Source organism: Pleuronectes platessa, chromosome 6, assembly GCF_947347685.1.
Source record: "Pleuronectes platessa chromosome 6, fPlePla1.1, whole genome shotgun sequence".
In the NCBI taxonomy this organism is placed as follows: Eukaryota; Metazoa; Chordata; class Actinopteri; order Pleuronectiformes; family Pleuronectidae; genus Pleuronectes; species Pleuronectes platessa.
In genome coordinates, this window is record NC_070631.1 from 17,051,105 (window position 1) to 17,290,494 (window position 239,390).

At 41.0% G+C, this 239,390-nt stretch overlaps 16 protein-coding genes and 1 long non-coding RNA gene across 33 annotated transcripts; 11 read left to right on the forward strand and 6 right to left on the reverse strand.

Annotated features, from left to right (window-relative positions):
* Window positions 1-7,095: 7,095 nt before the first annotated feature.
* On the reverse strand, window positions 7,096-8,025 carry LOC128442882 (transcription factor HES-2-like). Its single transcript, XM_053425495.1, has 3 exons — window positions 7,840-8,025; window positions 7,548-7,731; window positions 7,096-7,436 (listed from the first exon to the last, which is right to left on the reverse strand). Exons 1-3 carry the CDS (start codon window positions 7,927-7,929, stop codon window positions 7,096-7,098), a joined length of 615 nt encoding a protein of 204 aa, XP_053281470.1. The 5' UTR covers window positions 7,930-8,025.
* Window positions 8,026-23,530: 15,505 nt separating this feature from the next.
* Window positions 23,531-61,449, forward strand: espn (espin). Its single transcript, XM_053425145.1, has 15 exons — window positions 23,531-23,830; window positions 25,957-26,150; window positions 32,702-32,888; window positions 33,399-33,581; window positions 34,511-34,642; window positions 36,302-36,491; window positions 37,049-37,359; window positions 41,504-41,662; window positions 44,255-44,486; window positions 49,214-49,387; window positions 49,810-49,902; window positions 50,020-50,174; window positions 57,910-57,989; window positions 58,657-58,668; window positions 59,299-61,449. Exons 1-15 carry the CDS (start codon window positions 23,531-23,533, stop codon window positions 59,444-59,446), a joined length of 2,550 nt encoding a protein of 849 aa, XP_053281120.1. The 3' UTR covers window positions 59,447-61,449.
* A 1,198-nt stretch (window positions 61,450-62,647) lies between these two features.
* On the forward strand, window positions 62,648-76,972 carry arhgef16 (Rho guanine nucleotide exchange factor (GEF) 16). Its single transcript, XM_053424601.1, has 15 exons — window positions 62,648-62,954; window positions 63,758-64,402; window positions 64,928-64,979; window positions 65,649-65,812; window positions 66,199-66,255; window positions 68,315-68,475; window positions 69,981-70,133; window positions 70,222-70,351; window positions 71,037-71,111; window positions 71,200-71,292; window positions 71,441-71,592; window positions 73,414-73,596; window positions 73,965-74,035; window positions 75,394-75,495; window positions 75,618-76,972. The coding sequence occupies exons 2-15, from the start codon at window positions 63,830-63,832 to the stop codon at window positions 75,755-75,757; spliced, it is 2,106 nt and encodes a 701-aa protein (XP_053280576.1). The 5' UTR covers window positions 62,648-62,954; window positions 63,758-63,829; the 3' UTR covers window positions 75,758-76,972.
* Window positions 76,645-81,907, reverse strand: ybx1 (Y box binding protein 1). Of its 3 annotated transcripts, none has more exons than XM_053424604.1 (8): window positions 81,626-81,907; window positions 79,235-79,298; window positions 78,993-79,026; window positions 78,818-78,907; window positions 78,403-78,684; window positions 77,982-78,067; window positions 77,398-77,684; window positions 76,645-76,988 (listed from the first exon to the last, which is right to left on the reverse strand). In XM_053424604.1, the coding sequence occupies exons 1-7, from the start codon at window positions 81,735-81,737 to the stop codon at window positions 77,444-77,446; spliced, it is 909 nt and encodes a 302-aa protein (XP_053280579.1). In that variant the 5' UTR covers window positions 81,738-81,907; the 3' UTR covers window positions 76,645-76,988; window positions 77,398-77,443. The 3 variants fall into 3 exon arrangements, with proteins under 3 accessions (XP_053280579.1, XP_053280577.1, XP_053280580.1); XM_053424602.1 differs by having other exon boundaries at window positions 78,403-78,693; XM_053424605.1 differs by lacking the exon at window positions 81,626-81,907 and adding an exon at window positions 81,466-81,544 and having other exon boundaries at window positions 78,403-78,693.
* A 2,335-nt stretch (window positions 81,908-84,242) lies between these two features.
* On the reverse strand, window positions 84,243-95,916 carry ppih (peptidylprolyl isomerase H (cyclophilin H)). Its single transcript, XM_053425272.1, has 9 exons — window positions 95,713-95,916; window positions 88,638-88,702; window positions 88,510-88,533; window positions 87,618-87,662; window positions 86,607-86,649; window positions 85,660-85,752; window positions 85,268-85,355; window positions 85,128-85,168; window positions 84,243-84,698 (listed from the first exon to the last, which is right to left on the reverse strand). The coding sequence occupies exons 1-9, from the start codon at window positions 95,776-95,778 to the stop codon at window positions 84,630-84,632; spliced, it is 534 nt and encodes a 177-aa protein (XP_053281247.1). The 5' UTR covers window positions 95,779-95,916; the 3' UTR covers window positions 84,243-84,629.
* LOC128442705 (probable G-protein coupled receptor 160) lies at window positions 90,004-93,134 on the forward strand. The gene is made up of 2 exons (XM_053425271.1): window positions 90,004-90,179; window positions 91,522-93,134. Exon 2 carries the CDS (start codon window positions 91,573-91,575, stop codon window positions 92,671-92,673), a length of 1,101 nt encoding a protein of 366 aa, XP_053281246.1. The 5' UTR covers window positions 90,004-90,179; window positions 91,522-91,572; the 3' UTR covers window positions 92,674-93,134.
* Window positions 95,917-96,420: 504 nt separating the features above from the next.
* LOC128442173 (peptidyl-prolyl cis-trans isomerase H) lies at window positions 96,421-134,287 on the reverse strand. 6 transcript variants are annotated; one of them, XM_053424474.1, is made up of 7 exons: window positions 134,123-134,280; window positions 108,207-108,271; window positions 108,074-108,097; window positions 103,129-103,173; window positions 98,571-98,728; window positions 97,214-97,328; window positions 96,421-97,043 (listed from the first exon to the last, which is right to left on the reverse strand). In XM_053424474.1, the coding sequence occupies exons 1-6, from the start codon at window positions 134,240-134,242 to the stop codon at window positions 97,318-97,320; spliced, it is 423 nt and encodes a 140-aa protein (XP_053280449.1). In that variant the 5' UTR covers window positions 134,243-134,280; the 3' UTR covers window positions 96,421-97,043; window positions 97,214-97,317. The 6 variants fall into 6 exon arrangements, 3 of the variants coding, with proteins under 3 accessions (XP_053280449.1, XP_053280450.1, XP_053280451.1); XM_053424475.1 differs by lacking the exon at window positions 134,123-134,280 and adding an exon at window positions 121,843-121,999 and having other exon boundaries at window positions 96,422-97,043; XM_053424476.1 differs by lacking the exons at window positions 96,421-97,043; window positions 97,214-97,328; window positions 98,571-98,728 and adding an exon at window positions 99,494-102,240 and having other exon boundaries at window positions 134,123-134,287.
* Window positions 109,599-114,305, forward strand: LOC128442170 (probable G-protein coupled receptor 160). 2 transcript variants are annotated; one of them, XM_053424470.1, is made up of 3 exons: window positions 109,599-109,760; window positions 110,035-110,136; window positions 112,636-114,305. In XM_053424470.1, exon 3 carries the CDS (start codon window positions 112,687-112,689, stop codon window positions 113,785-113,787), a length of 1,101 nt encoding a protein of 366 aa, XP_053280445.1. In that variant the 5' UTR covers window positions 109,599-109,760; window positions 110,035-110,136; window positions 112,636-112,686; the 3' UTR covers window positions 113,788-114,305. The 2 variants fall into 2 exon arrangements, with proteins under 2 accessions (XP_053280445.1, XP_053280444.1); XM_053424469.1 differs by lacking the exon at window positions 110,035-110,136 and having other exon boundaries at window positions 109,601-109,760.
* On the forward strand, window positions 129,428-131,843 carry LOC128442171 (probable G-protein coupled receptor 160). Its single transcript, XM_053424472.1, has 2 exons — window positions 129,428-129,630; window positions 130,341-131,843. The coding sequence occupies exon 2, from the start codon at window positions 130,392-130,394 to the stop codon at window positions 131,490-131,492; it is 1,101 nt and encodes a 366-aa protein (XP_053280447.1). The 5' UTR covers window positions 129,428-129,630; window positions 130,341-130,391; the 3' UTR covers window positions 131,493-131,843.
* A 664-nt stretch (window positions 134,288-134,951) lies between the features above and the next one.
* taf10 (TAF10 RNA polymerase II, TATA box binding protein (TBP)-associated factor) lies at window positions 134,952-138,881 on the reverse strand. The gene is made up of 5 exons (XM_053424473.1): window positions 138,478-138,881; window positions 137,732-137,889; window positions 137,174-137,238; window positions 135,454-135,568; window positions 134,952-135,283 (listed from the first exon to the last, which is right to left on the reverse strand). The coding sequence occupies exons 1-5, from the start codon at window positions 138,608-138,610 to the stop codon at window positions 135,194-135,196; spliced, it is 561 nt and encodes a 186-aa protein (XP_053280448.1). The 5' UTR covers window positions 138,611-138,881; the 3' UTR covers window positions 134,952-135,193.
* A 1,242-nt stretch (window positions 138,882-140,123) lies between these two features.
* zgc:154075 (uncharacterized protein LOC556929 homolog) lies at window positions 140,124-146,003 on the forward strand. Of its 3 annotated transcripts, none has more exons than XM_053425843.1 (14): window positions 140,124-140,282; window positions 140,583-140,691; window positions 140,996-141,080; window positions 141,167-141,240; window positions 141,586-141,645; window positions 141,906-142,013; window positions 142,225-142,281; window positions 142,509-142,639; window positions 142,925-142,979; window positions 143,189-143,281; window positions 143,388-143,522; window positions 144,138-144,239; window positions 144,650-144,811; window positions 144,969-146,003. In XM_053425843.1, the coding sequence occupies exons 1-14, from the start codon at window positions 140,209-140,211 to the stop codon at window positions 145,095-145,097; spliced, it is 1,374 nt and encodes a 457-aa protein (XP_053281818.1). In that variant the 5' UTR covers window positions 140,124-140,208; the 3' UTR covers window positions 145,098-146,003. The 3 variants fall into 3 exon arrangements, with proteins under 3 accessions (XP_053281818.1, XP_053281821.1, XP_053281820.1); XM_053425846.1 differs by having other exon boundaries at window positions 140,152-140,282; window positions 140,590-140,691; XM_053425845.1 differs by having other exon boundaries at window positions 140,165-140,282; window positions 140,560-140,691.
* Window positions 146,004-147,686: 1,683 nt separating this feature from the next.
* LOC128442745 (uncharacterized) lies at window positions 147,687-149,187 on the forward strand. The gene is made up of 3 exons (XR_008338878.1): window positions 147,687-148,005; window positions 148,767-148,892; window positions 148,977-149,187. It is a non-coding gene; the product is annotated as an uncharacterized LOC128442745 (long non-coding RNA).
* Window positions 149,188-153,862: 4,675 nt separating this feature from the next.
* Window positions 153,863-164,175, forward strand: LOC128442206 (ERBB receptor feedback inhibitor 1). The gene is made up of 4 exons (XM_053424535.1): window positions 153,863-154,067; window positions 159,873-160,001; window positions 161,229-161,308; window positions 162,026-164,175. The coding sequence occupies exons 2-4, from the start codon at window positions 159,961-159,963 to the stop codon at window positions 163,033-163,035; spliced, it is 1,131 nt and encodes a 376-aa protein (XP_053280510.1). The 5' UTR covers window positions 153,863-154,067; window positions 159,873-159,960; the 3' UTR covers window positions 163,036-164,175.
* A 1,041-nt stretch (window positions 164,176-165,216) lies between these two features.
* emc1 (ER membrane protein complex subunit 1) lies at window positions 165,217-176,053 on the reverse strand. The gene is made up of 23 exons (XM_053424534.1): window positions 176,007-176,053; window positions 175,362-175,547; window positions 174,785-174,912; window positions 174,604-174,669; window positions 174,437-174,530; window positions 174,217-174,345; window positions 173,896-174,022; window positions 173,513-173,662; window positions 173,210-173,377; window positions 172,695-172,766; window positions 172,393-172,491; window positions 172,149-172,245; window positions 171,431-171,547; window positions 170,423-170,622; window positions 169,727-169,876; window positions 169,278-169,439; window positions 168,936-169,055; window positions 168,394-168,531; window positions 167,492-167,665; window positions 167,037-167,247; window positions 166,846-166,930; window positions 166,632-166,761; window positions 165,217-166,445 (listed from the first exon to the last, which is right to left on the reverse strand). The coding sequence occupies exons 1-23, from the start codon at window positions 176,036-176,038 to the stop codon at window positions 166,266-166,268; spliced, it is 3,015 nt and encodes a 1,004-aa protein (XP_053280509.1). The 5' UTR covers window positions 176,039-176,053; the 3' UTR covers window positions 165,217-166,265.
* Window positions 176,054-176,101: 48 nt separating this feature from the next.
* Window positions 176,102-223,909, forward strand: ubr4 (ubiquitin protein ligase E3 component n-recognin 4). Of its 7 annotated transcripts, none has more exons than XM_053424527.1 (106): window positions 176,102-176,266; window positions 179,005-179,102; window positions 179,227-179,330; window positions 179,617-179,746; window positions 180,036-180,181; window positions 180,335-180,434; window positions 180,519-180,660; window positions 180,838-180,962; window positions 181,091-181,215; window positions 181,470-181,529; window positions 181,722-181,912; window positions 182,184-182,283; window positions 183,935-184,072; window positions 184,337-184,454; window positions 185,734-185,772; window positions 187,522-187,709; window positions 187,896-188,052; window positions 188,195-188,280; window positions 188,418-188,587; window positions 188,910-189,189; window positions 189,586-189,715; window positions 190,052-190,131; window positions 190,349-190,477; window positions 190,762-190,944; window positions 191,224-191,346; window positions 191,442-191,671; window positions 192,163-192,281; window positions 192,393-192,490; window positions 192,926-193,083; window positions 193,194-193,400; window positions 193,930-194,031; window positions 194,111-194,211; window positions 194,401-194,788; window positions 195,022-195,085; window positions 195,258-195,449; window positions 195,755-195,825; window positions 196,334-196,526; window positions 197,223-197,456; window positions 197,604-197,774; window positions 197,878-198,060; window positions 198,298-198,456; window positions 198,700-198,852; window positions 199,053-199,280; window positions 199,410-199,567; window positions 199,676-199,850; window positions 199,969-200,170; window positions 200,630-200,793; window positions 201,093-201,309; window positions 201,807-202,023; window positions 202,516-202,548; window positions 202,830-202,893; window positions 202,993-203,127; window positions 203,370-203,544; window positions 203,696-203,827; window positions 203,941-204,062; window positions 204,327-204,438; window positions 204,704-204,834; window positions 205,257-205,434; window positions 205,821-205,925; window positions 206,275-206,412; window positions 206,729-206,897; window positions 207,120-207,324; window positions 207,407-207,520; window positions 207,898-208,107; window positions 208,207-208,356; window positions 208,451-208,678; window positions 208,803-208,881; window positions 209,001-209,234; window positions 209,385-209,553; window positions 209,732-209,876; window positions 210,243-210,328; window positions 210,419-210,506; window positions 211,492-211,685; window positions 211,804-212,043; window positions 212,135-212,273; window positions 212,454-212,579; window positions 212,840-212,968; window positions 213,073-213,422; window positions 213,526-213,616; window positions 213,810-213,894; window positions 214,138-214,265; window positions 214,519-214,648; window positions 214,780-214,940; window positions 215,130-215,239; window positions 215,519-215,660; window positions 215,891-215,972; window positions 216,135-216,308; window positions 216,943-217,064; window positions 217,187-217,384; window positions 217,547-217,627; window positions 217,756-217,843; window positions 218,056-218,183; window positions 218,637-218,744; window positions 218,838-218,954; window positions 219,050-219,240; window positions 219,378-219,551; window positions 219,643-219,742; window positions 219,841-220,059; window positions 220,160-220,273; window positions 220,471-220,613; window positions 220,708-220,833; window positions 220,922-221,116; window positions 221,236-221,460; window positions 222,044-222,134; window positions 222,431-222,593; window positions 222,811-223,909. In XM_053424527.1, exons 1-106 carry the CDS (start codon window positions 176,142-176,144, stop codon window positions 222,873-222,875), a joined length of 15,582 nt encoding a protein of 5,193 aa, XP_053280502.1. In that variant the 5' UTR covers window positions 176,102-176,141; the 3' UTR covers window positions 222,876-223,909. The 7 variants fall into 7 exon arrangements, with proteins under 7 accessions (XP_053280502.1, XP_053280503.1, XP_053280506.1 ...); XM_053424528.1 differs by having other exon boundaries at window positions 204,704-204,831; XM_053424531.1 differs by having other exon boundaries at window positions 196,334-196,481.
* A 7,282-nt stretch (window positions 223,910-231,191) lies between these two features.
* LOC128442626 (transcription factor HES-5-like) lies at window positions 231,192-232,643 on the forward strand. The gene is given in 3 exon segments (XM_053425182.1): window positions 231,192-231,358; window positions 231,360-231,447; window positions 231,562-232,643. Coding segments are annotated over 3 exon segments (690 nt in total). The 3' UTR covers window positions 231,997-232,643.
* Window positions 232,644-236,386: 3,743 nt separating this feature from the next.
* her12 (hairy-related 12) lies at window positions 236,387-237,092 on the forward strand. The gene is given in 3 exon segments (XM_053425460.1): window positions 236,387-236,438; window positions 236,441-236,559; window positions 236,667-237,092. Coding segments are annotated over 3 exon segments (597 nt in total).
* The last annotated feature ends 2,298 nt before the right edge of the window (window positions 237,093-239,390 follow it).

Sequence of the window (239,390 nt, forward strand, 5' to 3'; positions counted from 1 at the left end):
AGAGACCATGCAGGAACAGTTGTGCACCATCAGGGTTTAGCTCTGACAAACAAGTTTTTATAATGAAAACAATACGAGTGATAATTATGGATGTAAAGATGTTATTATTGTCAGGAGCAACAATTCATGTTATAATTGTAGTATTATTAACTATTTTCTGAATCCTGCAGAGACAGAGAGACAGAGAGACAAAGAGACAGAGAGACAGACAGACAGACAGACAGACAGACAGAGAGACAGAGAGACAGAGAGACAGAGAATCAGATAATCATAAAGAAAGGGAGATCGAGAGAGTATTGGAGGGAAAAAACCCAAAGGCAGGGACTGAAAGAAGGGGAGAAGTGCTCAGTGCTTGATGGAGTTCCCCCAGCAGTCTAGAGCTGTTGCAGCATAAGGGATGGTTCAGGACTCACTTGATCCTGCCCTAACTATAGGCTTTATCAAAAAGGACAACTTTAAGTCCAACCTTAAATGTAGATGTAGGGATGGTGTCTGCCTCCTGAACCCATGGGAGCTGCATGGTTCCACAGGACATGAGCCTGCAATGAAGTCTCGACTTCCCATTCTACTCTTTACAAACTCTAGGAACCACAGAGCTGGTATTTTAGAGAGAAGTGATCGATTGGGACAATACATTGTTATGAGCTCCTTGATATATGAAGGGGCTTGATTGTTAAAGGTATGGTTCACAGAAAAATAAAATTCACTCATTATCTACTCACCACTAAGCCGATGGAGGGGTGGGGGAAGTGTTTGAGTCCACAAAACCCTTCTAGAGTCCCGGGGGTAAACACTGTTGCAGCTGATTCCAATATTGAATTCAATTGTGAACTCTTCTTCAGACGTAATACAGAAACAGAAAAAACACACAACATGCCTCCGTCCTGCTTGTGTGGTGTTACCCATGTGTCCACAAGCCCCGACATTCATATTAGAAATGAAACAGTGTCATTTACACCATGTTTATTGCCTAAAAGTCCTCTGATAGCCTCCTCAGAGGCACGTTCACCTACCCTCGGGCAAACGGAACACCACACACAGTTTCGGCCAAGGGGTGCGCGAATGTGTCCACGTCTGCTAACATTGCCACTTCCAATAGTGGACTTTCAGGCTTTGAAATTTGTGTGAATAACGCTGTTTGGACTCAAATATGAATGTCTGGGCCTTTGGACACTTGGATGACACCACTCGAGCAGTATGGAGGCATGTTGGGATTTTTTTTCTGTTGTTTTATTACATCTGGAGAAGGGGTCACTTTGGCTGAAACACTGTTTACCCCTGAGACTACTTTAGTGTTATGTGAAGTCAAACACTTTACCCACCCCTCCATCGGTATAGTTGTGTGCAGATAATGGGTGCGCTTTCATTTTTCGGTGAACTATCCCTTTAAGGGCTTTGTATCTGAGGAGCAGGATCTTAAATACTATTCTGAATTATACAGGGAGGCAATGCGGAGAAGCTAAGACAGGACTAATAAGATCTCTCCATCTAGTTCCTGTCAGCAGTCGTGCTTCAACATTTTGGATAAATTGGAGCTTTTTCACAGACTTAGTGGAACATCCTGATAATAAAGAATCACATTACTCTAGTCTGGAGGTAACAAATCCATGGACTAGTTTCTCAGCATCCTTATGAGAAAGGATAAGTAGAAATGTCTGGGTCATCCAGCCCTTGATGTTCTGGAGACATTCCTGAAGTTGAAGTGAGTGATTAGATTCATCAGGGTTCGTAGATATGTACAGCTCGGTGTTGCCTGCGTAACAACGGAAGTGTACGTGGTGCTTTCTGATGATGTTGCGAATAGGGAGCCTATATAAGGTGAAGAGTATCAGTCCAAGGACAGAACCTTGTGGAACTCCATGACTAACTTGTGTTAGCGTGGAAGAGTCATTGTTAATGTTAACCAATTGAAATCTATCCGTTCTTTTAATCTCTACATGTTGTTCCAGTCTCTCTGACATAATCTTGTGATCTATGGTGTCAAATGCGGCACTAAGATCCATCAGGACAAGTACAGAGACAGGTCAGTTATCTGATGCCATTAAAAGGTCATTAGTAACTTTTAACAGCTGTTTCTGTGCTGAGATTGATTCTAGATCCTGACTGAAACTCTTCCAACAAGATCCAACAAATCTCACTCATGATCTTTCAGACCGTGAAGAGTTTGTACACTGCAGCAGATGTGCAAAGTGGACAGTAATGCAAACAAGGAGCCTTCTATATTTTGTATTCCTTACTCCACAACTGATTTCTCTTTGACATAAAAGAGTGAACACAATTTTTTATTTTATCATTGATTCAGTTTCGTAACAAAGTATGAAACAGGACACACAGAGGCATCACACGTGAGAACTTGTACAGATCACGGATACTTCCATGGTCCGATACAGATAAATGGACTTTGCGTGTTGTCCAATACAGAGTAGTGAACCGATGCCAGTGCATTAGAAAAGATAATAGCTTATAGTCTAACAACTGTATGCTACTAGCCCTGTAGGGAAGTGATGCTTGCTATCATTGTGGTGTGGTCTGGCGCAGATAAACCATTTGAAAAACGAATAATACTTACAGAGAATGATCGAACATTTTTATTATCTAGTTTGACAGTCAAAACTGAAAAAGACAAATAAATAAATAAATCTTGGAATACACAACAATGAACTCCTAATTTCTTGCTTTGGGGATGTCTATGTTGAATTGATTGTGTCTTTTGAATGAAGTTTCCCAAGTTTGCAGCTGCAAGTTTTTTTTTCTTCACCTTGGTGAACTTGGGTAACTCTTCAGTATGCTGGTTTTTCAAATGCTAATGCTACACTACCAGAAATCACTTCCTCTTAACCGCTGTAAAATGTAAGTGGTCTTTTGTCTGTTAGTGATGAGCAAGGTCACATCACATTATAATTATTTGTTCATTTCTAGACATTCAGTCTCCAAACAAGGAATATGCAAAGTCCAGTAACAGCCAGCTAAGAATTTTAACAATTTAAAAACAAGTTAACTTATCCAATCAACTGAAAGATATGGGATAGACATTAACATAAAAAACATAACCCTAACCCTAAAAAATGTCATGGTGATGTTTCGAGATCATGTCACAGAACATCTGTGGAAGAACCTTGTGCAACGTCACTGGTCTAACCAACTGCCCCAAACCCAGACGTATTCAGCTTTCTGACATACAGTGGGTACGGAAAGTATTCAGACCCCTTTACATTTTTCACTGTTTGTTTCATTGCAGCCATTTGCTAAAATCAAAAAAGTTCATTTTATTTCTCATTAATGTACACTCGGCACCCCATCTTGACAAAAAAAACTGAAATGTAGAGATTTTTGCAAAATTATTACAAAAGAAAAACTGAAATATCACATGGTCATAAGTATTCAGACCCTTTGCTGTGCCACTCATATTGAACTCACATGCTGTCCATTTCTTCTGATCCTCCTTGAGATGGTTCTACTCCTTCATTAGAGTCCAGCTGTGCTTAATTAAACTGATTGGACTTGATTAGGAAAGGCACACACCTGTCTATATAAGACCTTACAGCTCACAGTGCATGTCAGAGCAAATGAGAATCATGATGTTGAAGGAACTGCCCAAAGAGCTCAGAGACAGAATTGTGACAAGGCACAGATCTGGCCAAGGTTACAAAAGAATTTCTGCAGCACTCAAGGTTCCTCAGAGCACAGTGGCCTCCATAATCCTTAAATGGAAGAAGTTTGGGACGACCAGGACTCTTCATAGACCTGGCCGTCCAGCCAAACTGAGCAATCGTGGGAGAAAAGCCTTGGTGAGAGAGGTAAAGAAGAAACCAAAGATCACTGTGGCTGAGCTCCAGAGATGCAGTAGGGAGATGGGAGAAAGTTCCACAAAGTCAACTATCACTGCAGCCCTCCACCAGTCGGGGCTTTATGGCAGAGTGGCCCGAAGGAGGCCTCTCCTCAGTGGAAGACATATGAAAGCCTGCATAGAGTTTGCCAAAAAACACAAGAAGGACTCCCAGACTATGAGAAATAAGATTCTCTGGTCTGATGAGACCAAGATGGAACTTTTGGGGATTAATTCTAATCGGTATGTGTGGAGAAAACCAGGCACTGCTCATCACCTGCCTAATACAATCCCAACAGTGAAACATGGTGGTGGCAGCATCATGCCATGGGGGTGTTTTTCAGCTGCAGGGACAGGACGACTGGTTGCAATTGGAAATTGCAAAGGAAAGATGAATGCGGCCAAGTACAGAGATATCCGGGAAGAAAACCTCTTCCAGAGTGCTCTGGACCTCAGACTGGGCCGAAGGTTCACTTTTCAACAAGACAATGACCCTAAGCACACAGCTAAAATAACAAAGGAGTGGCTTCGGAACAACTCTGTGACCATTCTTGACTGGCCCAGCCAGAGCCCTGACCTAAACCCAATTGAGCATCTCTGGAGAGACCTGAAAATGGCTGTCCACCAACGTTCACCATCCAACTTGATGGAACTGGAGAGGATCTGCAAGGAAGAATGGCAGAGGATCCCCAAATCCAGTTGTGAAAAACTTGTTGCATCATTCCCAAGAAGACTCAGGGCTGTACTAGCTGAAAGGGTGCTTTTACTCAATACTGAGCAAAGGGTCTGAATACTTATGACCATGTGATAATTCAGTTTTTCTTTTTTAATAAATTTGCAAAAATGTCTACATTTCTGTTTTTTTTCTCTCAAGATGGGGTGCTGAGTGTACATTAATGATAAATAAAATTATTTTTTTTATTTTAGCAAATGGCTGCAATGAAACAAAGCGTGAACAATTTAAAGGGGTCTGAATACACACCGTACCCACTGTAAATAATAAATAAAGCAAGCTCTCCTAATTAATAAACTGGAATTAGTGAATACTTGCATTTGTGCCTGAATGAAATATAAATAATTAATCAAAAAAACTACCTGTGTGCAGGTTCCGTTTTATACTAAAAGTCTGTAAACTGTGCAGCTTAATAACTAAGACACTGAAGCCTCATATCAGCTTTGGCTAAACTTTGGAATTTAGTTTTCATAAAATGAAGATAAATCCTCCAACTTTCACAAGTAGCCCGTTACCATTTCAACCCAAATAGGAGGATTTGATAAGATACAAATGTGAAACTGCCTTTTAAGATACCATTAGTGCAATTTCCAGTCAGGTTTGCATTACCATTGTATGGTATTCTCATAAAATACCAAACATTTTCCCATCAATTTCTTATCCTATAGAACCGATGGTTTTAAGATCATCCCAATGCAGCTTTGCAGTTCACCTTAGGAGTTGTCAGCCAAAAACAATATTCACAAATGCTCATAACTTGATATATTATAGATACCTGCACAAAATAAGCCTCCATAATGCATTGTGGTTTCATATATCAAAGTCATAATATGTTTTAAGTTTAAAAGAAAATACATATAATAATGATGAGCAGCAATAATACAGTATTTTATTGAGTATTGGACTGTGGCATTTGTCTTTATTCAACTAAACATAAAAAACAATAATATATATACAGTCATAAGAACACCAACCAGAATGAAACAATAATATTACTATAATATTATATATTAATGTTATGTGTATAATTTCTGGAGATAACTTTGTGTGTTTGATGAGTGGACATCTCATTTTCCAAATCTGCTTAATTGTAAATTACTTTGTTGTTAAATTGACAATATATCCACAACTTCCTACTAAAATAAATGCACATTGGCTACAAAAACTGTGGAACAGCTGCAGTATGACTTAGACTATAGAAGTCAAAGACAAATATTGAGGGAGATAAGGTGCATACTTCTTTGAAATGTGACTTCTTTGAAAGAAGCTGTAACAAGAAACGGAAAAACAACGAACACAGGAAGGAAAAAAACGTTATAGACAACTAAAGGCATGACAGAAAACTCCAAAGCCCTGTAACATTATTGGGTTATTATACTGGGAAATCTTACATAGTGTGAAAAGCAGCTGGTCTTTTGCTTTATCATTTTTTGTGATGAGATGTGAACTCATAATTAATTAGATAATGCACCATAATGTAAAACCACTGAGGAACTCGTATTGATCCTCACAAGGACATTGTGTGTTTTATTAATGTTTCAACATGGACCCCTTGCATTTAACTTGCACAACTTCAGCAGAATCTGTAACACATATTTTATATTTGTTCATTTTTCTTTTCTTTATATGTATCTAGTTGTATTGTAGCCGATAGTTTTGTTCCTGCTTCTTTGCTCTCTGTTTGTTTTGGACCAAACACCAAAGCAAACTTAAACCTATACTTCATAATCAATCTGATTGTGGTTCTGAAAAACCACGTGTGTAAGATCTGTCATTGTAATTCACAGCAGTTGTCATCTCTCTCTGTGGTGGTCCCGTCACACAACCAGTCACCAACCTCTTCCCACCGATTTGGCGGCAACTAGAGAGGCGCCACACATCATCAACAATAGAGCAGCTGCTCGGCAGCATCAATGTGCTCCGGCTGACCTGTGGCTTTATGCGTTTACCCGCCATTTTATTCCTTTCATAACCATGAGAGTCTCTTCAGGGCAACTGAGATTCATAATAAACTTGAGACACGTTATAACACCACGAAGTATAAAGATCAAACCACACCAGCATATTCAATGAATGAACGTTTATTGAAAATCAAGTGTCAATGACAGAACATTTGTTTCAGAACACAGTTTTTCTCTCTTCTAAGCCATCAATGAATAACAAATAAACCTATTTAACACATAGTGTTTACAGACTATTATGTTGCACAGACCAAAATACTTTTAAGTCCATCGTGCAAACCTCAAATAAAATAACCCTTGGGGTTTTACAAAAGTGTTGTCTACAACCCGTATCTTTGAAACCCCAAAGAGGATTGCGTCTTAAAAAGTTCATAAACTTTACGTTTCTTTAAGATCTGTGCTCGCGTGCCCACTGGCATTAAACGCAAAACGAGCCAAATGCTGAATTCAATTATTATACAGCAACTCCAATAATTCTCCTTCTTATATCCCCAAGACTAGAGTGAGGCTATTGTAATACATCTAGTACATCACATAATAAATAACACACATGAGAAATGAAGTGTCCATCTAGTCTACCAAGGTCTCCACATGTCAGCGCTGACAGGCTGCTGGCCTGGCTGTGCGCGGCTCGGAGCCACTGCGCTGCTGCTGCTGCTGCTGCTGCGGGACTGGGTCTCCAGCCTGGAGCTGAAGCTGGATTTGAGGCTCAGGAGTCTCTGTTGGATCTGAGGGAGGCTCCTGGAGCTCTGAGCGCAACAGTTCAGGCAGGTTGGGGTGACGGTGGCGGACATGGACTGCTGAACGAAGTCGTTCACCCGCTGGCACGCGTCCTGATCCAGGCTCGTTTTGGGAAGCAGAGCGGAGACACGCTGGAGGCAGGCTTTGTAGCCTTCTCTGTAGCTGTCTGTGGAATCTGGAGGAAGCGAAGAAGAGGTTTGATTAGAAACTGAAATTCCACGAGAAGGATGTGTGAAGTAAAGCATTTTTAAAACATGATTATCACAGTTCAAGCGGCGACGCTCACCTTTGACAGGAGAGGCAGGAAGATCCGTGAGGAACCGAACTGTCATTTCCAGAATATCAGCTTTCTCCAGTTTGGAGTAGCGTGCGTTGTCTTTTCCAACAAGAGGCAGAATGAGGCTCTTCAGATGAGTGAGGCTGTCATTGATACGAGCACGTCTTTTCTTCTCTAGCAAGGGTTTCAGAGTCTGGAAGAAAAAAGGGAAAACAGTTATTATGTTGCTCTTTAAAGAATCAGGACCATGAAACATTTGCAGATGAAATAAACAGTTGTCTAGTTTCTCAGCCTTCCTTACCTTTCTGAGTTCGTTGGCTTGTTTTCTCTGGGCCACGGTGGACCTGGCGGGGAGAGCCTGGTTGGCCTCAATTGCGATGCTGGGACTCATTTTGTTCGCTTCTTGGTGTTGTGCTTTTGGATGAGAGGTACTTGCGCTGTGAGCGGCTGAGCTGAAGTGTGATGCAGAGCTGGCGAGCCTCCTATTTATGTGGCCCGGGCGCGTCAGGGCGGGGGGAACACAAGGGGAGTAAGGGGTGGGGGCGATGCCCCTGGGAGATGAGCGGCGCTTCTATCTGGACCATCTGGCCTCTGGCGGGCCCCTGCATCCGTCTACCGCTGGTATGCGGAGTTTCAATGATGGTGTTGCGATTTATTGCGTTAACATTTTAAGATTTAACTTACATTTTCATCCAAAATCCGATTACGCACACGAGCCAATGTTGTTTTCATCTAATACAGCACATGTACATAACAGCATATATGTCTATATTACTCTTCCGATTTTCCAACGTTTGTTTAATGTTTCGTCTGCCTTTGTTAAGTTTATTATCTTTTTGCACAATAAATAAATAGGTTTATGTTTCAATTCTCCACTAATGATTGGGCCAAATGGTCAAAGATACACTTGTTTGTGTGATGACAAATCTGAAAGTTATATTGCTATAAACGAGCACCGAAAACGTTTTATATATGATAATAATATGAAAACACAAAGCACATCAGTCCGTTTATTAATGCTCACGGGCTCAACTTGCCCAAAAACACAGAACCAGACGAGCGTTTCTGTGGTAACAGGAATAATCTATTCCTCAAATTAATAAATCAGCCACCCAAGCCACGCTATGTATGGATTAACATCTGCTTAAGGAACCCCCAGCAGCTTGTTTCCAATTCCAACAACACGGTGTTTACCTGGCGTGCATGTGGGGGAGGAGACTGAGTGACAACCTGCAGCACATGGCACAGGACCGCGTATATCTATAGTATGAACATATGTGTGCACAAAGAGCCACGCAACACACAATTCTGCACCCACACTGCATGGGTAACACGCTGAGGGACAGGCCAGGGACCGAGGAAAAGACTGGGCTTTATGGAATAAAGCTATCCGTTGTTTGAATTAACCAACTTATAACATCGCCTATATATCAAACTTAATTCAATTTTGTTGTTTTTTTTTAATTTCAAAACCGTTGAGGGGTTTCAGTGAATCTCTGCTGTTGACCATGACACCAAGCAGCGCTGGGAGCTGCCAGTGGGATTCACGCGTTCGGCACGCGCCACAGCAGCGCAACAGATGGGCGAACACCCCCTCCCCTCCCCTCTTCCTCTTCCATGTCGACACACCACAAACACTACCCTCCCCCACTCCCACCCCCTGCCTGTCAGCGCTGCACCACTCCTCTGCTGGTCCCATCAGCATCCCGGCTCCTGCTCCTCATCTTCTGACCCCTCACCATCACTGTTCTACAACGCTTCTTTCTTTTTTTTTGGAGGGAGTTTGGCTTGGGTCACGGTGCATTAACACAATGGCCCTGTTGTTAAAGAAAAAAACACAGCACTAGGCCTACAACAATATCAGGAAACTCTATGAGGTTCACAAGGAAAAAAGCCGACTATTAGAACAAAAACGATTTAAATATCGTTTATATGTATACTGATGTTGAAGCTAAATGTTATAGATCCTTTAATATATTTCAATCATATCCATTGATAGATCTTTAGGTGCTCATTATCATGAACAATACATCTATGCAAAATACTGTCTTTACGCAGCAATTTTACGCCGCGCGGAACTGTTCGTTGAAGTGCTTCTATTTTACTTCTTTGTGAATGTCACTTTTATTTACATTCATAAACAGATGTGCCGCTCAACAAGCTCTTATGATTTTGGTTTAAAAGAAAAGACGCTGCTCTTCGGCTGCAAGCTGCTCCGCGGTAATTTGAGGGGTTTTCCACCAGTTCTTTTTCATGGCATTATAGATGCACGGTTTCGCACGCGTCCTGCCCCATGGGGCCCCTCAACACAACTGCCATCAAGTCCAGTCTGGGAACGGACCCTGTGATATGGGACCAAAAAAAAAGTTGAAGAGAGGCTTCGGTTAGGAGCCTTTTTGTCCTGCATGGTTTCAGCGTGGGTATCCATCTGTGCAAGCTGAGAGCACAGGGATCCTTTGTTGAAGGACGTACAGAAAAGTGGAAATCACCGAGAATTTTACAGCGACTGTACGGGGAAAGAGATATGATGATTTAATTTGTTTCTTATGGTTAAACCACAGGTTGTTACACTCAGAATCTAACAATAAGATGCAAGTTTGATATAGAAAACTTGTAAAGATATTTATATATCATTAATGTGGCTGATTATTAGGAAAAATAAACCAACACATCTATTTTGTCCAAGGGTATCTTATAATCTTGATCAAAATGTGAAAAGGTGAAATAAATCTAGGGGTATATTCCCCCAAAAAACATTTGAATGAGTTCGAGGTAAAATTACAATGGGGGAGAAATAATTTGTGCGTATAACCGGCATGAGACTGACACGAGCCAACATGACCAGGCAGATGGGGGCTGCGCGGGTTTATTGAGTCGTGAAACCAAAAGCGTCACCGGAGTCTTCCTCGCTGAAGATGATCGTCGTCACCACGGCGACAGGGAGGATGTCAGACCTCTGTGTTTTTCCAGACTCCAAATCGCGACTGCTGCTCAAAGGATGTCTGGCATCCCAAGCCAAAATCTACGCCAACATTAAAAGAAGGACTCTGAAGCATCTGTACAATGCACTACAGGCTGGTGTTTGTCCTAATGCTGCACGTGGTTCAGACTGAACATGATTGTAACTCTTTTTCTTCCTACTTTGCGATCAAATTCATCTTACATGTAACTGGTTAAACCTTTTTATTATTATTATTATTATTATTATCATTATCATTCATTATTTAACTGCCAGGTTTTTAATCAAATATCTTGTGAAGGGAAGCATCCTTCTGTTCCCCTTGAACCAAGTTATACATCAAAAATCATTATTCATATTACTCAGTTGGGTCTATAAACATTGGAAATGTGTTATAAATCTGTAACAGTATATGCATATTAAATTCTGGATGTAGCTCAATGTATTATAGCTTTTTTAATTCAGATTTTTCAATTTCAAATCGAATTCTTATGAAGCTTCTATTGAAAAGAGCTGCAACACAATCAAATGATTAATAGTCAGAGTCCTCAGTGATTGGTTCTGATGACTGATTTCAGAAAAGAGTACAAAATTATATTTTCTAGAAATCCTCATATTGAAATTTCTGTTTGAAAGCCAGTTTCACTTGAAAATGCAAACAAAAAACAATATGCACATGTCCAAGGGATAGTTCCACAGATAATGGGTGAACCGTTTGACTCCACATAACACTTCTGGAGTTTCAGAGGTAAACACTGTTGCAGCCAAATCAAAATGTTGTATTTTCGCACACACACACTGCACACAAGCTCTCGCCCAAGGGTACCTGTGGGGTGCGTGGTAGCATCACTACTTCTGGCAGCGGACATTTAGACTTAAAACATGGTGTAGATGATCCCATGTTTTTATTTTTGAAGAAGTAGTCACCAGTTACTTCAATTTTATTGGGTTTGGCTGCAACCCTGTTTAACCCTGAAACTCCAAAAGGGTTTTGTGGACTCAAACACTTCGCTCACCCCTCCATCCGCATGGTGGTGAGTAGACAGTGAGTGAATTTTCATTTTTCTGTGAACTATCCCTTAAATACCCTGAGGTATTTTACAGAAATGCATTGTTACTGAATGAATCAAGGAGAAGAACCAATACAAGTCTCAAGTCCGCAGAAATGCATCTATAAATGTTCTGTATTTATATTGTGCTTTTCTAGTCTTGATGACCACTCACAGTGCTTTTCTTTACAATACAGGTTTTGCCACAAACACATTCATACAGTGCATCTCTCTGCAACACTTACTTTATCGCACATCAATCACACACCAGCAGCACAGCCATCAGGGGCGATTTTGGGGTGAGTATATTGTCCAAGGACCAAGCATGTGGAATAGGTGAAATTGGGATTGAACCCACTTGCAAAGTTGTTTTGGCCCATATTTGGCCTTCACTACCACAATGCCATAGACAAAGAACATAGACGTAAGCCATAGCAATACCGCACATCCACCAAAGGTGCTAAAGGTGGGGCAAAATGGTTCTGTGCTATTTGGGCCACATTCATCATTTACCACATGGGCCACTAAGGTTTTCATCCAGATTACACCTTGTCTAGAGCACCACATGTTTGCCAAATATTTGGGGATATGTGGGCCATGTTTGCCATTGTAAAGTGGGCCACTATAAGCTCATATCCATTGAAGTGAAGCATCATTGCCTGAAATGGACTGTACCCATATATCATGGATCCGCTGACCCCCTGGTCAGTGGACGACTCACTATACCTCCGGAGCCTCATATTGAACATGGGATTACATACACACACAAGAGTCATCGGTAGAACAAGCAGCCAAGGGAAATGAAGAGCTATAGCCAACACTGAGAAGACAGAAACACAGTTATGCCAACATGTTTGGGATCGTGGTCCTTAGTAGAGTTTATCTACCAAAGTGAGAGAGGCTTTATTAAGTATTTCCTGAATCCTACATCCACTGACATATTCTATTGATTCTAATAATCTTGCTGTGTTTGAGGTAACTGACTGAGGTAAATTTACAAAAGTAAAAAGACTGGAATAGACGATTTTGTAGCCTTTCAACCACACAAATCCTGATTGTGGTAGTAGCTGATCATGGACTATGATTACAACAAGACTGCTTGATATACAATATGCCTACTCAAATATTCTACCATTACTGACAATAAGCCTTCATCTCTATCAGAGAACTGTCTCTTTTAATCAAGGGTGTAAATACTGTTACTTCGTTGATGTTCTCAGTTAGACGCAGCATCTATCTGTCCGTCCTGGGAGAGGGATCCCTCACATGTAGCTCTCTCTGAGACTCTTTCCCCCCTGAAGTTCTTCCTTACTCTTGTTGAGAGTTAAGGACAGAGGAAGTCACACCTTGTTAAGCCCTATCAGACAAATTGTGATTTGTGACTGTGAGCTATACAATTCAAATGTGATTGATTTGATTGATTGACTAATGTTTATATGTTGACACCAGTTTAATCTTCAAAGCTCTATCCACTGTGAAGTACCTGATTCAGCAGTGTATTATCCTTGAACGGTTCAGCAGCACTCTTTTCACCTGATAACTCCCATTGTTAATGTGAATTCTGCACTGATGTCTGTCTGTTTGCAGGACTGATGGTTTTCTGAAAGGCTATCGCACAAGTTACCTCATAATTCAATTATTTAGATGGGATATATTTGTTTCCTAAATGCAGCAGTCCACACAAACATTGATCAACTAATTCCGACTGTTGATATTAAGGTTTATTACATTGTTTTTATAACTGTGAATCCTTCCACTCACAGTTTGTTTATCTGAATTCGACAACATAGAGTCACAGGCTGTTCAATTCTGACAATAGCCTTTTCTATGTCTCATTTCAAGAGTACAGAGTAATGCTACTTAAAAGCCAGTTGCACTGTGGTTGTGTAGCAGTTGTGTTGGTTTTTGACACAAGCAACAACAGAGAAAATGGAGAAAATCTATTTACTTTACTACTTATTTCCCTTTGATTTCTATATCCAACTCTGATGTTTTATTACTGAGTGGATGACGTCTCTGATGAATGAGTGAGTTTCTAGTTTGATCAGCATGATTAGGGCCATTAGATTTTTATGAAAGCTCCAAAAAAGTAAGTAGGTGGACATTTAGTTAAGATTATTTCTTCAAGATTGAGTTATTTTTCTCATGAACATGAATTTTTGGCTCTACTCAGACTGATGAATAAAACAACGTAATCTAATGTTACCAAGTGGTTTTTTAAGCATGTCATCTTTGAGGTGAAGAGCAGGTCCTAAAGCTGTAAAACTTCCTGGTTGGACAATGAGAAAAGAAACATTCAAGAGCAGGATTTCAGATGGAATTTCAGATATTATAGTGTAAGTGCATGCACTCCTTGCTCTTGCGTAATTTCCCGCTCACATTCAGAGGGATGATGTCTCAGCTTCATGTGCTTTGGGAGGAGACCTGTGTTCATTTAGTGCTGAAGAATGAGAGAGAAGTGTGAGAGATGAAAGGAGAAAGCTGTTGGGCTTTATTCTGACTGGAGACTACATGTCATGTTGGTCTTGGTTTCTCCAACACTGACCAAGGATCAATATAAAAAAAGATGTGGGGAATGGACGCCTGACTTTCTTTTTTGCTGTTCTGATGCCCAATGTAACATATTACTTAACCTAAACTCAGGAGTGAAATCAATTTCAATTGGATTTTACTTTAAGAGGAACAAACTTACACCCAGCTCGAATGACTGCATCCTCCACCACCATGACAGATGATGAGACTGGTCCATGTTTTAATAAAAAGTCATATTCTCACTTACAGAATCTGACTTTGATTGCTGATATCTTTTTAATTGGAGAGCTTTGGGGCAGAGACCTTCGTCAAGGCATTTTAAACCTGTTTATTAAAATTAAAATGATATTTGCCCGGATCTCAGTGTACGGATGCTTTTGGTCTCCCCTCAATCAATTACCAATTTTGTTGAAATTTTACATCATATACATATTTGGTACAGCTAATACAATCTGATACAGTCCTGAAACAGTTATGACATAATAAGTTTACTTATATTATTTCAAGTCTTTTCAACAGCTCTCCAAAAACCGTTTCCAGACAAACTAGACAGTAAAACATTCATGAGGGTGTATGATTCATTACAGCCCTGTTATATAATAGAATGCATTCGTTTTAGCCATGTGACTGAGTGTAATATCCTGTTTCCATTGTTAAATCTGTCCACTGTGTAATATTAAGGATGGCTCAGGTGTAACTGGGATCAAAATATCCTCACTTGAAAACCAACATGTCTGTATAAAGAAAGTAACGATGTGAAAAGGGGAAATAACTAATTAAAACTTCCCCTTATACGAATAAAAGGACAATATATATATATATAAAATAAAAAGAATATATAGATACAAGAATAATATAACTAGACTATTTTTTGTAAACGTGTCCACGTGGCTGTTCTTGCTCTCTTTGTTCGCGATGGTGATGCGCTCATGTGACTTTGCATCAGTTCCTCCTGTGACGATGCAACCTGAAGACCTATCAAAATTTACCGTGAAGCTTCCAACGCCTAAAACAACGCCATTTTCACGAAGCATCTGCCGCGTGCAGCACTGACCAAAACCCAGACTTATTTTTTTCCTCCTGCACGAGCTCCTGTTGACGTCACTGATTCTATAGCTCGGAGTCTGCATCAGCATCCTCGCAAGTCACGTGCTTCATAAGACGATAACAAAGGAAGCATGGTAAATTATAGTGATTGGTGAATAAAACTCCCCTCAGATATTAAACAAAACGATTGTAGAAAATATATATTAGTAGGATATATAAAGTATATATGATGTATAACATATAGGTTATAATCTGAGAGTCTGAAAACAATTAATGATGACGCTTGATCGTTTCAGCTGCCTCGTGTCAGATCTAAACAATGTCACGTTTTCTTTAGGTTATAAATGATATAAAAACAAAAATATAATCCTATCGGATGCTCCTGGATCAACTAAGGAAACTGTCAGCTGTGCGCTTCATTACGCATGGACACTGAGCACAACTCACTCTTTAAATAAATATCCCTTAAAACACACCCAAATACTAAATAATATACAAATTAATGAAAGTATAAGTGTTGTCTATAAGTTGGAGTACATATTTTTGATATGTGTGAGATCAGATATGTCAAACCAAACAAATGCGAACTGCAATGGCTTCAGAGAGGCTTTATTTATCTACTGCTTTTTAAGAGCTTTATATTTATAAACGTGTGTGTATATTAATATTGCAGATATGTGCTTAACACAGAAAAACACCCAGATAGTGACAGAACAGTTAAATAAACAACCGTGGAAATACTTATGTATTAATTAGGCTAGAACAAGATTAAACGGTACATAACGTCGAAAATGTACAATCAAAATGAATATGAAAAAGAGAAAAGACAAAAGGGGAAACAGTTCCTTTATTCATTGGACAGTTTTCACATTTGAGTTTGTATAAAATGTTTTCTTTAAATTCGCCTGTAAAATTGGGTTTATTTGATCCAGGATTGAGAATCATGAAGTCTGGTTTTTATCACATGCGTGGTCAATGTTCCATATTGAAAAAAGACGCTTGGACTATAGCTGTGCCCAGCAGCAAGCTTGCAGGCGTCCTTTTCTGAGGCGGAGAAGTGCTTCTGCGTAATTGTACATTATAAACCGGAGGGTGAATGGCTCAGACAGGATTTCCAAATAACCAAGCCAAAAGCCAAGCGCTGTACGAGCTGCACATCTGGTGCTGCACGTTTGTTTTTGTTCAAAGTGAAGTTGATAAAGGTAACACTCACAGCGACGCAAAAAAAAAGGCGTCTCCGCCAATAGCTGTGCAGAAGCCAGCTGTGACAGACCTTTCTCATCCATGGCTCCTGACCATGCGCTCCACAAACACTAACCCTAACACAAACACTATATATATATTTATAATATTTATATATATTATATATACTGCTTTAAACTTGAAAAAATTAAGTGTGGTCTATTCCACCATCGTCCACTAAACGCTGCAGCATGTGACAGGGGATTAAGGAGCTGCCCCCGGCTACAGGGGTGGGGATGGATAGGACACGCCGGCTTGTTGGCGGGTTTTTTGAATATTGGATTTCTGATGGAAGCTGGACCCATTGTGCTGCCATATCAGGGGCACGAGAACAGCACGAGCCAGGAGAACAAAGGCACCAGATGGCTTCGCTGCTCCGATGAATTATTTTGAACTTACACAGACACAGGGACCATTAAGAGTTGTCCGGGGGGAAATTAAGGAGCAGGGGGGAGGATAATCAGGGAAACACATTCATAGTAAGACATGCTGTATTGCAGCGATGTTCAGAAGAACTCATCCACAACAAGTGTGCTCCTTCAATGTAAGTGTCTTTTATACTTCAGAAACTCCCATTTTTAGTACTGTTAGTGCTCACATTCATATCTCCCCATTGTGGGACTAACAAAGGTTTTTCTTATTTGAACTATATCATATTTCCTTTCAAACGAATATGAATAAAGGGATCACGAGTCAATCAAGATGATGACTATTCCCTGTTGCTGAGAACACCTCTGCCTCTTTGGATTTCTTTGGAACATTTAAACGAGAAAGGGATCCTTTATAATAAACTTAAAATTTAAAAAGTATGAAATAAGCAGTTACATTGTTCATCTTCAGATGCAGCTACTCGTGCTGTGGGACTGTAGCATGGATATACTCTTTAATTAGTAAAATGTGGTTATTATGTACATATTCTCATTATTTGTATTCAATTTATACAAATTGTTATTCATTTGCCTTTTTTATTCTCTTATCTCCACCTTTCTTACAATCTGCTGGCGTAACAAGTGGGATCAATAAAGTTTCATCTTATCCAATCTCTTATCTTTGATCCACCGATTAAGAATAAACTGAAAAGCAAGAAAAAAAACGTCTCTAGCCATATAGAATTAAAATTATAAAGCCTACAAATACAAAAATATTGATATATGTTCCTCCTGCACTGTCCCTCAGATCCAGACCATGAGAGGGCGTGGTCACATGTACAAGGTATCCGCCCACAAAGTCCACGCGTCCCTGTCATTGAGTCTCAAACCTCGTGGAGCAAAAGGGCGCTGAATACAACTGCAGCAACCCTTCAGACCGCGGCAGCCACCTGCAAGCAGGCAGCGAGCCGGTGGCTTTAAATGGTGAGGAGAGGAGCGGCCATGACCGGGTAGGAGTTCTATATTATTATAATAATAGTTATTGGATTATTAGGATGATGATGATGATGCTTATTATTGTTGTTTTTGTTGTTGTTATTATTAATACATAATTAGGCCTAATTCTATCTCATTAATCTAAACTTGTTATTCTTTTATTCTGCTATGGCAAATGCTCATGGCTTATGAAATATATGTGCCAGTATTTCATGTAATGTTTTCTGAGGTTGACTAATGGGATTTCCCCAAAAATTACTTATAAAACCACAGTTGTTTTGATTGTAACACGTGAATGTTTGGATGAGATTATATGATAGTGAGATGTCTATATAATCTGTTTACTAAACATATAAATATCTGTTTCTTTATATTCCTTATACTTCATACCTTGTTGTACAGTCGTTACTACAGTAAAATACAATAATCTGAAGCGCAGAGAAGCAATGTAAAGTCCAGTTTGGCCCAGTGTCTGGCACCAGTGGTCTCCAGCTTTTTTGACTTCCTACTGTAAACGCTGCTTTGTTGAAAGGCCTGTCTCGTCAAATCTGTCGTCCTGTCTCTGTCTGCAGCTAATGAGCCTGAGTGTGAGAAAGTCTGACCAGGGAAATTCTCACTGCAGCTCACGGATGACTGGCTCGCTGTGGGAGAGACACTGCGGCTGCGCGCTGACACGAGACGTCTCCCCGATGTCTCCAAGGGAAGACAGAAGAATCAAGGTGAACTTTAGGATAACACGCTAGAAATGACTGTATTCGTGACTTGCAGTTTCAGCTTTTTCATGCTTTTGTTATTATAATGATTGAGGCTCCTGTCTGCGTAACTATGAAATCAACCATAAAAAGGATAAACTCTTTAGGTATAAATCAGGCTAAATCCTTTATATAGAAAAAAAAAGATTTATGTCCGTCTGAAAAATAAGATGTTGTTAGCCTATGCTCAGTTATTAAAATGGGTTTATTAAATATGTTCTAATAGCATGATAGAAACATAGGCAATTCAAAAACGACATACTGAATATGCTCATGAACAGAAATCCAATGGAATTTACAATCAATGTGTTATAAGAATTTGATCTTTCTAGTGCAGAAAATTACAATCTATTACAAAATTTGAAAAGTAAAATCAGTTGCACTTTAAGAAAAAAAATTCTACAAAAGGCTTGTAATCCTTGTGCCTTATTCATCGGCATAGTAGACGTCTGAGTAAAGTCCTTGCAACCAGGGCCAGATGTTTTGATGTAATACATCTGCAGTGATTGTTTATTGCATCTAACAACAATTCTTGAAATGATTTGCCTTAATGTAATCCAGTTTTATCGTCCTATGTCTTAAGCAATGTTGGCAAAATGTGTAAGAGTCTGTGTCTGTTTAATTTTAAATGTTTAATGCATCTGTTTAATGCTAATCCTCCACTAGCCACGTGCTTTCAGGTTTTTGATGGTTTCCTGATAATTTAAGGTAGACAGACGGAAAGAAAGACAGACAGAAAGACAGAAAGACAGAAAGAAAGAAAGAAAGAAAGAAAGAAAGAAAGAAAGAATGAACGAAGGAAGGAAAGAATGAAAAAAGAAAGACAGAAAGACAGAAAGACAGAAGGACAGAAAGAAAGTAAGAAAGAATGAACGAACGAACGAAAGACAGAAAGACAGAAAGACAGAACGACTGTATGAAAGAAAGAATAAACTGAACGAACGAAAGAATGAAAGAAAGAAAGAAAGACAGAAAGAAAGACAGACAGACAAAAAGACAGAAAGACAGAAAGACAGAAAGAAAGAGGATTGGAGGATAGCAGGGTGCAGTTAGATGAATAAAGAAATGTCATCTCTTTGTGTGTTTGTCTTCTTTCAGCATTTTAATAAAGTTAACAATGTCTGGTGTCTTTTTTACAATATTAAAAATGATTATGAATTGTTTCATGTGAAGCTGGTGTGTTGTTCGTATTGAATATTAAACATAAAGGTGCAGACGTGTTTCTCTCTGGTTCCACATAGGATGACAATCTCTTCCTTGCACGCGTCCAGGTTTAGTCAAGCGAAAGCAATTACTCCACGGCACGCGCCAACCAGCTGAGCCGTTGCAGATATATGGACGCGAGGAACTGCTCTATGACTAAAAACCTTACAATAAATACTGAAATATGTTTTTCTTATATTTTTATTTACTATTAGGAGTGTTATTATTAAAATTGTTATTAAAATTATTGTTGTTATTATTATTAAATGAAGCAGGGGCTGCAGTGTTTACAGACGCACATTGCTAAATGATTCATTCTAAAGCCTGCAGGGTTATTGGGGACTTCTCCTGTTTGTATTATTGAATGTGCTTGTGGGTCACACCGGGTCTCTAACACACCATGCAGTTTGCTGCAGGTTAAATAAGCAGCATGAACTTGAGCAGAGGATGTGTCCTCATTTGAATGTTCCCGCTCAGCAGCAGATGTGGCCATACAATAGATGGGGCCCACGCGCTGAATGGCTGAGCCCAATTTGAATAACTGTCGCACGTCTGACGCGTGCACGAAGAATCCCAGCTTTCCCAGGCTCCGTGGAAGAACCGTTGGCAGCCCCTTTTCCACTTGAATGGGGATTTAGCTTTTCTCATTGCTTCAAGTTGTGGGAGCTTCTGTGAAGGAGCCTGGGAAAGAGTCCGGTTCACCTCCACATGATTAAACCCTGTGTTAGAGCCTTTATTGTACAGAGCTGCTGCTGCAGCTGCACACAACATGTCTGCTGTAGGCGGCGTTTAATGCCGGGACCTCAATAAGCAGCAGGCCAATATGGACCCATAAGCATGCATTGAAAAATACAGTGCAATTATCTAGAATAAACGCTAGTCTATACAAATGTCTGACTTAGTGTAGCCTATTGTCAGTGTCGTTAGGATTTTAAACTGTGGGTGTAGCCTATTCTATTCTATTATATATTTGTCCTAAACGAAAAATCACAATGATTATACAAACAAATATACAAAGGGATATATACTAGATATAAGATGGGAGACATACACTGTATATATCCATATATATATATATACACACACCAATTTATACCAATTTATAAACACAAGTTGTGGGTAGCCTATTGAAAATTAAAATGCAGCATCTATAAGCTGAAGCTTTATTATTTTATCATAATAATACTAATAATACCAATACTACTACTACTAATAATAATAATGATAATAATAATAATAATATTAATAATATTAATAATGATAATAATAATAATAAATGAGCTTATAAAGGCGGTGTATAGGCCTTCTACAACTCCTGTGAAGGTATATAAAGGTATTGACAGAGTCCCCTAACTCGTGTCACAGAGTACTTATTGTCCATTTCCTTTGGGGAATTGTACCATTATTAGTCAAGAATGCTCGTGGGAATCCCCCACGGTGTCTATGACAGTTGGACCTGTGCAACAGATGGGCCGAGGTGGCACGCGTCGAGCACGAGACTCGCTCTTACCCCCCCCCCCCCCTCCAGCCCCAGCCCCCGCTCCGCAGCACACACACACACACACACACACACACACACACACACACACACACACACACACACAAACACATTCACACACACACGAGGCCTCTGAGCGGAAAAATCAATCAACCTAATCCGACAGTGAAAGAGGCACAACGTGCCGAAACTGCCAAAGGCCAATACAAGTGTACTGGTTTGAATAAAAAAAAAACTCCTGTTTCAAGGTCAGCCCATATAAGATTTATAGGAGCATTGGAAATAGGCAACAATAATACAAATACATCTTGATGGTCGTTGATCAAATGGTTAATGTGCTGAGGCATGTGCGACAGTTTACACTGTGATTTAAAGAGGCCAATACAAAGCAACGATAACCTGACACCTGCACACCTCTGCAGGTAGAGCTACCTTGCAGAATATGAACCTTTCCTGCCACCGTTTGGTGGTTCAAAGTATTACAGTTCTCCACAACGTCAGGTTCATCAAAGGGGAATATGATGATGCCTCCCTGTGTTTTAAACAGATATGAACAGTGTTACTGACTCGTTGTTAAGGTTTGTACTTTCTCCACAAACACGAACACAATGCTGGAAAGCACCAATATTATCCACAAACTATAAACCACAAATCCAGAGCAAAGTATTCATAATGCAAATCAGCCCCACTCAGAGTAGTGGTATTATGAGAATATGCTTTAACGTGCAAGCAGCGATTACTGTGGTTTATTTGAGGTACTTTATGGTTGTTTCACACCTTAAACTCTTTTAAAAGCTAATATTTATATTGGATATTAATGGTTACTCTGCAGTAGGCCTACTATAGTTGTCAAATAAAACGTAGTGGACAATTATACTTATTCCATTTCCAGCTATAAGGATAAATAAAGTCAAATGGAAGTACTTATTACTCGTATTAAAACTAATTGAGTATGCTATTCCCAACACTGCACTCATCATCATATAAACTTGCACTTGTAATCTGACATTTTCATTAGTAATGACACACAGAACTAGCTCTTGTTGTTATCCAGTATTGAAACTGTAATTACGTGAAATGGTTTATCATCAATGAATCAAGGTTATTTGTATTGCCCATATTCACAAATCACAATTTGTCTCATAGGGCTTTAACATGGTGTGACATCTTCTGTTCTTAACCCTTAACAAGAGTAAGGAAAAACGAAGCAAAAAACCTTCTAACAGGGTAAAAAGAAGGTAGAAACCTCAGAGAGAGCCACATGTGAGGGTAACGCTCCCAGGACGGACAGAAGTGCAATAGATGCCACATGTATTGGAGAACATTTTAATTCAAAATAACAAATAGAAAAACATCAGAATTTGAAATAACAAAAAAGAATAGGTCCTATAATAAACTTTCAATTTATTGTGACACACTGGCTCAGCATTAATATATAATAGTGATTGTTTGTATAGCTACAATGCAGGGCAGCTCAGATGCATCATAATAAACTGGGGGGAAAACTCATGCTAAATAGATTTAAGGTAACAGTTTTCCAATAGACCACCAGGTGGACCTATACAGGCTGCAAACATAATGCTGCTTGCATGGACATATAGAATTAATGCCAGGAAGCCTGCAGACAAACCAGACCGGACATGGGTTTAAAAGGTTAATTTCCATTGAGTATTCAGCCGTTGGTGTAATTGACTTGACGCCCACCACCACAGTTGTGTAACTTGTGTATATTCTCAGTTTTAAGTCGTCGCACTGCGCCTTTAACTTCTGAGCCGATTTCCCAGAGAGCAACAACCTGCACCCGGCTCAGCGATCCTCCCCCTGATGGATTATTTAGCAGGCGCTCAGTCCCATGTCGCCATCTGCTAGAAGAAGAAAAACACTGCGGAATATTCTCCTGATCGTTAACTGTTATCCGGAAGCAAACGGGGTAAACAAACCAGTTTTATTTAAAAAGGGCGCTTTAGTGAAACACAGAGCAACAGGTGTTCAGCATCCTGCGGGCGTAAAATAGACAAGAAGCGGATTACTGACCCACATCGTCCGTTACAAACGTAGACAACAGGTTAGTGTATCACAGAGATAAATAGGAGCGAGCTGAGCTTTACTTCAACATGTGAAAAACACGTGTCATTTGTTTAAACGCTGCAGCTCTTGAATGGAATCTGATCTTGCTTTGCGCATTTGGCTCTGGAAGGATGCGGGCCGATAATTGAGCTTCCCCTCAAAGTTACCAGACTGGAAATCAACTACAACCCAGTGAGTACGATGCTGATCACATCCACGCGGTGAAGCAGACCGGGACCGACCCTCGCTGAGCAGAAGGGAGGAGTGGTGCACACCGCCATGGTGCTGGAGGGGGACCGGGCGCTGCTCGCCGCCAGGCAGGGCGACGTGCAGGCTCTCAAAGCGCAGCTCGCGGCCAAAGCGCTGAGCGGCGACGTGAAGGATGTGCTGGGGGCTTCACCGGTCCACCACGCAGCCCGGGCCGGGAAACTCGCCTGCCTGCGGTACCTGGTGGAGGAGGCAGGGCTGCCGGGAAACTGCCTGGCCAGCAACGGGGCGAGCCCGGCGCATGACGCAGCAGCCACGGGCAACCTGGTCTGCTTGCAGTGGCTGCTGACCCAGGGTGGATGTCGGCCAGAGGTGAGTGAGCGTTGAAGTGTGGCAGACAGGAGCCTCCTGCTCTGTTTCCTCTAACCTGGCTGCCATTTCTCTAATGTGAAGCCTGCGTGTCGAACCTTCCCTCAGCCTGTTCCTCTCCAGGTGAACCAATTTGGGGCTGGACAGGTCCAACTGGGGTTCAGTGGATCTGGGGCATATTCTCATTAATGTCAGTGTATTATCATGTTTCAAATATAACCTACAGGTGTTTCCCTAGCAGAGATTCCAATTTGGACGTAAAAAGGTCCTAATGCAATATTTGGATCATCATCACACAATGAACCCTTCAAATCCAAATGGCAGATTCACTCATATCTTTTTCTCATAGTGATGAGTTACATCACAGTCAACCTTTAAATGTGAACTGGCTTAATCTTAGGTTTCACACACAGTATTTTTGTCTCTGTTTAATGAGGCATTTGGCAATAAATACACATTAAACCTGTTCATGGTGCTTCGCAATATTTCTGTGAAACCAGAATCCATTTATCTTTAACTGGTGATAAGTTATTGGTCTGATTCCAACAAAAGATAATTTTCATCCAATATGGCAAATCTACACTGCCTCATGTTACCATGGTAATGAAGCATATGCAAAACTGGATTTGCAAATCTGACAGACCTTAACAATTACCTCACTTCCATGTGGCTGCTGGTAGTGAGATGCAATGTTTTCAAACCAAGGCAGGAATGCAGCACGCACTTTGAAGGAGTCTCAGGAGAAGCTGAAGTACAGTTGTAGTTTATCGTCAGCCAAACAATGTTTTCATGTATGTAACACAGTGTGTGCATTAACCATCACTTATAATGTGATCTTCAAAATAGCTTATAAATAGTTTCTTATTGTTTGCTTTCAACTTTCAACTTTCAACTTTTCTCTTTTAAAGCACCTCCTGTTTTGAAAGGTGCTTAATGATTAAAGCTTATTATTATTAAACAGCCATTATACAGTCTGTTGTGACAAAAACTTTTCTTTTTGCACAAAATGTTGTTTTTCTTTAGAATAACAGATCCATCTCAGTCGGCCATTTTCAATGTTTGCTTATACTATACAAGTTATGCTTTATGCATATCCTGAAAAAAGTAGCCTCCGTGGCAACTTTGCATTTCACCTAAGTGAAGAAACCCATGAGGGCATTTAGACACCACGCACCCAGTTAAGTCATATTCATCCCTCAGACTGTGTTGGTTCTGAGGCAGCAGTGCTATGCCACGACACTGATGCTTATTATGCATCCTCTTCTTCAAAACACGATTTAGACCAACACACAAGGCACAGAAGCACCGCACCTGAGCTGGTCCGGCACTTGATCTGACCTGTAGTCATCTTTGATTCTAAATTTAAAACACAGAGTAATAAGAGCTCCGTCATCTACTTACTGTCTCCATTACTTTTGAGGACTGCTTGACAGAGCACTGAAGAGCAACAAAGACACCCCCCCCCCCCCTCACCCCACGTCAACAACTAACTGATAAGATACTTGGCTGACATTTAGTAAAACCTATCAATTACTGCTCGCAGTGCCATTTACATACTGTAGCTTCCACTTTTCACTATTATGTTTCGGCGCTCTGATGCCAATTCTGTCTGACTTGAATGTTCATGTGTTCCATTCTACTGCTTCAGACTGCAACTTTAGATCATTGGATAAGACTCCAGGGTTCATACACGTGCAAATGCTTTTAAAGATATTTTTGCTTAAAGGTCGAGGTTTGGTTAAGACTATGATCTCTGGCAGTTTAGTTGCCACAGGTGTAGTCATTGCCACTTTAGATCTGTCAGGGCTCCAGACCCAGTCAGCAGGGTAAAGTCCCAATCCAAACCAGAGGCCAGAGTGTGCCTTTGACACTGTTTATACCGTCCATCTTGAACACTTTTCTAATTAAGAACGGGTTTGTGTGTGTGTGTGTATGCGCGTGTGTGTTATTTGCACAAACAAGGTGTTATTGTACACAAGCTAAGTACAGACTTACATAATTGCTTAACTTTATACCTTTGTAAGTTGTGCAGGTTCCTAACACATTTACCAACTTATCAGCTTTTGCTTGTAAACATTTGTATGTTTGTGTATTAACTTGTTTCAGTAAATCTTTCTGTTGCTTTATAGGACAAGGACAGCTCCGGGGCCACTGTTCTCCATCTTGCATCTCGCTTCAGTCACAACGAGATCACTGATTGGCTGCTGAAGAGTTGTGAGGTGGACCCCGGGGCCTCCACCGACACGGGCGCCATACCTGTTCACTATGCTGCTGCCAAGGGAGACATGACGTCTCTGCGACTGTTACTGGGGCACAGCCCAAAGTAAGAGCAACATGGTTTTGTCTGTAAAGTGGCCTGTGCTTCCTGTCACTGAGTTCAGGATGTGCACTGTGCTCTTCTTAGTGTTGACTAACAGTGATTAGATTCTGTAACATATGACACTTGTTTGGAACACAATCTCGAAAAGGGTGTTGAGTCTTTTTTTAATCTAAATATCTTTTTCAAATGACGTGTGAGATCTAATACGCAAGACATAGTGGCGGTCACTTCCTGATGGCCACTTCCCATATAACATATCGGTATTAAATCTGTATCTTGAAGGTAGCTTCATGTATCACCTTGTCATTCCCATTCTACATGTCACAGAGCTTGTGGAAATCTGAAGGACTTGTCATGTTACCTGTTTAACAGACATGAAAACATTTGGATAAAAAATCCAAATCAATATGGCAGTATATCACAGTTATATAAATTATGCATAGCCTACAAAAAGATTTAAAGCTAAACGTTCATAATCCATGACTACTATTCAGGATGTTTTCTCTCTCTGTCTTTCTTCTCCACTTTTGATCCTTGAAAACTAATTTTCTTTTCTCGGGGGTTGATCCACACATCAGATGCTACACTGTGGACACTTTAGGAGTCTGATATTGATAAATCAGCTCCTGTCTGTTCTAAATATTCACCAAATGATTTAGGACTGATTCAGGCACAGCCAGGGTTTGGGTCAGTAGATCAGCTTTGGGTTTGTAACCTAGGTTTAACTAAACAACCTGCAATGTAGTTTTTTTTTTTTATCTGTGGAGCATCGAAATACATTGTGCTAAAATCTTATTTAAAAAACCTCTAAGTGGTTTAACTGGCCCAGAATACTGCACACTCAAATTATTGCCATACTGTTGCCACAAGTCTGTATAGCTCTGTGAGAGCCATGTCAATAAGCAGATAAGTGAGTTAGATCTATTATTTGCATTACCGACCTCCACTGACATTACAAAACCAAGTACTTCTGCAACTAATGATCATTTCCATTATCAATAATCTGTTATTTTCTCAGTCGAATGAGTGGACTGTAAAACATCAGAAATCTTTAAAAGGCAAACCCTCATATTTGAGAACCTGTAAACAATACAATTTGGCATGTTTTCTTGACAAGTTATTTCTTTCTATCAGTCTAAATAGTTGTATTTTAATGATTTCATGATTATATATGTGAAATGGACATATATATATGTATATATATCACAACAGGAGATTAGGTTTTTATCTATATGTGTTTATTTGATGGTTAGCAGGATTACACAAAAATTACTCAAAACAATTTCTATGAAATCTCGTGGAAGCGTGGAGCATGATCCAAGGAAGAACCCATTACATTCTGGTGCAGATCCAGGTTAGGGGGTGGGATTTTTGAGGAACAGGGATTCTTCCACATTTTCCTGATAAAAAACCAAAACAAAACACGGATATATGGGGTACTGATATTTACGAGCCTGAGCTTTTTAGTGCAGACCCCAAATAATAATCCGGATTTAGTGAGTTTAACTGTGGTTTCATCACAGGACTGTTGGACCTTGGTGGAGGTATGCACTCTACTGAGTCTAGTTGTATGGTGTGTTTCTGTACACCTGTGATGACCCCTCGACGCAGAGCATCCTCAATCATTGCAGTAGCAGACCCACCACTGCCTTACAGAGATACACCCCACCCAATATGGAACACATAATCTACATGGGTGAGGACTGAATCGTCTTTTTTGGGAAGCCGTCCTTATCCCAAAATAATCACTAACTAACAGCACAAACGCTCCATGCAGCAGTCAGTCATCTGCTACAAAGAAGCCAAGTGTAAATTCATCTCAGTCTCTTTCTAAACCAGAGACTGGTTTTGATCGTATTAAGATGTGTAATGATCATGAATGATTACGCAATATATGTGCCGAGTTGGCAGCTTAAACGTCTCAGTATTAAACGATGTTTACACAACTGGAACCGAATGCGTGTGAAGATAATTTAACTATATTGTTCAGAGTATTATGAGAAAAGTCTCAGTGGAAAAGCACCGTGGCCAGATTTGTTCCACGCCAGCATCACTGAGCCACCAGCTGAGATATATGTGCCGCGTTGACAATATGGGCTGCAGCTTTGATTGACTGCGTTTTATCAGATCACCATGAATACATACATTTGTAAAACTAATATTCAAAGGGATCTGTGCTGCCATTGCCAAGTAGGCGAGCATGTTAATGAATTGTTAAATATCTCATCTCAGCATCATATACACTCTATGTATATTCTGTAATAGCACAAGAACAAAATGCTTTTGACTGACACATACAGCAAGTTAAGAGTTAGGGTTCAGTGAGCTGCTCAGCGGCTTCTCGGCCGAGAGAGTAGTAGTAAAAAACTTGTATTCTTTTTTATTTTTTTATCATACTTTATTACTATTGTGTTGAATGGTTCTGACTTTATTGGACTTGTCCGGGGTCTAGCACTTCCAATATTGTCTGGTTGCACCCCAGACAGGTGCGTAGCTGCTGAAAATTTAATGAGTCTCAGGGACACGGTAGCACCCTGATAGCTGGGTCTCATTCACCCCCCCCCCCCAATGCTGTTTACCGCTGTCTCCGTGGTGATACACGGTAGCGGCAAGCGGCGATAAGATAATGAGGGAAACAAAACCGTTTGAATAGATGGATAGTGGCTTTTCTCTGGCGTTGTGTGGAATGGAACTTTGCAGCGGCGAGATAGCATTGTTGTCTCAGTCTTTATTACAAGACACAAATTTGTAGCAGCGAGTTTTAGGGGGTAATTGGAGAGCTCAGTTTGTTCTACTTCTCCAGGATAATATGACCCCTTTGTTACATCATCGCTTCAGTAACTGGCCGCCTAATGATGACAACATGGTGAGAGTGTTGCTGCACAGAGGTAATAGTACATACACCAACACTTCACAGTTAACATAAACAGCTTCCACTACATTTCCAACGCCAGTAGTATGACATTTTGTTGAGTATGACCCAAGGTAAAAATAAGTTTTCGAGCAGATCCAGGGTTTTTCTTCACTTTCTTTAACACTGTGATATAAGGCATTTGGCAATTTTGTAGAGTCTCAGAGAAATCCTACTTTGGAGGACTGATATTTATGAGTGTGTGCAATACTGTGCAGATCCCAAAAAACAAAAAGATTGAACAAATTGAAATGGGTGGACTGTTGGGCTATGGCGGAGTTGTAAGTTCTGACATTTTATGTATTGTAACACAACCTCAAAACACAAATCTTTGCTCAGGATCTCAAACATCCATCTAGGCTTTGGCTAGGAAAGACAAATAGAGGTCTGGAGGCTGGTTTGCAGGTTAAGGCTAAAAAAAACACGGTTTAAAGCAATTTGGATTATTAGTGAGTATTACAAATGTGACACACAACAAATGTGTTCCCTTTTGATCGTCATGCCGTCAAAAGTCCTGTGTGAACCGAAGACCAACACAGAGAGGAGACGTCTTATCATAAAACTGCTGCACTGTTTTAACTGCCTGCAATTTCCACGTTATGCAACCTGCTCCTTCGTTCTAAGATTAGAGGAACACAGATGTGGCTTTGTCTCCACATGTTTTAGTGTTCATCAGATTTATTACCCACGTCTGAATCGGTTCGTCGTTTGCACATTCATCCCGGTGAAGCAAAAACCAACAGGCTCATCAGCTGTGCCTCTGCTGATAGCGAGGTGGTACACAAAAGACTGTATGGATGAGATGGGGGGGGGGGGGGGGGGGGGGACTACAGACAGGTTACGCAATCAGCTGGTAAAGATCTTTGGCCAAGCCATAATTCCAACATGCAGTTGAGAAGAGAGAACGTAGTTACAGAGAAAGTACCAAAAATATCTGAATGTTGATATGACAATTAAATCAATTAATATGAAGTCTCTGAAGATTGTTCATATTATTCATGATTAGAATGAAAATTTGAGGTGGATGGACTGATTCGTAGGCTCAGTTACTGCCCTGTCTCACTTCAAACTGCTGAATTTTTTATTAACGTGATGTGTAAGAATCACCTATTGATACATGGAGAGTAAAGGGTAAATAGGAGAGCAGGGGTTTGCATTATTGGCTGAGTTGAACCTATTTTCTTCAGCATTAATCTTCTTAATAACTTCTTGGTACAAGTTGGATCAAACCCCTCTCTGTTCTGCTTTACAACCGGAGGTTTAAACTGAGGAAATGAAACACAAGGTTGTATTTTCACATGCTTTTGGGCAAAGAGCCCACAGTATTACAAGTGCACACTTTGTAGGAGCAGTGTTAAGTTAATTGTCAAGTTAAATCCGTAGATGTGCACTCTTAAAGTGAAGGATCACATGATCGCACAAATTTTCTATCTAGTTTTGATAATGTGTTTCGGTGGGAGATAAAACCAAGCCCTGAAGGGACCACATAAAACATCCCTATTGTGTAGCCTTCTTGTTTTAGGACGCTGTTGTCAATAACTGCCACCAAAAGAAAATATAGACCCAAGTTGTGTGCGTTATGTCAATAAATGTCCATGTTGGAATAAAAAAAAACCCTTTACGTCCTACAGAAGCCACTGAGGTCACACACTAAAATGCAGTGTATACATTTTCAGGTTTTCATTATTTAGACACGAAGGTAACGCACCTTCATCAGGCCAGAAGACCATTAGTGTGACATCAATTACTTCACCTGTAATGAAGATATACCGGTTCTTTGTTACCATGTACATAGGGGATGGGAGCAGACAGTGTACAGATAATTACTCATTGGAACTGAACTGGATATATATCAAATGTCTGCTTCTTCAGAGTGGGTTGTTTTTTCTTTGAGTGGCAATGTGATGGACGCTTGGTCCCCCCTTCATATGTGTCGTCACACAAGGCTAACCTCTTTCTTGGCTCTTTGAAATCGACACCTGTTCTCCAACAGCGCTTCTTTAGTGGCGTGTTCAAGCCTCTAGACTTTGGAGAGTAATGACAAAGGTAGTTTTGTCAACCGTCCATCCATCTATCTCGTAACGATCTATAGACTAAACTTTATCACTGTCACAACATTTGTGGTTTGGTGGATAGTCAAATACAAGCGTCTCTCCTCCACAGACCCCAGTGCACAGATGAACTTCAGCCCACTCTGGTTACAGTCATAAATAATTTACATGTCTGCCCACTTCCTGATGACGGAACCGCAGTTTACTGCCCTCTCTTATTTTGAAACCGAACTTTTACCTTTATTTATCCCAAAGACAAACCTGAGCCATAGATTTATCTGACAACGTATCTGTTACACCTAAAGCTTCTACAGTTTTTCTGGTCGAGGATAAAACCTGAGGGATAGATCATGAAAAGAAGCAGCCTCGCATGCAAGATTTAGACCAGAAACGAATAAGTAACTTCATGTTGTAGTTTTAATTCGGGGACTTTAGTCTTCAGGCTTGGCCTTGAGCCACATCCTTGTGAGAGAAAGCTTAGCAGGGTCATGTTTGTGTCGACAGGATCCTCCCGCCCTGCCTCTCATTTCTCTCACCTTCTCTTCTTCTCATCTTCACCTACTCAGTCTGTCTTGGTCACTGGCAAACCTGCGTTAAGCACATGGCAAGTCAGGCAAAGCCAGTGGAGTGATAATCCTCTTAGGAGACTCGTTGCTCATTTGTCAGTATCCAAATAAAGCATGACCTTAAGGGATTTAGTGGGGAAGCACACATTCACTGCCTGACCTCCCGCTGTGAGTGAAAAGATCTGGGACAAGGAGGAAAATACGCATTAGATGTGCTTTTTCACAAGAGGCGGGGTTAAGGGCCTTTGAAAATAAAAGGGGAGAAGGATTTGTCTCAGTATTACTGCGGTCTGGTCTCAAAATAGTTGTCTGTTGACATTGTAAAAGCTGTTTTCCTGTTACCTTTCACCTGTTGCCTACAGACTACATCTAAACCTTCAAATACATTAAACATGTAAAATTGTTTAAAAACAACTACTGTGAATTTTCTATTGTGAAGTGCAGCATCCACACAGACATTTGCAGACGGCAGAAAAATGGCTGAATTTATATTATAAAATGATTATAAATAAGTGACATAATGGGCACTTAGTGAAGGTGACTGTTTCCAGGCACGACACCATAAGTAGAATGTTTTGTTTGTTTTAGAGGACCTTGTCCTGGTTTTGTAATGGTTTTGCATCGAATTTAAATGTTGGATTGACATTTGAAACTCAGGTTGTCCTCTTATTTTACAAAGCATGAAAGAAATGTCGCTGGAGGAAATCCTGGCTGTGATTCTATTTGCCTTTTTTGCAAGAATGGGTCTGTAAATGAAACTAGTTACACCGGACATCACCAGTCTATCCAGTTTGTACACTGATCATCACGCAATTTACATCCCAGTGAGCTGCATGGGAGTGTAACTTCCTGTTTCTGTCAGTAGATCTTTAATGTTCAATCTGGTTTATGTGTGGAAGACTTGAATGCACAGTTAACTTTATATTTGTTTATGCCCAAAAGGAGGAAAGCCTGTGAGAAACAACCTCCATAATATAGAAATCAGTTTATTTATTTGTTTACCTTTCCATTTCATTTTCCCTGCAGTGTTGTCAACTCCAAAACTAAGAATGGTGCCACACCGCTCTACCTGGCCTGCCAGGAGGGTCATCTAGAGGTCGTCCAATACCTGGTGAAGGATTGCGGAGCCGATCCAAGCATCAGAGCCAATGATGGGATGACATCACTGCACGCTGCTGCCCAAATGGGCCACAACACGGTCATCGTCTGGCTGGTACGGCACTACAAATCTTGTAAACAAACGCAGAATGCTTTTGTTTTGTCTATTATTCTATTAAACTAAATCTGATGCAATGCAAAAAGCTCATCAATTAAAATGACTTTGTAATTTATTTTATGGTACACTATGTATTTATTATTAATTTGTGTACAAGTGACTCTTCATGAACATCAGAAGTACTTTGTTTCAACATGATTTAAATGAAGTGGTTCCTGGGCTCCTGAGTCATGGAAACAAAATATCTCTAATGATACAAGCAGCAAACGTTCCTCCAACAATCTCAAGTAACTGCTCCTCACGTGCAGAGTCAGCACAATAACATATCTTGATTGATTGATTGTCTAAAGCAATTCAGAAAAAGCCTCAGATTTGTACTACAGGTGAACCCTTCAGCCTTTTCCCTCTTCTACAGACATCCCTCACTTCATCATTCCTTTAACAATGTACAGAATTCCCATTGTTGAATATGACTGTGACCTAGGTGATAATTTCTACCTTCATTAGATGAGTTTCACAGAGATTAGCCTGACAGACAAGGATAGCGACGGGGCCACGGCCATGCACTTCGCAGCCAGTCGGGGTCATGCGAAGGTGCTCAGCTGGCTGCTGCTGCACGGAGGAGATATAGTCACCGACAGCTGGGGAGGGACCCCGCTTCATGATTCGGCAGAGAACGGTGAACTGGAGGTGTGTGTGTTTGCATTGTGTACAATAAGTCACCAAAGATACAAGATGTGCTACAAGATTCTAATAAAGTGTTATAGTATATTTATTTTAAACACTGTATGTCAGTCAAACTATTAATAATTCACAGGTAGAGCTGATCTCTTCAGTTGTATCATTATTTCATCAATTATTTCCAAAAACCCAATCAATACATAAGAAATGTAATAAATTGGCACAATAAAATTTGAATATAAAGGCTTTCCATAGATGTATGATTTCATTTGACAGGTAGATTTTAACTGGACGGTGTCAACTGCTTTCCTAAACAATATTCACAGAGGTTGTGTCAGAGCGTTAGGATTCGGACTGAGTTTCCCACTTGACCATCTGTTTTGAATGAGAGGCCTCTACCTTATGGTTTTGCTCCCACCGAATACTTTGACTAATGTTTTGTTGTGTCAAATTCTGGTCAGCTCGACTGTTTGTTTCAGCTCAAGCTTGATTGATTCGATGGAGAGGAAAGTGATTGAAATTGACCTTATATAGGAAATTGAACCAAATCTCGACTTACAAGGTGCTGGCCCAAGTTTCAGGAGGAGAACATGTTTAGGAAGCTGAGAGAAACAAAAGAGTTAGACTTAGTTTGGCTTCAGCTGCGTGATGGAGGGTTCCAAACGAACGCTTTAAACTATTTCCAAGTTTGAGTTTTGTCAAAAAGCGAGGATTTGTGTTACAACAGATGAAAGTGGAAGTCAAATGGTACAGTCATGTTCTGAGTCTGCTTTTAGAAAGGATAGTTAGTCACCCATGATCTGCTATAGTGTATGAGTAATCAGGTCCACGCGATCAGTGAGGTTGTGGTGACTAATTTAAATGTTGTGTGGAACAGTGTTCATATTCTTCCCATTTTTCTCTCACTATGTCTGTTCCTGTGTCACATCACCGTCCAGTGCTGTCAGATCCTCGTGGTGAACGGTGTGGACCTGGGCATCAGGGACCAGGACGGCTTCACAGCCGCAGACCTGGCCGAGTACAACGGCCACCCCCAGTGTGCCAAGTACCTGCGCACTGTGGAGAACATGGTAAGAGACACAGCGACGCCACGCTGCGGTGTGAGGATCCTTTTAAGTACAGAAAAAAATGTAATGTTATATATTCTTTCTTCGTAAACAGGTACGTTGTACATTTACACACTTGTATCCTGAAATCAGGGATTTCAGCAGATTCATGTGCTGCTTTTCATTTATAAATTCCCAGATCTTTCCCAGCCTCAGGGTCGGGACCCTTTATGGGGACCTTAGAGAAATCTGAGGGGTGACATGAGAGAATACTGTATAATTACTTTTCTTCCACAGCTTTTCTGAAATTTGTACAGTTTTTGTCCGATTGATATTTTCCCCTTCTTCAGGCCTTTAATATTTGTGCTGACAAAAGCAGGTTGAATAAATGACACTAAAACTATAAGATATGACAAGGGCATCATAAGCAGACTGCTTCATTACAAAAGTCAAGAAGGCTGCAAACCAGTGCTTTAGTTATGACATTGTTTGTTAAATAATCTGACGCTGGTTGAGTTCTCATTAAACTCAGAGACACATGTCTTACCAATGTGCTTTATGCACTTTCTGTTACTAATTGGTCCATTGGGAGCTCAACTCTATCAAAACAAGACATTATTTGTTCTAGAAAATCCAGGAGGTATAAATCCTGCCTTGTTTGCTCCATAAGTAGCACAAATACCTAGAGTCTCCACTTCATCCAACTCTGCATGAAATTATAAGAATCATAGCTGCTACAGTGACATTTGATGAACACACTGTATTCAATATTCTGCATATTAAGTCAATTTTTTTAATTTAAATACCCTAATAACTAACTTGGAACATATCATCTTGGAAAACACTGAGCAAACGTGTGTCTTGACTGACATCAGTTTTTCTCAGCTAATTACAACAGTTGCACTTGAGATACAGGAGCCTCCATAGATTCGACCCAGTGAAATCCCCGAGAGGCTCAGGGAAATAATAACTCCTGCACACTGCACTGTCTCTGGTGGGCAGGAAACCCTGCCCCCACTTCTGTTCTTCCCACAGGGGACATTCAGCCAACTGAGTCCTGCACTGTGGGAAAAGCAAAAGGGCCCCTGAGTCTTTCTGATCAGCTGTGACACATTTCATTAGTGTGCAGTAATTAAACCCATAAAGCTGTTCTCCTCGTGTAATGCATCAGGGACTGAGAGGAGGTGGGCTGGGAATTTGTGAATGAAAAAGATTGTTTATATTAATAATAATTCTTTTCTATTGAGCAGCACGCTGTTGCAGCAGAGTAAGAAGATTCCCGGTTTGAATCACGTGTACGAGTTTGGATGTTCTCCCCATGTCTGCGTGTGTTTTCATGAGTCTCTCAGGGCACTCCGTCTTCCTCCCAAAGACATGCTGATTAGTGTGAAGTTAGGTGTAGACTCTAATTGCCCTGCTGTGTGACTGTGAGTGTGAATGGTTGTTTGTCTCTTTATGTAGGCCCTGTTATACACTGGGCCCAATGTCAGCTGGGAATTGCTCCAGCCCATAGGATAAGTAGTATAGATAGGGGAAGGATAATTACTTTTATAATGGCAGTAAAAGCAACTCAATTAAAAAGAACCAGACATATTTTTATAATAAGGAATTAATTGAGAATGAACAGATGTTCTTGTAGTTTGTATTAATGTGTAAATCATGTCCACTCACATCCTCTGACAGAGTGTCGAGCACCGTGTTTTGTCCCGGGACCCCTCGACCGACCTCGAGTACAAGCAGCCGGACTCGGGCCTCTCGTCCCCGAACACGACCATGCCCCCTGCCAGCCAGGTGGCACACTTTGACATCAGTTCCCCATCCAGCTCCCTGTCCAACTACGACTCAGCCAGCTCCAGCCAGTCCAGCACCGGGGAGAAGAGGAGCAGCCTGACGACGTCTCGAGGGCCGCCGGCTCAGCTGAACACAGCTGCACACACAGGTCGGAAACCTTTTACACTTAAGACTAGAACAGGTGAACCAACACAGTGACTGGAGACACACTTTGCCCAATGTTTTTCAATTTTGATTAATCAGTTAAGATTAAATGCTGAAGATCTCAACAGTAAAACACATTTCTTTTGCGCTCATAAAAATGTTGAAATGTGAAAAAAAGCTTTGCAGTTTGCAATCATAAATCCTCACTGGCTGTTTGTTGCACGCCTCAGCTAGTTACTGAAGCGGAGCTAACACCATGCAGCAGATTTGTTTCCAATTGTTCCAGGTCACAGGTGCATGATATACTGGTGCTGCACCCTAGTGGTCTGTGAAGGTTTGTTAAGGAAGGAGAGGTGGACCAGCCGTGTAACTCACATTTCTCACTCGAGTGGGAAAATGGAATGGAGTAAACGTTAAGCCATTTACTTAATGCTCTCAGTTGTTGAACATGTTTGGGTTCCTGTTATAAAACTCAGTCAGGTCTACAGTAAACATGCCAACATGGACTGTGTCTTTTCACAGGTGCATCAGAGTCGGCCATTTCTGACATGCAGGCATACATGGACATGCTAAACCCAGACATTGGCTCTGACGTGCTCAAAAAGGCTGAAATACCGGCCAATCCCACCACGAAGGCCCCGCCACCGCCGACCTACCCACCCCCACCTCCCCCACTGTCTCCTCCGCCGCCCCCGCCGCCTCCGGGCTACCCAGCACCCCAGCCCCCTAAGGAGCCGTCGTCCGCAGAGTTCCTGAAGGTCAAGAGCAACCTGCGGCATGTGGAGGGTAATGCCAGCAAGAAGGAGGTAAGGTGGTGGTGAGCTCCTACATGGACAGATGCACTGTACAGAGGAAGATTTGATATATAATGAGAAAGTGTTTCCTGGTCTTTCTCATATGGGACAATGGATGTCACATGACAGCATAACTTTAGTAGGCTTTGGTAGCAGTAACTTAAAATATGCACACATTAGTTTATTACAATTCTAGATATCTAGAGAAATAACATGAATGGAATGGAACAATCCGAAACAAGCAGGGGAAGCATGGTGTTCGGGATAAATTGGCCCTTGATGCCATATTCCCTTGTGTCTAATAAGCTGGGCTGTTGCTCTGATGTTTAACAATGTGCTTTGTCTGGGTGCCCACAATGATGTTATTGTGTTAGCGTAGTTAACAAGGCTAACGAGGATGCTCATTACCGTGACAGGCCTCTGGGTTGACACACAAAGGTTGTTGTGATGGGTTCGATCGTAATTCCAGTAATTAATCTGAATCTGGCCACGGATCACTCAGATCGCTTCGTGTAAAGAGCCGACCAGGAGGAGCAATTAAAAGTCAACAATAGTTGGGTGATGTGTCTTGTCGTTCAGTGCTGCTGTAAACTACTTTCAAACTGGATGTGAAGTTGTAATTCTAATTGAATTGAAGGACAACTAATCTGAGGGATCACTTTCACCTCATGAAGCATTTATTCTCTGATTGTGACCATGTGACATCTGTCCAACCCCATTGCTTTTTAGCTTCCGCCAAACACAACACAAGAAACAGAGGAGAGATATGTTTGTGCTCAGTTTTAAATCTTAAGTGTTTTTTATTTAAATTGCTTTTAAAAGTATAACAGAAGAAAACAATCGTTTTAAATTATTTTGTTATCTTTCTATGTAGTAAATATCAAATGCCACCTCCTTTAAAGCAGCCGAGTTAAAGTTAGTCAGTAAAGTATCATTTTCATGGCACACAGCCGCGGGCTTGTGAAAGGTTTCACAGTCATCCATGATTTATGGATATTCACTGTTGATATGGTGAACATATTTTCAATTAATAATTTACTAAGATATTTATTTTGTGTAAGTCTTTCACATAACTAAGTAGAAGGGAAGAAATAGGCTATAACAAATTATACCAAGGGACATAAAGTATGTAGGGGTGGTTGGAGAGGGGGACCCAAAAAACATTTTTTCCATCTTGTGGTTGGTCATTGGCTGAGAAAAAATAGAGAACCTCTGCAATAAAACGTTGGGTAGCAGCAGATCCAGCTGATTTGCAGGAGAAAGTCATTTGTTCAGACAAAACAGAGGCTGTAGGTATAGATCTGCCATGCAAAGCGTGCCTGGAGCTGTTAAAGTCCATCAGCAGCGTCATTGTCCGAGTGCTGCACGCATGCTCCATCAGCTACGTGGGAGAGACTTTAATTAGTGCCGCCCCCTCTCCTCTCTGTACCCAGGTGACCGACACAGGGCGCGCCCTCATTAACATTTTAACTCAGAGGAACACGCGCGCCTAGACACACACCATCAAGATCAGTGTGTACTATATACATTGGGAAAAACAATCTGCCTTGGGCGCCATAGTAACAGGGAACAGTAACCTCATCCAGGGACAGCGTAGATCAGAGAGATCAATCTCACTTTGATTCATTAAAAAGGAAGGAGTAGTTAACCTGATGAATGATGGTTTACGTCTAATAAGTAATAAGTGTTTTGTTTGTTTCTTTCCTCATTTGCCATTTGTATTAAGTTTGACTAAAGTCAAATGTTTCTTGTGATCCCTTAAATCTATTGTAGTCCCTCCAGAAAACTTGGACTGTAATAAGCATACTTTCAACCATTTGATAATATAATATAATAATCCTGGTGTGAGCGTGAGATTTGTGTACAGCCGGCCATGGAAACCAGGAAAACCAGGAACAGGAAATTTGTGTTTTGCATAAGAGGCATCGGGCACGGTTGGGGAGTGGTTTGTCAGCGGGCTCGTGGTGACATCATTGCAACTGCTGTGGACAGCCCGATAGGTTATTGATGAGGCCTGTGCGTAAAGTGAGAGGGCAGGTAGAGTGACAGGTGTAGCGCTGAGTGGGGAGGTGGAGACCACTGCTCTCGCTGCTCTGCTCTCGCTGCTCTGCTCTGTCCGGAGAGAGCCACAGGGGAGGATTTCTAACGCTAAGGTAAGATGTCTAAAGAGGACTAAATGGTTTTGTTTTTTCACTAAAGGCTAAAGTGATGTAGAGGAAGAAGATGCAGTAAAAATTACAGGTTTATTAGCAAATCTATGGCTTATCTCCAGCTTCTGAAGCTGTTCTGTTTGAGATGCTTAACGGCTATTTGAGTTGCATCTGTAATTTTTTTAATTGTCTGCTTTATCTCTGTTTTGATTGTTGAATTGTAAATTACTCTAACAGTCTACCTGTTATAGCATAACTATTAAATTCTGAGGCTTTTGCAAGACTGCATGTAAACGTAACTGAACCATGTCAAGCGGTAACAAGGATAAGTGATGTCATGTTCCATACAAGAACTATGTGAGAACAAATATTTAACATTGACTTTATGATGACAGACAAATCCACATAATGGAGGGGGGGGGGGGAAGCTTGTCGGTGTGTGTACGTCTGGGTGGGGGATGGGAAGGTGCCGCTTATATGCTTTGTGCATTTGCTATTGTCAGCCCACCTCCCCGAAGGATGACAATAAACCATCTGTAGCGCTCCCCTGCTCACATTACCCTCCCTCCTGATGAGTGCTGAGGGACCATTTCTTTGACAGCAGACATGAGTCAACAAAACCAACACTGGTTGATAAGAACTCAGAACACGACACCACAAAAGGAGGAGAGGTCAGGGGTCAGCTGTCAATTATTTCCCCACTGACGTTCACGCCAGACACCTGCTTGATGTCTGCGACTCTCTTTTTCGTGAGAAGTAATGACAGCAATTGTCGACTGAAGATGTAAATTAACTGAGATTTGAAAGTCAAAGTGACTTTACATTTTCTTATGCTGACTACATAAAGATCCTTGTAGTTGACATGCTTGTAGTTGACAGTTTTGAAGGTTACTTTTTCAAAATATATTGAAAAACATTTACACATAATTTTGTGATATATATTGTTAGGGGAAGTACTTTCCTGGGAAAAGGTTTCATGCAAAGTTTATTTTGCAGAATAATAAATGCAAATGCAATGCTTTTTGCATTAGCAAAACTTCCATAGATTGACTTGAAGTCAATGTTAGGCAAAATACAAAAAATGGAAAGTGAGCTTATTCACTGCTCATGCCGGGGAACCCGGAAATATTTAAGGTCAGATCTAAAAGCAGCAAACAGTGAAGACTCTGCCTTGACAGAAATGTTATATTCATTCTAGATGTCAGAGCCAAGTAAGAGTGCTCAACTAAAACAGCCGAGTTAACGACCTCTGACCCCGCTCTGTGGACAGAGGGGTCTCTCTTACATCGGACCTAAAGCTGCATGTGTGTAGTCTTAACATGAAACATGCTACATTTTTACTTGAACTGAATCAAAGCCTTGTTCTCTTATTCAAATAAAGCTGCTTTGGTCACACGAGAGAGCTAATCCAACAAAACCCACTAAGAATATTTCACAGTGTGGTTTCACAATAAAAGGTTCACCGCAAAAGCAGCATTCAATCCATAGAAATCCATTTCCCACTTTTTTATGATTCTGTTCGCTTGCTATAAGATTTCTTATAAATATTATGTATTTTTTTTAAATAAATACAGAATGAACTATATATTACTGAATAAAATGTAACTAATTGCTGTTTTGCATCGTGAACTTCCTGAATTTCAAATTTAACATCCTATTTCCTGTAATGAAAAGAAATGTTCATTGTGTGTAGTCATTTTACCCTGGGTTGTAAATATGAAATATTAATGATTAATCTGCTGTTTGTTTGGATTGTGGATCCAAAACTATCATGAGACATATGATTCCTGTGAATCCTCCCATTTCAGAAGCTGAAACCAGGGAGCTAATCAAACAACAAAACATATAATAATTCATTGGATTGATGTCTTTACACAAATCTCTTTCAAATAATTTTTGGGATAACTGGGGGGAAAATTGATCAAATACAGACTAGGTGGAGCCAAAGCCTTTTAAAGTAATTTATAACTGCCTTTTTACATTTGTTATCTTTATCTCTGTAGCAGCTCACCACTGGAGAAAACCACGAGAAGCTGCGGCGCGTGGATTCAAACAGGAAATCACGGAGCTTCAGCAAGCAGCCCAGTACTGGGGACTACTATAAGACCCTGGGCAGCGACACGACAGAGTCCCACGAGAGCAAAAGCATGGCGCCGAATGAAGAGGTACGAAAGGTCTCTAGCACAGCATCAGGTTCATTAAGTAGAGTAAGTACAGTGGCATTGAAAACTATCGGTACCTGGGGTCAAAGATTATGTAACTGTGAGAAGCTAATTAAATTAAAGATTACCCAAATTCCAAGAGGTGTAAAGTGAAGGGTGATACTTTACTTTAATATCTACATTACAGTTTCAAAATAACAACTAAAGCCAAAGTGGTCAGTACTGAGATTCAGCCACTTTCACAGCCTGAGCACCTTCTTTTTTAGAAGCCAAGACTCCTTCAGTTCTCGGGAGGATTTTTATTCTGGTCTTTCTTCATAAAGCCTGAGATTCTTGCCTCTTGAAGTCATCCATTGTGGATTTATAGGTGTAGTTAAGACCATGATGCTCGTTTCATCTTCAGCTTTTTGCAGATCTGTTATGTTTACTTCCAGAAATTGCTGGTATGCTCCTTATGACTCAGGCTGTAACCAAACCCTGCCAGATCACGTCTCATGCTAAACAAGTGGAAAGGGGTTATTTTCATGAAGCTCTGCACTAGTTTAATTTCATCATTCCACAAATACATCAGGCTGGTTTTAGATCCCTGTGCAAACAGCACTTCACTTTTCGAAAAGATGATGTTGAAACACTGTGTACTATGTGTATCCACTGGGAAACAAAACTACATCATCTCACAAAGTCAATTGTACGATCACTGTGATGTGCTGCAGCTTAATTCAGGGCAGCGACTGATTCCAGACAAGGATTGATATTGTGTTTTTGCTTTTCTTTTTAACTGCTACATTTCACAGTTAATTTAAACTTTACTATCAAACAAACCATGAATTGTAAATTGCAAGACAATCATATATGGGCTCTAATTCAAAGGAGGATGTTGGTATAGGTTTTTAATCTGGTTACCAACAACAACTGCCCTTGTTTCCCGGTTAGGGGTTGTGTGGGCGGCTCAGCTCCTGACAAGGTGCCTTTTCAGGATTAGGTTTGGCCTGGTGATGGCATGTTGGCATTAGGTTACCCATCGGACTGCTTCACTATTTGCCTGTTCATTATGCTACTCGGCATGTTACGTAATCTTGTGTCTTCTTGAGCTTTTGTTTCCCACCTGATGCAAACTACCCCCTCATTTCCATGGCCTCTTGAGTCACCACTCTGCTGTGTAAACTTTGCAAGAACCTACGACAGAACCAAACCAACAATTACATACAGAGCAGCAGGGAGTCAATAACCAGAAAATATACGATCTCTTATTTTTTTCTTGGGCTAATGGTCTGTTTCCTGCGTAAGTGTGCGTTAGTCCCAGCTCGTGATATTCTTATGATTTGTTGAATTAGTTTCTCTTATCTTGAATTGAGATCTCTGAGCTGCCATTTGTTGCTGTTAATCTAGAATTTATTAACACGTTTGGACAAAATACAACATTACTAGTAAAAATAAACATTTGTTTTTGAGTGTAACCTCAATGATTCTTCAAAGAAAAATGTCTGTCCATGACTTCAGGTGTTCCAAGGTTATTGGTTTGAGCCTGCTTGCTGCTACATGCCAGCACAGGCATCTGAATGAAGAGAGTCTGTTAGATTGTCATCAGTGTCCCAGGGGATTATAATCTCCTGGGTATCAGGGGTGGGGGTGTTCAGGGTGATACGGAGTATAATCCACATTTAGCCAATTAAAGCCTCAGTGGGGCCTTCCTGGTCTCAGAGGCACCGCGGCAGATGGACGGGCTAATCGACAGGAGCAACGGCACGTGCTGCCAAGACCCATCTGGACATGCCCCCCCCTCCCCAGGTCCCTGGGGGGTATGAAAAGTAAAGGGGGCAACAATGATGAGCACGCGTCTGAAGAATACAGGAGGGGCGGGGTCGAGTTAAACGTCACGGCCTATTAACTTGCATCCAACGGGGGGGGGTTATGGCACGCTTCAGAGTGTGTCAGACGCGTGCAGGCTGGGGGAGTGGAGGGCGTGGGGGTTAAAGCACTATCACTTGCAGTGACAGATGGTGCCTTCTCACAGTTTTGCCTGTGAATATCCCCCAGGAGATTAGGTCATATTAGCGTCATTATTAGCAACAGGGTATTATGTCTTTATGGGTTGATTAAAGACGGCAGGAAGCAGAGGGAAGGGGCTTCTATTGTGCTGCGTACATCTGTCACAGTCAACAGGCGCTGTGCAAGAATTTAATGATTGCTCAGCCCAGCAGGAGCGTGAGCTGGCAGGCCAATACAAGCAGGGAAACCAACTCAATGTCACTGTTCATTTATTTGTTTTTAACGTGTGAATAAAATTTAAAAAAAACAATCGTTAATGTTTTAATAATATAAACACTGACCAATTAAATGCAAAATTCACATTAATTACAAGGAGCAAAACAATTCAGATTTGGGATTTTAATTAAGCATCAACATTCAAGTGTTTCTTTAAAGTGAAGCGCATGGTGCACCTGTCTCATCCCTGTTAGCAGTGACCAGACAGGGGACAACAGAGAAATATAATTAATGTGGTTGCTAGCAGAGACCCAGCAGGGGTTACTACAACAAGTGAATGGGTATAAAACATGACGGACTAATTCTGCCCCCGTCGCTCCCTCTCTCCAGGGCTCTGTGTTACTGGAGGAGCCAAACGACAGCCCCGCCCACAGCTCTGAGAATGGCACCACGGAGGAGTCGGCCCCGCCCCCACCTCCACCACCTCCACCGCCTCTTCCCCCAAACAACCCTACGCCAACCCCCCCTCCACCTCCTCCACTGCCCCCAGAGATGCCAACCAGCCAGAGTAACGCCGGTTCCAGCTCCACCAACCAGCGACGCCCATCTTCATCATCAGGAAGTGAGTGTTCCCAGAAGATTTCCCCCTCCATCCTTTCATTTTTGGGTTTCCCTTTATTTCCTACTTGTTTTCCAAGGCTAAACATATATTCACAACACATTCATGGATATTTTTTCTAATGAACATTGTTCGACAATTCATAAAATGATCATGGGCACATGTTAATCTCGTTGGGTACAGATGAGTTGAGTCTGACCCTCGCATCCTAAATAACAGATTATAAATTAATGATGTTGGGTTTAGATTACCCTGACAACTGGTTTAGTGTTCAGCCATTTCCTTAAGTGCCCTGTTGTCCTGGATGCTGCTGTCCGACAGTGAACAAGGTTGTTTTAGATACAGGGAATTATTAACTGTGAGATATTGTGTTTTTGTTAAGTGGTTAAAATGAAATGTAAAAGAGACCGTGAATCTTGAGAAAGTGCATGGCTGAAGAATAATGGGGTGAAATGTGGCAGTTTGACCAAAAACACAAAAATGTATTCAAGAATTTCCCCCAATGGGATTTGAGGATTAACATATTTAGTAGAATGCATGTCTTAAAATCAGTGATCCCTGCTCAAATTAATTTGATTCACCTGGCCGACATACCACAAAAAATATTCTGCCCTGTTCTAGCTAATAGATAATTAATCAATAGTTAAAAGCAATACATTCTATAAAAAAAGAAAAAGCCAATTCAGCACATTGGTGTGAAGGACACATAAGAAATCTACATAACTTTGTTTACCCAACCACAAATAAAAACATCATTCAAAAACATTGGGTCTGTGTAACTGGTGCTCAGACGTCAAACAACAGTATCATGCTGACTGTTGACTGTGACACAAGCTAAAAAAAAAAAGGCTGAACAATAACTCAATAATTATTGCAACAAAATCTTAATCAATAGAAATATTTAAAAAAAAGTCCAGCATTTATCAATAGACTGCTGATGCATTTTGCAGAGAGGAAATATGATCCATAATTGATCTACCTCATAATTATACAATTTTTAACTGTTTGTCAAGTGTTTGTCTTTCTAAATCTAATCCCCCCCCCCCCCCCCCCTATTAACCATTTAATATACATCCCTTCTATCTGCATGTTCCCTCTTTCACCTTCTCCATTTCCACTTCTTTCTCTCCCATGTTTTTGGTTTGTTTGATTTCTTTTTGCATGCCATGGTTTTTCCTCACTGCTGCTTCGTCAAGGTGGGGCTATATCCGCCTCTCAAGCAGAGGGAGCGGCACTCAGACAGATGAAGAGTAAGTACAGACTGTCAAGCAGTCTTTCATCTAAATCGGTTCATTCAGTTTCAGCTTGTACATCACATTTAACAACAGGCCTCCACACTTTCCTTACATGATATAAGACCGTAGAAGTCTTTTGACAGTGTGTCGTTGACTGATATCAAACAGCAGTGAATCAACTTGTGTACCCAGCTTGTTAAAGCAACAAGTTGTTCTTCTAAGAAAAATAATATTTCACTGGAAGTGTTGGGTTTTCATTTCCAATAGGAGAAAAAGCCCTTTGTTCAAAATAAATAGAGCCGTGTAGATAGCCTGACACACAACATGGCTCAGCAGACAAAAGAACAACCCCTACAGGAAGAAGCTAAATCACCATTAAGTCAACAAGTGAACACCACAATAACTTTCAACAAACCACCACAACCCAACATAGCTCATCTAAACTGTGGCTATAGTTTAAATCATGTTCCCAATACAACTTATAATGTTCTGTGTCTAAATATACTTAAATATAAAAATGGCCATCACAGTAAGATAACTTCTAGTGGACAACACATTACAAGATACATTATTCAACTAATTTATAGTAAGAAATTTTTTTCCCCTTAAAATAAGGTTTTCAAAGTTTCCAGTTAAATCGTGGCATTAATTAAGCTGTAAATCCTTAATATGGGCATCTTTTTACAATCTATGTTTTACACTTTGTTTGCTAAATATCCCATTGTGTCATTAATTTATGTTCCCACTGCTGCCTAATGGCAGGAGAGCAATTAAACACTTAAAGAGCAGTGTATGTTCAGTAATGGCATGATTTGTGCTGCACCGTTAATCAGGTCATAAACAGGCAGTTAGGTGGTCATAAAATTAAAAACAATCAACACATCCAAGTGCTGAAGAAGAAGCTCAGATAATGAGACAACAGCAACAAAACAGGTGGCAGAGAGAAAATGCTGTTTCCACATCGTGAATGGTTCGAAGCCTTATTGTTTTCTATTGATCCGAGGAAAGAGGATTGCAGTTTTTATATTGTACAGGACGCATCTTTATGTTAAGCACTAAAGAGGAGCTAGTGCTCTCTAATTACATGATTAGTTCTATAGCATTAACAAGGTTATAAACAGGCAGTTAGGTGGTTGTAAAATTAAAAACCACCGACACATCTGAAAGCTCAAGATGAGTTTACAGCTCAGATGCTTATTGAGACGGAGGCAACACACCAGGTGGCAAATATAAAATGCTGCAGGACTGTAATGGTTAGAGGTCTAAAGCTATTGTTCTGCACCGATTAACAGAATAACGTGGATCCTACTTTTATTACGAGACATTTACAGAACACAACAATATTTTACTGCTTTACGACGATACCGCTGTAAAGAGAAGCAGCAGCTTGGCTGCTCTTTAAGTTTTAACCCAGCACAAAAAAAGATTGTGCTGTGATGTCCATCGTGAGAGGCCATTTGTCAAATAATCTTGTGACATGTCACAGCTCCACCCACCTCTACATTCAATGTGACAGACCTGCTAAGTACACACCACTAGCCCAAACAGAATCTAACTCACACACATACATAGCCTTTGACTTCAGAAACACATGCATATGAAGGTGTATTGAAACTGGTGTGAGCTCACCAGCTTGAGTGCAGTTTAACTTTCCAGTTTTACACATCAAACGGTGGATACTCACGGGCCTGGCAGAAGGTAGGCTCTTTATAATGCCTATAGTTTCAGTTGCACTTTCTATGCAATTATATTTCATGCAATAACAGTTTTACAACACTTTGCTCTCACGCAATTCATCTGGCAATGAAGATTAACCGAACAATTTAACTTGCTGACTGAGCATTGAAGGAGCTGTCACATGCTCTAAAACGATGTCAGGGTTCAACGGTTGTTTCTTTTATCTGCAACCCTTTTACCAGCCAAGGTGTGAGTGTGTACAAGTGCTTATAGATATAATGGATGTATAATGTGTAATGGAAGTTGTTCACTAGTCTCTCTCCCTTTCTGTAATCCAGTAAATATGAGGCGAGACTGTATGCTTGTCATCAATGCATGTGTGAGTCAGTTGTGTGTGAGGTTTATTGTGGAGTGGACTGATCCAGTAGGGTGGACTAACGAGCTGGGGATTGAAGGGCAACTTTGTGTGTGTGTGTGTGTGTGTGTGTGCGTGTGTGCGTGCTAGCATGCAGCTGACTGAATTTGTCAAAGTGTGCGCGTGCGCATGTGTGTTAATTCCTGGCCGGCTTGCCATTGGCTCGCTGTCACTTTCAGTTACTGGTGATTCCTTTAGATTTCCCCCAACTGTGATGATGGTTCTTTAATAGAAAGCTGGTCTCTCCTCCCCGAGAGAGAGAGAGAGAGTGAGAGAGAGCGAGAGAGACAGAGAAAGGGAGAGCGAGGGAGAGTTAGGAGGGGTGGCAGGCTAGCAAAGCTCTATGTCCTGCAAGACCCCATTGTGGTCGCCTCAACAGGGAACATTTTTACGAGTGGACTTTATTCCCCAAGATGAGAGATCAATGAGGCATTGAAGAATTTCAATTCTTTGGAGGTTCACATTCAAACAGGTGAGGTACTGTAACTGTTGGATCTTGGTGTATGTATGTGTGAAATATAAATGTTGTATAAATAAACATGTAGCTGCTATAATGTTTGATTTACATGGTTGATTTGAATATTTTACAGTACATATAAAAGTTAGAACTTATATAGATTAAATAGATTTTTTTAGAAGATGAAAGCTCAGCTGTAGCTGATCTGTGTATATTAAAATTGAGCCAAACTAGATCGAGATTAAGCGCCGCCTCTCTTTGGACTCACTGTAGTGAAATGATTTTGCATTGCTCCTTCCCATCTTATCCTGGCTCAATGCAACCGCGGACTGATTCACCGGTTCATTTGCAAAGTCAGTATCATCAATTGAGCTGTAAATCCTTCATATGGACGCCTTTTTTTACAATCTATGTATTATACTTTGTTGGCCAAATATCCAATTGTGTCATTCATGTTCCAACTGCAAATTATTACAGTTTGTTCAATTTAAATGTATCAAGTCACACAATTGAGAACTTTAATTTGAGAACTGAATCCAATTGTGGTATTTTTGCTAAGTTGGTAAACAATTTTATTTTTTCAGTGTATTCTGTTGTTTGCTAGCTGGTAGACCCTTTTGATTAACCCTAAGATGGTCAATTTCAGAGGAAAAGAAAAGGTAGAAAAGTAAATAACATAATGAAGCTAAACAAATCTGAAAAGAAACATTGAACGTATCCATGAGACAGTGGCTCAGTACACCACAGTGACCTCCCATGACTGTCCAATCTGCTCCAGGTCAGCATTGTTACCTGCCTGATCGGATGAAATATTTAACACTGAAATGCCACCCAACCCCTCTCACACTCCCTCTTCTTCAGCGAGTCTCCCTCTCCCTCTCTCTCACTCCATTCCTTCTCTCTGTCTACCTGGTTTCACTTTTCTGCTCTGTCCTTTTGTCTGCAGGTACCAAATCTTTCAACATGATGTCCCCCACTGGCGACAACTCGGAGCTGCTGGCAGAGATCAAGGCAGGAAGGAGCCTGAAGCCCACACCTCACACTAAAGGCTACACCACTGTCTTCTCCAACAGTGGACCCACGGGCAACAATGTAGGTCCACAGCCGTCTCCCACAACTGATGATACATTTATGTAACATCCACTTTTAGAAACGTAGGCATCAGATGATCTGCAAAGAAAAACTCTACTTGCAATACTTTTGCAAAACATACTGCATACGTCCTTCTAAATGGCGCATAACCATTATGGTTGTCATTGGTCTCTTAAGGCCAAGGAGTAACTGGTACTTCCTGAAGAGGCGACATGGTCAGCATGGTCCACGCAAAATGTAGCATTAACCTTCGGCTTAGTAAAGGATGTTTAAAAGATAGATCACCCCTCTCAGGAAACTAATTCATGTATCGCAATCAAATGAATCCTCTACATCATGTGACATTAAATGTACCCAGCAATGCTTGGTAACGCCTGCGGTTGCTTAAGACCCATTTTTCTCTGTGTATCTTTGTTCTTATTTTCCTCCAGGGTAACGCTTCATCTCCACCAGAGACACGCACATCTAGCCCACCAGCCAAACCATCCTCTCCCCCAGCATCCAATACGCCTGTCACCTCCCCACCCACCACCCCAAGTCCCAGTCCTAGTCCTACAGGCTCTGGATCTGGCAGAAAATTATCGTCCACTGCGAGCTACGAGCAGCTGCCCTCTAATTCTGTAATTAATGGGAACAGTGGTGGTGGTGGTGGCCCCGCAGGAGCAGAGTCGGGACGGAAGACGAGCCTCGCTGACGTGGAGGCCCTAGTGCCTACTCATGATGAACAGGGAAAAGCAATACCTGAATGGAAGAGGCAGGTGATGGTGCGGAAGCTTCAGGTCAAGATCCAAGAGGAGGACGAGCACAAGCGCAAGGTAGGCATGGAGCCGCAAGGCTTCACTAAAGTTCTAGATATTTTGTTGTGTCTTAGCTATCCCCATTTGTGGTTCTTAAATTTGAAATGCTCTGTGAACTTAGTGGCTTCATTGAGTTTGAATAATTACCACCACAAAGGGGATAACGGGAGTTTGGATTTGAGTGTGGTCTTTTGTGATTTTAAACAACAAAGTTGTATTAGTATGTTTTTATTATTCATGCATGACATAGGTTTAGTTTGTTTTGTTGTTGTTAGTCAGCCAGTTATTTGAGGGTGAAGTCAAGAAACGTACATTTTCATTTGGTGCCAATGCATGACAGCTGAGGGAGATAGTTGTTGTCAAATGAGCAACAATTAGGAACTTACTGCTTTTTGAACATTTTTGCACGTTAATTGCCACAACCTCTGTTATTCTCTTCATCAAAACAAATACAAGGGCCTAAGTTACCCATTGTTTCAGTCAAATATGAAAATGTCATAGCTTTGTATGTTTGATGCAGTGGCATCATTAGAAGTATGAAACTAATCTGAACACAAAGTATTTAGTCATCCACATCTTTACCAATCGCTTGAGGTTATATTGGACGTAGTTCTCTGACTGTAGACATGTGCTCACTAAGTTAGTTCTTTGTTTTTTTTGCATGCTTATTTTTTTATATTTATTGAACAGACTTTTTGGATTGCAGTGAAATGAATACTTGGCTACAGTGCCCATCATATCATTAACACACTTGGCGTACGGACACAGTGTGGGCTGGTGTTTGATGGGAGTTTTGCGGCTTCAAGTTGTTACATGCCGATTCAGTGGTGTGATGCCGGACCCATTCACACTACAGGTCAACCACTAATAATAACAATAATGAAAGAATATTGATAATTTTACCAACTACATTTGTTCACTACTGTTAAATTTGCAAAATATTTCATAGAAAATGTACATTATTTGTATACGTTTTTTCGAAAGCAGATCAGGACCTTAGTAATTCTACATCATCCAGAAAAACATTGTTACATTGTCCTCTCTCGGTTGACAGTTTCCACTCATGCACCTTTAGTGACAGTGTTTTCCTGTCACTGTTGGGTGTGGACTGAAGTGTGTCTGTCAGCTGCACTTGTGCCAGTACCAGACCGTGATGTCACACTGCAGTGTGACATCATGTTTGGGTTGCAGACCGAACATGCAGCAAGATAAAATTATCCCCTGCTTGATATCAGTAGATACAAAATTCTCAGCATGTTCAAAGTCACTCTTTTAAAAATGAAAAACTGAAAATAAAGAACGAAAACTAGGGGAAACTAGGTGATTGAGCAAATATAGATGTAAACATTTCTCATAGTCCATTGCCTAAACAAACATAATATAATCTTGTAACTTAAATCTAAATTCTACATATCTACAATATAAATAGTAGCTTTTAATGTTCTTTCACTCAAAATAACTGTATGCAGATTCATGAATTTTAATGAGGCAGTGCCATTGCACCACTAAATCCATGTAAAACCTGTGTGTGAGGATGGACTTGCACTGAAGCATGTATTCACACCAGGAAGTGAGAGCTGAAGAAACCTTCCCTCCTTCCCCTGTTTCTTGTCTTCTGGTCTCCTTTGACCTCTGATTTAGTTTGCGGCAAGTGGACACTACCAGCCTCAGGAATGGCACTACTCCCACATCCACAATGCCATTTTGGGCCCATTTGGGGAACTGATGACAGAGGCTGACCTAAATCGTATTGAGAAGCAAATTGAGAACCTCCAGGTCATGCACAAGGTGTCAGAAGTCGAAAGGGAGCTGGAAGAATTAGAGCATGAGCTGCACCAGCTCCTACCAGTTTCTGCTGCCCTCCACCAAGGGCACTTCTCAGTTAATCCAAAGCAGGTGCATGGCCAAGCTGAAGATCTTCCAGCCTGGTGCAGTAAGATTTCCACACTGCTCAAGAGTATGGCCATTCTTCTTGCCACGCTGGGGGGGAAAGAGATAGATATCTTGGATCTTATATGTCCAGTTTATTCTCAGGAAGAGGCAAGGAGTTTGAGCATAGGTCAGTCTGAAACAGCAGGATCAGCTGCTGCTGGATTTATTGGACGGTCTCAGTCCTTCTCAACAAGAGAGGACGTGGAGAACGAGATAAAGCAGTGTGGAGTTTCAGTGAAGAACCTCAAGGCCAATTATGAAATTCAGGATCAGTCACCGTCTGCAGACAACAAAGCAAATAGGGTATACAAACGTAAGAGATCCCTCCCTATGGTCAGCGAGTCTGCTCCAGAGACAATTCAGGAAGCTGTCCCTTGTTCCTCTGCTACACTCCTTGAATCTAATAACAATGGACATTTCCCCTCAGTGGAAGAATCGGTCTTACAAATGGTGGAAGAACCTGTTATCGTTGCATCTCATGCTCCTCGGACGTATGCCCCTCATGAGATAATGGCTCCAACTAACATTGAACAGTTCAATCAGGTTCTTTCTGCAGACCCTATTTTAAATAATGGCCAACTAACAAGAACCTTGGAGGTGCAGACAGATCTCAGCTATGTCCAGGAATGCATTGAAATGAGGAAAGAGAGGATCGTATTCTTGTTCCTCGAGCACTGGCGCAAGTACACCATCTCTGAGTCTTACCGGACTAAATATGCAAGCAGGAGAGGAAATCATTTAGATGTGGGCTTGGAGGACTACAACCAATTCAGTGCCCAGATGGGTCCGGAGATACACAGTGAAGATGACAAACTCCTCCTTTTCATGAAGTCAAAGCAAGTAGTAGGGAATCTGATCGGCCACTGGAGAACAATCATGAGTCAAGTGCCCACACGCCAGATCCGCAGGCTGAGTCGTGCCCAGATGATCTACTGGCCAGAGCACTTCTTGCCACACATTAATGGGTCACCTGTGGGTTACGAAAGCCTAACACTCGACCTTTTCATGCTTGGATACTTCCAGTTGCTGGAGATGAACATGTCTCGCAGTGAGCGCAAATTCCGCCACCTTTTGTGCTATGAGATGTTTGACCGTCTAGGGAGCCATAAATGGGAGATTATACGGCAGTTTCACAAGGAGGTCATGGAAGAAATTGAGAGAGGGAAGCGAGACTGGCCCGACGGTTTTGAAGACATTAAGTTGAAGTATTTTGGAGACTGTGATGAGGGGGGAGGTGTAATGACCGCTTCTCTGTATTGTATGTCTCCTGAAATGCCCATCATGGCAGCCCAGGAATCACTTCCTCCCCCACCTTCGCATCCTCCACCTCCTCCGCCACCAACCCATCCTGCACATCCGCTTCCAAACCAACAGTCTACTCCACCTGCGCTACCTGCCCCACCAAACCCATCAGATGGGCTACCATCATCACCTGCTGCAACTCAGGACGGTGTATCTACTAATGGCCAGTGTGTAGAGCAGAGAACCCTGAAAACCTCAACAGAGGACAGCGCTCAGGGGAATGTGAAATCCAGTCAGCAGATGTCATCAAGTGAGACGGTGGTTTCTAATGGAAATAGTTCAGTCCAGGATCATATACAGAGCTCGACAACTGGAACTGTACAAAAAGCTGACACAACAGCAAAAGCTGAGACAACACAGGATAAAACAGAAAGCTTTCCACCTGTTACTGTTAAAATCATAGAGGAACCTCATGTTGATAAACCTCCACCAAGAGATGAACTTAATGGAGACTCAATTAAAGTTATCTATGAGCTAAAAGAGTTCAGCAACGAAGAGATCATCAGATACATTGACCGAAGCTTTGCTTTTTGGAAAGAAAAGGAGGCTGAGCTTTTTGATATTTAACATCTCTGGATTTGGGCTTGACTAACAGCTCAGTTCACCTGTACGACCAAAGAGAGAAGAACAGGACCAGGGAAAACGGATGTGCACGGTGGAGTATGCTGAGGGAGGAAACTAAGCTGGTGTATTCGCGTTTAGTCAACATAAGGGACTTAACTACAGTGAAGCAAAGAGCATCCACTTAGCTGTGCTGACTTTTCATTTGCATTTGCCCTAAGTGGATGAAAAGATAGTAGAGTATGATGTCAAAAGACACAGATTTGCTGCAACCATTTCATTCTGAATCGTGTCGAACCGACAGCTTTTTGAATCTAGCAGGCTCAATTGCCATTGCACACTGCTTATGGGAAAGCAAGTTTTTAAAGCTGAAGATTTGCCATTGCAAATGCCAAGTGCATTGTTTATCCTTATTATTTTTGATTGTCTGTTTAATGAAGCACATAACTTGGCTTGAATCATTCACATTGCATTTCCTGTTGAGATCACCACCTCTGAAAGGCAAGCAATCACTTCACAATTCAACTCAGAGCTTCTACAGCTGCTCGAGATGAAATGGTGACGGTTTGATTAAGTGGTATTATTACTTTAAAGTGCACTTTGTTGCTTGACTCACATTCAATGAATCTAGGTCTTCAGTTGCTTTGTGGGAGTTTAAGTTACTTAGTGGGACACAAATCGCCCTAGTTTAACAATACAATGTGTGCCTTTCAGTATACATTCCAAAGATTAGCACTGTGGTAAATGCAAGGCCCTTTGTTACTTTTAACATTAGTACTTCAGAACTTAACAATTACAAATTTATATCAAATGGAATAATTTCTGTGACTTAAACATCAAATTAAGAGTTTGTATATATCTCATCCCATCATTTTGTTACTCCAATTGTTGTGATCTTAATTTAATTTGTGGTCTTTTATTATTTGATTTCTACATTGCTGGATCTACTATTGTTAGAAATAAAGTTTGTTGACATTTTTTGTGATTATAAACTTTCACTAGTTCTTTCCTACATAATTCTACACTAACTGTTGGGGGTTACTCTCGTGATGAACGTTTAATTTACCTGACTGGATGTAAATCCAAATTAATATATGTCATAACATGTTGTTTTCTATCTTGGAGAAAATCCAAACAATCAGCCCTTGTACCAGTAAAAGGGTCACTTTCAAGCATCAAGCTCTTTTATGTGTAATCCTCCACTGCGACATTCGTAGCAGTCAAGAACCACAGTCTTCTCATAGGGCCTGTGCAGAATCAAGATTACCTTCAAATAACCCTCTTAGCACCCCCCGCTGTCATGCTATCCGTGGCTTACAGGAGCCATAAGGAGGTTACAGAGAACCTTGATCAACTCACAGCCGGGAAAGGAAGGGAGTCAGCTGGTAAACTTAAAGGTATATTTATAGATTTGTATTTATGTAAAGCATTTGTGTCAGATTTGCTGAATGTAACCAGCACACCAAAGAGTGTGAGGTGACAATGGAGTTATACAGTGTAAGTTATGTCTAGTCAAGGTACTAAGTCCAAGTCTTGAGGAAGATTAGCAAAAGAACAAATAAAAACAAATTAAAATTGTCTATTAATTAAAGAGATACTGCTAATCCTGATATAACTGTACTGCTAATTGAATTCTCTGTCCACTTCAACAGGTGTCCAGACCATACAGGCCTATATTCATTGTATCTTTTATACAGTTATCTTACCAGTACAAAATAGGTATTACCCTGCTGTTTATCATTGATTCAAATTAGATTTGTCCTAAGGTATGAACAAATTATATTCAATTTTGTCCCAGACCCATGTCTTTCAGATTTGAAAAGTGACGCAAAATACGTGGTTTATATTTACCACTGAGGTATTCTACTGAAAAATAGTCGCATTATTATTTCATAAAAACGCAGCACATAACGACTCATATTTGAAGAATAAAGCATCTTTCTTACTTATTAATGTAAAATTGCCTTTAAACCATATGAATATGGCTGATGAAAATGAATCCAGACATTTATAATCATGTGAGCCTGATAAAGAAACATGAACAGGCACAATGAGGTTGTAATGGATGCTTGCTGGGCTAATTTGATGCACTGACTCTCTGGCTCAGATGGATATATTTCTGGCAATACATTTTATTACAAATTCACCATTATGATTATGTTTAAACGTGCATGGCCCTGCATCTGTTTATCAACTACTGCAGAAAATCAACTGAAGTTCTACCTTTACCTGTTAGTTGTTGTAGTATTTATTGGGAACAAGTTCCAATCTTAAAGCAACAGGCAGTTCATATTTCTGAAAGGGGTGATTACGTTCAGAAATGAAAGTTACATGGTGCTCCAATCTTTTAACTTAGGTACAGAAGGTCACAGGTTTGATTCTTATCAGGTGCTTTCACTAATGCTGTTCCATGCTGTGGATGGAAAGTGTAGAGGGTTTGATACTGACATCTTAATGTGTGTTAAGTGTGTGTGATGCCATGTGTGTTAAATGAACAGCGAACAATATTGACATTAACCAGACCAGAGGTTAAAAATGTCACTGGTCAAACATTTGCATTGCTGCATGTAGCTTGTGACTCTAAGTACCCATTGGTTTAACTGGTTTGACTGCATGTCATACTGATAAACTGCATTGAGGGGATATGACAGAGTAAGCTTTTTCCAAGAATTGACTAAGGTACCATATTGTTGGCCTACGTAACCCATTTAAAAGGTTTAACCAACTGTTGACTATTTTCAATTCAATTAAGAAAAAATAGCGAATAATAATTCTGGTAAAAAATATCTTTTCTTCCGATTTTTTTTTTCTTGTTCTGTAATTCCCAAGGGAATCATTAAAAATGCACTGTGTAGATAATCTTACCTGGATTTGGGTCTGCCAGGGCAAGTGAAATGCTCCAGTTAAAGGAACGCAGAAAGGATAATGTATCTTCTCAGGTGAAGATGAGAAATCCAAGATGGCTGCCCTCTAGTCACTGCACCTCAGATTACAGTTTGAAAGAGAGTAAAGGATCCAGTTACTGTGTGAGTGCACAGTCTAAATAAAATGTCCTGTAAAACAAAGTCCTGTCCATTGAAAAGGCTTTATTTTAACTCAAAGACACAGGAGAAGAGTACCTCTACCTATTGTGAGTTGTTTGCTGCTGTAAGTCATGTGAGTTTACTCAGTATACAACATGAATATTCAGCATTTAGTCCTATAGGTCTTCCACAAAGGCTGTTTGATTAAAATGTGACATTTGAGAATGAATGTGTAGGTTGACCTAAAGGGTGGACTAACATTTGATTCGTTTTCTCTGTAAGCAGGGTTAGGGTTTAACTTCTAGACTGCCAGAAAACTTATTGAACTGTGGTATGGGTCAGACTAGAACTTTAGTATGAGGATCAGGGGATGGATCCCGGATGTACTTTTCCACATTGAGTGAATTGTACTTTCCCCAATGTGCATGTTCATGATTTGTTGAATTTCCACTATGTTCAATGCTGTGTTACCCTGCTGTAGGTCCTCCCTCCTCACTCCCCCTCTGATCTGCGCTAACTTTACCCGTAAACAATAAACACCAACACTAATCAGGAGTTAATAGGACACATACAGTTCATTTATCGTAATCAAGGTAAAGGTTTGAAATAATCCTGATATTGATTTGAAGTATATTTTTAAAAGTAATATAGAAAATTCCAATTAACTTCAGTGTCATTGCGAAGGTTTATTAAGTCATATTTTTGTAAGGATGCGTGTGTACATTATTCAAAAAGAGTAGTTTCAAACATGTGCAGTGTGCATTAAATGTTTTTGTCCTTTCTTACCCTCACCATGTAGAAACAATTCTTATTTGACAGACAGCTTAAATTTCACTCAACACATCTCTTCAGTTTTGTTGGGCTGCTGTTACTATCACAATCCTTTACCAACTGGTGTGGGCCCCTATCTGTCTCTCCCCTCTGTCCGTCTACAGGCAGAAGAGGAGACAGCACGCCTGGCCTCGATGCCAGCCTGGAGGCGAGACATGATGAAGAAGAAAATGGACGAAGAGAAGTGAGTTACAAAGTTGTGTTGTAGTTTATGTGACCTACATTTGAACACATTGAAAAAAGCCCAACATTTTGTGCACACTCAGTTCACTTGCTAAAACACACACACACACACACACACACACACACACACACACACACAATCCCAGAGCAAATACTAGAATATTAACTTAATAAAATACAAACCTAAAAAACTCATCTAAATCAACTGTCCGAATGAATATTCTTAAGATTGAAAGTTCATTGCTTTTTGAAAGGGTTTAGTTGCATGATTATGCTATATTATTATCTGTATTATATCAGTGGTAGAAAAGGGTTTTAAAATGATGACAGTAATATCATTTATCACATTTGTGATAATATATGGTCAAACAAAAGTTGTCATTGTGTTAGAGTTAGAGGTTTTCTATTACAGTTTACAGTTCTCTGAGAATTCCTATCATATCAATGCAACTTTTGTGTTTTATAATGAAACATCCTTAACTGAACCAATGTATATGCAGTATATGTATATGTAACCCTAACCCCAAGCCAGAACTTACAACAATAATAGCATTTTATTGCTATATAATTGTCTATCAACATTGTTTTAAACTTGTGGAATCACTTGTTTTTGCCGTGCACGATATTTACTCTTTTCTTCTTGTGTTTCCGTTCTCCTGATGTGACAGGGAACAAAAAAGGTAAGAAAACACATCGTACTACACATAGAAATGTTTACAGAGCATCTTGTAAATGTGTTTAATGAAAAGATGGCAACTCCTCAGAAAATCATCAATTGATGAAACTGTGATTTTGAGATAAAGTAGTTAAAACTAGATACTGACTAAGCTCAGGATAAAAAATCTGGAAAATGCTCCGTACAACCTGTACACTATTCTGCTTCCTTAAGAATGAGGTGTGTGTTTTATTTTACACTAAAATACTCACATCAACAAAGAAAACAGCTGGACTTCAACAATCTCACTGTTAGCCTTTATTTGCTCTTAGCGTTGAGGTAACTAGCATTAGTTACACTATTGTGTTTTCTGTACTTTACAGAAAGACAAAATTGAGGTGAATAGAACAGTAGAAAGAAAATAGATTAACAAACCAAGAGTGTATAAAATGATTTCAGACATAATCCAAAGGATCTGTCAAACATTCATGAAAAGCTTTGTAATAAAAAATGTTTAAGAAGAATTTCAGGGCATCATCACATTTGTAGAAATGCTTTGGACAGAAGCGAATAGCTAATTAATATATGTGAATTCATTGTGGATGTTTCCCGTATGATTCTAACGGTTTTGTTTTTTAACTTTCCTTGCGTCTAGAAAAGTAGAGGAGAAGGCCAAACAGGCCAAGGCGATGGAGGAGAAGACGGAGCAGGAGCGGCTGCGGACCCTCGGCTATGACGACACCAAGCTGGCCCCCTGGCAGCGGCAGATTATCTTAAAGAAAGGGGATACAGCCAAACAGTGAACTGGGTCATCGCCCCCTCCTCTGCCCTGCAGCACCTCCCCACCCTCACACGCTCACCCCAAGGCCTTCACTGAATGCCTCCCCTTCTCTAGGCCTCCCCCCTGCACCCTGTACTGGACAGACAACCTCCAGACACACAGGAGCCGTGTTGTGAGTGCTGCTGTCCACGGGGGCTCCGAGGCTCAGCTCTGATGAAACATAGCAGCGTACCCCTCCACCTCCCACTGAATGTCACCTAAACACAAACTCTCGGCTGTGATTCTCCTGCCTCAAGTAATCATTAACTGTAGTATCTTTCCATTGGATTATTTTCTGCAAATCAATAGAAGCTATTTTACATACAGTAGGAGATTTAAGAGGCGTGTGATAGATTGAAAAGGTCATTTTGCCATGAGGGGAAAAGCCTGTTATTGCATTAATATTTTCCCTCTATTAGCCCCACTCACTGTTAAGTAAAGCTTGGACAGGCACTGTAGCTTCATAACAGAATGGATGGATATCCTCAGCAAAGGCTTATATCACCTCAGAGCAGCTAATGCATTATGTATGTAGACAGCATCACATCTGTATCACGTTATACACTTAGTCATTAGATATATTTTTTTTTATCAAACTCGTAGAAGCTTTTTCTAATCGGCTTCTTTTACTGCCACAGTCGTAATCCTAACACAGCTCCAACTAGTCAGTTTCTTTAGAACAGCTTCTCTGTGGATTTGGAATATTGATAAACGGTATATCCTATTTTAAATAATGAAAGAAGAAGAGATTATGTAGCTGTGAAAATCAAATTTTATTAATTCTCACTCAGAAAAAAAAGCTGGAATTTTTCGATTAAATTGTTCTATATGTGACCTAAATGTTAAGCTATTGTGATCATGAATGTGAAATGTTGTGTGCATGTGTTGCTGAATGTGTATCGAGCATGTTGTGATGTTTTATTAGGCTCATTGGACCCCAGGGCCCTGGATTTTCAACAAAGACACACATCAATGTGTGAATACAATCCTGCTGGTTTCTATTGGAATATGGTCTTTTCTAAATAAATTTAAAAAAAAACGTATACATGCATAAGTGACAAGACAGCAGACGTCTCTCTGCAAAACCTGAATATTGCAAAAGCAGAGAAAGGGCATCAGTTTGTCCTGTGTGCTGTTCTGCCCTTTGTCCCACTAACCTGGAAGATGAAACTTTGATGAGCAGATCCGCTTACGCAGCGCTCTCTGTCTGCCAGAAACAGCAGCAACACCAGAATGGAACTTGTCCTTATAGCCTGTCAGTTTCATGTCAGTGTGTAAGTAATAATCCACCACCACTGGTGCGAAGAGTCCAGTTTCAATACTCAACACGACAAATTAGGTCAAACATCTGATCATAAATATAGTAATCGAAGATCATACAAACTCAACGCCAAGTTGATTGTCCTACATCTTATTTCCATGGTCTGTTCAGTTCCAGGTGTTTGAGGACAACAGGATTAACAGGATTCTAACATTTATGGACATTGGTGCAACATTGTATGAAAATTTGGAAAATCTGAGATGAATATTTGTGACAGAGCTGAAGATTTGAAACGTTAGCAAAGCATTACGCTGTGTACTGACATTTAAAGTAAACTCACGACCACGAGTCCGTCTTTCTGAATACGACACATTGATATTCCCACATGATGGAAATTATTCTCTATGTTTACAAATGTAGGTTATGGAACATATATATGCCTGATCCTAGTTAGGGAATCATTTGGAAATATTCAAATTCACTTTCATCGGATGCCATATATGATGTTAAAAATGAAAATGATGTGAATGTCATCGCCATTTTATTATATACATATATATATATATATATATATAAAATCTCTGTATATAGTGACCCTCTCAGAACTTTGTCATTTCGTTGTTTCCATCATATTACATGTGTCAGCCTTGCTTGAATAGGATGTTGGCTAATTCATGTGTAATTATATTTTCAGACCATTAAAAATGAAGAAAATAAATCTGTAATCAACAGTTCGGCTGTGCTTGGGTTGTCACCAACAGAAACACGTGTACGATCAAATCCATGAGTCGTACAACAATGAAGTTCATGAATAAATCACACCTGGATTAGTGTTAAGCTTTTCCTGAGGTTGAGTGACCTTTGAGACATTAAGATCAAACAAACTAAATTCAACTCAGAATCAGGGATGTATAGAGCTAGAGGTCAGGGGAATCAAATGTCAGAATAAGGTTTAAAATAAACTAAATACGACGAGTTGTGCCACAGACAAAATGTTGCATCTGGCAGAACAGTTTCCATGGTAAATGCTTTAAATGAATAATTTAAATAAGAAACAACAAATATTAAAAGTTTGTAAATACTGTTGATATTGTTGTTTGTATGTTGTGGCTACCACTGGGCGATGCTAGAGTATCGCTGTCATTTAAATATTTAAATATCTAAACGTTTCTAAAGACCGCTGACATGTAGGAAGTTGACTGTAGGTTAATGTCATCTGTTGGTCACTAGAGGGAGCCAAACTACTGGTGGTATTTAGATAAATACAAATATTTATTGATATATTATATTACTCACATTACAATTATAGAAACACTGTAGAAATCCAATTAGAGATTAGAGAGAAAAGGTGTCTTAAAGCTTGATAAAACTGTGTTTTTATGTCTGCATGTGACCTTAACATGTATTATCTGGAGGGAAGGTTAGTGTCTCTTGATGGTCACTAGAGGGCGCTGGAGTGCTGCTGCCATTGAGGTAAATAAACATCAGAAATAACGAAAGAGTAGAAATTCAGTGGGAGATAAGAGAGAGGGGGAAGTTTAATCTGTTTAAGTCTGTTGAGACTGTTGATATTTTTAATGTCTGCATGTGGAGGCTGCTACAACATGTATTATATGGAGGGAAGGTTAATGTATCTGGTGTCCACTAGAGGGCGCTGAGGTACTGCTGCCATTGAAATAAACAAAGATTAGAAATAAAGAAAGGTAGAAAATTCAGTGCGATATATATGAATATATATATATAGAGAGAGAGAGAGATAGAAAGCGCGATTGTGATATAGGTACATATATAATCGTCTTTTGCAGAAGGTTCATGTTCACAGGTAAATCAGTGCATTAGATTAATAACTAGGGTTGAGTTCTATGTGCATAAACCAGACTTGGGGGGGTGTCCAGTCACAGTCACATGTGGCTGATACATCCAAGTATGAAGCTGCTTCCCTGCAGCCGCAGGCCTTCCTCCCTGCCTGTGTCTCTCCATATGTAGAAATTGCCCCCCCTCTCTTCCATGATTGATTGACGCTCACCTGTAGTGACGTAGGCAGCTTAATGGGCGCGTGCGGGCCGAGGAGGAGGAAGTGGGAGAGTGAAGAAGGAGAGTGTGACAGAAGGAGAGGGAGAGGAGAGGAGAGGAGGACTGGATCTGCTCGTACCTCTGCTCCGCTTCCAATCAGCGCCCCGCGGAGTCTGAACCGAACCACGGGCCTGAACCAGCCGCTCACCTCGCCCAGGTAGGACAGATGTTCCCCAGCGGCGGCGCCTCGGTGGCGCCCTGTCCCCTCGCTGTTATGAACCGTGGGAATGTGAGAGCGAGGCAGACATTTTTTTCTTCCTCTCCCTCCCTAATCCGTCTTTGGAAGTTTCAGAATGCGACAGAACAGAAGGAGAAGAAGAAGAAGAAAAAAAACATGTTTCTGTCGCTGCGTAACTTCATTTCAAACTCATTTCTCACTGTGAGGTGTACATGTTACTTCAAAGGCCCAACTGGGACTGTTCATTATGGTTTGGGTTCTATAACAACACAGTGTACTGGAGTGTTTCTGCACTTGACCTTATAAATGGTCTGTGTTTTATATAGTATAGAAACTTTTCTAGTCCAGGTGACCACTCCAAGCTCTTTACAGTCACACACACGTTCTCACTGCGCATCTATGTGCATTCTTTGCATAGTAACAGAAAAATGTGGTGTCTTGTTTTTGTGGTGCATAGATTTGTTGGATCAGGTCTTTGTGTTTGTGTGTGTGGGGGGGGGCAAGTGCACTGTAGAGAGACTGGTGAGTCACAGGTTGAGTTCCTTGGTTTGAGTTTGAGGACAGTCACAGCTGACTGCTCTGTCCTGACTGGATGTGTGAGCAGGGATCATGGGATAGGCTCCTCTCTTTCGATCTGGGAGCCCCTCTGCAGGTCACTGGTGATATTTGAAGGTTGTCCCTGCTGTTTCCCCTTATCTCTATTTGAGCTGCTAGTTCATATATGTTGTCTAAGTGTACGTCTCTTCATTACTCTTGTCGTTTTCCCCCCCTGTCGTCCTCAGACTCCTCCGATGCTGTTGTAGGTGCTGAAGTGATCACTAGACACTGTGCCGAGGTCACGGCACGAGGACGCCATGTCCCACAGCCAGTCAGACGGTGGCATGGGCGACCATGCCCCTCTGATTCTGGAGAGCACCTTCTCCACAGAACTGCATATATCTGAGCCGGGCGATGAGTGCTACCAGCCACAAAACCCCCCCACACCCACGTTTGAAATATCCCCGCCCGAGGAAGATGAAGTCGACAGGCTTGTGGAGCCTCAGCCGGTGGTTCTGAGCACCCAAAGTCCTGCCGCGCAGAAGGTCGGCACCAAACAGCTCATCCCCAAGAAATTAGCCATGGCTGGCCGATCTAAAATCCGCCACCACACCACTGTGGTTACATTCCCCGTGGGACTGGAGCACTCCACCAAAGAGACCCGCAGCCGACACTCCACCCAGGGGACAGATGTGTCCTGGGAGGATTATGACAGCGATGGAGATGGTTTATCTTTGAGGAGGAACCGCAGGAACAAGTCGTACAGAGCTGCTGTGACCAGCCTGGACATCGAGGCCATCGCCTCAGGACGAGGGGATGTGGCCGCACTGAAACCTGTCAGCGAGAACAGAGCACCCAGTCCTGGTCCCGCTCGCAGCCCTGGACGCAAGGTGAGCATGCTGGAGCTCAAAGCGCAGCATTGTACTCTGTCCATTTACCACAGAGTCATTGTAATTTAAATCATATTTGATATGCAGTTGGCTGAATAAACATACGATACACAGACCTTTTGGTTCATTAATCTTTATGGATATGGATATATTGTAAATACTCTGTATTCTGGCTCAGAAGCATAGTCTATATTTGAGATAACTTCAGAAATTCAGAATTCCTGTGCTGGAAAGGTTGATGTTGGTTTTACTGCCAGTGTTGTTTTTTATTCTAATAGTTCCTCAGGTCCCGGCTAGCAGAGCAAACAGTGTTGGCAGTCACCTCATTCCAATTCTCCCCTAGTCATAGGGAGTAGGGCAACTGTTTCCAGTCTTCCAGACCAGTATAAATGTTTTTTTACATGTGATTATGAGTACAAATTTGATTGAGAGAAAGAAGCAGTGTGGAAGAAAGATTCAGATGTCAAGAGAAAAACTGATTCACAGTTCCAGTGAGTGATAAACTCCCTGCTGTCTCCCCTCTAGAGAACCCTGGGGAGAAAGAGGAACCAGAAACAACGTGGATCCTTCAAAGATGGTATGTTCACTAATGTGTCAATCTGTCCACTGCACTAAGTTTAACTCCATCCCTACAAATAGCTGGGAAATTTTTTGATATGTGGATGCCCTGATCTCCGTGTCAAAGCCAGAAAAGATCCCTTAAGGCAACAGTAGAAGACGGAACAGGAAATGATTCTCTCTGAATACTCCCAGCATGCTGAGAGTCTGTGCAGCGCTAAAGGGAGATATTTGTCGTGTGCTCTCAGACACTGACACTTCTTTGTAAAGCAGATTTTAAGTTGTATCTAAGTTGACCTGAGTTTTAATTTCAGCTTGATCAGTTGATCAGTTGCCTGTATTGACAACTGTCCTACAACTGTGTAAATTGTCAACACTGATATTTCTGCTCTGAGGAATGTTTCCATCTTAGAAAAAAATGTTGTTCCTTTTCTTTCAAACTTTCAACCACCAAAAACAATGAATTTAAGTCTAACTCACTTTATTCCAAAGAGATGCATCCTCACCTATAATTCTTAAAGTGGCTCATTTTATTATGAGAGACGTGCGTCAGTTTAAAAACCAGATACTTTTATCCTTCCCACTGTAAACTTGCATTTCAATAATGATTAAGAAAATTGGCTGCATGATGGTAAAAGTCATATGAATCCTTCTCACACTAACTGCTGTTTGTTGATGCGAACCTCAGCTACGCCACAGCTCTACCAGGAGATCCGTGAGCGGGGGCTGCACTCCACCAGCCAGGATGAGATGTTGGATGACTTTGTGCTGGTGGAGCCCCCTGTGGAGGACCAGGGCATCGTGGTGAAGAGCTACAGGCCGGCACATCTCACCTGGAGCCAGCTACCACAGGTAGAACGCTTACTGTGCCATCATAAGCTAAATCTGGTTCGAATATTTTCTTGAAGCTTGCCTTTCACAAAGGAAGCACGCAGCAGGGGATTGTCCAGTTCAGACGTATTGAGTCCACTGTAAAAATCACGTGTATTTGTTTTGAGCACATCGCGATGGTGTCGGCCCATGTCACCAAAAGCTAAATCTCCTGATATCAGGCCGGACAAACTTATAGTACGACTGCATTTACTCCCATGCTACATGACCCTGTGTGAGAATGTTGCCTAAGTCTGCTTCAGAACATCCACCGAGCCTATCTGACAAATCAATCTGACAGGCTGGAGACATTTTTCAAATCCTTTTCACTCTTCAATGTTGTTTTCTTTTTTCAATCTTTTACAAAGGTGAAGGACACAGGTATCCTGACACTGATCTCGGCCCAGGAGAGAAAGAGACAGGAGGTAAGTGAGTGTGTGTGTTTTGTGTGCGTGTGTGTGCGCATGTCTATCTATAGTTATGAAGGCCCAATTTTGGCTGTTTGAGGGTTAGGACTAGTTTGAGAGTTAGAATTAGGTTTGGGTTAGGGTTAGGCATTTAGTTGTGATAGTTAGGGGTTAGGGTAAGGGGCTAGGGAAAGGGGCTAGGGAAATACATTACGCCAATGAGTGTCCTTTAATTTGCATTGAGGAAATATCTTCAAAATTGGTACAAACTTTAATTTGGAATCAAAGATGAACTGATCAGATTTCAGTGTCCAAAGGTCAAAGGTAATTGTGACCTTATATGTATCTGGGAAACTGCACTGGTTGCTTGAGGTAACTCTGGTTCAGTGATTAAATAAGTGAGTGAAACCACAATGGCTCCTTTCTGCACCTACATCCAGCAGACACACAGAGAGGCACTGATACCAACCTCCATGGACAATAAACACGGTTTTGTGTTGCGGTTCAACAATAAGATGTGTTGCATTTTGAGTTAGGAGCATTAACATGGTCACGACGTTTTGACTAAAGAAATGTGCCCTTAAAGAAAAAAAAGCTTTTCACTAAACAAAATGTTAAGATGCACCAGTGAATATTGGAGCTAGAGAGACAATCTGAACCTCATATTGATCAGATATTTATTCTCCATCATGTGATGGGACTGTCAGAAGTAATGTCAGAAAAGGATGTCATGCCTACTTCAAAAGCTTGTATAGATTGCGAAATAATTCGGATTTCATGGTAAGAGTTATGTCATCATGAAATTACTATTAAGTTAGAGCATGAAATCCATTGGTGGGATGTAACAAAATACATTTAGTTAAATACTGTCCCTACTTTCTCACGTGTCTGTACTTACTTATTTCCTTAAGGTTTAGTCTTTGGTACTTTTCACATTTACTCCAGCGAGTCTTCTTAGGAAATAAAGCGACTCACTGAGCAGGAACAGAAGTAGATTGGGGGAAGGTCGGTGTGACAGCAAAGCCAGTTTCATTACAAAACTGATCTCCTGAACATCACAGCCTGATACCATCTACACAGTGTAATGGTATCTCAGGGTGGATTTTCCCTTTTGTCATTTCTCCGCATGTCCTGTGTCAACAGCCAAGGTTCACCCTGTGTGCACCACAGTCCCTGAATAAAGCCACACCCTGCCAGTGTAATCACAACTCGGCTCCACTCCTGAGCAGCTGCTTGTGTCGCTCTCATGTACCTGGGTCCAGAGTCGTAGAGCTCCACTAATGTCACGCTCACAGGGATATGAAAGCTTGTGTGTGAAGGTTGGGGAAGTAAGGTTGGGAACACTGCTCTGCTACTGAACATGCTATAATATCAGGGAACAGTGGAAAAGTTCCTCAAACAAATCAAACCATTTACTCAAATTCTGAGCTGTTTTAGCTTGAAACGTTCAGGTTGGTCCGAGATTTTCAGTGTTCTCAATTTAGTCCAGCCACTGCCCTTCTGTCCTTTGTGAGCCACTTCTGCCCCACAGGAGTGTGGGGGATAGGCTGTCACCACCTGGTTGCTCACCTCAGTTCCTGACCTCAAACAGCACAGGTTAACTAACCCCTCATTACAAAATATGTAGTGTCATACAGGAAGAAGTTCTGCACCTTAATCACAGCTGATTAATCGCACGTGTCATCTATTTCTGCACCTCTGTTTATGTCTGCTGGTAGACCTCAGTGCATGCAGATTACGTTCCTGTGGACTTTAACATCAGACTTCATAAGTTTAGTACCTATATTCAACATGTGAGGAGATTTTTTCATCTACAACAGCCTCAATAGACCAGAATGCACTGCAGCTGCGTGTTTTTGTGAGGGACTAGTCTGATGCAGATTGTTGATTTCCTTTCTTTTTTTTTCTAAAGGAATTTGGGTAAATATAGGAAATGGAAGGAAAACTAAAAAGTAAATTTAAAATGACATGACCTCACAACATAAAGTTAACTAAAGGTTAGAGTTGAAATAAACGTACATATGTTGCATGTGTGAAAGGTTCCTCATGCACGCCCATTTGTGTGGTCACTTTACAGGCCATCTTCGAGATAATCACATCGGAGTATTCGTACCTGCACAGCCTGGGCATCCTGGTCAGTCACTTCAAGGAGAGCGAAGCCCTGAGGAAAACGATGACGACCACGGAGCACCATCACCTCTTCTCCAACATCTCTGTCATCCAAAAAATCAGCAAACGGTGGGCTGCACATTCTTACCACCTTTCTCGTGTATGTGTGTTTGAGGCTAATGGAAAAATAGCCTAGGGGGATGTTGTAAAAACAAGATCTGTTAATGGTATCTGTGTGAATCAGTGCACGTGACTTATGCTTTATCTGCAGACATTATCTACATTAACTCACAGATTTTAAACGGAGCTGCATTTTACTGTGAAGGAAAGAGAAATGCATCACATTCCCACTGAGTTGTGGTTTCAAGTGGAAAATGGGTCGATGTAAAGTTTCAGGTTGAATATTTGCCTTTACCATGTCTCCAGTATCCTGTGGGTTCCATGGACGTGTTAAAACATGCGAGTCAAACAGGTTGTGCTGCTGCTCTGAGTGGTATTCCTGGCTTTAAGGTGATAATTTGTGTGAGAGCAGCCTTTGTGGCTCTGCATTGCTGGCGACTTTATTTTGAATGGAAGTAGATTCAGTTGCAGCAGCAGGAGAAGACTCGTCTGTCCGTCTTTGTTCCTTTTTGTCGTCTGTTTCACAGTAAAACAGGATCTGCAGTAGCTGCTGGGCCACATGTCTGTCTCACAGTCTATGTGTTTTGTATGTGTATCCTGTCTCTCCTGTCTCTGGGTAGGGCTGTTGTTTGTAGGTTTTTTTTTTTAAAGGTTCTTTGCACGGGCATCCCAGTAAACAACACTTTTAACAGGGACACGCTCATGTTATTGAGCTAAAAAACTCTCGATTTGTTCATCCATCAAGCAAAATGTATAATTTGTATAGATAATGTATAAAATATACATAGCAAATATATGGGTTTTAAATTAGTATGGCTGAGTAATGGAGCCATATTGAAGCCTTATTTCAAGAATAATGTAATATTTTTAAGAAGGTTGTATTTGAGCAGAAAGTCATAATATTACAAGTCTACACTTTTTTATACAATTTTCTTCTCATAATATTACAAATTTATTCTTGACTTTATTCATTATATTACAACTTTATGCTCGTAGTATTGCAACTTTATCCTTGGAAATATCCAACTTTATGCAATGAATAAGCAATATATTGATATATATATTGAGCTTTTATTGTATTGATTTGATTACATTACAATACTTATTGTTATTGTTTATTTGCCCAGTTCTGTGTTTAATGCTGTTTACAGATGCTCCATTTAGTTTATAGTGAATGTCAACACGTGCAGTCGAGTGAGCAAAGAGCTGCGTTAGCCACAGGAGCACATTGTTTTTTAACTAAATGTTTATGTGATCAACATTGATTGGACAAAGGCAAAACTGCATAAACGCTTCTAGCAAAATTAGATCGTCATGACTGACTTGATATATCCCTTAGTTTATATCAGTGCTAAATTCTGCTGTACATTGCTGTTGCCAATGTCCTGTAATACCTTCCACTGTCCTCACACACTTCTGTGTATCCTGCTCTAGTAATTAGTCTGTGGGAGGAAAACCAGTGTCCTCTCACTTCTTCACCATCCTCCCCCTCTGTGTCTCTCTCTCCCTTTCAGGTTTTTCGAGGACCTGGAGCGGCGTCACTATGACAACCCAGTGATTCGGGACATCAGCGATATCGTTCAAAACCACGCCGCCCACCACTTCGAGCCCTACATCGTCTACTGCTCCAACGAGACCTTCCAGCAGAGGACGCTGCAGAAGCTGCTGTGGGTAGCAGAGTGAACTGTAACGTGCCGTTGTGTTTCTGCAGTAACACAACGAGCTAAACTTTCTCTCCTTCTCTGTGTCCCTCAGGACGAGCAACGCTGCGTTCAAAGAGACGCTGAAGCAGATCGAGGGGAGCAGTGAGTGCGGAGGCCTCCCCATGATCTCGTTCCTCATCCTTCCCATGCAGCGAGTAACCAGACTGCCACTGCTGCAGGATGTGGGTTTAACCTTTACTGTTACACACAAATATGAGGCCGTTCGTTTTCACAGCAGGAGGATGCCTGGAGAGTCATTGCATTTCGACTTGGGTTACATCTATATAAACAACACTTTCGATCTGTCGACACAAGTGTTTTGGCTCTGTATCAGTTTTGCTACCTGTCCATACTAACATGCCTGAAAATGCATCAGGTGACCACTCATGTACACTGCGCATGTACGTGCCGGTGTAATCAGGAAGTTGTACGTGTCATGCTGGACACGGGAACTGCCGCAGCTACAGCTAGTTCTTTTCTCCCGTAAGGGGGCCACGTGATAGACAAATCAACAAAGTTATGTCATGACCAAAATATATTTCCTAAATTGTCTTTAGTTAATAGATTTTCATGCCATAATGGCCATTTTACACCCATCTATACATTATCTACACTGCTTGTCCTTTGGGGGGCTGGGGCATCTCTCATTCTTTGTGTCGCTGTCATTGAAATATGCAAATGTTATTTAGTTATTTATTAAGTCGTAAAAAGATGCACCCACTAAAATCAAAATGCATTTATATTTATGTATCATGTGCCTATATACACACAACGACAAGTTTTCATGAACAGATTATGCGTGTAACATATACAGTACTTAAGTCTTCACAAGTTAATTACTTAAATAATATTGTTTTCTCCTCATAGACAATCTGCCAGAAAACTCCAGACAAGACAGCCGAGTACTTTGCTGCCGTTTGGTCGTTGCACGCCATTAGCAAGGTAAAGATACGGAGACCAGCCTGGCTGAGAATCTCCAACTCTTCTGAGGCCACATGAGGTTGAATTGTGTTGTGATGACTCTTAACAGTTGGTCAGCAGCTGCAACGATGGCGCGAGGCGGATGGAGAGGACAGAGCAGATGTACACCATCCAGAAACAGATGGACTTTGGGAAAATCAAGGTCAGAGCGAACCACATGTTTCTGCACAAGTAACCTCAACACAACAGCTTTGACTCGATGGACGAATTTTAGGTTAAAGTTGCCGATAAGAAAAGCAAGGATCATAATGAGGCGTGGTTTGCTAACCTGATAAATCTTGTGTCCTAAGCCTTTTCCTCTGGTGTCCTCATCGCGGTGGCTGAAGAAGCGTGGCGAGCTGGCCGTCTGCACCGAGGAGCTCAGCATCTGGAGGGCTTTCAGCAACAGGAGCAACTACCTGTTCCTCTTCAATGACGTGCTGATCATTACCAAGAAGAAGAGGTCAGTGGGTCTAAAACACACACACCGTTCATTTTGAATAAGACACTTAGATAATATTTTGGGGGAAAAGTGGTTTTAAAAAAACGATACTCAAAACTGATATATTTTCATACTATGTCACAACAATGTCACGGAGTCTCAAAGTATTCAGATCGCTTAAGGTTTTGTCTGCCTTCTGTAATAGAGAGTACTCAGACATTAGAAACTAGAATGTCACTCAGAGTGTTAACCTCAGCCAAGGACCAACACGCCCCATATGGATCCACATTTAAATTCACTAGTTCCTGATATTTATTTGGATCTTCATCAAATTACACAAACTCCTCGCAACATTCCTTTTTTTTTATCATGATCCATGTACTTTCCTCTGAGAGATCTATGAAAATGTTGTCAAACGACCAATCTCACAATGTTAAAGAAAAAAGTAAACAAATCCTGGATCTGCCTGCTGATCTGGATGTGCACCAAATTAAATGAGGTCTTTCTCAAGTCATGCCCCACGGCTCCACAAGCTTTCTTGGGAATCAGTTGGATTGTTGTGTAATCGTGCTAACAGACAAACGCAGACACCTATTTAACGAAGACAAATTAGAACCAGGGCAGGAAGTTCGATTGTAATGTTAGTTGTTATTGTTGGTTATGTAAAGTTCGAACCTTGAGGCTTCTGTCACTGAACAAATCCCTTATTGGTATAAAATAAAACATAATTGGGAGTCTATGAGAGGAGATGCACCCAAGCTGCTTGCGAAGCATTTCATGAACATTGCCGTTCTCTCCTGACTGCAAGAAGGTCCTGCTGCTGGCAGGGAGCATGAGAAACAAAGAGTAGACAGGAGCGGGAGAGGAAGGGGACAGAGGGCATACTTGAGATTCTTCAATCTTGTATTCGACATGTCAGCTCGACTGGACTACAGCTTTTCTGTTTTGAGTTAAGGAGGAACCAAACAATGTGAGCTCAGAAGACGCACTGAGCCACAACACTGGAGTCATTCTGAGTCATTCCTCAAGTGATAATATGCAGTAAATGCTATTAGCAGATAGAGCAAAGAAAGCTCTTTTCCCTGACTATGTGTTCTAAACATTTCGTTTGGTTTTAGGGACACATGTTTATATATATATATATATATATATATATATATAGGCGCAATAAGGCTCATTTAAGTTGCTTTGTTCCTGTGAATATCTATGATTGAGTCATCAAGAGGTAGCTTCAGGAGTTGTGTACATAGGCAACTGGACTTGCTTGTGTTGGCTTTGTACACAACTCCTGAAGATAGCTCTGTGAATGCTCATCAAAGACGGACGACACGTCTCCTCATCCTCCCACTATCCAGAAATGAACCTAGAATCCTGGATTCAAATGCTGCCATCTTGTACATTTAGACCCAGATTCTGCACAGTAGTGATCTTGGGAGGGAGCTGCAGGATTTAGGTGTCACCAATACACATGCTCAACCAATCCCATGTCAGTCTCAGCTGTCAATCATGACGTTTCACCTCATTTTTATATCAAATAACTCATTCAAACCTAACTTAGCTGAAAAAATAAAAACGTTGAGACACATCAGTGTGACGATGACTAGCTTAAATGGCAGAAAATGTATTTAAAGTGTTGAGTTGAGTTTTTAATTTTGTCCATATCCCGTTTGCTAACATGGAGGCAGGATTTATGACCTATACTGCAGCCAGCCACCAGTGGGCGATAGAGAAACTTTGGCTTCGCAGCAGTCAAATTGTCTCTTTCCATGCTGTCTATGGTTGAAGCCAGAGGATAAGATTTGTCTGGGAAAAAATAAACTCAAAATCTGATTGTATCTCCAGCGAGGAGAGCTTTGTGGTGATGGACTACGCCACTCTGGAGAATGTGGAGGTGGAGGTCGTAGAAGAAGCTGAGGGACGGATGTCTCCACCAGCGAAGAACAGCCACCATCTGTCTTTCAAACTGCTGATGAGCAGGAACAGCGAGGGGAGATCGGAGCACGTCTCCCTGATGGCCGAGTCCAGGTACTGCTGCTCTCATCCCCCAACGTTCAGTTAGTATTGTTCAAGAAGGAATTATAGGATGATGTTGGACCCCGTTTCACACTTGTATAGCTTTTTTATATATATATATATATATATATATATATCTCTGTATGTTGATAGTTACTGTTCAGGCATCCTCTAGGAAACTTTGTCGTCCAGTCCCTTGCATGACTGGAAGCTGATATCTTGTGTCAGACTCCCTCTGCTGACTGAAGTCTGAACACCAACCTAAGATTCTCCAATGCATTTAGTCCATTCATAAGAAACAGAGGTTTTTATCCTCTCACGTGCACAGTGGACGGCAAAGGGTTGTGTTCACCGCTTCTTTTTTTGTCTCTGTTACTCAGGGTGGACCGTGCACGTTGGATAGTTGCTCTCACAGAGCACAAGCAGGCAGGTGTTGTCACTTCTAGAGATGGTAGGTCAGCACGCTGTCTGCATGTGTTCACGTATTTCACTTATTGATGAACTATACATTTTAAATGACTAAATTTCCCCTTTCAGTGTGTATGTATCTTCTGGGATGATTTTTGTTCTCTTACCTCATGTGGTAATACATTATTTGTCATGTAAGCCTTCATTGTGTTGCACAGAAAACAGATGGTTTAAGTCTGTAACTGTTTAACATGCAATCTTGTTCACGGGCACTCAGGCACACAATTTTGCAGTTAAAGTTAAAATAGGAAAATGAGCCCAGTACAAAACAAAAATAACTTCAAGTGTTAAATGATTTTCACAAAAAGATCCTGGTAAAAAAGGTATTTCACTTGCAGCTAGTACACCGTTTCGGGAGAGCAGTCACTCAGAATACAGCCCTCAGTGTCCAACTTGTCCACAGAAGACGAAAACACCAAATGTTTTGCGAAGTAAACTAAATATTTTCCTCTGAGTGCACTCTCATGATGCTCCCTGTTAAAGGCATATTAAAAGAAAAAACCTCAGACTGGCAGCACTGGGACCTTGGTAAGACCTGTTATAAACCCCCGTACTGAGGATTAGATCACAAGTGGTCAGTGTTAAGTTCAGGTCTGATCGCACCTGGATTCTTCCTGAGACCACATTCCGATGGGGTTTGGTACACGCACATGGCCAGGATCTTTTCGCAGTGTGAGCAACTGTTTTTTTTAACTTCACAGCGTCATTTAGTGGATTTGTTTGTGGCCATCGTCACCACTGACCACGACATCATGACTGATGCTTTTCTTAAATTGGTGAAGTCTTTCTTCACATCAAAGACTAATTTGGTGCCTACGGACTCGTCTTTCGCCCGCATTGACAAACAGTTGTGGGACACATCTGTAAACTCAGACGGGGTAGAAACATCATTTGGTCATCACAAACACAAATGACGTGCGTGTTAATTTGCATGTCCAAGTGGTCACAGGATGTATTTCAATATGTGTGAACACGTACTTAGCACTGACCACGTGATAGGATCTCTCAGGACGGATGTTATTACCAGGTCTGAACATTGTCAGTGGCCTCGTTCGTAACAGCTATTGTTTTAGTGTGGTTCCCTTGTTTCTGACGTGCATATCAAAGGGTGTGTCTTTCCAGGGAAAATGACACATCCCAGGAAGTGATGCAGTGGGCTGCAGATATTCAGCGGTGCAGCAAAGGATGTGTTTTTACACTACAGCAGGGTTCATGACTCTTTATCAAAAACCAGATTGGAAGTTCTGAAAACAGAAACTAAATCCTGGATTAAAAATATATATCCCATACGCACCATTAAAGCAGTTTTCCACCAAATAGCATTATGGGAATGTGTTTCAGGTCTGCCACAGTACGAGGCCACTAAAGCCTACATGCCGAGGGAGCTGGACGAGCTGGGGCTGAAGCAGGCTGAGCTTGTCATCGTCCGGCAGAAAGAAGATGGTGAGGCCTTGGTTGTCAGTCTGCAATTCAACGTAAAATCCGGATCTTCCTGCTCGGTCAATGTCCTTTCTTCTACAACTTATGTTTATAATAAATAATCATAAATTGTCTGCTCCTACCAGCCTTTTACTATGGGGAGAGAATGCGAGACGGCGAGAGAGGCTGGTTTCCAGCGAGCTGTGCCACCGAGATCACCGACCCGACCGCCATGGAGAACAACGTGCAACGCATGAAGCGACTGCGCAAAGAGACCAACGTTTGAGTGACTGTCATCGACACTGATAATTGTATCAGGATGTAGAGGGGGAAAGAAAACCCACCTTCCTGTAGATTTGGGATTCTCACCATGCTCAGTTTTTGATGACTGCATAGCAGATGAATTACATTGGACACAGGGATCATATGAACTACTGTTACAGTGGTTCAGAATTCCTTTATCAGACTGATTGCATTTCCTGGGATTTATAAAGCAGTTTACGTGGCCATTAATCCCTTCCTGGTGCTCCAGTGGTGTGTGTGTATATACAACTGAGCCATGAATGTTTTAAGCTGGAGTCCAGACATCGTTGAGTTTCATGTTGCCCTCATCTGGTAAACTTTCCAAACAATGTTAAAACATGACCAAGTTGAATCTCAACAAAAAAAGTATTTCTGGTTAGCTGTTTTTATTCACCCATACTTTGTCCGGTCAATATATCAGAAACGTGCAGGATTTAGTGGCCAACAGGATATTTTGCTCCACAAAACCCTTTAACATCTTTGTTGCAGGATAACTTCAATATACATCCAGTAAAAAACAATTCCTCAGATGTGACCTTTAGGTTTTATTTCAAATCTAGGATCATTGAGAGTGTGTCCGCATACAGTATAGTATGAGAAGCTACATGCTAAACATCATCCAAGTTTTAATTGTTTATATGTATGTGCATCACATTGTGTTAGTTTAAATTTATCAAATTCGGGATTTTCTTTATTACCCAAGTTTTAATAAACATTTTAAAATACTGTTGTTGCATTTGGTTGAAAAATAACATTTACTGCACCCTAAAAAGTGTTTATCCAAATATATGAATTTACTAGTCTACTCTGTAAATTAACAACCTACTTGTGGCTTGAAGCCTATGTAAAAGAAGTCACAACTAGAGTCAGTTTTCCTGGTTTCTGGACTTTTATTTGAGCTTGCATTTTGTTAAAATGTTTGAATACATAAAAAGTTATTTAAAAATGTCAAACTGACCAGATATCAAATTCCATTTTTTTTCTTTAAAAACCATTTGGTGTAAAAACTTAGGACACATTTAGAAAAACATTTGCTGTTTCCCAAAAACGTTTTGTAGCTGTCACATAAAAAGAATGAAAAAAAAACGAGTCTGCATAGATTCTGCAGGCAATCGGTGGTAATCTGGTCAAATGCATGGTGCAAGCTTGTGACGTTCGTCAAGTCAAATCTTTATTGCTCAGATCTTGTTTGATGTTTCTTGTTGACAAAAAAACTGTAAAAGAAGAAAATGGGTACGTTAGTCTGGAATTTTCCCTTGACTGTCAAATCAATTCAGTTACATCATCTTGTTGGGATAAGTTGCTTATATGTGCATCATCAACAGATAGAAATCGAAAGCTATTCCTCCTATAGAAATGAGAAAATGGCGAGTAGGCTTTATGGTGCCAGACATTTTCCTTTATCAAATACACTGTATTACCTAATCAAATACGAAGCCAAAATAGTACAAATGACACGCTGGGCACTCTTACAAAAAGGAAAAACATGTAATTACTGAAATTTTATGTTTTACTATTCCCAGTTTCCATCGTCTGTATCCTTAACTGTCAGCTCCAGATCAAGAATGTACAATACTAATGTTTTGTAAGCAAAGTTCAGCCGCTAAGAGGCTGTGGACTCACCCGGACGATGGTAAAAGATGGTAGGTGCCGGTGGGCAGTTTGCTTCCTACTCAGCCCCACTCTGCTGGGCCTCGGGAGCGGACGTTTTCTCTGCAGGTGGGTCACCTCCTGCCTTGGCCTCCTTGGGTTCCTCTCCAGGCTTGCCACCACTCTGTGGGCGTCTGCGGCGGTAGTTGAAGTTACGGCGATAGCGACGCTGGCGGGGCTGTTGGTCCTGACCAGTCTCACCTTCCCGATTCTCCTTGTCCTCCTCACCGTCCCGCACCGGTCTGGGACGGGGTGGACCCCTGGAGTGAATAAGAAAACCAACATGAAGTACATAGGAGCCGATATCATGCATTAACTATAACATACACACAGATGATTAAATATATATTTTTTAAATTCAATTTTGGATGCACAGCTGCACGTTGAGGTTAGGCTGCAATAAAAGGAGAGCTTTTCTGGGCTAGGCTTAAGTTTCTTTTCAGAAGATAAATTCTATTAAGTGGACGTGAGATTAGAATCCAGAACGCCCAATGTTTTACTCTCCCCTTATTGCAGCCCTGCATCAACGGAGCCAACATGAAACCTTTGCTGCGTACCTTGGTCGGAAGCCTCTGTAGTAGTTCTGCCTCGCTGGTTTGTTGCCCTGGTCTGGTCCGCCCTGGTTTTCGTCACCCTCACCTCCCTGAAAGCAAACATTTCTTAATGACGCACAGTTTTATCTTGAGTCTTTTCTCAGGCCAACAGATGTATGGAACTTAAAGTTGTGTAGTTCGAAATGAAAACAGCCAGGGCGCAATTTGAGCTAAGGGGCCTTTTTGTGGAAATTTGCTAAAATATTGGCAGACCTGAGATTAATTGTTCAAAACCATGTGAGTTTACAATGGACAGTGTTCAGAGTAGACTATGACATCAATATATCTCGAGTCACGACTTTGTTACAGGATAGCTGGGTGCCTGTGCCTGCGTACCGCATATTGCGTTGGCATAAGGGGGCCGGCGGCCATAGCATCTACGTACAAAGTATGGTGGGTAGCGCCGTCTGCCTGGGTAAGCGGGTCTGCGCTGCTGTGGCTGAGTTTCTCCTTCTGGGGCGCTGTCTCCCCCATCTCTGCTGCCTTTGTCACGACCGCCGCTGCTGGGCTCACCCTCTCCATCACTCTGGTAGTTCTCTGGGTAGTCTCCAGGACGGGGAGGGCCCCTCCTTCTGGGATAGCGCCTATAGCGGTTCCTGTCTGCGGCATACTTACTCCCCTGGACTGCAACGCCTCCTGGGCCGGTGACATTTGCTGCCTCGGCTCCCTGTGCAGACAGGATTTTTCAAAGACACGTTATTAGTTAAATTAAGGAGCTGCAGAATAACCCATGAGATGCATTTTTGGAGAATGCAGATGAAAAGCAGAACTTTGCACTCAGTCACCAGAGCATTATTTACCTTCTCTCCCTCAACTACATCAAACTCCACAATTTCTCCATCTCCAACACTGCGAAGGTATTTCCTTGGGTTGTTCTTTTTGATGGCAGTCTGAAAACATTGAGAGTTCAGAGGTGAGATTTTATAACAGATTGTTTGAAGAAAAAAGGGTGTGACGAAAAAATATACAACTTACCTGGTGTACAAAAACGTCCTCCTTTGTATCATTCCTAGAAAGAACGAAAAAGTTACTCAGTTACACCTAGTATGAATATCCGGCTGCACCACATTATGAATCAGGGTTTATAAGCACTGCATGTAACAGTGCTTATCTGTTTAGCTTTGTAAGCAAATCAAATCCATAATAGGATTGGAATGTTCCTTCCTACACTCACACAGATGATCAGGGAAACAGGGATGGGGGAGGGGTTCACTTACCTATTGATGAAACCATATCCATTCCTGACGTTGAACCATTTTACTGTACCCAAGACTTTTGTTGCTGCAAAGAGATAAGATAAACCTGAATTATTTGGAAGGTAGATGACAGTCGCTACCTTGCTATTAGATACCACAGTGTACAAATGAAAGCTTCAAACAAGCTGATATTAACATCTGTCCCGAGAGATCCAATCACAAGGTACCCGTTAAGTAGGCCTGTTCACACATGGCGTTAAAATGCTTCCTGGATGGGTCTCCCGTGACCAGATCTCACTGCTTCAGTCGACATTCAAATTCACATGTACGCCATTTGTGTTAGTTACGACCAAACGATGTTGTTTTCCGAGCCTGTGTGATTTACAGATCAGAATGATGTCACTGTTTATGTGTGGGTCGGCACCAGCGAGCAAGACGAGTCAGAAGAGTCTAATTATTAATACATTATTATTATTATTATTATGTGGTGATCAGTGTGGACTTTGTGGCAGTGGTTACAAATTTATATTCGATAAAAAAAAAGGTAGGGTTAGTGTTGAAACTACTGGCACAGAGGAGGACTTCTGAGATTTACTTTCACACCGCTAGAGGAATGTCGTCTGGCGTGATAGACTCGCTATCGCGTCTGAGTGCGGCCACGCATGTACTTAGAGCTGTCCACTTGTGATTGGATCACAGAGACCACATGTTAATAAAAGCGGGTTTGTACGGGGCCAGTGTTACACGAGGCCTCCACTGGTGAGAAACAGTTGAGGCATCAAATAACGACAGATGATGAAAAACAAACCACGGCCTCAGATAATGTGGAAGTTATATTTAACTCCCAACTGTCGCCCTTTTTATAGATCCTGGTAATCGGGGGTGCCCCGTGCCAGCTGCCCGCGTTGTGGGACCAGTCCAAAGCAACGCAAAGGCTAGTGATATAGACGACATTTTACCCGCATTGCCGGTGGCTGCGCCCTATGGAGCATAGTCCGCCGTGGTCACTGACGGCGCTTCAAAGTTCAACCACTACAGACCTACTGCCCCATTTTGAGCCGCACTGCTCATAGCCCAAGAAGCACACGTGGTACGAGTCGCGCCCGGATACGTTAGCAAACGGAGCTCAGCTGGCTGGTTAGCATCAAGCTAACTAGGTCTCAACCATGTGGTTGGATTAGAGCCAGCAAGTGGAAATGAACATAACTACCTAGATGGTGTTTAGGGTGACACGGTGTATTGTAAATTATTTTAATAAACGTGTCATTGTTCCGTTTTTTTACTGCGGAAAAATACTTAAACCGCGTTATAAACCCGTGGAAGTATTTCGGCGGACATTTTGGGTGGCCCCTTCAGCCATGTAAATAGCTAACAGTAGCCCGTTTGGCTAACACGGGTTCGTTAGCAAACGAGCTACATTGGCTTCTTAAGTAGCTAGGCCGCCACGGTAGCCCTTATTTCCCTCAAAAAAATGTTCCACAACCACTCACTGATATATCCTAAAGTCTAAATAAACCAGGTTTGCTAGGACCGTTTCACCGCCGGAACCATATGACACCTTTCTTCATATAATTCGACTATTGTTAAGAAAAAAATATATCATCGAGGACCTGGGTTCTCTCGTGTGAACAAAGGGACGAACGGCCGCTAACGTTAGCTTGTATTCGACGGCACTAGTAGCCGGTTAAACGAGCAGTGTGTAATAACTAGCTTGGACACTGTTATTGATGGTCAACCACTGCTGCCGACAGTCTCATATTTCACGGAGTGTGACACTAACCCCGACTCACAGACGCGGCTAATGCTAACGGCAGAGCACCACTTACAACAGTAGTGCATGCGACGGCCAACCGGCAACATGGGACTCTGAGGCGGATTCTAATTGTAGGGAGGCCGGTGAACAGGAGAAACCACACACTAAATTGAGATGGGTAATTGTTTTACCCAACACAGTCTCTCATCTGAATGTTATTACTGATATTTGGAACACGTTCGACACACGGGTGGTAATTAACAACTAATACGGATTAAAAGACACAATTCAACGGCGATAACCTGATCCTTCCTCCACCTCCTATCTTACCACATGTTATTTGGCAGCGAATGGAATTTCATTTGACTTTATGACAGATGAAACCTCTAATCGCCACTTTACATTGGACACCAGAGACATCCCACATACCATCTATATTCGTCAGAAACTAAACAGCTCTTCGCTAAATCAACATTAACTTGACTCGTTACTTCCTTACATGCCATGCTAGTTGACGACGATGGCGGATTAGCATTTGTATCCGATTTTTAATTAAACCAGCGGTCGGCTCGTAAACGTGAACCGCCGCATTAGCGCATCCACTGTGTCCCAGCCACGTTAGCCAAGTTAGCTCTCAGGCTAATTTCCCGTAGTCTTACCGATGACCTTCTTATCCGACGTGGAAGCTGCGGCTTCCGGGCTGGATGGTTCCTCCACATCGGCAGCAGGCTCAGGCGGTGCCTGTGGTTGCGTTTCGGCCTCGCTGCTCATGGTTACTACTGGTTGGTAATGGCTTCTGCCGGCGGCGGCTCTCTGCAATGTTCCCGGTGCTAGATGGTAACCTGGGCCGGCGGTGGTGGGGGCTACTGCCTTCGGGCTCTCAGCTTTCCTCTTTCCGCTCCCGTTGCCGATCTAACTGGGCAGAAACAGAAACTGTGCCGGGCGATGTTCTCGCTCGGGGTCCCGCCCAACGACTCTTGGGATTGGCTGGTCCCGTTGACAGCGGTCATACTTCGGCCCCATTGGTTCAGACAGCTGATAGTCTCCCACGAGTGACATGTTTGCTAAATGTGATTGGCTACGGGACAATGTACCTGTCCATCGTCACCACCCCGCAGTGATGTCACAGCCAGACGAGGCAGACAGATCGCCGCGACTCTTTGGGAACAGAGTGTCTACTTGTCTGTAATATGTTCTTCTTTTCATGGATTTTAACGAATTGTACTAACATGTAGAAAACAGGACGACTGTAATGATAACACAGTCACAGTTATTTAAAATGGCGTCTAGAAAACCGTCTCAAAACACAACAAAGGACTTAGAAACCTATCTTAATGTTTGTAATGTCAGGGCAAATCAGGTCTTCACCTCATCTGACTTGTTGCCATTTGTCCATTGACAAGTAAAACAAAAGTGTAATTTCTTAGAATGGTCTCTCGGACCTTGGAATATAATTTTATTTATTGTAATTGGTAAATAAAAAGATAAATATAAGGGTTGTTTGTATGGCTGCAGTCACAAATCAAAAATATGAAGTATATTGCTGTAGACAATATATATATATATGTCACCATGTGCAGCCCAGAAATATGTCAAGGGACAAATTACGCAAATTAAGGGATACAACAAGAAAGCATACATATTAAATTTACTGAACATTATGTAAATGTATTATTTTATTTATGATCCTGATGTTCTGTCACACTTGTAGTTGTTTTATCTCTCAGACATAAACCATGGAGGCTTTGAGAAGAGGGCTCGTTTGGATGCACTGCAAAGAACATCAAGTTCTCACCAGTCTAGACAGTCTACTATTGTCATTATATACAGTCCGCTGTCACAAAAAAGAGAACATACAAGTTTGTCATTAGCCAACACAGATAATTCAATGATTTAATTGATTAGAGGTGGAAATATATTATATCGATAAAGTACGGTTTTCGACAAAGGTCATCTTGGGACACGGCACCCTCTATGAATAATATCTGCAATATCCCTTCAAACTGTGAAACACCATATTTCATGACGGTTTCTTGAAAGGATTCAGGATTCACTGGTAGAATATTTCAAACTATCAGTCCTATTTCCTGTGAATTGTTACACGATTATCCCTCTTGACAAGCTCAAATAAGGAAACTGAATCCCTATGCAATACACACACTTTGTCCAGAATAATAAAGCCGTTAAATGCTGTCGTTATCCAGAGTGAGTTCAGAAACTCCACTTCCAGTAGCACAGACAGACCCAGACTGAGTGTGAGGACTCCACCACAGAACCACCCCACCCATTGTTATGTTAATGCTCCACTGGCACTGTTTATGAGCACAGGCTAATGTGTGAAGAACTTGATGTTAATGGCCGAGCCCCATTCTCCCACACAAAGATGGGCTTTAGCATTGACCCCAGAAAGGCTCCCCACGAAGAGACCCCCCCCCCCAAAAAAACCCCAACCTTCTTCCTGCCTCCGTAAGAACAGAGCCTACATTTGAAAGGATTCTTTTGTGCTTATAGGGAACGAGGTCCAAGGCAGGAGAGGGAGAGCGTGGATGGGGGAGGGGCTCTGGAGGCTAGGATTTGTATGGATGGCTGGGACAAGACGAGGTAACCATAAGTTCAGCAGAGGATGGCTTGGCACCGCAGTGTATGCCTGTGAAGACTCTCGCTGCAGTGTTTCCCTCCTCTGCACCAGAGAGGCGGAGTTTGATTTTGACCCACTATCACCTTAGAATCCGTTACCATAATTGTCTAATCAATTCCTCGATAAATTGTATCCCTTTCCAAGCCATAGACTCAGGAAAAGATCAGTTTATCTCCAAGGTCACAGACATCAGGGGGAGAAAACAATAAATAATTACAGAAGACCAGGCCTATTACACTGGGTACACAATGTTCTTAAAATGCAATGTTGAACTCAGTTTTTAACCATGGAATATGTATCTTAACTACACTTTCACTGAATCTATAATGACAAATAAAAGGTGGGTCAAAATTTATCTAAAGGACCTGCTAGTTAACATATTTTATGTTTTGTTACTCATTAGTAATTGGTCTTATGCTCCATCACTACTTGTGGCAAACACATTTAACCGATGGACAGCATTTATAGTTCCTTGGTACTGCAGTGAGCTTAATATCCTATCAAATACTCTCATGCGTACTTTAAATCGTCTGGACACATTTACTGTTTGGGGCTGAGAGACAGAAACATAACAACAATATATTGACAATGTTAATTTATATATTGCTGTTTAAAATAAACAAGAGGGCCTCCAAAAGTGTATAAAAAAATGTAAAACAGTTTATTGAAAATAAATGATAGTGTATTTGAATTAGAAATGCAATTTTTTCAACATGCCTACAAATTCTCTCTTTTCAGTCACAGGATACACAAACTGTGAACCACCGCACTGAACATGAAGTTCCACTGAATTAATTTAAAACCCACGTAATAAACATCCACCTGTGATGCTACTCATCTTATTTGGGTTTAGATGGAGCTTTAAGTGGGGACTAGCCAAAATGATCGAATTAACTTTATAAAGTCCTTCATAGGTAAAACTATGCAGGTTGATATCTGCTGAGGTGTATCAAACAACATTTAGACACAACGTCATGGTTACAGAGGATGTGTAGTTTTTACACAGGTTGGTGTGAACAAGCTGATCACATCTCTCCACACTGTGCGATGAGGATGGGGAGTTTGGGCTTATTGTTCGGCCCCGTGGGGACATTCTGTAGGGAGGGAGAAGGAAAATTTCAGAACAACAAAGATCAATCGTATTAACACCAAACTCAACTTAAGTAAATGTCAACGGTTGGATTTCAGTCACAGTTGGGATGTTCTGCTGTGAAATATTTGCGTTTTATAGGTCAACATGGAGGTGATAATAGCCAGGACAGTGAAGTCAAAAACAATAAACAGGCATTTATGATACATTCTGACATTCATGTGAGATTCAGAGGACTTAAACCATTGAGCTCTTCATGAAGATGAAGATATTTATATGAATTGTAAAAAAAATTGCATTTTCAAATTTTTACTATTATGGTTGCGGGTGAGGGAGTGAGCCCCTATCTCACTGTGTTTGGCTAAATGATCTTGTCAGTCTACAAATCAGTTTAAACTGTCTGATTTATTCCTGGAAGCATTTTAGTATTTACCTCAATTTTTCTCACCATCAGCAAACCATCGACCACTTTTCCTGAAACAGTTGAGAACAATACAATTAAAATCTGGCACATGGACAAATATATAATGCAGCTTTAAATGAATATGGAAGGAATGTGTTAAACTTACTCACCGAAAACAACATGCTTCCCATCTAACCAGTCACATTTAGTACAGGTAATGAAAAACTGACAGCCATTTGTTCCTGGACCACTGTTTGCCTGAGGAGCATTATATGGAAAGATTAGAGTCAGACTACTAACAAATAAAGGCAGTTTTAAACATTAATTCCCGGGTCTGATTCACTCACAGTATCAATCAGGTCCTATTGTCTATAGAGATTGGGGCAGTCACGCCACTTTGAACGGATTAATAGCACCCTAATTAACTTTTCTGTGCAGTACAATAAAGGACATTCAAAATGACTGTAGGAAACACCTGTATTGATTTGGTTGAAGTCAAAGTAAATAAACCCGTTCCTGATTCAGGAGTGTCCCTGTCTTTAAGATTAATCTGCATACATACCATGGACAGGAGACCAGGCGTAGAGTGCTTCATTCGGAAGTTTTCATCTGCAAAGGGACCCCGATAGATGCTGCAGATACCAGTGCCATCCCCCTTCACAAAAAACAAACAGTACATAAGATAGGACACGATGAAGAGGGCTGAACCCGGCAACAGTTTTGATGTGCTGTAATTCAACACCCATCCCCAAGAGGGTGACAGAACATAGTATTTTCTTCCAGCGCCATTCAAACGTCACAAGGTTCATATAGTTTAACCAGGATTGGCAGCTCATTTTATTGCGAATGTCTGCTGTATGTTGGTTTACAATGCAAGTAGACAAACCGACCAATACTCTGTCATTGTAGGCATACAACCAAAAAAATGTCCTTGGCTCCACATGAGTTGCGAATCCGCATTCTCAACAATTAAAATCATCAAGGTCAGCAGCAGTAAATTATACACTGAGAGCAAAGCCTGTCTAGAGTCAAATGTTCTGTATCTGCACAGATATATGGCCAATAAGGCTGCTTCCAATAGTTGAAGGGGTGTGTAAAAAGGTGGATGATGCATACAGAACATACTGCACCATCCACTGAAGCAACCTAGTATACATGCCTCAGGGTTGTGATCTTACAATGGAACATATAGAACCCATTACATTTTGGCGTAGATGTGGATTGAGGGCTGAATTCAAGTTTTTTTTTCAAATGTCTGAGAAACACTCTGCACAAGATCATTTTTAATCCACTCTGTTTTTAATTGTGTCACAAGAATAACAAGATTTGTGGCTCTGGTGTAAGATATGAGTGTTACACGTTATTTCAGTTCAGTGTTGTATTTATCCAAACCATATATGCAAACAAAGACAGAAACCAAACATTACCCCTTGAATGATTCTGTGACATTTTCCGCCAGATGCGACATGAACATTAATCAGGCAGTGGATGATGTGTGCATATACTTACATTTACAAAGTCCCCTCCTTGTATCATGAAACCTTTGATCACCCTGCCAACGAACAATTGAAAACATGAGTAAATTTAGCTTAAAGGCCCCAGAATGTGCACCTCTCTGGGATTTAATTTGACGTATTGGTACCCCTAAGAAGATATATCATTGGTTTAAAGTAAAAACAAAACTGCAGCAATGTGTATTTCAATGTCCTCTCTTGTGCCTCTCTCTGGAGCTGCAGATGGAACAGGCTGTTTTCTCCTGCATCTTGAGCCCCTCCTCTGATTGGGAGGCCTACCACCGGTCTCATTCTGGAAATTTGACGATCTCTGGCTGTAAACAGCTGAAAGTCACATTATGTTTGACTACCGCTATAGAAGACACGAGTGCAAACCCATACGACTCATACGGGGGAGGAAGTACAAAAGGCGATGTTTCGATAACATATTTCTTAGAATGGACTGAGTGAAGAAGTGAGGGTCCGTACTGACCCCCATCAACTAATTACGGGTAATAAAAGCACAACATAAGACCCCTGTTAATTCCTTGGACTAATCAGGGCTTTCCACATTTTATGTTGATTTGTTCTTTCTAGATCAGGGGTCACCAACTGGCAGACACCGGTCCAAATCCGGACAGCGACACTCCATTAAAAATAAAAAAGTATGTATACATCGGCTTGTTTGACCTTTAAGACACTTTTAATCAGGCATAATGACGCCAACTCAGTGCAGCCGCTTGGGTCCTATGTGTTACTATCATATACTGTGTAGCCGGGCTGCTAGGTAGAGAGAATCACGCAGACACAGACACACGGATGAAGGCTGACGTTGAAAACCGAGTCTCTCTGGCTCTCTAGGAGAGGCACTCATTTAAATTCAAAAATTTCAAAAGTTTCTGATTCAATTATCTCAAGAGGCGGTAGGTTTCTAGCTGAATTGACATGATTTTAACTTTATAATTTCTAAAACCCATTAACAATCCTAACATCTGAGCTCAAGGTGAGCTTAACAAAAAGCTTGTACCTGTGGAATGTGCAGCCTTTGTAACCAATAGGGACTCCATCCTTCCTGGGGTGCAGATGTTTGAGACGGAAAAAATTGAAGTTAGCCATAAAGATAAAACACAGTGCATAGCATTACAAGCTAGAACCTTTCAACAAGTAGGCATTTCTATGTCTCATCAGTTTTGACAGTTTGACAGTCTACTTCCAGAGCCGGAGGAAGTAGAAGTAGACAAGATGATTGATACGTGTCTACTTCCAGAGCCGGAGGAAGTAGACACGTATCAATCATCTTTACATATGACAGCGTCCATGATGCCAACATTTGCAGCATGACTAACCTGCACCAGAGGTTTAGTATTTGCAAACTATTTAGAAACTAGCTACCTCTTCTTATTATTATTATTTAATATGATACTTATGGGATCATATTGCTTTATGTATGTAGAATCTAACTTTTTGCTGTCACCATTACTACATTTACATGCAGGTCATTTGATGTCATGTAGAAAGGTTAAGCAGGCTGATGACAATTCTACCCGTCCTTAATGACCCCGCCCTTTTAGACAAAACTCGCAGCCACAAAAATAATCTGAGTCACTTGATAACCACCTCTGTGATACCAGTTATTCAGGAAGGGTGATGTTAGGCTCAGCGAAGCCAAACAAAAAGAGTCAGCTGCTTCTTTGATATGCATACATGCAAGTGCTCTCGATGTGACCAGCAGAGGTCTGTTGTGTTAACCAGGTTTCTCCTTGTGCATTAGCCTGATAAAGGGAACGGCTTCATGTTTGAAGTGTCAAGTGGTTTCTTATTAAATGCTGGGATGAATGTTTAGGCCGTTTCCCCCTGCAGAGTTTTGGTGAGCAGAGTGTTTTTGTATCTTAAAAAAAAAAAAACCTTCACTGCCTTACCTGAATTCTCCAGTGCAGAACTGCCTGCAAGAGATGATGAAATGTAAGTAACAACTCAGAGTCTATTCCATGACAGCAAATTACAGTGTGAATTGTCATGAAAGTAAAAAACACCATCTTCTCCTCACCGGAAATTCTCTGCCGTCTTTGGAACCACATCAGCAAACAGCTCGATCTTCATCCGTCCCACATCCTGATAAACAGTTAAAGAACACAAAATGAGATGTCATGAAAACAAAAACATAGACACCCAAACGGAGAATTCATTCGATGACACATACTTCTCTTGATAAGTCGACAATCATTCCAGTAATTTTTTCATTTCTGTCTTTGTGTTAACTTTGTACATATTACATTTCTCTATTTCGCCGAGAACATTAAGTCGACGCTGCTTCATTTCAGCAATACATGATAATGCAACCCGATACTTATTAACAAATATGTAAAACATTATTGGACATAACACACTCAGTTGGTATCTGTGCGTGTGTGTGTGTGTGCATGTGTGCGCGCCCCAAAACCAGCGGGACACGCCAGTGGCCAACCGCTACAACAAGGCCTGTGTATGGACACAAACAATAAGCTGGTAACAAAAGATGTCCTCATGGGGAATATAAAATATCCCAGGGACAAAATGAAACACAGAGGCAGAGTAACATGGAACAAACATTTGATCTGCCGAGGGTTTTCTCTTGTTGGAGTGCAACATCCACCAAAGTCAGGCTTCTTAAAGACCGGTAAGACAGCTTTTATCAAGTCAGGCTAACATAAATATAATTAGTCTACATCTTGACAGATAAATCCTGTTGAACTACTTTTTTGTGATGTGGAGTGAGGGTGTCCAATTTAATAGATCACTTCTGAGACAAATTTGAAATTGAAATAAAATACTAAGAAAGATGAGAAAAGGGATAAAGTTAACTGATTAGACAAAAGGACAAAGGATTTCAATGCACAGTCGTGTAGTGAAGTTCAAAGTCCAGATGCAGCCGCCATCTCTTGGACGCACATCGTCTTTTATGGACACTTAATATGCGCACTAAGGGCAAACATTCACCCAAAACGAACAACCATTACACATCCTTCACACCTTTAGAATGTGGTTTATTTCTCTTTCATAATTAATACGATAACCAGAGGCCAAGTATGACTGGTTATAACCTCTGACTATGCTCTACCACATTGAACAGACTGAGGATTTCATTGAAAGGACAGCCAACCAGCTGTTTTTGTCACAGTCAGGTAGCAGCCTCAGGCCTCCAACAACCAGCACTTGATGCCGATTCTCATGTAATTGTATCGGGACGCAGCACAAGCCCCAAACAAACCGGTTCCAGGCTGTGGTTTGAACCAGCAAGCGGTGTAAGGAGGAAGTGACTTTCTAACTGGGCTACCTGTCAGAGGTAAAAAGAGGTTGTCACCTGGGGCATATGGGAGGGAAAACCAGCAGGTTTATCGACGACAACAAAGGCGTGCCAATCAGTTGTTAGCATTTACAAATGGAAAGGTGGAGCCATAGAGTAAATAGAGTCTCCCTGGCAGAACTCAGAGACCTGCACTGACGAGCCTTGACGAGCACACACAGGACTCTAAGCTGCATCACTGGACCAGAGTGGAGCATCTGTACGTCTACAGAGTGTCACTGGGCGACGATAAACCTGAGCACACAGGTATAGGCTTCTTAGAGCTACACCATATTTCATTTCATTCAACCTTATCAAGTAAATGCTGCATTCTTCAAATGGCAGAACGTGTTTTACTTGTCATCGATTTCAAAAGTAATGTGGACATGCAGGATGAATGAGTCTATGGTTTAAACATTGTAAATTGTTTAAGAAATCCACTGTAGAGAGAGGGAAGTCCGAACTGATAAACAAGATAAAGGCTATGTTTTCATTTTTTGTGACTAAACTACATATTCCTGAACATATGTGTTTTAAATAGGCCTTACTGGGAAACTGTGAGGTAGAATGAGATCAGAGTTGACAACATTCTGGACATTCCTTACTCAGTAAAGTGGAAAACAAATTAAATTAATGAAATGTACACAATTAATCCTGATGTATTCCATGCATTTACCATCAAATGTTTCCTCTGACTGTTCAACGTTGCCAATTTTGTTTTGACAAACTTTTATGACAGCAGCCTTTGCATGACAGAATATACCTAACATGTTCCTGCAAAATATGGATGTTTTATAACTGATAGGCGAAAGTTTCATAAACATTCCTAAGCAGATATTTTAGTGTAAAGACTTTAAGAGCCTGGAATATGTATCAAGATTGTCTGCATATTTTGTTTAGTATAAAATTCCACTGATATGAAGCTGAGGCAGGCCACCTCACGTGAAAAAAATATCATTACATCATAACATATATATATATATATATATATATATATATATATATATGTATTTATAAAATATGAATATTAAGCAGGAGCAGAAGAGAGCAGGGGCCCTCTTCCATCAGCAACAACCTCTATAATCTGTGGGACTCATTCAGGCCAACAAACCTGAGGAGGATTTTTCCTGCTTAGAGTTTGTTCTTTGCTTCTAAAATTCAGGGAGACTTAAGCCCCTTAGTTTCAAGTCTCAAGTCCAAATGTCTCTCATCTATTTCTCATAAAGGGTGTGGGGGGAACCTTTCACTTCACTCCGTCAGTTATTTTACATCACATTCTACATTTCGGCATCAGATTGGCTCATTGTTGGAAAAAAAGAAAGAAAGAAATATTAAAATTAAGTTTTAAATGAGTCACCTTTATCTCCCGAGCTGTAGAAGAGCAAACTTAATTTGTGCAGTAAAGTTTTCCTCTAGGAGATAATGGCCATATTGATTATGAGACCAGATGCATATAGATGCCATCGATTTAATGGCTGAAAACTGTGGAAAGGTAATATCTAGGTCAACCATACCATCCCTGCATGACCAGCTGAAGTGTGTTCCTCATTCCACAGCTACACCTTTTTTTAATCATTGACCATATCTAATCTTATCTCGTCTTTCACAGCTTTTCCTGGAGCCTCTTCTCACTGAACTCAGCCCTGTCACGATAGCTTCAATGCTGCCGGAAATACCAGTTTTTCTTGAAACTGGCAGCGACTACAAACTGCTAGCCGTCTTTGAGAAATGGAACGACACGTCTGGCTTTCATATAGACAACACTGTGAAGTGCCTGTCGCTTATGCTTTCCAAGTTTGGAATGGACACAGTGGTCTTTCTCCTATGCTCCGGGAAGCTGTATACCTCCTTCTTAAACATGTGCAGCCTGTCCATCATCCTCGGTGACATGACGATGGTGCTCTACGTGACAGCTGTGTGGTTACTCGGGCCTGAAAGTTCTCCTGTGTCACTTTGCTACTTTTTGGCTCACGCTTCAGCAGTGTTTAAAGCACTGCCCCTGCCGATGATTGCCATGGGTATAACTGACTACTGTATTGAAGATACCCACCATGGCAATAAGAGCTCCTTATGCAAATTCCTCAGGAACTTGGTACTGACATTGATGGTGTGGACGCTTGCTGTTATTTACTCCGTTGCTTCTACAAAAGTTGAGCTGATGGAACTGGTTTATATGACAGGCATAAAGGCTTTGGCGTGTGAAGTAAAGGTGTCCACATTTATTAACTTCTTCATTTTGGGGCTTTTCTCTGCAGTCATTTTGATGATACTTCCCTTTTCAACAAGCATTCCCATGTGGGTGAGGGAGGCTGACAGGTTGTCTAAATCAAGGGAGGAACAAGATAACCAGAGGAGCGACTTGTTCACATCAACATCATCCACAGAAACAAAAAGCAGTAAGGAAAATGATGTGGGGGAGAACAACTGGCTACGCCCACCTCTGGGCCACAGTCTTACTCTGGGCTTTGCTTTAATTTGGATGCCTTATCTCACACTGTCTGTGGCTTGTCTGGCCTTTGACTTTACAGTGCCTGCCTACATCAGTGTTAACGTATTTTGGCTCGAGTGCACCAACAGCTTACTGGTGGGAGTGGTGTTCTGGGTAAAGAGCAAGTCACTTGGGCCATACAGCAATCTACCTGAAAATGTATGCGCATGGCATGTTTTCTGGAATTTGAGTAAAGGAACATGGCAGCAGCAGCTCCCTACAGCTGTGTTTAATCCATCAGAAGAGAAGAGAAACCCTCTTTTCTACATCTGACATAAAATTATCTACAATAAACTTTTACATCACAGAACTGACAGCAGAAGTGAAAACCATGAAATAGGGAAGCTAATCAAGACTTGTCTACCATATATAGAGATAGGTAATGAACCCTGCCTTGATTTAGGACCTACACTGCAGCCAGCCACCTTAAAAGCTTGTGGGAAGCAGTGTGTTCATCCATCTTTTTAGCTCATGGACGAGTTTCCTGAATTAAGCATGACATGTGCGTAGTTAACAAAATAAACTCTTAAGGAGCAAACTTTTGTAAATATTTACAGAAATCACTATGAGTTTGATATTCTCTAACTTTTTATATATTCATATATTTGCACAGCTCTAAAGCTGATTTATTATCTTAAGGTGATTTTTATACTTTGGGGAAAATGTACTGTTAATGATATGTTATTATGACTTCCTTAAACTGGCATGTCTAAATAAAAACATTCTGAAACACAGTTCATCATTTTTCTTTCACTGAATCATGTGTATTTTGCTACCCTTTGTCACACTAAGCCAAATCTTCACCAATTCAAAACTTTTGAATGTTAATTTCTTCTCTCGATGAAGAGTGAGTTATAATCAAAAAGCTGCAGGACCTTGTGATGGAACTGTTTTCTCAGCTGCTGTCTAGGAGGTCAAGTACGAACTTTAAAGAGGCCTGCAAAGTTTCAGAGACATGCTTAGATATCTTATAATCTAACAGCTCCGTGACAACTCCCTCTGCTAGGGATAATCAAATGATATGATGGAAATCTCTAGAACATCTTACTAGACAATGACTTAAGATTGCTTTTCTCAATCTAACTGAAGAGTTGGATGCAAACATGTACTCCATTTACACTTTAAACTTAAAAAGCATTTTGGGTGATTGGATCCGCTTGGCCTAACCACCTCCAGGGGTGAATCAAGGACCAATGCTGACCACATTGAACACAAGTGTAATTACAATTGCCTTGTCAATCCATATACAACAACAACATCAAAGGGAATCACATGTGATTGTTCCAGATTAGCGAGGTAGCAGCAGCCAATCAAAAAGAAAGCTATCACAATAACACAGTGTCGCAGATGGTAACCATCTCCTATTTATCTGTTTTCAAAGGTTATGTTAACAAACCTTTAACAACATAAGAAAATATTGACTTGCACAAAACAAATTTGAACACAAAGGGCCAAACCAATTGTGATGACAACTGTGACCTGGTTTGCCTTCTAACTGATCAACTCACACAGTGCAGATAAGGCTACATATTTTAACATGTGAATACCTGAGGATGTTTAGGTACAGTGCCACCTTGAACCATGTGTCTGCAGAGGAGAGCCAATTGAACAAGGTGTGGCATAAGCCCGACAATGAAAGAAATGCACCAAGACTTAAAAGGACTCCTCCCCTTCTCCTAACAGACTGAGAAGTGTACAGACAAGAACAACCAGTTTCCCGATTTTTTGTTAAGGAGGATTTTTTTCACTTGCAGATATGCACTTTATCTAGCGGGTCGCTGCTGCTGGTGCTAGTGTCACACATTACATGTGTTGAGGTTATATTTATTTAAGTGTTTGTGTTATATATTTTAACATTGGTTTAGGATTTATTATTCTTTCATTTGAAGGGCTCAGATTTGATTAATGTTCTTCATACTCTGATGCATTTTAGGTGAGTGTATTGAATTTTCCTCTTGTCTTTGTTTGGGTGAGCTCGTCTAGTCAAATTCATATGTATTTTGTTAATATGGCAGTTGCATTTTAAATCTGAATCTGAATGTTTTTTGTCAGAACTTTACCTTAATCTATTACTGAATTCTTGTGATAAATATTTCATGGTAAAAAAAACAACATTTGGTGTGAAACCAGTCAGGGACTTTAAAAGGACTGTCAGGATGGAAAAGATTAAGCATTAAAGAAAAAATAAGCCATACTGGAAGTCGCAGCGCCAAGAAAAGACAAACTATTAGTATGTGTCAGACATTATTCAGCTGAAATCTCACATGGGCTCTCACTCAGTTATTTTCTGGGGGTTTTATATTTGCTGATGTGATCAAAGGAAATCATGAAAAAACAATTCCAATTCTGAGGTCTGGTTATAAAGTTTCTGCTTTTGCACAGTGAACATTACAACAGACAGGAGAAAGACTCATTGAACAAGAGAAGTCAAAGATGAGAATCCAATGGAGGAGATGACTGGTGCTTTAACTTTATATGTATACAAGTATAGATCAACATAAGTGGTCGGGGAAAGGGCCAGAATAGGTCTGATGATGATCTACTTTCTTATTTAAAAAATGTGAAAGATTGCGAATAAGTTCAGATTTGTGCAAAGGGCCAATAAATTAGGCCCACAATCATACAGATGTTCATATCAATCGATACTAATAATTATATATATAAATGTCGAATTATTATTTCGTATACATTTAAAGATGTTTACTCCTGAGTCAAGGCTGTGGATTTAAACTGTTGTTTGATCTCAGTTGTGTTTTACCAGTTTTTCAGAAGTATTTTATAACTAAATATTGCTCTAGTTGTGCATTAATGACTTTAAAGAGTGAATTTCTCTAATGCGAGTGAAGTATCAGGTCAGTTCAGGTTTATTTAGCTTCAGAGAAGTGTGTACCTCCCCCAAAGGAACAAATGTGGTTCCAATCACAAGAGTTATTTAAATGTTATTGTGACAGCCGCCTGGGTGATGTTCTAAGTTTAGCTGCAAAGAGACCGTCATGAACGTACTGTAGTCTTAACATAACTATCATCCTATTTGATTAAACACATATAATCGTGCGACAATAGTCAACTTACTCCAAACAATAACCTCTAGTTCAGTAATGGCCAATGCAACAATATAAACTCCACCATATAAGCATTTGATAGAGAATTAAACGGCGCGTCGTCATGTAGCAGATCAATGTTTTGAAATGGAGAGGTTTAAACACCACTAACGTAGTTTTGGGCTTTGAACCGGAACGACTCATCACGCTGAGAACGAGAGACGTTGACGCAACGTTAGCTCGATGCTAAAGTAACAGTTCCTCCACTCACCTGCCCTCCGATGGTGAGGTCGAAGAACACGATGGGGTTGTTGGGGTTCGTTGCTTGAACAGACATGTTGAGGATTCGCTCACTTCCAACCTCTTAGCTAAAACACACTTTGACTCAGTGCACGCGACTTATTTGAACATCAAGCATATGCGCCGGTTAGACACTACGGCGGCTCAGGAGAGACAGTTTATGGTTCGCCATAGAGGACAAAAATGTGTAAATCGCGAAAAGGCGCTATTTCAGAGGCTTTTATAAATACACGAGGGAGCCACCTGGTGGCCAACTACAAGCAGACACCAAAATTTGCCATTTTAAATTCTACACTTTTTAATCTCACTAATACTAGGCATTTTTTAAAAGATTTTTTTCTTTTTACACAAACATGTATGTTAACAAAACACTCAGAAAATAATAGTAATCCAGCTTTAGATTAAACCTTTTCCAATAGATATTATACTTTATATACATTTTTTCAACTTAGATTTAACTCCTATAACAGTTTTTCTAACTAATGACCTCTATAATAGTATTATTACAATTTTCATTTCAAACACTAGCTTGAATAAAGATGGTTACACAACTTCTGGTCTCTTTCTCCCTCCTAATTCCCCCACCCTTCAAACCCAGCTCTCCTCTCCTCCCCCCCATTGCTCTCCTCTCATCCTAACCAGCCGAGGCAGATAGCTGCTCACGCTGAGTCTGGCTCTGCTAAAAGTTTTTTTCCTCTCAATTCACCAAGTAGCTTGTTGTGGTAACTGTTGGGTTTCTGTCATTTGTAAGGTCTCAACCTTACTATATAAAGTGTCTGAGGATAATATATGTTGTGATATAGGGCTATACAAATACATTTAATTGAATGAATAGTACACTTTAAAGAGGCTGATATTGCACTTCCACTAGTGTTGGACACTATAGCCCCCTTTACAACTACTGCAGTCTACATCCGTCCAGTATTAAGGTCAAGTGCCATATATAACATCTAGGACAGACGTCAAGGTTTTTGATAAGGGCTTTATTTCCACAATAAAATGTAATGTGACATTTAACATAATGTAAAGGTGGCTTCACAAAAAATAACAAACAGCAATGTGACTACAAAGATTTGTCAAAGCTGTGCTAAAGCACGATGATCAAAAAAAGACATCGAGCAACAAATATCTTTTGCTGTTAATGGGCTAATAGTTCAGCAGGGCGATAAACCTAGCAAAAGCAAAAAAAAAGGCCTCAAAGAAAACACAGGTCAATGTGAAGTAATATGGCTTCTTGACATTGACGCCATATTCTGAGAGGGCAGGACTCAGGTCTTCCATGGTCAGAGTGTACTTCTTATCCTGAACAGGGAGAGGACAAAAGATGACAACACCATGAATAGAAAAAAGATACAACTGTCACCTTCTTTAACCAACACTCCCATTTTCTCACATACAACACTGCACTGTACACAATATTGTGTGGAGGGATCAGACTTAAAGTGCATGTTAAAAATGAGAGGAACACATACCTTTGTCTTACTCCTTGAGCTTCCTGAGGCAGTTCCCTTCATTTTACAGTATTGCAGTGCATCATTGGCAATGTCTGAGATAAACTTCTGAGAGGCAAGGGAGATCAGTCGGATTCTGTAGAGATGGGGGAAAACAAATTGCAGTTGTTTTTTCCTTTTCATATATCGAGACATTGTGTGTAATATCTAGTGTGGGAAAAAACAAGGCAGTCAGACCAAGAAATCAGAACAGCATCTTTCAATATATGACCATCAATGGCCTACGAGGCTCTAAGAGTCTTTACTCTTTGCCCATACATGCTTTTGAGAGTATTGGAAATAAGTCGCTACAGTAGTGTGCAGTGGCAAAAAAAAGCTTTTGGGTTAACCTGTTTTTTGGCAATAATGGTCATAAAATATGACCTGATCTTCATCTTAGTGTAGACAAACATAATGCGTCGAGGCTAATGACATACAAACAATGATAATCTATCATTCCTTAGTGAACAAACCCATGAAACATTCAAAGTTCCAATAGAAAACTAAACAAGGAAGTAAATAAGTGTATGTTATGGCTATTTTTGGAGAAGCAGCTTTCTCCATAACCTCCCCCCAGCTTGACACGATGGTCAATGCACCAACTTTTGTGTATTGTAGACGTCAGATAAGCGTGTCAGTGAATTGAACATTAAATAGGTTAAATTGAAAAATTTGCGTTAGGATTATCACTAAATAATTAATAACATCGAGCAAATCACAGCAGTTTGTCCAACTCAATTCAACACAGGTAGCAGATTTTCTTTTACAAATCACTGAAAATATAAGAATACATACTAAAAAGCATAAAATCATGGCTCCAACAAAATACAACAATATTCAGACCTGTCATTAAGTTATTAAAAGATTCACTGTATTTTCTCAATTCCCCTTTCGAATGTGTCAGTTAACAAACGGTGGTTGGCCCTTACTTGTCTCAGCTGTTATTCAGTAATTATTTAAGCACAACAGGACAAAATTTGTTTTAAGACTGAAGGCTCGATCATTATATTACACCCATTATACTAAGGCAAATTATTCAACAGTGCATCTTTATGGCTGTATTGAAGTCTTAGATGTTAAGGTGATTGAGAATCTTGATTTTCCAAATACTTCAGTGGATAAGCCAAAAACAGACAACTGTGCCCATATATATCATTTATATAGAAACACTTTTGTGACTTCATTCCATTGAACTTAGTGTTGGATATAGTGAGTTCAGCAGTCACGACAGAAACACATATCAGGTGTTTCCAGCATTAACGGTGTAATGTCTTTCTGACCAAGTATCCCCATGTGTGAACGCAGTGTTACACAAGGTGACTGACAACACTGGACTTACTGTGGGAGTGTACTCTTCCAGCTACATGAGGAAATCTGCCAGGGGTGTGGTGGAGAGGACAGGTTTTACATCGCCATTGGTGAAGCCACCGGGCACGTAGACGCCGTTGGAGACAGATGTGCCTGTGGATGGTGGCACCATGGCCGCTGAGGTGGAAGCTGAGAGAAATTTACTGGGATGAGTTTATATCGAAGCAAGGAAACAAAATAGTTTTATGATCTGCAGTATTTGCGGTAAATCACAACACTGCTTTGCACTTCCATTTACATAAGAAGTCAGTTTATTAAGAGCATTGATCTAAACAAATGCAGTCTGACACAGCAGTTCTGGAATACTTAGGTTATAATGGTCGGTTTGTCCTGAAACTGTGTTAGAGAGGCCTTGTCTCGCATGTATTGAGTTAATTTGAATAGGGTTTCTATTATATCTATAATAGTGACACATGTAAAGCGTCCTTACGTCTCTTGAAAGGCGCAATACAATTTCATTACATTTAATAGAACTCCGCGGCTCCACAGTCATTCAAACACTTATCTAAAGCTATTTCAATAAAAGCTGAACACTATAACGTTTATGAATAGAACTACACACAGGACGTTTGGAAAACCCTGAATTAATTTGATCTCTATCCGTGTACCTAACAAACTGATCCACCCCGAGCACAAAACACCTCTCCCACCTTGAACTAAGCTAAGAGTTTAGCACAACATTAGCCAAAGTGCTATAACGTTACCATTACTCGTGACGGAAGGGACGTTGCGGACGCTGGTCGTTGCATTATCATTCACGATACAGTTACTTGAAGTTGAAGAGGTCGTGGATGGCACTCCGGTTGTGACAGACTGATTCACTTTGTCAATGTTCATTACATTACATGTCATTTGGCAGACGCTTTTATCCAAAGCGACTTAAAGTTAGTGCATTCATCATCTTTGAGGGGCCATTTAGGGGTTCAGTATCTTGCCCAAGGACACTTCGGCATGCAGATGGGGAAGAGTGAGGATTGAACTGCCAAAGTTCTTGTTGGACGACGACCAGTCTACCCACTAGGAACTCGGCCACACCGTCCATGTTCATGTTGTTGCTAATGTTAGCTAAATCAAATCAAATCAAAGTTTATTGTCACATGCACCAATGACAGCGTCATCGGAGCAGTGAAATTCTTGTGACATGGCAGGCAACATCTACGCAGTAGACGACTTTACAAAATAGAAAATAACATACTATATACAGTTGCAATCAGAAATATTCAACCCCCCAAAGATTTTAAGGATTTATCAATTAAAGTTGACAGAATCTTGCTCTTTGAGCAAGATTCTGCTCTTTGAGCAAGATTCTGCTTCGGATGACTTCTTTATGAGTTGAGTGATACAGAAAATCAACACGGAAAATGCATGATGTAGTATTTGTGTGTAGCAGTATATTTTGTTAAGATAGCCATGTCACAATTATTCAACCCCTATATAATATTGTTGTTTTTAAAGCTGTGACAGTTTTTTTGTCCTAAAGTGGAGTTGAAACATTGTTAAGCCTTTGGGAACTCTATACTGATCCTTCATTTGCTTCAGCTGTGATTTATAAATAAACCCTACCCATGAAGGTATTCAAGGTGAGTTGCAATCATGGGAAAGACAAATGAGCTTCCACAAAGATTATTTCATCAAACTGAAAGGCCTTGGGTAGAAGAAGATTTCCCCCAAAAATGATATTCCAAGAGACACAATTGGGAACATTATAAGGAAGTTTAAAACTGATGGAGCAGCTTCAAACATGCCTGGCCGTGGAAGAAAGCCTAACATTTCATCAAGGACCCTCAGCAACTTAGTCAGAACAACTCAGATAAACCCCTGTGTGACTGCAAGACACCTACAGGATGACCTGATGAAGGCTGGTACAAGTGCGCCAGTGGCAACTATAAGACGTGCACTGAATAAAAAAGGACTTCATGGCCGGCTTCAAGACACACTCAGCTCTTGACCACCAGGAACATCAAAAGTCGACTAGAATATGCAGGAGGAATTTGGATAAGTCTACTGAGTTTTGGGTGACAGTTCTATGGACTGATGAAACCAAACTGGAACTGTTTGGACGTATGGACCAGCGGTATGTGTGGCGTGTGAAAGGCCAGGCTTAGGACCAGAAGAATACCATCCCCACAGTCCAGCATGGAGGTTGGTCAAAGATGATGTTGGGCTGTTTTTCTGCGGCAGGAACTAGCAATCTTTATTGTGTACATGGCATCATGGATTCACAGAAATACCAGGCCATTGAAGACCAGGAATGTGATGCCTTCTGTTGACAAATTAAACCTTGGTGATCATTGGACTTTCCAGCAAGACAATGATCCAAAGCAAAACCTCCAAGTCCACCAAAGCTTGGTTGAGAAAAAGATCCTGGAACGTCCTGGAGTGGCATTCACGGTCACCAGATTCAAATTTGATTGAAAATCTTTGGTGGGATTTAAAGAAGGCAGTTGCAGCATGGAAGCCATCAAACATCACTGATCTATAGGCTTTTGCACTTGAAAAATGGGAAAAAATTCCAATTGAGAGGTGTAAGAAGCTTGTCCGCACTTACCGAAAACATTTTTTAGAAGTTATAAAAGCTAGAGGATGCGCCACAAAGTACTGAAGCTGGGGGGTTGAATAATACTGAACATGCACATGTGTTGAAAGAGTTACATTTTTCATTTGAACTTCAAAGTTAAGTCAACTTCTGTTGTCAAAATAGCTAAAATATGCATCAATAAATATCTTTTGTTGTTTGATGAGGTTTTTTTGTCATTTATTGTCATTATCTGTCATCCACATCACTATAATGTCTATTGAGGTGAGAGGATTGAATATTTCTGATTGCAAATGTAACATATAACATAACGTCGTAACATATAATAGTCAAATGAAGCAGCAGATTACAGGGTGAAGGTGTGGGGAATATTAAATTAAATAAAATTAATATATGTGAAGTAAGTGTATTTGTATGAGTGGGGGAGCAGAATGTACATGGTGACTGTTCAGAGGGTCAGTGTTGATTGTTCAGAAGCCTTACGGCCTGGGGCAAGAAGCAGTTTTTGAGTCTGGTAGTCCGTGCTCGGATGCTCCGGAAACGTCTGCCAGACAGCAGCAGTGTGAGAATACCACAGCCTGGGTGGCTATGGTCCTTGATGATCTTCCGTGATTTTCTCAGGCATCTTGTGCTGTAGATTCCTTGCACGGAAGGGAGATGGCCCCTCTGCAGGGCCTTGCGATTAGCAGCGGAGCAGCTACCATACCAGGCAGTAGTGCAGCCTGAGAGAATGCTCTCAATGGTGCACCTGTAAAAGTTTTTAAGTGTTTTTGCAGCCATGCCAAACTGCTTGAGTCTCCTCAGGAAGTATAGGCGCTTTTGTGCTGTATGACCACAGAGTCCGCTTGTTTGGACCAGGTAAGGTCATCTGTGATGAATACACCGAGGAACTTGAACTCTGAGACTCTCTCCACTACAGCTCCATCGATGTGTATCGGACCTTGACCCCCCCTCTGCAGCTTCCTGAAGTCCACGATCATCTCCTTGGTCTTGCAGACGTTGAGAGACAGGTTGTTCTCTTGGCACCATGTTGCCAAGCCCCTAACCTCATCTCTATAGGCGGTCTCATCGTTGTTAGAGATGAGACCCATGATGGTAGTGTCGTCTGCAAATTTCAGGATGATGTTAGAACTGTGTGCTGCCACACGGTCCTGCGTGTACAGGGAGTACAGGAGGGCTATCTCGCTAACCGTAGCTAGCTAGCACGAAGAAAAGTCCAAATATGCCCAAACGCGCGGCCCCCTAATGTATAGCTCGTGGACTGGGCTTGTACAAAGTAGTTTGTTGTAGATTCAAGCTGCTTTTGTTGAATATCTGAGATTAAAATAACAGACACGAGGGTCAGATGACGTCAGAGAGGTTTGCTACAGAGTACAAAAGGTCCGCGGAGTGAGGGTCCCTACTGACCCCCATCAACTAATAAAATACTAAGCCTGAGTAAAAATCAAACTCTTTCAAAAAAGAAGCAAGGTATATTTGACGGAATGTGCGGTTATAGAAACAAACTTTAAATGAGTGCCTCCAGGAGAAGCTGTTTTAATACCAACTTAAAAAATCTCAAGAGGTGGTAGGTTTCTAGTTGAATTGACATGAAGTATAAATACATTGGTGGCCTTGTTTGACCTTTAAGAGACTTTTAATCAGGCACAATGACGCCAACCCAGTGGAGCCGCTTGGGTCCTATATTTGCTATCATATACTGTGTAGCCAGGTTGCTATGTAGAGAGAATCACGCAGACAGAGAATCACGGATGAAGGCGAAATATGGCGTTACCAAAAGTTAGGAAAGTTGATGTTGAAAACCGAGTCTTCTGAGTGTCTCTCTAGGAGAGGCACTCATTTAAATTAAAACATTTCTGATTCAAAAATCTCAAGAGGCAGTAGGTTTCTAGTTGAATTGACATGATTTTGAAATTACTTTATATGTACTAAAACCCATTAACAATCCTTCTAACATCTGAGCTCAAGGTGAGCTTAACAAAAAAGCTTGTACCTGTAGAATGTGGAGCCTTTGTAACCAATAGGGACTCCATCCTTCCTGGGGTGCAGATGTTTGAGACAGAACAAATTGAAGTTAGCCATAAAGATAAAACCAAGTGCATAGCATCATAAGCTAGAACCTTTCAACAAGTAGGCATTTCTATATCTCATCAGATTTGCCAGTAAATGGGCCTCTGGTCAATCAATACACACCAGGCTGAAGGCCAAGATACATGACAGCTGGCAGCCATCATTTTAAGGGTCGTTTAATACTGGAGCTGTCTAAGGTGTTCATGACAACACATTTGTATTTCACAGTCTACAAAACACAAGGGAAGAGTTCTGGCATGAAGAGCACTTGGTTCTGTTAAATATTGACATATTCATTTTAGAATTGTCCTGCATGCAGAGCATTTTAAAGGTGACATATTGTGAAAATTCCACTTTTATAGTGCTTCCACACGTTAATTTGGATATCTGGCATGCCTACCGTCCTAAAAACTCTGGAAAAAAACAACTCCCGTGATTTGTTTTGGTTCCTCTATGTCAGAAACTATACGCTAGAGTGCGTCGAATGGGATAACGACCAGAATTGACGTCACAGTCTGTCTACATGGCATAGCCCCCCCATTGTTTTATGTATGTAGAATCTCACTTTTTGCTGTCACCATTACTACATTTACATGCAGGTAATTTGATGTCATGTAAAAAGGTTAAGCAGGCTTATGACAATGCCACCTGTCCTTAATGACCCCGCCCTTTTAGACAACACTCGCAGCCATAAAAATGATCTCAGAGTCACTTGATAACCACCTCTGTGATACCAGTTATTCAGGAAGGGTGATGTTAGGCTCAGCGAAGCCAAACAAAAAGAGTCAGCTGCTTCTTTGATATGCATACATGTAAGTCAGGGGTGTCCAAACTACGGCCCGCGGGCCATCTGCGGCCCGCCATCCATTTTAAATTGGCCCGCCTCAACCTAACAATTTAGTAGCACTGAAATGGCAGTTACTTATAGCACTATGTAGTTTTGCTCTATTTTTGAAGAAATTGTACTTTCTTGATTCTTGTTGTTCTGGGTTTGTACCCTCGAGTAGGGGAGAGCGGGGTAATTTGAGACATTTTTACATTTGCTCCCCTCTAGGCGAGCTAAAATCATATATCAGTAAAATTTACACATTTCCTATTAATTCAGGATGTTTCCTAGCAATGGAAATTATCAGAATGTCTTCAGGACAAAGGGCAATGAAAATATGATTGTTTGTAAAAAAGTGGTCTTGTTTCCGACCAGAGAAATCAAGGGGGTAAAGTGATCCACTTACCTTTTCCACTTTAAAACTACCATAACAACACATGTTGTAATAGGTCAATTAAGCACATTTATAATTATTATGATTCATGTGATCTCTTGCACACCCTAGCTTGCCCCCACATTATTTCTCTGTCCAATTGGCAGGGACAGGGATATTGTTTTTCTCTGCGTATTCAAATGCCAGTTCACGGCACTTAACTGGAGCAAGGCCATGGAACTGGTCAGCTACTTGTTTCAAGTGTTTGGAAAGCTCCTCCTCCATCTCGTCTGTGAATATTCTCTTTGCCTCAGCTACTGCACCCTAGCCTGGATGCCAGACGAACTTAGCCCCGCCCACAACATTTTGGTCGGGCAGTTCGGTCTGGAGTCGCTCCATTGGGAAAAAATTATGGGGCGTGTTTCAACTGACCAGGAAGTAAAATTCCTCTTCGCTCAATTGGATAGACCTACAACCAATCAGAGCAACGTAGTATGTGACGTATGCTAAGCAACGCATTGTGAGTTATTTACTGGGTTCACACCGGACGCTTCAGCGCAGCGCCAAGCCTTAAATAACAGCTGGCTCCCATCCACTCCCATGTTAAAACTTTGTGCCGGTCACACCGGAGGCTGAAGCACCGCGAGGCAGCCTTGGCGCAGCGCGGTGCTTCAGCCTCCGGTGTGACCGGCACAAAGCCGTGCAGCGATCTACTGGATCAACGGGTGATATTATTAGCGCTGCCCGGCGGTTCAGCGTCGCTTCAGTGTCCGTTGTGAACAGCCAAGCGCCGGGGCGATAGGGATTAGCGCGGTGCTCTGGCGTCGCCTCCACGTTCTGTGTTCCTCTTTAAAAATGAATGCGCTGTCGATGTCTTCTAAAACAGACTCAATGGCAGCATCTACACATCTCAGCTCGCCAGCGGCAGGCATGTTTGTTGAAAACGAATTCAACCCGAGGGCACTTTGGTGACGTGGTTGATTACGTCACCGTTGATCATCTGTCAATCATCGTATAAAGCCCGCCCTGACAATTTGATTGGCCCGGTCCGGCCATAATTTTTTCCCAATGGAGCGACCCCAGACCGAACTGCCCGACCAAATCTGTTGTGGGTGGGGCTAAGTTCGTCTGGCATCCAGGCTAACTGCACCCCAGGCTACTGATTTTACTTCCCCTTTCTCTTTTTTCTTTATGAATCTTTAGAGGGTTGTCTTATCAACATTTCTATCCCTTCCAGCTTTTCTTAAGGACTTCTTTCCTTGCATGACCTCAGCGGCTGCACTCTCCATCTCTGGGAGGGGTGTTTGGCCCACAGGTTGTCTTCCTGGTGTAGTTTCTTTGCATGATGGCTTTTATACAATGTTTAAGGCATTAAAAATAAAACATATGTAATGTAATATTACACTAAAATATGGTTAAGACTAAACTTAACTTGTGCTACATGTCTCACTTTACCCCACAGCCAACATTTTAGAAAAAACAACATCTCTTAGCAATTCAGGCTAATCTTCAGCTAGCATCAATTACATGGTTTTATATGTTGGAAGTTCACCAACATGTATGATATAAGTTTTTTTTACCTGAATCAATTTGTTTTGACACAACAGTTGATGCAAGAAAATTTACTTTTACATGCAAAAAGAAAATTTTAACATTCTAACTAGGGATGTCCCGATCCGATATTGATATCGGAAATCAGTCCGATATCAGCCAAAAAAGTGAATATCGGATTTTATCGGACTGAATCTAAAAACTCCGATATAAGCGCTCCGATATAAGCTGTCCATTTACCGCTACAGGACTTCTATAATAGGTGACTCTGGTTTGATCACACTCAAACACAGTAGGTGGTAATGCCCCTTAATTAACGTTGGTGCCGGCCGCGGAAGAAGAGCGTCTCTGATCCAGCATGCACAGCCCACGTGATCACAACAACGACAACGTGTGTGCCTGCAGCAAGGTGTAGTGATGTCGGCTGTGTGGAAGTATTTCGCTCAATTGGATAGACCTACAACCAATCAGAGCAACGTAGTATGTGACGTATGCTAAGCAACGCATTGTGAGTTATTTACTAACCCGGGTTCACACCGGACGCTTCAGCGCAGCGCCAAGCCTTAAATAACAGCTGGCTCCCATCCACTCCCATGTTAAAACTTTGTGCCGGTCACACCGGAGGCTGAAGCACCGCGAGGCAGCCTTGGCGCAGCGCGGTGCTTCAGCCTCCGGTGTGACCGGCACAAAGCCGTGCAGCGATCTACTGGATCAACGGGTGATATTATTAGCGCTGCCCGGCGGTTCAGCGTCGCTTCAGTGTCCGTTGTGAACAGCCAAGCGCCGGGGCGATAGGGATTAGCGCGGTGCTCTGGCGTCGCCTCCACGTTCTGTGTTCCTCTTTCAAAATGAATCCGCTGTCGATGTCTTCTAAAACAGACTCAATGGCAGCATCTACACATCTCAGCTCGCCAGCGGCAGGCATGTTTGTTGAAAACGAATTCAACCCGAGGGCACTTTGGTGACGTGGTTGATTACGTCACCGTTGATCATCTGTCAATCATCGTATAAAGCCCGCCCTGACAATCTGATTGGCCCAGTCCGGCCATAATTTTTTCCCAATGGAGCGACCCCAGACCGAACTGCCCGACCAAATCTGTTGTGGGCGGGGCTAAATTCGTCTGGCATCCAGGCTATGACAAACTACCACGGGACAGCAAAAAGGCAATGGCCATAACAGAAAAGATAGCCCAGTTTATTGTGCTTGATGACCAGCCCCTGTCGGTGGTGAGTAATGTCGGGTTTAAACGCTTAATGGAGCACCTCGAACCTCGCTACATTATTCCTATAGTTTTTGTTGTTTTTGTCCCTGCCCACAGTTGTTTCCAACATATGCTGACAGTAGAAAAATAACTGAAGTGAACTTGAATTGTTTGCACTTTAAAATTTAATTTATTCTATTCAATTGTATAATGATGTTGGTAACCAGTGGTTATTTTGCACTTTAAATATAACATTTTGTTTTCATTGGATTTGTTGAGGTAATACTCTTATGTTGAAGGTTAAAATTTATGTAACCAATTGGTTAATAATACATGGGTCAGTTTTTCCTATACCTACTGTTGCTGACTATTGTTTTCTGTTATATCACTACAACATCAGTAACAGTAACATCACTTTATCAAGCCTTTTCTAACATTCCACACAACAAAATAAGGAATAAATATATGTATGATTTGTGCCTATATCGTATCGTATTGATATCGGTATCGGCCAATACTCAAGGCTACAATATCGGTATCGTATCGGAAGTGAAAAAGTTGTATCGGGACATCCCTAATTCTAACCACAGCATCACTGTCAACAGTCCGCTCCAGGGCAGGGAGCGTGGCGGTGTGAGTGGCCCAGACCTTCAAATTTTTTTCTGTATGTGGCCCTCAGGCTAAAAAGTTTGGACACCCCTGAAGTAAGTGCTCTCGATGTGACCAACAGAAGTCTGTTGTGTTAACCAGGTTTCTCTTCGTGCATTAGCCTGATAAAGGGAACGGCTTCATGTTTCAAATGACAAGTTATTTCTTATTAAATGCTGGGATGAATGTGTAGGCCTTTTCCCCTGCAGAGTTTTGGTGAGCAGAGTGTTTTTTTACCATCAAAAAAGAAAACCCTTCACTGCCTTACCTGAATTCTCCAGTGCAGAACTGCCTGCAAGAGATGATGAAACTGTAAGTAACAACAACTCAGAGTCTATTCCATGACAGCAAATTATAATGTGAATTGTCATGAAAATAAAAAACTCCATCTTTCTCCTCACTGGAAATTCTCTGCCGTCTTTGGAACCACATCAGCAAACAGCTCGATCTTCATCCGTCCCACATCCTGATAAACAGTTAAAGAACACAAAATGAGATGTCATGAAAACAAAAACATAGACACCCAAACGGAGAATTCATTCGATGACACATTCTTCTCTTGATAAGTAGACAATCATTCCAGTAATTTTTTCATTTCTGTCTTTGTGTTAACTTTGTACATATTACATTTCTCTGTTTCGCTGACAACATTAAGTCGACGCTGCTTCATTTCAGCAATACATGATAATGCAACCCGATACTGATCTAATTTCCCTGTGGTCAAAGCATGCATAATAAAAATATGTAAAACATTATTAGACATAACACAATCAGTTGGTGTGTGTGCGTGTGTCTGTGTGTGTGTGTGTGTGTGTGTGTTCCCCAAAACCAGAGGGGGCACGCAAGTGGCCAACCGCTACAACAAGGCCTGTGTGTGGACACAAACAATGAGCTGGTGTCAAAAGATGTCCTCATGACATTACTGCACAACTGTCCCTTCACTCCATGCAGACGACTCATTGTATTTCAAGCAGCCATTACATTTCCCATCTTTACAACTATGGCCATGGGGAATATAAATATCCCAGGGACAAAATGAAACACAAAATGAAACACAGAGGCAGAGTAACATGGAACACACATTTGATCTGCCGAGGGTTTTCTCTTGTTGGAGTGCAACATCCACCGAAGTCAGGCTTCTTAAAGACCGGTAAGACAGCTTTTATCAAGTCAGGCTAACATAAATATAATTACTGTCTACATCTTGACAAAAACATCCTGTGAACTCCTTTTTTTTTTATGTGAAGTGAGAGGGTCAAATTGCATAGATCACTTTTGAGAACAATTTGAAATTGAAGAAAAATACTAAGAAAGATGAGAAAAGGGGTAAAATTAACTGATTTAGACAAACGGACAAAGGATTTCAATGCACAGTCGTGTAGTGAAGTTCAAAGTCCAGATGGAGCCGCCATCTCCCACATGCACTTAGTCTTTTATGGACACTTAATATGCGCACTAAGGGCATGTGGTTTATTTCTCTTTCATAATTAATACGATAACCAGAGGCCAAGTATAACTGGTTATAACCTCTGACTGCGCTCTACCACATTGAACAGACTGAGGATTTCATTGAAAGGACAGCCAACCAGCTGTTTTTGTCACAGTCAGGTAGCAGCCTCAGGCCTCCAACAACCAGCACTTGATGCCGATTCTCATGTAATTGTATCGGGATGCAGCACAAGCCCCAAACAAACCAGTACCAGGCTGTGGTTTGAACCAGCAAGCGGTGTAAGGAGGAAGTGACTTTCTAACTGGGCGTGCCAATCAGTTGTTAGTATTTACAAATAGAAAGGTAGAGCCATAGAGTAAATAGAGTCTCCCTGGCCGAACTCAGAGACCTGCACTGACGAGACTTGACGAGCCCACACAGGACTCTAAGCTGCATCACTGGACCAGAGTGGAGCATCTGTACGTCTACAGAGTGTCACTGGGCGACGATAAACCTGAGCACACAGGTATAGGCTTCTTAGAGCTACACCATATTTCATTTCATTCAACCTTATCAAGTAAATGCTGCATTCTTCAAATGGCAGAACGTGTTTTACTCGTCATCGATTTCAAAAGTAATGTGGACATGCAGGATGAATGAGTCTATGGTTTAAACGTTGTAAATTGTTTAAGAAATCCACTGTAGAGAGAGGGAAGTCCGAACTGATAAACAAGATAAAGGCTATGTTTTCATTTTTTGTGACTAAACAACATATTCCTGAACATATGTGTTTTAAATAGGCCTTACTGGGAAACTGTGAGGTAGAATGAGATCAGAGTTGACAACATTCTGGACATTCCTTACTCAATAAAGTCGAAAACCAATGCGGAGAGACAACACTGGCAAGTACTCTACATTGGTCTTATACCCGTTTAAATAAATTAAATATACACAATTAATCCTGATGTATTGCATGCATTTACTATCAAATGTTTCCTCTGACTGTTCAACATAGCCTTATATCTCAATTTTGTTTTGACAAACTTTTATGACAGTAGCCTTTGCATGACATAATATACCTAACATGTTCCTGCAAAATATGGATGTTTTATAACTGATAGGCGAAAGTTTCCTAACCATTGAAAAGCAGATCTTTAAGTGTAAGACTTTAAATGCCTGGAATATGTATCAAGATTTTCTGCACATTTTGTGGAGTATAAAATTCCACTGATATGTAGCAGAGGCAGGCCGCCTCACCTGAAAAAAATATCACTACATCATAATATATATATATACATATATATATGTATATATATATATTACATATATATATGTATATATATATATTAGGGCTGCTCGATTAATCGAATTATGGGTTCAAACGATCTCCAAACTACTATAATCGAGTTGAAACGATTAATTGGCATTTTTTTCGAGAGAGACGCGCATGCACAATTCAGTCCTTCCCCCAAAGCATTCAGCGGCCCAGCTGACTGGCTCTCACTCTCAAGCAGAAGTAAAGTGAAGGAGGCGAGTTGTGTGTGTGGTGACCGGCGGGGAAAAAAACAGCGCGAGTGGAAAAGCAGGGAGGGCAGCAGCAGACCATGTAGCGGCCGCGCAACGCTATTCTCAAGCGCGCTCCCGCCTGGCTGTTCAGACCGGACCCGCATTTCTCCGCACCGGTCAGTCGGTCAGAGAGTGTTAGGGTGGCCATCCTTAAGGAGTTGAGTAACACACGCAGCCGTCATCGTTATTTATCGGAACCGGAAGTGATTAAAAAAATAAAGCATAGACTTCAGAATAAGGGCACATATTAATAATCGTTTATATAATCGTGATTTTGATATTGTCCAAAATAATCGTGATTATGATTTTTTCCATAATCGAGCAGCCCTAATATATCCTCAACAAAAGTAATGTGTGACACTAACGCCAGCAGCAGCGACCCGCTAAATGAAGTGCATAGCTGCAAGTGAAAAAAATCATCCATAATTAAAAATCTGGAGTCTGGTTGTTCTTGTCTGTACACTTCTTGGACATTGCTGGATGTGGGAGTAGTCCTTTAAAGTCTTGGTGCATTTCTTTCTTTGTCGGGCTTATGCCACACCTTGTTCAATTGGCTCTCCTCTGCAGACACAAGGTTCAAGGTGGCACTGTAGCAAAACATCCTCAGGTATTCATATGTTAAAATATGTAGCCTTATCTGCACTGTGTGAGTTGATCAGTTAGAAGGCAAACCAGGTCACAGTCGTCATCACAATTGGTTTGGCCTTTTGTGTTCACGTTCAAATTTGTTTTGTGCAAGTCAATATTTTCTTATGTTGTTAAAGGTTTGTTAACAAAACTTTTGAAAACAGAAAAATAGAAGGAGATGGTAACCATCTACGACACTGTGTTATTGTGATAGCTTTCTTTTTGATTGGCTGCTACTACCTCGCTAATCTGGAACAGTCACATGTGATTCTCTAAGATATTGTTGTTGTATTTGGATTGACAAGGCAATTGTAATTGCACTTGTGTTCAATGTGGTCAGCATTGGTCCTTGATTCACCCCTGGAGGTGGTTAGGCCAATCAGATCCAATCACGCAAAATGCTTTTTAAGTGTAAAGTGTAAATGGAGTACGTGTCTAGAGATTTCTATCATATTATTTGATTATCCCTAGCAGCGGGAATTGTCACGGAGCTGTTAGATTATAAGATATCTAAGCATGTCTCTGAAACTTTTTGCATGTATTTATGAAATATTAATATTAATCAGGAGCGGAAGAGAGCAGGGGCACTCCTCCCACAGCAACAATCATTCTAATTTGTGGGACTCATTAAGGCCATCAAACCTGAGGAGGATTTTTCCTGCTCAGAGTTTGTTCTTCTACAGCTTGAGAGACAAAAGTGAGAGTCTCACTTTTTCAGCCTCGTTTTAGTTTTTATTTTGTCAGAATTGGCTTCTAAAATTCAGGGAGACTTAAGCCCCTTAGTTTCAAGTCTCAAGTCCAAATGTCTCTCATCTATTTCTCATAAAGGGTGTGGGGGGGATCCTTTCACTTCACTCCGTCAGTTATTTACATCACATTCTACATTTCGGCATCAGATTGGCTCATTGTTGCAAAAAAGAAAGAAAAAATATTAAAATTAAGTTTTAAATGAGTCACGTTTGTCTCCCGAGTTGTAGAAGAGCAAACTTAATTTGTGCAGTAAAGTTTTCCTCTAGGAGATAATGGCCATATTGATTATGAGACCAGATACATATAGATGCCATCGATTTAATGGCTGAAAACTATGGAAAGATAATATCTAGGTCAACCATACCATCCCTGCATGACCAGCTGAAGTGTGTTCCTCATTCCACAGCTACACCTTTTTTAATCATTGACCATATCTAATCTTATCTCGTCTTTCACAGCTTTTCCTGGAGCCTCTTCTCACTGAACCCAGCCCTGTCACGATAGCTTCAATGCTGCCGGACATTCCAGTGTTTCTTGAAACTGGCAGTGACTTCAAACTGCTAGCCATCTTTGAGAAATGGAACGACACGTCTGGCTTTCATATAGACAACACTGTGAAGTGCCTGTTGCTTATGCTTTTCAAGTTTGGAATGGACACAGTGGTCTTTCTCCTATGCTCCGGGAAGCTGTATACCTCCTTCTTAAACATGTGCAGCCTGTCCATCGTCCTCGGTGACATGACGATGGTGCTCTACGTGACAGCTGTGTGGTTACTCGGGCCTGAAAGTTCTCCTGTGTCACTTTGCTACTTTTTGGCTCACGCTTCAGCAGTGTTTAAAGCACTGCCCCTGCCAATGATTGCCATGGGTATAACTGACTACTGTATTGAAGATACCAACCATGCCAATAAGAGCTCCTTATGCAAATTCCTCAGGAACTTAGTACTGACATTGATGGTGTGGATGCTAGCTGTTATTTACTCCGTTGCTTCTACAAAAGTTGAGCTGATGGACCTGGTTTATATGACAGGCATAAAAGTTTTGGCGTGTGAAGTAAAGGTGTCCACATTTATTAACTTCTTCATTTTGGGGCTTTTCTCTGCAGTCATTTTGATGATACTTCCCTTTTCAACAAGCATTCCCATGTGGGTGAGGGAGGCTGACAGGTTGTCTAAATCAAGGGAGGAACAAGATAACCAGAGGAGCGACTTGTTCACATCAACATCATCCACAGAAACAAAAAGCAGTAAGGAAAATGATGTGGGGGAGAACAACTGGCTACGCCCACCTCTGGGCCACAGTCTTACTCTGGGCTTTGCTTTAATTTGGATGCCTTATCTCACAGTGTGTGTGGCTTGTCTGGCCTTTGACTTTGGAGCGCCTGCCTACATCAGTGTTAACGTATATTGGCTTGAGTGCACCAACAGCTTACTGGTGGGAGTGCTGTTCTGGGTAAAGAGCAAGTCACTTGGGCCATACAGCAATCTACCTGAAAATGTATGCGCATGGCATGTTTTCTGGAATTTGAGTAAAGGAACATGGCAGCAGCCGCTCCCTACAGCTGTGTTTAATCCATCAGAAGAGAAGAGAAACCCTCTTTTCTACATCTGACATAAAATGTTCGACAATAAATGTTTTACGTCACAGAACTGACAGCAGAAGTGAAACCCATGAAATAGGGAAGCAAATCAAGACTTTTCTGTGTACACTACAATTTGTTTGCAAATGTGAATGAGTTGATAATAAAAACTCCAGTTACCATATATAGAGATAGATAATGAACCCTGCCATGATTTAGGACCTACACTGCAGCCAGCCACCTTAAAAGCTTTTGGGAAGCAGTGTGTTCATTTATCTCTTTAGCACAAGGACGAATTTCCTGAATTAAGCATAAAATGTGCATAGTTGTCAAAATAAACATTTGAGGAGCAAACTTTTGTAAATATTTACATAAATCACTATGAGTTTGATATTCTCTAACTTTTTATATATTCATATATTTGCACAGCTCTAAAGCTGATTTATTATCTTAAGGTGATTTTTATACTTTGGGGAAAATGTACTGTTAATAATATGTTATTATGACTTCCTTAAACTGGCGTGTCTAAATAAAAACATTCTGAAACACAGTTCTTAATTTTTCTTTCACTGAATCATGTGTATTTTGCTACCCTTTGTCACACTAAGCCAAATCTTCACCAGTTCAAAACTGTTGAATGTTAATTTCTTCCCTCGATGAAGAGTGAGTTATAATCAAAAAGCTGCAGGACCTTGTGATGGAACTGTTTTCTCAGCTGCTGTCTAGGAGGTCAAGAATGAACTTTAAAGACGGATGGGCTGCAAAGTTTCAGAGACATGCTTAGATATCTTATAATCTAACAGCTCTGTGACAACTCCCTCTGCTAGGGATAATCAAATGATGTGATAGAAATCTCTAGACACGTACTCCATTTACACTTTACACTTAAAAAGCATATTGCGTGATTGGATCTGATTGGCCTAACCACCTCCAGGGGTGAATCAAGGACTCATGCCGACCACATGGAACACAAGTGCAATCAAGTGCAATTACAATTGCCTTGTCAATCCAAATACAACAACAACATCTTAGAGAATCACATGTGACTGTTCCAGATTAGCGAGGTAGTAGCAGCCAATCAAAAAGAAAGCTATCACAATAACACAGTGTCGTAGATGGTTACCATCTCCTTCTATTTTTCTGTTTTCAAAAGTTTTGTTAACAAACCTTTAACAACATAAGAAAATATTGACTTGCACAAAACAAATTTGAACGTGAACACAAAAGGCCAAACCAATTGTGATGACAACTGTGACCTGGTTTGCCTTCTAACTGATCAACTCACACAGTGCAGATAAGGCTACATATTTTAACATGTGAATACCTGAGGATGTTTTGGTACAGTGCCACCTTGAACTTTGTGTCTGCAGAGGAGAGCCAATTGAACAAGGTGGGGCATAAGCCCGACAAAGAAAGAAATGCACCAAGACTTTAAAGGACTACTCCCACATCCAGCAATGTCCAAGAAGTGTACAGACAAGAACAACCAGACTCCAGATTTTTAATTATGGATGATTTTTTTCACTTGCAGCTATGCACTTCATTTAGCGGGTCGCTGCTGCTGGCGCTAGTGTCACACATTACTTTTGTTGAGGATATATTAGGGCTGCTCGATTATGGAAAAAATCATAATCACGATTATTTTGGACAATATCAAAATCACGATTATATAAACGATTATTAATATGTGCCCTTATTCTGAAGTCTATGCTTTATTTTTTAAGCACTTCCGGTTCCGGTAAATAACGATGACGGCTGCGTGTCTTATTCCTCCGTGAAACCAGGATATCGGTTCCCGGTTATTCAACTCCTTAAGGATGGCCACCCTAACACTCTCTGTCCGACTGACCGGCGCGGAGAAATGCGGGTCCGGTCTGAACAGCCAGGCGGGAGCGCGCTTGAGAATAGCGTTGCGCGGCCGCTACATGGTCTGCTGCTGCCCTCCCTGCTTTTCCACTCGCGCTGTTTTTTTCACCGCCGGTCACCACACACACAACTCGCCTCCTTCACTTTACTGCTGCTTGAGAGTGAGAGCCAGTCAGCTGGGCAGCTGAATGCTTTGGGGGAAGGACTGAATCGCGCATGCGCGTCTCTTTCGAAAAAAATTCCAAATAATCGCTTCAACTCGATTTGAACCCATAATCTTAATCATGATTAATCGAGCAGCCCTACTTTCTTATTTAAAAAATGTGAAAGATAGCGAATAAGTTCCGATTTGTGCAAAGGGACAATCGATACTAATAATTATAACTATAAATGTCTAATGATTATTTCGTATACATTTAAAGATGTTTACTCCTGAGTCAAGGCTGTGGCTTTAAACTGTTGTTTGATCTCAGTTATGTTTTACCAGTATTTCAGAAGTATTTTATAACAAAATATTAGTGCTGTCAGTTAAACGCGTTATTAACGGCGTTAACGCAAACCCATTTTAACGCCGTTAATATTTTTATCGCGAGATTAACGCAGAGCTGCCAACTGTCAAGGCCGAATTATACTCGTGCCGACGGACCCACGCATGCACGCAAGACACGCAACACGCCCCTTTCGTGGCCTCTGGCGTCTTGCGTGCGTCCGTCGATTTTTCTAACTATACGACAAAACGACGCGAGCCTCACGCAGCCCGCAAGGCTTGTAATTGGTCGGCTTACTACATCCCGTCCGGAGCCTAGTTTCCGGTTTCATGCCCCACAATACGCGGAAATCACGGAAGATTTAGAAGAACGAATATGGACCAAATAGATGAGCACTTGGCAGAAGAGATCCGAAAGTATGACCACTTGTATAACCCGTCACTGACTGGCCGATTTGTCCGCCAGAAATAGGCTATGAGGAGCCGGAGTGGCGATGTATATAAACACTCGACGAAGAAGAAGACGTCTCTTCTTTGTGTGTTTTGTTTTCGAAAAAAAAAAGTTACTCCGCCTAGTGTTCTGGCGGTGAATTGCGTTGCAACACGCGCAGCACGTTAGAGAAGCATAAACCAAAACGAGTCCGTCGATGCAGCTGCGTGGCCTTCCGCGGTTGCAGTCGCAGGACTATAATTCAGCCTTCACACGTGTGTGTGTGTCCTCCCAGATAGCGCACCGGTCCGGCGGCTCCGCCCACCGCCACCGCTCACTCGCTCAGAGAGACACAGTGAGACCAGAGCTCGTTCACGTGGAGTCGGTCATGCTCAGTGACTGACTGCCTCTTAACTATGGAAACAGTGAAAACACAGAGTTTCTCTGGTCTCAGCTGATCAGAGATCAGCGCCTCTGCGTCTTGATCAGAGCAGAAGCTGCAGGTGGTTTGTATCGAGCTTCAGTATCTGTGTTCGCCTCCAGTCTGACCTGTTCTTGCTTTTTGTTTTAATATTTCGCCAACTAAAATATATATTTTTAAGCTATTAGGCTGCTGCTATATGTTTGTATTTATTTAAAAATAGGGTACTTCTTATTTCATACATTTTCCTCAAAAGGCTTGTGATGGCAGATTTTATATTTAGTTAAGTTGAATGAAGGAATGATAAGTATAGATGGAGAATATTATTCTGAGATGTGTTCCTGTGTGTTCTAAAGCCTGAAACATGCTTCTGCGTTTTCACGGGCCCGTAAGCGCAAGAGCCCTTCCGGGTCCCTTACGTGCTTATGTATCCCTCCTTACGTGCTGACGGGTGTCGACCCCCTTTTCTAAAATTTACGGCAAAGCTCCGCAAGCTCACTCAGCCCGCAAGGCTGTGATTGGTCTGCTCTACATCCCTTCTGGAGCTGCATTTCCGGTTTCATGCCCCGTAATACAGGCAGAAACAACGGGAGATTTAGAAAAATGAATATGGACCAAATAGAAGAGCGTTTGGCAGAAGAGATACGAAAGTATGTCCACTTGTATAACCCGTCACTGACTGGCGTATTTGTCCGCTTGAAAAAGGCTACAAGGAGCCGCAGTAGCTATGTAAATAAACAATCGATGAAGAAGAAAGAAGGCGTCTCTCAGGTCGTCTTCGACAAAAAGCATTACTCCGCCTAGTGTTCTGGCGCGGAATTGCTTTGTAAGACGCGCAACGGTTGGGGAAGCATGAATGACAACGAGTCTTGCGCCACAGCGGCGTGAAAAGACGCAGACGCAGACGCAGTCGCAGAAGCATGTTTCAGGCTTAAGACTGCAAACATGTGGGGGTCAGCTTAGGAGACTCAGATGTGTATTCGTTGGAGATTCCTCTGTGCCTCTGCTGAGACAAAAGGTTTTCACACCTAGACTCTTTTATGGGTCATCCAGCAGAGACGGGGGTCTAAGAGAAACTTGGAGTCTAAGCAGATCCCTGATGCTATTGTATTGTAACTTTCAAAGAGGTCCTCATTCAGATTGAAGGTGACCAAATGTAAGCCTGATTACAACAAAGCAGAGATCTGATTGGATGAACATTCTGCATCTGTGTGAGGAGGGGTTTGACTTCTATAAAAGCATTGTGAGTTAGGGCTGGGCGATTTTTCGATCTCGATTCGGGATCGCGATAAAATTTTGATCGATTTCGATTATCTCCTTGTGACATGTATTCGATCTCATGTGGCAAAAGTAAGCGCAACAACAGTGTCGGAGTCTGCCGGCTGCCGTCTGCAGGTAGGACACGACACGCCCACTTCCCATCGTGAGAGTAGCTGCAGTTGCGAGAGAGAGAAAAAGAGAGAACGAAGTTGGAAAAAGGAGAAAAAAGGAGTGAAACTGAAGTCGGGGACAGCGAAAATAATGCCGAATGTGAAAGCGACATCACTACATCACCCGAAACCGAAGATATTGTCGAAAAAAAGGGTAACGCGACGTCAGGTGTGTGGACGTGGTTTGGATACGGCAAAAATGACGAGGAGCAGACGAAGCCGGTCTGCAAAATATGCCGGGGGTCGGTACCAGCCAGGACGGGAAACACCACAAACCTTTTCAATCACCTGAGACGGCACCATCCCAGTGATTACACAGAGAGTTTGACTCTGCGGGCTCAAGTTTGCACGACACCAAACAAAGAGACAGGCAAGACCACTACGTCTCCCGTTAACATCTGTTGCGGGTGGAAATCAAAGGAGAGGAGTCGTCGTTCTCAAGTTGAAATTAAGCAAGTTTATTCAGAGGTCACAGGTCAGGAAAACGCGGTGTCCAGCAATTGAACATGCATGGGTCTCTAGTTCTATGCAGAAGGCTGCGCAGGAAGAAAGACGCTTAAACAGAGTGCGCACATAGATTATATCCTCTTGGAATATCGCGTGATGACGATGTCGTACGTGCACTCCGTTGTCGTGGTTACCAGAGGTGATAATGTTGCTGTATCAGTGCAGCTGCGTTAGTGTGCTGTCTGGGGGAGAGATTGTGGGCCAAGGTCTACTCACTGTCTCTGTGCGAACTGAATCAGGGAGCTGGGATGTGTGATATAAAGTGTTGACTATGAGTATGGTTTAAGGAATATATGTGGTGTATCAATATGAGTATGTATTATGTGTTTGGTGTATGTCAATACATCGCTAAGCATCGCTAACGTGAGCGATTCTGTTCTGTTAGCAAAACAACAGTCCATCCAGTCGTGTTTTGCAGCCATTGCCCCATATTAAAAACAATCGAAGCGGGGCAAAAATATAACGAGCACTGATACTTATTGCTTAGCTAAAGATATGATGCCCCTGAGCACAGTGGAGAGGGACGGCTTCAGGAAACTGATCAAAGTGTTAGACCCCAGGTACGAGCTCACAGTTTAGCACTTGAATGTGTCACAGGGTCTGACCCACATGTTTACTTGTTTTTTTTAAGTTGTTTACAAAATCAAAAAATGCTAAATATAGTGAAAAGGGACCAGTCACTTAGTTTGCACTAAGCATATAAGACTGTATGAGCTAAGAGCGCTGCTCTGAATTTTCTTTTGCTAGTTATGGGCCCTGATGCTCTCTTGATCAATGGAAGCATGAAGACCTTCACAAAAACATTTTGTGCTCATTATTGGAAGGCATATTCATTTTTTTTTTATGTTAATAAACTTTATTGTAAAGTTTCAGTGAATCTCTTGTTTCTTCAAGCTTCAGGATGCCCCTCACACTGGCAGCATCTGCAAAAACTACATATCGTGATAAGAATCGAGATCGATCAATATGGAAAAACATATCATGATAAAAAAAAATTCCATATCGCCCAGCCCTATTGTGAGTTCACTGTTCATGTGCGCTTGCTCGGATCTTTCAGTGGTACAAGCAAGTTGCCCCCAGCCGCAGCTGGGTAAGAATTAAACAACCAGAATTGATAATTGTCATTGCTGTGAAATGTAATTAAATATTCTATTACAGGCTCAAATAGCCGAGTTCTGTGTTTAATTTATTTCAAAGTAGGCCGACACTTGCCTGTGTATTTTGTAGTGATGGCGAGATGAAGCTTCATGAAGCTTTGAAGCTTTCCATCCAATTGGTTCGCTCATGGGCCGAAGCTTCATGGTGCTTCATTTGCTCTACTGCGCCATCAAGTGGACATTAAATGTAATGTAATTATAATGAAACCATGGCTTTGGTGTGTGAAGCTTTGAATTGAATAAACGAATTAATGATGTTTGTGATGCCAATACACGTACACGTACAAAATGGATAACAGTTAAATTATTTTTATTTAAAAACAACAGCTTCTCAACAGTGCTGGGTTTCAGGCGGATTAATTTTTTTGAAATAATTTCGCCTGCTTTAGAAACTATCATTTCACAGCGCACAGATGATGCTGGGGTACAAAGAAAAGATACCGCAAGTTTGTACAATTTAGGAAATAAATTCCTTTTCTCCCTGCAATACTCAGAATATATTGCAAGCAAACGCACAATAAAGTCCCAAGACAAGTAGTGTGGGGGGGAATCCATTGCGTTTCGCGGCCCCTTTTATTTTGAATCGCACACCAAACCCGCGAACCCTTTCCTGAATCTGTGACGTGCTCGGCCGGCTCGCGAGGCTTCGAACGTCATCACATACGTCATCAACACAAGCCTCGATACGCGCTTCATAAAAATCATCCTCGATTACACGACACACGCTTCGAAGCCTCGACAAGGGAGGACACGTCACTACTGAATGCTATGTTCAAGCAGCTTGAAAAAAAGAAAATATTAAGCCATGGTTGAGCTGCACTATAGGCTGAGTCCTTGTTTACCTGAAATGTGCACTTTATAATTTTATTTTGTATTGCCCTGTTTGGCAATATGGTTTTTCAATAAAATAAAACATTTGCATAAAGCAAGCCAATTCACTTTTCCATGTTCATAAGAGCATTAAAACGAAAAAAAAAAATTATGGAAAAAAAATAAATGAAGGGACATTTTGAATAGATAAAAATGTGCAATTAATCGCGAGTTAACTATGAAATAAATGTGATTAAACGCGATTAAATATTTTAATAGTTTGACAGCACTATTAAATATTGCTCTAGTTGTGCATTAATGACTTTAAAGAGTGAATTTCTCTAATGCGAGTGAAGTATCAGGTCAGTTCAGGTTTATTTAGCTTCAGAGAAGTGTGTACCTCCCCCAAAGGAACCAGGGCCGGGTCTAGGCAGGGGCAAGAGGGGGCCTGGCCCCCTCAAATAAATGTTGTGCCCCCTCAAACTAAATAGGGTTAGGGTTAGGCACAATGCCCCCTCAAGATTTGTGGCTGCCCCCTCATACATGCCGGTCTAGACCCGGCCCTGAAAGGAACAAATGTGGTTCCAATCAAGAGTTATTTAAATGTTATTGTGACAGCCGCCTGGGTGATGTTCTATGTTTAGCTGCAAAGAGACCGTCATGAACGTACTGTAGCCTTAACATAACTACCATCCTATTTGATTAAACACATACAATCGTGCGACAATAGTCAACTTACTCCAAACAATAACCTCTAGTTCAGTAATGGCCAATGCAACAATATAAACTCCACCATATAAGCAGCTGATAGAGAATTAAACGGCGCGTCGTCATGTAGCAGATCAATGTTTTGAAATGGAGAGGTTTAAACACCACTAACGTAGTTTTGGGCTTTGAACCGGAACGACTCATCACGCTGAAAACGAGAGACGTTGACGCAACGTTAGCTCGATGCTAAAGTAACAGTTCCTCCACTAGCCTGCCCTCCGATGGTGAGGTCGAAGAACACGATGGGGTTGTTGGGGTTCGTTGCTTGAACAGACATGTTGAGGATTCGCTCACTTCCAACCTCTTAGCTAAAACACACTTTATGTCACTGCATGCGACTTACTTGAACATCTACCATATGCGCCGGTTAGAAACTACGGCGGCTGTGGAGAGACATTCTACGGTTCGCGATAGAGGACAAAATTGTGCAAATCGCGAAAAGGCGCTATTTCAGAGGCTTGTATAAATACACGAGGGAGCCGCCTGGTGGCCAACTACAGGCAGACACCAAAATTTGCCATTTTAAATTCTACACTTTTTAATGTCACTTATACTACCCATTTTTTTAAAGAATTATGAAATTGGAATATTATAGCTGTTCTACCTCAGACAGAAACAAGTATATTTCCAAAATATCAGCAAATAATAATGATCTAGCATTAGATTAAACCATTTCCAAAACAATATTATACTTTATATACATTTTTTCAACTTACATTTAACTTCTCTAACAGTTTTTCTAACTAATGACTTCTATTGTAGTATTATAACAATTTTCATTTCAACAGCTATCTTGAATAAGATAGTTACACAACTTCTGGTCTCTTTATCCCTCCTACTTCCCCCACCCTTCAAACCCATCTCTCCTCTCTCCTCCCCATTGTTCTCCTCTCATCCTAACCAGCATAGAGAGATAGCTGCTCACGCCGAATCTGGCTCTGCTAAAAGTTTCCTCCTGTTAAATGTTTTTTTCCTCTCAATTCACCAAGTAGCTTGTTGTGGTAACTGTTGGGTCTCTGTCATTTGTAAGGTCTCAACCTTACCATGTAGCGTCTGAGGATAATATATGTTGTGATATGGGGCTATACAAATATATTGAATTGAATGAATTTTATGGAGGACCATACATGACTTAAGTATAAATAAATAAATAAATGTATAAATAAATACAGAAATAAATAAAAAAGGAAATAAATTAATACAGAAATAAATAAATAAAACGTTAACAACATAAATGTCTAAATAAATGTCTTAAATATATTTGCACATTTATTTATTCCCTGATTTATTTATTTTACGATTTCAGTGTCCTTATGCTAATGAGAAAGGCGGGCCTAACCGCAGTCTCATGCAGGATTGGTCACAGGAGTGTAATGATCAAGCCCTACTATTTCTGCCTCTCAATGCTGACTGGTGTCCAGTAGCTGTTTGCAGTGTTGAGCCAGTTCACACTTAAAATGAATCAGTTCAAGTTCAGAGGATTAGTTAAGGTTATTTTTTATTGGGATGATTTAGGTGTCAGTAGTCCTGACTGTGAGCGTCACGTCTGGTGTTGTACTGAGCATGAGGAGACAGCAGAGAGGCTGCTAATGCACTTCCACTTGTGTTGGACATTATAGACCTCTTTCAACTACTGCAGTCTACATCCGTCCAGTATTACGGTCAAGTGGCATATATAACATTTAAGACAGACGTCAAGGTTTTGTTAAGGGTTTTATTTCCACAATAAAATGTAATGTTACATTTAACATAATGTAAAGGTGGCTTCACAAAAAACAACAAACAGCAATGTGACTACAAAGATTTGTCAAAGATTTGTCAAGGCTGTGCTAAAGCACGATGATCAAAAAAAAGACATCAAACAACAAACATTTTTTGCTGTTAATGGGCTAATGGTTCAGCAGGGCGATAAACCTAGCAAAAGCAAAAAAAGGCCTCAATGAAAACACAGGTTTATGTGAAGTAATATGGCTTCTTGACATTGACGCCATATTCTGAGAGGGCAGGACTCAGGTCTTCCATGGTCAGAGTGTACTTCTTATCCTGAACAGGGAGAGGACAAAAGATGACAACAATATGAATAGAAAAAAGATACCATCATCACCATCTTAAACCAACACTCCCCTTTTCTCACATACAGCACTGCACTGTAAACAATATTGTGTGGAGGGATTATGGTATATTCTACGCAGCCGAGGGGTCGATGATGTTGTAGAAGTTTAATGTTGATGAAGGAATTTCAGCGGACCTCATTCTTATTTGTATAATATGTTTATTACACAGAAGAATCACAGGTCAGACGGGCACCATGGTATACCCGGAGACATCACACGCCAATAGTGATAGTCTGCCTTGCCTTTGCAAGATAAGGACTCTTTAAGGGGAGGTGTTTACCCCAAAACTAGAGATAAAATCACATCACATCCCTGACTAAATATGGGCATTTTTGCATCTAAAAGTTAAAAAGCCTGTTGAAGAACATCCCTTCTTTACTTCATCCATTAGCAGGTCAGAGATTATTCCCTAGGTCATAGATCATTCTGAAAGGGGAGAGAACTGACAAGAAACATCTGGGATCAAATTTAAAAATCATTAGCATAAGGCGTCATAGATGTAAACATGCCATTATGTTTTATAACCATGTTCAAAAGATCTCTTAGCTGAATATACCACAGGATCAGACTTAAAGTGCATGTTAAAAATGAGAGGAACACATACCTTTGTCTTACTCCTTGAGCTTTCTGAGGCAGTTCCCATCATTTTGCAGTCTTGCAGTGCATCATTGGAAATGTCTGACATAAACTTCTGAGAGGCAAGGGAGATCAGTCGGATTCTGTAGAGATGGGGGAAAAAAATGTCAGTGTTTTTTCCTTTTCATATATATCGAGATATTGTGTGTTATATCTAGTGTGGGGAAAAACAAGGCAGTCAGACCAAGAAATCAGAACAGCATCTTTCAATAAATGACCATCAATGGCGTACGAGGCTTGAAGAGTCTGTACTCTATGCCCATACAGGCTTTTGAGAGTATTGGAAATTAGTCGCTACAGTATTTTTCCCAAAAAGGATTATCACTAAATAATCAATAACCTCGAGCAAATCACAGCAGTTTTTCCAACGTAATTCAATACAGGAAGCAGATTTTCTTTTACAAATCACTGAAAATATAAGAATACATACTAAAAAGCATACAAGAATGGCTCCAACAAAATACAACAATATTCAGACCTGTCATTAAGTTATTAAAAGATTCACTGTATTTTCTCAATTCCCCTTTTGAATGTGTCAGTTAACAAACGGTGGTTGGCCCTTACTTGTCTCAGCTGTTATTCAGTAATTATTTAAGCACAACAGGACAAAATTTGTTTTAAGACTGAAGGCTCGATCATTATATTACACCCATTATACTAAGGCAAATTATTCAACAGTGCATCTTTATGGCTGTATTGAAGTCTTAGATGTTAAGGTGATTGAGAATCTTGATTTTCCAAATACTTCAGTGGATAAGCCAAAAACAGACAACTGTGCCCATCTATATAATTTATATAGAAACACTTTTGTGACTTCATTCCATTGAACTTAGTGTTGGATATAGTGAGTTCAGCAGTCACGACAGAAACACAGGTGTTTCCAGCATTAACGGTGTAATGTCTCTCTGACCAAGTATCCCCATGTGTGAACGCAGTGTTACACAAGGTGACTGACAACACTGGACTTACTGTGGGAGTGTACTCTTCCAGCTACATGAGGAAATCTGCCAGGGGTGTGGTGGAGAGGACAGGTTTTACATCGCCATTGGTGAAGCCACCGGGCACGTAGACGCCGTTGGAGACAGATGTGTCTGTGGATGGTGGCACCATGGCCGCTGAGGTGGAAGCTGTGAGAAATTTACTGGGATGAGTTTATATCGAAGCAAGGAAACAAAATTGTTTTATGATCTGCAGTATTTGCAGTAAATCACTGCTTGAAAAAATGCTTTAGCACTTCCATTTACAATAAGAATTCAGTTTATTGAGAGCATTGATCTAAACAAATGCAGTCTGACACAGCACACCTGAAATACTTAGGTTGGAGGATGACCACTCTACCCCTTAGGGCCTAGGCCACACCGTCCATGTTCATGTTGTTGTTAATGTTAGCTAACTCGCTTACCGTAGCTAGCTAGCACGAAGAAAAGTCCAAATATGCCAAAAAGCGCGGCCCCCTAATGTATAGCTCGTGGACTGGGCTTGTACAAAGTAGTTTGTTGTAGATTCAAGCTGCTTTATTGAATATCTGAGATTAAAATAACAGACACGAGGGTCAGATAGCATCAGAGAGGTTTGCTACCGAGTACAAAAGGCGAAGTTTTGATAACATATTTCTTAGAATGGACTGAGTGAAAAAGTCCACGGAGTGAGGGTCACTACTGACCCCCATCAACTAATTACGGATTATAAAAGCCCAAAATAAGACCCCTGTTAATTCCACGTGACTAATCAGTGTTTTCTACATTTTATGTGGATTTGTTCATTCTAGATGGTGCATCTGTTTTATAAATAAATACCACAATGCGTTTTGGTGTTATTAATATGATTGTAGGCACCTCAGGACTACCAACAGGCTCTGAAATCTCATGTGTTTCATAATTGTAGTAGAGAGTTTGCTCTGTTTGCACAATGTACAACATTAGGTGTATAAACAATACGAAGCCAGAGTTAAAATCAAATTCTTTCAAAAAAGAAGCAAGGTAAAAATATTTGACTGAATGTGCTGTTATAGAAACAAACTTTAAATTAATGCCTCTAGGAGGGGCTGTTTAAATACCAAATTCAAAAATCTCAAGAGGCGGTAGGTTTCTAGTTGAATTGACATGAAGTATAAATACATCGGCGGCCTTGTTTTACCTTTTAGAGACTTTTAAATCAGGCACAATGACACCAACCCAATGGAGCCGCTTGGGTCCTATGTGTTGCTATCATATACTGTGTAGACGTGTTGCTAGGAAGAGAGAATCACGGAGCCAGAGACACACGGATGAAGGCGAAATATGGAGTTATCAAAAGTTAGGAAAGTTGACGTTGAAAACCGAGTCTTCCGAGTGGCTCTCTAGGAGAGTCACTCATTTAAATTCAAAAACTTCCTATTCAAAAATCTCAAGAGGTGGTAGGATTCAAGCTGAATTGACATGATTTTGAAACAACTTTATATGTACTAAACCCCATTAACAATCCTTCCAACATCTGAGCTCGAGGTGAGCCTAACAAAAATGCTTGTAACTGTAGAATGTGCAGCCTTTGTAACCAATAGGTTTGCAAAGCGCGAGGGAAGAGTTCTGGCATGAGGAGCACTTGGTTCTGTTAAACATTGACATATTCATTTTAGAATTGTCCTGCATGCAGAGCATTTTAAAGCTTCCTTCTCTGGAGGTGTTCTACTCCTGGCCCAACAATTCCATCCCTGTTCTGGGGTCTGTACCATGAAGCGAGACAAGTGGGTGGGAGACTAAGTTGCATAGCAAGCTGGTGGACTTTAAACTGAGAGAATCACTGTGACAACCAAAGACTACATATACAAATGGATGACATGACAGCTCCTAAAGGTGAAGGCAAATCATCCTGATTGCCCCCTGGTGGCTGTCTGCAGTATGAGTCATAAGCCCAGCCTCCTGTGTTTTTGGATGGGACTTTCACCAAATTTAAAAAATCTAAAGAACGCCTTAATCAAATTTTTCTCAAAAAGGGTTTCTGTGATTTTATGTTTTACTTCTTGCTACTATAAAAACATCATGATGGACAGCTGTGACCGACTGGTCGGTAGGGTTGGGTACCGAGAACCGGTTCCAATAAAAGTGTCTATGATGCCAGCATTTGTAGCATGACTAACCTGCACCAGAGGTTTAATATTTGCAAACCATTTAGAAACTAGTTTCTTCTTCTACTTCTTCTTCTTCTTCTTATTATTTAATTAACTTAACTTTTTGCTGTCCCCATTACTACATTTACATTTAGGTAATTTGATGTCATGTAAGAAGGTTAAGCAGGCTTATGACAATGCCACCTGTCCTTAATGACCCCGCCCTTTTAGACAACACTCGCAGTCATAAAAATTATCTCTGAGTCACTTGATAACCACCTCTGTGATACCAGTTATTCAGGAAGGGTGATGTTAGGCTCAGCGAAGCCAAACAAAAAGAGTCAGCTGCTTCTTTGATATGCATACATGCAACTGCTCTCGATGTGACCAGCAGAAGCCAAATGTGTTAACCAGGTTTCTCTTCGTGCATTAGCCTGATCAAGGGAACGGCTTCGTGTTTCAAATGACAAGTTATTTCTTATTAAATGCTGGGATGAATGTGTAGGCCGTTTCCCCTGCATAGTTTTGGTGAGCAGAGTTTTTTTTTACCATCAAAAAAGGAAACCCTATACCTCTCTAATTGAGGGGAGTCCTGGGGTACGATGGAATGTATTAACTGTCCTTTTATTTATTTATTATTTTTCACCAATCAGTCTGTCATGTATGATCTGTGATGTTGTCAAGGAATGTTTGTGTTTCTCTTCAATAAAAACAAAGTTTAAAAAAAAAAAAAAAAAAAAAAAAAGGAAACCCTTCCCTGCCTTAATTGAATTCTCCAGTACAGAACTGCCTGCAAGAGATGATGACACTGTAAGTAACAACATTGTACATATTTCAGTTCTGTTTCGCTGAGAACATTAAGTCGACGCTGCTTCATTTCAGCAATACATGATAATGCAACCCGATACTAGTCTAGTTTCCCTGTGGTCAAAGCATGCATAATAAAAATATGTAAAACATTATTGGATATAACACACTCAGTTGGTGTGTGTGTGTGTGTGTGCGTGTGTGTGTTTGTGTTACCCAAAACCAGCGGGGCACGCAAGTGGCCAACCGCTACAACAAGGCCTGTGTGTGGACACAAACAATGAGCTGGTGTCAAAAGATGTCCTCATGACATTACTGCACAACTGTCCCTTCACTGTCGCCATGAGGAATATATCCCAGGGACAAAATGACACACAGAGGCAGAGTAACATGGAACAAACATTTGATCTGCCGAGGGTTTTCTCTTGTTGGAGTTCAACATCCACCGAAGTCAGGCTACTTAATGGCCGGTAAGACAGCTTTTATCAAGTCAGGCTAACATAAATATAATTACTGTCTACATCTTGACAGATAAATCCTATTGATCTACTTTTATAGTGATGTCGGAGTGAGAGTGTCGAATTGCATAGATTACCTTTGAGAACAATTTGAAATTTAAATAAAATATTAGGAAAGATGAGGAAAGGGGTAAAATCAGTTTAAAGTCCAGATGCAGCCGCAATCTCCCAAACGCACTTCGTCTTTTATGGACACTTAATATGCGCGCTAAGGGCAAACATTCACACAAAACGAACAACCATTACACATCCTTCACACCTTTAGCATGTGGTTTATTTCTCTTTCATAATTAATACGATAACCAGAGGCCAAGTATGACTGGTTATAACCTCTGACTGTGCTCTAACACATTGAACAGACCGAGGATTTCATTGAAAGGACAGCCAACCAGCTGTTTTTGTCACAGTCAGGTAGCAGCCTCAGGCCTCCAACAAGCAGCACTTGATGCCGATTCTCATGTAAATGTATCGGGACGCAGCACAAGCACCAATCAAACCAGTACCAGGCTGTGGTTTGAACCAGCAAGCGGTGTAAGGAGGAAGTGACTTTCTAACTGGGCTTCCTGTCAGAGGTAAAAAGAGGTTGTCACCTGGGGCATATGGGAGGGAAAACCAGCAGGTTTATCGACGACAACAAAGGCGTGCCAATCAGTTGTTAGCATTTACAAATGGAAAGGTGGAGCCATAGAGTAAATAGAGTCTCCCTGGCCGAACTCAGAGACCTGCACTGACGAGACTTGACGAGCCCACACAGGACTCTAAGCTGCATCACTGGACCAGAGTGGAGCATCTGTACGTCTACAGAGTGTCACTGGGCGACGGTGACCCTGAGCACAGAGGTAAAGGCTTCTTAGAGCTACACCATATTTAATTTCATTCACCTTGTCAAGTAAATGCTGCATTCTTCAAATGGCAGAACGTGTTTTACTCGTCATCGATTTCAAAAGTAATGTGGACATGCAGGATGAATGAGTCTATGGTTTAAACATTGTAAATTGTTTAAGAAATCCACTGTAGAGAGAGGGAAGTCCGAACTGATAAACAAGTTAAAGGCTATGTTTTCATTTTTTGAGACAAAAAAAACAAACTACAATTATTAAAAGCAATATGAATGTATTTTACGAGGGGGGGGGGGGGGTATAATTGCAAGTGAAAATCATATGTGTTTTAAATAGGCCTAACTGGGGAAATTGTGAGGTAGAATGCGAGCAATGTTGACGACGCTCTGGCTTTTCCTTAATCAGTCAAGTGGAAAACAAATGCGGAGAGACAACACTAAATCAATCACGTTTGTCTCCCGAGCTGTAGACGAGCAAACTTAATTTGTCCAGTAAAGATTTCCTCTGGGAGATAATGGCTATATTGATTATGAGACCAGATGCATATACATGCCGTCGCTTTTTTGGCTGAAAACTGTGAAAACGTAATATCTAGGTCAACCCTACCGTCCCTGCATGACCAGCTGAAGTGTGTTCCTCATTCCACAGCTACACTCTTGTTGTTGTTTTTTTAATTATGACCATATCCAATCTTATCTCGTCTTTCACAGCTTTTCCTGGAGCCTCTTCTCACTGAACTCAGCCCTGTCACGATAGCTTCAATGCTGCCGGACATTCCAGTGTTTCTTGAAACTGGCAGCAGCATCAAAATGCTAGCCATCTTGGAGAAATGGAACGACACGTCTGGCTTTCATATAGACAACACTGTGAAGTGCCTGTCGCTTATGCTTTCCAAGTTTGGAATGGACACAATGGTCTTTCTCCTATGCTCCGGGAAGCTGTATACCTCCTTCTTAAACATGTGCAGCCTGTCCATCATCCTCGGTGACATGACGATGGTGCTCTACGTGACAGCTGTGTGGTTACTCGGGCCTGAAAGTTCTCCTGTGTCACTTTGCTACTTTTTGGCTCACGCCTCAGCAGTGTTTAAAGCACTGCCCCTGCCCATGATTGCCATGGGTATAACTGACTACTGTATTGAAGATACCCACCATGCCAGTAAGAGCTCCTTATGCAAATTCCTCAGGAACTTGGTACTGACATTGCTGGTGTGGACGCTTGCTGTTATTTACTCCGTTGCTTCTACAAAAGTTGAGCTGATGGAACTGGTTTATATGACAGGCATAAAGGCTTTGGCGTGTGAAGTAAAGGTGTCCACATTTATTAACTTCTTCATTTTGGGGCTTTTCTCTGCAGTCATTTTGATGATACTTCCCTTTTCAACAAAAATTCCCATGTGGGTGAGGGAGGCTGACAGGTTGTCTAAATCAAGGGAGGAACAAGATAACCAGAGGAGCGACTTGTTCACATCAACATCATCCACAGAAACAAAAAGCAGTAAGGAAAATGATGTGGGGGAGAACAACTGGCTACGCCCACCTCTGGGCCACAGTCTTACTCTGGGCTTTGCTTTAATTTGGATGCCTTATCTCACAGTGTGTGTGGCTTGTCTGGCCTTTGACTTTACAGTGCCTGCCTACATCAGTGTTAACGTATTTTGGCTTGAGTGCACCAACAGCTTACTGGTGGGAGTGCTGTTCTGGGTAAAGAGCAAGTCACTTGGGCCATACAGCAATCTACCTGAAAATGTATGCGCATGGCATGTTTTCTGGAATTTGAGTAAAGGAACATGGCAGCAGCAGCTCCCTACAGCTGTGTTTAATCCATCAGAAGAGAAGAGAAACCCTCTTTTTTACATCTGACATAAAATGATCTACAATAAACTTTTACATCACAGAACTGACAGCAGAAGTGAAAACCATGAAATAGGGAAGCTAATCTCTTTAGCACATGGACGAGTTTCCTGAATTAAGCATGACATGTGCGTAGTTAACAAAATAAACTCTTAAGGAGCAAACTTTTGTAACTATTTACAGAAATCACCAAAAATTTGATATTCTCTAACTTTTCATATGTTTATATATTTGCACAGCTCTAAAGCTGATTTATTATCTAAAGGTGATTTTTATACTTTGGGGAAAATGTACTGTTAATAATATGTTATTATGACTTCCTTAAACTGGCGTGTCTAAATAAAAACATTCTGAAACACAGTTCTTAATTTTTCTTTCACTGAATCATGTGTATTTTGCTACCCTTTGTCACACTAAGCCAAATCTTCACCAGTTCAAAACTGTTGAATGTTAATTTCTTCCCTCGATGAAGACAACGAGTTATAATCCAAAAGCTTCAGGACCTTGTGATGGAACTGTTTTCTCAGCTGCTGTCTAGGAGGTCAAGAATGAATTTTAAAGACGAATGGGCTGCAAAGTTTCAGAGACATGCTTAGATATCTTATAATCTAACAGCTCCGTGACAACTCCCTCTGCTAGGGATAATCAAATGATGTGATAGAAATCTCTAGAACATCTTAATAGACAATGACTTAAGATTGCTTTTCTCAATCTAACTGAAGAGTTGGATGCAAACATGTACTCCATTTACACTTTAAACTTAAAAAGCATTTTGGGTGATTGGATCCGCTTGGCCTAACCACCTCCAGGGGTGAATTAAGGACCAATGCTGACCACATTGAACACAAGTGTAATTACAATTGCCTTGTCAATCCATATACAACAACAACATCATAGGGAATCACAGGTGACTGTTCCAGATTAGCGAGTTAGCAGCAGCCAATCGAAAAGAAAGCTATCAAAATAACACAGTGTTGCGGATGGTAACCATCTCCTATTTATCTGTTTTCAGAGGTTATGTTAACAAACCTTTAACAACATAAGAAAATATTGACTTGCACAAAACAAATTTGAGCTTGAACACAAAGGGATGAACCAATTGTGATGACAACTGTGACCTGGTTTGCCTTCTAACTGATCACTCACTTAGTGCAGATAAGGCTACATATTTTAACATGTGAATACCTGAGGATGTTTAGGTACAGTGCCACCTTGAACCATGTGTCTGCAGAGGAAAGCCAATTGAACAAGGTGTGGCATAAGCCCGACAATGAAAGAAATGCACCAAGACTTAAAAGGACTCCTCCCCTTCTCCTAACAGACTGAGAAGTGTACAGACAAGAACAACCAGTTTCCCGATTTTTTATTAAGGATGATTTTTTTCACTAGCAGTTATGCACTTTATCTAGCGGGTCGCTGCTGCTGGTGCTAGTGTCACACATTACATGTGTTGATGTGATATTTATTTAAGTGTGTGTATTATATATTTTAACATTGGTTTAGGATTTATTATTATTATATTTATCATTTTCCTCTTTTCTTTGTTTGGGTGAGCTCGTCTAGTCAAATTCCTATCAATTTTGTTAATATGGCAGTTGCATTTTAAATCTGAATCTGAATGTTTTTTGTCAGAATTTTACCTCAATCTATTACTGAATTCTTGTCATAAATATTTCATGGTAAAGAAAAATATTTTGATGTGAAACCAGTCAAGTACTTTACCAGAACTGTCAGGATAGAAAAGATAGCCTGAAGCTTTAAAGAAAAAAAAAATCCAAGCTGGAAGTAGCAGCGCCAAGAAAAGATACACTTAAAGACTGTGTCATGCACCGAAGATCAGAATATAGCTATTATCAGAAAAGGAACTCCAGAAAATGACAGATTAATTCGTCCAGACATTATCCTCACATGAGGAAAAGATGTCCACGTCAGACAAGTTCATAAAAACACAAAAGTCTCGAGAACAATCGACACCTGGGTACTGCATGAAGAATGAGGTGATATATAAATCTAAAATCTATAGATTTTCCACAGAGGCTCTTATCTTGTTGTCCTTGGCGTCTTCTAAATGCACTGCACCTCTTTTTCATTCCAAGATATTTGTATCAAATCCATGACGTTTTTAGAAATGTCATCAATGTGCCCACTTGCCTGCACTGAATTCTCCAGACATTAATCAGATGAATTCTCACAAGGGCTCTCACTCAGATATTCTCTGGGGTTTTTATATTTGCTGATGTGATCAAAGGAAATCATGAAACAACAATTCCAATTCTGAGGTCTGGTTATAAAGTTTCTGCTTTTGCACAGTGAACATTACAACACACAGGAGAAAGACTCATCGAACAAGAGAAGTCAAAGACGAAGGCTGGTCAATTAGGCCTATAATCATACAGATGTTCATATCAGTCGATACTTTTAATTATAACTATAAATGTCGAATTATTATTTCGTATACATTTAAAGATGTTTACTCCCGAGTCAAGGCTGCGGCTTTAAACTGTTGATTGAGCAAAAAATGAAAAACACTTTATAAAAAGGATCTCAGTTGTTTTACCAGTTTTACCTAAGTATTTTATAACTAATCTTAGACTTTGGTTAAATTATTATATTGCTAAAGTAACAGTTCCTCCACTCACCTGCCCTCCGATGGTGAGGTCGAAGAACACGATGGGGTTGTTGGGGTTCGTTGCTTGAACAGACATGTTGAGGTTTCGCTCGCTTGCAAACACACTTTGACTTATTTGAACATCAAGCATATGCGCCGGTTAGACACTATGGCGGCTCTGGAGAGACATTTTACGGTTCGCGATAGGGGTCAAAAAGTGCAAATTTCAGAAGTTTGTAGAAATACACGAGGGGGCCGCCTGGTGGCCAACTACAAGCAGACACCAACATTTTCCATTATAAATTCTACACTTTTTAATGTCACTAATACTACCCATTTTTTAAAAGAATTATGAAATTGGAATATTTACAGCTGTTCTACCTCAGACACAAAAATGTATTAACTAAACACTCAGCAAATAATAGTAATTTATGTAAATTTTTTCAACTTAGATTTAACTTAGTGATTCTACCTAATGACCTCTTTAATAGCATTATTACAATTTTCATTTGAACAACTAGCTTGAATAAGGTGGTTACACAACTTCTGGTCAGGCTCTGCTAAAAGTTCCCTCCTGTTAAATGTTTGTTTCCTCTCAAATCACCAAGTAGCTTGTTGTGGTAACTGTTGGGTTTCTGTCATTTGTAAGGTCTCAACCTTACTATGTACAGTATCTGAGGATAAGTTTTGTTGTGATATGGCGTTATACAAATACATTGAATGAATAGTACACTTTAAAGAGGCTGATATTGCACTTCCACTTGTGTTGGACATTATAGACCTCTTTCAACGACTGCAGTCTACATCCGTCCAGTATTAAGGTCAAGTGCCATATTAAAAATCTAGGACAGACGTCAAGGTTTTTGTTAAGGGTTTTATTTCCACAATAAAATGTAATGTTACAATTTAACATAATGTAAAGGTGGCTTCACAAAAAATAACAAATGGCAATGTGACTACAAAGATTTGTCAAAGCTGTGCTAAAGCACGATGATCAAAAAAAGACATCGAACAACAAATATTTTTTGCTGTTAATGGGCTAATGGTTCAGCAGGGCGATAAACCTAGCAAAAGCAAGAAAGGCCTCGAAGAAAACACAGGTCTATGTGAAGTAATATGGCTTTTTGACATTGACGCCATATTCTGAGAGGGCAGGACTCAGGTCTTCCATGGTCAGAGTGTACTTCTTATCCTGAACAGGGAGAGGACAAAAGATGACAACACCATGAATAGAAAAAACATACAACTGTCACAATCTTTAACCAACACTCCCCTTTTCTCACATACAACACTGCACTGTACACAATATTGTGTGGAGGGATCAGACTTAAAGTGCATGTTAAAAATGAGAGGAACACATACCTTTGTCTTATTCCTTGAGCTTCCTGAGGCAGTTCCCTTCATTTTACAGTATTGCAGTGCATCATTGGCAATGTCTGAGATAAACTTCTGAGAGGCAAGGGAGATCAGTCGGATTCTGTAGAGATGGGGGAAAAATTGCAGTGGTTTTTCCTTTTCATATATATCGAGACATTGTGTGTTATATCTAGTGTGGGAAAAAACAAGGCAGTCAGACCAAGAAATCAGAACAACTTTTTCAATAAATGACCATCAATGCCCTACGTGGCTTTAAGAGTCTGTACTCTATGCCCATACATGCTTTTGAGAGTATTGGAAATTAGTCGCTACAGTAATGTGCAGTGGCAAGAAAAAATAAGTCAAGATTTTGGGTTAACCTGGTTTTTGGCAATAATTGGTCATAAAATATGACCTGATCTTCATCTTAGTTTAGACAAACATAATGCACCGAGGCTAATAACATATAAAAAATGATAATCTATCATTCCTTATTGAACAAACCCATGAAACATTCAAAGTTCCAATAGAAAACTAAACGAGGAAGTAAATAAGTGTATGTGATCGCCAGTTTTGGAGAAGCAGCTTTCTCAATAGCCTCCCCCCACCTTGACACGATGGTCAATGCACCAAGATTTTTGTATTGTAGACTCCGTAATAGAGATATTAACCAGCTCCAGAGATAATTTTAAACTTTTAGATGGTACTCTGGCTTCATTTTCACCCCATGGGTCATTATGCTCTGTGCCTTTAGAATAATCTGAGGTAGGTGCACACTATGAGGAATATATCGGATCTATGTCTGATTCTCTGTGATCACTGTAACACGTTGGAACCAACGATTTGTGTGTTATTAGTTAAAGAAGATTTTGTTTGTACCAGATATGACTATATCTTAAGAATAATGTATACAAAAATAAAGATAATTCCCAAGGGTTCACTTACTTTTTCTTACCATTGTATATCACTATATTTTACCAGTATAGATGTATAACAGTTCCTTTTTTTTTAAAGAATAAATAAAAAACCTGTTTAACAAAGGACAGATAAGCGTGTCAGTCAATCGAACTTTCAATAGGTTTCTCTTAATTTTTGAAAGTTTACGTTAGGATTATCAATAAAATCGAGCAAATCACAGCAGTTTGTCCAACGTAATTTAACACAGGAAGCAGATTTCCTTTACAAATCACTGAAAATATAAGAAACCATAATAAAAAGCCTACAATCATGGCTCCGACAAAATACAACAATATTCAGACCTGTCATTAAGTTACTAAAAGATTCACCGTATTTTCTCAATTCCCCATTCGAATGAGTCAGTTAACAAACGGTGGAGGCTGTTATTCAGTTATTATTTATGTTCAACAGGACAAAATTCGTTTTAAGACTGTCAGTATGTTTGCTGACAGGGGATTTTTTTTTCTAGTCACAATTTTAAACATTTATTTCAGATTATCAGATAGTCAAATTCCAAACTTAGAATTTTAGAAAAAAGCTAGATTGAAAAATCAAAGAGCCTAACAATGTCTCTCTCATTTACCAATTCAAAATGTTTCCATCTGCAGCTGCTCAGGAACTCTTTGTGTCTTTTTCTAAGTTGAAAGTAAGGAATTATTTCTAAATGCGACAGCTATGAACAGCAAGGGGCTTGGTTTCATTCGGTTCCATTGGCTATCGTGCAGATCCACTCTCACTGAAACCTGCAGGTAACCTTTACATGACTTACATTCTCGGATCAGAGGCTTCAAAGCCAGCCCGGTTGAGGTAGTACCCTGTAACTGCATCAGGAATCTGAAAAAGAATAAAATATAAGACTTCATGTTGTGGTCAAGTTTAACACACGTTTCTTTTACTTCAATGGACATGTGTATGTGAAGAACATTATATATATATATATATAAAGGGGATATGAAGTTGATTTAGGTCATTTTGTGATAATTATTTGATCATTATATTAAACCTATTATACTGAGGCAAATATTCAACAGTGCATCTTTATGGCAGTATTGCAGTCTTAGATGTTAAGGTGATTGAGAATCTTGTTTTTCCAATTACTTCAGTACATGAGCCAAAAACAGATAACTTAACCCATCTGTATATTTTATAAATAAACAGTTTTGTGACTTCATTCCATTGAACTTAGTGTTGGATATAGTGAGTTCAGCAGTCACGACAGAAACACATATCAGGTGTTTCCAGCATTAACGGTGTAATGTTTTTCTGACCACGTATCCCCATGTGTGAACGCAGTGTTACACAAGGTGACTGACAACACTGGACTTACTGTGGGAGTGTACTCTTCCAGCTGCATGAGGAAATCTGCCAGGGGTGTGGTGGAGAGGACAGGTTTTACATCGCCATTGGTGATGCCACCGGGCACGTAGACGCCGTTGGAGACAGATGTGTCTGTGGATGGTGGCACCATGGCCGCTGAGGTGGAAGCTGTGAGAAATTTACTGGGATGAGTTTATATCGAAGCAAGGAAACAAAATTGTTTTATGATCATCAGCATTTGCGCTAAATCCCCACACTGCTTGCACAAATGCTTTAGCACTTCCATTTACATAAGAAGTCAGTTTATTAAGAGCATTGATCTAAACAAATGCAGTCTGACACAGCAGTTCTGGAATACTTAGGTTATAATGGTCGGTTTGTCCTGAAACTGTGTTAGAGAGGCCTTGTCTCGCATGTATTGAGTTACTTTGAATAGGGCTTCTATTATATCTATAATAGTGACACATGTTAAGCGTTCTTACGTCTCTTGAAAGGCGCAATACAATTTCATTACATTCAATAGAACTCCGCGGCTCCACAGTCATTCAAACACTTATCCAAAAGTATTTCAATAAAAGCTGAACACTATAACGTTTATGAATAGAACTACACACAGGACGTTTGGAAAACCCTGAATTAATTTGATCTCTATCCGTGTACCTAACAAACTGAACCACCCCGAGCACAAAACACCTCTCCCACCTTGAACTAAGCTAAGAGTTTAGCACAACATTAGCCAAAGTGCTATAACGTTACCATTACTCGTGACCGAAGGGATGCTGCTGACGCTGGTCGTTGCATTATCATTCGCGATGCAGTTACTTGAAGTTGAAGAGGTCGTGGATGGCACTCCGGTTGTGACAGACTGATTCACGTTGTCAATGTTCATGTTGTTGTTAATGTTAGCTAACGCGCTAACCGTAGCTAGCTAGCACGAAGAAAAGTCCAAATATGCCCAAAAGCGCGGCCCCCTAATGTACAGCTCGTTGACTGGGAGTGTACAAAGTCGTTTGTTGTAGATTCAAGCTGCTTTTGTTGAATATCTGAGATTAAAATAACAGACACGAGGGTTAGATAGCGTCAGACAGGTTTGCTACCGTTCAGCAGAAAGCTAAGCTCAAACTGCAGAGCTAGTGGCGTCACGTGACGCTAGCTGAATGATCGGCTCTGACGAGGTGAGCCGAAGATCTCCCAGGATCCTAAATAAGGCGGTCGGAAATTGTTCAGTTGAATATTCGCATTCGAATTTGAACTGTGATAAAATATATGTTTACAAATCCGTCAATAAAAACACATATAACAAAATACACAAGAAATAAACGGTTGAGGTTTTATGAGAAGCAGCTGTTCAGTGTATGGAGGGCAACTACATTGAACCAAAAGGGGATTGACAAGGAAATATATTATTATAATTCTTCAGAGCTCCTCATGAACCGTTTTAATTTAACACTCATTTAAATTGAGGCCTAACTGATAGGTCTACACATTATTGGGATGTTTTAAAAATCACCTTAAGTAAGAGACAGAGAACATAAAGTTTGTATTTGTCATGTGTAAGTGAACTCAGGGTCAACAGTACAATATAGTGTTGGACGAGGACAGTTCAGCTCAGCAATACCATACAGAATTAAAAAAAAAAATTAAGTTAAGTTAAGTTAAATTAAATTAAATTAAATTAAATTAAATTAAATTAAATTAAATTAAATTAAATTAAATTAAATTAATCCTGCGCAGTCCGCTTCTGCGCAGGAGGTAAATGTTTTTTTTAAGTTAAATTAAAAAAAAAAAAAAAAAAAAAAAATCCTTACAATTTCAGTAGGGCCTCACTGTTTGTCAGAGTTCCTGTCAGTGCTTGGGCCCTAATAAAGCAAAAATAAATGAAGAGAGAAGATTTTTTTTTAATGTAAAAGAAAGAGAATAGCATTTACATTATAGGATGCAAGTGTAAAACCAAAGTGAAGAGTTTACTGTATCTCTATATGTATATAACTAATTGCAATTTGTTTTACTGGACCTGATTGGTCTGTCTGAAAAACCCCTCTTTCCTCAGTTTTATTAAGTCTCATTATTTGTCTGATTTTACTCTTTTTATTTAGCTTGAAATGATGCCTTTAAAGTTGATAATAATGTCATCTTCCAGGTATCCTTCAACACAGATAACCATCTCCTGGTGTGTTAATAAACTGATATTTTCAGACTGTGAAGCTGTGGCTGAGGGGAAGAGTGGGTCGTTCTGCAAACAGAACTAATCCCGGGCCGAGTTGTCCTTGGGCAAGATAATGGACCTTTGATCAACGCGTCAACATAGTAATGTATAGTAAACTCCGCCGTTTCCGAGGAGCAGTGAATGCAGCAGCTGTACCTGCTGCACACTGTAGGGGGCGCTGGCACCAGGCTGGGATACGTCATGACTGCTTTAAGGTGGTATTCACCGCACGAAGAAGTGAACATCTCTGGGGCTGACTGAACTATACAGCCTCCATAACCATGGGCGGAAGACACACACATACACACACACTCACACACACAGAAGGTCTTGACAGGCGTGTGGAACAAAGCAGGTACTGATCCAAGCAGACATGTCATAAACTGACAGACATTATTCATAGAAACGCTGTTTAACACATGGATTATGTATTCTTACTTATGTTAGTGTGTTTAACCCATAGACTGTATGTAAAGCAGTTAACCAGTGTGTTTAGATGGATAGAGGGGTGTGAAGTCTGCAGCCCACCCTCAAATCAGGATAATCTGTGCCTAGCGAATGATAACATATCATAGGGACAGTCGAGGTGAACAGCGTCACTGACTGGTGGCTAAATCTTCCCCTGCATTGAGTGAGGTGTGTCATTGTGTGAAAGTTCACAGGGAACCAGAATGACGTCCCCCGTCACTGTGATCGTGGTGGGAGCTGGATGTCGAGGGGAGATCTACTCCAAGTTTGCATCCATCCATCCTGAACGCATGAAGGTCAGGAGAGAGGGGGCTCTCCATATGCAGCCCCAGATAGTGGGGATAGTGTTTATAACTTACAGTAGTGACAAAAAAAGTATTCTGACATCAGAAAATCCCATAGAGGAGATCACTGAGAAGAAACCCATGACAACATATCAGAGTAAGGTTCATGTCACAAGAGAGAAATCCGAAATTTAGTTTGTATTTTCCCCCTTTTACAACCGTTATGAAGGCGCTTACAAAGTATATTATTCACTTATATATATATTAAAAAAAAGGACTAATTAATACTTGTTGTGTTTACTCCTCATCCTTTCAGGTGGTAGGAGTTGCTGATCCGAGGAAATTTGCTCGCTCTAAACTTCAACAGCAACACAGGATTGTAGATGAAAACGTATTTGATGGTGAGCATCAACAGAATCAAAAGTATTAGTATTAGTATTATTCTAATGTTCAAGTATTGAATTGCTTTTCTTTTCTTTTTATTCAGACTGGCACTGTTTTGTTGAAAGAGAGAGGTTTGCAGATGCAGTGGCAATTTGTACTCCAGACAGCCTTCATAAGGTAAACAATGTACACACACACACACACACCCAGGTGTATATAAAAACACTCACAATTTGGTGTTTTGAGTACTATCAACTACCTCCATCTTTTTTTGTATTTATTTTTGCTATCGCAGAAGAAACACCAAACTTTGAGTCAGTGTGTTATACAACATACTGATACATTTTTTTCTCTAATTCTCATATGACGCTTTCCATATCATATATCTCATCAGCAATGTACAGCTACTGCTCAAAGACTCTCACCTTATTAATGGTGTGAAACTGAAAATAATTCACTTTGTAAACTTTGTCTTTGTTTCTTGTCTCATCTTCGTGGTTATTCAACTGGTTTGTTCTCCAGGAGCCTGCGGTTGCCTTTGCAAAGAAGGGCTACCATATCCTGCTGGAGAAACCAATGGCAGTGAGTGTTTTTTCAAATGAGCTTAAACTTCAAGCATCTTAACATAGAGCATACGTTTAACTTTCAATATGGGTTTTAGTGAGTCTGATTTCTTTGAGTTAATTTATAATTCACATTTTTTATTTAGATTTAAAAGTGACTCTTTAAAGATATAATTCATCCTCATTTGTCAGTTTATGAAAGAATAAAATAATTTTTCTTACTGTGATTGCATTTGTGTGACACTCATGCCCTGCTTACATGTGTCCACATGACCTAAGACAACTGCAGAAGACTGCGTGGCCATTGTGGAGGCTTGCACTAAGAGTGGTGTGATCCTGTCGGTGGGTCACGTTCTCCGGTATGATCCCACCATCCACAAGATAAAGGTGAACACTTCATTTATCATCCGATATTTTGTTTCCCCCGGCTTTACTCCCCTTTTCTTTTGTTTCACACATTAGTTAAGCTGGAATCACAATAGTAAGTACTCTTCAGTGAAAATGCTAAATGATCGATCAATCGTGTAGTAAGGAGGTTAAAGGGGATTGGTTTGGTAGGGTTACTTTGTTTTGGTTGAAAATTGAATTATTTTCCTAGGAGCTGATAGTCGCTGGAGTCATAGGTGACGTGATCCATATTCAACACCTTGAGCCGGTAAGAATGAAATATATGAATATAATATAATTCTTCAGAGCTCCTCATCAACCGTTTTAATTTAACACTCATTTAAATTAAGGCCTAACTGATAGGTCTACACATTATTGGGATGTTTCAAAAAGATCTTCCTGAATCTTATATTGTTCCAATTCAAACTTATATGCACCTAAACATTGTACAGAGCTTCGAACCCATGGAACTAATATGATGTCACATGTGTACAGGTTGGGTTCTATCACTTTGCACACTCCTTTGTTCGAGGGAACTGGAGGAATGAAGCCGAGAGCTCTTTTGTTCTTTTGGCCAAGTCGTGCCATGACATCGACCTGATACACGACTGGGCTGGAGCACGCAGGTAAACCATCAGACAGCCGTCAATGATAAACTCCACGCTGGCATTAGGTTTAGAAATATAATGCTGAATTAAGTTTGAATTAAGGTTTGAATAATAATAAGTAACTTTAAATAATAAAAAACACAAATACAACATTTTTCTGCATTGTTTATTCTGTAAATAAAACAATTCGTATCTGATAGTTTATCAGATCTGTAGTCTCTTGGTTTTTAAGAGGTTCTTTTCTTTGAGTTTATCCTGTTTTTCCTCATATTAAGCTTGAACCCGACAGTTTCTACATTGCAGGTGTTTGAAAGTGTCATCATTTGGATCAGTGAGCCACTTCCGAAAAGAAAACAAGGTACATTGACGGTTCACAGTGTGAGGTCCAACACAAACAATCACTCGTAAAACAACTGCAAACAGAAACAAACACTTTCCTGATTGTATTTTGTTGATTCAGGGTAGAACTCTGAAACAGCTTGAAGATCCTTGCTCTGCTCTACTGTTTCCAGAAATGTCCGTCCTTAGCATGACTATTAAGAGGGATTATTGTTTGTTGTTTGTCAGCCTGCGGGTGCCGGAATGCGCTGCCTGGATTGTTCCGTAGAAAAAGTCTGTCCATACTCTGCACGCAAAATCTACCTGGACAGAGTGAAAGAGGTGAACACTTCCAACAGATAATCTGCATTCAGCCGTCGATGAAAATGATCATTTACCAGTTATGCTTCATCTTTTATGTGCTCTGTGTATATGTTTATGTTTCTAGGGTCACACTGGCTGGCCTGTTTCAGTGATATGTCCGAGCTCGTTGCCAGACATCGAGTCAGTAACCGAGGCACTTAGCGCTGGACCGTATGGCCGCTGTGTCTACGAGTGTGACAACGATGTCTGTAGTAATCAGGTAACAGTGGCTTCACAACAGATTCTTAATCTCCTTGGCACAACTTACTATCCAGCTTTAACCCTCTTTGTTTCGGCTTGAATAAAACTCTAATTCCTGTAGAGATGCACCAGTATTCATGTTGCTATCAAACATACGGTTAAAATAAACTCTAGTATCAGATCATAATGTTTCTTGTCTAATGCGAGTATTAGAAACCGAACTGGGACCTGACATGTTACAAATCAAACTGGGATGATTTTCAGATTGAAGAAATAAATGTGCCTGAATTGTGTGACAGCATCAACTCACATTCATTCAAGAATTAGCCGCACAGTGTCACTATGTTGTTTTTATTTTGGATGAAGCCACAGGCGGTATTGCCCTTTTGTACATGTCCACTCTGAACTATTTTTTATTGTTGACATCCTTACCCCTCTATTTATTTACTAATGTAATATTTCTCTGCCATTTGAAAAAAAGAGATTTGTAACCAAAGATAGTTATTTAGATAGAAAACTCATAATGTACTTTTCTTTAAAAATACTGTATATATGGGAGGTCATTATTTACAGTTAGAGACATAACACACTTTCCCCTTTTGTCTTGTCTTGTTCATCTGTTGTGTTTGACCAGGTTGTGAACATGGAGTTTGAAGGGGGCCTGACAGCGGCCTTCACCATGGTCGCCTTCACTAAGGAAATATGCAAGCGGAAAACAACCATCTATGGCAGCAAGGTAGGACAAAAAGAAATGTGGAATTCAGATACGAAAAGGAAAATAATTCTGATATTTCAAATACAAGAGATGCTGTGAAGAATAAATAAACTAGAATTCCATTCCATAGAGCCAAAACCGCCAAGGCCCGACAGCCTCGCTTGTTACCATACAGCAGCTGAAAAACGACACCAACCCCGAAATATGTCTGAATTTGACAAATAGCAGTGAAAAAATAAATTCCAGTTCCACAGTTAACCATTCAAATGCATTCCGTAACACCATAGTAAAAAAAAATCACACAGATTTAAGCTATACTGGATTAAGAGTTGACTAATTGTGATGGATTGTAAGGAGCTTGCACTGCACGTGTATGATGGATGTATCAGCTACGTGCCACAGTTTCCTTGTACTGATGTGTGTTTCCACAGGGGGAGCTGTCGTACGATGGCAATGATGTCTGCGTGTTTGACTTTCTGACCCAGACTTCTATCAAGCACACAGTGCAGGATAATACACCCTGGGAGTTTGGCATGAGTGGACACGGTGGAGCCGACTACCACCTGATCGACGCTTTTATTTCCGCTGTGGCAGTGAGTAAACTCTGTAGAGCTTTTATTTTTCTCCTTAGCCCAAACCAGAATGAATCATTTTGTATTCTTGCAGAATATGAAAAGATTTGATTTGAATCTTTTGTGAACAGTTTAGTCGTTGTTTTAACTGTTACTGTGTGTTTGTGTGTGTGTGCAGAACAATGATCCATCCCTGATCCGATCGGGTCCTCAGGACACGCTGCTGAGCCACCTGCTGGTGTTCGAAGCTGAGCGTTCTCGTCTGGAGGGCAGGGTGGTGTACATCGGTGATGGTAGCAAGAGCTAGATGAAGGTTCTCCGCTTGAAAAGCAAACACTGCTTTCAGACATGCACTGAACTCCAGGTAATCTCCTGACATTCTCCAGAGGGGCTGTATGTGAGAACGCAAAGGTCCAAATGAGGGGCTCCAGCCATTCTCCAGAAGCCCCCTAGTGAAAACCCCGGATAATGTCTGAAGGAGCCCATGTGAGAACACAGCAGGAGATCCCCTGGAGGATTCCCCATGAGTTAGTGGGCATGTTAATGACGTTTCCAACACACTTCAGACGCATAACTGAAAAGAACAAATAAAATAAATATGAGGAAAGCAGTGCCACACACCTAGAGGAAGATGTCAGGAGAGCTTTTGATGACGAGGGGTGACGTTGGTGTTGCTGTGCCGCAAACAAAAAACACGTGATCTCCTCTGAGGAATTAATATGTTAGATCCTGCCTCCTACATGCTGCGCCTCACCCCTCAACTGAATGCTCCAGAGATTTCTGTGTCCGAGCTGAGTATCCTCTGCTTCGTGTTTCATGTGTGGGAAAGTCTCCGGAGAAAGTCATGTCTGAAAACGGCTCATGAAACCTGGATGATTAAAGACACAAATAGACTGATGAGTGAACGACCAAATGTGTGTTTTTATACTCATGATTTTGTTCCAATTACAATTTACTGCTGTCTGTGTTTGTGTGACTTATTGAAGGACTAGTTTTTTTTTTTATTAGATTATGTTAGATAAACATATTTTTGCACTCAATGTACCTCTGAATCTCATCCCACTCATGATCTGACTTCTACTACATGTGTCACTTTTATATCTCAAAATATTCATGATTGCTGAAGACGAAAAAGTACTAATGAACAAAACTACTTGTTATTTAACAGAAAGCCCTGTCTTTATTTTGACTAAAATAAATCTCTTAATGGATATTTATCACGGATTGTGAATTGATGCACTGTTGCACTTTTTTCAAAATCATTTTAATTAGATTGTTTTTTCTCTGACGTCTGGTGCATTTATGGTTCATATCACACTATAAAAACATTTTCTATGAAGTCAAACAAAGCACAGTACATTTGTAAGAATCTGATGCATTTGTTTAATTTTGATTAAACAAACATTGACATCTTCAAAAACGTGCAGTGCCCATTTCTTAGCCCCTGGTTGCTTGCACTATGGGACTAAAATTTTATGTAATAATAATACCACTGTTTGCTACTAAAGGTATTTACATTAGTTTAGCATGGCTGAAAATGACCATTGTGTAGTTATGTTGTTATTTGTGTTATATAAACAATTAATAATATAATCAATTATTTATATATATATATGTACTCTTCAACCTTCCTTTAGTTTAAAACTGATCTCATAGAAAATGAGTAACAATAGAAAAACCTCTCCTCTGTCTCCTCTGCCAGGCATTTGTTAGTGAAGAAGTAAAATGAAGACTCATTTTCACAGCACTGTCAAGTAACATGTTTCAAACACAAGATGTCACTATTTCATTTGATTGGTGGTTAACATTATGGGGTAATAATAGTTTATCTTGTTACAAAGTAATTAACACTTTAAAATGCTGGAGAATGCCACGGCAGTAATGATAACACATATAATGACTGTGTGGAAATAAGGTCAACACACAGACAACAACAGGAGAAGGCAGCAAGTAGCTGGTACAGCAGCCAAATAAATAAGGCACATGGTGCCACTCTTTATGGGAATAGTGGGATGGCAGAAGTTACATACACTCAGATCTATTAGGTATCTATGGATTAATATGTCAGCTTCTTCAAATAGGTGACACAGTGTGGTCACAGGACCGTAGGTTAATGTTCTATGTAATCTGGAGTGTTTTTGTTCTCATATAATTAGTTTTTTCCTAAATTAATTTTGTGTTTGAGAATAAGATTTATTGTCACTATTTCTTTATTTTAAGTGCTCATTGATGTACTAAATGTCTAGGAAACTTTCCACTGAAAAAGCAAAAAGTTAGTCACACTGATCAATTGAGCAACATTGTATGTGAGTTAAGTCAGCTTCCAGATTTGTAGCCATGATAAGTAATGAGCACAAATTTAGACAAATCCGAGCAGGTCTTCAGAGTAGTTAGATCAAGGCAGTGCAACTCACTTTACCTCATGGGCTGTGGTGTTACAGGTCTGAATCAGATACTTTATGAAAAGATGGACGACATGACAGCCAAAGCCTCCTCCATGTTATTGGAGGTATGTTCAACTGTTCATTTCTTTCATAAAAACAGGGGGAAACATCATTTTTGACAGCTGGGACTGACTTGTGATTGGTTGTTTGTGTGTATCAGCAGGGCCTTGTTACCTCGGCTCCATCTTTTAAATCTGGGATATTTTAGCTTCATTTCTGGACAGGAATCTCCGACGGTCTGTGGTCTGAACACCTTGAGGCAGATGACACCTGCGTTTAACATTAGATTTTTATATTTGGCTTAAATGCAATGTTGTTGTGACTAAATTTAAAACAGCGAGTAAAATCTTATCAGGTTATTACTGTGCATGAATATTGTGTGACTCACTCTGCATCACACTCAGGTAAAAAAGCTCTACACTTTTATCAGGCAATCACATTCCGTTATGGAGGGAGGCGTCCTTCTTAATTACTCCCTGAACAGCACACCACTCGTGGACCTTGCAACACAGCCAGGATGACTAACTCTGGAGTGCGGCCAAGGGTCCATACTCCCAGATGGATCACATTGTGTGGATGGTGGGACTAACACAGTCATATGAATGCTGTGGCAAGAAGGGTGTGTAAAGAAAACTGAAGTCATGACGAAATGATTAATACACGGTGCCAGGATGGGATTATACAGCAGTGGTTTGAAGGGACACTCCTTTGGGCAATGCTTCAGTTTCCATTTGATGCAATCACCTCAGCAATTTACAAGTTTAACCTCTGGTAATACATTTTCTCTTCTTCCACTAAAAAACTACTTTTAGGGATTTTCTCAACCTATCTTTATGGGCATGTTTGCTCTCTCTCTCTCTCTCTCTCTCTCTCTCTCTCTCTCTCTCTCTCTCTCTCTCTCTCTCTCTCTCTCTCTCTCTCTCTCTCTCTCACACACACACACACACACGCACACTAACACAAGCTGCTAGATAGACTGGCAACGTGCTCCAGGACGAGTTTGCAAACTGAGTCAGCAGCTGTATTTTTCAATGACTCAACCGGTCCGCCACAGAGCCCTTTCGCTTCTCTGAGCCCTGCCCTCCACCCTCTCTCGCTGCCTCCATTTGCTCGAGTCCTTACCTCAACTCAGCATCACTTCCTCCCTACTTACTAGGATACGCCTGAACTCCCAGTAGCTATAAGAAGAAAAAATATTCCCAGGAATTCCACTCTGTTGTCAGTATTTATGGAAAGGCTATGTAAAGACTTCATCTTTACTTTCATCTGTTTACTTTTTTATGCTCATTTCGCTTGAAGCTCTACTTTGCCAATACTGACATAGACTGGTTAGATATGGGTTTGTTGTGGCTAGTGATGTGGGGATTGTTTCGCAGAGCTAATAATCCTAATGATTCTGTGAGTCATCACCTGTATGAATCAGTAATGTTGCCAGGAAGAGACTCCTACGGCTGCCTTGACTTTTGTCTTCATGCAATAATATCTGTCTGGAGGGCTTTGATAAAGTCACACTGCTATTTTCCTACTAACAGGACTGGCATCCTTGAACGAGGAAGTGGAGGAGGAAAGCAGTTAGGGGAGCAGTAAACTGTAAAGCATTGGTGCAGTCTGGCTCTATCGGTGACTCAACAGGAAATGATGGAGCTGGAGTACGTAAGGTGAGAGAAGGGTGGGAGTGAGAGATATGGTGAGCAAGAAGGTTGACTTTGTCATGCCTCAGGACTCTGAGCTATGTTCTTCAGAGAGACAAAGAGAGAGCACACCGTGGTTTTTCCTAAGGATATACTGTATGTGGGCCATGAAGACACAGCTGGCCTCACCCCTCCACCCTCCCACCCTGATGCTATTCGGTGTTATAGAGACATGACCACACAATCACATGCAAGGTAAACAATCAGTTTGCAAAAGTGTCTTTCTGTTGCCCTCCTTAGCGATCAATCTAGAAATCGACTTTAACCCCAGAACATGGTGCAAACACTGTGAAGAAATAAGCAAATATTGACTGTGTCTTCCCGTCACCATCATTTACCATTTACACAAAAACACCCACTGTCCAGCAAACTTGTGTCAACAAATACTTTTTACTCTGATACCAGGCATAGAGAACCGACCTACTAACTCCACAAATGTCTGTCTGTGTGTGTGTGGCGCGTAAGTGTATTATAAATGGCCCGAGAAAGTGCAGTGTCGAATTTGGTGCCATTTGGACAAGTGGACATTCAATATTAATAAAGTTCTAATAAACAGGCGACCGGTGCTTTGTGGTGGCAGTGGAGCAGCGTGCCTGCAGCCTAAGGACCCATTTGAATGTTTTCTTTTACGTAATCGGTCAAACTACAGCAGTGGTCGGCAACTGGGTCAAACCTCGGGTCCAAATTGCAGCCAGATAATTTACAGGTTCTGGTCTCCATGGCAGAAACATTCACTGAATCACAAGTTGTCTTCAAAGTCAGATAGCAGTGTTTATTTTGTTGCTGTAATGCTTTATATCAAGCTGAATTAAAATATCACCAGTTAAGTTAATTCTTCAAACATATTCAGTGTTATTTCAAAATCTTCATTGTAGATAAACCAGGTAGGATGATCACAAAGTTTTCCAACTTCCCTCTGCACCACAGAGTGTTTATAAAAAGCTCTGCACACACACACAATAACAAAGTACATATTATTATTAAATATATTGTTGAAGTGTTTGAGGAGGACTCTCTAACTACAAGGAATAATTCTGAAATAGCTCCAGAGCATTAAGACAAACCAAGAGAATAGACCAAAACAAACAGACGGGTTAAAACTCTAATTTTTGTGATCTCATTCTTCTTCCTCTCATTTCAACTGAAACTCTTGAAGGGGAGATCAGATTCCCACAGAGCGGAAGGCCTCCTGCTGGGCCTGCAGACCCTCTGCACACACTGCCCTGAAAGCATGGGCAGCGCAGTTGCCCCGGCCTCCTGCGTTGCATCCTGGGTAAAGAATTCCTCTTTTCATGCTTGGTGCTCTGGCATTCATTGAAGCTGTCCCCATGAAATCAGATGTCACAGAGTTTAAATCACTGTAATCCTGGCCACTTCCTCAGTCACTTCCTCTCCCCATGGCCCTCTTTTGTCTTTCTACCCAGGGCATTTTCTTTCTTGTCTTTTTCAGGGATAGCACGGCCCCACATAAAGTATTTGTACATGTTTGAATTGTGTGTTTTCCACCTCTTATCCAGTCATTTGCTTGTAATTACGTTTTATTCGCAGGACATTGTACCAGTAATGCAATTGGCACCATTACAAAATCAGTTTTGCATTACAATAGATTTCACATTTTCTTTGGCAGTTGCTGAGCTGTGCAACAGTTAAAGCAGCAGCAGCACTAACATCATTCTTCAGCTCATCCTCCTCTTCCTCCCAGTGGCTGTGGCTTCTGTGATAACTGAGCTGTCTCCTCACGGGATGAGGTCAAAGGCTGCGGTGCGACGCCCACTCAGACATTTGAGGAGCACGATTCCTTCCTGATGCCTCCAACTTGTCAGACCCGACCGCATATCCATTAAATTAAAAAACGATTAAATGAAGGGGTTGTTTTTCACAGTGCACACAACTCAGTAGGCAGCAGCGACACATTTATGAATGGTGCTGATCCAGAACTTGACAGGACAGAACTTGTGGAAGCCTCTTTACCCCTTATTCAAAACACATCCTCTGTTTGGCAGTGCACTTTGAAATGAAAACGTCAAACATGACTGCTCCACGTCAGGCTGGAGGAAGTGGTGGGAGGTAACAGAGAAGCAAATATAAAGAACAAAAACGTGACGGCATCGAATCGGAGAGTTTCCTGATAATTTCTCCGGATGACAATGCCCCCGTGCCCCACCACAAGGGTTACTCATCCATTCACAAACTTCTGATTTAATAGATAGGAATTTCAACTCCTTATACACGTAGCAGCTGTAACTGAGGCACGTTACCATGTGATTATTTGTTAAATGAATACATCTAACAGTATTTCAGCTTCACAGGGACAACGGCACCGCAATTAAAGAAGAAATGTGAAACTCAAACATAAGCCCGGTCGACCGTGACTTTGAAAACAGCCCCAGGCCTTGTCTGTCAAGTATGTAACGGCGCTCTAATTACTATTACATGTTTGTACACAGCTGGTTCCTCTATAAGTGAATTCCCTGTGTCACCATGTCAGCACACCAACCTACACAAATGTACTTACCACAGAACACATATGTTAACACCTACATACTTCATTTCATATTCCAGCTTGAGAGGTTGTTAGATAGGTGGTGGGTAGAGATCAATCTTCGAAAATGTTTCTCATCGCAGGGATTATCTGCTGCTCACAGCGTTTTCATGGAGGGGCCGTGGAAACTGATCTGCTCCCTCTATCCAGCTTGATATTTCCTGAACTGTCACTAGTGCATATTTCCTGCTTTAACCTTGAGGTTTCGCGTCTTTAATCAGGCTGAGCTCGTGAAAAAAAAAGAGAGTGATGATGAAAAGAGCCCCTTGATGTGAGGGACTTCCTTTAGAGCCATCCATCACATCTTTGTAAAAAGGAAAAAGCACAAGGGAGGGGATGGGAGGGTGGGTGGGTGGTGGCGTTGGGGGGGGGGGGGGGGTACAGATGTGGGAGGTGGGCTTCTGACTGCCCTGACATCTGTGAGGGACGGAGGTCTCTCAGAGCAGGAAATGACTTGACCTTCCCTGTGGGAGACTGGCCCGGCCCGACAACAACCCCCACAGCTCTGTGCATCCTGGGTCACTGCGGGCGCCCACCGAGGGCCGTGGATCACCAGCAGAGAGGCAGGGCCGAGACAGTCTGCTGGTCCAGGTGGCAACACATGAGGGTTTTTGGGACGTCACTGTCTGACTTTCAATAGAACAAATGAGCTAACTCAGACATTTAACAGGGATTTATTGTATTTAGAGCCATGTCTCAAAATCAAGACGAGAGCTGCAGCATTACCCTTTAAGGGCAAAGCCTGACGTCACAAGGGACGGCAGTTTCTCTTCTTCGTATGTCCACACTCGACCCACATGTGCTACCAATCACTTCATTGCACAACAGGAAGTTGATCAAACTGCGTATTTGCTCAAAAGTATGAGTATTCCTTTAAGCAAACAAGTTACGGGGGATGGAGACTGGATGATTGCAGCAATATGAGCACAGCCGAACATCACATGTGATGTATTTCTTTTGTCGGTTTTTGATTTACTGTGGGTATACGCCACTCCTTGGTCCATATATGACCCTATATGGATTTTATTGGTGTATTCTGGTACGAGTTAACAGTAGGAAGGAAGGTCAAAGGGTCATTAGTTATCTCTGACACTTTTATGAGGTGGTTATATTATTCAGCACATTAAAACATTAAATATGTATTTTCCGGACGACTTCTCCAGATTGTGGTTCCAATAAAAAGTTATGTGATAGTTTGGTGGAAGACTGTTGGCTCAGTGTGGTCTGGACTCTGTGGTCAAAACAAGAACGGCCTGCATTCACTTCCCTGTTATGTTCTGGTTAACGGCCTCGTGCATTGTCCCTGTGCCTCTCAGCGTGAGTGAAGACAAACACAGACAGTGAACTCTGATGTGACATGCAGGCTTCATCCACCACGATCCGGCTGCTGCTCTCTATCAGTCATATTTATTGTCCTCACGCCAGAAGCCACCCACACACTCTTTCGGACTCCCACTCAGGTCAAACCAAAATTGTCTATGAAGGGCAATTTCCCATACACCCATTGGATTGAATTCTGATTCTCGAGGCGACTTTTTTCATTTCACCTATATGGAGTCAATTTGCATCGATGAAACATTGTTCTGGACTCGAAGTAAAGTCACATGTCTCTCACTGATTTCAACACACTTGGGAGAATTTTCTTTGCCCTTATACAAACTTTTTCCACTTGTATATTGAGCTGATAACCCACCAGGCCGACAACTTCTTCTCTGATTTGAAGTGATTGAAGGTTCAGATCTTTGAAATCCATTACTAATAAAAAAAATATTATCACAAATTGAATTATTACAAATAAAAGTACTTATTATGCTGAATAACCCCATTCAGAGTGTAATTGGACTATAATTGCTAATACTTTTAATATCCATGTTTAATGTGTGGCTTAAATGGTCAATAAACAATGTGGTCGATTAAGATCAGATTAAAAATGTTGGTGGGGGACTGCTTGTTTAAGAACATTTTATTTTATGTGGCATTGATTAGTTCAACGTCTCATAAAACTTATGCTATATTGTCTCATTGTTTATACTCAATTTAAACTCAAATTTAAATTTAGATATATACGCTTACTCCACCCAGGAGCGCCCCAAAGGCAAATACCACTCTAAAAACTTTAAATTTGAAATTATTTAACAAGAGTAAAGAATCGAGAGACAACTTTAGTCGGTCAAATGTAATGGATAAAAAATAGCCCGAAATGTTTTCCCTCAGATAATAAATGGAGCATAATCAAGTAGCAAATATCAACTTTTATGTCCACTAACAGCTCAGGATGCAGGTATCTCACTTCTGTTGAGTAGAGCCTGGTTTTTCCCTGTCAGGGAGGTTTTCTGCCTCTCAGGCTGCTGCTGCTGCTGCAGGGTGGAGTTACAGTAACGTGCTCGGGCTGCTGGATGCATTTATAAGGAGATGTGGAAACCCACGTCACCCTGACATGATGAGTCTCTGCCGCTGGTGACAGGGGAGGATGTTTTGGCACATGGGCCCCATCTGACCTGGAGTCTGTACCGACACACACTGACAGACAGAGATTACATCGCAGGACACGAGCGGCAGCAGCGGCTCTACGTGATGGAGGAGTAACCCGCTTCTTCACGGTAGGACTTCTCTTCCATTTAGCCATGAGAACAATAATACCGAGGCGAGAGAGAGAGAACTGGGTTTATAATCTAGTGGAGTAGTGTTTTGTGAGAAGTTATTTAAACACAGAAGAAAGCCACAGTGTTTGATTCTCTGTCTCTCCGGGAACTTAAACGTAAAAAGTAACGACAGACGCGGTCAGTATACATATCTACATAGTGTTTTATATATAAATACACACAGTATTCTAGTTGTTTCTCTGAGGATGGTCTTTAGTTGGACTGGGTGTGGACTGGTACCGGTCGTCTACGGGTCGTGATTCTGTGAGCAGCGGGGCAGTGGGGTCCTCTGAGCCGCTGCATGTCGCCCCGATGTCCGCCTCGAGGATCCACACAGGCGGGCTGTTTGTGGGACTGTCCCCGCTGAGCCACAAGTGGGCGCTGGAGAGGGACTCGTGTCTAAGAAATGTAGTCCAAGGAGAGAGGGGGGAATATTAAGACACCTCAGAATATTTCTTTTAATCTATCTTTATTTTGTGTAAAAAAAAAAAAAAAAGAAAAAAAGTATTGTTATTTAACAATATACATGTTTTCGAAAGTGTAGTAGCATTAAATAGATAGTTAGGCTCCTCCAACCCTGAATGTAAAATTTCAATCAAATTATGTAAACTAACATTGTTATACATAATATCGAATTGCTTCTGCTTTAAGATTGTTCCCTTTCCATCACATTTATGACGGGTTAAATAAATATTGCTTGCTCGGGTAATTTACATTTTTTATATGCATTCAGTTACACATCCGAAAGCTGCATATGAACGTATGAAGGGAAATGTTCAATAATTTCTTTTTTTGCTTTCTATTTCCTACTCTTTATAGAAATGTTGGGCCACATGTGTGGTAATTTATGTTGCTGATTTTTTTTTGTTTTCAACAAAGGTATTTTTATTCTACCTTTTAAAAAGCGTTCTAAATAAACCAAACCAAACTAAACTACACTTAACACATTTTTAAGCAAATTATCATGATAAATGTCGCATGATCATTTCTTTTAATGACTGATTTTTGCTACTGAATGCAGGTCACAATTTGTTACTCTTCTTGATGGGAAGAGAAACAGTTAAACATTTTTAAGAAATGATGTAAATCAATAACGTGTTACCTCCTCAATGTGTTTACTCAATGCATAACCATGACATTAATATAGTCTGGACTTTAGTTGATCGTTATTGATGAAAATTTAATTGCATTCATTATTGACGGTGTTTTATTGCCAAGCCCAAGTCAAAATGACTGCCCGCAGCTGTCATTCATAACTATCCTCAAGGGTAACTTCCACACCTGCTGAATCAGCCTCTACAATCAAATATGGCTCTTAATTATCTCAACAATCTGAAAGGTAAAAATGATTCATATCATAATGAATTGCATGAGTAAACTAACAGTATAGTTCCTGAATGAATTGAGCCGATCCCAGAGACTAATGATTCACCAGCATCAGTCGCACAGTCAGGAGGATTTAAGTGCGACTTTACTTTTCACACGGTAACACCGACCTTTGTGTAGTGTGGTATAATGAACACAGTATGCAAAACAGTGAAGAGTAGGATTTTAAAGAAGAAGAGTTTAAATAGAGTCAAACAGTATATTAGTATTAGCATAATACAAAATGTCTTTGAAAAAAATAAAATATTAATCTATTTTATATATAATTATTATTGAAATGCTAGAGTGTATGGGTTCAGTATGGTGGCATTTAATGGCCAGGAAGACTTTGCAATTTGTACAATGTATAATAACATGAATGAAAAGGTTGAATTACTGCGTAGCGTCAGCACGTAGTAGAGATACCACCCTTTGCACAGTGTAAAATGTCCTCATGTCACAGTTGAAAAAGAAAACTGTGAAATACTATTTTGCACACACACACACACACACACTAAAGATTAAGGTTGTCTCATGTGGTGTGTATCTCATCGAACTGCACTGCACTGAATTCTCATTATCTGGTGAAGTCATTCACATCTATACTGCACAGGTCTCACAACCGGCCCAGTAAAAAACAGTAAACGTTGACTATGTATGTCGGCAACAGTTCTGGGTTGTCAGTAGACAGTGACGCTTTGTAAAAAAACTGTCAAACATTTACATATATGATAAATAAGACTTTAAAACTTAGAGGCTGTAAATCCTGGTGTTGAAAACAGTTAATTTCTTTCTGTCACATACTACAGCACCATTTGCTGTTGAGGTGGAAGTATTTACATCAAGACTTCGGTTCAGAACATTAGGCTGCATATTATTAGGCCAGTAGAGTTTAAAACAAGTTAATACCTCAAGCTAGCAGCATAATTAAATCCTATAGAGGTCGAGTCCATAGACTGGACGATGATGGATGATGTGTCTCCACCTCCTCCCACTATCCAGAAATGAAGCCGAAATATTACAGATACGAAAAAACTGACATCGTGCATTTGGAGCCCGAGTCTGTGCAGCAGTGATCGCGATATGGAGCAGCGCGAGTGAGATCACGTCGATACATGCGCTCAACTAATCGTGAGCCACTCTGTTAATAATAATGTTTTGCCTCGATAATGTAGCATCAGATAATCAAAAAATTAACACGTGGACAAAGACAATTATGATAAGAACTAGGTGAAATGACAGAAGCCACCTTTTCAAAATTTATTTGACATTTACTGGTTAGTTGAACTGATTTCCCTGTCACTAACATGGAGGGGACGGCATCAGTGAGCTATACCACAGCCAGCCACCAGGTGACAATCGAGACACTTTTGCTTCAGTTTTTGGGAAGCTGTCATGTCCTTTATCTTTACACAATTTGTTATCAGACATGACCTCGGGGTAAAATCCGCATTAGAGTTAAAATGTCACTTCCTGTCTCTGTCTACTGCGCCCAGCTGTTCCACCTCTCACCTGAATAAGGTGGAGGATTTGTTGCTGTTGTGAATATGTCTGTGCAGAAAACCTCCCGATGTGTTGTGCATGTGTGAAAGGCAAACTACAGTTAAACTCTGTAGAGGATAAACCCAGAGGTAATGTCTGGAAACGGCTTGACTCGGACATTCTCACATGCACCTCCTCCGGAGAACATGTGAAGGAACTACAGAGTCCAGTGCATGTCTGAACAGTCTATGGTCTGAACGCAGCTATACACTCTATGGTCCTGTCAGTGAATGGCTTCTAGCCTGGATAAAGTGAGGAGGGAACAGCCAGCGACAACACATCAAGGCTCCGCATTAGCTAAACAAACAGTGTTTCGGTGTCTCTGGTTTGTTCTTCCAACACGCGGTTCTCCTGCAGGGGATTTGTGGCGCGGGCCCATACCTTGGTCCTGTCTGCTTGTCTCCATGGCGTATCTTCAGTCCTAACCTCATGGGAGAGTTCACTTGGATTTTCAGGCTTGTTTCGCTGCACACTAAAGTGACACAAAGGCCCATTCATGCCTGAGAGTGGCCCCATTCATGGAGACTGAGTAATTGCCGGTAGAATTCATAATTGTTCAGCGTCTTCCATCGCCGAGGTTCACTGGCGGATATGACGCCACAGTCGGTTGTTTTAAGGATCACATGAATATGCAAATAGATGCACGACTCACTGTGTTTTGTTTGTGGAGTGTTTCTTTTTGGTTGTTGCATTATGCATGCGCGGCATTGTTCGCTTCCTACGTCAACTGTAGACCTATTAGGGACATGAGACAAAGCAGGACTTTGAAGAGTAGGATGGGAGTGTGGTATAAAATGGAGACCTTTAAGGCCTCCAGGCATGTGTGTGAGTGAGTGTGTGTGGGGTAGGGCGGGCGGATTGCTAATTAGTGGTATTGCAGGTGAGTTGCCTCAGGGTTACACAGACAGGAAAGAGATTATCAAGTGAGCAGTACCTGAAATATAATATTTTATTGTGAAATGTAGCTGTTAGTGTAGTTAACAGGGACACTAAATTGTTTTCAACCCCCCGTCAGTTGTCAGAGGATGTGGTTAATCTGAGCTGCTGCTCTGGTTTTCCACTTCGATGCGAAGGGAGCGAGGCGGATGTTATCACCTCTCATAAAAGCAGGATGATCCTCACCTCACCCAGAATACACATCCGTCTCCAATTGGAAAAGTGAAACAGCCGGTTTCTTATCAGGAAACAAGTCATCACTCACGTACCAGTAGTTAAACATTAAATCACGAGCATCGGAATTAAATAACATGGAGGTTAGGATTTGTCTCTGTGGCTCTATGTGTCCGTATTTAGTTTCTTTTACAACTCTTAGTAGTAGTAGTAGTAGTAAAGTGTTTCCTTGTTATTTGCGGTGTGGTGTTTTCAATGTCTCTTTTCTTTAAAAGATAAATATTTGAACAAAATGGCACTTAGTACAGTGCCTACCTCCACTGATCCCAACAACAGTCCCTCTGAATTCAATCAAGCTGCACCATATTTCACACACTCATAGATATCAGTCCCCTAAATATTTCATCATGATCCATGAATTATTCCCTGGAGAATTAGTGAAATGGGTGAAAAGCATCATATCTCCCAATGTCAAGTTCACCCTAAAATTGTATGGATTATTTCTTCATGGAAATCTGTTCAGTAGTTTACATCTGACAAACAAACAAACAGACAGGGGTTAAAACATAACCTCCTTCAGTTAATCAAAGTATAGTAGGACCCTCAGCCAAATCTGAATGAAAAGTGTGTGTATGTGTGTGTGGGTGTGAGTGTGTATGTGTGTGTGTGTGTGTGTGTATGTATGTGTGTGCGTGCGTGTGTGTGTGCGTGCATGTGTGCATGTGTGTGTATGTGTGTGAGGACTGGCAGGGTTGGTCATTCAGCATCACAGGAATGCTGCACAATTAGCCCCTGTTGTGAGGGTGGATACTGCAGGGTCTCATGGTCACAGAGAGGGAGGAGGGTGAGGAGCGCTGCCTGCTGCCCTCCCACATCTGACCCAGAGGTTGTGCAATAGCCTGCTCATCAGAGAGATGGCTTCAAGCTGGAACCACAAAGAGATACACATGGCAGCTGCCCAAGCAGACTGAAGTCATTTACTGAGCTTTTGTTGTGACTGTTGTTTTCCTGGAGGCTCACCTAAACTATGCAGCCAGTGTAATGTTGTTATTTACTGTAACACAGCAAATAATCAGGACAAGATGACGATGTATTCGTCTTTCACAAAATGCTTTTGATGCAATCCGTGTTGTTTCAGTGCACTACATAGAATATAAGTCTGTAGACATGCTGTATTGACAATATAAATTAGAATGGAGCGCAGTGGAGCATATTCCTCCACCAAGGCTCAACAGTTCCCTCATGCACAACAGTTAAATTCACTGTATTCTGATTTTTATTCGGATCTGCACCAAATGACATACACTCATAAACATTTTTCCACTACCAAGTTGCGTGGTAGTTTTAGCGTAATCCTGCAAACTAACAGACTAAGATATAAGCAGAATTGGACAGAGGCTGAAAACATGACCTCCTTGGCAGAGGTAATTATTTCATAGAGAAGTGATGTACGTGTCTGTGCTTTGAGAGTATCTGCCGTGACCTTTGACCCGCCTGGCAGGATAACGGCGTGCAGCTGGGTGCGCTGGATGGTGCTGTGTTCCAGATGTACACAGTTTATGTGGCCTGTTTATGAGCATTTCACACTGCAGATGAAGGTGTGACCAGAACATCTGGAAGGAGTCCTGTAATGCAAAAACCAAATGTGGAGGATTCATGTTTTTAGAATTTAAAGCTTCATTCTGACTCACCTGATGTAACACGGTGTGGATGTTTCAGCTCTCTGTTCTCTCTCCCCCTGGCCAGAATGAAGAGGTGATGGGTTGGACGAAGCTGAATTGTGCCGGAACTCTACCGATACAGACCTTGAGGATATTAAACAACACGACTGACCATGAGTCAGAAACACTGTTGGGGACAGGAGGGCCTCAACAGGTACAACAACACCACCCAACACTGACCAGAACAGACCATAGACCTTATATAAAGATGGACGAAAGAGCAACTCAGTAAAAGTGAAGCTAAAGCATCTTGATTGTCACTTGGTGGCTGGCTGCAACAAAGGTCATAAACCCTGCCTCCTCCATGTTAGCAGTTGGGACATGGACCAGATTAATAAGTCACAATACAATACATGAAAGTATCTGTCATTTTAGATATAATTATTTTTTAGATATAAAAACGTGGTGAAACGTCATGATTGACAGCTGACCCTGACTCGTGATTGGTTGAGCATGTTAATCGGTGGGACCTCACTACTGTGGCTCCATCCCACGATCACTTCTGTGCAGACTCAGTCTTCAAATAAACAGGATGACATCGTTCTTATCGGGGATATTTTGGCTTCATTTCTGGATAGTGTGAGGAAGTGGCGATGCATCATCTGTCTTTATATACAGTCTATGGAACAAGCTGTGAACAGGAATCAGTTATTATTACACAGTATGAACGTGCCATCAGTATGTTTACATTATCATATCAGGGGTATGATTCCAATCTTTCCATTTTGTCATTGCTTTTCATATCATTTTACCTCGTATGACGTAAGAAGAGACACAACACTAACTAATACAATTTGAAAAGTTCAGCAACTCAACAGTCAATCTTTAAGATGTTATTAAAATAAGAACACACGCTTTCATTTAAAGGCCAACTGACTTTTACTTGCACTTTAAGTAACCTGACATATATGAGAATATCAATTCTATTATAATAGCACAAAATCATAAACTTGCCTTTACAATCTATAAACTATACAACATCCTCTATCCTTAGACTGTTGAGTTTGATCAAAACAGACCAAAAAATTACTGGAAGAGGAAAAACAACAGAGGACTGATCCCTCTTCCGGGATGGATAAACAACCACAGATTATGTATGCATAACAAAGCCAGTATGAGCAAAAGCAATATGAAATATAAGAAAAATAAATAAAACTAAATGACAACATCAGGTAAACAAAGTGCAAACATACGCGAAGGACACGGTTCAGTGAAGATGCTGAGTTACGTAATGTAAATAAAGATGAATGGAACATATATTCTGTTAAAGCATATGTCAAGCATGCTTTCTCACATATAATGACTTACTATGTGCAGTAATGATTTACACACACACACTCACACACACTGTATGGATTTCTCAACCTCTCTTGCTTTGCAGCGTGTGCTCGGGCCTGAGTGCTGACATGGAACCAAACCTGACGGAGCTTCAACAACAGCAAATGGACAAGGAATTCAAATGTGAGTCTTCTACATGTGAATTGAATTATATTCACATTTTTGTGATAATAAATTTAGAATGGTTCTTTTTTATACATTTTCCACTAGAATAGATCTTTGTTCCAAACTTTTTTGTGGCCAGTCAAACTAGAGTGTAAACCCTGGCTGACTAATAAAACAGCATGTAGCCCGGCGAGTGTATGCGAGCTTGTCATCAGTGGACTGAGCGCTGTAGCAGAGAAGCAGAGTGAAGATGGAGGGGAAGCTATCGCTCCCTGGCCACCAGCTGTTCCTGCAGTCTGGGGCACATCGGATGTTTCCACAGAGAAGGTTATGGGAAGCTCGGTTAAGATTGCGGCCTGTCCTGCAGATAATGACGATTCCTGTGTTAATCAGGGTGTTGTGGCTGATGTGCGACAAAGAGGGGGATAGGTCAAGCGGTTGTTTTCGACATATTCTTGCTCCAGTTTCCTGTACGATACCTCAATTAAAAACAAGGAGTTTTTTTCTAAGAGTGGGCAGCCCGCTCCATCTGGTATTTTTCCCTCCTACACCATCACTTCTCTCTAGTTTTCTCACTGCAAGTTGTTTTCCATGTTTCTTCCTGTGAGAGTTGTTTCCCCTCTTCAGGAAACAACAGTGATAGCAAAACCTTGTCTAGAAAACAGTGCTTTCTTGGTGTTTAAGATGTCATGAGGACATTGGTTTGATATGTGATTCTTTTTTGCTCTTTTTCAGCCAATATCTCAGGCCTCCAGTCTCCTTTCTACTCTGATACTTATTGCCTAATGTCCGATAACTTACTGCGGACCCATGACGGAGACCAGGTCGTCCCTTCTTCCCAGAGAAGACCAGTGTCCGGGGGCTTCCAGAGAGGACCCAAGCCCCTGCCACCTCTCCCTGACCCTGAGGAACTCATGTTGGACGAAGCAGCTGATAACGAGGTGGAGTTTTTTACCAGTGACCGACGTCGCCTTTTGCCCAAAAGCTGCCCCAAGGCCATAACCAGGGGCAGCAACAGAGAGAGTGGACAAGTGAATCACGCCTACCAGGAGAGGCTGGTGGAGCCAGTCCCAGCAGGTGGAGCTGGAATCGGCTCCATGGCTTTCTCCTGGCCAGGCAGAGAGGACAGACCAACAGGTAGAGGAGGGTTCGGAGCCAACAACTTGGCACCTGCTCCCCACAGAGAGGAGCACCAGCATGTGGCATCAGCAGCTGGGGATTCTTTGTGTAGCAAACAGTCGGATCCCCACCAGTCAGCCAGATTTCGCTTTTCCTTCTCAGGCCAAGCATTCCAGCCACACAGCAGCACCGCAACCTGCTCTACCGACAAACCACTGATCCCTCCTCGCATCCCCATCCCGCGAAAACCTCCCGCCCTCGTTAAGACTGTGAGCGCCAACGAGGAAGACAGGCCTCCCAGGATTCCTCCGAGGGTCCCTTTAGTGCCGCCCTGCCCGCCACGCACCCCTAGCCCCAAACGCCTTCCGATCTATATCAACGGTGTGATGCCCGCCACCCAGAGTTTTGCTGCTAACCCAAAATATGTGAGCAAGGCCGTACAGAGACACCACAGTGAAAGGTCGCCCCCCGTAGCCCAGTCTACTCCCTGCATCGTTCCCATCTTGAAGGACGGGAGACAGGCCAGCGCCACCCACTACATCCTCCTGCCACCGGGCCGACCGCCGCGCACAGACCGCCGGGAGAGAGTCCTCGGTGAAACGTCGAGGATGTGGCAGAACAGATAGAAGCCCTCACACTGTGAGAGTGTTAACTGAACATTTTACCAGCCAGTATTTTAGCAGCATGTTTTCCAGTGGTTCAACTCGGAAACACATCATAACATTCCAGTGATTTCACTAACAGGGGAGAAGTATTCACCTCATATTCCCATTTTTACTTTTGTTTGCTGGGATACTGCAGATATCTCACAGGGAAGAAAAAAACAGTCAGTCACTCGCTCACATCATGAAAATAAAGAGAACACGACATCTCTTATATGTGAGCAAATAATTACTGTATGTACGAGCTGGGCTTGTATGTGAATTTTTTTGACAATGCTGCTTTACATCTTAAGTATAATATTGTTGATGGATTTAATGTTTTGCTGAATCATTCTCACACCAAGATAATTATGATTCACAGTTAATTAGACAGTGAACTCATGTTATTTTGAAAACTGCGTAATATAAAACTTTATTTTATAAGTTTCAATGGATTCTAGTCAATTTTCATTGCTAATTATTTTACTTTAGTGTGAGTGTGCAGTTCTCAATCCAAAAGCTGGTTTAACTTCGAAGACCAAACCACATCCCTCTGCTATACACTCACATGGATATTCTCATTGATTGAATGATTGATTTCAATTTCATTAATATGTGATCAGTGTTTAATTTATTTAAAAGTATGTTCAGTGATCCAACTAATTTAAAATGGCCATCACACTTGATAATGATTGACAGGCCCTTTGATACAACTATATAGAACAGCAGCAAGTCATTCATGTTTTTAAGATTTTACATCAGCTGTGTTTATAAACCTATTTGTATGTACGAGGCCTTTTAAAAAAAAGATTAAGATCAGTTGACAAACACTAAATATTGATAATTTTAAAGCAAAGTATTTAACAATGTGTATGAATTTAACTCAAATGCTGCATTCATGGTCACAAGGGTAAAGATCTGGATGAATGTCTGTGCGGAGAATAGAAATCCTGTTACATTAGTGCAGACCCACATTTACAGCCTCTGTTACACCAGTGAGTTGAAAAGTTCTCATGAAGGTTCTGTGGCTGTTTGTTAGTTCATCATGTTGCCGTGTCGAAAGTGAATCATTGTAAAATTATGTTTTTAATATATTTATAGAAATAAAATAACTTATTCATTCTATGATTGGTTCATTGTGCAGTGTTTTGTTTTCTTGCTATGCCTGGATTATAACAGATACAGATTTTCTTATAAAAACAGAGGGAAACCACCTGTTCCTTATCTTCCCAGTTTTATTGTGTCATAGATATTTAATAGAAACTATAATTAAGGGAGTATATGTGTACCTTATAAACGATGTCATTCTTAACATTTGATAACGTTAAAGTTCTCCATGTCTTTGGCTGCTTCTGCTGGTTTAATGGATAAACACATTACCTTCAGCAAGGAGATAATATTTTCCCCCAAATCCAACCAAACCCATGATTATGCAACTCATTTGAAGGATTCTGTATATGTCAGAAATTGACCCATTCAGTTTTGATTTAGATCTGCATCAAGTGGCGGATCCAGGAATTTATTTTTCCCACTTCCTCCAACATTGTGAGATGATGGTGTTTGGCAACATTTTGCTGATAGATTGTTGATTGACAATAATTCATGAATCTTAATGAAAATCTGACATGTTGAGGGAACTGATATTTATGAGTGTGTGCAATTGGTGCAAATCCTAAGAAAATACATAGCTAGCAAACATAAATACATGCATGTTTGATGTAAGCAGGATAACACAAAAATAACTAAAAGGATTTCCATGAAACCTGGTGGAAGGATGTGATATTAGTCAGGGAAGATCTCATAACATTTTGGTGCAGTCAGAATGAGGGGCGTAATTTTTTTCCTACTTGTTCACACTATGAAACAGGGCGTTTTTTAAACATTTTGGTGGATTTCTCAGAGAATAATTCATGGATCTTAGTGGGGGGAAAAAAACCAGGCACATTTAGGGTATTGATATGTAAAAGTGTGGGAAATGTGGTGCAGCTTGATTGGACTAAAGGAGACTTTTGGCTCTTGGTGGAGATAAGTGCTCTACTAAGTCACATTCTATTTGGAAAATGCATCGCAACCTATTGTAAGATCAAGTAAACACATTACTAGCTTATTACATTTATAATGTCTAACCTTAATCAAACACTTCTTTTCTAGAAAACAAAAACAAACTAGAGATCTGAAACTAATTTTAATGGAGCATCAACAACCGCGGCTTGAACACCGCTCACAAACATGAGCTGCAGGATGACAAACACAAATCATTAAATAAAATGCAATGTTGATCATTTTCCTTGGTCAACCACGTGATGGTAGACAGTGTGACAGTGTCTTTGGTGGGAGTGTCTTCATGAAAGCACAAATAACCATTTCTTGTCCATGCTACAAATCTCCTCACACCAATTATTCACAGTTCATTCGCCATCAAAACAAATGGCATTAAGATATCTCAGCAGGACAAAAAGGTAAAAACCATGGAACTAGGGTTTTGTACCAAATCATTCTCACATGTTGCATGTCTTCTGTATCTTTTCATTTGATCTCAACATTTATTATCACTCTCCATTAGAGCTGTCTAACAAAGCAGAAACAAGACAAAACATATCTGGAAAAAACAGGAACACCATTGCTAAACTGTCTGGTGTTCACACATGTTCACAAAAGCACTAAAGTTCAGCTGTGTGCTCTGCCTCCAAAGAAAAGGCAGTGTCTAGATTCTCCAGGACCAAGTCAGGAAAACAGCATAGTAAAAAAAACAGTTATCTGTTCGGTTTGTTTTCAGCCTATTCATGGTTAATAAATTCATCTAAAAAATGTTTTGTCCTGTCTGGGTTCTAGAGAATTTAAACACTCGAAAAAAAAAATAATCACATGCGTTGGACTTTCCATGATTTAATAGATCCAACAACGTTGCATTCATTTCAAATTAGTTAGGTGTTAAAAAATTTCATCAAATCGACATGGCACAAACACAATTATTCTATTATGAAATTATTCCTTGTGGTTGCAAAATAAGTTAAAAAATTAACACATAAAACATTTTCTACCCCCTCTCGTCACCCCCACCCTGATGTCCCCTCACCCATGCAGTTGCTTATGGGCCTTATTGAACTTGGACCTTGGTTCTTCTACAGGCACGGCCTCAGCCACCTCATCTCCTCGGGCTGAGGTCCTCCGTGCAGCCTCTGGGCTAGTCAGAGATGGGACTTCTGACGGTCACTTTACCGCCAGGCCCGGTTGAGCAGTTTGACTTCTGCCAGGCGTTTGCTGATCATGGTGGCGAAGAAAAGGGCGAAGAGTACGCTGCTGATCAACATGTAGTCGTAGTCGTCTTTCAGCACATCAAACTGCTTCGAGGGATAGACGCGTGTCTGATAGATGTCCAGACCATACGCCACCACCTGCCAGGACAAGAGTAACAGTTTGATTTTTGGTTGAATTAACAGCAGAGACATTTTGTGAATAGAAATTCTATTCTGCGTGTCAAAAAATGTCATAACGAAGCAGGCAACTGCTTAAACCCATAGAAGCATATATCTTCATAATCGGCATCTACCATTTCCTTGGTATTGTGATGGCGGACTCACCAGGCAGGTCGACTCAAGCCCAGAGGGGGCAGTGTGAATCCCTCGCACCCTTGACACACTCTGATTGTAGTTGATGAACCACTCAGAACGGATCGGCAACTCTGGTGCGTACGGAATCAGATTCTCTTCTCTGGAGATCAAGTGAAGAGGTTAGACAGGTAAAAAAAAATACATCTTACAAATGTTTCAAGCCAAATCTGACTCAAGGACTTACCGGATTTGCTCAGACACTATTTCAGGCCGCCGAGGGTCAAGGAACATCTTGGGTAATGACAAAATCCCTCCAGATGGCAAACCAACTGTGAGATAGCAAAGAAACAGAGACATTTTATATTATTATTATTATAACGACTGTATCTATCTGGGAAACATATAAGTGGCAAACAGGAAAACATTGAAACATACTGAGCAGATGGCGGCTGGTGATGCCCTTCTCAGTCAGAGTGGCCTCCATGGTAGAAATGGCCGAGGGGAAAATGTAAGACTGCTGAAGTACTTGAGGAGCATGTGGTCGATCCAGTGAGCTGAACACGGTGCTGTTGTACAGCTCCATTCCTTCATACAGCTCAATTACAGAGAACTCGTTCCTGCGAGGCTTGGTGCTCCAGTATTCGTACTGTGGAGTCAGGGGAGACGTTCACAGGTCAGATAACACGGCTACTCGAGGCTCTGCCTGTGTTTCATGGCAAAGTCTTTCTGTTGAATATGTTCAAATACTATGTGGCTGCTGAGTCATTGTTATACATCTGCCATGAGCCAACACAACATTCTTACTGTAGCCAAGCAACGCAACAACACATCTTTATTTCTCTTTTCTGCCAATAAGAGGGTAACAGACTATAGCTGTCACTGATACTTACCACCACCCAGTTCTCAGAGTGCACCACATGCACTGGTCCTTTGGCCCTTCTCTGAACCGCCTCGTGGAAGATGCGACCAGTCACGCCATCGATCAACATGATCCCGATAAAGCTGCGGTCCGGATGCAAGTCTGTGCTCTCTGTCACCACCGCCAGGAGATTGGGATTCAAGTACTATAAAAGAAAAATGTATACATTTAGCATATCTAGCTTGAAAAATGGATAACAATACATTTAGTGAAAACCTTTAAGTCAAAGACTAAAACATACAATTCCCAAGATTCAAGCAGTAGTGTCTTTTAGTTTGCCATTTCCATACATATTAAATATGAACATCACTGATAAGCTTTGATGTAAAATTTTATCTGTCTTCATCTATTGGGAACAAATTATTTTCAAAACTACTGTCAAAGCTCAAAGAGTAGATAGGAAACCAGTATGTTGTTCGTTCTATCCCCCACCCTTGTATTGGGAGACTGTATTAACAGATATTCAGACAGGCTTTTGGAGTTTGTGTTGTTATTGTACATTTTAGGCATCTACATGAAAGTCTGATGATAAGCGGAGATGTAGAATGATTAATATAATACGTCATAAAGATTATAAACAAGAACTATGACACAGAGTGCATGAATCCTTGTGTTGATTCTTATTCAGAGTCGGTGGGAGAGAACATGATTCACTGGGGAAACAGTGATGTGACATTCAGTGTTTCTCGGAATGACGAATTCTCCGTTTACATCAGAAAACAGGGAGTGACCGTCTTAGTGACTGAAGTGGGAAAGACGAGGCAGAGCACTGACCCAATCCAGTACAAATAACAGGAGTAAGATTAAAAAAATTCCAACACTCTTTCCACACCACAGTATTAGTACATTTGAATTTAGATGAACTTATTGTACCTTATACAGGACACTGCGGTCTCCCATTACTCTGCCCTGGGAGTGCACATGCTCATTGGGTCTCTTCCCTTTGATGGAGATGATCTTCTGTACCTCGGTTGGGACGACGACCTCCCAGATCAGCTCAGTGGACAAATCCTGAGAACCCCCAAAAAATATTCAATTCAGTCGTGCTTGATCTAACTATCATGTTGTGGCACTTCAGAGTAAACAGGATCAATGAACAGAGCCTCAGGATATAATTGTCATTCTAGAATATTTTACACATTATTTGCTACATCCACTTGCCAGTCACACTTTAAGTATTGTATTGATTTCCTTCATACCAAGTAAATTAAATTTGCTCTGTTCTATTACATTGTCATGTAAAATAAATATTTTAATTTTTTGATACTTTTTCCATTACTGAAATATGGAGGGAAATTATCACTTCAGTTCTAAACAATAAAAATATTGCAACCATCATTATCAGCTTTGGCAACAATCTGCCGCCTGCTGGAGGCTAAAACTTGAAATAATGCAGCAAAGATTTTTTGACTTGCCGTTCGTAGCCTGTAACCAGAGAGTGTTCCCTGACTGGAGTCAACCAGGTAGAAGAATATGGATGAGGCCATGTCCTGGAGCTGCTGCAGGACATTTTTTGTCGAAGGAAAGGCAGACACCTGAGGGAAAACCAATACAAAAAATACATATCCATATTTCTGGACAGCCAATATCACACACCCAATAAATGAATGTCACTATAATTAAATTCTATATTTTTCTGTGGATAGATAGAATGAAGCTAAGAAAGATCTGGGGGTGTTGCGGGGTTGGCTGATGGCTTGAAGACACACCCTACAGTACATGTAATGGCTCATTCTGGTTTACAGTTTGGCACTGACCTTGTACTGGTCATCAACCAGCAGTAAAACCTTTGCGTAATCCTGGTCCATGACAGGCAGGATGAGAGACTGAAGTATTGGCTGGGGCAGTGTGGGTGGAGTGATGTGACTCTTCTTTCCAAAGATGGGGTTAAATACATGAAAAGTAGCCAGCCCTGTGTCCTGAGGAAAAAAACAACAGAGCAAATATTACAAGAGAAGTGATTGATAGATTTACACTGCTTCTAAAGTTACTCAGGTTCAACCAAGTATTTTCATTTAAGTGCTGGTTTAAAAGACAAGATGAGTAGCAATGCTTTTGAAGCCCCCCACTCTTTGTGACTCACAAATCTTCCGATTTCACAGCAGAGTCATTTCGCTTTGCTCATGGTTATTCGGCCCACAATCTAATGAAACTTTATTCTTGAAGTTCTTTAACCACAGAGCTCAGAAGCCTTGCTATTAAATACCTTGTCTTTGATGAGCAGTGTGCACTGTGGGGGATGAGGAAAGTGAGCAGTGGTCCGCTGCACCATTAGTTTGAAGGCGGCATTAGACGGAATGCTGTCCAGGTAGTGCCTCCATACAATAGTACCAGTCTTGCTGTCAATCCCAAAGAGCTGAATAGAAAAGAAGCAGAGGATGACATGAAAAGAGAAAAGTGAGTTTCACGGAGATCTGGTACCCTCAAGTTGTTTGGGTGTAATTTTTCTTTAGGTCTGTCCGGTAACATAGACCCAATCTGAAACAATATACTGAGCAAAACCCAAATACAAGGTTAAATATTGAAAATATTGAAATTGTAAACTCAACCTAGTTTGATGACGTTGTCAAGCTGTGTGGGATGATCGCTGATCTCACATTACATAATAAACAGCGGAAAAATAATAGTGACCAATAAAAACAGTGGAAGGAAAATACAGCTGACTAAATGGCTGGCTTGTTTTTCCATCGTCATACGCCCAGGTAATTACAGCAGAGCCGGGCAAAAAGTGGTAAAGTAGATGTAATGTTATTAGAAGGTGACCAAAATGAAATGTCCCGCTACCTTGATTTCTCTGGTTTGAACATTGTTAGAAAGATTTTGAAAAAGGTTCTAGTTGTTTTTAAGAAATTTACTGAAGGATTGTTAAATATTACATTATAAAAAGGTTTTAGTTTCTTACTTTCCCTGATGCAGTAACCATAACCATCATCTTCTGCAGGTTGAACTCATCTCTTGAGAGGTTCTCGATGGTCACATCATTTTTGACCTGACTGCGAGGCTTCCGCGCTTCATAGAACAGCTTCCAGAGGTGGGTTACCCAGGCCTGCAGCAAGATGATCTGAGAGGAGAGCCTCTTCAGCACCATGGACAACAATCCATCTAGTCAAAAAACAGCAAGGCAAATAAGCTGCTGAATGGCTCTCAGTGGATTCACTTCACATTATGGGAATCATGTCAGGATCAGAATTTAGTAGATCTGTGTTGTAGTGGACATATTGTCGTTGCAAGCTAATCACAGGTGCACGTCACAAAATTAAAAAGGATGTATTGATCACAGAATACAACTAAAATACAGTACAATAATACATGCTACGCTGCAGAATATTGTTTGAATCATTGATTAAACTGTGACTTAAACCGAGGAGGAGCAATTTGCATACACAATCTGCAGGAGTATAACACAAGACTACTCCTAAAAGTGAAATCAAGTGTTGGTAGAAGTTGACATAGAGAGAGGATAGAGCAAGAGACTGTGCAGTAAAGGAAATCAAGAGTTACTGAATAAGAGCAGATAAGTCTGTTACCTTGAATGGCTGAATCCAAAACGCAGCAATAAAAACAGGACAAAGCAGAAGAAGGTGAAGCCAAAAGCAACCAAGTGATCATTATCTCGACATACTCAAGAATTATTTTTCACTGGCCACCAGCATAAAGCAACAGCATGAATTAAAAAAAAAGCTAATTTGGGGCAACTGAAATGAGGTTAAAGTAAAAGCAACAATTCACAGATTTAAGTTTAACTATCAATTCTAAATCATAAATATCCTAGGAATGAAACAAGCAGGAGAATTTGAGAACTGGAAATAACAGATGAAATACTGAATACTAATCTACTGCAGGGATCAGCTGTTAATGAAGGAATCTCTGGAGTAAAATCTAAAAAGGAGGGATTTTGGTTGACATTTACCGGCCTTTTTGCCGAACTCTCCTTCCAGCTCTGCCTGCGTTCCTGTGAGGGGCAGATCCACCATTTCCATTGTCACCACATCTGACAGGGCCTCTTCTCTTATCCATATCACACGCCCTGGAAAACAAGACTCATTATTGTTCTCTACTCGTTCCACACCCTGTGACAGTATGCAGTTCGTGCTGACGCTTTTTGTGAAATATGACATAACACATTTTTTTCCTCCTCGTGTCTGTGGAGGCGGCCAGGTTGGTGTGTGTATTATGAAATCTAAGAACATGTCTGACTACTCAGTGGTCAGATGTTGGAATAAGAAAATTTACCACAGTGCTGTCACAAGGCAAAGAAAGACTCACTTGTCTCTTTGAACATGAGAAAGATGTAACGGATCTCAAAAGTAATCACCATGAGAGAACAACTCTTCAGAGAAATCTAAAGTTCCACCTATTTGTGATATCAACAAACCACAAGTAGAAAAATATAATGTCCAAACATTGGCATAGTTGTGGGATCTGGTCAAACTAAATTCCTGGAAAAATTCTGTCTGCTTATTTATTTATTTTTACTAAAAGCAGACTTTACTTTTTTTTCTCACTTTAGCGCCTCTCAGTGGTAGAATCGAAACTAGCACTGTTGCAGGCAGCACAACCAATACTTCAGATGACAAACAGATAACTATTTTTAATACTGATAAAGCGGCTAGTTCTACCATCCATACCTGGCTGTTGTAGGAAAGTGAGTGTGTGGTCCTCTGTCTGCACCATGACCCTGTAGCCCACTGAGTCATCTTTCTTGAGAAATGTCTGCACATAAAGCTGGAAGACAGAATGAAAACCATGTCAAGTGGAAACCTATTGTTAACACCACAAAAGCTTACTCCAAGAGTAAATATTTACAAAAGACTTTGTATAAACATCATCGTTGCCTGATGAGCCACAGACTCTGGAACAAAAGAGACATACCTTCTCTGGTTTCCCACCATTAGGATCCATATTAAAAATCAGTGTTGTGTCTAGAAGTCTGCGTCCGGTTTCTGCACTGAAGAGGTTCAGACTTGAAGCCTATAGGGAGGAACCACAGTTATATATTTTACAATGGTTAAAAAATAAAGTGATAATTGTAATTGAGTTTGATGTGATCATCTTAACGATCTCTAGAGCTTAACATCCAGTTGCCGAACTTTAGTGCAACACCTTTGATTTCTCAATCAATCTCCTATGTCAGTCATGAGCCAAGCACAAGAGGGTACAAATCATTAACTCACAGTTTGATTCTTGGGTGACAACACGGCAGCAACAGTCTTCTCTCCAGTGGTAGCAAATGAAACCAGCATTGCCTATAAAACAAGACTAATTAAATTCAATGCATCACCGATAATTTACACAAACTCTCTTAAGCGGACAACTGCAATATCACAGAATGGCACACTGAGATTTACACATTATGGAAAACTTCTATGTACGTATAAGGACTTATTTATTATTTTGACATATATAGAACATAAAAAAAATCAATGAGAACTCTTTATATATGGGGTATACCTAACATTTACTTCTGGAGATCCTATCCACCCATATGCTTTTGACAATCAAATTCTTGAAGCAGAAATGTAACATTTACATTTTAGGCATATAATCGAATGCTTTTATCAAGAGTGATGTACAGTTCAATAATAAGTGCTCTAGAAAAGAAAACCGAAAAACAATAAGTAATTGGGTTTATAAATATCAGAGTCTAATGTATGAAATGGAAGTGCAGAGTAGGGAAACGGTTTCGTACCGGCTTAAAATCCCTCAATGTAACTATCTGATCGTTGCTGAGCTGAAGGAGCAGGTGGTGTTCAGGCCCGAGCTGGATGAAGAACTCTGACAGTGGTGGACGCGCTGGGTTGGGCTGAGTGGACACCAGTGTTGGATGGAAGCCAGGGGCAGCTTCCAGTCCCAGTGTCTAGTGGAAGAAATTCCAGGATGAGACAGAGAGACACACAGAGATATTGAGGAGATGTATGGAGACAGAAATGCGCCAGAGCAGTAGACATCGAATGGAACATTTTTATTATTTGTGTTAGATTACGGAGGGTACCTGCAGGGGGATCTGAGTCATCTGGGATTGTTCATGCAAGTCAAGCATGTACAAGGACACAGTTGCAGAGTCCACACATGTCAAAATCCCCTGGCCAACAACTGCACAGCTGGCCTGTATGTCGGACAGCCATGGAGCTTCAACTGAGATCTAGAGACAACACAAGCAGAGGCGTAACAAACATTGAATTATATCCATATAATGTTTTATCATTATTTTGTGTATTAAAAATTATGTTTCCATTTTATTTGAGTAACTAAGAATCATAGTAGTTATATATTACAGATGCATTAAGATTTGAAATGGCAGGACAAAACAGCATAGAAGGTTTTAGCAGATGGAAAGCACTAATACCATGTATGGCTACTTTTAATAAGGATTACCTGTTTGATAATCTCTCCGTCCTCCACACTATAAACAACAATAGTAATGTGGGAATGGGAAACGACTCCCAGTGCATAGACTTCACCGTTTCCACCAGAATACACAGCCTGGTAATCCACGGTTTCACTGGTAGGATTAAAGACAGACAGATACACAATGTTATAACAAAAACCTATCGTTATTAAGTTACTACACATCAAATTTTTTCACAATTTTGGATTTGACACTTAAATATCAGCAGATATCAGAAATCTATATATATAAAAAAAATTATTATAAGCGTTTGTAATGAAATACATTCAATGTATTTTTTAATTTACCTTTCTGGAAGATTCTCTATCCATTTTTGATGACCATTGGAGAGGTAATGGAGAGAGAGGGCAGTTTTCTTCAAGACAGCCACATGTTTCACTGTGTCTTGCTGTCCAACTAAACACGCTGACTGGAAACTAAAACAAACAACAAAACTCCTTAACGCCTGATCAAAATAAATGCAGTTGTTGTATATTCTCAGTCACGGCCAATCAAAGGGGTAATCACCTGCCAGAGTCCAGCACAACCTCCCAATTCAAACCACCGACATTTATCTCCCAGGAGCGCAGCAGACGGCCGTTGCCTACAACCATCACCGCATCTAGGAAACAACTGAATGAGTCATCTGCTCCCAATAGAGGAACTAAGAGCTCAACTGTTATGACAATATTTACCTTGTCCATGCTGCAGGTAAGCGTCAATGGTTCCCTCGGGCCCCGTCTTATCCACATGTCGCCATACTGTGACAAACATTGAAAAGCAGCAGTTTAAAACCATTGATATAATTGTTATTATTATTACGGAACTGGGCCAATAGGACCGGCTTTTTTCGAGAGGGATTAACCAAATACTCACATATCTCTCCGGTCCTGGTGTTGAGTGCAGCGAAGACGTTGTTCTCTGTTGCCAGGAGCACTTTTTTGGACGACTGCGCGTGTGTGTCGTAGTGAGAAAAACGAACTTTGCCCACATACTGTTGCCTCCTGTGAACCACAAAGGAAAGATGCTGTCAGGGGGTTGAAGAGGCTTCTGCACAATTATAGCTCAAGTCAATGCTTGTATCGCCACAGGGACCAAACACTAGTGTCACTTTGACAGCTGAGATAAAAATAAATTGAAAATATTCGTGGACAGTGAACTGGTCATTGTCAATTCGATTACAATGAGATCCAAATGCCCATAGATTTTACTCATTGACTTAAAGAGGCCATTGGTTTCCTACAAGCAAACAGCAACCGAGGAAAGCTAGTACATACGATATGTGTTTATTTGGGTTTTCGTTGTATTCTATGCATTTATTTTGGCCTGTTCTCTCGCACAGAGTCCAGCACTAGCACACCGGGTCGTAGCTAATGGCTGTGACAGGTGCTAGCATTTCCATCCCCACATTAAAAAACGTCTCTATAGAGCTGAAGAGTGCGGATCCTCTTACCAGTCAAATTTCCCCACTTGATCCTCAAACACGGCCTCGACGGTGCTGCACAAAATAAGACATTTCAGCCACAACAAAATTAGCTTCTCCATTGCAGCAGTAGCTTCGACTTGCTCTTCATGGGAAGGAGGAAGTCGGAAGTCGACGAGCCTCCTTTTTGTGTGGTGCTGCGAGAGGTGCTGCCCCCTATAGGGAAGCAAGGCACATAGCTCCATTAGCCTTTATTAGGTACAACAGTCCTTCCATAAATTCTACCTCCATGACTGTTAAAATGTACAACTTCAATTAAATAAATAGATAAATATTATCTCCTCCAATTTTGAAAAAAATATTCTTTGATGAATCCTACATCAAATCATAAAAAGGCTTTATTTTTATAGGCTTAATGTAGCCTTTATTGAAATGATTGATTCACTACCCTCAGGGAGCTAATGGTGTAACTTAAATACACCAGATTTAAATTAAATATTTTCAATCTGCTAAACATACACTATTTATGTACAAATAGGTTTTATGCAATCAAACAACAATTTACAATGTGAACGACAGAAAGGAATAAGTGACTTCTATGAGCTGTTAGTGTTATTCGTGTATGGAAAGAGTAATAATTATTTTTGCAAAATAGGAACTGCACGATCTACAAACCTGGATTGTAATATTATTCGTTGGAGGCCCATCGAAGTTCCGTTTTTGCCCCGAGTCGAGAGTTGCTAGCGCCCCCTGCGATTAACTCTCACAGCTTCCTCCTCCAGTGGCTGTTTTTTTCTACGGGAGTTCAAGATGGCGTCGAGCGAAGGAGATGGGGAACCCGAATGGACAGCTGCAGTACGGCCGCTTCTATCGGCGTCGTACACCGCGTTTGAAACTAAAGAGCTACCTCAGCTTGTTGGGTCTATAATCAACAGGTAACCAGTTACATGTCAGTGAATCACGGGCCACTGTGGGCTCGGATACCAGCCGTGTCCACCCAGATGTTAGCTGGCTGGCTAACTTGCTAACTTAGCTCAGGTAGTTGATTTCAATGGGAAAGAGCTACCCACTTAGCTAACTTTTACGGCTAGGAAGCTATCGCAGCTTAACTTGCACTGGCATCGAATCGGGTTTCCTGACGTTAGCTAAAATGCTAACGTCAGCTTACTTACTCCAAATGTTGAATAGTTTATGCTAATAATCGTACATGTGACGTTATTGAGATGTGAACCATATCTATGTCGCATTGTAGCGTAAAGGAAATGTGCTTCATCATTAGCTAGCTAACACAAACAAGCGAACTGATGGGCCTTCCAATCGTACAGTAAAACGCAGCGTTGAAATGGCCACAGTTGTGTTTGACCACGTTGGATAACTTAGCAAAATGTGATTCGGCTTGGGTACAGAGCTTGTCACATCGTCGGGGCAGTTCCATATACTGTTGATGCGTTAGCTGGCTAACACCCAGTTAGCGTATCGTTATGTGTTGTGTATATGGTTGAGCTGAAAGAGGGCGGAGATCCTGCTCTCGCCACTCACTTTTGACGAGGTGGTGATGGGTCCCTGATGTAAATGTCGCTACGCCATTAAACGTAGGGCCAGTGGTTAAATGGGAAACTCGACACTTGTGCCCCATGTCAACCTGCTGCAGTGGCTGTTACGCAGGAGGAAGGAGATGAGTTTTACAAGCAGGTAAACCTACAGCAGGGGACCTGTGAGGGAGTTCTGAGACATTCAGTTTGTGCACATTTCGTCTCAGTGATTATTAAGTAGCTTGATGTCAATGGGTTGGTCAGGTTGTCACTTGACTCTGTTCAGTGGTCACATCAGCTGATCCGTCTGGCATCCAAGCGAAGAGCTTGACAGTGTGAATAAGTTTCGTTTTCCCGAGCAAACCCCAACCTGCAAATATGAGCACAACTGGTACTGCTGCTGTAGGTTTCTTTTTTCAAGTTAAACAAGCAACCAGCAAGGATCTAAGGTGTTAGGGTTGTATGTGTGAGTTTTTTTACTATCCTCATTAGTACTGCTTGAGTAAAAGTAGTAGTTTTTATAGGACTAATATAAAGTAATACTTTAAAGTATTCTCATCACTAGGTCCTAGATCTTAATGAGTAGAAAAGGAAAAGTTCAACCTACACTAAAAGAAAACACCAAAAGACATATTCTACTAATATCAGCATTAGTGGGCAGGTTTGATCAGTAATTTGACATTTCCATAGGACAGAAGTGACCTTTAACTTTGTTGACAAGGAAGTAGGCTTGTATTGCTCAAGTTATAAATGATAAACCTACACATGAGGTTTTTATTGTTTTTATTCTGTGTATTACACATCATTGTTTGCTGTTAATTTTTTGATTTAATGTTTATTTACACAGGATATCTTTTGCCACATTTGCCGTCTAAAATAGGTATCAAGTAGTTACATAAACACATCAACAATTGACTGAACTTATATAGCAATTAAGAAAAAAATGAAGGTATTTCCAGATTTAAGAAATTGTATTGGTTGGAAGTTTATTTGAATATCACAGTATCATACAAAAGTACTACTTGGGAGCACTAGAAAATGGGTATTACAATTGTAAAGATAGACAGCATGCAAACATGAAAACACAGTATCAAATTGACACAATCTTGCAGCAAACAAGTTAAAGTTAAAACTCAATAGGAGCTTATTTTTGTAAGGAGATGGTTTTTGTGCAAAGCTCAATTCAGCGGGTTGATATTTAATATACTAGCGAGGAAAATTCTGAAATCTCCGACATCCAGGTTATGATTGCACTGGAGGAAACGGCTGTCTTGTGACCTGAGTGATCTGGGGGGTTGATAAACTGGTAGCATGTCAGATATATAATCTGGAGCCCGACAATTCAGTGCTTTGTAGACCAGGAGCAAAACGTTCAAATGTATTCTGAGCCAAGAAGAAGGAAGTGGAGAAGATGGAGAACTGGCAATCTACTTTGATTAAACTTTATTCTTAGAAGGCTAAATTGAGAGGACGAGCAGGTCTGAGGTGTTATAGGCTTAATGTAATTGTAGCATTTCCCCTTTGACTGTTTTCAAATTTACGCACCAAGGAGTTGAATGAAAGCTGATTGTTTTATCGATTCAGAAAGCAGAGTATTTTCACTGTAGTCATTGTTTTTTTTGATATTGTAGATACTGAGGCTGTTTTTTGTATTGAACAGTGAAGTAGTTTTGCTCTGTTGGGCAGATGAATGCATTGGAGGCTGCAGAGAACGGATTTATGCAGACAGTATGTTGGCCACACAGTTTGGGCTGCAGCTATAATGGCATCTCTCCCTCTGCACGGAAGTATGCTGATATAAGTAATTGCATATCCATATAATTATACAGGTATGACAAGTACTCTGTTCTTTGTCACATTATCTCTCCTCCAGTTTTGTTTGTTTGAACTTTATTCAAATTTCCAGCTTCTATTTGTGCCAAGTGGAAGAACAGAAAGATTTTTGCTGCGAAATACGAAATGAAGGATTTTTTCTGTTGTCCTAATATTTAGCATCATTTTGCATAGCCGCATTGTGAAGACAGCCTCCGTAGTTCATGTCTGAAAATTGCGTTTTATTGACACCATGATGTCTGTCTGTTCCTTCTTTGTCATCTGTTTTGATCAGAAATCAATTGCTGATATTTGCTTTTCATTTCCAGTGAATCTGACATTCTTCACCATGACAAACAGTATGAGCCTTTCTACTCATCGTTCGTGGCCCTCTCTGCACATTACATCACCACAGTATGCGGACAAAGTATGTATTTTCTCTCCTTTTTTCTTTGATGTAATAGATTTGAAATGACTGCTGGGAGTCAGCTAGAGTTGAATGTTTTAAGTAAAGTTTCAGTCAGTTAATTGTTTTTGCTCTATCTCTTTAGTACCGAGAAATCAGTTGCTGTCGGTTGCTGCGGCGTGCAAAGTGTTGATTGAGTTCTCCTTGCTACGCTTGGAGAACCCAGATGAGGCATGCGCCGTATCACAGGTAAGACAAATCTGCCGTGTACAGTTTAGTTGTAGGATCTAGTCAGTGGATAATTGCAAGTCACTTTTGATAAGGTAAAATATTGACATCATTCACATAAATGCTGCTGAATATGTCCAAGTCAGCTACATTGGCTGAATACTTGGATATTGAATTTTGCATTTTATTACACTTACATTCTCTGTTTTTTTCCTGCTCATGTCTGCTGATTGTCTTTTTTAGAAACGACATTGTATACTGCATAAACCCGCCAATAAAATATAATAATACTGTTGCTTTTCCTCAGAAACACCTGATTCTTCTCATAAAAGGACTTTGCACTGGCTGCAGCAGACTAGATCGTACAGAGATCATTACTTTCACAGCTATGATGAAGTCTGCCAAGTTGCCTCAAACTGTCAAGACTCTTTCAGATGGTAAGTGTCCAATTTGAAATGTACCAAAGTTTATTAATATTACAGAATGTGGCACTGAATTTACTGTTTTTGACTGTAGCTATACTCTGTATTTGTCTCCATATTAATTGAAATAAATATTCTTTAATTCTTTATTCACTGGTTTCAGATGGATGTATTGGTTTTTCAATGAAATTCACTCATGTTGGTACCTACTGTCTGATAAGGGCAAAATATTCCCACAGGCCTTTGTTCAAAACAATGAAAGTTCAGAGCCAGACTCACAAAATTGTCATTGTTTATTCTCTAGTGGAAGATCAGAAGGAGACGCCCAGTGCTGTGAATCCAGAGCTTCGACACAAAGAAGTGCAAATGAACTTCTTCAATCAACTGACTTCAGTTTTTAACCCTGACCTTACGACCATCTTGGCCTCTCCATCAGCAGCACAAATGCAGGTAAGTGTTGTAGAACAGGCCTTTTCAATTAATAATTGATACACAAAATGTTTATATATATATATATTAACTGGATGTGGTCTTCAGTGATATTCACGCTCACATAATTTTCATCAATAGTTGTTGATTCTCTTAAACTTTCCCCAATCATAGGCTGAGAGTGATTGCGAAGACCAAACCACAGATCAGGCTCTTCAGGCCAAAATGAAAAATGCCTTTGTATCTCAGAATGTGTCAAGCTTACAGGATCTTGGTGAGTAGCAACTTCTTGCTTTATTTTTATGGAGTTTTCTTGTTTTTTCTTGTTTTCTCTAATATCCATGACTTGTATTTCAAGGTGGGTCTGAGAAGTTGTTGCGAGTGTGCCTCAACCTACCCTACTTTCTCCGCTACATCAACCGTTTCCAAGACGCTGTATCAGCCAACTCTTTCTTCATCATGCCTGCCACAGTGGCTGATGCCACTGCTGTCCGCAATGGGTATTTTGTTTTTTAATTACTTAGGTCACAATTTACAATACTGTATATTATTATACTGTTATTTATTTTAAAGGGGCAACAATAATCTGTGTAAATTTCTGTATGAGATAGCTAGTGTGTACATTTTTTTTCTTCCAGATATTCCTCTAACTTTTTATATTTAAAACCTGTGCCCAGATTTCATTCATTGGTGATCGACGTGACAATGGCTTTGGATACACTCTCCCTGCCTGTACTGGAGCCCCTGACACCAGGGAGATTAACAGATATGACCGTGCTGGCTTTGAGCTGTCTCTATGCTGGTAGGTTGTAACTCTCTGAGATTAAATAAAATGGCCGGGGACTCTCCACTTACAACTGTCTCAAAATACCATTTAACAGCGTTGAAAGTCAAATTAGTAAATATAAAAACTATCTTGTACCCCTTCAGGTGTGAGTGTGGCTACTTGCATGGCCATTCTGCAGGTAGGAAGTGGCTTGCAGCTTCGATCTGCCTCCACTGGGACTAAAGAGGAGGACTATGAAAATGACGCAGCAACAATTGTCCAGAAATGTGTGAGTATTCCGAGTACAACTTTCTCAATGTTTGGTCATATGCTCAGTTTTATTGCAAACTGCTTTTTATAGAAGCATTATTTACTGATATCAAACTTTCAGAGAATTGTGTTAATGGGGGAAATTTAGTTGTTTCTTAAAAATGTCTTAACAGGTTTTGTATAACTGCATGTAGGTGATTCTTAACTTGCATACCAAGACAAATTCTAGCACGTTAAAAATATTAACAAGTACAACATTTGTGTTTGCAACAGCTGGAGATTTATGAAATGATTGGACAAGCTATCAGCCACTCCCGCAGAGCTGGAGGAGAGGTGAGTACCAGGACTATACTAGAATAGAAGATTATTATTATATTATATGAGCACCGTTTCATTTCTATAGACTGTGGCACTTTATAGATTTTCTGTTTTTTATGCCAAGCGCAGTTAAGAACGTTGTTAAAGGTGTCTATGAAATACATTTTTTATTGATTCATTTTCTTTTTTACTTGTTTGTTTATACAGCACTATCAGAACTTCCAGCTGCTTGGAGCCTGGTGCCTTTTAAACAGCCTGTACCTGATTCTTAACCTGAGCCCGACTGCCCTAGCTGATAAAGGGAAGGAGAAAGATCCTCTGGCTGCTCTGCGTGTCCGGGATATTGCTGCTCGCTCCAAGGATGGCGCGGGATCACCTAAACTTGGTCCGGGCAAAGGGTAATTTCCAGTTAATGTGAAATAAATAAATATGGTCTTTCTATTTATTTTGTATAAATGAAGCCTCTAAAAGGTCTTCATTTTGTACAGGAGCCCTTGTATCTGGCAGCAAAGTTCTATATTTAAAATTAAACTATTCTAGGCAAAGAGGCTCATTTGCTAAATTAAAAGCACCATTTAGTTATTTCAGACATATACTTTTTTACATTTGACTTTTGTCACTTTTGAAAATTGATTTGTGGATTTTTATAATTTCTTTTTTTCTCTCAAGACACCAAGGGTTTGGAGTTCTGTCTGTTGTCCTGGCTAATCACGCCATCAGTCTTTTGACTTCGCTGTTCCAGGATCTGCAAGTTGAGGCTCTCCAACGGGTAAGTGATGCATTTATGTACTTTGTTTAATACATTTACATTCTCTTTTATAAAAATTTAAAAAATCGATTCTTATACCACATTTTTCTTAATAATGTACTTGTGGCCAATATCCATTAAAGCACAATGGTGGCTTGTGACCACTATTGTAGAGATTGTTTTGACATAGATTGACATAAACCCTCTGCTGTTGGGGACAATGTGCCTTAACACCATGTTTTTTTTTTTTTTTTTTAAACTTTGTTTTTATTGAAGAGAAACACAAACATTCCTTGACAACATCACAGATCATACATGACAGACTGATTGGTGAAAAATAATAAATAAATAAAAGGACAGTTAAGACATTCCATCGTACCACAGGATTCCCCTCAATTAGAGAGGTATCCTGCAATAGGTAGCCATCTCCTCACAAAAACATCAGACTTTAATTGCAATTGAGCCTACACCATGTTTTTTAAATAAAAAGTATTTAGACTAGTGCTGTTAATCGATTAAAAAAAATTAATCAAGTTAATCACGTCAATAGGCTGTGATTAATCATGATTAATCACACACTTAAATATTATTTAATACTATTTTCAAGTACGGTGTTTGAATAAAGAAATGTATAACAAACTGGTTAGGGCTTTTCTAAACTTTATTTTACATCTCAGGCAATAACAATATCTTTAGTCACTGAGCAACAACCTATAAAATACAAATTTATTTGGCAGACAACCACATCAAGTACAAGAATAACTGCTTACCTGTAAATAATTTGTAAAATGACATATTACCTGACTTTTACATTGAGTAGGCTTAACGTTTATAAAGAAAATGAATGCCATGGTGTCTTTGAAGAGACAAAGACAAAGAGACAATCCCTTTTCAAACTCTACAATGAATAACATTATTTGATACTTGATATTATGCCGAGGTAGTTATGGTTGCTTACTGATGTCCAGTGTTTTTTTTCACTTCCATAGAGTTCATGGATTCTTGTGACAATAGTTCTCCTCGAAGGCGTTTTGTAGGATGAGTCCCCTGAGGCGATCTGGATAATGTCTCGAAGCCCCTTGTCTTCAACTATGTTGATGGGTCTGCAGTCTATTGCGACCCATTTAGCTATAGCATTAGTTAGCTTAGTTGTTATCGTCTTTTTGACAGAGCACCGGCTCTGCTGCACTCCGCTGCCAGTGTAGCTAGACGAGCACGGCTTGAACTCGTCTTGGTGTTAGCGTCTGTGTTAGCAAAGATGTGCTTTGCACGGAGATGGTACTTCAAACTCGTTGTACTACGGTGGAAAGACAGTTCATCACTGCAGTATGTACACACAACTCTGGTTTTATCTAAACTCCCATTCAGAAGCTTTTTAAATCTAAATTTGCCGTTAAGCACACCGGGGTCCGTCTCCTCACTCATCACTTCGCTACTTCTTCACCCACAGGCAGGTAAACATCCGCGCTGGAGGACTACGGCAGGAAATTGTGGTCAGACTTGGTGATGTGATTAATTTGCGTTAAAAAAAAATGTACGCGTTAAGGTTTCCAGATTAATCGCACGCGTTAACGCCTTAATTTAGACATGTGCAAGGGAAAACCTTAGGATGAATCTAGTATTCCTTGATCCCGTGGTTCTTATTCCAATCCCTCCATCCCTCTACCTGCAGGGTTGGGCGAGTGACGGACCACCAGCTGAGCTCAACATCATGGCACAGAGCACTTCCATCCAGAGAGTCCAAAGGCTCATCGACTCTGTGCCTCTGACCAATCTACTTTTCACCCTACTTTCCACTTCATACAAAAAGGTCCTATCATTTATATCCACATATCTGTGTTTAGTGTAATAATGTGACGTTTAAATATTCATGTACAGTGTTAAAGTGAGATTTGAATTAACACAGGTGACATGAACACAAAATGGATAACGGATGAATAATGGGCTGTGTTTATTCTCTACATTCAGTTTTTCTAACAAAGTGGTGGCTGATTGACAAACATGTTAAAAGGTGAACGAAAGATTGCGATGTGTGATCATCTTTTAAGACTGCTGGTGTCTTTGCTGCTCTCAGGCCTGTGTTCTCCAGCGACAGAGGAAGGGTTCAGTCAGCAGCGATGCCAGCGCCTCTACAGATTCAAACACCTACTATGAGGATGATTTCAGCAGTACAGAGGAGGATAGCAGTCAAGGTACTTTCTCCCTCTGGATTTGAGCTATTACACCACCACTTCAGAAAGCTCCCTTGAAATGAAAGTTCATGCTAACACATGCATCCACATAGCAGCATTAGGTTGGTCAATGTTTGGACATCAGTTTAACTTGAATGTGTTAGGAACACTGATGAAATAAGAAACGGTCACTTTTTTTCTAAACAGCATCGATAATATGATGACATGAAAAATAACTGTAATTTTCTAGAGAATTGAACATTTTATTCTGAGGGAAAGAAGTATAGGAATTGGATTGTCACAATAGGGGAAATAGAGGCTTGTCTAAAGTTAGTTAATAATTTCTTTAGATCTCATTCTCATAAAAAAGTCTTGTAGTTACATATCATTGAGACAGGTCTTCAGGTCTTCTAAGAAAGGACTTTCTACAGTCCATTTATCCAAACGTGCCATGATCAGTTTTGTAATATTGTATATTACATCCATATACTGTGTGTGTGTGTATATATATATATATACACACACACACACACACACACACACACACACACACACACACACACACAGACAGAAGGACATGGTGAGGTGCCATATCCATCTCTCTGTGTGTGTATATATATATATATATATATATATATATATATATATACACACACAATGGAGACATGGACACTTGAACAAACACCCGTTTGATAAGTATTACCTAAAATGGCATGAACCATCCTGAAGAAAAATGTATTTGACGTGTATGTTGACATTTTACCTTTTTGACGAGACTTGGTTTGGCCCTGGTCCCATCCACTAACATGGAGGATGTGAAATTTTTTACCCATGTTGCAGCCACCCACTATGGGGCTGTACTTTTGGGGAGCTGTCATGCCTTCCATCTTTATAGACAGTGTATGGTAACATCTAGAAGTTTTATATAATAGATCATTAAATTAAGGTATAGTAAAAGCACAATGTGATGCAGACAAAACTATGTTTTCATCACTCAATGCCTAACCTGACCCGGAAGCCAGTATCCCAACAGCAATGTATCATGCCTTCAAGGTGCCTCAGTTTTCACAGTGTGGCTACAGGTGCTGTATACAGTCATGTGTGTGTTTGATCTCCAAGGTAGCGTCAGTGGTGAGCTGTATCGGTAAGGTTTTGAAATGCTGTCAGTGGATCAGTCAGTCAGGTTGTGGCAGCTGGGAGAAGGGTAAACACGTTCTCATGCACGCAGATGAGTAAGTAACTTTGTTTGTCCCCCATCACATGATGACAGTGTAGTTGACAGTGTCTACTATTTCACCAGAGAGAAGACAGGAGAAGACAAGTGCAGCTTGTGTTTCAGGTCAGCAGTTTTCTGTCCTCAGGTCAAAGACTTGGTGTCCACTTCACTGTCCTAGATTCATTTTGTTATTGTATGTCTCACAATATAAGCTTTGAGCTGTGGTCCTAATAGCTTAGCAAATGAAAGAGCCACAGGTGAAAAGGCTTTGGCAAAAAAGCTCCTTTTCTAATTCATGCCTTGTGCTGTAATTGATTTTAACTAAATTTAAATTCTTTCTGCCGAAGAGGTTCAGCTGTGGCTCAGTGTGGGTCAAAGGATCATACCAGTGGTGTTGACATGTGGGTGCTCATAGTCTTTACAAGCATTAATATCTTTAAAAAAGATGGCAGGCTGCTGAATTGAAAGTCACTGATGACCAACATTTGCAGTAATCAACCAAATGTTCCCATGGTATTTTGAGTATAAGATTTCCCGGGTACCCCTGCCTCATCTTGTAGTTGTTCTCTTTAGTCATTGCAAATAAACTAGCATCAGACATGAGGACCATGAATATTAATGATCTCAACATGATCTTTCTGCAGATGTTTTATTGCAGACCTCAATTTCAGATAATCTGATAATTTCTCGAAGACAAAAATACTGTAGCACCAACATGGAAACATTGGTATTATTCTTAAATACAACAAATTCAACTTTTACTTGTAAACTATGGGCTTAAACACACTATGCTACGTCTTGCTGTCACCTTGATAGTTATATTTGTATGTTGCATGCAAATGTGAATATCAACCTAAAGTGATATTCTTATAAAACTTAATAGCTGTTTCTTGTTTTTGTTTTTGAATTAATTTGTGTACATTCTTCAACTGACAACGCCTGCAGTCAAATGCTTTTCTGGTCTAATCATAATGTTGGTTAAGTATTTCATTGATTCATATCCATTAAATTGAAATGGTAGCCACCACCCTTGAGGATGAGCTTGATCTGAGGGTCTGAACCCTCAGATCAAGCAACCTGAACCTGGTCGGCTATTTGGGTGGCAAAGGAAGGCGGGGACCTTGCAGGACCAAAAGCTGGCTGTGAGGAGTAGCTTATATAATGCAACATCTATGATGGGGAAGGACCTAGGGCTGGTGAGGAGGTCAGGCATGATCTCTTTTTGACTTGACCTGTTCATAGAGAGATGGATAGAGAGACAGTTAGATGGAGAGATGGATAGAGAGATACACAGATGGATACATGCATAGATAATCACTAACTCACTATTTACTTACTTACATACTTACTTACTTTATTTATTGATCCAGAGGGAAATTCTGGACGGATACTTGATCTTATTGGTACTTTGAGCCTTGGGACATTACATCTTCCCAGCATAGCTCTACTCCTTCTCAGCCTCACAAGGTGTAAGCTGTCGCAGTGATTGAAAACACACCTGTGGGTGCATCTTACATTAAAGTGTCAAAGACACTGAGTGCCCGTATTAATGATTTTTATGGCATTCTCAGTGAAACAATAAAAAGTCGATTTCTTCTCAGAAAATGAGTCAGAAGGTGAAATCGGTTGTATTCTCCTTTTAAGTGGATATTCACCAACAAAACATCAGTTTATATTCACTCTTTTACTGCAGTGTTTGCCTCTTGTCCACCACCTGCACTGTGTTGTAGGTGTCATGAACTCGTTTGAAGCTTTTTACATTTTGCCTGTTTGATGACACCGCTACCACGCCACACATATCTTGTCAGTCTTTGCCAGTTTCTCATCTCCACTCAAAGAAATTCACGTCTTATTACGACTCTCTTGTTATAGATGATGACAGTGAACCCATCTTGGGACTTTGGTTTGAAGAGACAATTTCACCCACCAAAGACAAAGTAGCTCCCCCACCGCCGCCTCCACCCCCACCACTGGAGATCTCTCCCAGACTGAAGAGCCCCAGCAAGCAGAATCCCAGTGAGAATGGCAACATCTTAGCTGGGCGTAAAGACCCAGAGCTGGTGAGGACTCATTTGTTTGCATCTGACAATGTACTGAATTAATCTGCTGGAAGTCCATATTAAACAGTACACGTATTATTATTTTGTTATGCTAGCATACCTGTCATTAGAAACGGTTTATCCAGGTATTTATATTTAAATATGTGACAGAACTAGCAACTCCTATTTGTTTGTTTGTTCTTGTAGTTCCTCAGTTTGGCCTCCAGCATTTTGAACTTCATCACCACCTCGATGCTCAAGTCCAGGAACAACTTCATCCGCAACTACCTGAGTGTGTCTCTTACAGAGCAGCACATGGCTACACTAGCAAGTATCATCAAAGACGTGGACAAAGATGTAAAAGGTACGACTGAAGAAAATCAAAGATTGTCTATCATACAAATAATATCAAATTTTTACCCTAATTTCCCCCCCATGTCTTGTAGCCAGTCATAGATGTACCACATGCACTCCACCAGGTCTAATGCATGTTTTTGTCTATACAGGCTCCTCAGATGAAGTGTTTTCTTTAGCACTGTATCACTTCAACCACACTCTGGTGACATCAGATCTTCCATCCCCTGCCTTGCAGGTAAGAGCATACTAAAGTTTATTTACCAATCCCTTGACAGAAAAATAGTCTTTTGAACAAACTTTTCTACATTAGTAATAATGAGAAATCGTTATTCAGTGTGGGCATCTTATTATTCTACCTCTTGTCCTTCCCAGAGCACTCTTCTCCAGCAGTTAGGTGTTGCACCATTTTCGGAGGGTCCCTGGCCTCTGTACATTCATCCACAATCATTATCAGTCCTCTCCAGACTCCTCCTTATATGGCAGCACAAAGCCAGTTTGCAAGGGGAACCAGATGTACCTGAATGTATGAAAGTCTGGGAAAGGTATGGCAACCATCGTGTCTGGCTGTTATGTGCCACGGTTTCTATTAAATTAGTTTTGTTGCTAACTTCTTGAGCTGTTTTACTTTTAGTACCAATAATTGAATTTAGCTACTTGAGCCCATAGACAATGTACTGCCTCACTTTCACATCCAGGTTAAGTTACAAGACTTTAGGCTTAAATGTGAAATGGCATTTAGTGTAAACTACCAGTGAGCTATAGCTTGTAAAACCACACCAGATTTGTTTGTACTGTGTAGACTATGTATTACTTAAAGAATATTCTATCTTACACTCTCAAATTCTTTCTCCTTTATGCCGTCAGGTTTTTGGGAACATTGAAGCAGCACACCATCCAGGGTTCAGTTCAGGGTGAAGACGACCTTAATGTGGAGCACCTCCAGCTCCTACTGCTCCTTTTCCATAATCTGTCAGAGCGCGGGCGGCGGTCGGTCCTCACCCAGGTCACCCAGGCCATCACTGAGGTGGCACAGGGCAGAGAGTCTCAACTGAAGGCTGTGCCCCTCAACCTGGCACGCCTGCTGCTGGTCTTTGACTACCTGCTGCGCCATTACTCCAAGGCTCCAGTGTACCTTTTCGAACAGGTTAATGCTCACATTTTCTATTCGTCAACGTCTTGTCCTGATACTAAATTGCACAGATAATGCTTGGATGTATGTATTCGATAGGTATATTTGTGATTAGATTTTTAGCTTAAACAAGTAAAATACCTCTTACAAAATACACTGATTCAATATTAAACTATCCATAGCAAACTTAAACAACCCTTCTGGAGTAGTGGCTTCAAAATAATTATATTCTCAGTGGGTTGCTTTGGCTTAGTTTCTGTTTTCACCTCTTGATGGTAACAGAGTCAGATCTGTGGTTTCCAGATTTTGATTTGTGCTTTCGATTACATTAGTTACATTATGTCAGCCAAAAGTTTGTATCGGACTATGATGACGGGAAATTTTGCTTCTCTCCTCCATGAATATTTATAGGTGCAGTACAACCTCCTAACTCCACCATCCACTGGGCCTAGTTCAATTCAGGACGGCAAACGCAGCAGTCTCCCACTTTACTATGGGTTCAAAGAGGTGGAGGAGAACTGGGCTAAACATTGTTCAGGAGGTAAAACCATTTAAGGAATTTTACTTTTTTAGTTACTGGCAAGAACAGGTCACCATCTACAAAAACACAGAAGATACTTTGACCAGTTTTGCTTGCTACATTTTTTTATTATAAGTATTATATGAGTGCTGGTTGTCTACCCACCAACTGGTAGAATAGAAAAACTTGAATTAGCCACAGCGACTCCCAGTATTTACATGGCTGGAAACTACTCTCTTACCCAAACCTAGTTTCATGCTGTCTGTGATCATACTACTTATCTGTGAAGAGGGTGCTGGTGTTTTTATTGGTGTTAGATGACAAAATAAAATGTTCATGTATTTAATACATTTTTAGATTCAAATGGTCAGCCCAAATTCTACTGCGTTCTGTCCCCTGAGGCGTCTGAAGATGATATCAGCCGACTAGATGGCAAGGTAAGAACTTTGTAATGGTATTTGTGCTACATATCTATTAAGTATAGTAAAGTTTCATTCAACAGCAAGAAAATACACAATGCAGGCAAAAATGCATTGATTAATCAGAATGAAGAAAGTATGTGTTTAATTGCTTAAAAACACACTGTGAGCATGATATGTAAATATCAAATCTATCCCTGTTCCTCACTGTGTTCAAACTCCATTATTTTCAAAGGTCTTTCCAAAGCTGTTCGGTGGAGCAGTAAAATATGAAGAACTGTATGGGTGGCTGGTCTCACTCCTGGCAGCAGGGTCCCAGTTTGACACAGCCAGAAGACAGGAGAACAAACCCATCTCTCCCATGGTGAGAAAACCCCCCACTAACTGTGCCTACAGTTTAAACAAGTAGACAGGCTCATGACACTGGTGTAATCCCAGTTTTGTCCAAACTGATGTAAACAGATTTAATGAGCCTATCGCAGTTTCACTGTACCGGCCGTGTGTACTTAGACTTGCATGGCTTAATCTTTGAGACAAGGATTTGCTAATTGTTGTTTATTAATTGAAGCTGAACAGCAGCAGACGTCAGCTCTGACAGCAGCTAAGTGCGGTTGATTTAACAGTGTACATTGATATTACTCATCACAGGAGGCCTGCTCCCTTCAGTACTACTTCCTAGTGCTGTGGAGGATCCTGGGGGTTTTACCTCCCTCAAAAGCCTACATGGAGCAGCTAAAGTCTGGGTGCAGCGATCCCAGTGAGAGTGACATCCTACATACACTGCGATGGTCCTCACGTCTCCGAGTAGCTACCTACGTGAACTGGATCAAGGTCTGTTGAAAGCTGAAAGTACTACAAAATATATCTTATAGATTTACAAAATATATAATTTTTCTTTGTTTCATGGCCAATTTCATGCTATTAACTTTTTTTTAAATTAATTATAAATTTGTTTAAACTGGATGGGATTAATATTACCATTTTTGAATCTGTGATTTCAAATCTACACTATCCTATACGGCTGTCCTCTGTCCTCTAATGTAATGTGTTAAATCCTTTTTCATCGGAGTTAGTTTTGATGTCTGACTATATCTATGCCATCACTCACAGGAACACTTGGTGAAGCAGGGAATGAAAGCAGACCAAGCAGCCTCACTAGTTGAGATGACATCTGCTAAGTGCAGTACTGTTAAATATGATGTGGAGCTAGCAGAAGAGTACATTGCCAGACAGGTAATGAATACAACGTAGTTACTGATGTGTGTATCAACTGTTCTTCAAAGTTTTGAATTTCTTTATCAGTCTTTGACAACTTTATTCCATTGCAGATTTCCACTTTCTCCAGTGTAGACCCGAACTCCATTCTTCCACTTAATCAGTTACCCTCTCTACAAGCCATCTATACACTGGATGCTGTCATCTCTAAAGTCCAGGTTTCCTTAGATGAACATATGTCCAAGGTTGCCATTGACGCAGATACCAACAAGTCTTCTGAGATCACAAAGAACCTGTTGCCTGCCACGCTACAGCTCACTGACGTTTACACAGCCTTCACAAGGTGAGAAGGACTTTAATTCTGAAAAGGTTTTATTTTCGGCACAATTGTCTGTATATAAACAAACATTAGAACAGCCTGACTTAAAATCATTGATGTACAATAAAATGAAAAGTACCATGTTGAGCTCCTTTCCGGTTTTTCACATCTAATCATCTCTGTTTATGCTTTTTATTTCAAATATTTATAATAGGAACTATGGAGTATATGATTCCGTGGAATTGTTCAATTTAAACCTTGACTGTTTCCTCTTTTTGGCTTTCTTTTTGTAATTTCATCACTTACATTTTGCAAGCAATACCACATTGTTATGCAACCACCAGGCCAAGCTATTTTCGAAAAATTTTAATCCAATAAGCAACTAAATGTGTAATAATCATTTCATTTCAAAGAGTTATACCTTTAAACCTAAAACATCTGTTTTGGAAAAGTAAGGAAATCATCCATCTGTTTGGAAATCTCTTAACTTAATCGAATAATCAAACCATGTCCAGGTCCTACCTGCTGATGAACATCCCAGAGGAAGGGGAGAACAAGCTGACGGATGCAAAGCTCCAAGGTTATGCTGCAGTTCTGTCTATTGGCTCAACTCGCTGCAAAGCCAACATTCTGGGTATGTGGAAGAATCACTCAAGAATAAATTAGTTGAGGCGGAACATAAGCTTTCACAACCTTTCCGTAAACTCACTGTTTTAAACTGAACTATTCAAATGAAACTTTACAGGTCAGAGCATTATGCAGAACTTGCCATCAGCAGTCCAGACAATATGCGAGACTTGGAACAACATCCACACCAATGAATTCCCCAACATTGGCTCATGGGTACGTGACTGAAGATGATACTTTTAGCTCTGTTTAACATCTTCCATCTTTGTTGACACCTTAATATAGTAAATTTAGCCAGTATTTATTTTGCTATGTATTAAAAAAATAAATTAATGAGGTATTTCAATCTTTTCTGACTGAAAAGATACCCACGAAATGCTGAATCGTCACAATAGGCTATTAGCTCTGGCTAATTCATGCTCAGATTACTTTTGTTCTTCACTATTTTTGTGTTTGTCATTTTATTTATTCATTTATTTAATTCAATATCTATTTTATTTCATATCTAGTTGAATTTAATAGTGTATGTTCATTTAGAATTTTATATTTCACTAAGCTATTTAATACCTTAAAGCATCCAATAGATATCGAGATAAAAGTAATTGTATCAGCATTGGTTAGAGTAATAATCTGGGTTGTTCTCTCTCTCAGCGAAATGCATTTGCCAATGATACCATTCCATCGGAGAGTTACATCAGTGCTATCCAAGCAGCTCACCTGGGCACACTGAGTTGCCAGTCCTTGCCTCTGGCCTCTTCTCTTAAACACATCTTACTCTCGCTGGTTCGCCTTACTGGGGACCTCATTGTGTAAGTGTTTGTCCATTCTCGTTTGAAATCAGAATCCTTTAACTTATATCAAATACCATGTGATGAATAAAGTTAATTGATTTGATTTTGCTGCATGTTTGTCTCCCCAGCACAGAGGAGCTGAATCCGTCGCAGGCTGTGCGCAGTCTGCTGCCCCTCCTCCTGGAGAGCAGCACAGAGAGTGTGGCTGAGATTAGTAGCACATCACTGGAGCGCATCCTCGGCCCATCGGAGTCAGACGCCTTTTTAGCTCGCATCTATGAGCGTTTGGTGACTGGGTGTTACAACATCATTGCCATTCACTCAGACCCTAGCAGGTATAGCTTGTTAAACCTGAATTAAATTACCAGTGTGTAGGATTGAGGGGGGGTTGGGCAGAAATTTAATATAATGTCCGTAATTATCAATTCTTATCAACTGAACCTAAGAATTATTGTGTTTTTTTTTAGTTTAGAATGCATCCTGTACTGTATGTGTTGGAGCGTGTCCTCCCTCATGGAGTCCGCCATATTACACCTTCAAGTTTCCACTGTAGCCTACAACAAGCAAACACAACACTGGCTCTTGGGTCTTTCACATTTTTATGTTACCTGAAGGCCACTGTAGGTCGTACATGCATGAAAGGTGAGGGGGTTTCACCTGTTTGCGCTCTGCGGTCAACCCCTAGAAGCCACGCCCTATACATTTGTAACGATAAACATTGAATCATAACACTTTGTTGTCTGATATTAGTGTTGGAGGTGACTGTACGCACTGAAAATAATTCATCATTGTCTGGCTCTTTGTAGCATTTTGCTCACTTTTTTTGTTTACGTGCTTCTAAATTTATTGTTTATGTTTTCCTAGTGGTTTGGATGAGTCTGTTCTAGAGGAATGCCTTCAGTATCTTGAAAAACAGCTGGAGAGCAGTCAAGTCCGCAAGGCCATGGAAGAGTTCTTCTCATTTAGGTATCTGCTCATCTGATAATTCATGAAGCTTTATTACACATTTATACATGTACCATAATTTTTTGCTCTTTTTTTTCAGTGGTGAGCTCGTCCAGATTATGATGGCAACAGCCAATGAAAGCCTGTCGGCGAAGTTCTGCAACAGGGTGCTAAAGTTCTTCACCAAGCTTTTCCAGCTCAGTAAGTCTGTCGTCAACTCATTTTAATCCAGAAAAGTACTCAAAAGGCTTGTGTTGATGGTAGAAAGAAATGGGGGTGGTATCCAACACACATTTAAATTGTTGTGTCAGAAATCATGACATCTGCAACATGCAGATGCATTGGATGTCTTTATAAACTTAAATCTCATCATTGTGCTGTCGTTTCCAGCGGAGAAGAGCCCAAACCCCAGCCTGTTGTGTCTGTGTGGCTCCCTGGCCCAGCTGGCCTGTGTGGAGCCCTCTCGTCTGCAGGCCTGGCTCACACGCATGACTGCTGCGCCACCAAAGGACTCGGAGCAGCTGGAAATAGTGCAGGAAAACCGACAGCTTCTGCAAGTGCTCACCACTCATATTGTACGTGACAACAGCCAGGTGGGAGAGGGAGTGTGCACCGTCCTCCTCAGCACGCTCATTCCCATGGCAACAGACATGCTGGCCCATGGAGATGGTACAGGCTTTCCCGAGCTCATGGTCATAATGGCCACTCTTGCCAGTGCTGGGCAGGGGGCCGGCCACCTGCAACTACACAGGGCAGCTATCGACTGGCTGACCAGATGGTAAGAAATCAGTTTCACAGACATGCAGATTGAATTTACATCAGGGAACTGCCTGCTTATTTTCAGCATCATTACTCAATTTAAAATCTCCAGGGAAATTGTTTGGTAATAGGACATAAATATTTAGGGATCGTCTTTTGCGTTAATTTACCTTACTCCTTAACCATTATCATGAAGAGTTAGTATTTACATTTTCAAATATATATTTAAATTGATTTATGTTTTCTCTGCAGCAAAAAGTATTTGACACAGAAGAATGTGGTGGAAAAAGTGAGCACAAACGTGTCCCAAGGAAAGGTACGTTTTACAGTTATCGGTAAATTGCACCCCTTTAGAAATATTTGTATCTCCATCCAGGTGTAGTTGGGTTTAAAGACTAAACTTAATTGTTTCCTTTTAACTTTTCTAAATGGAGGCTTTAGCTTTTTCTCCATCTCTGTCGTGATTTGAACCTGTGCCTTTATTTCAGCACGCAAGCATGCTGGAGTGCTCATGCCATATCATCTCCTATCTGGCCGATGTGATGAATGCCTTGCGTCAGAGCAGTGGACAAGGCACCTCAGCACTGCTGATGGAGGGAGAAGAGAAGGCCATGGAAGTGGACTCAGACTGGGTGGAGGAGCTTGCAGTGGAGGAGGATGATTCCCAGGCAGAGGACTCTGTGAGAATTCAGCTGTTTAAATCTGTCCTCCTCAAACAGGGTCACAGTTTAAATATTTGCAGTAAAGAATGAAGAATATTTATTAAGACTACTACAGAGAAAACATTTATGCAGGGTTGGCCAAGTTTACTCTTTGTAATTCGTTTTTTTTTAATAAGGAAACAGACAAATGTAGTAACACTTGTCCCAGAGAACGAATTTAGTAATAACTTTTTTCTCTCAAAGCATTTTGTTGGCTTGACTACATTTTTTCCATCAGTTGTCAAATAGAACCTTCACTTTAACAAGTTGTTATTGTTTGACAGGATGAAGACTCCTTGTGCAACAAACTCTGTACCTTCACCATCACTCAGAAGGAATTCATGAACCAGCACTGGTAAAAACAAAAGAAGTTGGTTGTTTCCTGTGATTTCAGTTTCAATCTTGAATGAGATCATGGGTCATTTTAGTCTTCTTAAACGTTGTCAAATAAAGGGGATATTTGAAGGCAATTTAGAAAAAGTAAAATCAACAAAGTGGACATTTGTTAAATCAGTGGAAACATGATTGAGCCACAGCATTTTGAAAGTGAAGAAACGACGCACAAAATGTTACTAATTTGTGATATGGTTGAGTATGGAGTAAGTGACAGGAAGATGTAATCTATAATCAAAACTTAACATGTGAGCAGCACATTTTAAGGACTTGTTAAAGGTACTCGTGTTGATTTTCTCTACATCTGTCATGTACATACACAAAGGAGCTTAAGATTTGGGCATGACAAGTCATTTTTGTTTCCTGGAATATGTGCTTCAAGACTTAATATAGAAAGAGACTGCAAATGACATTCCGTACTAAAACCGACATATTATACACAGCCTGCCATGTTCCTTTTCATTCTGCAGGTACCACTGTCACACCTGTAAAATGGTGGATGGGGTAGGTGTGTGCACAGTGTGCGCCAAGGTCTGTCACAAAGACCATGAGATCTCCTATGCCAAATATGGCTCTTTCTTCTGTGACTGCGGTGCCAAAGAGGATGGCAGCTGCCAGGTGAGACCGAATACCTCAGGTCATCATGGGAAGAGAACAACAGCGGTAACTTTGGCTTGCAAGTCATTCCCCCATTGACTTCCATCCAGTCATTTCATTTGATCAGGGTCATAGCTAGCCCACACATGTGGCCAGAAATCATGATACAAATGTATGTTGTGTAAAGAAAAGGCAAGCTTTCCTAGTTAATGTTAAATGAGAGATCTCTGAATGTGCATGTGATAAGGACCAAACCATCAACTACATTTAACCTTCAGTTTAGTCTGATAAGATGTATGTTGTATTTTGCATCTTTTTTTGTGTTTGTGATTGCAACATTTTCTTCTGTGTCATAATAGCGTGGTTCACATTTTGTAAATCAGCTTTAAGTAATTGTACACATTATGAGTTGAACTATCCCACAAGGGCATAATAAAGTAATTTGTATTGATATTCAGAAAATACCTAGTTAATAATTTTTCCAGTGAAACCAAGGGTTTGTGATTTTAGTTTTCCTGTGAAAGCAGTTTAGATAAAATGTGTCTCCATGAAACAGAATCTTAGTAACAATCTTTATAACTTTAGACTCTGCATTGTGGAGAAGCTAGTGAAAACTAAATCAAGTAATTCTAATTGTAAAGATGTTAAACAATGATAATGCTATAATGTGAATATTATTATACAATACAATAATATTCATCATTGTGTGTATGGCAAATGCTGCTCTTCTGACTTCTCTACTTTGTGTTGTATCATCTACAGGCTTTGGTTAAACGCAGCCCCAGCAGTGGCATGGGCTCCACTCTCAAAGAGTCTTCTGCGTTCCAGAGCGAGCTGCGTATGCCGGAGAGCGCCATCCGCCACCAGAATGCTTCACCTTCCGACAAGGGCAAGGTCACAATCTGCGACGGCAAACCTGGTGATGAGGACAGACCTAAAAAGAGCAGTGTGTGCAAAAGCATTGAGGGCTGTCAGGAAGAGTTGCTAGCACAAGTGGTGAGAGATATTTTTCTTCTCTGTGTTCATTTCTGTTCCAATCTGTGTCTGATGTCTCTTAAAGCAGTGGCCATTTTAAGATTCCTTCTACATGCTAAGCACAGTATATTCGATGACTCACATCTTGGCTCTTGTTTTCCACGCCAGATTGGATCATCCACTGCAGCAGTCATACTTGAGATGCTCATGTTTCTCATGGAAGCCATCCAGACCAACTTCCAGCAGGCATCAGCAGTGGGAAGCAGCAGCCGGGCTCAGCAGGCTCTCAATGAACTGCACACTCAAGACAAAAACGTGGAGATGACAGACCAGTTAATGGTATGATGGTTTTCAGAGTTTGATGGAGCTATGAAAATTGCCTTGATTTGAGAAATTCTTTACCCTCTGTTTTGTGTTAATTATCAATCGCTCTTTTTCTCAGGTACCCACACTCGGCTCTCAGGAAGGGGCTTTTGAGAATGTGAGGATGAACTACAGTGGCGACCAGGGACAGACAATACGGCAACTCATCAGTGCACATGTCCTGCGGCGTGTTGCCATGTGCGTCTTATCCTCACCCCATGGCCGGCGCCAGCACCTTGCAGTCAGCCATGAAAAGGGAAAGGTAGGCTACATGGTCTAGTTAACGAAATCCCATTATTAATCAATGCATCAGGCCTACAAATAATTTCTATTTCTGCCCACTTTTATGTGCTAAGATTGTTGCTCTTTTGACTTTTGTTATCAGTTCATATACAAATAAGCATTAAAGTAGATTTTTCTTAAGGTTTATCACCAATTTGCATTGTTTTCCCTTTTACAACACCCCAAAACGTATTTATCTGTATTTCCAATTTGACAGATCACAGTTCTGCAGCTGTCCACTCTCCTGAAGCAAGCTGACTCGAGCAAGAGGAAGCTAACGCTGACCCGTCTGGCCTCTGCCCCAGTCCCGTTCACTGTCCTCAGTCTTACAGGCAACCCCTGTAATGAAGATTACTTGGCTGTGTGTGGCCTCAAGGTCAGAAGTGGATTTAATTGTTGTCTCAAGTGTTATTATTTAATTAGGGTTCATTTCTACACAGAATTGGAAAGCATACAAACAAAGGAACAGTGTAGGTGTGGTTTTGCAGAAAAGAAGAATCCTTCATAATTGTAGATTCCATAGTAGATGGACATGTAGGTTATGCAAGAATATCAATTTGTGTGACTGCTTTAGAGACCTGATGTTTGACTTTCTTCTCTTTGTTATTTTTTTTTACAGGACTGCCATGTGCTAACTTTCAGCAGCACGGGATCTGTGTCGGACCATCTGGTGCTGCACCCACAACTGGCTACTGGCAACTTTATCATCAAAGCTGTCTGGTTACCAGGCTCGCAGACTGAACTTGCCATCATCACCGCGGACTTTGTAAAGGTATGTATTAAGAGAAAAGGCATATGTTTAATTGTAAGTCAGAATGATTACCTGTTAGTATTATCGACAATGTGGTTTTTAAATTTACTGTTGAGTTGAAGACGATCACAATTGTTAAACTTGATGACAACCTCATACTGATTTTGCACGATAAGAAAAATTCTACTCGTCTTGATATACATTTATCTGTTTCTTCACAGATATACGACTTGTCAGTGGATGCCCTGAGTCCAATGTACTACTTCCTACTTCCAAGTTCCAAGATCCGTGATGCTACATTCCTTTTCAATGAAGAGGGGAAGAACATCATCGTCATTATGTCTTCAGCCGGTTATCTGTACACACAGATCATGGACGAATCAAGCAGTGCCCAACACGGGCCTTTCTACGTCACAAATGTTTTGGAGATCAACCACGAAGACTTGAAGGTAAGTTGGCCAATAAATTGCACCTTCAAAATGATGTGATGTTCTGAATGTTGTCACATCAGTAGCCGAAGATAACACTGCATGATAAAAGGATCTTCAGCAATATATTTTCTTTCTGTGTGACTCCAGGATAGCAACGGGCAGGTCGCTGGGGGTGGTGTGTCAGTCTACTACTCCCATGTGCTTCAGATGCTTTTCTTCAGCTACAGTCAGGGAAAGTCCTTCGCTGCCACAGTGAGCCGCAGCACATCCGAGGTGCAGAGGCTTTTCACCATCAACGTCAAAGGGTAGCTACTCTTCTTCACCAAACACAGTCTCATGCTACTGCACTGGATATGGGAATTGTAATTGGCAACTCTGTAACCATCTCTGTCTTTTCCTCCTGTCCTCTTAAGCTCTAACGGCGGTAGCAGTAAGATGTCACCGGCTCTGTGCCAATGGTCCGAGGTCATGAACCACCCAGGTCTGGTGTGCTGTGTGCAGCAGACGACGGGCATACCGCTGGTGATCATGGTCAAACCGGACACTTTCCTCATCCAAGAGATCAAAACTCTGCCAGCCAAAGCTAAGGTAATGTGAAATGGGCTGCGCTGACATGGAAATGTCACTAGCAGTTTAAAACATCGTAAAGAGAGTGATAAAATAGAAAAAGGAAAGAACATGTTTATTTATTCCCTGTCTTCACCAGATTCAAGACATGGTAGCTATTCGACACACAGCCAGTAACGAGCAGCAGCGCACGACCATGATCCTTCTCTGTGAAGATGGAAGCCTGCGAATCTACATGGCCAATGTGGACAACACCTCTCACTGGCTCCAGCCCTCCCTGCAGCCCAGCTGTGGCATCAGCATTATGAAGCCGGTCCGCAAGCGCAAAGCAGCTGCTACCAGTGAGTCTGAGAGCAATGAAGAACAATTCTTTTAGTCATCGGAATCATAAGCAAATGGATCTCATCAGTGGAGAATTACAAATAGAACGTTTATCCGAATAAATCCTCATCACAAACAGACAATGCCTGATTATTTGCTAAAATGCCACTGCTGCCATTTATATGTGAACTCTAACCCACAACTCAGCTCAATAATGTATTAGTCTGTTGTCATGACCGCTTCTTTTTATTTCCCAAAAAATCCATATAAATCCAAGGAGCTATTATGATTGAAAGTTTTATAAATATATATATTGCTTTTCTCAGTGTACCCGGTAGACAGCCTGATGCTTAAGTGTTGTCTCAAAAAACAGCCGATGGATAGTTGAGGACTTGTAGTCGCAAGAACAGGCTAACTTACATAATGTCTGCTGTGTCCCTGGAAAATGTTCATATTTTATTGTAATGGTTTACTTTCAGCCACCCGGACTTCCAGTCAGGTGACATTTCCAGTGGACTTCTTTGAACACAACCAGCAGCTCACAGAGGTGGAGTTTGGGGGCAATGACTTGCTGCAGGTCTACAATGGACAGCAGATCAAACACAGGCTCAACTCCACTGGGATGTATGTGGCCAACACAAAGGTAACAACGTCTTACGATTCTGTCTTAGAAAAACTGAAAGAGAATGCTTGTTTCTTATGGAGTGAATTACTACCGTCAGTTATCTGTGTGCTACATTTTTGCTATTTTTAAATAAAACCACAGATAATATGCTGCAAGTAAAAACATTTACAGCAACAATTTTAGCTAAACTAAATAAATAACCAATGTTAACCTCTATTTCACAGTGGAGCTGTGAAGTGTGAGGTGTCATGCATGCTTGGATAGATACATTAGCTGCACTTAAACAGGTTGTCTTAAAACTGGTTGTTTCCTTCTAGCCTGGGGGATTTACAGTCGAAGCTGTCAACAACAACACTTCAATGGTGATGACAGGCATGCGGGTGCAATTGGGCACTCAGGCCATTGAGAGGGCTCCTTCCTACGTGGAGGTCTTTGGCCGCACCATGCAGATAAACCTGACAAGAGCCCGATGGTTTGACTTCCCCTTCATTAGAGAGGAGGCCCTGCAGGCGGACAAGAAGCTGTCCATCTTTAGTAAGTGCAAGATTGGGCTGGGACGATGATATCTTTCTGCCACTTGTATAGTCTCATTCATATGCACTGCCTGTTATTATTTTAGTCATTTTTGAAGCTTCTTGATGCAGGTTACAAGCATTTCACAAATAAACTAGAAGGCTACCTTATTGTGAATGTTACACATGTCTATGTTCTTTACATTTCCATTCAGCCTATCAATACAATACCAAGATTCCCATATGTATGATTTTGTGTGGTACTTAAACTATATTTTGGACTCCACTGATTTACCTTAAAATATGGTGTATTTGTACTTTTCCTCCCTTATTGGCTTCCCCCCAAAAAAGAGCAAAATGTCAAATGAAAAGTTATTTCTTATTTGTCCATAAAGAGCACATATTGTTTAAATTATGAATCGGTTTACACCGCTGCTCCCTTGAACTTGGTCACCTTTTCTGTTGACTTTTTAGAATCCATCTATTAATTCAGATTCAACTTCCTGTGTGTTGTTACAGTTGGGGCGTCCGTTGACCCAGCTGGAGTCACCATGCTCGATTCAATCAAGATCTATGGTAAAACCAAGGAGCAGTTTGGCTGGCCTGAGGAACCACCTGAGGACTTTTCCTCTGCTTCGGTTAACAATGTTTGCAGCCCGAACCTCAACCAAGGCAATGGTGCTGCTGATGGAGACATAGCCACCCCAACTACCACTAGCGGCAGCGTGCTGGAGAGGTATGTGCTTTACATTTTAGGGTTCATAGGGTCAACCCAAACAGTTAATTTTTCAGATCTCAATACCCTGTCATTCAGGTAATCAATTATTCTGATGAAAATTTGATTTTATAATTAACAAATGTTTCACTTTTAAACTACTGTTAATCTACAGATTTTGATATATCGTATATATGTCTGTCCTTTGTCTGTCCTGTGGCTGTATAAGCTGTACTGATGTGTTTATAATATACATGAATGTTGCGATTAAAACATTTGTATAGGTTCATACCACCCACTATTTATTTACCCTTCATGGGTGCAGTTATGTGGGGCAGGAGTTGTTGTGGATGAGCAGGTGTTAGTAGTATTTAGTGCATGGCTATCGTGATGTCATCTTTTCTTGCATGCTTCTCTTTTGTTAAACTGAATCATTTAATTTCACTTGTTTCTTTCTGTGAACCTCACACTTTTTTGTTCTTTTTCTTTTGCTCCCAAAAATACAATAAAAAGTTGTGAAACTGAGTCCTTATCAACCTTGGACCGGTTAGTAACTGCCCTTTCTCTGCTTGTTTGTCTGGTTTTGTGCATGTGTGCCAGTTTGTGTGTCTTTGCCTGAGACTGTGAACATGCCACGCACCATCTCCATGCTTGTACAACAAAAACTTTTTTTTGCCTTACAGCTTTTATTCTTGCATTCAGTGGTGTTGTGGCATTTAGAATAGCACAGACTGCAGCGAGTTGAGATTTTGTTTTTGTTTTGATTGTTAGGTCAATTTAAGGTAAAACCATCAGGAGCTGTCTGTTGATCTTTCTTCTTGTTTCAGGTTGGTGGTCAGTTCCCTGGAGTCTTTGGAAAGTTGCTTTGCAGTAGGTTCCTCCAGCGAAAAGGTAAACGTAAGAAGATTATAATAGCATTTTTGAAAGAAATCTGTAAATCTGTCTTGTGCTGAATTGCTAAATGCAAGTATTGTTGTTGCCTCTTTGTAGGAGAAGAATAAGGCTGCAGCTTTGGAGTTAGCCACTCTGCTCCTGTCCATGCCGACCCCTGCAGGGGTGCAGCAGCAGACCAAGGGACTTCTTGCCAGCCTGCACACCAGTCGAACTGCTTACCACAACCACAAGGTGTATACATAATCACTTTGTATAATTACACACATTAATTATCATTCTGAATAATATTTGAATCAATGCTTGTTCATAATTTATCAACAATTCATCCTTAAAATCTATAAACAGTTTGTTCAGATGCCACTCTCTCAGAAGTCTGTTGTGATGCACTAAAGTATTTTGTGGGGATAGAACTGCCTATCCTCTAAATCACTTGTGAAGAGTTATTGTAATGATTGCATGCTTCTTTCCATCAGGACCAATCCTTGTTGAGTAACGCAGTGCAATGCCTAAATGGTTGCAGTCGCGAGGGGAGGGAGCTTGACCCTGATGTCTTCCAGAGGCTTGTAATCACTGCCCGCTCTATTGCAATCATGAGACCCAACAACTTGGTGCATTTCACTGAAACAAAGTCATTACACCATGACTCTGGTAAGATAATATTCAGCTGATGACGAATGTTGCCCAATATTAAGGAATAGCAATGTAGTGTAAGCTGCTAGTTAAATGGTTGTGTAGTAAGAAGACTAAGTTATCCAAAAGTGCCCAATAAGTCATTCACTTTTCTCTTTTCTTAATCCAGACATGACTGAAGATGGACAAAAACGTGTGGATGGTGAAAGCTGTAGTTTCATCACGCAGCTCATGAATAATTTCTGGAAGCTTCATGCCCTCAAACCAAAGAACGCCTTCCTTGCCCCTGCTTGTCTCCCTGGTAAATGCAAACATTTAGACACCAAAGTTTTTTGTGTTTGTTATAAATAAGTAATGAGACAATAATGTGTAGACAGTTGCAAGATCGTAAACATGTTTTCTTCTCCTACAAAGGCCTCACTCATGTGGACGCAACAGTAAATGCCTTGGTGGACATCATCCATGCGTACTGCACATGTGAATTGGATTACATCAACGTTGCCTCCAAAATCTACATGCAGATGTTACTATGTCCAGTAAGTACCAAACTTTTATCAGTGGAAATATGATTTTTGATACAATGAGAATGCACGTTGAAATATTAAATCACGAGCGCTGACAGACAGTGGTTTTCCAAATTGAAGGAAAGAAAAACACTAAAGTTGCTGGTGAGCCTCACCGATATAAAATTGTATTTACTTTCTTATTAACATTTTTGTTTGCAATTAGGATAGTAAGTGTTCAAAGCACTATGAACCGATTATCATCAGGTAACTAATGTGTATTTAAACCTATTCCAGGACACCTCTGTCAGCTTTGCTTGTAAGCAAGCTCTGATCCGAGTGCTTAGACCAAGAAATAAACGCCGACATGTGACCCTCCCGTCTCCCCCACGCTCCAACACACCCATCGGTAAGTTTGCACATTGTTTTATAGAAACATCAATTAACAATATAAACTGAAAATTACTAGATGTGAGTGAAGGCATTTTTGTGGAGTAAAGTATTACAATTTTGCAGTTCTTTTGGTAGCGATATTACAAGGTACAAGATATGTTCAGTAAAAAACATCTGTATTCTCATTTCATACCAATAATAAAACAAATTATCTGCTGATGCTCCTATTATCACATATGGAATCAATTCAGTAAAACTTGTTGGATTATCCATTTTACCAGGAGACAAGGATGATGATGACGATGATGATGCAGATGACAAAATGCAGTCATCAGTGCTGACCGGAGGAGAAGAAGGTAGACGGGAGAGTCAGGAGCAGAATGAAGTGGACCACGGAGACTTCGAGATGGTGGTGAGGGGCATTTTATTCTGTGGGTTGTGTCCGACATGACTCCTGCATTGTTTTCACTGTGTGAGGAATCTGATTTGGACTTCAGTCTTCACACAGAGGAAAATATATCATTTGGAATATAGAGCAAAGTAGACCTTTTTGTAATGTTCATTTAGTCAGTAGGGATGCAACATCAGGTTTTAATTTAATAAACCTAATTTAACAACATTATCCATTAAGGCCGACATGGCTGTTCATGGATACTGTTAAATCAGGTTTAATAAATTAAAACCTGATGTTGCATAAATCAACCAGGTCCATCCCTGATGTCTGGTTTATGAGTTTATTGTATCTTAAGATATAAATATTAGTTACAAAGAATGTTTGTTGAGAAACATGGCACAGAAACAAATGTTACAATGTTTGTTGTTCTACCTCTTTAGTCTGAGTCCATGGTCCTGGACACAGCGGAGAATGTGAACAATGGAAATCCCTCTCCCCTGGAGGCTCTGCTGGCTGGAGCCGAGGGTTTCCCCCCCATGCTGGACATCCCCCCTGATGCAGATGATGAAACTATGGTAGAGCTCGCCATCGCTCTCAGCCTTCAGCAGGACCAACAAGGTACGAGGCCAGACATGTCGATGAAAAGTTTAAGTTTTAACCAGACAGTGGTAGTCCCACTTCACATTCAACCCACTGCACTACATGGGTGTGTTGAGTGGTCGTCAATAATTTTGGCAGAGTTTGGAGGATCCTATAGCTGTTACTAATATGGACCTTGAAATAAAGCTAAATAAGGATAATAGTGCATACCACTAATAATTTAGCACTTGCCACGCAACTGAAGTTGTGAAATCTTTAGATTTAACCATAGCTCACTTAGATTTCTTGAACTTGGGTTAAACTGAATTCCTTACATGTGATGTAGGTCACATATTTCCAAAGTGACTTATTATCTTTGAGATTGGTATGTTGGATAAGCTTTTCTATCTTTTGACATTTTTTAGGCAGTAGCAGCAGTGCCCTCGGCTTACAGAGCCTTGGCCTGTCTGGCCAGGCTCCAAGCTCCTCTTCACTTGATGCTGGCACTCTTTCAGACACCACTGCATCAGGTAATAAGACCATCTCTCTGATCGTTTGTGATCATATGTAAATATTTTATACCAGTAAGCTCACAGTGGCGAGGAATTCCTGACCACAAGATGCCTACTTTTATTGTCTTGGATACAATTTATGTATAAAATGCCAAAGTGCAACTGAATGTGAATGACCACTGTTCACATCCAAACTTAACCCTCATAATCTGAATCTGTTATACAGGTTGTGATCTTAGTCATTTTTACCCTTTACACTCAGCTATAGTTTCCCTAGAATAGTGGCTTTTTCTTGTAAGTGCACAAGTCTAAACAAAGATCATGTATCCTGGTCAGATGAGATAAACTGCTCTTGTTTTGATTTCAGCCCCGGCATCGGATGACGAGGGCAGCACAGCTGCTACTGACGGTTCCACACTGCGGACCTCCCCGGCGGAGCACGGTGGCAGTGTGGGCTCAGAGAGTGGAGGGTCTGCAATAGACTCTGTTGCAGGGGAGCACAGCGGTGGGTGTTTAATTGCAAACATAAATTAAAGCAAGATACAGTTTTTCTTGATGTCCGACTTATATTGAAAATGCTATCTAGAATGAGTTGAGGATTATTTAATCTCTATAGACTAGTTTTCAGACCTTGCCCTAACAATCTTATCAGTACAGTTGTCTTTAGTTTACATATGGTACCTCCCAATCACTTCCTTTTCCCAGTACCTCAGTTTGAGGTTATGGCATCCCCATAATCTGGCATGAAGCTTATCACTTGCGTATTATATTCAACTATGTTTCCAGTTAACTAAGCTGCATTTGTGCATGCATTTGTTCAGTGTCAGGACGCAGCAGTGCATATGGTGACACGACAGTGGAGGGCCATCCTGCCGGTCCAGGCAGTGTGAGTTCCAGCACTGGAGCCATCAGTACCACCACAGCCCAGCAGGAAGGCGAAGGCTCTGAGGGAGAAGGGGAAACAGAGGGAGACATCCACAAAAGCAACAGGTAAGATATCCCAAACATGAATGAGGAGTTATGACTAAATAGAAAGGTTCAATCTCTGCTGGCAGCAAACCTCTGCCTGCTTACGTCTAAAGAGACATTTTCTCACCATTAATGGGTATCAGTAGGTTTGAGGGCAGGAAATGTATTTGCGTTTGATAAAAAACTTTCCATGGTATATTCAGACGCAAAACTGTTTTCCCCTTTTGTTTTCTTCGTCATTAGGCTGCACATGGTTCGTCTTATGCTCCTGGAGCGCTTGCTTCAGCACCTTTCTCATCTCCACAATGTGGGTGGAGTCCAAGCAATACCTTACATGCAGGTCATCCTCATGTTGACCTCTGACCTGGATGGCGAGGATGAGAAGGATAAGGGCGCCTTGGATGACCTGCTTGCACAGCTCATTGCCGAGCTTGGCATGCACAAGAAGGTAACCAAGGTCTTATTATGATGAATCTGTTTATGATGAATCTGTTTTTCTGTTTTACTGAATCCTTGTTATTCTTCTGCAGGACGTGTCCAAGAAGAATGAGCGTAGTTCCATCAATGAAGTTCACCTGGTAATCATGAGGCTGCTCAGCGTCTTTATGTCTCGAACCAAGTCTGGATCTAAATCTTCCTCTGAGGTGAGTTTCTTTTCTTAGTACTGAATAGCCAATTAAATATATTATTTTAAACCAATATCAGCTCAGTACCAAAATAAACCTGTCTGGATTCAGATGTGAGTTCCAGCAATTGTTTAAGTCTCCTGGACTTGACACTAAACTGTGCTTAATGGGCAACACCAGCCAATAGAAAAGAAAAAACATACCCACACGTATCAATTCAAGTGGTGTTTCTTCAGAATGCCTACTGTTGTAGTTGCAGATTACAATACTCGAATGTAGTTTTCTGTGGGCAACAATTTGTGCCTAACACACATAGTTTCCTGGTTATTTAGAATAAAGTTTATAGCACTGCTATGTATTTTGACAGCTGCTGTATACCACTCTCTCTCTTCCAGTCATCCTCCCTGATTTCCAACGCCACAGCGACGGCCTTGCTTAGCCTGGGTTCCATTGACTACTGTCTCCATGTGCTGAAGTCGCTCCTGGAGTTCTGGAAGAGCCAACAGGGCGAAGAGGAGCCTGTGACCGCCAGCCAGCTCCTCCGCCCACACACAGCTTCCTCTCCTCCAGACATGAGCCCTTTCTTTCTACGCCAATATGTCAAGGTATCACGCCACAGGAATCCTTTTAATCACAATGACTTCAAAGCTTATTGTTTTGTACGTTAAGTTGATGTAAACTAACTGTGTTGTTCCTGCCACCAGGGTCATGCTGCTGATGTGTTTGAAGCCTACTCTCAACTGTTGACGGAAATGGTGCTGCGGCTGCCATATCAGATCAAAAAGATTGCAGACACAAACCCTCGTATCCCTCCTCCCGTCTTTGACCACTCCTGGTTCTACTATCTGTCTGAAGTAAGTTATGGAATGTTTTACTTGAATTTTCCTTTCAGTGTCTGTCGTCAGATAGGAAATATACCTTTTAACTCTCTGACCTTTTTTTCCTCAGTATCTGATGATCCAGCAGACTCCATTTGTCAGAAGGCAAGTGAGAAAGCTGTTGCTATTCATTTGTGGATCCAAGGAAAAATATCGTCAGCTGCGAGATCTGCACACTCTTGACTCCCACGTGCGCAGCATCAAGAAGCTTCTGGAGGAACAGGGCATCTTCCTTCGGGCCGGCGTGGTCACAGCCACGTCTGGCTCAGCTCTGCAGTACGACACTCTAATCAATCTGGTGAGTGCCCTGTGAACAGTTGTTAGAAAAACTTGGGAAGAGCGGCGTTTTGATTCTACGCTTGTTAATACTCCCTTTTCACTGTGATTCTTATCTTAAATGTAATATATTTCTCTTATTTCAGATGGAGCATCTGAAAGCTTGCGCTGAAATTGCCACTCAGAGGACAATCAACTGGCAGAAGTTCTGCATGAAGGACGACTGTAAGTTCTTTCAGATCAGTTTTGATACTGGAAACAAACAAATGTTTAAGACCAGTACTGTTAACATCGTTTGTCTCTTTTCTCTCTTTTCATCTGTTACCCTTCTTGTCTTTGTCCAGCTGTTCTGTACTTCCTGCTTCAGGTCAGCTTCCTTGTGGATGAGGGAGTTTCCCCAGTACTTCTGCAGCTGCTCTCATGTGCCCTGTGTGGCAGTAAGGTGGTGGCCAATTCCTCCTCTTCATCATTCTCTGGAGGCTCCAGTAATGCTGGACAGACAGGAGGGTCTCAGTCCTCTCAGAGCAAGTCCTCCAGTAAAAAGAGCAAAAAAGAAGACAAGGAGAAAGACAAAGAGGGTGATTGCTGATACTACATGCTGCTTGTTAAGATGTGGCACACTGAAGGCCGAGGCTCAAGCTAGCCTCTGAACCTGCATAGGATATTAAAAAAATGGACAATAGATGCTAGTGTCCTGACTGTGTTGTATCTTTGTGGCCTGACCCCAGGTGATGGTGTTGGCAGCCAGGAGGATCAGCTGTGCATGGGTCTAGTCAGTCAGCTGAACAAGTTTGCAGACAAGGAGACACTCATCCAGTTCTTACGCTGCTTTCTGTTGGAGTCAAACTCTTCTGCTGTGCGCTGGCAGGCTCACTGCCTGGCTCTTCACATCTACAGGTACTGTTAAAACACATGACATAGACAGCCTTATTGAATTTTCTCTCTTAAATGTTGACTAGTTTAACTACAATAAAAAGGTTATATGACCCATAAATATACGTTTAATCTGCATGAATAAATTACTAAATATTTGAATCATAACCTGGGCCGCTGGCTGAAATCTGAATCTCTGCAGGAATTCCAATAAATCTCAGCAAGAGCTTCTGCTGGAACTGACCTGGGCCATCTGGCCTGAGCTCCCTGCATATGGCCGGAAAGCTGCCCAGTTTGTCGACCTGCTCGGATACTTCTCGCTCAAAACTCCTCAGACAGAGAAAAAGGTTTGTTTAAAGGTCTCACAAGCTGGATATTATTTTGTCTGAAATCAGATCATAACATTTTAAATTGTAACCGCCTTACAGCAGTCAAATAGCCATTTGGTTAAACTGGCATATTTTCTTTATGTTTATTAAAGTGTGTTGTCCCTGCTAAATAAACCCCTTAGATAACATGGACAATATTTCTTCACGTTTGCCTTTGTGTACTTTGTTTGAAAATATAATTTTCAAGCCTGGTTTAGCCTACAACTAATTTAACCTGTGAATTATTACAAAGCCATATTGTGGACATGGTTGTGTTTCCTAATGTAAAGGTTACAGTAAATGTGTTTTCATAATTTTTGTAATCATTTTCCTTTCCTGTTCCAGCTGAAGGAATATTCCCAGAAAGCTGTTGAGATTCTGAGGACGCAGAACCATATCCTGACAAATCACCCCAACTCCAACATCTACAAGTATGTCTATACAAACTATCCATCTTGAATAAAACAATATCAAGCAGTGGACATCTACATGAATCTCTTGTTTTGTGTTCTCTCCTGTAGCACTCTGTCAGGTTTAGTGGAGTTTGATGGTTTTTTCCTGGAGAGTGACCCCTGCTTGGTGTGCAACAATCCTGAGGTTCCCTTCTCGGTATGTGCATCACAACTTCCCCTAGTGGACTCGATATGTTTTTAAAACGTTTTCACAACAGATGTCGTTAATAGAATCCTAATGCAAGTTTCTACATACTTGTAAATATGCATCGCTTTTGCATTGTTTCTTGGCTTAGTAATTTGAACAGCTAATATACATTGTGGCAGGTTTATGATGCTCATTTCTTTATCTATAATAATAAATTTAATTTTTACAGCACAGCTATTTGTCACAAGAATTATAATAAAACAATAAAAACAAGGAAGATTAAATAAAATACAATAACTTAAATGATTATATGGAAAGAACAAAGACAAGAGGGAAAAAAGCCCATCTCAAGGCTGAATTATAGTCCTGCGACTGCAACCGCGGAAGGCCACGCAGCTGCATCGACGGACTCGTTTTGGTTTATACTTCTCTAACGTGCTGCGCGTGTTGCAACGCAATTCACCGCCAGAACCCTAGGCGGAGTAACTTTTTTTTTCAAAGACAAAACACACAAAGAAGAGACGTCTTCTTCTTCGTCGACTGTTTATTTACATCGCCACTCCGGCTCCTCATAGCCTGTTTCTGGCGGACAAATCGGCCAGTCAGTGACGGGTTATACAAGTGGTCATACCACTTCGGATCTCTTCTGCAAAGTGCTCTTCTATTTGATCCATATTTGTTCTTCTAAATCTTCCGTGATTTCCGCGTATTGTGGGGCATGAAACCGGAAGCTAGACTCCGGACGGGATGTAGTAAGCAGACCAATCACAAGCCTTGCGGGCTGCGTGAGGCTCGCGTCGCTTTGTCGTGTAGTTAGAAAAATTGGCGGACGCACGCAAGCCCGCAGAGGGCACGAAAGGGGCGTGTTGCGTGTCTTGTGTGCATGCGTGCATGCGTGCAACCCGACTATAATTCGGCCTTAAGATTAGACTCTACTTTCATAATCACAGTTTATTATAATTTTCAAAGTTTGTGTCTTGTATTCTTCCTCTAGAATATAAAACTGTCATCGATCAAAGTGGACACCCGCTACACCACCACACAGCAAGTGGTCAAGCTCATTGGTAGCCACACCATCAGCAAAGTCACCGTGAAGATCGGTGACCTCAAGCGCACCAAAATGGTCCGCACCATCAATCTGTACTACAACAACCGGACTGTACAGGCTATCGTAGAGCTGAAGAACAAGTATGTTGCAACAAAGAGCTGCTGGTCTTATCGAGCAATGACATTAACTTACTAAGATTCCATAATACCTGCACGCACGTTAACAATATAAAATGAACTCTCTGCTGTGTATTTGTAGGCCTGCTCGTTGGCACAAAGCCAAGAAAGTTCAACTGACACCGGGACAAACAGAGGTGAAGATCGACCTTCCCTTACCCATTGTTGCTTCCAACCTGATGATTGAGTTCTCTGACTTTTACGAGAACTACCAAGCCTCCACTGAGACCCTGCAGTGTCCCCGCTGCAGTGCTTCCGTGCCCGCCAACCCCGGGGTGTGTGGCAACTGCGGTGAGAACGTGTATCAGTGCCACAAGTGCAGGTGAGCGACGGGTTTCCTTTTCTGTTCTGAAAAGATAATTGGAGAAAGTGAAGTTGAATTATATTTTAACTTGCTGTTTGTCTCCTATTAGGTCCATCAACTATGATGAAAAAGATCCCTTCTTGTGCAATGCCTGTGGTTTCTGCAAATATGCCCGATTTGACTTCATGCTTTATGCTAAGCCATGCTGTGCTGTGGATCCCATCGAGAACGAGGAAGACAGGAAAAAGGTAAGCAATTATTTGCTGAGAAAGACATGGAAGTGATAAAGAAAGGAGGCAAAACCATTCCAAAACACCAGTTTACATGCCAGAGTCCCCATTTATTTCCCGAGGAAAGATGAGTGAAGTACAATTTGCCTTTATCTTTTACTGCCTCCATTCATTCCTGTGTCTTTGTTGTTTCTGTAGGCTGTGACCAACATCAACACTCTGCTGGACAAAGCTGACAGGGTCTACCACCAGCTGATGGGACACCGACCCCAGTTAGAAAGCCTCTTGTCTAAAGTCAATGAGGCAGCACCAGAAAAGCCACAGGTAGGTCCTCACATGGAGAGCATGAATAGCTCATGTGCTTATTCCATCTAACGTTAGATGTTGTTTCAAAGGGGGCATGAGTATTATTTAGGCCACTTTGCAAACATTGGAAATAACAGAGCTATTTTTGTGTTTATTCTTTAAAAACATCCCATTTCCTTAGTAATACATGATGGTGAATGAAAATATTTGAGGACCCTTCATTAGAAAGTACAAGTTATCAGCCTGTTTTTTAATATGAACTATTTGAATCCCTCCAGGATGACACAGGAGCAGGTGCAGGACTTGGTGCGTCCTCTGCTAATGTCAACCGGTACATTCAGCAGCTGGCTCAAGAGTACAGCGGTGACTGCAAGACATCATTTGATGAACTCTCCAAGATTATACAGGTTAGAGAGGAAAACATGTATTCAGTAACTGGTTTCATTTGTTTTTACCTTTATTTTCTTCTCCTGCTCACATGCAACTCTGGCATTTTTCTCAATATTTACAGAAAGTGCTCGCATCTCGTAAAGAGCTCCTGGAGTACGATCTGCAGCAAAGAGAGGCCGCCACCAAGTCATCTCGAAGCAGTAGCAGCCACCAGCCAACCTTCACCGCCAGTCAGTACCGCGCCCTCTCTGTGCTGGGCTGCGGCCACACGTCCTCCAACAAGTGCTATGGCTGTGCCTCAGCTGTCACGGGTCACTGTATCACGCTGCTCCGTGCACTGGCCACTAACCCGGCACTCCGGCAGATCCTGGTCCTCCAGGGGCTCATCAGGGAGCTTTTTGAATATAACCTGCGACGTGGTACAGCATCCATGAGGGAGGAAGTGCGCCAGCTGGTCTGTCTCCTCACCAGGTATGTCCCTCCCTCACATGTCCAGTTATAGAACAAGATTTTAGTGATGTAGTGATTCATTGAATGTTCTGTCTCCGTTTCTTTGATTTTTTTCCTGCTTCAGAGATCATCCGGAGGCCACTCAGCAGATGAATGACCTCATCATTGCTAAGGTGTCATCAGCCCTCAAAGGTCACTGGGCGAATCCTGACCTGGTATGTCCTCTTGGTGTCTCACTATAGACTGAAAAAATGTATCTAAAGAAACCATATGATTTTGTTACTGAAAGAAATATGTGGCTTTTATATTTTGAAGATCACACATTCATATTAAGATTACAGCCTCTGTGTTGAGCATTTAAGAAATTTCAGTTTTCATATGTACATCAACATCTTGTTTTCCCAACAGGTTAGCAATCTGCAGTATGAGATGCTGCTACTGACGGACTCAATTTCAAAAGAGGGAGGATGCTGGGAGTTGCGGTTACGTTGTGGTAAGCTTATCTTATCTTATTATCGCACCTCTTGAAAAGAGGCTGGACTTTTTTAACTGACTTTGAACTCGCAACTTTCTTCTGCATGATTCCCTGATGTGAAAAAATATATCTGGAACAATCTATTATTCAGGTTTTATTTAACCGTATTTTAACTCCGCTGTCCTACAGCCTGTACTGTGTTTGGAATGCCGTGGCTACTCATCACAACTGAAGAGCAATATATGTTTTTTTTGTTCACAGCTCTCAGTCTGTTCCTCATGTCGGTGAATATAAAGACGCCTGTCGTGGTGGAGAACATCACCCTCATGTGTCTGAGAATCCTGCAAAAGCTGATCAAGCCCCCTGTCCCCACTAGCAAGAAGAACAAGGTATTATATTTCAATTCTTTTATTCCATTCACTCCTTTCTGGTGGTTTTAATCTTCCTTTACATGGGTTTGGTGGCAGCTGTGTAGTTTAGATAGTTTGAAGACATTCTGGTCACACAACAGACATAAGGACAAAAATAATCATGTAGCCCATTTTGTAGGCTAATAATAATTATAAATTAATAATATTTTATTTATGACTCTTGGTTATTTCAAGTTCCCTTACACAATAGTTGGTTTGCTTTTCTTCAAAGGATGCTGCTACTGAGTCCCTGACCACGGTCAGGCCCTACAGTAATGAAATCCATGCCCAGGCCCAACTCTGGCTCAAGAAGGACCATAAAGCGTCTTATGAGGCCTGGAAAAAATGCCTCCCAGCAAGATGTAAGTACTGTGTCCCAACAAAAAAGCATCCAATATCATTGTTGCAAAATGTTTTTATTTATTTTTGCTATGAAATAATTAAAACTCGTGATATCAATCTTTTCCTTTTGAATGTATCTTGATACCAAAAGGCCAAGAGTCTGGGTCAAAACCTCAAGGGAAGGCTGAGTTGCGGAAGCAGTATCTGCTTGAGAAGTATGCGTGGAAATGGAAGCAATTCATGAGGTCCAGAAAAGGGGAAGGCCTTTTCCCTCGCCTGCTCAAACTGAGTCACAACAACTGGCTGCGACAGGTAAAAAAAAACGTTTAACGTAGTGTTTCAAATGCCTCATTGTTGTTATTGCTATATCGATAATTGGTCACAAAAAGTCACGTGAAGATACTTTAGATTTTTGACATTACATATTTTCAAACTGGTCAATACTAATTAAGTTTTGGCATCCACTTAAAATACAATTGTTGACTGTTATTTCTGTTGCAGGTCCTTTTCACACCTGCCACTCAGGCAGCGAGACAGGCTGCCTGCACTATTGTGGAGGCTCTTACAACTATCCCCAGTCGCAAGCAGCAGGTCTTGGATCTGCTCACCAGGTAATGAGCCTCAAACAGTCAAACAAATTATCATTTTGTGTGATATTTATTATGTAAGTAAGTAGATAACAATAAGACTTCCTCAGTACAAAAAGTTGAATTTTATGTGATAGTAAATATACAACTTTATGTAGCTTTAATAAGTGTCAACAATGACAGTAAAAGGTCACAGGAATGAATATGCAGCTGTACAAAAAATGCTACTCATACCAACAAGTGGAAAATGTGTTTTACCATATGTAAAAAACTAAAGTTACCTTTTTGCTGTGTGTCTGTCAGTTATCTGGATGAGCTGAGTGTAGCTGGAGAGTGTGCAGCGGAGTATCTGGGTCTGTACCAGAAGCTGATCAAACCTACGCATTGGAAAGTCTACCTGGCTGCCCGCGGAGTCCTGCCCTACATCGGTAACCTGATCACCAAGGTAATGCTCATCAAAGAACATCTGTATGTGCCACCAGTTTCCTTGAACTAAAATAGTCTTAATTGTATACAGTGAAATACATCGGCAAATTGACATTCTGGAAAAATAATTTTTTCTTTTTAAATGTTTTACTGCTTTTAAAACACAATTTCTATACTGGTAATAAATATGTACTAGTATTCGTACTAATACTGTGATAGTAAAACGTAATCTCTTAATCCTCTGTTTAGGAAATAGCCAATCTGCTTTCTCTGGAGGAGGCTACACTGAGCACAGACCTGCAACAAGGCTACGCCCTCAAGAGCTTGACTGGTATGTTTGTTGTAGCAAATCTGTTGATCTGACAAAGTAGTCTGGACTGCAAAGTCAAATTTAATGTTGAATACACTAAGAATGATGTATTTTTTATTTTGTTTCTATGTCTGTTTCAAGTACTTAAATGATTTGTGTAATGGTTTTTGTGTGTCATGGCAGGATTGCTCTCATCTTTCGTGGAGGTGGAGTCCATTAAGCGGCATTTTAAAAGTAGACTGGTCGGCACAGTGCTCAACGGTTATCTGTGTCTGAGAAAGCTGGTGGTGCAGCGCACCAAACTCATCGATGAGACTCAGGACATGCTGCTTGAGATGCTGGAGGACATGACGACAGGTCTGCACCGACAACTTTTGATCTGATCATTTTTAAGAAGAGATTGAATTGCTTGCAGTCATTTAAATCTTTCTTTACCAGTTTCAGCACTGAAATATAGTAATAACACAAAGTATGAATTCTAAATCTACCTATGCGTTCTGCAGAATTAATGACCCACCAAAACATTTTATTAAATCAAGTAATTGACTAGCCTGACATTGCCCGAACAGGGCACAAACTGTATGTGCATAGAGATTCAAATTTTTTAATTAGTCTGAAAACATTCATCACCTTTAATTTTCACGGAGCAACAGGTTGCAGACCAAAAGTTAAATTGGACAAATTATACTCCAACCAAATACCATCTGTAGTAAGGCAAACACACCTTCTTCACAACAAACTTATTTCAGACAGGTTATATTGTCCAGATGTTTAATACTGTCACATAATGGATCTCTCCACATTGGCAGCAGCCGTCTTGGTTGTTGAAATGCTTCAGTCACACCCCTCTTTCTTCATTAACCCATTTTAGATAAATAGTTCAGATTGCCCTGGACAGTTTCAGATTTAATGTTCTAGTTTCCAGGCAGAGGTTCTTTTATTTTGTTGAATTGTTTAAAACACTTTGTAAATCTTGTTGTATTGTTTATAGGTACTGAGTCTGAAACCAAAGCCTTCATGGCAGTGTGCATAGAGACTGCAAAACGATACAACCTGGATGACTACAGGACACCCGTGTTTATTTTTGAGAGACTGTGCAGCATCATCTATCCAGTGAGTGAACCTTGACCCTTATTTATTTCATGTACATGTCCTACATGCTTCGTTGTTCTAAAAGTCAGTGAAGCTGTGAGTTGGTCTTCATCTGTAACTTGTATTTCATCCTCTGTGTCTAGGAGGAGAACGAGGTGACAGAGTTCTTTGTGACCCTTGAGAAGGATCCTCAGCAGGAGGACTTCCTGCAGGGCCGCATGCCAGGAAACCCCTACAGCAGCAACGAGCCTGGCATCGGCCCACTCATGAGGGACATCAAGAACAAGATCTGTCAAGACTGCGACCTGGTGGCACTTCTTGAAGATGACAGTGGCATGGAGGTAAAGTGACCCTGGACTTCCGCCAAACTCTTATTCTGAAGTTTTCATCCACTTAGTTCATTTTATGATACTTTTTTAATCAATCCCTTCTCTGTTTCTCATGGAATTCTGAACACTGACTTGTTAGAAGTTATTGATCTAATGCCGCCCTGTTCCCTTTAGCTTCTGGTAAACAACAAAATCATCAGCTTGGATCTGTCAGTGGCCGAGGTCTACAAGAAGGTGTGGTGCCCGACGAACGAGGTGAGAGTCCTCTTCAGTTTGAATGAGTAACACTTTGGAAGACATTTGACATTGGGCCATTAAACTGTCATTAAATGGTGGCAGGACTCTGAAGATCCACAAGTAACAAGCTTCCTTTCTTTTTCAAGGGAGAACCAATGAGAATCATCTATCGAATGAGAGGCCTGCTGGGAGACGCAACTGAGGAGTTCATAGAGTCACTGGACTCAACCACAGGTTTGATTTACTATAAATATACTTCTGTTCGTGATTCTGAGCCATTTAATCAAAACTTATATCCTGTGTATTAGAGCTGGTCACTAATACTTGAGCCATTGTACTTGTACATACCATTGTACTTGTAATCAGTGCATTCCTGGAAGAAGTGGAAAAGATGTATCTTATCTCTATCGACAAAAAAAAAAATCTATATTTTTTCCATTTTACAGATGAAGAGGAGGATGATGAGGAAGTTTACAAGATGGCTGGAGTGATGGCACAGTGCGGAGGACTGGAGTGTATGCTCAGCCGGCTGTCTGGAATCAAGGATTTCAAACAAGGAAGGCATCTGCTCACTGTAAGACGATAGTTTTTTTACTCTAAGTTTTTTAAGATTTAACCCAGTTAAATGGCTACAACTGTTTTAATTTTTGACTACTCAGTTGGTTATTTTCTCAGTTTGGTATAAAAAACATCAGAAAAAATACAAATTACAATTTCCCTTGAACACTTGATGATGCCTCTTGTCTGACCCAGTAGTGCAAACGCCTAAACAATTCAGATTTCTTTTTAAATCCACATTTAAGAACCCCCAAATCATACAATTTTGCCTCAAAAGTAACAAATCTTTTTTTATCATTTAATGTTTTTAAGCCTTAAAGAAAACATTGATACTGTCTTTTTTTAACATAATATAAACATACCTTTACTTTAAAAGGTCTCGTTATTCTGATAACAGTAAAACCACAGCAACTACTCTACAGAAATGCCAAAGCTGCATAATTGACCAGTGTGTATGTGTCTTTCTCAGGTTTTACTGAAGCTGTTCAGTTATTGTGTGAAGGTGAAGATCAACCGACAGCAGTTGGTCAAACCAGAAATGAACACGCTCAACGTCATGCTGGGAACTCTGAACCTGGTGAGTGTTCCACTGACAGTGTAACATGGTGCTGTGTCGTCTGGTTTGTGGACGCCAGAGTGAAAATTCATCAACTATTTTGTTGCACATCAGGCTCTAGTGGCGGAACAAGAGAGTAAGGACAGTGGGGGAGCCTCTATAGCAGAGCAGGTCCTGAGCATCATGGAAATCATTCTGGATGAAGCCAACGCAGAGATTTCTGAGGACAAGGTAAGAATTCTAATTTCAGGGACAATGTTATAAAACCAAGACCCCAGGAAGTCTTAATGTTTAAATTTAAATGGGAATTGTTTTGTCTTTTGCAGGGTAACCTGCTGCTGACAGGAGACAAAGATCAGCTGGTCATGTTATTAGACCAGATCAACACCCCGTTTGTGCGTTCCAACCCCAGCGTGCTGCAGGGTCTGCTGCGCATCATCCCATATCTGTCCTTCGGTGAACTGGAGAAGATGAGGATCCTGGTGGAACGCTTCAAACCCTGTTGCAGCTTTGACAAGTTGGCATCTATTATCTTTTACTTGCAAATAATTTTTTTTTTTAATTCTGTCATTACAATTGTTACATTATTAAACCAATCAAGAGGACCTTTTTACACTTTCGTATGAAAACTTACCACTCCATTTCTTTCCTAAGGTATGACGAGGAGCATAGTGCAGACGACAGAGTGTTTCTGGATTGCTTCTGCAAAATCGCTTCTGGTATCAAAAATAACAGCAACGGCCATCAGCTGAAAGATCTAATTCTTCAAAAGGGAATCCCACAGAGTGCTCTAGACTACATGAAGAAACATATCCCAAATGCCAAAAAGTAGGTGTCTCAGAGTCAAAACCTTTCATATGCTGGAGTGTTTGCCATTTATTGCTCTATAACAATTTTCTTTGTGTTCTGAACTCTTTAGTCTGGATGCAGATGTCTGGAAGAAGTTCCTCTCCAGACCAGCTTTACCCTTCATTCTCAGATTGCTTCGTGGTTTGGCTACACAGCATCCCCCCACACAGGTACTAAAAACTAAACGCAATCTGAGCTGCTTACAACCCAACTATGGAAAAGCAGCAACTATGTGACACAATTGAATTTGCTCTCATCTTCTGTGCAGGTGCTGATAGGCACAGATTCTATAACCAACTTGCACAAGCTGGAGCAGGTATCCAGCGATGAAGGCATCGGCACCCTGGCAGAGAACCTTCTGGAGGCGCTGAGGGAGCACAGTGACGTCAACCTGAAGATTGAAGCAGCCCGCAGGGAGACCAGATCTGAGAAGAAGCGTATGGCAATGGCCATGAGGCAAAAGGCCCTGGGAACACTGGGCATGACGGTACACATCTCTTATTTCATGTAACATCTTTATTTCATCTCTGTCACTTTGTTTCACCATGTCAGTAACATTGCTGTTGATTCTTGTGTTTTCCTTTCAGACCAATGAGAAGGGTCAGGTGGTGACGAAAACCTCACTGTTGAAGCAAATGGAGGAGTTGATAGAAGAGCCAGGCTTAACCTGCTGTATCTGTAGAGAAGGTTACAAGTTCCAGGTACAACAACACACTATGAAGTAATTTAGTGTTAAACGAGTCAAAATTAAGAAAGTACTACATATTGTATGTATATATGATTTATTTTAGTTTTATGTTTGTGACTGTACTGCAGAAAAACTTAGGCCGACTTCTTGTGTATCAAACAGATTTGTGGGGTTTTAAAGTAACATGTCCGTCCTTGTGTCTGATCGTAGCCAACCAAAGTCCTGGGTATTTACACTTTCACAAAACGTGTGGCCTTGGAGGACTTCGAGAACAAGCCTCGTAAGCAGCAGGGCTACAGCACTGTGTCGCACTTTAACATAGTCCACTATGACTGCCATCTGGCTGCTGTCAGGTAACAATGAATTTCCTATTCTTGCTGATATTTACAGTACAGCCAATTTGTCACTGTTAATCTGAGCTTTTCATTTCCCCTCTTCCCATGGCAGATTGGCACGAGGGCGAGAGGAGTGGGAGAGTGCTGCTCTCCAGAACGCCAACACCAAGTGCAATGGGCTGCTTCCTGTTTGGGGGCCACATGTTCCAGAATCAGCCTTTGCTACATGCTTAGCAAGGTAAATTGATGCATCAGCACGCACACAGCAAAAGTTTCACTTCATAAGGCACACGGTGACTCACAACCCCTGTCTCTCTGCTGCACAGGCACAACACATATCTGCAGGAGTGCACAGGCCAGCGGGAGCCCACGTACCAACTCAACATCCACGACACCAAACTGCTGTTCCTCCGCTTTGCTACTGAGCAGTCGTTCAGTGTGGACACGGGAGGAGGAGGCCGAGAGAGCAACATCCACCTCATCCCCTACATCATCCACACTGTGCTCTACGTCCTTAACACGTATGTACCCTTCAGAAGTTACCCATCAGTGATGAGGTGTAGCTATTACAAGATTCAGAAGGAATGTCACATGTATTTCTCACCCTCATCTCACTTTACTGTGCAAACTGTCCCTGCAGTACAAGGGCTACGTCTCGGGAGGAGAAGAATCTGCAGAGTTTCCAGGAGCAGCCATGTGAGAAATGGGTGGAGAGCTCATACGACGTTGAAGGACCACACTATTTCACCAGCTTGGCCATGCACATCATGCCACCCGAACGCTGGAGGAGCTCACGTATCTACTTCCTACGGAGACTCCTGGTCGCCGCACATGCCCGGAAGGTCTCGGCAGTCTGCGCCAACAAGTACGGCACTTATCCTCTTTTTCTGTTTTCTGTCTCATTTCACAGCTGAAACCTGGTTAAAGCAGCAACATCTAAATCCCCTCAGCTTGGCTTCAACTGATCTTGTTCAGAATTTCTAATATACTGATTAAGAAAACCATCGCCTTGGAGAGGCGGTGGTCTAGTGGCAGAAACTTGGACTATGGGCAGAGAAGGTCTCTGGTTCGTCTCTGGTTCGACTCCACGGAGAGACAACAAAAGACGAACCTGGATTGATCTGTCCAAAAATCCAAGAGTCTCCCTACCCTGTCTAGTGCCCCTGAGCAAGCCTGAACTGCCTCGGGGAGCAAGGCACCTTACTCCCCCAACATCTGCTCCCCGAGCGCCGTACATGGTCGCTCACTGCTCTGTGTGTCCTGCACCAGATGGGTCAAAAGCAGAGATTAAATTTCCCTACCTGCATGAGTGTGCCTTTGCATGTCTGTGCATGTGTTTGGGACTAATAAATGCATCTTAATCTTAATCTTAATCTAAAATTGTGTGTGCTATAATCAAGAGTTTAATCTAGATTTTAAAGTTTCTGTTTCCTCCGTTTTATTTTCAGACTCACAGACAAAGCACCAAAGGAATATGCAGTCTATCGCTCGCCTCTACTCTTCTGGGGCCTGGTGGATCTGGTCTATGACATGTTCATGGTAAATGGGTTGGATCTAAACCTCTGTTCATATTGGTGCTTTAAACCAATGATATTTTGCTTTGTGTGTTCTGCAATTTCGCTGGATGTTTTGAGTGACACTGTTTAGTTTCAGTCTGAAGATGCAGAGGCATAATTTCATCAAACTTAAGTGTGTTTGAAACTGAAACAACCGAATCAAAAATAGCTAAAACATTTTGAATGCCTCTTTTCTTCAACATGGTTACTTAGATCTTTACAATATAATGCAATTCTGAGACTTAAACTCTTTTCTCTCTCCTCTGCCCGGCCTTACAGAAAGTACCCACCAGTAACACAGAGGGGGGCTGGTCCTTCTCGCTGGCAGAATATGTCCGTCACAACGACATGCCTATCTACGAGGCGTCGGAGCGCGTGCTCAGGGCCTTCCAGGACGAACTCATGCCCGCTGAGTCCTTGTCTGAGTTCTTTGATGTTCTAGGTCAGTAAACATCCAAACCCGATTAACTTCACCACAGCCCTCTTAAAGTTAAACCCTTTAAAAGTTGGCAGAAACCCAGCATAAGTGGGACAATCTTCTGTGTTGCAGCTTGACATTTTTTGAACAGATCTCACCCTTGGCTTTATGTTCCCACCTTGAATACATTTGAAACTGCGATGTGAAGTTTATATTAACACAGAACCCGTTTCTTTCCCAGGTCTTCTCTCTGAAATCGCAGACCCAGACCTCTTTCTGCGGGATCTGTTGAACTCTTTGCCCTGATGGCAAACCTCAACCCACACCCCTGCAACACACAACAGCTCTGCAAATTACATGGAGACACCTACAGACTGACACACACGCAGAGTACACACGCCCACACACACACATCCAGTATACGTCAAGCTTCCTGCTCACCCCCCTCCCCAACACGTCATCTTCAATTTAACTTAAAGCTGAATCTATGTGTAGTCTAAAAAAATCCTCTGCCGAAAATCTCTGTAATGTTTAACACACACACGTGTGTAAAGGGGCGGGACTCACACACTAAAACTGAATTTCTCGTGTTGCCCTTCTGACTCAAACTGCTTCAATTTAGAGTTGAGGATGTAATTTAGTTTCTCGCTGAGCTCAAGACAAGTGATCAATGAATCTGTTGATTATTAAACCAGGTACGTTTGTTTTTTTTCTGGTTATCGACTCTTGCTGCCAAAAAAACTGAAGCTTCACTGTTGCTAAAAACAAATTGCCGCAGAATGGCGCTCTGAGAGAATCTGGTGATTCATATTTAAAGATTAAAAAACCGTCTGGGTCAAGGGCATAACTGAAAAGTTCTGTTTTAGTGTGGATGTCGATTTACCCTCCTCCTAATATTGGGGTGCAATGTTAGGATTACTAAAAAATGTTTTGGGATTTGACCCACCATGTATTATGAGTGGCATTTGATTTTATCTGGTTTTCATTTTCCTTTTTTATTTGTTTGGTTTTTGTTTGTTCTTGGTCAGGGTTTTTTTTTAATGGAAGGTTTCAGTGTCACAAGGTTTAGCGCAGAACCTGCTCTTTCTTCCAGACTTTTGCTGTTTGGTCTTCATATAGGTTCTAACTGGAATTTGAATGATGGACAGAAAAAGTGTTTTTGTGTGTGTATGGATTTCTTTTAACAATCTCTCAAGTGAAATGAAGAAAATAGTTTTTTTAGTTTTTTGTGACTTGGTGACAAAGTGAATTTTGGACTTGTGAAAGATTCCATCTGTTGCAGTGAAATAGCAGACCTGTCTAAATTAATAATAAAACAGACCTACATTATATCCTTTAAACTTTTCTTTGACTAATTGTTTTTTTGTTGGTTTTTATTTCTCCCCCAGCAGCAGTCTCTCTCCTCTGCTCTCTTTCCCTGAAATCAATGGCAACACAGTTGTGTCAATTCCAAAAACAAAAGATTTCTTAAAAGCAAAGATCGGCCAAGTTTTATCCTCAGTTACTGATCAACTATTAACGTTGACATTTGAGAAGGTGTCCTTGTACTCCAGAGTTGAATGCGTGGTGTAGAGTTCGCCCAGTTTCTTGTTTATTCGCATATTCCCGCTGCTACAATGTTCAACTGTTGCTGAATGTCTGCTTTTTGAATTTAGCGTACGATTAATAAAGCCGTAATAATTCCAATCTGACCCAGGGTAACCTCTTCTGTTCCCCGCTGCTGTTTACATTCTTAAAAAAAGATTAATAACCTACTGTGTCCAGTAAAACAGTACATTATATTCATATCCTATGAAAAAAGCTCAGAACAGAAACACTACCGACCCAATGGAATAGGTTGTGGTAGTGCAGGTGGGTCGGCTGCCTCCGCCTCTAGGCTCTGCTCTTAGGTACAGCTGGTTGTGAAACGTTTCTTCCTGCAGAGTGAACAGAAAATATTTATGATTGAACATTAGACATGTTGACATAAATGCATCAGCAGCTTGTGAGGACGATAAAGGTCTGAATCTGTGAATAAACTGAATAAAGACGGGTCTCGCCACTGAGAGAGGCTGTTCTGGTTCACCGGAAACAGCTGGATGCTGGTCCTGCTTGGGAGCGGGACGTCAGGTGGATCCTGGGTGTGAGGCAGGATATAAGAGTCCTTTTAAAAAAATTCTACTGCTTTACTTTACGTAATATTTCCTACGAAACCTGGTTGAAAACAGCCTGGTCAGGATGTGGCAGAACCCAGGCCACAGTCCTAGATGTCGAAGCTCTGTCCTTATCCAAACTTTCTGATGAGAAGAACAGCTCCAGTACTTTGCATCCTGATCTGGTGTCTGAGCCGTCATTCAACAGCAGGAAGCTCAGCTGAGGGAATAAGGACTAAAGAATAAACTATGTCCCGATAATTGGTGACATGTAGTCGTTTAGACATGTAGATTGTATAATAAATTCAAACCCTTAGGGGGAAGAGTAACATCTTACTCAGAAAAGTAAGTAAGGTGGCCCAGGTCCATTTATACATTTTATTCTCCTTATTATAGCATGTATAATAACGCACAAATTTGTGGCAGAGTAATCCCTAAATTAGTAACTTCTGCTGGGGATCTTTGAATCAAAATAATGAAAACGGAGGGAATAGTTTGATGTTATGAAGTGGTGTTTTGTCGTTGTTGAAAAATGACAAGAAAATCTAGCTTAAGTGCCTTAAGCAGAATTGTTCTCGAACATGTTTTATTTACATCGCTACATTCAACGACTTTCTTCCTCACATATGAAACTCGAATGGCATCAGATGCTTTGTTATTTGAATGAAAATTTGGGTTGGAAACATTCAAGATAATGTAAATGTTCAAATCAACAACATATACAGTGCCTTGCATAAGTATTCACCCCCTTTGGACTTTTCTACATTTTGTCATGGTATAACCACAGATTAAAATTTATTTCATCGTGAGTTTATGTAATGGACCAACACAAAATAGTGCATCATTTGGAAGTGGGGGGAAATATTACATGGATTTCACAATTATTTACAAATAAAAATCTGAAAAGTGTTGAGTGCATATGTATTCACCCCCTTTACTGTGAAACCCCTAACAAAGATCTGGTGCGACCAATTGCATTCACAAGTCACATTTGCAAGTCACATAATTAGTAAATAGGGTCCACCTGTCTGCAATTTAATCTCAGTATAAATACACCTGTTCTGTGACGGACTCAGAGTTTGTTGGAGATCATTACTGAACAAACAGCATCATGAAGACCAAGGAGCTCACCAAACAGGTCAGGGATAAAGTTGTGGAGAAATATGAAGCAGGGTTAGGTTATAAAAAATATCCAGAGCTTTGAACATCTCTCTGAGCACCATAAAATCCATCATAAGAAAATGGAAAGAATATGGCACAACCGCAAACCTACCAAGAGGAGGCCGTCCACCCAAACTGAAGAGTCGGACAAGGAGAAAATTAATCAGAGAAGCAACCAGGAGGCCCATGGTTACTCTGGAGGAGTTGCAGAGATCCACAGCTGAGGTGGGAGAATCTGTCCACAGGACAACTATTAGTCGTCTACTCCACAAATCTGGCCTTTATGGAAGAGTGGCAAGAAGAAAGCCATTGTTGAAAGGGATCCATAAAAAATCCCGTTTGGAGTTTGCCAGAAGCCATGTGGGAGACACAGCAAACATGTGGAAGAAGGTGCTCTGGTCAGATGAGACCAAAATTGAACTTTTTGGCCTCAATGCAAAACGCTATGTGTGGCGAAAACCCAACACTGCCCATCACCCTGAGCACACCATCCCAACAGTGAAACATGGTGGTGGTAGCATCATGCTGTGGGGATGCTTCTCTTCAGCAGGTACAGGGATACTGGTCAGAATAGAGGGAAAGATGGATGGAGCCAAATACAGGGAAATCCTTGAAGAAAATCTGATGCAGTCTGCAAAAGACTTGAGACTGGGGCGGAGGTTCATCTTCCAGCAGGACAATGACCCTAAACATACAGCCAGAGCTACAAAGGAATGGTTTGGATTAAAGAATGTTAATGTCTTAAAATGGCCCAGTCAAAGCCCAGACCTCAATCCAATAGAGAATCTATGGCAAGACTTGAAGATTGCGGTTCACAGACGGTCTCCATCCAATCTGACTGAGCTTCATCTTTTTTGCCAAGAAGAATGGACAAACCTTTCCATCTCTAGATGTGCAAAGCTGGTAGAGACATACCCCAAAAGACTTGCAGCTGTAATTGCAGCGAAAGGGGGTTCTACCAAGTATTGACACAGGGGGGTGAATACTTATGCACCCAACAGATGTCAACTTTTTTGTTCTCATTATTGTTTGTGTCACAATAAAATTTATTTTGCACCTCCAAAGTACTATGCATGTTTTGTTGATCAAACGGGAAAAAGTTTATTTAAGTCTATTTGAATTCCAGTTAGTAACAGTACATAATGGGAAAAAGTCCAAGGGGGGTGAATACTTATGCAAGGCACTGTATAACATACCTGTAGGTGTAGTAATTTTACACTTTTTAATTAATCCAGAACAGAACAAACGCTCGGTTTTTTGTTCTATTTCCACCTGCTTATTTTAACATTACATCTAATCGTAATCAGTAACTATATCCACGTTAAGTTACACATTTTCTAAGAGCTATTTTATTTATAGTGTATTTAATCTTTAAAAAAAAATCTTCTTTAAATCCTCAAACAGTATCTTAACAAGGTGTACTGTAAAAATCAAATGATTAACTTGACTTTATATTAAAATATACAGAATGAATGAAATGCAGTTATTTGACTGAAGGAGAAGGACATTCTGAGGTTTGTTATGAGGATGATGAGGGAACGAGGAGAAGAAGCTGCAACTGTGGATCATATTTTGATGTATTGCAGCAAAGTGACCACTAGAGGATGACACTGGGATATGAGATTGGTAAATTGTTAAACAGTTTTCAACTGGTCAGAATGAAATGGGAATAATTTCTAACACAGACTCTGAAGAAAGAATAAACACTTTATTTTCAACTCGTATCTGAAATCACATATTGCACATTTCATTCATGGCACTTAATTCACACTTTATACGTAACATTAAAAAATGATATCATTCACAATGTGATAAAAACATTCACAAAACAAATATGCATTGGCATAAACATTTCACCTTTATACAAAGGAATACGACTCTAAATGAACACGTCCTCGACAACAAGGTCTTTCAGTGACCAGTGGTGAAAACTACTTTTAGGTTTAAGGCATAAAATGTACATTTTAGGCACGTTTGTGGACCAATAACATCACAGTGTGCATGGTCATAGGCGAGGAGTGTAAAACTCCCATCTTCTCCAACTTTTTTACACTTATTGCTGGGTAAAAACATCCTTTTCTCCTTCCTTTCTCTTCTTCTCTTCTTCTTTTCTTCTTGACATGACGTGGAGAAGCTCAGGGCCTCAGATCGTGTTGATGTTTACACACACTCTCCCTCATGTTGCATCATGTGTCCACTCCTCACTGGCAGCACAGCGGAGCCACGTCCTCGGCAGGTGAAGGGAACAGCCTCATGGCTTTCCTGGAGGATCGGGTGTAGCCGTTGGGGAAAATCAAGGCCTTCTTCACAGTGAAGAAGGAGACTGTCTTGTCCCACACGTCAGAGCTGGACACCCCAGAGTCAAGTTGGCTCTCCAGGGCCGAGCGGAGCCTCTCTGCCCTGTCTGTGCACTTCCTCTCCATCTTCATCATCTTACACAGGCTGAAGACGAGAAGAGAAACATCAGATTAATGTTGAGTATTACAGCAGTTTTTTAAAGGGCCTGTTCACAGAAATCAAGAAAATATATTTTTTTCCATTAATGTTGATATTTTTATTTTTTCATATTGCACACAATGAGAGGGATTCTACTTGTGGTGCTCCCAACAATAAGAATGCATTATAGAAAATTCAACAGAAATTGTATTTCTAGAATCAGTTAAGCACAATAAGATGAGACAAGGTGACAGATAAGATAAGTTGAGATAAGATAAGATGACATAAGACAAGTGCGTTGCAGCAGCAAAGTGGACGATCAAAAAATCAATAAATATATAAACATGCAATGTAAATACAAGAAACTATAAAAAATTAAAAGAATAGAAATTATATTTACAGTATACACTGAATATGACCTGATCAAACGAAAAATCTAAATCCTAGGTAAGTGAAAAAGTGTATTCTGTGGATTAGGTTGAAATGACCCTTGAACAGATCATTTTCAACATCTCATCCCAAAGCCACAACTTAGTATTGATAAATATATGTATCACCAACAGAGCAAAAATCAGAGCCTTAATAACCTGTTCAAACCTAAACACTCCTGACCCTTCACTACCTTCAATGAGAGGATTTGAAGAAGGAAAAACGATCTAATGATCCGTAACATGAACTTGAGCTTACGTTGTGTGTTGATCCCTCATGGTGAATGTGTAGTGTGATGGTGTCTGGTCAGTCCAGGCCTGTGGTGGTACGAGAGGCGTTCACGGTTCTGATTTCACCAACTCTTCCATCCTTTATATACTTAAACCAACTTTCCCATCGATTTAATGCGATGCTGGTTCTCACAGTGTTTGGCCAATCACAAAGCAGCGTTATGACAATAGGATGTGAATGAATTAGTTGAATTCATGGGGTACAATGGCCCCTAAACCAAACAAACAGGTGGGAGGGGCCCTTCCCGGGCCCCTTGTCACTGGGCTGATGCGGAGGTATCCTTGGTATTGTGTGGACTGATATGTGGTGGGAACGTGGAGGAGAAACATCTGCCTGAAGAAGACCCACGCAGAGGAGAGGCAACTTCACATGAAGAAGAGAACTGTCCAGTGTAACAACATGGTGGAGAGAGGTGTTCAGTTTAAAGATGTGATCTGAGCTTCCATGTTTTTACTCTCAGTATTTACTGAATTTTAATAAGCTTATAAGAAGTAGTGCCTTTAAAAGAAGATTTGATCACAACTGCTAACGACGAACTTTGTAATGTTATTATTTGTTAAACTTAAACTTTTTAGTGCCTATTTTTTCCATTATATTTTTTCTTACTATGTGAAACTTTAAAACAATGTTATTTTTTCAAACTTTTTATGTCAAACAATATTTGATATTTGGACAGTTTCCTTCACAAACATCATCCAACTCAATCTTCAAAGTTTCCCACACACGCACACACACTCACACAAACACCCCCTATTCTTCCTATTTAACTTTCTGTCTCTATTTCATCCCTTCCAATTCTCACGGTGAACGTCTCCCATGCTTGATTGGCTGACAATAGTGTACGATCCGTCCAGATGGTGTGCCTGGAAGCCCTGTTGACAGCCCTGTCTTCCTGGGTGTGTGTGTGTTGAGGGGGGTTGGTCAGTCAATCTTTGTTGGATGGGGCACACTTCCTTTGTGCAGCCGGCCTCAGTGTCATTAACACTGAAGTGTGGGAAGCCTGGGACCACAGTAGCTCCCACGTTCCACACTAGGCAGGAAGGGAGCGTGTGACTGAGACGTGGCCAGCAGCAGGCGGGTCAGCCAGCTGTGTGTGTGTGTGTGTGTGTGTGTGTGTGTGTGTGTGTCTGTGTGTGTGTATGTGTGTGTGGGAGGGAAAGTGAGCGGGAGTGTGTCTGTCTGTGTGGGTGATTCTCCTGATGTGTGAACATGTGCTCGGAGTGTGGAGGCTGTTTGGATGTTTACAGTTGTTCTCTAACACCTCAACACATCACAGTCACACACCATCAAACCACAAAGCAGACAGAACTTCAAACACTTAGGCACTGGCTCCTTTTCTCGGGAAAAGAACCAATATTCATATTGATTTTTCAATGATACTTGATTGGAGTTTCCAAGTATATAACCTATATATGTCTATACCTGTCTACTCTAGAGTCCTCTGAACTCTTTACTATTACATTGTCATGGGTATGAACATGTATCTTATCTCTCTTTTAAAAAAGTAAAACTCACTGAATCATTATCAGTTTAGTAAACAAGTAAAACAAAGGAAAACATCATTAGTTATATACTGATAATGTATTTTAAAATAAACTCCAGACGTCAAATAACCTGGTTCCTCTGAACTGTGTGGGTGAGATTTGATTGACAGTTGGCATTTCACTGTAAACACACATAGCTCAGTTACAACATAAAAAATCCACAGCTTTCTCTTTTCCTTTAAGTTTTTTATTTATTGTTCTGATTCTTCCAACTCGCAGAGAAGAGGCTCTTTTTTGAATGGGTTCCTCTCCTGGACGTCTCAACTGTTGCACACGGGCTCCACGAGGGAAGTCTGCCGTGTCAAACTGGTGGAAGTGGCTGCATGTTGATCTTTTCTAATGGCTGCCCCTCTGTAACACCCACGTGTGCCTGGTGGCGGAGGCACTTTGTGCTCAATTACGTGGCGGTGGAGATGACATGAGACAGCGGCGTGCTCCCCCTCTGGGGTCACCACTTTCCCATATCAACACAAGCACACTGGGTCAGTCTCCCAGCTCTATACGCCAGCCCCCCCCCCCCCCCCCCCCCCCCCCTGCACCCGGGGGCTCTTTCTCTTCCCAGTCTATTCCTCCACCTGCTCCCCAGAGACACACTCATTGTCCCCACGGCTATAAACACTTCATTGAGCATGTGGCAGCCCTGCGTTCCTCAAAGCCCTTCCCAGCGCTCTCATTGGCTCAGGGACTGTGAGAAAGTCCAACAAGCCCAAGACCCACACATTCATATGGAGATGTGGGCGTATAAATACAGGGCCGAGGCAGAGGAGAAGGCAGCTCAGACTCAACTGGCTCTTCAGACAGGAACACTCTGACACTACAGCAATGGCTCCCACCGTTTTTGGACAAGCAAGCTACTCTAAGGAGCATCTCACTCCTGCTCATAAGGTAAACATCTCTTCTATTAGGACTCATATCAAATCAGTTTGTTCATATGACATTTAAAAAAGATTTTCATGCGTTCAAGTGGACTAAATGTTTTCTCTTTTTTGTTTCCTCCAGCTGAGAAAGCCGATGGTTGAGAAACTGCGCAGAGACAGAATCAACATCTGCATCGAGCAGCTGAAATCCCTGCTGGGCCCAGAGTTCCTCAGGCAGCAGCCCGACTCCAAGCAGGAGAAGGCTGACATCCTGGAGATGGCTGTGTCTTACATGACAGGCTGGCAGCAGCAGCAGAAGCAGCAGGTCAGCTTGACCTCCGGTCCGACAACAGCCAGCGACGGCTACTCCCGCTGCGTGCAGGAGGCCGTCAGCTTCCTCTCCCACTGCGACGTCCAGACCCAGGCCCACAGGCGGCTGCTCAGCCACTTCCAGGGCCTGCAGGTGTCCAGCAGGAGCAGTTCCTGCAGCCTCTCACCTCCCGGCTCTCCTCACCACCAAGTCAGCTCCAACAAGGGTCCGAGCCAGGCCAGCTATGGTCTGTGGAGGCCCTGGTAGGACGGAGGAAGAAAACTACGTCCGTGAACGTCATGGACAGAAAGTTAAAGACTCACTCAAGTCTGTTTGCTTTTTGGCAGAAGAATCAATATTGTTTGAGGGTTTTATTAGTGTATGGAAATGGGGTAAATGTCCCAGTAATCCTTTGGAAGGATTGAAAAGAATCAGGCTCTACTGTTTATTTACACCATGTGTACACATGTTGTACTCTTTATAATTTAGAGTGTTGACTGTGTGGTTGTGTTCATTGTTCCTGTGGAACAACAGATCCTGTTTGTTCTACAAACACCCCTGAATGATCTTCTTCTGAGACCCATGTTGGGTTGAAACTAAATGTCTGAGACATTGTTTATCTGATGTGTTGAACCACTGTTTATCTTTGATACTGAGTATCACTGACTGATGCATCTCATCAGCTTGGTGCTGATGAAGCAGCTAAATGACATAAATGGATCCCATGGATCCACTTCTACTGTAAATCTTGTGATGATTATACTTTATTGTGACTTTGTGTAACCATTATTTGGCCTGTGTGTTAACTGCTGAAATTGTACCATGTATGTTTTCTTCACATCCACATTTATACCTTTTGTGAAGGTACTTCATGTTGACATCAATCTTTACTGAAAGAATCTGTTGAATTGCTTCCTGTGGAAGTTACCTTTGAACGTTTCAAAAAAATAAATGAGAAACTTCACATGAAGTTCTGCAAATATAAACACTGATGTTTTCACTTTATTCATACAAATATTCAGTAATGAGTCAGAGGACAAAGTACAGAGAATATCTTATTTTAAAGTATGTAGTTTGTGTTCAGCTACATTTATCTAATGAATCAATAATTAAGTTCTTCATACTTCAGTAAATCCAATAGCACATAGTTCCTTAGCACAGCATCAACTAACTGTAGCATCCCCAGTGTCTTGCTCAAGGGAACAGCAGCATAGGAAATAGAGTTTGAATCCTGCAGCTGTCTGTTTGGCCAACTCAAAAAATATGAGATCAGTCAGATCAGTGGAACTAACTCAGTTTGTTCACATTTGTGAGAAAACTCCACAAACACTTGCAAAGAATCACAAAACTGTTAAAATGTTCCGCCATTTAAGGAGCAACATATATTACATATATACAACTAAATATATTTACAATATTGAATTTTGAGATATGTTGAAATTTATTCTGTTAATCCAGTGGTTGAATATTTCTTACTACCATGACAGTACATCAGTGTTTTGGTCTGATTTACGTGAACACTTATTTTACATCATTTTAGTATCATTCCATTAAAAGTCTCATTTTATTTCAACACAAGTTCAAAACACATGAAATAATATGAATAATATTATTGAGAGAATTCATTTTTCACATCATCGAACAACCTTTTAAAATGTTTTGGCGGCGGGGGCGATCACACTTCTCCCCCGGGAATTTTTTTTTTTCTTGATCCAGTGTTTCCCACAGGGATCATTAACATTACATCTTATCTGACCTGCCTGGTGCACAGGTGTTTAAAAAGCCCTGAAAGCCTTGGGCTGTGCGGAGACACCCCTGCTCCACTTGTGTCACATGGCCCACTTCTGTTGTGGTGGTGGTGGCATGCTGTCTAGTGCTTGAATTAGGTCTCGAGTGCCACAAAAGTCTTTCACAACTATTAGTGTGTGCAGAAGTTGTGGAGAATGTGGCCTGCCTGGGACTTTCTCAGGGTCTCGTTGGCCAGGCCAGATGGTCTGGCTGAGGCCGCCTCCCCTCCCCCTTCAACAGGAGATCAAACACCGTAGCTAATGTGATGTGTAACAAGACACACTTCTATTGTTCCCGTCCCAGGGCCAGTGAATAGGCGCAGAGTGTGGGAAACAGGAGATACCACACTCACAGAGAGATGGCTGATGGGAAGCCGCCCTGTGCCGCCGCAGGTCTGAGCAATGGCCGAGACTTTATGGCAGGAATTCAGAGCTGGTGGGAGGGGAACTCATCTTCACACACACTTGTAGACAAAGACCCCCAGCAGCCGTGTAGTGCACACTAACTTTCAGGGGAGGCACAGATTCACACAAACATGTCGACAATGAAATCAATGGCGAGGACAGATGATAAAGGCAAACGTGAACGCGACCGGACAGATTGGCAGTTACACTGTTTTCAGATGATACAGCGTTTATCCACATTCCTCAAAATGCTAATGTATGTGGATGTAGAAAACAGAGAGCGGTGTTTAAAAAGCTAAATACAGTGATGATGCAGGTGCTTCAACAGAAATGTGAAAAACCACTTGTGACACTCAACAGGTCACAAACCTGCTCAGCTGCAGACAGGAGGGAAATGACATTACAACATGTGTACATTCACCCAAACATGATTAGAATAACGTTCAGTCTTTTAATGCTTGTATTGTGGAAAACTTTTTTTCATCTATTTTATATTATTGAAATTTAGACCATTTAACTGATTCGAATTGAAAACTTTCACTTTTCATGCATTGACCCCCCCCCCCCCTGAAACCAGACGGTGCGTTAATAATTCAGGACTCTCACAAGCTCCATTCATCTCAATTAGAACCATTGTTGTGTACATTGTACTGCTCATGCTTTCAGTTTTCTGGTGTAGAAACGTTTCCAGTGGCTAAAATTTAAAATCCCAACAGCAGATCCTTTACCTTTTCATCAACCCGTGCTTCAGATCTGTTTTTTAAATTGACATGCGATGAAGTTATATTACTGTTGTGGCCCGAATTCTTTGACTTAATTAAAACTTAAAGCACTTCTCTCAGCTTTGTAAATGGCTGGCTGAACATCCTAAATTAAAAAAAGTCAACGCAGACCAAAGACAGACCAGTCTGTGGCAAAGCGCTGAAGCCAGTTGACTTGATTTTTCCCAGATGGACCGGGGACATAGAGTTGCTGTTTGTCCTGCAACAAAAGATCAATTAACATTCCCAGTGGAGCATTGAGGACTGACATGGCTTTTGTAGGTCATTTACCCTGATGTTGGGGACTGGTGGGAAACTCTGGAGTCGGGAATACTCACACTACGCCCGCGAGGCCGGCTTCACATCTGGGGCCAGGCCGTGATGGAGGCCCTCACAGGCACACTGCCAGCCCTCTCATAATGCCATTAACTGGACACTATAATTTGACACTGTTCACTTAACAACAGACCCTCAGGAGAAGAAGACGAGAGCTTATAATTAAAGTCTGGATTTGTTTTAGCAGAACTCAGTCACTGCTGTTTTCTGGGACTAAGTCTAATAAAAACAGCAATAATCCAAGTTCTACAATAACAAACAGTTCTATTAAACAAATCAATGATAACATTGATGAAATTGTTAAATTAAACTCAAGTCTGGTTTCTGTGTTGGGCGACTTGGAGCTAATGTTATGAAGATAATACGTTCAGTATTATCTTCATAAGTATTATCTTCAGTATTACCATCCCTGACGTGTTTTCATATTACACGTCAGGGATGGGCACTAAAAATGTATAAAAGAGGAAGGGGAAGTGAAAGCCAGATATGGAGGTATATTGTGCTACATGTTACCAGTAAAACATTTCCTTTATTTGAGCAGAAATAAAGCTAATGCACCAAATCCTATTCTTGCTTTGGGCACCAAGAAGCCTGTGTTTAGCAGCCTGAAGTTTAAGCAGCAGCACAAAGTTGTAAAAGCAACAGGTGGGTAAAGAAATGTTTCCCCTGCGGCCAGATGATGTCACTCTGACCTCTGACCCTGAAGACTTCTCTACCTGCTCCGTACTTCCTCGTGTTCTCTTTCTCATAATATAACCAAACTGTGAGCACCTTCCTTTTTTTTGACTAGGCTATCTTTGCTTTTTTTGTTTCCTCCCTGTTTGTACTCTGTTGTCGTTGATGTGGTCTATTCTAGTTCTCCTCTTGTTTGTGCTGCATGTGTGTGTGTGTGTGTTGGTCACCTAACTCTATAGCACTGCAAGAAACACAAAAAATAACTATATTAAAAGGTTGTTGAAAACGGAAATTCTCCTGTGTTCGGATGCTCCTGCCTGTGCGCCAACATGCGTTTAGAGGAAGTGCAGCCGTCTTTGAAGAGAAAATGAAAGCCCTCAGTTTATATTGTTTTACAGCAGTGAAGCATTTGGTCTTTCATTGCAGCCGAGCCCTTTGAAGATCCTCTGTGTGCATCTCTCGTCTTTATTTAATCGAACGTTTGAAAAACAAAGTGTAAGTCAGACATGCGCTCCCTAATGAATCCTCAGATGACGGCTTGGTAAAGTGTTAATTACCTGTTGCTTATCTTGGGAAACATGCCACGCACAGATACATGCCCTGTGAGTTATTGACCTGCTCTATTGTTAAGCTGGGAGTCCCACTGGTCAGAGTGTGGGAACCCCAGCCCTGCCTGAGCCACATGGCTTTGTTATGCTAATGGCCCAGTATAAAATGAGGAGCAGCTCCTCCAGACACATCAGAGCTCACACTGCCACCCAGAAGGAGAAGAAGCCTCCCAGCTCACCTGCACAGACATGGCTCCCTGCTCCAGTAACTACTCCTCAGTGCACCATATCGCGATCTCAGTGAAGGATAACATTAAGGTGAGTGGTGATGAGGATTTCAGTGGTTTTGCAGCTGCTTGAACAGAACAAATATCTGATTGTGTGACTTGGATCATGAACTGACGTGGTTGTCTGCTCCTCCACAGATGAGAAAACCTGTCGTGGAGAAAATGCGCAGAGATCGCATCAACACCTGCATCGAGCAGCTCAAGGCGATCCTGGAGAAAGAGTTTCACAAGAAGGAGCCCAACTCCAAGCTGGAGAAAGCCGACATCCTGGAGATGACCGTGAGCTTCCTGAGGCAGCAGCTGCAGCCGGGCCTCGTTCACAGCGACTACAACCAGGGCTACTCTCACTGCTGGAGGGACTCGCTGCACTTCCTCTCTGCTGGCTCCAACACAGAGGCCTGTGTGTCTCCTCTGCGGGGCCTCCAGCAGCAGCAGGAGCAGCTCCGTCAGGTCCAGAAGAGCAGCAGCTCCTCCCCAGTCTGCTCCACCATCAGGCCCACAGTGCTGCAGGACAGCAGCAGCAGCATCAGCAGCACCAGAGGCCCCATGTGGAGGCCTTGGTAGAACCTCACTGAGACACTGAGACCTGAGGGAATCTGTCCGCTCCCTCACTATGTAGGAAATGTATTTCCAGCCTGCTCATTCATGGCGGGTTTCGTTATTGTCGCATCACATTGATGGACAAGTAGTATTAAGCACAAGGATCTCACTTATTTTAAGACTGTCCTGCTTTGATTATTGATTCTGATCTGTTTGCTTTTCCCTTATGTTTTTAAGCTGGAGGTTGAGTTCTGATGGTTTTGTCAAATCTTATGAAGTATTTGTTTACTCCAGTGGAGTTTTATCCGTGGACTGCTCGACGTTACAGTACATACTGTGTTTTAATGCATCTGCTGTTGAGAATATTTCTCTTCCATTACAAATGATATATGCCAAATTTTATGGATGTGAATGAAGATGGTGTGTGTGAGTGTGCAAGTGGACGTCCATATGTGTTGTATGTTGAAATAGCTGTTATGCTATTACCTTTAGCTCTTAAAACTTATTATGAACATTTGTATGACAATTAACAATAAAAAGATACAATCACAAAAAAATGAATAAACAAATTTTTATTTCATGAACTGTTTCAGAAAATGTTTATATTTCAAGTGTAGAGCATTCAACAGACTGGTCTCCATAATGATCTTACTTTTAAATTAATAAAATGGTCGCACCACTTTTGACCAGTTCTCAAGCAAACCTCTGATAAGGAGACTAGACTTTATTTTGCAGATGATTGTGTAATGTATGATCCAGAAGGTCATAAGTCAACTTTTGAAACCATTTAAATTCACTAAATCCAGATTTTTTAATTTAGAACTGCACCAGAATCAGTCCCTGAATCATACCTGACTTTTTTCACTTAGATTCATGACTGAGAAATCAACAAAAAGGTGGAGAAACATCCGATCTCCAATGTTAAAGAAACTGATAAAAAAGAAAATCCCTACACCACATCCCTTTATCAGGTTTCATGTTAACCCATCCTGTAGTTTTAGTGTAACCCTGCAAAGTATCAGACAAACAAACAAACACAGATGAAACCATATCCTCCTCGGTGCTGGTAAATATCCGGTAGAACAGGAATTACAAAAACACAACACACAACTGTCGCACAACCTAATTTGAATCCTTACATATTTGGAAAACATTACTGCCTTAATTTGAATTCTATTAATCACTTCAAATCTTTTTATGAACAATCAAACCAAGTTAAAAACACACCACACACACACCCACACCCACACACGCACATGCACACCCACACCAACATACATACACACACACACACACACACACACACACACACACACACACACACACACACACACACACACACACACACACACACGCACACACACACACACACACACTGTAACCTGAATCCTAAAACCAAGTCAATCCTTAAGAAACGGTCTCTACACGTGGGGATCACAATTTTTTTCCCGGTGGAGTCCCAGTGGACGTCCTCAGGTTAAAGGCAGCACCTGCATATGAAAACAAACCACTCACACACACACACACACACACACACACACACACACACACACACACACACACACACACACACACACAAACACGTCCACACACACACACACACACACAGGGAGTCACAGTGCTGCTGTGGGCTGTTGTTTGAGAGGAGAGATGAAAAGGCCTTTTGTGGCTGAGGGGTCAGAGCTATTGACCGGTGGATGTGTGAGTAGAATACGAGCTTGGCTTTCCCACAGTCTCTCTGTCCACTCACGGCTTAATACCCCCGGTCAACAGTCGAAGTGTGCCACGGGTGAACAAGCAGGGGTTTTATTGTCAGCACTCCAAACACCAGGGTGAGGTCTTAGCAGGTTTACTTCACAAGGTTCTGTGAACTAGTGCATTTTAGAAAATTAGCATTCATCAGCACACACACGTTTAACACGTGTGTTTCATCTTAAGCCAGAATCTTTTTTCTCACACTACTCTGGATTAGTAATGTTTAAAGTAAACATGCTCCTGTGGAAAAAAATTATGTTTAAAAAAAAAACTGGTTCCTGTTCTGGAACTACATTGAGACTGTCATCTTCTGATTTTTTTAGTATTCATTTGTTTTGTGGATTGTTATGTTTTGTGTGGTGGTTGTTGTCCTGTTAAATTACTAACACACACAAATTGGTTTTTCATTCGCTGCTCATTAAGAAGACTTTAAAACCACAACCTTCACTCAGGAGCTTAAATCTGTCTTTAGACTTAAAAGTAAAAAAAGTGTGACATTTATCATGATAATTATCGATATCGACTGATATTACATTTTTGGCCTTACAACAGCCTGACAACATTTAA

Excerpts from the sequence above, each read along its gene's own strand:
- ppih (XM_053425272.1), bottom strand. The coding sequence starts at position 95,778 with ATGTCTGTTCAAGCAACGAACCCCAACAACCCCATCGTGTTCTTCGAC. Across the intron at positions 88,703-95,712 it reads ACCTCACCATCGGAGGGCAG|GATGTGGGACGGATGAAGAT; the intron begins GTGAGTGGAGGA and ends ACTGTTTATCAG. Across the intron at positions 84,699-85,127 it reads TGATGGTGAGAAAAATTGAG|AATGTCCCCACGGGGCCGAA; the intron begins GTAAATACTAAA and ends CCCTCCCTACAG.
- LOC128442206 (XM_053424535.1), top strand. The coding sequence starts at position 159,961 with ATGAGTCAGAAACACTGTTGGGGACAGGAGGGCCTCAACAG. Across the intron at positions 160,002-161,228 it reads GGACAGGAGGGCCTCAACAG|CGTGTGCTCGGGCCTGAGTG; the intron begins GTACAACAACAC and ends CTTGCTTTGCAG. Across the intron at positions 161,309-162,025 it reads AATGGACAAGGAATTCAAAT|CCAATATCTCAGGCCTCCAG; the intron begins GTGAGTCTTCTA and ends GCTCTTTTTCAG.
- taf10 (XM_053424473.1), bottom strand. The coding sequence starts at position 138,610 with ATGAACATTGACAACGTGAATCAGTCTGTCACAACCGGAGTGCCATCC. Across the intron at positions 137,890-138,477 it reads CCCTTCGGTCACGAGTAATG|CTTCCACCTCAGCGGCCATG; the intron begins GTAACGTTATAG and ends AATTTCTCACAG. Across the intron at positions 137,239-137,731 it reads TGGAAGAGTACACTCCCACA|ATTCCTGATGCAGTTACAGG; the intron begins GTAAGTCCAGTG and ends ATTCTTTTTCAG.
- LOC128442171 (XM_053424472.1), top strand. The coding sequence starts at position 130,392 with ATGCTGCCGGACATTCCAGTGTTTCTTGAAACTGGCAGCAGCATCAAA.
- ubr4 (XM_053424527.1), top strand. The coding sequence starts at position 176,142 with ATGGCGTCGAGCGAAGGAGATGGGGAACCCGAATGGACAGCTGCAGTA. Across the intron at positions 199,851-199,968 it reads CTCTGCCAGCCAAAGCTAAG|ATTCAAGACATGGTAGCTAT; the intron begins GTAATGTGAAAT and ends TGTCTTCACCAG. Across the intron at positions 213,617-213,809 it reads ACTGGGCGAATCCTGACCTG|GTTAGCAATCTGCAGTATGA; the intron begins GTATGTCCTCTT and ends TTTTCCCAACAG.
- espn (XM_053425145.1), top strand. The coding sequence starts at position 23,531 with ATGGTGCTGGAGGGGGACCGGGCGCTGCTCGCCGCCAGGCAGGGCGAC. Across the intron at positions 34,643-36,301 it reads TGCGCACTGTGGAGAACATG|AGTGTCGAGCACCGTGTTTT; the intron begins GTAAGAGACACA and ends ATCCTCTGACAG. Across the intron at positions 37,360-41,503 it reads GTAATGCCAGCAAGAAGGAG|CTCACCACTGGAGAAAACCA; the intron begins GTAAGGTGGTGG and ends TCTCTGTAGCAG.
- LOC128442882 (XM_053425495.1), bottom strand. The coding sequence starts at position 7,929 with ATGAGTCCCAGCATCGCAATTGAGGCCAACCAGGCTCTCCCCGCCAGG. Across the intron at positions 7,732-7,839 it reads AAGCCAACGAACTCAGAAAG|ACTCTGAAACCCTTGCTAGA; the intron begins GTAAGGAAGGCT and ends TTTTTCTTCCAG. Across the intron at positions 7,437-7,547 it reads TCCTGCCTCTCCTGTCAAAG|ATTCCACAGACAGCTACAGA; the intron begins GTGAGCGTCGCC and ends CGCTTCCTCCAG.
- zgc:154075 (XM_053425843.1), top strand. The coding sequence starts at position 140,209 with ATGGGCGGAAGACACACACATACACACACACTCACACACACAGAAGGT. Across the intron at positions 142,980-143,188 it reads ACTTCCGAAAAGAAAACAAG|CCTGCGGGTGCCGGAATGCG; the intron begins GTACATTGACGG and ends GTTGTTTGTCAG. Across the intron at positions 144,812-144,968 it reads CTTTTATTTCCGCTGTGGCA|AACAATGATCCATCCCTGAT; the intron begins GTGAGTAAACTC and ends GTGTGTGTGCAG.
- LOC128442173 (XM_053424474.1), bottom strand. The coding sequence starts at position 134,242 with ATGCTTGATGTTCAAATAAGTCAAAGTGTGTTTGCAAGCGAGCGAAAC. Across the intron at positions 108,272-134,122 it reads ACCTCACCATCGGAGGGCAG|GATGTGGGACGGATGAAGAT; the intron begins GTGAGTGGAGGA and ends ACTGTTTATCAG. Across the intron at positions 103,174-108,073 it reads TTCTGCACTGGAGAATTCAG|GAAGGATGGAGTCCCTATTG; the intron begins GTAAGGCAGTGA and ends TCTGCACCCCAG.
- arhgef16 (XM_053424601.1), top strand. The coding sequence starts at position 63,830 with ATGTCCCACAGCCAGTCAGACGGTGGCATGGGCGACCATGCCCCTCTG. Across the intron at positions 71,112-71,199 it reads CGTTGCACGCCATTAGCAAG|TTGGTCAGCAGCTGCAACGA; the intron begins GTAAAGATACGG and ends GACTCTTAACAG. Across the intron at positions 74,036-75,393 it reads TGTTGTCACTTCTAGAGATG|GTCTGCCACAGTACGAGGCC; the intron begins GTAGGTCAGCAC and ends AATGTGTTTCAG.
- ybx1 (XM_053424602.1), bottom strand. The coding sequence starts at position 81,737 with ATGAGCAGCGAGGCCGAAACGCAACCACAGGCACCGCCTGAGCCTGCT. Across the intron at positions 78,694-78,817 it reads ATGTAGTTGAGGGAGAGAAG|TCTGCACAGGGAGCCGAGGC; the intron begins GTAAATAATGCT and ends TGAAAAATCCTG. Across the intron at positions 78,068-78,402 it reads GGCGCTACCCACCATACTTT|GGAGGTGAGGGTGACGAAAA; the intron begins GTACGTAGATGC and ends GTTTGCTTTCAG.
- LOC128442170 (XM_053424470.1), top strand. The coding sequence starts at position 112,687 with ATGCTGCCGGACATTCCAGTGTTTCTTGAAACTGGCAGTGACTTCAAA.
- LOC128442705 (XM_053425271.1), top strand. The coding sequence starts at position 91,573 with ATGCTGCCGGAAATACCAGTTTTTCTTGAAACTGGCAGCGACTACAAA.
- emc1 (XM_053424534.1), bottom strand. The coding sequence starts at position 176,038 with ATGGGCCTCCAACGAATAATATTACAATCCAG. Across the intron at positions 173,663-173,895 it reads ACGGAGAGATTATCAAACAG|ATCTCAGTTGAAGCTCCATG; the intron begins GTAATCCTTATT and ends TGTTGTCTCTAG. Across the intron at positions 166,446-166,631 it reads GGCTTGAGTCGACCTGCCTG|GTGGTGGCGTATGGTCTGGA; the intron begins GTGAGTCCGCCA and ends TTGTCCTGGCAG.